At 37.4% G+C, this 256,141-nt stretch overlaps 7 protein-coding genes and 1 non-coding gene across 14 annotated transcripts; 4 read left to right on the top strand and 4 right to left on the bottom strand.

Moving 5' to 3' along the window:
- Positions 1-3,079: 3,079 nt before the first annotated feature.
- Positions 3,080-5,649, top strand: LOC121740276 (polycomb protein EED-like). 2 transcript variants are annotated; one of them, XM_042132932.1, is made up of 7 exons: positions 3,080-3,238; positions 3,331-3,470; positions 3,608-3,779; positions 3,893-4,432; positions 4,516-4,668; positions 5,092-5,208; positions 5,447-5,649. In XM_042132932.1, exons 1-7 carry the CDS (start codon positions 3,215-3,217, stop codon positions 5,537-5,539), a joined length of 1,239 nt encoding a protein of 412 aa, XP_041988866.1. In that variant the 5' UTR covers positions 3,080-3,214; the 3' UTR covers positions 5,540-5,649. The 2 variants fall into 2 exon arrangements, with proteins under 2 accessions (XP_041988866.1, XP_041988867.1); XM_042132933.1 differs by having other exon boundaries at positions 3,608-3,783; positions 3,897-4,432.
- A 15,468-nt stretch (positions 5,650-21,117) lies between these two features.
- On the bottom strand, positions 21,118-39,384 carry LOC121740275 (putative thiamine transporter SLC35F3). 2 transcript variants are annotated; one of them, XM_042132931.1, is made up of 10 exons: positions 38,833-39,384; positions 38,369-38,545; positions 37,845-38,010; positions 34,008-34,186; positions 32,661-32,789; positions 27,710-27,896; positions 25,416-25,505; positions 24,505-24,634; positions 22,787-22,809; positions 21,699-21,786 (listed from the first exon to the last, which is right to left on the bottom strand). In XM_042132931.1, exons 1-9 carry the CDS (start codon positions 39,139-39,141, stop codon positions 22,797-22,799), a joined length of 1,380 nt encoding a protein of 459 aa, XP_041988865.1. In that variant the 5' UTR covers positions 39,142-39,384; the 3' UTR covers positions 21,699-21,786; positions 22,787-22,796. The 2 variants fall into 2 exon arrangements, with proteins under 2 accessions (XP_041988864.1, XP_041988865.1); XM_042132930.1 differs by lacking the exon at positions 22,787-22,809 and having other exon boundaries at positions 21,118-21,786.
- A 20,026-nt stretch (positions 39,385-59,410) lies between these two features.
- LOC121725771 (ankyrin repeat domain-containing protein 17) lies at positions 59,411-120,409 on the top strand. Of its 4 annotated transcripts, none has more exons than XM_042112876.1 (45): positions 59,411-59,763; positions 60,468-60,509; positions 62,790-62,913; positions 77,077-77,245; positions 77,769-78,051; positions 78,410-78,631; positions 79,117-79,380; positions 80,284-80,437; positions 81,612-81,822; positions 82,309-82,522; positions 83,525-83,750; positions 84,036-84,275; positions 84,669-84,820; positions 85,557-85,638; positions 85,930-86,018; positions 86,491-86,805; positions 87,860-87,985; positions 88,334-88,492; positions 89,149-89,288; positions 89,517-89,649; positions 90,008-90,214; positions 90,668-90,940; positions 91,411-91,579; positions 92,176-92,413; positions 92,650-92,782; positions 93,034-93,134; positions 93,404-93,620; positions 101,502-101,648; positions 101,790-101,921; positions 102,039-102,175; positions 102,433-102,588; positions 103,285-103,416; positions 103,718-103,867; positions 104,166-104,322; positions 114,148-114,277; positions 114,570-114,742; positions 116,022-116,204; positions 116,602-116,730; positions 117,205-117,328; positions 117,497-117,585; positions 117,695-118,045; positions 118,245-118,346; positions 118,698-118,871; positions 119,390-119,575; positions 119,974-120,409. In XM_042112876.1, exons 1-45 carry the CDS (start codon positions 59,575-59,577, stop codon positions 119,998-120,000), a joined length of 7,551 nt encoding a protein of 2,516 aa, XP_041968810.1. In that variant the 5' UTR covers positions 59,411-59,574; the 3' UTR covers positions 120,001-120,409. The 4 variants fall into 4 exon arrangements, with proteins under 4 accessions (XP_041968810.1, XP_041968808.1, XP_041968807.1 ...); XM_042112874.1 differs by having other exon boundaries at positions 114,558-114,742; XM_042112873.1 differs by having other exon boundaries at positions 93,404-93,632; positions 114,558-114,742.
- Positions 88,830-88,959, top strand: LOC121725797. Its single transcript, XR_006035436.1, has one exon. It is a non-coding gene; the product is annotated as a small nucleolar RNA SNORA16B/SNORA16A family (small nucleolar RNA).
- Positions 120,410-123,148: 2,739 nt separating the features above from the next.
- On the bottom strand, positions 123,149-131,795 carry LOC121725452 (alpha-2-macroglobulin receptor-associated protein). Of its 2 annotated transcripts, none has more exons than XM_042112441.1 (7): positions 131,589-131,795; positions 131,293-131,505; positions 127,857-128,067; positions 126,902-127,072; positions 125,657-125,754; positions 124,833-124,922; positions 123,149-123,480 (listed from the first exon to the last, which is right to left on the bottom strand). In XM_042112441.1, exons 1-7 carry the CDS (start codon positions 131,769-131,771, stop codon positions 123,349-123,351), a joined length of 1,098 nt encoding a protein of 365 aa, XP_041968375.1. In that variant the 5' UTR covers positions 131,772-131,795; the 3' UTR covers positions 123,149-123,348. The 2 variants fall into 2 exon arrangements, with proteins under 2 accessions (XP_041968375.1, XP_041968376.1); XM_042112442.1 differs by having other exon boundaries at positions 124,863-124,922.
- A 6,795-nt stretch (positions 131,796-138,590) lies between these two features.
- LOC121740576 (E3 ubiquitin-protein ligase RNF19B-like) lies at positions 138,591-224,011 on the top strand. Its single transcript, XM_042133311.1, has 8 exons — positions 138,591-139,284; positions 196,370-196,464; positions 214,113-214,293; positions 217,790-217,904; positions 220,646-220,830; positions 221,209-221,350; positions 221,559-222,013; positions 222,911-224,011. The coding sequence occupies exons 1-8, from the start codon at positions 139,161-139,163 to the stop codon at positions 223,255-223,257; spliced, it is 1,644 nt and encodes a 547-aa protein (XP_041989245.1). The 5' UTR covers positions 138,591-139,160; the 3' UTR covers positions 223,258-224,011.
- Positions 224,012-228,972: 4,961 nt separating this feature from the next.
- Positions 228,973-233,496, bottom strand: LOC121725471 (RING finger and transmembrane domain-containing protein 2). The gene is made up of 6 exons (XM_042112474.1): positions 233,205-233,496; positions 232,630-232,962; positions 232,300-232,454; positions 230,262-230,532; positions 229,709-229,924; positions 228,973-229,267 (listed from the first exon to the last, which is right to left on the bottom strand). Exons 1-6 carry the CDS (start codon positions 233,397-233,399, stop codon positions 229,034-229,036), a joined length of 1,404 nt encoding a protein of 467 aa, XP_041968408.1. The 5' UTR covers positions 233,400-233,496; the 3' UTR covers positions 228,973-229,033.
- Positions 233,497-235,273: 1,777 nt separating this feature from the next.
- Positions 235,274-238,217, bottom strand: LOC121725533. Its single transcript, XM_042112537.1, has 3 exons — positions 237,776-238,217; positions 236,748-237,027; positions 235,274-236,443 (listed from the first exon to the last, which is right to left on the bottom strand). Exons 1-3 carry the CDS (start codon positions 237,929-237,931, stop codon positions 235,653-235,655), a joined length of 1,227 nt encoding a protein of 408 aa, XP_041968471.1. The 5' UTR covers positions 237,932-238,217; the 3' UTR covers positions 235,274-235,652.
- Positions 238,218-256,141: the final 17,924 nt, after the last annotated feature.

Here is a 256,141-nt window from a genome sequence, read left to right as displayed (position 1 = left end):
TATAATGTCACTTTTTAATTTATCAAATAATTTACTTCGGCAATACTTTAACTACATAAACGGAATTATACTTAAAGTGCCAGTTATGTACTGTTTCATAGTAGAGAATTATTTACGTAAATTACGTTTAAAATGTCACTAATCATGAAATGTCACTTTTGTACTCACCGCAGCGTGCGTCCCCACTAGATGCTTGGCTCGAACTGGCTTAGTGCCACTTTTTCAATTAGCATGTTGTCATTTAACCTAAAAGCAAAAACTGACACTACCGACATCTAGGCAAAACTATCTGAACTATTTGAACGTAAGTCTTTGCATTAGAAGCGTTTTCTTCTAAATAATCTAGGTGTCTCTTTATCTCAAAATTGACGTTTTTGATATAATGCCACTTTTGTTTTCAAGGTGCGATATTAGCTGGACGTGTTCCTCTTTGGTCGTATTGTTGTTTGTGTTTTGGCACATGCGATTAAAATTGTCAGAATCCAATTTTGAAATCTTTATTTTAAATATTTAAAAATAAATTATATCTGCCAGCGCGAGGCACATTCCGTTCATAATCCTAGTGAAACCCGACGAATTTGACAGATATTGAAAACTGTCCGTCTCTTTGCAGTCGAACTACTGGTCGTTATGTCTATTGTGCCTATACCAATTCTATCTGGCTGATTTTGGCATCATTGAAAAGTTTTAATTTTACAGAAGACAATAATTCTAAATTCAAATTAGGTAAATGTGAGATTTTCATTTGTTTTTCTTATTGTTTTTTTTTTTAACAAAAAATTTAAACCGACTTCCAATTCCAATTCCAATTCTTAAAAATCGTTTGAAGTCGATACCAGCAAAGATATAAAACTTGGCCGGTACTGACCTCAAAAGCATGAAAACTAAGTACAGAATAGCTTGAGGTTAAGTCGAATTTCGAAAAAGGCACTAAAATGAAGAATAAGAATCATTTCATACTTTTCAGATCATATTTTTAAGAATATTGTTTTTACCTTGGAAGTCGGTTTCAATTTTTTGTTAAAAAATAATAATTTACTCTTTTTAGTTATCTACAAGATAAGGATAGATAAGTATCTAAAAGATGCGTACTTAAATAACCAAATAAACATTACGAATGTTAACTATTCCCATTAAGTTACTGTAAGCGAAATTGTGGTAAATGTTTGCAGTTATCTAAGCGATGCTGCAATTTCCAAACTTTTATCTTTAAAGGGAGTTCTGTTCAGTAAATCGACCATTACGAGACGAGCGAGGCATAGACTATTATGGGGATACCTACTACGTATGAGCGATGTGAATAAATTACTCTCACTGTATTCTGTTAACTTTTACAAAATATATTGCACTCCTGTAAAGACATAATAATTATACATACTAAGTATAATAATTATTGATTAATCGGAAATCCTCTTGGTAACTCTAAGGGTGAAGCCAAACGGGCGTAATATATTTTGTGTGTCGTGACTCGTAAGTCGCAGAATTTCGGTTGGCAGAAATTCTACTGCATGAAGTAGGAATTTTCGTAGAAAATTCCTACTTCATTCACACGAGCGAAATTTTGTGAGTCATGATTTGTATGAAACAATATTTACGCGACCGCAATAATTATTATTCTACGACTCACAAAATTACGCTCGTTTGGCCTCACCCATGGGCAAAAGTAATGTTCCGTTTTTACCCTTTGGGTACGGAACCCTAATAATTGGGGCAAGTCCGGCCATGTGTTTGGGTTCCTGGGCATCAAACATTTTTTAACACGGGTAATCCGTAATTTATAAAATAAAACAACGGCTTAAAAGAACATAATATTATTTACATAAAGTTATGAGCCCAAAATCATAATTTTCGGTGATGGAGGTCAGGTTTAGTTCATGATAATAGAATAGTACCTAATAGCACGTTTATAATAGAATAGGTAGAATAGATATTATACTTGAAGTTTTAACATTTGGTTTCACGAAAACTTTTATTGACATTTTCTCTTGTGGTAACTTCTTCTTCTTCTTTTAAAAATGGCCGCCTCGGTGAGTTGCCAATGTCAGAGTGGCTTAAAGGACTTTGCTCTATGTAGCGAAGGTCTGGTGAAGTAACAAGACGTGTCTTTATAAAGCCCGCGAAAATGCAAGTCAAAATTCAAATTTAGTTTTGCTGGGAATACGAAAGAGTGACGTGTTTTTGTATTATTTTCCTAAAATTGTGTTATTTCGGTGTTTAATGTGTATTGTTGGTAGAATATTAACCATTAAATATTCGATGTCGTGCAGAAGTGTGGGCAAGTGATACAACTTCAAGAAACTTCCATTTTGTGTTCCCTCCAAAACTCCATCGAAAGTTTTAGTAAAGGGCAACGATATCAAAATACTTAGATACGACGTATGCCGTCAAAACTGTAGCAATGTTTTTGCATGCAAAATGTGTATCGAGAAAATATTGTCGTCCTTTTTTGTCTTACAGTAATAGCATATACGACTTTCTCTTTCGTTCATTTTACGCTTCGCTATGATTTTTCTCTTAAAATGGAAGACAATAATTTAAATATGAATAAAATCTTAGTAATTACGTGTGAAATATTACACCTTTGGCTTTATTTGTATTCTTCGTTTTGTTACTGCACTGTCGGAAGGCACATGACAGCATTCTGGAGCGAAATGTAGCGAAAAACAACGCGGTAATTAATGAATGAACACGTCCGGCTGTTACCGCGTCCTAAGGCACACTGCTCTCAGATGAGTGAGCTCACTCATTTCGAGGGTGACACATTTTAGCGCTGACGATTGTATGGAATGCCTTTTCTAACGTTCTAATTCTATGGTAAAGGGTCTTCCACTTTACTAAAACAATTGACTTGACTCATTGACTTTACTGACTACTTTTTTAGACTTTTACTACTTTCGACTTGACGATCATCTGGAAAAACGACTTTAAATTTTTTAAACTTTTCACGAAAAAATTATTGTTTCCGCCATGGCCATGGTATTAAAAGCCGAGCGCCATATTATAAAAAAAAATGAAATTGACGTTTCCAACTTCAAATTGACAGTTCTGTATTGACAGTTGAAAACAGTTGAAACTTGAAACTAGCCGCGGCAGCAAAGCTTTTTGCAAAATTCAGCTGATAAAAGCATTTTCTGCATTTCCAGAAGTTTGTTATGCTTAAAACTATTTATATGGATCACAAATAAAAACTAGCCTTTGCCAAAAAACATTCACAATGAACTTTTCTGACAACGAAGCGGTAAGTTTGAGGTTAAAGATTTCTCCTTTGTTTACTGTTTATAAACCTAATTAAATACCTACTAATTCTTATTGGGTTTTTATTATTTTTAGGATGATACATCAAGTGTAGATAGTACATCGAATACTGACAATACATCTCGTAGTGAGACACCAACCAATTCACGAGCCAAAAAGCGACGACGCGGAAAGAAGAAAGTAAATAAACAAGTTAAACCGCCTTATAAATTTAAGTAAGGAATTTTACTAAATTGGTACTTTATAACATTAACAATTACTTTGATTAACAATCATAATATGTTAGACTCATAGAAGATTGTTTAACTATGATTACCTATTTGTTTAACATTCAACACAATATTTATTTCAGCTGCAGTGCAAAGGAAGATCATGGTCAGCCTTTATTTGGGTGTCAGTTCAACCACCACCTGGGTGAGAATGAACCGCCAATATTTGCCGTTGTTGGAAGTAACAGGGTGTCTATCTATGAATGCCCTGAGTCTGGAGGTTTCAGGTTTTTGCAATGTTATGCTGATCCTGATGTAGGTTTTGTTAAATGCTTTGCAAATTATACTTAATTTATAAAAAGATAACTTGATCTAATATATATGTGACAAAAAAAAAATTATTACTTATCCTGTTTGTATACTTGCAGGTAGATGAGACTTTTTATACCTGTGCATGGTCCTACGAAGAGGAAACCAATTTGCCTCTTTTAGCTGTTGCAGGCTCCAGAGGTATTGTCAGAATATTCCATCCAGCAACACAAACATGTATCAAACACTATATCGGCCACGGGCATGCTATTAATGAGGTCAAATTTCACCCGAGGGATCCTAATCTGTTATTGTCAGCTAGCAAAGATCATGCCTTAAGGCTATGGAACATCATGACTGACGTATGCATAGCAATTTTTGGGGGTGTAGAAGGACATCGAGACGAGGTATTGAGTGCCGATTTTGATCTGAAGGGAGAGAGGATTATGTCCTGTGGAATGGATCATTCCCTAAAACTGTGGAGACTAGACAAGCCCTCAATGAATGAAGCTATCAAACAAAGTTACAATTTCAATCCACACAGAGCACTGAGGCCTTTCAATTCTTTGAAGGAGCACTTCCCAGATTTCTCAACGAGAGACATACACAGAAATTATGTGGACTGTGTAAAATGGATGGGTGATCTCATTTTGTCTAAGGTGATTAGATTTAGTCTGTATATTATAGCAAAAGATTTTGTTTTATTTTAATATTTTTTAAATATCTGCTATGAACTCCTTAGTCCTGTGAAAATGCTATTATTTGCTGGAAGCCGGGTCGTCTAGAAGATACAGAACTGAGGCCAGGAGACAACTCGGTGACTATAGTCCACAGATTTGACTACAAGGAGTGTGAAATCTGGTTCATTAGATTTGCTGTGGACTACAGCCAGAGGGTGAGATTATTGTATAAATTATATTATATCCTTATGAATTTCCTGATTGATCCCCTCACTAATAAACATTTTTACACAGCAAATAACACAATGGCTGCTACTCTTTGTCTGGCTAACTAGAAATAAAGGCAAAAACAGCTGACCTTGAAAAGTTATACACTGCATAAATATAAATTCTACTTGAATTGATATTTATGCAGTGTATTTAAATATCAATTCAAGTAGAATTGGACAGGGAAGGTAAATTATTGTTACAACTCAAAATTTTAACCAAGCCAAAACAATTTGGTTCATTTGTTGTCTCAGTTAGAGTGAACAAAGATGACAAGAAAGATTACTGATTATATAAACCATTATACACAATAGTAAGATCTATTTTCCTGAATATGTAACCAATTTAACAATTTCCGCTGCTGATTCCAGGTGATAGCCCTGGGCAACCAGTGCGGCAAGACGATGGTGTGGGAGTTGGGCAACGTGGCGGGCGGCTCGCGGGTTTCGCAGCTCGTGCACCCACGCTGCAGCGCCGCCGTCAGACAGGTCAGTGCAGCGGTTGTTTTTTTTACTGGGTTAGCAACTAAGGGCAAAGGATAAACAACTGCTGCCACAATATGAATGTGAAGGCCAGGATTGAAGATTTTAAAAGAGAATTAGGTTCTGGATTTAGTTTTATGAATAAAAAAATTTGTTGGGCACTTAAACATCCATATGTGTCACTTCGTATTTTTTCAAAAAGGGAACTGAATTTATTTTTCATCTTGATTTTCTTTTGTTGCAGGTGACACTATCTAAGAATGGTAAAATATTACTGACTTGTTGTGATGATGGCACAATCTGGAGATGGGACAGAGTCAACAACGGAAGTGTGTGAACAACAAATCTTAATCAAGATAATAATCAGCCATGGAATAATTGATATGAATGAAAACAATAATATAATACTTATTAAGACATTTGAAATAAATCAATACAAGAACTGAGGTAAATGAATTTTATTAATTCTATTTGTTTTAATACCTACAGATATTTCCTTATGGGAAAATATACAATAATTAGTTTCTAGAGGGTTATGTGGGCAGTTATAAATAAAAGGGTATAGGTATGTCAAATAATTTTATTCACCAACAAATCACGGCTACGGGTCAACAGAATGAATCACAGGGGTCTAGGTGTTATCTCGTGAACTATCCGCGCCAACCACCTAACGTGACTGCATCATGCTGTTAAAACTTGAAATATTATGCAAACTTTTTTGCTGGGGTCCTAAATGTGATCGCACATTTATCAGTATGCACGCGCCAAACGCGCCGCAATTTTAGAATTCGTTGTATGAAATTATGTGAAACCTTGCACATTCGACGGCACCGTACTTGCAGCATTTCGTGTGCTATGCTGTATGCAGTGCGTTCGACGCGTACGGTGCTGACAAATGTGCGACCAGCTTAAGTATTCGAGCGACCAAAGGTAATTTCGCTGTTATATAATATGCAAAAGAGGCCATGCTCAATAAAAGATTGTTTCCTGTACACTCAAGTTCTCTTGTAAAGTAGACTAGTTCATCAACGGAAAGCCAATTTAAGACGACGGACACTTTATTGCCTTTAAACATGAACATGCCCGTCAACACCGCTAATGACTAGGATTTGCATAGATTTTGCAGTTGATGCTGCAGCACAAAGTCCATACAAAACTGAATGTAATATGGTGATCGCAGTTTGTAACACCCTTCCTATAAAATCTATTTAAATAAATATCACTTGTGTACGAAAAGATATTCAAATAAGATTTTTAGTTCACGAAAAAGATAAAACTTAAAGGGAAATGTCATTCGTAAAAGTTTCTGCTAAGGGCACATTATATTTCAAGTTTAACAGACATGTGCATATTCTAAACACCAATAAACAAGTCTATCCTACGAACATTGAGTACAACCTAACAACTAATTACACTTAAGTTTAAATGACAGTGTAATTGAATTTAGTCCATTTTTAATTAAATTCAGTCTTTAAAATTTGCTACAAATGCAAGCAAATCTATGAGATCAAGAAGTAGTCGCTTATATCACCATTAAAGTATGCGATTTGATTTTTAAACAAAATTTAAACCCTAAAATCTTATTTTTGACCACCATACTTTGCTATCTAACCAAATCACATAATATAATGACAATTATAAGTATAGAGATCACATAATTGATTTTTATAAAAAAAAAATATGACATTTTTATCATAAATAGTTTAAAGTTTACTGTGTGATAGATAGAGTGTGACATATAATTAAGCATTATTTTATTTAAAAGGACGAATATTATTATCATGATTTAGTTTCAAATATTCATAATTATTGTTTTATTATTCACTTTAAATATAATTATAAAATTCTGATTATAAAACTCCCAATAAAACAGGGTATTGTATTAAAACGTATACCGCCTACAATATAAACAATCATACAACATCACAACGAAATTATTGAGCTAAATTCTAGCTTTAGACATGTGAATAGAGAGCCGGAGTTTATCTATGCTAAACACTGCATAATGAGAACAAGCTGATCCGCCATTTTGTTTACAATTCTCAGAAACAAAATGGCCAATTCGTAAACCGTACAAATTAAAAGTTTATGTAATAACAATGTACATACTGATTACTTCAGTAAAAGTTATCAAGTAAATTAAGTTAAGTAAAAATAACAAATTGTACTATAAAATAAAATATCCTTTTTTTTCTATTTTTCAAACATTATTTCCAAAAAAAGGTTAAGTACATAATATATAAATGGTTAACCAAACATAATTTAAAGATATATAATGTTATCCAGCTCTCTAATCATAACACTCACAACAATAACAACTAACATATTTTTAACATATTATACAATTTTAAATTATTACCCTTCACAATATATCAAATGAATATCTTTCGCTTAAGCCTAAATCAATATCAAATATAAATTCATTAAAATCAGTGTTGTTCTTAGTGAAATAGATATTTATGAACATTACACACTACTCATACTTTATTTTATTTTTTTTTAGCTGACTAATTATATTTCCTTCCTTAACAGAAATATTTTTTATTCAAAGAAAATCATAAAGATTTTATTTAGTAAAAGATGAACCAAAAGTGATGATTTTTAGACTATTTATATTTTTTTAATAGTGAGATAGTATTTTACAGAGCATTATAGTGATTTAATCCAATACAACCTACTGATATATTTGTAGCCTTTTGTGTCCTAGTAATCGGTAATCTCTAAAATTAACTCCTCTATGTGCATTTATTGTATTCGCATTAACATTTTGAGAAAAATTCTACTTGCGTAGTAACTTGTACCAATTACTAATATATTTACTTAATGCATAACTACTCAAGGTCCGCCGGGTCCGTCTTTGGCTCAACACACACTGGGGCAGAATCTTAAGTTTTTTGCCTACAGCATATTCATCTCATTATTCTATTATTTAAGTACTAATTTCTGCTACCAAAATATGGAACGCGCGCATTGGCTTATCGACGCTTCCATATTTTCATATTATTATTTAAATTTGTACTATAATAACACAGGTCAGCAATAAATTTGGTGCCTGAAAACCAAAAGCTGTTTCTGTAAGAACTTTGTGCCCCGATCACATGTTTCTAAGAAATTTTCTTTCTATCAGCTCAGGTTTTTAAGATATTTCATTCCAAAGTTTCAAGAATCTAGAATTTTAGTCTATTTCAGAATCGCTTTACAACTATTGAAATAATTTATTTTCATGAATTTTGATAAAATATGTTTAGTAAATATACACAATATCTATTATTTAGATCTCAATTTAAATTGCATATTATATTTTTTTATTAAAAGAGAGTTGTAAACTAAACTTTCTTTTTTCATACAAAAATTGTTACTCCACGTAGTATGAGCTAGGTAAAGCATTTTGAAAACCGTCATAATATTGGGGAAATTAGTCATAACTCATTGAAACAAGTTACATTCTCAATAAGAAGTGTCTCCCTCTGGCATACATATTACAAAACTAATAAAAATGAATACTTTCAACAGCAATGTGATTCTGAAATGGGCTAAAATGCGAGATTTTTGAAACTTTGGAATGAAATATCTTAAAAATTTGAGCTGATAGAAAGAAAGCTTCATAGAAACATATATCGTGCACACAAAACTCTTATAGGAACTGCTATTAGTTTGCACAGGATACAAATTTTTTTCGATTTTGTTGACCTGTGTAATAGAACAATAGAGATGAATGTGCTTTGGCGAAAAACGTGATGCGTCGCTTTGATTCTGATCCAGTGTCAGTTGAGCCCTTGTGAGTTGTGTGACTTTTTCTAGTGTGCCGGACAAAGACAAGCACCTCTTTCATTGTGTAAATATATTTAATTGTAACAGGGTAAATATATTGAGCTACGGATTTTAAGAATCCTGAATGCACAAACCGTCATAATATTAAACTATTGATATTAAAAGTTTGGCTGCTGAGTGTATAGCTCTAGTCTATAAAAGTCGAAGAGATTAAAACATTTAGAAATCTTATCGTATTGGGGCGGTTAAAAGTTGGATAGGTGCAAAAGTCTTAGGACTTAAAAGTTGGAGAAAAAATTTAATCAAAGGGTATTTTCATTGCATTTTAAATATAAAAAAAAATGTATCACAAACCTTATTAGGGTACTTTATAACGGCAATATTCTTTGTAATATTATCCTAACCCTCTTACTAATAATAAGTTACACAGCAAGTATACTGTACAATTGTACGAGGGCTGCTATTTATGTATCCGGAATTAAAAAAAGAAACAAACATATATCATTTAATATGGTTTTATTGCTTTTCAAAATATTCGCCGCGATGATCGACACACTTTTGCATACGCTGGAACCAATTTTCATAGCACTTTTTCCATTCTGATTGAGGTATCTCCAAAACGTGCATTTTGAACGCATCAACAGCCTCTTCGCGGCTCGAAAAACGTTGACCACGTAATTTTTTCTTCGCGTATGGAAATAAAAAGAAATCGTTAGGTGCCAAATCAGGGCTGTACGGCGGATGACCAGTCAATTCGATCTTTTGACCCTCCAAAAACTGAGTTGTTTCAGCTGAGGTGTGACAGCTAGCATTGTCGTGATGTAATATGATTCTGCGTTGTCGGTTGTCCTTTCTTATTTCTTCAAAGACTTCTGGTAAACAAATGGTCGTATACCATTCAGAATTAACCGTTTTACGATTCTCTAATGGCACTGTAGCCACATGTCCATTAATTCCAAAAAAACAGGCGACCATTTGCTTCAAAGTACTTTTTGCACGAGTAACTTTTGTTGGTTTCGGCTCATCTTGGAACACCCACACCGTTGACTGTTGTTTAGTTTCGGGGTCATATGCATAGATCCAAGATTCATCACCTGTGTAGATATTATAAACGGCTTTTGACGTACCACGGTTGTATTTTTTTATCATTTTTTTGCACCAATCGACACGAGCCCGTTTTTGATCGATTGTCAAGTTGTGTGGAATCCAACGCGAACATATTTTTTTTACAGCCAAATGTTCGTGTAATATCTTATGTATGCTCGTCATACTTATGCCTAAGGACGCCTCTATCTCGCGATATGTAACATGACGATCACGCATTATTAGTTCCCGCACAGCATCTATATTTTGTGGGACAACAGCTGTTTTTGGGCGACCTTCTTTATTTTCATCCGTGAGCATAGACCTCCCACGATTAAACTCACTGTACCAGTGATAAACAGTGGTTTTTGATGGTGCTTCATCTCCAAAAGTTGCGGTGAGTTGAATAAAGCACTGTTGTTGATTTAGCCCACGCCGAAAATCGTAGTAAATCATTGCACGAAAATGTTCACGCGTTAAATCCATGGCAAATGAAGACACGCAATTTTCAAAATGACGCCACAATGGAAAAATAATTGACAGTCACATGAAACAAAATGTATTCTTCAACCAAAGAGTTCTATTTTCAAATGTTGTAATTACTTTTTAAATATTGTTCTTGTAAGTGGCCAGTTCCGGATACATAAATAGCAGCCCTCGTACATACTACTAAACTGTAAACTGTATAGACTCTGTGTAACGTGTAATTGTGTGTGTAACTTAAAAAGTAAAAACTCCTGTTAACTATTCACACGTTGAACGCATGTTTAAGAAGTGTTTATTAGTAAGAGGGTAAGTTTCCAAGTAGCTGACTATTACAGAGTGTTTGAATTTTAAAGATATCATAAAAAGTTAAAATATTGTCCTTGAAAAAACTCGATATCTAATCATTCACATGATTTACAGAACTGTTTCTTTTCCTCAACTCTACTCTCGCTAATCGCGTCTCACAAGTCACAACATCAAGATATACATCTATGTTACATACTATATCTAGTGATAGTTGCATTCGCAATATCGTCTATCTATAACTAGTCATTCTTTGTGAAGTTTTTTTTTAAAATCCCATGGATGAAAAAAGATGCAGCTCAAAGGTGTTTCATCTTTTTGCGATACGATACCGGGCCGATATCATAACCGATCATTACCGATCCGATATTAAATCGGATTACATAAAAGCGCTCTAAAAGACTATTTGCTGTTTCAGAACTATATTTTGCTGTACATACATACAAATACCCTACTTACGTGGAAGGCTCCATAAATATTATTATACTCATCTAAATCTACATCTCTATAAGCATTAGGTACATTGTGACATGCTTTAGCAATATAATATTATGCAACAAATTCTTTCGAATCTGTTTATCCGTCTACAAAGATCTATCAAAATTTGCCTGCATTCTCTGGAAGCGACTGTTCGCTAGTGATCCATGCTGCTATTACAATTTAGTAATTTCACTAAAAAGAACACAGCAATATTTTTTTAACATAGGGATAGGCAAGAGCATAGACTAGTAGTGGTTTTTTCTAGTTGCTCTAAAATCTTGCTTCATCTGACGATTTAAAAAGTTTTCTGACATACTCTCTGTCATGCAAATCTATAATAGTTTCTCGAGATAACAAAATACAGACTAGCTAATGAAACTCATGATATAAAATATGTATGTAACTGGAATGTTTTGTGCTTCCATCCAAATTCCATTATTTTTTTTTTCCAAATTCTATTATGTTGGGGATAAAATAAAAGATTATTTTTTTTACCTTTAGGAAATCCAACATATCAATTAATTAATGGTATAAAACCCATAATTATGAATCATTAAAGCCCTGTAGAATATGAATAAATAAAATTACAGATGTATTTGTATCTGTGGAACGATTTCAAACTATGATAAGACTTAAGTTTTCATTCACACTAAATTATTCGATTCCGTTTTCTATCTTGCTTTATCGTGAGGAAAGCGCTATTTGTACGGGTTGTTGCCAACCGTACATAATTAATATGCTTACACTTTAAGATTCAGTAATGTTGCGGATCATATTCATTTGTATTACGATTTACGTAAAATAAAGTCAGTCATCATTTATCCATCAAAGGGAGCGGTTTTATTTTATCATTCCCAATCGTTCTCCCTTAATTATCATTTATCTTTATCATACATCTTTAATATAATATTGGTTGTAAGGCAGGCTGCAGCAGTAGCCCCTACACCTATATTTTTTTTTGGTCCTTCGAAAATATTTTTTTATCAGGACTTTTATCATAATATTTCGGCGCGAGTGTGTGGACTTTATTTTGAGCTTTCTAATTATATTTTATCAAGACTTTTATGTATCAGTGACTTTCTGCAAAGCTCAAACTTTGGTGTACTGTACTGTATGTGAATTGGTGGAGTGTTTGTGTGGTGCTATCATCATTTCGCGGGCCGGGAGGTCTGCTCATCATCGCTGATCATCATCATCGTGACGTCGCAGCTCGCAGGTTTGCTGTTTCGTATCCCGAGCACAGCTGACTCAAGTAAGATTGTTCCTTTTTATCATATAATTTTATTTCTGATTTATCATGATGGAAAATATGTTTGAACGGCAAGTTGAAATTATCAAGGCGATTAATAGTATCAAAGTAAATTTCGGAAAGGATTCCGCGAGTAGAAAAACTCAGGAATATATTCAAAGAAGACTTAGCACTCTCGAGGAACTGTGGGTAGAATTTAAGCAGAATAACGAGCTTCTGTTAGGTAGTTCAGACAAAAATAATCCATATTTTACGGAAAATCATTTCGGGAAGATGGAAAGCATTTATCATACCCTAAAGCACACTTTGTCGACCTATCAGCCCAAAGAAGATAAATCTTCGACTGCTCCGCCTGAAAGAATTCAGGAATTATTATCAAAGCAGCGCACTAATTTCCGAGCATTGAGCCGCTTAATCAATAGCATCAATATTGAAGAAATCGCTGAGAAGTGGGAGATAGAAGAGGAGCTCCGAAATCTGAAAAGTCGTTGGATTGTTATTGACACGCAGCATTTAGAATTAGATGACTTTTTGCAAGGTTCTGATTTAGAATACGAAGAAGAATATAGTACCTACGAGAAGGAGTACAAGAATATCAAGCGGACGCTCCATAGAAAGTTATCATCTACGGCTCACACCCAGCAATCAACGCCGCAGCTGGAGATACCTATCTTCACCGGTAAATACTCTCAGTGGCCCACGTTTTTTGATTTATTCAGTGAAGCTATACATAATAATAGCTCGCTGACGAACGCCCAGAAAATGCAGCACCTAAAAGGGAAGGTAAGAGGAGAAGCCGAGCGATTGATCCAGCACCTGCATATATCATCTGAAAATTATTTAACAGCCTGGGATATTTTAGTTCATAGGTATGACAATAAGCAGCTTTTATTCACCAACCAAATTGAGACGCTGATAAATCAGCCGAGTCTTCAGAAGCAGTCGGCCTATGAAATTAAAAAATTACATGACACGTCCGTCGAGTGCATCCACGCCATTCACAACCTGGGGGTGGACACCAATACATGGGATCCCTTGCTTGTTCATCTTTTATCAAAAAAGCTAGACGTCGAAACGTTAAAAGATTACAAGGAAGCCAGAAAGGCGCCGCGAGAATTACCTGAGTTAGCAGAATTTATCACATTTTTAGAGTCGAAGTTTATTGCGTTGGAACCGATGCATAAAAAAGAGCGGGATGTTTTTCCGCCTACAACATCGAAGCATGTAACCAACCCAAGGTCATCAACATCATCGTATCAACCTGCAAGGAATTTTAGTCGCGAAAAGTATCAGGGTAAAACTTATCATACTCGTTCTACGAAATGCCCATTATGTTATTTTAATCACGATTTATTTAAATGCAGGCGATTTATTAATATGACACCAGCGTTGAAGTTACAAACAATTGCGAAGCATCAAGTTTGTCGGAATTGTCTATACAAGCATTTTGATAATCCATGCATTTCTACAAAGCGTTGCAAGGAATGCCAGGGTGACCATAATTCTTTGTTGCATGAGGCTTTTGTAAATACTGGTAGTTCCAGTTCAAAATTAGTTCGCCCTGAAAGTAGCCAAAATGACATTAAGCATGTTACTAAGCCGCATAACGTTAATTTCGTCGCTGGAGAAAATGAAGAAATCTTGTTGACCACAGTTTTATTGAAGGTTCTATCAGCTGACGGCTCTCTTATCACTCTTCGAGCACTTTTGGATCAGGGGTCTCAAATTTCTTTGATATCAGAAAATGCGGCACAGATGCTAGGACTCCGACGGCATAAATATCATGCATCAGTATCAGGAATAGGCTACGGATCAAAGCAGAGCAAAGGACTGCTGGAAATTGAATGTCACTCTATTTATGATGACTTTGGCTTTACGACACAAGCTATGATTATTTCACGTGTTATAAATAATTTACCAAATATTTCGTTTACTAAAAAATCATGGTCACACTTGCAGCATATCAACTTAGCGGATCCGGATTATAATATTTCCCGTCCTATTGATTTATTATTAGATGCCAGCGTCTATTCTCAAATATTAATGAGTGGACTTATCAGAGGGCCACCTCAGGCTCCTATTGCGCAGCAGACCAGGCTAGGCTGGATTTTGTCTGGTAATGTTAGGACATTTAACTGCCACGTGATTATCAATAATGTATCAGATTTATCAAAGTATTGGGAGATGGAGGAGATCTCAGTCGAACAGTCATCATCACTATCAGCCGGAGAAGAGTTTTGTGAAGACTTATATGCTTCGACTACAAAACGTTTGGAAAACGGCATGTATGAAGTATGTCTTCCTATGAAACCAAATTTTGAGGAAAAACTTGGTTCATCACGTCCGAAAGCAATTGCCCAATTTTATCAGTTGGGGCGCAAAATGGCTCAAAATCAAGTATTTTCGGACAGCTACAAGAATTTCATGAGGGAATATCAAGAACTAGGAGACATGGTTCCATATACCAAGTCTGGTGAGGGTCCATCATATTATTTTCCCCATCACGGCGTACTCAATTTAAACTCCACTTCTACAAAATTGCGGGTGGTCTTCAACGGTTCATCCAAGACATCATCAGGTCTGAGTTTAAATGACGTGATGGAGCAAGGCCCGAATTTACAAGCCGACCTGCAGGCTCTTATCATATCTTGGCGCCAATATAGATTTGCGATGACATCTGATGTGGAGAAGATGTTCAGAAGAATCCTGGTCCAAGAGGCTCATCAAAATCTTCAATCGGTAGTCTGGAGAAGCTCATGTGATGCACCTCTTCAAAATTATAGACTCACAACTGTGACGTACGGGACGAAGGCAGCACCGTTCCTGGCAATGAGAACGTTGAAGCAGCTGGCTATGGACGATGCTGCGAAGTACCCCTTGGGTGCAATCGCGTTGAAAGATAGGTTTTATATGGATGACTATTTAGGAGGCTGTAATGATCTAGAAACGGCGAAGGAAGTGCAGAAGCAGTTGATAAGCATCTTACGCGGAGCTGGCATGAATCTACGCAAATGGTCAAGCAACGAGCCACAGCTTCTACAAGATTTACCATGCGACCAATTAAATAATCCGTACGAGTTTCGTTGCTCGGAATCCCGTAAAACGTTAGGCCTTAAGTGGAATCCATCATCAGATACGTTTACATATGATTATCAATTTGAATCGGAACCTAAATATCATACTAAACGGGAACTATTATCAGATATCTCTAAGTTATTTGACCCCATCGGTTGGATATCACCATTATCAATTAAGGCTAAGTTACTATTTCAAAAAGCATGGGTGACGGTGGAATCGTGGGATGAAAAGTTATCAAGTGATATCATTCAAGAGTGGACAGAATTACGAACAGATTTTAAAAATATCAAGAACATAAAAATCCCACGATGCATCGGTAACCTTCAATGTACGTATCAAATACATGGTTTCAGCGACGCATCAGCAAAAGCGTACGCTTGCACCGTATATTGTGTTGCAACAAATTATAAAGGCGAGCGCACATCACGGTTAATAACTGCTAAAACGAAATTAGCGCCTTTAAGCAAGAGCTTGTCGCTGCCTCGACTAGAATTATTAGGTGCACTACTTTTATCAAAGCTGATTCGGAAGGTGGAGAATACCCTGCCTAGCACGAATGTCAAAATATACGCATGGACGGATTCAATGATCGTGTTAGGGTGGATTCATGGCGATCAATCAAGATGGAAGCAATTTGTCGCAAACCGAGTTCAACAGATCAAGGAAATTGTACCATCGTCAAACTGGAACTATGGACCAACGGAAGGAAATCCGTCAGATTGTGCGACACGAGGAATATCAGTCAAGAAGTTGGCTGACCATCGTTTGTATTGGGAAGGCCCGGAATGGCTCACGTCCTTTGAACCTGACCAAATTCTTAGACCATCATACGCAGAACCTGATATTGAAGTTAAAAAGGTTTCTTACAGTGTGAACACAGCCTTACATTGCAATAAGGTTGACTTTATATTGGAATTGTTAAGTAATCACAGTTCTATAACTTTTATTGCGAAAACCGTGGCATGGGTTTTACGTTTCATCACTCGAAGTCGGAAACCGTCCGACACAGCAAAAACATTGTCACTCCTGGAAATGAACAATGCTTATAATATTATCATAAAAACTATTCAAGCTATAGATTTTAGCGAGGATTTATCATTTATCAAGGCAAAAGGGCATGTTCATCAAAATAGCAAATTATCAAGTTTGAATCCTTTTATCGACGAAAATGGACTATTGAGAGTTGGCGGTCGTTTGAAGAACTCACATATAAACTGGACCGCGAAGCATCCTATCATACTAAGTAACCATAGTAGATTTACTTCTCTTATCATTGATAAAGCACATATCACTACGTTACATGGTGGAGCCCGACTGACACTAGCTTATATCAGGAATAACTATTGGATTATTAGTGGAATATCTACAGTGAAGAGGGAATTGAGGCGATGTGTTAAGTGTCGTCGATTTAGTCAGTATAAATATCAACCAATTATGGCAGACTTACCGCAACCGAGAGTAGTTCCTTCTAGACCTTTCACTCATAGTGGCATCGACTTCACCGGGCATGTAGACCTAAAATTGAATAAAGGACGAGGCGTTCGAACCACCAAAGGCTACATTGCAGTTTTCATCTGCTTAGCAACGAAGGCAGTTCATCTAGAGTTAGTATCAGATTTAAGCACGCCATCATTTCTTGGTGCATTCCGGAGATTTTGTTCACGACGAGGGGTTCCATCCCACGTCTATAGTGACAACGGAACTAATTTTATAGGCGCCAACAAGCTTCTTAAAAAGGAGTATCAGGAGATTGCAGCTACCATCAATCAGGAATTTTTCGATAACATCACTGAGATGAAAGTAGAGTGGCATTTTAACGCTCCCTCTCACCCCCATGCTGGAGGTCTGTGGGAAGCGGCTGTAAAAAGCTTAAAGTTTCATATCAAGCGGGTCATCGGCGAGCAGAAACTCACGTACGAGGAGTTTACTACTGTTCTCCATCAAATAGAGGCTTGCCTCAACTCAAGGCCACTCTGCGCGCTCACTGAAAATCCAGAGGATCCTGTTTTAACTCCGGGACATTTTTTAATTGGCGGTCCCATCATCACCAGGCCTCAAACGGAACCTGAGTCTATGTGTTTATCAAAGAGATGGCAACTCGTTCAATCTATCAATAAGCAGTTTTGGAAGTGTTGGTCGTCTGATTATTTGCAGCAGCTACAGGTTAGATCTAAATGGAAGAAAGAAGGAAAGAATATCAAAATAGATGACATTGTATTAATTAAAGATGAAAACTTACCTCCTGGTAAATGGGCCATGGGCCGGGTGCTGGAACTTTACCCTGGAAGAGACGGACAGATCAGAGTTGTATCACTGAAAACAAAAAATAATATCATTAAGAGGCCAGTTATCAAATTAGTTCCATTACTGCCTGGAGAAGTAGAAGATCAAACACCAGCATCTATCAATCACGAGATACCTGCTCCAGAATCAAATAACACGAGGTCTCGGCGTCCTCGACGTATTAACTTTAAAAACTTTTTTATGACTGTTTTCATGTTTATGTCATTCCTTTTATCACCGAGCTTGCAACAAGTTCAGAAGGATTTTATGATCACGCCTGTAAACACAAATCAAAGCATTTATTTTGATAAAATCGCGGACCTTCAACATATAAGAGACGAATGGACTCTTATTATTTTTTATAACATGTCTACATATTGGCAAAGCTTCGAAACCATTAAAAAATATGTTGAGCACATAAAGGAGAATGGGTCTTCTCAAGATTATCAAGCTATTACCTTGCAACTGGAACACGAGCTTGATGAGATAGATCATTTTAATCAGCTGCTGAAAAATCAATTAAACAGAAGACAGAAGAGAGGGTTAATTAATGGAGTTGGTTACATTGCTAACTCCTTATTTGGTGTCCTAGATGAAAGGTTCGCCACGCAGTATCAGCAGGACATAGAGCATATTCAGCAAAATGAGAGTCATTTACAAACACTTTTACATAACCAAACTCTTGTCATAGAGGCCGAGTATAACATAGTGAAGAGGCACGAGGATGTCATGCAAAAGCAATTTTCTCTTATCGATAATCATATCAAGGATTTGGCTTCTGAAGTGTATCAAGTTAAGCAATATTCATCACGTTCCACTTATATCACTTTTTCGTCGTTAGTTGCTCATATCATCATTTCCAAAATTAGACGTATTCAGGATACTCTCATTGCCACTCTCACTGAAATTAATCAAGGTCATATCAGCACAAACTTTCTATCACCGGAGCAACTGCAAAATCAAATAAATATAATATCAGGTCGTTTGCAAAGGGAGCTCGTGCTACCGACGGACGGCTCAAATATCATTCAGCTTTATAAGCTACTGAGAGTTGCCGCGAGAGTCACAGACAAATATCTTATTGCTGAGGTCAAGATTCCTATACTAAACAACGAAATTTTTGAGCTCGACAAGATCATAAGTTTACCTAAGAAGAAAGATCAGAAGTACTATCAATTAACTATGAAATTTCCCTACATCGGGTTTAATATCAACAAGGATTCCCTTATCCTTTTATCAGAATCGGATCTTCAATCATGTCGGCATTTATCAAATGAGAAAGTTTTATGCTTTCTTAATAGCCCTGTTTATACTACGAAGATAAAACAATCAATTTGTGATGTCAACATCGTCGACGGCGATACTGACCTACCGCTATGCAAGTCGGAGCTATCGCGTTGCAAAGAGCGCTGGATAAAATTACACGCAGATAACGAATGGCTGTACATCTGTTGCGAACAATGCAGTGTCCGGCTGATTTGCCCAGCTGGGATTACGTCACAGGTACTGATAGGCAACGGAGTCATTCGCTTAGGTCCTATGTGCATTTTGAAGGGTGATGATTTTACAATTTATTCCCACAACTACTTTAGCAACCGATTAGATATCAATCAAAAGCTCGAAATACCCCAGTCCTCCGTCTTGAATAATATAATTAACACTTCCTCAATCGATATACCTAAGTTAGAAAACCATGAAGGTGAATTGGAAGTTTTAAAGACGCAGATATCAGAAATAAAGGAACAATCAGCTAATAGTATGGACTTTAGTGTGCACGATGTCCATCATTATGCTCTGGGATACATCATGGTCAGCTTGTTCATCATCATCGGCGGTGTCTTGGTGTTTCGCCGACTTCGACGGAGGCGCCAGCTGGCGGGCGGGGAGGCGTCCCGCGGCACGCGCGACACGGACGCCGCCCTTGCTGCCGCCCCCGCCCCTGCCGCTGGCGCGGGAGTCCAGCGCAGTATTAGTGTTAGTGATGTGAATGTGCTAAATAAAAAGGCAATTAGTGAAGTGTTCTCGAGTGTCCCGAATGTTCGAAATGTATCTGGTGAAATCAGACAATCAGTGCTAAGCCTCGATAAAAGCACTTCCCCTATGTTTAGTCATTCTGTTAGATTGAGTGAATTGAAAGACTAAAGCTATCATGCTTATATCATAACATAAATATTGTGTTTGCAAATAATTTACTCTTTTGTTTTTATATTCAACAATAATAATATAATTTTACCTATCACTTTTTATATCAATTTTACGTTTATGTAAAAAGTATTTTTACATTTTTAAAATATTATCTTCTATACAATTTTTATTACGTAGTTTATATCAACGTCGCCATCTTTCGGGGGGCGCAGGATGTACGGGTTGTTGCCAACCGTACATAATTAATATGCTTACACTTTAAGATTCAGTAATGTTGCGGATCATATTCATTTGTATTACGATTTACGTAAAATAAAGTCAGTCATCATTTATCCATCAAAGGGAGCGGTTTTATTTTATCATTCCCAATCGTTCTCCCTTAATTATCATTTATCTTTATCATACATCTTTAATATAATATTGGTTGTAAGGCAGGCTGCAGCAGTAGCCCCTACACTATTGGTTTAAAATTGTTGCCATAACATCTTAACTTATAAATATAATAAAATTATTTAACAATTAGGTACATCAAAGGAATATTTTATTTGGTATCTCAGCTTAAAGTAACGTGTAGTATTTAAATTAAATATAATCTAATAGACAACAACTTGTTACACTGGCAACATAGTCTAGTAACAACATAGGGCATCGCGTCATAGAGCGAAATATTTGATATAGCAAGTAAAAACTAAGAAAGGATAATCCACTCTTATTCAGTATTTGCAAATCATTTAAGCATTTTTATAAAAAAATGTCTGAGATTGGCCCTTAAATCTACAAACAACTTTAACTTGTCATTGCAGTACATTTCTCCTTTTCTTAGACATATTTATAGCTTAAAATGAGTAATTTGTGTATGTCAGTGTCTATCGTTTATTATATTGTACTTTAAAAAAATGGAGAAATATACTGCAAGACTAATACAGAACCTATGGAAAATATAAAACATCCTTTGCGTCACATACTGAGTCGCGCGTATCAAAGTTGACCTTACGCCCATGAAGCCTTTATACAGGCACAAAGTTCGTAATCATAAATATGACATTATGGCCGAAATGGTAACTAATTCGATAAAAATTGTAAGGCGAGTAGCGACAAAATCTCGCATTATTTAGCACTAGGCCAATAAAAGTAAATGTATCTCAGCATTAAGACATCCTACCATGAGGTATTTCACGATTGTGTTATCCAACGAGTTCGAATCCGACGTACACAAAGCGACATCTAGTGATAATGGCCACATAACACGACCTTGAAAATCCTCATCAAGCCATGATTGAGGTTAGCATTTGTAGCGACATAGCCACTGTTGAGGCACCACTATCGCTACAAACACTCGCTTCGCTTTTAAACCACGCATATTTGCACCACAGAGTAGCGACGCGTCACGCGACATTACGTCGTAGTACTGGAGTGCCGTGTCGCCTTCGCTGCCGCGTGCGGTTTAACTTTACTATAATATCATATACATTCTTGCTGTGACTCCCAGTGCAGTCTAACTTTGAGACAACTTTTAACGCGACACACGTACCTAATCCAAGCAAGCTCTATGCTCGTCTGTTGCATCCTCGGCGCGTACGCGAGGCGGTCACCTGACGCGGCCGGACGGCGAGCGGAGGTGCGAGCGTATGTACCCGGTGCGGTAGTCCACGGCGTCGCGGTTGCGGCCCGACGCGTCCGTACCGCGCTTGCGACTGCGGCTCCATCTGTGTTGGAATTGTATGTTATTGTCTGCTACTTATAACCACTAAGGAGCTGTTTCACCACTTGCTGATAAGTGCCGGATAGGCTTTCCACTACTTATCTGACAGATAGAGTATGGCGTATCTGTCAGATAAGTTGTGGATAGCCTATCCGACACTTATCAGAAAGAAGTGAAACAGGCCTTAAATAATGTAGAACGTTAAAGCGAGATGGAGTACTCTGTAGTCTCAAACTTATAATGGGCTTTCACAAATTCACAAGTCTTATCTTATCGATAAGAGCTATTATGCTGTAAACATTAGTCATTCCATCTTGCCTCATCGTCCTCTAAAACTGTATTAGTACATTACACTGACTGCATTTTATTCAAATTTTCAGCAGAAGCAGCATGTTGACTCAGTTTTAAGTAGCACACAGTAAGTTGAACTTGGAGTTAGGTCGATGTAATGGACGAATACCTTATTTTTATATAGAAACTGGGACTAATAACAACAACGAGACACTTCTTTAAAATTAAACCTATTTTACTGAATTCCATTGATTTCAGTCTAATAAATGTGTTCTAATTGACATTTTAAGACAAAATTTCTAAAGTCTAAAAACTAAAAACCTGATTTAACAGACAAATAAGTTATGTAACACAGAAAAGTTATTTAATAATACTAATATGAAATAATATTTAAACTATGGATCGCTCAAAAATTTTATGTATTTATTGCAATTTTAGATTTTTGCAATATGCGTACACAACAGCGTACTATACGCAAACTACGTATAGGCCTAGCGACGACTCACAACACTACAACATATTTTAAACATTGGCTATACCAAATTTGAAATGTTACAAATAAAACGGAATAGGTTTTAAAAATGTATTTTATTATAAAAAAACATGCTCCAAACTACATAGGTAAGTGCAATTATCTAAAGCTATAGTCTGACTACTAAAACACTAAAAAACAAAAACCATAAGCAAAGGTTATGTTATAACTAGCAACCTACCCTCGCTAGTTTAGTAACATATTCTTGGGCGGCCAGTAATAGTAAGCAAAATTAAAAAAGAAAAACAAAACGTTTAATTAATTACAGTGTTCGTTATATAGATTTATTGCAAACGAAAATTATACTTAAGGCCAGTGCATAACGATTCTACAAAGTGTTTTTCAGCGACAGTGCTTGCTGTTGCCTTCACACATACGCGATTCAAAGCGAGTGCGAAAGAGAGCAAGCACAGCCGCTAGACACAATATTTTGTCTATTTAATAATTTTAATTACAAGAATTGTTTGTAGGTATGTAAATAGCAAGCTTTTTTTCTTGATAAAATTTAATAATCATTATGCAGTAGCCCAAGTAGAGCATATAATAAAATTGTGTAAATATTGTGTGCTTCATAGCTGTGCGTGTGAACACATGCTAAGCCAATTCAAGCGCTGCTGCTGGTGACAGTTCTGTGCGCAACTGTAGCTAACTTCAGAGTGTCCCAGCAAATATGTTGCAAACTTCAGTTTATTACGTTATTTTTAAAACAAAGTGTAAATATGTACAATATTAAGTGACTTTACATTCGATTTCTTTATTGCAGATTCAATTACATTTCGTTTAGTAGGATTACGGTGATTACAGGGTTATGAAAAGTTAAAAATTCCTCTGAAATCAGCCATATTATGACAATTTATGTTTGATATTGAAGGTAGAAAGACAATCATTCCATATCTCGATGGTAGTAGTGAAACAAACACTTGTCTTTCCTTTAATATCAAATATTGTTTTTACTGTGTGTGATGTGTAGGCAGCTAGCAAGCCTTATTAAAAAAAAATTGTATGATAATCTTATACATTATTCCTGGGTCCATGTTTATATAATATACATTTCTGTATGTACTGCATTTCTTATTTCTTTTGAAATTAATACTTGTATTTATTATTTGTGTTTAAATATTTTTTTTAAATATTTGTGTTTGAATATTTTATTTGTGTTTAAAAAAAATTGTACTGATAGAAAAATAGAAACTTCCTGTGTGATTTAAGTACTTTTGCAATTTGCGCCCACGAAGGCCAACATATTGTGATTAATTTAAAAAAACTATCTTTCATAGTTTAATTTTGAACCATGTAGGTGAATTTTTACATTTCAAATTCCAGCTACATTTTATCGGAATGTATTTTTCGTCAATACGTTTCATGAGCTTCATGTCAAGGGTAGTCCACATAAAACTTTTAGCCTGCATGTAGGTCACAGATCCAACTTTAGTGGCATATTAAAACGGACAGACCACAATTTTACTACTTTTGTGTAAAATATGAAAATTTATGTATTGTCTGTAAAATGTAAGTTAACTAATAATACTTCAAATTTTTAAGGGTCCTTCTCAGCTCTTGATTTTGTGTCTTTCTGTCGTGTCACAAAAGTGCTTCTTTTACATACTATATGTGTGTAACTCATGACGGTGTCACATCGGCGCAGCGTCGACGCAGCGCAGATGTAACAACGCGTTTTTTTGTTGCGACAACGCAACGTTACAATTTCGCTTCTTATATTCCCCGCGTTCCATTTGATGTTAAAAACGATCAAAACGCTCAAAATGAGAGGCATTTTGAGCGTTTTGATCGTTTGCAACATCAAAATGGAACGCGGGGATTGTGTATAATACGATATTATGTTACATGTGTGTGCTACATTGGTGCTACATAATATGTAAGTGTGGAGTGTAGACTTACCGCAACAGCCGCATGATGTAGTCGGGCCAGTTGTCGGGGAACATGACGAGGAAGAAGCCGACGGCGATGAGCACGATGCCCGCCAGCTTCATGCCCTCGAACTCCACGCCGTACAGTACTACGTCCAGACCTGGAGTACCCGGTGGTAGAAACAAAAGATCACTAGTGGTATTTCTCCCCAAATTCGTGAGATAGGGTTGTTTTTCGAGTGTATTTTTTTATGAAATAAGGGGGGCAAACGAGCAAACGGGTCGCCTGATGTAAAGCAACTTCCGTCGCCCATGGACACTCGCAGCATCAGAAGAGCTGCAGGTGCGTTGCCGGCCTTTTAAGAGGAATAGGGTAATAGGTTAGGGATGGAAAGGGAAGGGAATAGGGGAGGGTAGGAAAGGGATTAGGGTAGGGGATTGGGCCTCCGGTAAACTCACTCACTCGGCGAAACACAGCGCAAGCGCTGTTTCACGCCGGTTTTCTGTGAGAACGTGGTATTTCTCCGGTCGAGCCGGCCCATTCGTGCCGAAGCATGGCCCTCTCCCAAATTTAACTCTAGGAGGGCTTAAGCGATTTGTCGGGTTTAAGCTTTAGAGGTATCATTGGATTAAATGGTCGTAAGAGTGACGCTCAAACATAGCTGTACAGGTTTTTTCTTTCTCTAAAAATGTCGTTAAAAATTCTGATAACATCTATTGGTTATAAATATCGAAGCTTTTTTGTAAAGTGTCTCTACTCACTAGAGAAAAGGCTGTTTTACATTCCTCTTAATCCAAGTATCGAGTGTGAGCCGAAAGTGCAAATGACCGGTGCCAATTTGAGTGGCAGTCAAAGTGGAGCAGACAATTAACACAACATTCTTGCAGATCCGTACACTCCTATTTTGGTCAAAGAGGATAAGCTTGTAAGATCGCAATCACCTGCGGACACGGGCACGGACATGATGAGGCCGAGCGACACGAAGATGTTGTACGTCATCAGGTTCCCGAACTGGAACATCACGTGGAACACTGGAACAACGTCACGCATATTATAATATCATCTATACAAATATAGACTGCTTATGGATTTGTCGCAACCATCTAATTGATATTTGCCAAACAACTCGACACTAGGCGTGTCGAGTTTCTTGGCAAATAGCTATTCGTGAGATCCACAACATAATGTGCTAGCGTCGCTAATACAGTGCAGCGATTAGCTGTACGAACTGATCAAGATAATATGTCTAGACTCTAGACCCTAGAGTATCATAAAATTCCCATAAAAAAACAGTTATTTAATTTTAAAGCGAATATTTTGTGAACAAGCTTTGGCGTACATGGTTGCCTGGTCAGTTCGAAAGATAAACTTTAACCAAAAACATATATATATTTAATTGTTTTTTTTTTTATTTAATCTGTCTTAGAATATTGTTGTTAACGAATTCGCCGCCATAAAAATTTTAAAAGAACCTTTCTTGCAATTCTGCCCCTCGACCTTAAATAGTTTGGTCACGTAAAATGACGAACAAAACTAATTTTCTCATAAATCGTAGTGCCAACACAAATATGGCAGGGCTGCTAATGATTTGTTTATTTTTTTAACAAAAGATCACAATATGAGGTTGAAGCACATTTATAACTTGTGTAAAGCACAACAGGCAAACGCTAGAAATGCAGAAGTGGGACATGAATAGGGTTGCCGTAAGTCTAGTAGAAGGCTTTTTAATCGTTTCTTATGAAAAAGCGTCATTTTTTTTAATTATTTACCCAAAAAGTTCCTTTGATTCAATTGTTGTGTAACGGCATTGCAACGAGCAGCGTCGAAGCTCCGACGTTTTTCATACTACACACAATAACTTTATTATTTATGCCATGATGCGTTGCATCGTCAGTCGCAATATTTTGAGGTGATGACGGACAGGAGAATATTATATAAAGAAGAGTGAATAACGCGTTACGTTTTCTTATATTGTGTTATCGCACGTTGACTCAACGCAAATGTGTTTGCATTATAATTTATACCGCTGCGATGACTCAACGCAATGGAACAATATAACTTTGCTCTTACAAGTTACATATGGAAGTGACACATTTATTCGACAAAACTATCGTTATTTAATAAAAAAAACTTAAATCCAATATAAAACTATTCGACAACCCTGTCGTGTAGCGCCACTTGACCCAGTTTAGGTGTTGCGCGACAGTCGCGATACATCTTTCAGGACATGTGCGAAACAACACAATTCACTTTGTTGAACGACTGACGTCTATTAAAAGCCGTATTTTTTTTTTATGAATAAGGAGGCAAACGAGCAAACGGTTCACCTGATGGAAAGCAACTTCCGTCGCCCATGGACACTCGCAGCATCAGAGTACTGCAGGTGCGTTGCCGGCCTTTTAAAAGGGAATACGGTAATAAGGGAGGGTAGGGATGGGAAGGAAAGGAAATAGGGGAGGGTAGGGAAAGGAATAGGGTAGGGGATTGGGCCTCCGGTAAACTCACTCACTCGGCAAAACACAGCGCAAGCGCTATTGCACGACGGTTTTCTGTGAGAACGTGGTATTTCTCCGGTCGAGCCGGCCCATTCGTGCCGAAGCATGGCTCTCCCACGTTTTCATGTAGGCCGTTTAGTGCCACTAATTTGTGTGCATCTAAACAGCTGGGTTTACACTTTACGTTTTACCGGATCTCAAGCTTGTATTGATAATAAGGCGAGATGCCTTATCAACCCGGATAATAACAGGAGTGTGTATGAACAAATTACAAAATGAACAAAAAGATGCATTTAAATCAAGTGCGCACGAGAAGAATAGCAGTCCGTGACACTACAATTTAACTGCAAAATTTCGAAACAAAACGTATCTTTCCGTGGGGGAAGTGTGGGATAATAATTACGTAACCATTTTACCTTTACTTAGTGAATAGCTTGCCAAAATCTCCACAAAATATTTCACTTCAGGTAAACTATATTTTTCCCATTGGAAACGCGACATTATGCCCTTCGGGTTGACGATATTTCCCCTAGCGGGTAGACAAACATTTTCCCAACGAGTCTTTTTTTCCCACTCACCGAGCATAGCCACGCTAGCCTGCAGCAGCGCCAGCCAGGGCATGTCAGCTGGCAGCATCTCCGTGCGCGTGAGCACCAGCGCCAGCCACACAGGGCCACAGCAGCGCCGCGTTCACGCCGCCCACCAGCGAGAAGAATAGCGCAATACTTCAGCTCACTCACCGAGCATAGCCACGCTGGCCTGCAGCAGCGCCAGCCAGGGCATGTCAGCTGGCAGCAGCTCCGTGCGCGTGAGCACTAGCGCCAGCCACACTGGCCACAGCAGCGCCGCGTTCACGCCGCCCACCAGCGAGAAGAATAACGCGCGCTGACCCGCGCTCACCTCGCCCATCACTTTGCGGAACAGCACCTGAGGATGAAAGAAATTGTTAAAATATTATTGATGACTGGCCCATTGGTTGCAAAATGATTCATCCCTGATAAATGCTGATTTCTCTCTCTCTTGCCTAATACACTTACAGAGTTTTGTAAGTATGATGTAAGAGAAAAGAAATTGGTCTTGAGACATCTGTAAAACCAAAATTTTACAACTTCGATCACGACAGATTTGAGGTCCAATCAACCAACGATCGTACCGCATCTTTGAGAATATTTTGCAAGGTGATGAGCAAGATTGTTATATGATGAAAATATGCTTCGAATCGATATTATGTAGACAAGTTACAGAAGTGAATATTTGAGTTATCAACAGTACCTACGAACCTAATTATTACGTTTTAAAAGATCGACAACATTGAATCGTAGCACCTAAGATGTTATCGCAATAAGCTTAAGCCCTGTTAGCACGCAGCGCGCTGGCCGCGACGAGTAAATCACGCGACTACAACATACTTTTGAGGGTTAACAATTAGAGTACATAGTGACTGGATTAGGGCAATAATACAAAGAGTTATCGGGTACTAGATGTTACCCGCAATTGTACCTAATAGGTAGAATAGTTTTTATCCCAAAAAATGTACAGGCACTACCTATGTCATTGTCCTTTCCCCGAAAGTTGGAACTAAAGTATTTCTTAATTTCATTAAAATCGGGCTTTTTCGGTTGCTTATAAAGCGAATAAAACTGAATTAAGTAGTTCAACTGAATAGAAAATGTATATCGCGTTGTACAAACTAGCGGATCGAGCAGCCATTTGGAAATTCTACCACAAACTTCGTAAGCCGATTAAATTCTGGACGAAGTTCGAAAGTCTATCCGCGCTGTTAAAGTCAAAACTTGAATACTAGGATTTTGAACGAGTTAAATAGCCAAAAGTCAGCCATTTTGCAGTTTTAAAGCTTATTGTGTCTTACGTTCGTATGTAAAAATCCTATAGGTACTCCGTCCGTCCGTATAGCGTTCCGGTGCGGGACGCATTCGACTATGACAAATTACCCTGTACTTACCAGCCCACCATCCACACTAATATTATAAATGAGATATCTGTCTGTTACTTATTTGCATCTAAAGCGTTGGACGTATTTAGATGGGCCATAGGGATGCTTTGAGATACGTTTTGTCACGTATGCTAGGGTCAAGGTTCAGCGCGATAAACTAATTTTGGCGCACCAAAGAAGCGAGAAAATAATTCCTCCGAGCTCGTGCGCAGATGTTTAAACATTTGTTAAGCTGTCGACGAGAAATACCTTGAAAGATTTAAAAATTTAAGGCCCGATTTCACCAACGTCTGTTAATGTTAAATGTCTTGTTAAAATCTTGTTAAATGTCAAGTCTTCTCTTTCATTCATATGAAAAACGAAAGAGGTAATGTGATACTAATTCGAGCATTAACTTTAACAGTCGTTGGTGAAATCGGGCCAAAACATTTTAATTGTACCAAAGTTAAACAATATTTTAAAATAAACGTCATTTAATGTCAGCTAGCCGCTACTTAGGGCCACGTAAATCAGTCACGCGAGCAGATCCGCGTGTCGCAGTTTTGCGTGTTCCATGAACATGAACAATCATTTCTTCGCCATAATAAACAGTGCACACGAAACGAGAAAACAAGCATCGCGATTAAACGCCGCTCATTACACAAAATAATCGCTTAAACTTAAGTTAGCAGAATCAAATTCTGCAAAAACAGGCTATTCACAACTTATCTGACATATAGCGTATCTGTCAGTAGTGCTAGCACGGCGACCAGCGGAAATGCGAAAGTATGGACAAACTGTGGAAATAAACCTAAGGCGCCGTTCCGATCTTTTTTCATTCCGAAAAATTCGATTAAAATGCCACTTTATGACAGACTATAGTCACAAACTGTAGAGATGAACTTAAGGTGCCGTTCCGATCTTTTTAAGTTCCGAATAATTCAATTAAAAAGCCACTTTATGACAGACTATAGTTCTAAAAATTCAAATAATATCCTACATTATGACATATACTATAGTGTGTCATAAAGTGGCATTTTAATTGAACTTTTCGGAACGAAAAAAGATCGGAACGTCACCATAGGTTTATTTCCACAGTTTGTCCATACTTTCGTATTTCCGCTGGTCACCGTGCTAGCACTACAGATAAGTTGTAGATAGCCTATCCGGAACTTATCAGGAAGTGGTGAAACAGGCCCTAAGACATCTTCGATCTAGTTAACATCCAGTCAAACCGCATATTGAGTGTTGTCCAATCAGAATGCTTTTGATTCTTTAAGAGAATACCCTTTCGTTATTGTAACGAGATATCATCGAAGTTGGATTAAAATTACAGAATCGAGTAATGTTTTTGTTTATTCTAGCGAATAAAAATTGACTGTTCAAGAACGACAATATTTTTGCTTTTCACCCACCGCTGCCACCAAATTTGTACTAAATTACAATATAATTTATCCAGCAAATTGTTATGCCCAGTACCCAGAGTAACATTTCAAATGATCACATTTTATTATTAGACCTTTAGGAATGCGTACAATTAACAATAAAATTATCAAACCATCTGATTACACACACCTGTTATGAACACAAGAGCTCTCATAAAAAGCCAAAATTCGTTTCACATCGATTGATAAAGAAAACATCGTATAATCTGGTCGCAGACAAACAAACCGTAAATAGAAGAGATCGATACATCGTTTACGAATGTCGCTTCCCACTTCCCGATAAGTGCTCGACGTCGGTATTCAGAATGTCTATAAAAGGCAGGGTTCACACGCCATCGAAATTAATAAAAAGTTTAAGCAGGGGTTCGTGAGCTTTTGGCGGAGAGGGTAGCTCTTAGTTACATGAACAATATCTTTCTCGAAATAAAAGACACATAGTACCTAACGAGCTTTTGCCCGCAGCTTCGCTCGCGTTAAAAAGTATTATTACATACAAACTTTCATCCCCTATTTGAACCCCTTGGGGTTGGAATTTATCAAAATCCTTTCTTAGCGGATGCCTACGTCATAACATCTACCTGCATGCCAAATTTCAGCCCGATCCGTCCAGTGGCTGTGCGTTGATAGATCACTATGTCAATCAGTCAGTCACCTTTGAGTTTTATATATATAGATTATCTAGATTTCATGTCTCCTGTAACCCTCTTTGTATCAAGGGTTAAGAAATAAGTTGCCTAGAGTATAAATTTTAATAAACTTCACGGAGCTAATACTAAGAGGAGGTGTTGTAATCAAGTTTCCTTATGAAAGACGCGTGACAATTTGCGGGGTGAGGGGGTGTCAAGCTCCGCCCACTTCTCAATATTTCATCTATCGGCTAAAAGCCAAACTACTAGCTTAGGTCGATGTTGATGTTACTACGTAGTTTAACTGTCTTACACTAGATGTCATTTTGTCTTGAATATTTATAAGTAATATCATAATAAAAGCTATATAATCACGGTTTTAGCTATTAAATGTGTTTAAGACTAAGTGTATAACGGTTTTCAGTATTCAAGTATGATGATTGTAATAAACTTATGCAAAATTATACGCATTTACGTCTGTATTATCTTTCAAAGGTTTGGCCACCTAGTGTCAAGTAGTATAATTAACGCTGAAAGCTGAAATGTTCTAGAACTTTTATATTTAAATTACATTTAAAATTATATCCAAATGAATTGTGATGGTATTTATATTATCAGAACGTCTGTCTGAGTGTTTTCGACATTGTAAAACACAATACTTCATCCTTTCCTTGTTAAATACGCAGAAAACACCAATTTATTGGGAGTCTCGTTACGTGTGCACCTGACAAACGCTAAAAGTGTACTGACTTAAGCCCCGCCCACAATGATGACGTCAGGGCCTGTAGACAAGTGGCAAAGCGCTAACGCTAACGCTAACGCAAGCGCTACAAAATGTATGCGATTTGACATAAGTCATCGCTTCGCTAGCGAATACTAATGTCAAATCCATACATTTTGTAGCGCTAGCGTTAGCGTTAGCGTAAGCGTTTTGCTACTTGTCTACGGGGGCGGGACCTAGTTGAAAATCACAGTGCACAGTTGCTTAGGCCAGCTCCTCTTTGTATGAGCTCCGTGATAAACTTATAGGAGCAGCCCTAACTACTAATGACGGAATTCGCCTGCACATAAAAGTATAATTGAATTTGTCAACTTGCCCATTTATATTTCAATCGATCATATACAATTACTTCTTTTCTTATAATACTAGCATGAGGAACGTTACAATGTCATGACTTGTTAGCATAACATTATACGAGTACATAATATACCCGGGACCCGGGTATTTTGACAAAAGTTTAAACTTTAACCAATTCTTTAATAGATAATTACTTATCTATTCAAGAGCATTATTTATTGGTTGACGGGTTTTTAATCTTTACCAATCATAAACACTGGTGAACTTACAAAATTCTCTCAAAAATCTTTGGAAACATAGCTAAGATATAAATCAATCTACAACACTCTTTTTGGCGCAGGATCGCGATAGTTCCGATGAACTTTGCCCCGCGCTGTGTAGTACTACTAAAGTCCAAATTGTGAATCTTCGACGAAAACTTTGTATACAATTTTAAAATGTGTATGAAATTCTGTGCCTCGTTATTTTGATCATCCCTTTAGCTGATCGCACATTTGTCATGCAGTGCTGACGCCTGACAAATGTGCGATGGCCGATCGCCTTTAGAGGGACAAAGCCAACAAACAACAAATAAGCGAAAAAGACGATGTTGCTGTGTCTATCACTGACCTTGAATATAGCGAAGCCGGCGGCGGCGCAGGCGGCGAGCACGACGCCGCCGAGCGTGGAGCTGCCTGTGATGCCGTCCATGTACGCCAGTAGCGCGATGCCAGTGTCGCAGAGGATCGCCGCCACGATCTATACATAGATGTTTTCAAGATCAATGCCAAATTAAAAAGTAATTTAAGATAAATGAATATAATGGTTGGAAACTACTTAACTCTTAGGTGACTCTTAGACTGGCTATAGAGTATAGACGGACCGCAAATTGCAGTCGGGACCGACTGCTCTAGAGGTCGCGTTGAAATTAGCACCGACCGCTCAAGAACTGCTCGAGCGGTCCGTGTATTGCGGATATGAATTTAGTATGGAAACTGCAGATCGCCGTGCGGTGACCGCATCTTGCAGTCGGTTTCGACTGCGAGACGCCGTCCATCTATGGCCAGCCTTAGGAATCTTACATAATATTACAATCTACATTATGCCACGGGTTGTGGAACTAACTGGGGGAAAATAGCCAAGGGTCACCGGATAAATGACCCTCAATCTACGTTATTACTATGTAGGTACATATTTTGTTTCGACATAGGTGTAGTGACTATTACTATTCGTAATCCCTTCCAAAAATCTCCATTCAGTCTGAAACTGTAACTACAACATGCAACGTGAATATCAAAGTAATATTCTAGTCTGTGAAATCTGAATTAGGCTATAGTTTGACAAAATCAAATAATTCATCTCTTTCATCCAACACAAAAGCATAATGATCGCTTCGGATTGGAAATGGCACAAAACTAGGCAAATGAACCACTTGCGGCTTGGTGTTGTTTGAAAGTTCCGTAATCGATCGAGTGATATCAGGGTGTGCCCATCGCCTAATAAGTGGGTACGGTCAAGTCGCCCCTATCATTACTTGTCACTCTTGCCATTATCGCAGAAAGCAATTTGTTCTTTGAACGTGAGCTGTGACTGATTTGATTTTAGAGGTTTGATTCTATGCTATCTGGCAATAAAATTGTTATGGTTGTAGAGATTTTTACAGTTGACCAAAGTCGATCGTGGAAATCGATTGTAGCAAATGCCTTTTAACTGGTACACTTTCAGTCGAACATCTTTAGTCGCCGATATAAATGCTAGATTATTATCCTTTTTACGCATATCCAGACATAAGCCCCGATTTGGGACTTATTTTATCTTTGGCAATGAGACTTGTTCCTATGATGTTATTTCACCTATTCGAATTGGCAATTGCTATTTTAAAAGTTCGTCCTGTCTGGTCCCATGTCAACTCTGTGTTATTTGACGCTAATGACTATTGACTCCATGTTAACCGACGCTAAGGACTATTTCACTTACCCTGACACCCACGAACTGCTCGTGCAATATGACCCAGGACAGCAGGTAGACGCACGACACGTTGGTGGCGAAGAGAGCGAGCACGTCCGTCGCCAGCAGGATCTTTAGCGAGTACGTGTACATGTACACCGTCGTCACCCACAGCAGGCAGAACAGACCGCAGCGGCTGAGGAAGCGCGCTGCGGGAGGTAGAGGTGATTAGCCTATTTTCTGAGGATAAGGCTGCGTTTCCACCACCAGAGATGTGTTACGAGGAATGTGTTTTCGAGAACCAATAGAATCGCTTCATTGACGTGACCTCGCTCAGCGTAGCGATTCTAGTGGATCTTAAAAACACATTCCTCGCAAGTCGCAACACATAAGCTGCGTTGCGACGAACGTGTTTTACAAGAACCAATAGAATCGTTGCGCTGAACGTGGTCAGGCATATGAAGCGTTTCTATTGGTTCTTAAAAACACATTCCTCGCAACGCAGCTTAGCTCAGCTCCGGTGGAAACGCAGCCTTACGGGCATATTAAACGAGGAACATTATAAAATTTATGAATAGGAACTGTGGGCGCTGCAATGTCATGATTTTCATTTCTCATTTGATAACTTATGAATTCGTTGTCATATGACATATGGGATAAGTGGAGAGCGCACATTGTGACGAAGCGCAAAGGAGCGTGCTGCATTTATCACAGGAACCTTTTTTTCCAGAATCTGCAGCGATAGTCAGAAAAAATCGGCCAAGTGCAAGTCGGACTCGCGCACGAAGGGTTCCGTACCGTTATTGAGCGAAAGTTTGCAAAAAATTGTGTTTTTTGTATAGGAGCTCCCCTTAAATATTTATTTTATTTTAATTTTATTATTAATTATTAAAGGACAAATATAATTAATAATATTGTGAGTATTTCATGTGCCTAGCTGCTACCATTATTGTTTACGAGCAAAAGAAGCAAAAAAAAATCACGTTTGTTGTATGAGAGCCCCCCTTAAATACATATTTATTTTTTGTTTTTAGTATTTGTTGTTATAGCGGCAACAGAAATACACAATCTGTGAAAATTTCAGAAGTCTAGCTATAGCGGTTCTTGAGTTACATCCTGGAGACAGACGGACAGACATCGAAGTCTCAGTAATAGGGTCCCATTTTTACCCTTTGGGTACGGAACCCTAAAAATTAAGGAAAATGCGGAGAGCCAGCTGCGCCACGTCAACAACTGTACACTCAATCAAATCGAGTACACATTTTGACGAGGAAGTACTTTTTTGCGGGTAGGCAACCATGGGCGTCCCCGGTAGGGGCGGGGGGGGGGGGGCACCTGCCCCCCTGGAAGATAAAATAAACGTCAATTTTCCTGGCAAGTGGAAATTAAAAACGTGTTACCTAGTTTTGGAAACAATAGTACATTACGCACCTAGGGCAGGAAAATAAGAAATGTCTCATATCACAATATGTGATCTGTCTGAGGCTTTCTTATTTACTGCCCAGTGCCCATGGTGCGTTTACTATTTTTCTCATCGACGGAGGTGGAAAACGATTTTCATTTGCTTTGCCTATTACTATTTGACCCTAAATTCAATATTCAATAGATGCCTTGTGGTATGCAATTACAGCCCGTAGAAGTTGAAAATCGATATGCCAGACCTGAGACCAGATCTATAAACGAACTTCCTATTGAATCTATGAACCGTTATTTACATCGCAAAAGTTTTATCGCTCGTCATGAATAAAAGATGATTCGAAATTTATGCCGATCCTCTGCAGGTTACCCGTTTTATATCGGACGTTCAAAGGACGTTTAGGTGCATTTTTTATCGTAAGTAATATTTACAGAGTCACACGCAGTCAAATGGCAAAACCAAGTTCAGCCTTAGTAGGTCAAGCCTAATAACATGATCAAAATAATATCATCAATATACATAATATAAAACAAAGTCGTTTTTTTGTCTGTTCCTATGTACATTGTAAACTTACTGTATCTTTAAAATATAACGGAGTTTTCTTTAATGATTTAACCAGAAAGACAAAGGCTACTTTTTAATGCGAAAAGTTGCGAGTTGCGTTCCGTCCTTAAAATCGTCACCTCTAAAAAGCCTCTGGTTACCTCAATCACTCGACGAAAACGACACAAGCGCTGTTTCACGCCGGTTTTCTGTGAGGCCGTGGTATCAATCCGGTCGAGCCGGCCGATTCGAGCCGAATGTGCCCCTTTTTTATTTACAATTTTTACAAATTAGTTGACGAGCGAAATATTTTCAAAGCTTATTAGTTATTACGGCTGGCTATTATAAATACGTGAGAATCTACGAATAATAAAAATTAGGGAAAAGCAACTTCCATACTTCAACTGTTTTGAATTTGGTTCCTTTTTGCACACTAAAATATGACAATAGCAACGAAACACCACTCAAATTTACGAATTAAAGCCGTTGACACTAATTGTCACTATATTTACACAAAATTTTGAGACGTGGGAGAGCCATGCTTCGGCTTAAAATCGTCACCTCTAAAAAGCCTCTGGTTACCTCAATCACTCGACGAAAACGACACAAGCGCTGTTTCACGCCGGTTTTCTGTGAGGCCGTGGTATCAATCCGGTCGAGCCGGCCGATTCGAGCCGAATGTGCCCCTTTTTTATTTACAATTTTTACAAATTAGTTGACGAGCGAAATATTTTCAAAGCTTATTAGTTATTACGGCTGGCTATTATAAATACGTGAGAATCTACGAATAATAAAAATTAGGGAAAAGCAACTTCCATACTTCAACTGTTTTGAATTTGGTTCCTTTTTGCACACTAAAATATGACAATAGCAACGAAACACCACTCAAATTTACGAATTAAAGCCGTTGACACTAATTGTCACTATATTTACACAAAATTTTGAGACGTGGGAGAGCCATGCTTCGGCACGAATGGGCCGGCTCGACCGGAGAAATACCACGTTCTCACAGAAAACCGGCGTGAAACAGCACTTGCGCTGTGTTTCGTCGAGTGAGTGAGTTTACCGGAGGCCCAATCCCCTACCCTATTCCCTTCCCTACCCTCCCTTATTCCGTTAAAAGGCCGGCAACGCACTTGCAGCTCTTCTGATGCTGCAAAGTGTCCATGGGCGACGGACGTTGCTTTCCATCAGGTGACTCGTTTGCTCGTTTGCCCCCTTATTTCATAAAAATAAAAAAAAATAAAAAAGAAATTGTGTACCGAATACATTCATAACGTATGCATGTATTCAAGTCACATTTTGTAGACTCGAGGACAATTTTTTTGACACAGTTACGCTTGTTGTTATTATTTGTAGGTGAGAATTATTAAAATGTTGTTCCCAAGCCATTGTAATTTGAGATAATTATAGTATCATTATTGTCACATGTGTTTGGAAAGGTTAATGACTGATACATGGGGTATTTTTACATAAAACTTACTCCCACTTCTTTTGGTAAGCTGCCATGAATTTATTATGCATGCTCTTATGAATATGGCATACATTACAAGGCATAAAATAAGTAATAACAAAATCATAAATTCGTCTTTCAGATTATCTCCAAATAAGGCTATACTAAACATGCAAACATTAAAGCTATTGTTTCTTGAATGTGTTTTTTCTTTTTAACCGACTTCCAAAAAACGAGGAGGTTATATGTTCGGCTATGGATATTATAATTTTTTTGTATGTTCAACAATTACTCGTCCGTTTTCACTGATAACTGTCTGCTCTGCTCAAAAACTTTGACCGATAACATCAATCTTATATTTTGTACAGATCACAACAGTTGTTGGCGTCACTACTGAGGTGAAGGCGGAAGGCCTATATGAGTTGTAGTCTATAGTACAAGAAAATATACTCACCAAAAGTGAATCCCTTGTCTTTAAAATCAGTGAAGGCATCACAAGCGATAGCATTTGCAGACTTACACTTGTTGTGTATCAACATGACAATTATGTACAGAGGGTAGAACAATATAAGCCAGTTTGTACAAAACCATGCTGTGAAGAATGGTGCATTGTATTGATACTGAAACAAAACATGCAATGTTAATATAATCTGATTTAGAATTATTGATTTTGTTGTGGATAATTGTCACTTCCTATTCATATTACAGCTTGGGTAAATATGTACTGTACAAGATGAAACCCAAAAGTTCCCATAGCAACAGAGGGGTGAATGTTAAGAATGTAAAACAATTGTATGACATTGCCAAAGTCTGTATCAAATTGATGGTATTTTATTTTGATTGTGTTTTTCCTATTTGATAATAACTTATTTTGTTTGTCTCATCATAATTAGTATCTTAATCAGTCACACTCACTTAACATCAGGAAATAGTAGCACAATTTCTATTGTTAAAAAAGTATAAGCTTTATTTACTTACATGTGTATGCATTTTTGTGGTGAAATTATTACTAATGGAAGATTCTGTGCTGTCCGTGACAAAGGTATCCAGCGCTGATCTGGAGGTGTACTTCTGCAGGTACATGTACTTGATGGACTGAGTGACCGTCACCCAGGAGGCGACAATAGTAGTTGTAACACACAGCCCATAGTAAATCTAAAATAAAGTAAACCTTTTTAAAATGGCCTACTAAGTTTGAATGAGATCTTGTTAGTATAGAGAAAGGTAAATCTACAACTGAAAATATCAGTTGTAGATTTAACTTTCTCCTAGAGACTTGTGTTTCAGAGTTATTACTTAGTAGTTAGTACTTACTTATATTGTTTATCTAATAATCTAATAAATAAATAATAAAATACAAACTGAAAAGGAATATTGAAAGAAAAAAAATGCAATTATAAAATAACACACTTAGGTTGTGGCAAACCGGAAAATATTCCCACCTTCTTAGCCCCTCTAGAGCAGCACGATCGAGGACATTTCTTGTCGCGGCGGTCCTCATCCTGGCTGCTGGTGGCGGACTCGCTGTACGCCTGCTGCAGCGAGGGCTGGGTGGTCAGCGGCGGCGCTGACGACACCGACGTCTGCGGCGTCAACGAAGCCCTGGGGCTGCGCGACGTCGGCGGACCGTTAGGGCGCTCCCGCTCCACGTCCACCTGCTCGCTCTCCACCTCATCCGTCGTTATGATGACCGACGGAGTACGAACTCGCTTCGGATTGAAAATCGTCGGCACGTCTCCATCTCTTGCCATATTTTCATTTCACTCGTGCAACATCCTAATAATTGTAATCACTGAAGCAGATTCAAGATCAAATTTAATTTACAACGCATCTACAAGGAGCTCCCTTCTCTTTGTAGTGTTCGGAAACGCTAACGTTAATAACTTGCATTTCTATAGTAAAGCATATCTTCACATTATAACTATTAGAAATCACCACGAAGCCCGAGTCTGCAAATAAATAATCCTATATAATTTTTCCGAACATTTGCCCATTTTCCGATACTTTTGACAAATGACATGACAAATGACGTTTCGTTTATGAGATTTGTCATTTGATGTTGTTTTTTTTATTTCCCACAAACAATAAGCAAAGACAAATCACTTAATTCCAAAAACATTAATTGTTTATTTTTACCGTTTTTTACTGTTAAAAAAAAGGGATGACACTACGATGTTTGCCACTTTTTATTTTCCCGCCTGTCATGACTTTCTTGACAGACTATACTAGTTATCGTTAGGCTAGCCGCACACGCAATAATATTGTCAATAATGCACATATTGGCAATAATATTGACTGTGTGCTACCCGTATTGTGATATTGTTCAATATTATTGCGGGATTTCCAGATATTTTGATTTCACCTCGGCAATATCGGGGGGAAGCAGGGGTATTGTCAATAATATTGACGTTTGCGGGCGCGCGGCAATATTCTAGTTGAGGAAACGCTTTCAAGGCAGACGGTCGCTCATGTTTTGCTCAAGATGGAAGAAGACGATAATAAATTTCTTAAAGTAAGGTGATACTAAAGATAATAGTTTTTCGAAGCTGCTGTCTCTCATTCTCATGTAATTTTTAAAGTCTTTTTCTTCCGTATGGTTTAATTCATTAATTAGAATTAAATGGCTTTTTTTTTCACCCACTCTTTAATCCATCGTTTCCTTTTTGAATACCCTTTTTTGTTACTTAAAATTAATGCAATAACTAACGCAAGAACTTTTTTCTTCCTATCCATTGTATCGTATACACACGAAACAAGCTGTTGAGTGACTGAGTCAAGTTCTACCACGAAATATTGACAATACTATTGCATAGTGTGCGGGACCAAATACTGAACAGTTATTGAAGTCAATCTTGCAATCACAATATTATTGCGTGTGTGCGGCTAGCCTTAAAAAAATAACAATATCAGGCTATTGTACTACCAAGTACCATGACGGCCCAGCCGCACCTGCGTCTATCATCCGAAGCTTCGTGCTATGAGACGATACTATTGGACGATACACGCAGATCGTCCAATGGTATCGTTTTTAGCGCGAAGCACTACGCATATGCGGCCGCGGCATTATGGTATCGTTTTTAGCGCGAAGCACTACGCAATGCCGCGGCCGCATATATGCGTAGTACGCATATATGCGGCCGCGGCATAGTAAAATTATGAAAAATAAGCGTACGTAACGTTATTTTTTCTGTTAATCGGTAACGTCATGAAGCCCTGGTTAAAGTGGTTAATGCCTCACGGCCCGGCCGCACCTGCGTCTAAGTAAGCACTACGCATATGCGGCCGCGGCATCAGACAAAGCGCAGACAGGCGCGATATTATCGGTCGATAATTACGCGCGAAATCCGCGCGATATCTGTTTTCAGTACATTTTGTACTATGAGAATGGTACTATGCTGCGATAATGACGGTGTTTTACCTGTAAATAAAACACATATTAAATACTTACCTTACTTGAAGCTTACTGATATGAGATGGCGCTAGCGTGCTCGTCGCTTGACCTCGTCTTGTCTCTTTCCTTCTCGTACCCCCTCGCTCGCACAGCTATCTTGAGAACCCCACCATGGCGACGCCACATGAAGTGGCCTAATTTTAATTTCAAATCATTGAGTCGAATATCACCAGGCAGTATTAAAAATGTAAGCTTCAAGTAAGGTAAGTATTTAATATGTGTTTTATTCACAGGTAAAACACCGTCATTAAATACTGTACGCATACTTGAAGCTTACTGATATGAGACCTGTTCGTTATCGCCTGGTGGGAAAAAGACGCCAATGTGAAGGGCATTATTATTATTATACATTAGAAGAGCTTAGAAAATAGAAATGTAAAATACCTTACTGAGATCAATAGATTTACTGATTTGTATTAATTAATAAGGTGTAAATTAATTACAGAATAAAGTATCAGTAACAATAGAATCAATTTGTAGGGCTAAATAATTGAGCCAAACTTGTTTTACCTGTGCGAGATGGTTTTACTTCTCTGCGATAATAACGCGAGAAAGTATTACTTGATCGCCAATTTCCTTTGGCCAATATTTGATCAAGAGGTAAATTATCAACCCAGTTTTTTGAAGCTACGGCAGAGCGAATACTTCCTGGAGGGGTAGTAATACCTGCTTCACGAACTACAGTTTTTACCTAACCAGCAATTACTGTTCTGGAGGCTGGCTTAGGGTTTCCTCTTAGATTAATGAAAAGATTATTTGAATTACATTCTTTCCGTTTTTCTTTTATTAAATCAATGTTCCGCTTAACCCAGAAAACAGGATCTAAATTTCTGGAACTATTGTTTGAAAATATCTTCCATCCCGACTGTCTGTAGTTCGCACTATCAGTTTTAGATCCGTAAAGAGGCCAAAAACAAATCGAGTTTTCATTTACAGTGAAGTGTCCTGAATCAACCGCTAATAATGTCAAGTCGTGGACTCTTCGGCCTGAGCATAAAAGAAGCAACGTGGCTGTATGTCGACAAGTTTGGAAAACATTGTCTTTATCAATATTTTGCTTTTCCAAATGCTTTAATAAATCATCTATATCCCAGACACTTGTTTTTCTAGAGATTGGTTTATTTACAGCTATCGATTTAAGCATATGATTTACCAGAACATGTGAAGATAGCTTGCCTGCATCTTTAACACTGCACAATGTTGATACGACCGACTTGTGTATTAAAATAGTATTGTAAGCTAGACCATCAATAAGGTGAAGATCAGCTAAATATTTTGCCAGAACAGATCCCGACGGATGAGTGGCATTTTCTTTATGAGCACGGCACCATCTGAGCCAGCGGTTCCACGCCACTTTATAAGTTTTTAGTGTCGATGGACGCCAAGAGTTTTTCAGCAGATTAAGGTGGTTTATATTCCAGTCCTTTAGCTCCTCTGTCCACCCCCACATTTCCACACCTGCAATTCCATGTCTTGGGTTCCTGCTGGGGGACGACCTGTCGCAATATCTATTAAATTCAGGTGTAGATTCTGTATGGTGAACGGGGCTGCTACTGCTCGGTTTCTTAGGTCCGCCCTCCAAAATACTCGTTCCCATCTCGGGACTACCAACAGATAGAACCCTGTCGCCTTGTTCAAGTGCATGAGCACCTTGGGAACTAGATAAGGTGGTGGGAATACCCAAGCGAGGGGATAATTCCAGGTTCGGGAGAAGGCATCGTGATATATCGCCTCCTGATCCGTTTGGTCCAGACTCACATAATTGGAAACTACTTTCGACGTTTCGCTGGCAAAGAGATCGATCATCGGAGTTCCGAATTTCTTGAACAGATTCTCTGTGCAATGAGGTAGTAAATGCCATTCCGGAAGACTCAGATGTCGTGATAAGTGATCTGCATGACTGTTGTACCTTCCCGGTAAGTGGTGTACCTGTAGTTCTATGTGGTGTAAGTCTAAAAGGTGAAATATTTCTTTTGTCAACTGGACCAACAGCAATGATCTGGTCCCGCCCTCGTTTTTTAAGATACAACAGTCCTGTTGTCGCATTGTAGGAGGACTGTGGAATTCTTTATCGTGTGACATAGACTTTGGAGTGCCTTTAACACAGCTAACATTTATTTTTGGTTGCTGTGCAAATTTTGTTCTGAACCTGTCCACATCCCACTCAAAGATTTTTCCTCCAATTGGGCACCCCAGGCTACGTCCGAGGCATCCGTTGTTAAGAAATGTGTTGGAGGTGGAAAATGAATTTTTGACGACAGGTCGCAATTGGCCATCCACCACCGCAGTTCCATTTCTACTGTGTTCGGCAATTGATGCACGGCAGTAAGCGGGCTCTTTATGGCAACGTTCAAGAACAAGAGAGTATCTCGAAACTGTAGTCGTCCCCTCGGAATCACAAACCGAGCAAAATTGAGGAGTCCGACAAGACTTTGTAACTCTTTTAGGTGTATTTTTTGAGTTTGTAAGATTACAGAAATCTTTTTCTTTAGATTTATCACCTTCTCTAAAGGAAGAGATTTTACATTGCGCCATGGGTCCCATTGAAAACCCAGAAAGGTCAGACATTTGGACGGAGTTAGCATTGACTTTTCGAAATTGATTTGAAAGCCCAGGTATTGAAGTCAGTTCACTACAATTCGGATATGTGACTTTAGAATGTGGTAATTTTGATTGACCACTAAGAAATCGTCTAGGTATACCAAGACGCGTATACCCTGTTCCCTTAGAATTTGAGCAATCCAGTTGCTTAAACAGGCAAAGACCCTTGGGGCCGTGCTGAGCCCGAAGGGAAGACACGTCATTTGAAGAATTTCCTTGTCGTAAATCAGACGAAGAAATCGTCTGTGAGAATGAGCGATTGGTAGATTGAAGTAGGCCTGGGACAAATCCACTTTGCACAACCAATCGTTCGGTTGTAGGAAGTCTGGGACCCTGTTTGCGTTTATTAACCTGAATGGTTCGGTTAGTACATATTGTTAAAACAACACTTTTTAAATACGTAAAAATTTATTGTATGTAAAACAGCAAGAGAACCAAAAAATTCCAATCCTATCACTAGTGTCAAATCCGATATTTTTTCATCCTCAATAATTGACAACTATTGGTAAAATGAGGTTGTTAAGTTAAAGTTTCTATAAGGATGAAGGTTACCAGATTTTAAGATCTTTTCGTTAAACATGCCGCGGCCCAAGGACTATATGGGTCCTTTGACTGTGGAAGATACAAACATCTACACATAAACTTGGAATAGAGTGAGAAAAACAAAACAAGACTATAAACTATACTTAACTAAGGCTCTGAAGCAGCTAGAGGCAGAGGGCACAGTTTAGTAACTGGTCTCTTAAACACACGATCCTTAAATTGCAAGGAGACTACACGCGTTACACCGTCTGCTCCCGGATGCTTCGCCACAATTCGTCCCAAAAGCCATTTACCTGGAGGTAAACGATCATCTTTCACTAAGGCAACCGTACCAACATTTATGTCAGGGTGATTCTGGGACCATTTGTATCGATGTTGCAACATAGTAAGATACTCAGATTGCCAACGTCGCCACAGACTTTGTACCATACGTTGCACCTTTTGCCATCGGTTTAAATAATCAGGTCGAGTATCCACGAAACTTTCTTCAGGGATAGTAATCGGTGCTTCGCCGATCAAAAAATGGCCAGGAGTTAACGGGAGTTCATCAACAGTAGAACTAATCAACGTAAGCGGCCGAGAATTGACACAAGCCTCGACTTGCGTGATCAGAGTGCCAAACTCTTCGAATGTTAAGCAGGATTCGCCTACGACGCGTTTCAGATGTCCCTTTACGGATTTAACTCCTGCCTCCCACAATCCTCCAAAGTGAGGGGCACCAGGAGGGATGAAATGCCACGTTGTGCTGTCGTTAGCCAACAGTTGGGCAATTTCGTCAACAACAGTTGATTTGCTGTTTTTGAACGCGAGGTCTAATTCTTTGGACGCGCCTATAAAATTAGTCCCACAATCACTCCAGATGTCTTTACAATGCCCGCGTCGGGAAGTAAAACGTTTGAAGGCTGCTAAAAACGCGGCACTGGATAGATAACCAGCTCAAGGTGAATAGCCTTTGTAACCATACACAAAAACACACTTATGTACACTTTAGAAGTTTTGGTGCATTTACCAGAGTACAGTTTTAGCGTAAATGGACCACAAAAGTCTACGCCGCTGGTCAAAAATGGGCGTGACGGATTGACTCTGCACTGTGGTAAATTACCCATTAACGGAGTCATAGTTCGTGCAGTTTGGGTAAAACAAGGTTTACATAATCTTATAATCTTTTTTACCAAGTTTTTTGCTCCGATAATCCAATATTTTTTGTGGACAACATTTAATGTAAGCGAATTTCTACCATGTAGTGTTCTCAAATGAGCATCAATTACAATTAACTTTGCTAAATTACATTTGTGATGTAAAATTATAGGAGACTTCATATCAGGTGGTATTTGAGCATTTACAAGACGTCCACCGACTCTAATAATTTTTTCACTGTCTAGGATTGGATTCAAAGGTAAGAGTTTACTATTTTTTGGAATAGGCTTACCCTGTGATAACAATTCTATTTCACTTTCAAAATAAACTGACTGTGACATTCGAATACAAGTTTTTAATGCAATTTTAATTTCATCAGTAGTGAGGAATGTCAGTTTTATGTTATCGTTCTTTTTGAGAACCTTATCTTGACATAGACGCAAAAATCGAAAGCAATAAGCTGTCACACGTATAAGTTTGAGTAAATTTGAATATCTATTGAGATACATAGCACATTCATTAGGTTCCGAGGTGCATAAGTAACTAACCTTTGCTCTCGGTTTTGCTTCAAGTGTAGTTTCAGGTATAGTGAAATTAGGGTAACAAATCTCAACAGACTCGCGAAGAAAGGCTGGACCTTCCCACCATAGTTGTGACTGCTTCAGCTCGGCAGGACTGATACCACGTGAGGCGCAGTCCGAGGGATTATCCGCAGACTTAATGTGATGCCATTGCCTACTATTCGTAACATTTAAGATTTCGGTAGTGCGATTACCAACGAATGGCTTCCAAGTATTCGGAGTTTTACGCAACCAAGCCAAAACTATTGTGGAATCTGTCCAGACAAATACAGAATTATCATCAATATTTAAACTAGATTTGACAGATGGTATCAATTTAGACAATAGGACTGCCCCACAAAGTTCAAGACGAGGCAATGAGATCTGTTTAACGGGAGCGACTTTTGTTTTGGCTGCGACCAGCCTCACTTTTATCTCATTGTCCGTGATGACTCTGATGTAAATAACCGCAGCGTAGGCGGCACTAGAGGCGTCACAAAAGCCGTGCAATTCAATTTTTACATTGTTAGCAATTCCTAACCAACGTGGAAGCTGAATGGACTGCATATGTTCAAAATTAGTCAGGTAATTCTGCAATTCAGTTTTCAGGTCTTCAGGAAGTTCTGAGTCCCAGTCCAGGCCGGCTAGCCACAACTTCTGCATAAACATTTTAAACACAACCACGCAAGGTGCTAGCCAACCCAGAGGATCAAATGTTTTTGCCATCGCAGATAGCACACTTCGTTTCGTAACAACGTCGTTGTCATGAGATAAATTAACTACCAGTTCAAATACATCACTTTGTGGTTTCCAGGCTATGCCCAGAGCTTTCACCGAATCATCCATTTTAATATTCACTGAACTTTTTAAGGCTTTTTGCGAATCGGGAATCTCATTTAAAACCGCATCACTATTAGACGACCACTTATGTAGAAGAAAACCGCCACGTTTAAACAGTTCAGTTAGGCGACGTTGAAGCCGTTGAGTTTCTTCTTCTGTAGATGAGCCCGTCATCAAATCGTCCATATAAAGATCAGTTTTTAGAAGTTCAGCTTCAGGAAACTCTCGACGTTCATCGTCGGCAAGTTGATGAAGTGTTCTTATAGCAAGATATGGAGCACATGAGCTGCCATATGTGACGGTAAGTAACCGATATTCTTTAATCAGGTCTTCCGATGGTTCACGCCACAATATTCTCTGGTAATCTGTGTCTTGCTTCGAGATAAGTATCTGTCGGTACATTTGTTGTATATCGGCTACTAGGCAATACTTATGTTGTCTCCACCGTGTTACCAAATCTCGTATATCTTGTTGCAGCGGTGGGCCGATGAGTAGCTCATCGTTAAGTGAATTTCCGTTTACAGGTTTCGCGCTTCCGTCAAAAACTACGCGCAACTTTGTAGTGAGGCTCGATTCACGAAGAACAGCATGATGTGGAAAATAATAAGCTCTATTCTGCTTCTCTGTTTCAGGGACGACCTCCATGTGACCAAGTGACTCATATTGCCTCATGAACTTGCAGTATTCTTCATGAAACTTGGGTCTTCGCTTAAACTTATTCTCCATCTGATGTAAGCGCTTCAAGGCAAGCTGTCTGGAGTTGCCTAAGTTCGGAGCGCCTTCGTCCTTGAAGGGTAAGCGAAGCTCATATCGACCATCAGTGTTTCGAGTGTGTGTTATCTTAAAATGCTCTTCACACTGTATTTCAGATTTTGACAGAGGCTTCACATTTGGTGAATATTCATTGATCTCCCAAAACTGACGTAGCAACTGATCGACTTCAACTTGTGTGTGCATAACAGCTACCTTGTGTGACTTATGACCAGACTGCGTAACTTCGCCGCTTACAAGCCAACCCAATCTTGAGTTTAAAGCGATCAGAGACTCATTACGTTTTATTATTCCGTCAAGAATAATATGTGAATATACAACTGCGCCTAATAGTACATCGATAGATCCTGGCTTGTGAAAGTGTGGATCCGCAAGATCCGAAATCTCAGAAGAAGGCCAGGTATCGGATGGGAGCTCTTGTGATGGTAATCTCGAATTTATTCGTCTAAGGACGTACGCCTTAGCTGTGATCATGTGTGATGGATCTCTTATAGCATGAAAGTTCAACGTAACTTGTGACTTGGTTGTCAGCGGTATAGATGATATGCCCGTAATTTTTCCGCTGACTGAAGTGCGCTCGAGATTGAGCAGTTGAGCTGCCACTTCAGTAACAAAGTTTGATTGCGAACACGGATCAATCAATGCTCTCAAAATCATCGTGTCGCCGTTCCTCGACTTAACTGCAATCCGTGCGGTTGCCAATATTACTTCCTCACTGTCATTGTCAACCTCAACTTTATAAGCGACGGTTGATGTGCTTTGGCTTGTTTCAGGATTGTGTGGTGCTGCATCGCTTTCCGGCTCTGATGTGATCTTGTTAGGGTTTGTGAAGTGCAGCAGAGTGTGATGTCGTCGACTACATTTTCTACAAGTGGTGCTCTGCCTACACGCATTAACTGAGTGACCCTTTACAAGGCAATTAAAACAGATGCCATTCTTCTTAATAAAATCCTGACGTTGAGGAACATCTAATGCGGTGAATTCTTTGCAATGACAAATATAATGGTTCTGTGAGCAATAAGTGCATTTGGTGCTTACTTCTGTGACAAATGACTTTATATTTGTCGGTCTTTGAGTTGTATAATTTTTGACTATGTCCTTTTTCTGCGGTTGGTCTTTTTTATGGGTGACATTTACCATCTCCATAGAACGGAATCGATTTTCTAAAAATGATGACAAAATAGTAAATGTGGGTATGTCTTGAGATAATCCAAGTGACTGTTCCCATTGTTTGTGTGTTTCTAAGTCTAATTTGGATACAACTAAATGTACGATAATTGCATCCCATGTGGAGGTATCCACTCCGAGATTGTCAAGAGAGTTCAAACATTCCTTTGTAGTGTCCAAAATTTCCTTTAAGCTTTTAAAACATTCTGTGTTCATCTTCTTTTGATTTAACAGGCGGCTAATTATTGTGGTAACAATCATACGTTTGTTATTGTATCTACTCTCAAGTGTGCTCCAAGCCTTATCGTAATTAGCCTCCGTGAGTGCAAAATGTTTTAGAAGTTGTTCCGCCTCTCCCGATAAACTCGTTTTTAAATAATGATGTTTTTCAATGGTTGTTAGATGCAGGTTGTCATGTACGAGAGCCTTAAACAAATCTTTAAAACTTATCCAGTCGTTATAATTACCGTCGAACTTTGGAATCGATAAAGGAGGTAACTTAGTTCTAATCGGGGTGGTCTCGCCATCATTTGTTACTAATAAACTCTGCGTTGAATTATGTGATTGTGATTGACCTTGACCTTCCGAAAGTTCCAACGAATAATCCTTTAATAATCCCTTAAATTCTAGGTATATGTCTTCAGTTGCCTCGTATAGACTTTCGGCATCAAACTGTAATTGCTCCAGTTCAGTTTTCGTAACCGTTGAGCCAATCATCTCATATTGAGTTTGACACTTAGACCAATAACTTTCTAATGTTTCTAATCGTGTTTGTAGATAGCCAAGTGTGTATCTTGATTTAGACGTCTTTTTAGTATTAATTTGCAACTTAGAAATACGTTCCGATAACGTTTGTAGTGATTCACAAAGTTGAGCCATTGTTTACGTTTATAAATTCAGTTTAAGTAATCACTAATGTTCACGTAACGAAATTGTATCAGTCTAAATCACTTTCAAAATATTACTTGTGATCACTATAGTTTAAGTAATATTAGTCCAAAATTAATTACACACTGTCTAAATGTCCAAGTTTGTAAAATAGTTCATATAGGTTGATGAGCTCACCGGTACAAGAAATCAAAGTTAATATTTACAGTCTAATCTTACCAACTCGCAGAAATTAGCACTTAGCCTTTTACACTATTAGTTTTTAGCACTTATTACACTTTCATTATCCAGTTCGAGAAGGACCAAAAAACATGTTAAAACAACACTTTTTAAATACGTAAAAATTTATTGTATGTAAAACAGCAAGAGAACCAAAAAATTCCAATCCTATCACTAGTGTCAAATCCGATATTTTTTCATCCTCAATAATTGACAACTATTGGTAAAATGAGGTTGTTAAGTTAAAGTTTCTATAAGGATGAAGGTTACCAGATTTTAAGATCTTTTCGTTAAACACATATTCGTTCAACTTGCGTAAGTTGAACACTGGACGGTACGAGCCGTCTTGTTTCGGAACGAGAAACATGCTCGAAATGAAGCTGGGGGAAGATCGAACTACTTCGAGAACTTTCTCGTCCTTCATTTTTTGAATTGCCTTTGACATTGCTTCGCACTTTCTTGTCACTAGGCAGGTGCGCGTCATGTCGGGCAGGCGAAGAGGAGGTTTCTTGTAAAAGGGTATGCGATAACCTTTTATTATTTTTAAAAGAAAACGTGGTGCCTTCAACGCCCTCCAATGACTGTGATACGCGCAAAGTCGGCCCGCTTGGAATCTCGAGTCAGAATCTTCTTCTCTTACCTGAGTTGGATTCTCTATTAATAGGCCGTTTTCTATTGTCCTTTGCATGCTCAAGCCGTACCGTTGACTGCCGGTCGACTTGTTGTCGAAAGGAACTACGGTTAGCTTTATTTCCACGCCATGCGTTAGAATTTTCGTGAGAACCTTGCGAGGGATAACTTGTGTACCTTCCGTACACAAGTTCGTGTGAGGGTCGGTAATTCTGTAACGGTCGTGTGTGTTGAGAGCCACAGCAACCTTGAGTTGTGCCCTGCGAGGGCGCATGACTAGTTCCCTGCGGGGGATAATTAGAGCCACTATTAACTACCTGCGAGGTAGTTCCAAACTTTTTAGTTTTATCAAAGGCAAAAAAGCTTTCTTAACGCCACCTGCCTTATCAAGAACTCCCAATAGCAATTCGGAATTAAAGTTTTTGTTTGAAGGAGGAATTTTGCGTAAATATGATTTTGTTAGTGGATCACGAGCATATTTTATGATTCCATCTCGGCGCATCTGTATCACCTCAGCTCTGTGACCACAAACGAGCTGTAAGAGGTCTGCAGAAACAGACGCATAATCACCGCTTGTAAATAATTCCCTAACCTTCGTATGCAACGAGTCGACATTTAGGTTTACTTCATCTTTAGCCCAAGATAAAAGTAAGTTAAGAGTCTGTTGCAGAGCATCGCGCTGTTTTAACAAACAAAAAGTAATACCGGCGTAAGCTTTATCTGCGTAGGCTAAATGGCGTAGACTATCATAAGCTTTAATCTCATCGTTAGCTTCTAAATCAGTGAAACCTGGCGTATGATTATACCGCTTTTGCACTTCCGCATAGCGAACTTCGCTCCATTCATCTTCATCAAAATGTTGAATTTGTTGCAGCAAACTAAGAAATTTTTCAGGTGCCTTTGGTACCGAAGGCTCCTTTAATTTAACTTCAAGATCGAAATTAAAATCTAACTTGGCATTATTAGTATATTCTTCATCGTTAAGACTACCACTGACTTGATCGTCAATAATATTATCCATAGATATTATATTATATTATATTATATAATACTCTATGACATAAAATTTACAAAACAAAGATTTTCAATTTGCTTAAATTTAGTTTTACAATGTGAAAACTACATGTTACTGTGATTAATATGAATAATTAAAGTGAAAGACGTGTCATAAGTGCTGAAAATTTGAAGATTTTCATTGAAGAAAAATAGTAAAATGCGAAAATATTACTGAAATTCTCGCGTCCATATTTCCGATTCTGATCGCTCAATCACCATAGTAGCAGGTAATTAAGCGTTTGTTTTATAAATTTTGTTAGTTAATTTTATTGTTTATTGCAATTTTAAGTAGCCTGAGTAAGTATTATGTAGTTTATTAAAGCAATAATTTTACATAAACCCTATGTTTACGTAAACAATGAACTGTCAAAGAAATCTATCATATAACGCGCCTAACAATGATTGATACTTTGACTTAGGTGCTTTGCGTAATTATATATCTTAGATGTATATAAAATTCTCGCGTCACAGTATATGTGCTTAACTCCTTTAATACTTTGATGCAGCGTAATATAATATTACAATTTTTACGTTTTATGTTTACAGGTAGCAGAAAAAGCGTTTAACGAAATAACCGAAATAACTGGGAGAATATATGCTATCATTTTGAAAAAAAACACTGAAAATAAATACAAGAAGTGGGAATTAACCCTTTATTAGGATATTGAAGAGCTGCTTATTGAAGATGAAAGTGCCTCTTCACTGTGAAGCCACTGCACAGTGCACTGTGACTACACCGCGCGCTATAAACTAAAGTCCACGCGGACGAAGTCGCGGGCAACAGCTAGTTATGAATAAAAACAATAATATATAATAAAGTAAGTATGATTAGTTCTGTTACAATAATGAAGTAAAAAATAAAACGCCATCTGTTTTCATCTATTAGAATTAAAATGTTGATTGCATTGATATATTTTCTGGATGGAATATAGGCCAACACGGTACACTCGAACTCCTTAGAAATGCAGTAGGAGTTCTATAAGATAAGATAGATTGATTATTATTATACCAAGTGATAATATTATTAAACATAATATTCTAACGTATTAAAAACTATAAACAAAAACATAATAACTAATAAGTATGATTAGTTCTATGTTACAATGAAATAAAAAATAAAACGCCATCTGTTGAATCGTATTAGAACTAAAATGTTCATTGCATCGATATATTTCTGGATTTTTTATAATATAATACATAAAATATATTTAAGATTTTTGAAATATTATTTTAATACACATCCAAGACCCAGGAACATTGAAAACTTTTTGTTCCGCCTGCGGGACTCGAACCCAGGACCCCCGGGATGAGCGCTGGCCACGCGCAATGCGAATTAATTTTCATCGATATTTTCATGGAAATAAGATATTTTCCCACATCAAAATGTAGCCTATGTCCTTTCTCAGACTCTAGAATAACTGTGTACAAAATTTCATTGCAATCGGTTCAGTAGTCTTGGCGTGAAAGCGAGACAGACAGACAGACAGACAGACAGAGATACTTTCGCATTTATAATATTAGTATATAGTATATAGATTAGTATAGATTGTTGACTGTATAATTCTTTTATGACCTGTTTTAGACTGTAATAATTCTCTATTGTTAATTTTGCATGCCCACAAAGGCCTATGTGTTGAACCTAATATCAAATATAAGACCTAAATTATTGTAACACACACACACGCAAAAATAAATGAATTTGAAATTTGAAATTTGTTTACTTAAATTTTATTTTGCAATACATTTCATGATGTTTTGTTTTTGACGAAAACTCTTGCATGTTTTTGTCGGAGTATTACAAGTTCTTCTTCTTTAATACTTACCGTACATCATGAAATATATTACAAAATATAATTTATTAACCAAACAATTCTCTTCATTTTTTTAAATTAAATTGTCCTTACTGTTTCTAAGTTTAAATATAATTTAATTTAAATGTTAAGTAAATAATTTCCTATATTATATTATTATTATTATGGAATTAAAAGTGTATTAGCACAAATTCTCGCAAGCATCATAAATTGTATTAATTATACTCAAATATGTTTATTTAATACATACTTGTACATGCCTGAAATTAATAACCCCCCTTGCAAGTTGATTAAAACCCAAGGATTAAGACTATTAAGAGCATACACCAGGGGCGAGAGAAATAAAAATAGGTATTTGAAAATGTATTGCTGTCTCATCAATCTCAAGGCTCCCACCGCAGAGCGCGATAGAGACAACACGACAAAAGTTCTAATAAAAGATCAGAAAATCTTCGATTCGTTGTCCGCTGATTCCTTCTCCAAAACTTAACATAATTTTTTCATTAAGAATTATAGCAAGGCTTGAGCTGTGTTCTTATGTTTTATTTTTTTTGTATATTTTAGTATGTATATTTAATATTTGATCAAGATTTTTGACATTTGCTGAGAGATTGGATCCCATACGGTCATAGAAATAGGTGTTGCCAGTTATTTAATATAAAAAAGAGTTTTTAATTTCTTGTTCGTAAATATGTTTCAAATAATGTAATGTAATTATTTTTCTAATTAAATACTTGGATAATCTTGCTGAAATAACAAAAAACAAGCCATATTAAAAATGACGATATCTTTTGACAAATGGAATTCTCTGAGATCTAGTAAGCCTGACGTCAATACCTGTCAGCGTTAGCGCTCTCCATTGGCTATTGAAACCACATATGACGTAAAATAGGATCAATGAAATATGATAATGTAATATGTAGATATGATCAAATGATCATATATATTGGATCCTATATATGATCATAGAAATGATCCAATATAAATGATAATGTAATACCCCCCTAAGGAATTCTGCAGCGACCGAAACAGGTGGAAATCTGAAGGTGCAAGTTCAGGACTATACGGCGGATGCCTCCCGTAACCACACGCCTTTATTTATTTGGCTTTCTTTTTAATCCTTTTTAGGGTACAAACACTGAAAATATGTTCATAAATAAAGTTAGCATTCAATAACAAGGTTGCTTTCAGGTTTTTTTTTGTAACGTTAGGGTCTTACCGGTCAAAGAAGAAATCTCATCAAGGAACTGATTTTGTCTTTAAACACTCTTCTTGGAACATAGATCTCATAATTTATTTATGCTTGATATTATAACTTGCATAACTGAATCCTTTGCATCATCCATCTTACCTGCAAAACAATAAATTCAATTACATGTTATATAATAATGATTTTAATTAATTGTAATTGAAAGTATCAAAATCTTTTACCTATACTTACCAATGCACTGGGATATTTCATGTAAACAATCTAGTTTTTGTTTAAAAATTGCATCCTTTTCACTCCTTTTTTGTTCGTAGAGTCTGGCTAGCGAAAGATGAGACTGGAAAAAGGCGGCAAATTAAAAAAATCGACGTTTAACAACCATGTCTATAGCCGGAATTATAGTTTTGATCTACGAACCAGGTGGGTGAAACTTTCGAACAAAAAAAATTGGGTTCCAAATTTAAACGTAGCAACTAAATTAAGTTGGATAATCTGTGCAATTTTTAAGCAAGATCGACTGTGATTGGTTGATAAAAAAGACGAAGAAGAAGTTTAAAACTCAGGTGGGTGAAACTTTCGAACAAAAAAAAAATTGGGTTCCAAATTTAAACGTAGCAACTAAATTAAGTTGGATAATCTGTGCAATTTTTAATCAAGATCGACTGTGATTGGTTGATAAAAAAGACGAAGAAGAAGTTTAAAACTCAAAGTTCGATTTTCAGTTAGTGAAAATTATTTTGTAGCAACTCTTTCAAAAATTGTAAATTAGTGGATTAATTATTGAAAAACAAAAGGTAAGCCATTGTAAAATGTAAATATAACCGTAAATTGATAAATTGAAGCAAAACATAACTATGTCATACCGTGTTCTAATACAAAGTATGTCATAGTGATTATTTGCATATTTGTATAATAATTTACAACTTAAACTATAATAATATGAAAAAGATAGATTATTATTTCATGGAAAATATTATAATGTATCAATATGTATGCAGTTAATTTCGAAAATGTTGCAATGTGTCTATTGATTTATTGTAGTAATTAATTGCACGTTAAGGTCATTAACTATAATAATTTATGTATGGAAATGTAGTAAATGAAAAAATTTTCATTAATTTCAGATTTTTAGGTCCCTGTACTAGTTTGCAACATTTTAGTCTGCAGGCAATGGTTGTTAAGCAGATTTAAGGAGGAGGAGAAGGAAGGTATGGGATTATGAGAGGTGCGGCCACTAAGGGAAAATCCTCTGATCAAGTGAGGTGGTATACAGCTGGCCTGAGCCCACGCGATAGATTTCAGCTGTCCTATGTACAGGGTGTAACAAAACAAATTAATAATACTTATGTGTGTATGTATAAAGATGCGCGTCCACTGGATCGGAATCGGAGCGTAAGCAGCGGACGGATTTGTTGCCTAAACCTTGTGGATTAAATCTGTTTTATTGTTTTGTGTTTATTTAGCTATGTACAATAATTTTTATTGAAATAAAACATTTATTTGAGCTCATTTCTTTTTTTTTTTAATTTTTGGTATGTTTAGAGTGTAAGGTTTTGCACTTAAAAATTTTAACTTTAGTTTCAATTTAAAAAAATAATAAATGTTAATTTTTTTTCTTCTAAGTCCGACCTCTTGTTACGTAGTACCTATATGACATTCTCTTTGTTTAAAACTCAAATTTCGATTTTCAGTTAGTGAAAATTATTTTGTAGCAACTCTTTCAAAAATTGTAAATTAGTGGATTAATTATTGAAAAACAAAAGGTAAGCCATTGTAAAATGTAAATATAACCGTAAATTGATAAATTGAAGCAAAACATAACTATGTCATACTGTGTTCTAAATTCTAATACAAAGTATGTCATAGTGATTATTTGCATATTTGTATAATAATTTACAACTTAAACTATAATAATATGAAAAAGATAGATTATTATTTCATGGAAAATATTATAATGTATCAGTATGTATGCAGTTAATTTCGAAAATGTTGAAATGTGTCTATTGATTTATTGTAGTAATTAATTGCACGTTAAGGTTATGAACTATAATAATTTATGTATGGAAATGTAGTAAATGAAAAACTTTTCATTAATTTCAGATTTTTAGGTCCCTGTACTAGTTTGCAAGGAGGAGAAGGAAGGTATGGGATTATGAGAGGTGCGGCCACTAAGGAAAAATCCTCTGATCAAGTGAGGTGGTATACAGCTGGCCTGAACCCACGCGATATATTTCAGCTGTCGTATGTACAGGGTGTAACAAAACAAAGTAATAATACTTATGTGTGTATGTATAAAGATGCGCGTCCACTGGATCGGAATCGGAGCGTAAGCAGCGGACGGATTTGTTGCCTAAACCTTGTGGATTAAATCTGTTTTATTGTTTTGTGTTTATTTAGCTATGTACAATAATTTTTATTGAAATAAAACATTTATTTGAGCTCATTTCTTTTTTTTTTAATTTTTGGTATGTTTAGAGTGGAAGGTTTTGCACTTAAAAATTTTAACTTTAGTTTCAATTAAAAAAAAAAAAAATGTTAATTTTTTTTCTTCTAAGTCCGACCTCTTGTTACGTAGTATATTACATCATACATTCTCTTTGTACGAACTGCGATTAATAAGGTTTCTTAGTTTTTATTATTCGTAGTTCGTAGATTAACGGTCGTATGAATAAAAACTTAGCGAAGGTTTACAACAGCTTTATAAGCCTGTTGTAAAATTTAATATGAATAAAGGTTCTCTAACAGTGCTCTAACACCTTTTTAAGGTGACAGCTGTCAAAAAATAGCGCGCCTGTTTTAAACCTATTTTAAGAACATTTTAAGCATAATCGATATGAATAAACGTTTGCTAACAGTTGTTTAGGCGCGAAACGTCAAATAGGAGTTCGCAAACTTTAGTGAAGCCTCGGACCTACTTTAAGACCATTTTAAGAGATTGAAAATGGACGCAATATCGAGTATTATCGCGATTTCTGACATTATTGCAATTTCAAGAATCAGTAAGGGTCTCTACAGACGGACCGCATTTCAACTGCAATCCAACCGCAAATTGCAGTTCAAGTGCAGTTTGAATCCAGTTGACACGATTACGGGTCTACACAGACGGATCGCGTTTCAACTGCAATCCAACCGCAAATTGCAGTTCAAGTGCAGTTTGAATGCAGTTGACACGATTGCAATTCGACTGCAATAGAACTGCAAACCATACAGTTTACACGACTGCACGCCAACTGCAACTGAACTGCAATCCGACTGCGCGTTTAGTTTGCAGTTCTATTGCAGTCGTATTGCAGTCGTGTCAACTGCATTCAAACTGCACTTAAACTGCAATTTGCGGTTGGATTGCAGTTGAAATGCGGTCCATCTGTGTAGACCTTACAATAGAACTGCAAACCAAACGCGCAGTCGGATTGCAGTTCAGTTGCAGACTTGCAGTTGGCGTGCAGTCATGTGAACTGCATACTGACTGCATCTAAACTGCACCATCCTACCCGCCCGCACGGTCCGCTCTCCAGCAGTGCAGTTTGGATGCAGTCGGTATGCAGTTCACACGACTGCACGCCAACTGCAAATGAACTGCAATCCAACTGCGCGTTTGGTTTGCAGTTCTATTGCAGTCGTGTCAACTGCATTCAGACTGCACTTGAACTGCAATTTGCGGTTGGATTGCAGTTGAAATGCGGTCCGTCTGTATAGACCCTTAGATACATTGTGTCAAATTCACTAATTGTAGGCCTCAAAAGTAAAACAGAATAAAATAGTATTTTTAGTTATCTTCTCCTTCTTTTCATTATTCTTCTTCTTCTTTTATTATGGCGGCCTTAGTGAGTTGCCAATGTCAAAGTCTACTTTGCTCTATGATTTATAAAATCCATAAAGTACATTTATTTTTTCTTTACTCTTTATTTTTGACACATTGAATACAATTTTTAATCTGTGGAATACAATAAATTGACACACTGCCAACATTACCAAAAAAAATTCTTATAAAACGTCATCTAAAGGTATTTTACTTAGCGAAGGCTTAGCAAGCGTTTATTCATATGGAGTGTTATAAGACGGTTTTTAACTTTAGTGAACATTTTAGTTAGAAAGCTGTTAAAACGTTCACTGAGATTTTTTTATTCATACCACCGTAAAACTATAATTCCGGCTGTAAACAGGGTTGTTATACGTCGATTTTTTGAATTTGCCGCCTTTTTCCAGTCTCATCTTTCGCTAGCCAGACTCTATTTACTAATCATAGCAAAAAGCAGTTTCCGTAAATCTTTTTTTCAAAGTTTTCGTCATGTTTAAATTACAAAATCACGTAAACCACAGAAATATTTTTCACTTTGACACATAAACAACAGATGCTATAGGTGACAATGACGTTAGTGACAGTGTTACCATAATCATTTTTCTAATAAAAAGCCAGTCTCATCTTTCGCTAGCCAGACTCTAATTATTTTGCATAAGGGAGATCGCAGACGGCACACTTTTTGTGTGATCGAGTCTGCGGCCCACATACAGTCTGCATAGCCGCGCCATGCAGATTGTATGTGCGCCGCAGACGCGATCACACAAAAAGTGTTCCACCTGAGATCCGTGATATGTAAAAAAGCCCACTTCGACCCACCTTTTAATATGGGTGATTTTGAGAGTCGTATTTAAAGCAAAAATAATGACGTCATTGATAATTTTGTAGAACGTACCCCAAATGATAAATATTTTTATTTTTGGGGAGTTTTATTTGAAATTTAGTGGGTTTTAAAAGTTGCTGTACGAAGAAATTTTTTGAAAAGTTGGCAACACTGGCAGCGCGGCGCTCTCGCCTCTTTCGTAAAGAAATATCGGACGATAAAATTGCTGCCGTGTGCAAAGAATCGCGACGCATTATCGCAATATCGCCAGCGATATTTACCAACCGATAATATCGCGCCTGTCTGCAGGAGGCATAAAAGTTAAAACTTGAGTTTTAATTTTGTTATGGCTGAATATTTATTGTTTTCATTGTCATAGTTTTAATTTAAAAAGAAAAAATTGTCTGTTCTCACGTAGTTGCGGATATTTCAAACTAGAGAGCAGCACAAATATATACTAGTAATCTGTGGCAGCACCAAAAAGTTCCTCTTGCATTCGCCAGAGGGCAATACTTACCCTACTTGAAGCATCCGGGAACCTCGCCATAGTAGTAGACATGGCGGGTATGAGCCTCGCTAAATGACGAAATAAATTTTGTTTGCTAATAAGAAACGTGTTAATTTCGTAAAAAAAGTGTTCATACTAAAAGACTAATTAAGTTATATTGGATTAGGACAAAAATGCAGAATGTTGGACAGTCTGAAAACCGAAATATCGATAAGGTGAATGTGCAACTTGATGTGGTAAAATCGTCCACTCCTCAAAGTTCGGCTTCAAGTCCGGCCAAATCTGAAACCGAAACGTATTCAGGAGCGCCTGCCAAATACATGACGGACTCTTCTGAAAGCGAGGATGATTCTGTATCCGAGGTAAAACGTGTTTTGTTTTCAGTAGAGGCGGTGGCACTAAAGGGATTGTGATTATCTGTACCGCTAAATGCTGCTAGGGACATCTTGTACATGATTGACCATATAATCACTTTTTGTAATGAAATTACCTTTGTCTTCGAGATATATAACCATAAAAAGTGGATAGAAGCTTACAACAGAATTTCACACTCGATATTACGGTTTATGTCGCTTGCCAAATATTCCGTAAAACGTCAGAAAGTCAATAGGTACATACGTTCTACTAAGTAGCAGCGCAAGAAATTATTTATGCCAGGCGCTCCTAGACGAAATCCAATTGTATAATCCTTTCACATGGACACCGATGTAAGACAAATTCGATTGTCTATTTGTGTTTTGCATAGGGCTCGCCTTACGGTGGCCATGTTTCTCGAATCACATGCATTATTTAGTCAAAACGAACTGGTGGATGTTGTTTGAATGACGTTACTACGAAATAAACGAGTGAATTATATAATTTTCGTGTGTCCCATAGTAAATGTCGCGTTAAATGTTATGTTTTGAGTCGACACGCGTACACGATTTGGTTATATCGTCCGCGACGATTCGCGCAAAATGTTGGATAATGACGAATTACAAGGACCATTGTCACTGAGAGTACTCACTAAACATGTTTACGAAGCTGCCAGATATATTTCCTCACATATTTCTCGTTGGTGTTATAGATCTTGCTGGCTTGTTTGTGCCTTAGCAGGCCAGACCTGTTGGTAAGTCGAAGATCACATCCTAGCGGAGAGCTTCACGGGCACTAACCGCTGTCTCAGTTTGAGTGAATCCAGTTAACCTGCATTGTTTGTGCGCCGGCCACTTAAAATGTTATTGTTTTGTTTCTAATGTTGAATGGTCCTTGTGATTCTAACATAATGTGTCAAAATTTATTCAGTGCTTGTATTATCCTATAATTCTAACCTATAACATCAGAGTTGCCGTTAGGAGCATATAGGCTTGAGCTTGCTGTTTACTGATTAGTGATTACACTAACCAAACTATTTTTACATTATGATAAGAGTTGACAATGGATTTGCTGCTTTTTCTAAAATTTTCCTAATAATGTTTATGACCACTGTAACTTGACCCCTGACAAGTATTTCTATAACACTGGCTTGTGCTTTGTTTTTGTTTTTGATTTTCTTGAATAATGAAGACAATTTTGAAAGTTTAGTTCTTTTTACATCTATTTCTCAGATTTTATAAATAATAGTTAAAAAACTTATATGATTAATTTGCATTTAGTGAAAAAGTAAATGGTGATATTTTGGTGTGCTGCTAAATTTACAATAAACATTTTTGAATATTCTTCACAAATGTTGGGAAGAATATTCAGTATACTTTTATATTAAGTGTACTTTACATTAATAAATTAAATCTATTTATGTATACCCCAATTAAATCTGTTTATGTATAATACCAAAATATTATCATAAGTGGTATAGTCTGTTTTTATTCTGATCTCAATGTAAAAAAATATAATTCAAATTGAAGTAGATCAATGTGCATAAGATTATAGTTCTTCTTGCTTCTCGTGCATTTATGATAATGTGATGTTTTAGGGCCGATTCACACCGGAATGGCAGCGGCGAGGCGAGCACTTTCAGTGTCATATGATTTTAAACTTTATCTTCATTATTGTAATACATAGTATCGCTTGAGAAGTCTACGGCTGCTCGTAGCCGCTGGCGGCAGCGATTTCTCAAGCAATACTATGTATTACAATAATGAAGATAAAGTTAAAGATCATATGACTCTGAAAGTGCTCGCCTCGCGGCTGCCATTCCTGTGTGAATCGGCCCTTAGGCCTCTCATACTGAATAAACTCATACTAAACTTTATTAACATTTAGAACAAAATTATTTAAAACTGGATATAGTCAAGCTTCAATAAAATTAAGAACATAGTACAAATAAATTATTTTTGTTTGTTAAATTATAGTTCAACGACCCGTAATGACCATGAGTTTGCACCATTTGTCGCAGTTGACAATAATTACTCTTTGATTTTTAATATTCTTATCTACGAATAAAAAAAACCAAGGAATCGTAACTTCCATACTATTACCGTTTTAAATTTGGTTCCTTTTGATCTGTCATGTAACGTCAGCCTATTTCCGCTCAAGGTCACTTAAATATTTCAAATGTATTGAAATGTGTACCTAAGGTACACTTTTTTGACAAGTATTGTGGTGCATGTTTTTTGATGGAGTTACTTTTCCTCAGTTTTTATTATTCGTAGATTCTTATAGTATTATCACATGCTTATCAAATATAAAATATGATTTTGGGAGAGTAGTGTAAATATTAGAAGTTAATATAATTAATTATTTTGAAGAGAATGTAGATATTGTTTTTAAAAATCGTAACTTTTTGGCCAATTTACAATAATTATAATAGTACTAACAACATGTTTTATAAAATATTTCACATAGATAATGTTGAACATGCCCTTGCAAAAGCAATAATTTATAAATAAAACTGCTTCTGTGGTGCATCAAGGGTACAACAACAGTAAAAAGATATTTAAAACATTTTAATTTAGCTAAATACATGTCAGGATTACTGTAAACGGTAAATTATTATTGTAATGTATTTATAATTATAATTTTTTAACCTACTACTAGCCAAATGTTGGAAAGCTTTGTTAAGACTGGGTTGCACCAACTAACTTTAACTGTAACTTTAACTACAGTGTAAAATGTCAAATCTTTGGTTAAAGTTAAATATGGCGTCCTTACCTCCGCTCATATGTGAATTTCTCTGGTTAAAGCTAAGGTTAAAGTTAAAGCTTAAGGACGCCATATTTAACTATAAAAAAAACTTTAACTTTAACCACGCCTCTGGTGCAACCCAACCTTATACTATTAAAGCCATTTTGACATTTGCATTGTTGGTACACTGTAAAATAATTCAAATTTATTCTAGGACTCCAGATTATAGTTATTCTCTTTGACTATGAAAGTGTCAGTTTTTAATCTTTCAATTTTTTTGGGGCAGGTGGAGATGGAAGAGGAGGGTAGCGGTGCAGACTCATCCAAGTTTTTACTGTCTCACGATGATCCTGAGAGAGGTGAGGATCCCGAAATGAAGGCCAGACTCGAAACCCTGTTTGAAGTTGCTGGTGAGTTGTTAAATCTGTTTACAAAGAAGATAATATTATTATTTCTTAACAATTGTCACTTCTAAAACAGTTAAAAGAGAACCTCAAGAAACTTATTCCAAAGTGCAAATGTATGCATAGGTACTTCAGCTTCATCAAGTTTTTATAGAGCTGCTTATGATTTAAATAACCTCATCAATAATTTTAATGTTAATTAATTTTGAAACTAGAAAATTGAAATTTTGCACATAATCCTATTATAATTTAGGCATAATAGTCCATATATATAATAATAAATAATAGTGAAGCGTCCATAGATATTATTATTATTATAATTTAGGCATTCACTAAATACTTATTTAACGCCTCCGTAGTCTAGTGGTATAGGAGGTTGTGTGTTCGATTCCCGCGTTGGAAACATGTTATTTCCAAGTTTGGTTAGGACATTGCAGGCTGATCACCTGATTGTCTGACAAGTAAGATGATTCATGCGTCGGATGGGCATGTAAAAAGTCGGTCCTGCGCCTGATCTCTCGCCGGTCGTGTCGGTCTTCCGTCCCACTGGGTTATGAGAGTAAAGGAATAGAGAGTGCTCTTGTGTACTGCGCACATACTTGGGCACTATAAAATTACTCCTGCGTAGCTGGCCTGGTTTCAATGAAACCGGCCACCGTCACCGAAACCGGTGTGGGAGCTATTTTTTTTTTTAAATACTTATTTAGCTACAAAGCCAAAGCTATATTTTTGAAACTCTTTAGTTAACATTCAATTGAAATAAACATTACACAGGTACTACTCACAAGTTACAAGTCATTTTAATATACTGATTTTTAATTTCCATCAACAGCACTCACGATGAATGCTAGCGCTAAGGTCATGAGAGCCCAGGAATGCTATAGTATTTTGTACCCAGAATTAATGATAATTTAGACTTGCCTACATTGACTGACATGACAACTGACACCATAAAGCCAGATCATAGCTCTTTGATACTCTGTTTTTATACTGTGCAAGCATGCATGATGATTTAATAAGTAGTTCAGGCTCACCTCTTTCTTTCATTCTAATATATTATTTAGTTTAGTTTAATAAAATAAAAATATTAAAGAATCTTGCCAATACTTCCAAATTAACAATGTACATTTTTCCATTTTGAAATCTAAAGCATTATGTATGTATTTAAAACTTGTATTCATATCAAGACAATGTTGTTAATTAATGTAAAAGCTTTATTTACACATATTGCTGCATACAAACGTCGCAATTTTTTTAGGTTTGGTATGTGGTAAAAAATACTAAATACAAGTCTCACAAAAAACTAAAATTACCATAGTCTCATAAAAAAACACCAAAAAAACAAGGGTGTTTCGTCAAGTATTACAGAGGTTGTTGAAGACATACTCGTGTTCAATGTGTCCATAATATTATTTTCATCAGGCAATGGCGTTTGCTTGTTTCTTAATAATATTTGATGCGAATTAAATATTATTTATAACTGAGGATGACTAGGTGTTAATTGCTTTTGTCTCTTTCTTGCAAAAAGCACTGAACGGATTTAAGGTATCCATTTGAGTAGATGGGAAAATTCCCATGCATTCGAGGCATCATTGATTTTCTGACCGTTTTCGCGGGCTTCCTTTAGGAAAATCTATTTAAAAAAAGAAGAGAATTCGCCTTACAAGATTCTTATTTAGCGTAGTTTCCGAAGCGGTGGTTGGCACCAGTAGTACCAACGTTCAGAAAACATTTGAAAATATTAATAATTATTCTGAATACATTTTTTTGAGTTTGAGTTTGTATGCCTCCTTGTCGTCTTCTTTTCATCTTTGTTTAGCGATATTCGCGATTAGGCCAGATGTGTGACGTGTCATAGCGTCACTGCCATGAGGATTGAGGCGGTCTCTTGTGAGTTGTGACTTGTGAGCGTTGTGAGTGGAAGTCAAACAGATTATCGCGTGATCCATGTCACGGAAGGTGGCGATTTAGTTTTTCTTTGTATGTATTTTACTCTAATAGATGACGCCTAAAACTTCGTTATGCCAAAAATCGTTTATCGCGCGAAACCCGTACTTTCCGCAACGTTTCCACAACAATCTATCCTATGATTGTTACCGTAACCCCACTCAAAATTTCATCTAAATCGGTTCAGCTGTTTAAGTGTGGAGAAGGAACAGACAAACAGGCAGATATACTTTCCCATTCATATTTTTATTTATTAGTAAATCGGATGTTAGTTATTGAATATTGATAGAGATCTAGATCAAGAATTTTTTGATGATAACAGATAAACCGCATAAAAATCAAAGTTAAAACATTATAATACTTAGACAACAATTTTTCTAATACTCGAAACAAGTCGCTTATAGATTTTTAGGCAATTATTTTGTCTATCAGGCATTGTTTGATTAAATAAAATAACGCTAAGTTTACCTCATTTCTTTACACGTGAAGGTATAACCGTGATTATGATAATTTATGTTAATATCGTTCAGTGAAATCTTCTAGTGGGCACATCTAGTTCAAAGACCTCGTTTACCCAATCAATATTTGTAAACATTGGAATCGCTAGCGCCTGTGTTTTGCACCGCGGCCACGGCGGACCAACTGATAGCTTCACACTTGTCCGCATTCGCTTGTGTAGCGGTCGTGTTGGCCAGATGTTACGGAGTTAATTTACCTCTAGTTCTTCTTTGTATTATGATGGCCTTAGTGAGTTGCCAATATTGGCTTTGTGTAGACTCTGCTCTAAAATATAGACAAGAAGTGACCAGCCCTACAGTATAGTCTATAGAGTCTAGACCAACTATACTCAACCTGCGGCTCGCCGGGACATTGTTAGTTGCCCGCGTGAAGTTAAAATATTTTGAAATTCACGCCCACCAGCAACATAGTGCAGTCGTCGTGAAAATCGTGAAAATTTTTCTACTTTGAAATAACTATACATATTATGTATATGTATTATGTATGTATATTTGAATAAAGTTATTTTTTAACCCTAAAAAATTTTGGTTGCGGCCCGTATAAAAAAGGTTGAGTACCACCGGTCTATGAGAGTGGCCCTTATGACGTTGCATTGGGATTTGGGATGAAGGCTCTTGATGGAGGTGAAATTACTCGTTTCCAGTGTTTTGTTTAGATAGTAAATATGTATTAGAAATCCGGCATTTGACGTGACATAATAATGTTTTGTTAACAAGGACTTTGTGAATAAAAAAAATGCATCAGCAAAATTAGCCACACCTTAAAGTTATAGTTTTCGGATGTCATGAACATTTAAAAGGTCCCCAAGGAATTAGAGGTGTGTTAGCGGCCCGGGGTCTAAATGACTAGTGCTCAGCCACTCATATGCGCCAGTGAATAAATAATTCCTGTGTCTATATCAGTGCATTGCATTTTAATAATTTTCGCCGGACTCTGGACATAATATTTGTGACTAGTCACTGGGGTGATTTTGTCACTAAGGAGTAAGGACACCCTCTTGACAAATTGCATCTGAATTATTCTGAACCATTTTCTGAACGTGGGAGAGCCATGCTTCGGCACGAATGGGCCGGCTCGACCGGAGAAATACCACGTTCTCACAGAAAACCGGCGTGAAACAGCGCTTGCGCTTTGTTTCGCCGAGTGAGTGAGTTTACCGGAGGCCCAATTCCCTACCCTATTCCCTTCCCTGTCCTCCCCTATTCCCTTCCATTCCCATCCCCACCCTCTCCTACTACCCTATTCCCTCTTTAAAGGCCGGCAACGCACTTGCAGCTCTTCTGATGCTGCGAGTGTCCATGGGCGACGGAAGTTGCTTTCCATCAGGTGACCCGTTTGCTCGTTTCCCCCTTATTTCATAGTAAAAAAAATTAAAAATAATAAAAACCGAGTATTGAAATGGTGCGGACTATGAAAAACAAATCTGTGATACGCTGATCGGATTTACATCGAGTGACGTCACAATTAATGCCGCGCAGGTGAATTACAACTAGTATGTTCGAATTTTAAACCTGTGGAACCGGCGCGTGCGTCAGAGGTCACATTCTGTCCAAGTAAATAAAGGTATTGCAGGTAGCCTATTAAAGTTATGTTTCGGGACCCTCCCTATTACAAAAACAACCTGTGACTTGTTTAAGTGCTAACTTAAATATACAGACTGTACGCTTCGCAATATCTAGACTGGCAGTTATTCGGAATTTCCCTGGAAGAAAAGAAAATCGAAGCTGAAAATTAAACTCTACATTCATACAATACAGTTGAAAATAGAACGCACACAAACATAGAGTTTCTCGTCTATTCGTTATTCGAAATTCAATTATCGAACAGTTGTTTTTTTTTTCTGGCCGTAATTTACAAAAGTTAAATGCTTTATGTACCATGAGGTGTATGCTCCTTCGACCTCTCGATCAAAGTAGAGCTTTGTTGTCTCAATATTTATCTGTTGTACGATAAGGATTATGTTCATTGCTCATTAGCCTGTCATGCAGCAGACCGTATGATTCTTAAGTTTGAATTTCTAACACAAAAGGAAATTAAATTAAAAACTTGTCGGACAATGTTAAAACTTAAATTCTTACTAGCTATTTGACCGAGCTTTGCTCGGTATTCGATGAAAATGTCATTTTCTAAAAATGATTCCTAGCTAGATCGATTTATCGCCCCCGAAACCCCCTATATATTAAATTTCATGAAAATCGTTGATTCCGAGATTTCAATTTGCTGGAAATTACAATCAAAACTGCAACTATAAAGCAAGCTTTATATTGTTAGCCCTTCGATTTCGTTACATCTCGTATTACTGAAATGTTATCTTAACAACTAATTGTGAGCTTCTCTTAAAACCACAGAATAGATAATAGTACAAGTTAGAACTTAGAATAGAGACCCTATTGAAATGAGATTTTAATCATAGCATTTTAATTGGTTCATTTATAATTTAAAATGCGCTATTTTATTTCGTAGCATTATAATGCACAATTTTATTTAGTAGCATTATATTGCGCTATTATTTTTTTAATGGTCTCTGGACTAAAGTATGCGGGTTCGATTTTGAAAAGTCGTAAGTCCGAAACGCATTCGTCATGTCCGGGCCACAGCCAGTGCAATGCCCTCTTTATGGCGGACCGAAATTTTTCTATATTGTCAAATAACTTGATTCTATTTGACCGCTGATTTCTCCACGCATTATTGATCTGCTGTCTCCTAATATGAGATGTATTTGTTTGTTTGTTCGTCTGTATTGTAAGAGGTCTCAATGCGTTGTGTAATCAATGAACCGTGGGTTATCCATACTAATATTATAATTTATAAATGCGAAAGCGTGTCTGTCTTCCTATCAGCCGGGCTAAAGTGGTCACATTTAGCAATTCCTCTCAATCAATTCAGCAAATGAATTGTCAAAACTGTCAAACTGACAAATGTCAAATCAGTACAAAAATACAGAAATGAATTGCAAGCAGAGTTGCATTTTGCGATTTTAGAAAAATGAATCATATTATGATTAACATCATGATTCTTCAAAGCGACCATTTTAGCCCCGCTGTATGTTATCTCTTCGCGCCCAAATTGCTGAACTCAATTTGCTGAAATTTAGTATGGAAATTCTTTTAAGCCCGAAAAAAAATTACGGTTCCGCGCGAATTTTGGCGCAAAGGAATTGCGGGCGACATCTAGTGATATTATAAACAAATACCCGTAATTCACATCCTTACAGACTTTCGCATTTCTCTTATAAGTAGGAATATGTATGCGACGTAGCCCGTAGGTGTGAGGTGATGATTATTATTTCACGAAAGCGTAAACGTGTTAATGAGACGTATAAATGCGTACATACGCATCGATACCGCAATAGAATTCGCAGTTATTTTCTTCTGATGCGTTCACTTTTATTGCCTATGCGCTCGTTAGTGATAACTGGTAAGGGAAGGCACCCGAACTACGTGACTACTATTTACCTGTTGTACCCTTCTGACTTCTCCCCACATAGTAACAATCCGTAGTTTTCTGAGACTCTCAAAATTTTTTGTTCAGAATATTTTCTTTTCAAATATTTTCTGTACGTCGTTACTACTGGTGCCTACCACCGCTTTCCACCCCTTTCTATGCGGTAGTTCGGCCCCCGTATCACGTATCTTGCGAGGGCAATGCGATAGCAATTATTGCTCCAAAGATCATCACATAGAGCCTATGTGATGTTCCATTAGTTAATCATCCTCATTTAAGGTTTTAAAAAAAGGTTAATTTTTTTTTTTTTTTTAAATACTTTATTCACTTTATTACAATTGTTTTACAGTATACATTAATACGCCAAACTGAACAAGCAGTTTGTAGGCGTTCCGCTCAAACACAAAAAATTACATGCAATTGTAATACAATAATTACACAAAATATAATACTAACAAGTAACATAATTATGAACTAACTAAAAAGTGTGTGTTTGTGTGTGTGTGTGTGTGTGTGTGTGTGTGTGTGTGTGTGTGTGTGTGTGTGTGTGTGTGTGTGTGTGTGTGTGTGTGTGTGTGTTTGTGTTTGTGCGTGTGTGTGCGTGTGTCTGTGTGTGTGTGTGTGTGTGTGTGTGTGTGTGTGTTTGTGTGTGTGTGTCGGTATTTGTGTGTGAGAATGAGACTACATTTTTTTTTATTACATTTTCTTAGTATATCCAAGCATTTCTTTGAGTTTTTGTTTTAATTTCTTTTTACACTTTATTTTCTTTTCCTCTCTTAATAACTTAAACTTATTACATAACTTAGGCACTATATACTTCCTAGTTCTTTCCCCATAGTAATTATTTACTTTTATTTGCTCTAATTTTCCTTTTTTCGACTCTCTAACACTATATTTATGCTTTATCTTTATTTTAAATTTATCACTATAATATGTTTCTATCGCAATTAAATATTTCACTTTTTCACTTACTGGTATAATTTCACATTCCTGGAATAGCTTACAATAGTCGTCTTTGCATTTATTTTTTGTTCCTTTATCTACCTACCATTATTTTTAAAAACCTTATTTGTATATTTTTAATTTGCTCTATATACGTTTTAAACGTTAACCCATAGCAATTTAATCCATAATTAATGACAGACTCCACCAGAGCATAGTAAACCATAAGCAGAGTACGTTTATCTAATATTCTTTTTAAAAGATAAAATTTACTGAGTACTGATCTCAATCTGTTACATACTAATTCTATATGGGGCTTCCAAGTAAAGTTTTTATCTATAATCAGACCCAAATATTTTATATTATTTACCACTTCCAATTCGTTACAATGACAGTTATTTTTTTGATGTATATATGTATAATTATAAGTATAATTGAAGGTTTTCCTTCAAAATAGAGCCCATTTTGAAGGAGGAATCAGAGGACTACGTTACCTCGATTTACTGTATCTCTCTATCACAATTCACAATAATACACGTGCCAGGGTTAAGCCAGTTAAGCGTGATGACAATAGTTTCTTCGTTTAAATTCTACTGCACCCGCGTTCCCTCTTAGACGGCTAAATCTATTTAGATATTAAAGGTATGGAGATAATTTGAGAGACAAGGAAGGACATAGGATAGTTTAATAGTGCAAAGAAATTATGGTTTCCAGCTTCCGTAACAGAGGTCAAGTGTTTAATCCGTATTTGTGAAGGATACGCGTAATTTCAATACTTCCTAGTGTCTAATTTCCCGCACCAAACAGGTTTATGAGGTGCACTGACCTCCTGAGAAGTCTGGGTTTAGGGTTCGTCTCGAGGTCTCGCTATCTTTTGTTTGGCTAATAGTCAAAGAAGTCAAGATAATGCTGTGTCATAATACCGTACACTACAAAGTGCCCCCGCCAAGATGAGCCAAGCGAAGCGCGCAAGGGCACTACCTACCTTTTCTCGAAACGTTTCGTCGTATTTTTGAACCCTCGTAACTTTGGTTTGAATAATGCCAGATAGTTGAAATTTTTAAGATATAATGACATGGGTATAGTTATTAAATGCGCAAATTTTAAATATCGTAGCTATTATACTTTAGATTTTATAGGTGTCCAAAAATCCACAATTTGGTCACTGACTCACCGATCATCAAAACTATTAGGATACTTCCTGAAGTCTTAGAAAGCTGAAATTTGGTATGTAACATAATATTAGTACTGAAACAACATAAAAATTATCAAACCCAACTTAACCTATATCCGTACCATTATAGAGCAAAATTAGGCAAAAATTTGTGTTTTTGTATGGGAGCCCCCCTTAATTTTTTATTTTATTTTAATATTATTATTAAATATTAAAGTAGACATATAACTAAGGACTTTGAGAAAAATTCAAGTACCTACCTGTTGCCATTATTGATATAGAGCAAAAAAGGCCAAAAAAATCACGTTTGTTGTATGGGAGCCCCCCTTAAATATAAATTTCATTTTGTTTTTAGTATTTGTTGTTACGGCGGCAACAGATATACATAATCTGTGAAAATTTTAACTCTCTAGCTTTTACCGTTCTTGAGTTACAGCCTGGAGTCAGACAGACGGACAGACATCGAAGTCTCAGTAATAGGGTCCTGTTTCTACCCTATGGGTACGGAACCCTAAAAAATGAACTAAAAGAAAAAACAACGTAAACCAGCTTACAAAAAGAAATGAAATCCCACCAAAAACATTTTCATGTAAAAATGTTGCCAAGATGAGAACATAATATTATAGTTCGTCGTGTCAAAAAGTAGTGAGATCTCATGTAGAGCCAAGTTTCTAACCTTACATACTCAACCCTAAATCTAAAAACCTTAATTTTACCCTAAAGCGCGGCAAAATATTTGATAATAATATTATAATGTGTCAGCCGCACGAGGAGAATCTATAAACTCTACACATTAGTCAAAATCGGTGGCCTGGCCATTTATCATTAGTTACTGTATATTAAGGGTAAAATTAAGGTTTTTAGATTTAGGGTTGAGTATGTAAGGTTAGAAACTTGGCTCTACATGAGATCTCACTACTTTTTGACACGACGAACTATAATATTATGTTCTCATCTTGGCAACATTTTTACATGAAAATGTTTTTGGTGGGATTTATTACTGTCTATCAAAAATGTATTTATTTTAGTTACTCTATCAGGAGGCAGTTTGAACGACGATGTAAAGTTGTGACACTGATACATCCAACCATGATGGTTTGTAGTATTGCTAGCTTAGAAAACAAATTACAAAGTGTTGCATAGTCAAGTAAATTTTTTTATTGACTTTTCTTCACTTCGTTTCTTTGTATGTTTGTACATAGAGAATAGGACGGAAATGCGCATTTTGGCTGTCACTTTATTTTACAAAGTCTTTAGTGCACCAACTTGTTAAAATCCATTCACCGTCACTCGAATTGCGCCCTTGTGCTAAGTAGTAATTAAGTTTGCCCACGTGACATTTCCTGATAAGATAATGCTACGCAATAACGGAATGTGTGAGTTCCAAAATTTAACCAGGGTATACTACTGGGAAGTGTTAATGACGTGTACAATCGACGCCATACTTGTACTATTATCTATTCTGTGGCCATACTGTTGATTCGTTCCGAAACATATGTCAGGGCATTGACGTATATTATGACTCGTTGAGTCGTCGTTATCAATAATATCATACGTCACACTTGTCTCACCAGTAGCACACCAATACGATTTTATGGCGTCGTCGGATTAGGGTTGTTGAGGAAGTGATTATGAGGAAGAGGAGGAGGAAGAGGAATTGTCACGCGCAAATTTAGAGGATGCGGATGAGGAAGAGGATGTTTTTTTTTGAGGAGGATGCGGATGAGGAAGCGGAAGAGGAAGTACGTCCATATAGTACAGCGTCTCAATGTGGGCAATAACGCCCCCTTGTGGGCGCTGAATCTAAAGGGGGGTAGTGTGGGACTCAGAAAAAATGTCGGCGTTTTGTAGAGGCTGGGGGGGCTAATATTACCGACAAATTTGTGGCAAATGCCCTTTACTTTAAATTAGGAAAAGAAAGTAGGTGAACCGTGAAACAATGGGGGCGCTAAAACATATTTTGTTCTCAAAGTGGGCAGTGGAGAAAAAAGGCTGGGAACACCTGATATAGCACTACACTTCGGTCTAATTTCGATTTTCGATAAAATAAATCAAATTATTTGATTATTCGCAATGCGTGCGTAGCTGCGTACACGCGTAAACAAAACAACGCTTGCTAATAGGTATGTCAAATTAAAACAAACAAGCAAGGAACAGCGCGGGTGGCGAGAGGGGAGGTCTCGCTCGCCCGTTCGGTCCGGCATGCATCGCGCTCTGGCGTGTGCGTTGCCGATCGGATACGCGACGCGCATGCGCAGTGAAATTCCTCATAAATTCCTCTAAAATTTGAGGAAGCGATAGCGGAAGAGGATTTTTGTATTTTTATTTATGAGGATGCGGTAACGGTTGAGGAACCCAAAATATTGCGGAACTTCCTCATTATGAGGAAGAGGAAGAGGAATCCTCAGCAACCCTACGTCGGATACATGACGTCGTGTCGTGAGCACTGACCAGTACAATCCATGTCTATCTGTCTGTCTGTATGTTACCGTTAAACCAATTTTGCAAGGTATGGAAAAACTTTGAATCTCGAGTCTCGAGTCGAGACTTCAAGTGTCATGAGTGAGTCAAGTGCATAGGACACTTTTTGTCCCAGAAAATGTACAGTTCCCGCACGATAACGGTTTATGGCGCAACGGAGTTGCATCTAGTGGGTTCTGTTTCGGAACTTGCAAAATATTTTCTACGCCGCACATTGCTCATTTAATTATTCAGAGGTCATAATATGGCGCACCTGTCGCGACTCGCGGCCGCGTTGCATTCGTCTATACGCGGAAGCTATGCGATATTCTTGCAAAAAATATTCACGAGCTAATTCTATAATTAGCTCGTGCTTCTATATTATTAAACATAATATGTTTAATATATTATCACCTGTTATAATCAAAATCCACACTAATATTATAAATGCTAAAGCGTGACTAATTCTGTCTGTCTGTTTCCCCTTCGCGCTTAAACTGCTAAACCGATTTCAATGAAATTTGGTATGAAGATATTTTTGAGTCCCGGAAAAGGACATATTATGATAGTTTTTATCCCGGAAATATGTATGGCGATAAACGAAAGTCGGCTCAACGGAATTGCGAGCGTAATCTACTTGAATAACTCCTAGATCATTTAATTATTATTTAAGTATACTTTTCTTTCTCTCTCTCTCTCTCTCTCTCTATTTATCTTTACTCTAAGTATTTATATTATCAAGACAAGTCTAGGCGATATTTTGTTAAATATCGCTTAGACGGGTCTCTAGCCTCTATAGAAGCCTCTATAGTCTATACTCTCGTCTCTATTCAAGTCACTAATCTTGTTTCTACCCTAATCTCTCTACTCTTACCGGCTTATTTAAGGCATAGATGGGTTGTTTCCTAGATACCAAGCAGGATTTAAATAAAACAGCGTGACCCCAAAGTGAAATTAAAAAAAAAAACATACAAAAGTGTCTATTATGACGTCATAACGATAAGACGGCAATCTGGTTGGAAACTTCTTAACTTAAATAACAGCAAATGGCTTACAGAGAGAATCTTGTCAATAAATAGAGAAGTCTTTAATATAAGGGACAGTTTTGAGGTCAAGCAAAGTAATTCACTGTTTGCTTTGTCTTAACTCTTAGCACATTTTTCTATTCGAAATTGGAATCTTTAATTAGAATTTTTCTATGAATTTTTCTTTTATTGTACCTTCATATCAAGCGAAGTTTTAACAATAATTTTGTCTTTACAAATAGAAAGTCGTCATTCCTGAAATTGTTTTTGTTTTCAAGTTCAACGTCTACTACAATATTTGCTTGGACGATTAAATGAGATTAGGCATGATAACATTACCTAACTTCCGAAGTTTCATATTATAAGGATAGTCTAAAACAATTTATGATCAAATAATCTTAAAAATTGGTTAGCGTCTCCAAACTAATTAATTTGACGTACTTAGATTAAAACACAAATCATCTGACTACTAGCAGAAAAAGATAATCAAGTTATTATTCACCAAAGAGAATTGATAATATCATAGTTATAAATTATGAAAAGAATTCCAATTTGATCCGAGTCTGCGCGACATTTTTACTTTCTCCGGTTATGCACGATTTAAATTGTAAATAGACACACAGCCAATTCTGACGATCGGTGTACAAAGTCCAATAATATAAATTATAATTGAATTGTACAAAACATTGCCAGGTCCAGGGTACTTTTTTTAGGGTTCCGTACCTCAAAAGGAAAAAACGGAACCCTTATAGGATCACTTTGTTGTCCGTCTGTCCGTCCGTCCGTCTGTCAAGACCCTTTTTCTCAGGAACGCGTGGAGGTATGAAGCTGAAATTTATATCAATTACTCAGGTCTACTGTCCCTTGAAGCTGTGAAAAAATCAAACTTCTAAGCCAACGCAATCAAAAGATACAGCCGTTTATGCCGCAAATTTTCGACACTTGCAAGGGAATCAAAACCTACAGGGTGCTTCCCGTGAACTCAGAATCTTGAAATTTGGTACGAAGCAACGTCTTATAGCATAGATAAAGGAAAAATTACGAAAACCATAAATTTTTAGTTACATCACATAATATTTTTTTTTTTAATAATTTTAAACTTACTACCCATTTCCTCATAAACGCGTAGAGGTATTAAATTGAAATTCATACCAAATACTCAGGTCTATAATACCTTTAAGCTGTCGGAACCCTCGGTGCGCGAGTCCGACTCGCACTTGGCCGGTTTTTTTTTTTAAATAAAATTTTATTTTAGCAACGCTTTTACTGTAGAAGTATTAGGTACTTGCTGATTGTACTAAAACCTAATTATTTCTTTATCAGTATCAAACGAATTTAATGACTGAATGCTAATGCTTACTTGTAGATGTCCAAATGATAAGTTTCATTGCAAACACGACACGCTAAGCAAATAATTAAGTAGTTCGCAGCTTTCACCGATCCTTGGTTTACCGTAAAGAAAATATTTAAGGCTGATTTTAGTCTTACGCCGACATTACGCGCACCATATGGCCCGAGATGTATGAAATTCTAGGAAGCGTTTTTCAGTATTATGGCTTGATTACACTTACCAAGTAAAGTGGCGAAACACTGCTCTCGGCCAATCAAATTGACCGAGAACATCGAGTGCTCGGCCGAGAGCACTGTCTCGCCACTCGGTAGGTGTGATCATGGCATATCGCGTAGCGGTCTGCGCTGTTGTTTCATACATTTCGTTTTCGGCGCCGAACGTCTGCGACCTGTCAGCGTCACAGTTAAATTTCTTCTAAAATTCCACTACGTCATAACTACGGGGTGTTTGTTTACGTTCATGCAGTTCACGTTTCAAGGACGCGTTAGTTTTGTATCTGAGTATAGAAGACAAAAAATAGCGAAAAATACTGAATGAAATTTATAAAAAATGGTTTCATTAAGATTCCTAAATAATATCATACTGTTCAACGATATCAAAATACTTAGATACGACGTTATGCCGTCAAAACTGTAGCAATGTTTTTGCATGCAAAATGTGTATCGAGAAAACATTGTCGTCCTTTTTTGTTGTCTTACAGTAATAGCATATACTACTTTCTTTCGCTTATTTTACGCTTTAATCGAATCGAGAAAATATTGTCGTCCTTTTTTGTCTTACAGTAATATCATATACTACTTTCTCTTCCGCTCATTTTACGCTTCGCTTTGATTTTTCTCTTAAAATGGAAGACAATAATTTAAATATTAATAAAATCTTAGTAATTACGTGTGAAATATTACACCTTTGGCTTTATTTGTATTCCTCGTTTTGTTACTGCACTGTCGGAAGGCACATGTCGGCATTCTGGAGCGAAATGTAGCGAAAAACAACGCGGTAATTAATAAATTAAACACGTCCGGCTGTTACCGCGTCCTAAGGCACACTGCTCTCAGATGAGTGAGCTCACTCATTTCGAGGGTGACACATTTTAGCGCTGACGATTGTATGGAATGCCTTTTCTAACGTTCTAATTCTATGATATTGTTAGTTATGGTAAGAGCACCCCAACAAATTGTTCATTTATGAAGACGATGTGCGACTAGACATCTGCGAATTATAATTATTGCGTTGATAAAAAATGCTATGCAGAAGTTCCCGAGTGCCACACGTTGTTTTTTTTTAAATTATACTTTCCTCTTCTACAGGCTTTAACAAGCTTTCGGCGGGCGAGGGCAAGCACCTCGCGGACCCTGAGGTGCTGCGGCGGCTGACGTCGTCGGTGTCGTGCGCGCTCGACGAGGCGGCCGCCGCCCTCACGCGCATGCGCAGCGACCAGCCGCCCCCGCACCACCGGCACCACCACCAGGACAAGCCGTACGTACACGCACACACACACCGCAAAAACGCATACATCATCATCTAAAGGTCCGTAATAAAAAAAGCGACAGGTTGACAAAGAACATCATACAACAACACATTATTTTACTGTTCTATTACTTTTGTCATATTAGTATGACCTAGAGACAAAGTTATAGAAGATGCTAAGGCCAGTAGAAATTGTTTAAGACAGAATGTAAACTACTCTTTCACTCGCTCAGGAATATTTACACAGGCACAAAGCAATAAGTTAGTGTACGATATTCCACATGCTGCTTGCCGCTTGGTCATTTGTCAAGCAAAGGTTTAGTCGAATAGTTGTTAATGATGACACTCCGAGATTGAGTACGCATCGTCTCTCAGATCGATCACAGTTGAGTCTCTGATTCCTGGATCGGTCTGATCGAGGCGAATATGCCACTGTGATTAATGAAGCTTTGATCTTATCTGAACGGCTATTTATTGAGCTGCAACTTGCATTTAAAATTAGAATGTATTTTCATTTTTTTTTTATTTGCAGCACACAATGCGGTTCAACGGCAACGGGCACGACGCCCAGTGCGGGTGCGAGTGCGGGCGCGGGTACGGGCGCAGTGGGCGCGGACGGGGCGCCCTCCCTGGCAGAGGCGTGCTCGGACGGCGACGTGGGCACGGTGCGCAAGTTGCTCACGGAGGGCCGCTCCGTCCACGAGACTACGGAGGAGGGCGATTCGCTCCTGTCCCTCGCCTGCTCCGCCGGGTACTACGAGCTGGCGCAAGTGCTGCTGGCCATGCACGCCAGCGTCGAGGACCGGGGGATCAAGGTGTGATATTATACATTATAAATACCGCCGATATGGTGAAAGTCGATGGCATTTAGAAAAGTTAGGATTGTTTAAAATGACAACGGATTATAATAATGACTTTTAAAAGGTGTAGCATTTTTTTTTTTATTTAATATTACTCCAAAAACGCATTCGTTGTTATTTAAATAAGGGGTAGCTGAGTAGGTGACTGAAATACTGGTGTTTTAAGAGGTTTGTTTATCTGTTATCAGATTCGTTTCAAACTTATTAATCAGTTTTGTACTAGTATTTTTTTAGCTTGTAATTGTTGGCTATTTATTTATCATCAGCTTGCTATTGGTCGATACGGTGTTTCTAAAACTGTATGTCCGACTAGGGCGACTGCACACCCCTGATGGAGGCGGCGAGCACCGGCCACGTGGACATAGTGCGGCTGCTGGTGGCGCACGGCGCGGACGTGAACGCGGTGTCGGGGTCGGGCAACACGCCGCTCATGTACGCGTGCGCCGGCGGCCACGAGGAGTGCGTGCGCGCGCTGCTCGACCACGGCGCCCACGTCGAGGACCACAACGAGAACGGCCACACGCCGCTCATGGAGGTTTGTATTAGTGGTTGCTGTACAGTTACAGCGATAAAATTAAATATAAAAAGAATACAGGACAAACAATGACCCCCTTGATACAGTAGTTAGTAAGAGGGTTAGTTCCCAAGCCAATTTAAAAGTAATTTTTACAAAAGGTAACAGGTGAATTGCGAAACTATATGAAATAGTGAAAAGAAGTAACTATATACATGAATAAACATAGCCCTAAATGTTAACCATTTTAAGAACAGACTTTGCATTTAGTTGAAAAAATCACTGATTAAATTCACAAAGAATAATTATTTGATACAGGCAATATCAGTTGCCTCAACTGTTTGCCTTATTGAAGCCTGGTTTCTGAGGTTAATAATTTAATGTTGGCCAATCAAAGGGAAAGTGAATAGATAAACTTTATCAAAAACTTCAGAAACCGGTCATAAGAGTTTTAAAACTTTGTTTTCGTTTCATCTTCGTCTAATTTTATCATGTGTGTCGACCAGGCCGCGTCGGCGGGCCACGTGGGCGTCGCGAAAATCCTCCTCGAGCACGGCGCTGGCATCAACACGCACTCTAACGAGTTCAAGGAGTCGGCCCTCACGCTCGCCTGCTACAAGGGCCACCTCGACATGGTGCGGTTCCTGCTGGCGGCGGGCGCGGACCGCGAGCACAAGACGGACGAGATGCACACCGCGCTCATGGAGGCGAGCATGGACGGACACGTGGAGGTCGCCCGCCTGCTGCTCGACTCCGGCGCACAGGTAAATGTACGGCGCTTGTATCTATCCCCGCTACACATGTGTTAACACCTACATCTGTACACGCACATCTACATGTCTACATCTGTACAACTGAACACTTCGACAGGTCTACATCTACACATCGACATCTACACTTTTACATCTGCACACCAGAACACTTCGACACCTCTACATCACTATTTGTCCGTAACTACACACATACATTTCTACATAAATTTGTACAAATCTACACATTACCATGAGAAGCCGTTAAATACTAGTTTTTAGATGCCTTTTCGTAGTTTTTATGAAATAATAAATCAAATGTTATTTTATCCGACTAACATGAGACTTTATACAACAACTAGCTGTCCCGGCAAACGTTGTTTTGCCATATATATTTTTTTTTGGTATGAAAAATAGATGTTGGCCGATTCTCAGTCCTACTCAATATGCTCACAAAATTTCATGAGAATCGGTCAAGCCGTTTCGGAGGAGTATGGCAACGAAAACTGTGTCACGAGAATTTTATATATTAATTATTAGATAATGCTTAATGCTACTTGCTAGTATTAGAGTAGTGCATCATATTATTATTTTTATATTGAACTATACATACAACTTACAAATGAAAAAAGTGGTGGTTTGGGTGCCAATTCTCAAACATTGAATTACAGATTGATTTTGAGGCTATTCCGTTTTAGCACAAAACTCCTGTTCCACAATCTGCCTTATCTATGTCACTTGCAAATTACAACATTCTAAAACCTACCCATTTACAAAAGTGTTACGGTTGATTGTTCCCCTAACGTGTCTTGCTGTACTTAACATCGAACACAATCCACAATCTTCAAAATTAGAACATTACAAAATGAAACCTAATACAAAGTGTTACGGTTGACTATTCCACTAACGCGTCTTGTATACCAGGTGAACATGCCAACGGACAGCTTCGAGTCGCCGCTGACGCTGGCGGCGTGCGGCGGCCACGTGGAGCTGGCGATGCTGCTGCTGGAGCGCGGCGCCAACATCGAGGAGGTCAACGACGAGGGGTACACGCCGCTCATGGAGGCCGCTAGGGAAGGTGAGCATTTATCCAAAGAAACTCCGATGCCGAGTTCTGAATTTTTGTATGGGGAATAATTTATGCAATTTATTCACAATTATTACTAGTGAAAACTTTCAATTGGCTCATCAACTATGTATTCCGTTTTTCAGTTCTATTATATCTGTAGCCTTTTTCCATATTAAACAAACTATACATTTTATCCTAGTCTGAAACATTGGAAAATTTTCTAGAAAGGCGAAGACATTGTTTAGTATTATAGATTACTAGCTGTCCCGGCAAACGTTTCTTTGCCATATAAAGTATTTCGCCCGTATTATTTTATTGAAGTGACTAAATAAGTATGGCAACGTCCATCGCTATCCCGTCGCACAAACAATAGTCGCCGTCAGTCTCGAGTTGTAATAATTTACTATTATTTATTCAACAAATGCAGTTATCAATATAAAAAGTACCCAGTAACCGATTCTCAGACCCACTGAAAATGCATATAAAATTTGGTTAAAATTAGTAAAGCCATTTCGGAGGAGTACGCGGCCTAACATTGTGACACGATAATTTTTATATATAAGAAGATTATTTAGAGTTTAATTTTTTTATTTTATTACGGAGTAAGAAGGTCAATGTTTAAGAGCACCTTGCTCTTAAACATTGATAAACTCACTTGAGATACGAAGGTACGACAAACAATTGCAATAAAATATGTGTTTCTGTGTGCCTCCACGTGCTTCAATAAAGCAATATAATAATGCCTTAAGACCTACGAATAATAAAAACTAAGGAAACGTAACTCCCATACTTTAACCGTTTTGTATTTGGTTCCTTTTCGCACACTAAAATATGGCAATAGCAACGAAACACTAACACTCAAATTTACGAAATAAAACCGTTGACACACTGACCTCCATTATACAAGTACGCTGGACCTTTGAAATGACAGCTGTTTTTTGTGCCTATTTGAAGGGGAATCAGCACCCCCAAAATCGGGGAAAGAGACATTTACACAAAATTGTGTACCAAATACATACATGCATAAAGTATGCATGTATTCGTGTCACATTTTGTAGACTCTTGGACAATTTTTTTAACACAGTTACTCTTCCTTAGTTTTTATTATTCGCAGCTTTAAAGACAGATAAGACTGCTGTGTCCCGAGTGAACGCTAATTCTAAAACATAACCTGCGTATCCAGGTCACGAGGAGATGGTCGCGCTGCTGCTGGGTCAGGGCGCGGCGATCAACGCGCAGACCGACGAGACGCAGGAGACGGCGCTGACGCTGGCCTGCTGCGGCGGCTTCCTCGAGGTGGCCGACTTCCTCATCAAGGCGGGCGCGGACGCCGAGCTCGGTGCATCCACCCCGCTCATGGAGGCCTCGCAGGAGGGACATCTGGAGCTTGTGCGGTAAGCTGGACATCTTGGCGCGAGAGTTCCGAGGAATTGTCAATGTGTTTTGCCAGTGGGAGGTTTTTCTAAAGGCCAAGCACTGCCTTCGAGTCTCCCACTCCTGAACCTAGATTCACGAAGTCACCTGTAGACTTCAGTCGTTCAAAACTTAAAGAAAATGTTTTGAAATTACTTTAGGTTATGATTTATTGACTTATCATATTATGTCTCCGTCTGAATACAATCTTACTATGTACTGTATGTACTATCAGAGAAGTTGATTCCTAGGCAGATGGCGGACCTAAGTAATTTGATCGCGTTAAGTCAAACTCATCCGACCGATTGCAGCTAACACTGAATTGACATAAGCCGACCAAACGACGTAGGTCTGTCAACTGCCTAGGAATCAATTTCCCCGGGTTTACAATCTTATGTGTATCCTGGGAAAATGAAGTCTTCAGAGAAAATGAATGTTTGTTTCTTAAATGAAAATGGTATACGCAGGTACCTACTCGGCGCGGGCGCTGACGTGCACGCTCAGACGCAGACTGGCGACACGGCGTTGACGTACGCGTGCGAGAACGGGCACACGGACGTCGCGGACGTGCTGCTGCGGGCCGGCGCCGCGCTCGAGCATGAGAGCGAGGGAGGCCGCACACCGCTCATGAAGGCGTGTCGCGCGGGACACCTGTGCACCGTGCAGTTCCTTGTCGGCAAGGTACGTACTTATCGAGCACAACATATCGAGCGAAGTCCAGTTTCGATATCATCTTGAGGGTAAGGCCAAATTAGCCTCGAAGAAGCTTGGCGTTCTTAACAGAGCGAGACAGTACTTCAGTCCGGACCAACGCCTACAACTCTACAAGGCGCAGGTTCGGCCTCATATGGAATATTGTTCTCATCTCTGGGCAGGGGCGCCAAAATACCAACTGCTCCCTCTGGATCGTATCCAACGAAGGGCTGCTCGAATTGTTGACTGCCATAGTGTTTCAAACAGCTTGGACCCCCTGGAATTACGCCGAGATGTTGCTTCACTCTGCATCCTCTATCGGCTGTATCACGGGGAGTGCTCTGAGGAATTGTTCGGAATCATACCACCTGCAACTTTTCGCTATCGTCCCACGCGAAAAACATACCATCCTCATCACCTTGATGAGTGGCAGTCTTCCACAGTGCGTTTTTCGCGTAACTTTCTGCCGCGCACTGTAAAACTCTGGAATGGGCTGTCACCAGCAGTATTTCCGGACCGATACGACCTGCAAACCTTCAAGAAAAGAGCGTATACCCTCTTAAAAGGCCGGCAACGCACCTGCAGCTCTTCTGATGTTGCAAGTGTCCATGGGCGACGGTAGTTGCTTACCATCAGGTGACCCGTTTGCTCGTTTGCCCCCTTATTTAATAAAAAAAAAAAAAAAAAAAAAAAAAAAAACTTATAACACATTGGTATAAAAAGCTTATACTTAATATACTCGGTTATGGCACAGTAGGAACTGCGCGGTTTAGACTCGAGCGTTTTATCCACTTGCAGTTTGTTACAAAGGGCCAGGCCACAACACTGCGTTGCGGCGTCGTATCACAAAAACAGGCGTTTCACAGCAATGTATGCCTTTGCGTTTCGACGCCGCAACGAAGTGTTGTGGAATAGCCTAAAGGCGTTGATTGCAGTGTTCAATTCCTCGTTTGAAATAGACATTCACAAAAATATTCGATGTTCGTTCAGGGTGCGGACGTGAACCGCACGACGGCGAACAGCGACCACACGCCGCTTTCGCTGGCGTGCGCGGGCGGGCACGCGGACGTCGTCAAGTTCCTGCTGGCGTGCGACGCGGACCCCTTCCGCAAGCTCAAGGACAACTCCAGCACGCTCATCGAGGCGGCCAAGGGCGGACACACCGCGGTCGTGCAGCTGCTGCTCGACTACCCGCACTCCGTCATGCTGCCAAGAGGTATATTGGATTTCTTATAAGGCTTATATAATTGTAGAAAATAAAAATTTTATGAAGAGAATGCGCCTTAATATAGCGGTCGTATATTGCTCGTATCAGGCTCGCTTGTAGCCACTTCTCATAATGAATTAGCTTCTCTGGTTCCGTCGCACCACAATAAAGGTATTTGTTTGTTAAAACGTGTTTCTCGCCTTCAATAAAAAATTGTATTTATTTTGCGAGAAATTAGGTATTTAATTAATGGAATATAACATAACCATGTAATACAACATTGCGATCTGCCAGGGAACACGGGCGCGGAGGAGAGCGAAACCCTGAGCTCGGAGCAAGCGGCGGCGCTGGGGCTGACTCACGCCCCCGCGCCCAGCGTGTTCGAGGGCCGGAGTCTCGTCCCGCAGCACCAGCAGCATCCCCAGCAGCAGCGGCCGCAGCACCCGCACGTCCACGTCCACCCCCAGGCCGCGCTGCCCCTCCTCGAGCCCAAGCCCGACATGCCGCCTCACGTTGCCAAGGCCTATTTAGACGGTTAGTATGTTCACCGCTTGGATATACAGGGTGTAACAAAAGAAAGTGTTAATACTTAGGGTGTGTATGTATGTATGTAATGTATCCCTTGTATAGAGTTCACTGTGAAAGTAGCAATGCTTAAAAAGTTACTTGTAACTATTTTACATGTTCCTATGAGGAATGTTCAATCATCATGAATTTAAACTAACCTAACTCTTTCAGCGCTATTTTCTCAGTGAATTCTAACATAGGACACATACACAACCCAAAATACTATCACTTTGTTTAATTATACCTTGAAATTTTGCGTGCTTTTATTTTAAATATTAAATACGCTTTATTGTATACTTTTAACGGATAACTTTAGAGATAAGTATGCACTTCCAATGCAATGTTGTGACTTTGACACAGGTTTCGTGTTCGGTATAAACTCGGGCATAGCGGCGGGCAACGCGGCGCCGGCGGCGGGCGCGGGCAAGCACAAGTGCGCGCGCAAGCAGCGGCCCGCCGCGCCCCACTCCGACCACCACCTGCCGCCCCCGCCGGACATAACCGACGACCCAGTACGTATACGTTAGCTTAAGGCCCAATTTCACCGACGACTGTTAGTGTTAACAGCTTGTTAAAATGTCATGTCTCATCCCTTTCATTCGTATGAAAATTAAAAGAGGTAACGTGATACTAATTCGAGCATTAACTTTAACAGTCGTTAGGGAAATTGAGACTAACATTAACTCTTTCAATAAAATTGCCATTGTAGTATCTAAGAAGTTGATTCAAAGGCAGATGGCGGATCTACGACACTTGGTAGGATTATGTCAATTCAATGTTAACCGTGACTACATTGGGTTTGACATGACATAAACCGGCCAAATTACATAGGTTCACCATATTTTGTTCAAGTTATGTCAATTAAAAGTAAGTCGCGATGTTGGCTAGGTTTGGCAACTGATAATAACTCGACCAAATTACGTGCTACTGCCTATAGCGACGTTTACATTCAGCCACTGCCGCTGCTACTCGCGGTGCCGCATGCCGGCAATACTTCCCAGAGCGTTTACACTCAGCCTTCTACTCACTTGCCGCGTCAGGCAGCGGTAGCGGATGAAGAGTGGCAGCGCGAGTGACTATTTACATTCTTGCGCTGCCCACTTCGGCTAAATGTAAAGCTTTTTGACCGAGCTTTGCTCGGTATTCGACTAAAAACGAATAAAATTACATTTTCTAAAAATGATTCCTAGCTAGATATAAGATTGATGCTTACTGTGTGTTATTAATTTTCCTAATATTTTCTCGCAGAGACCTGATGTGTTCAGTGGACAGAGGATTGACTCACTGCCAGAGACTGAAAGAAGCATTCTCGAATTAGCCGACGATTCAGGTATGATATCTGGATCTATTCGACTTCTTGTAGCCACACTAAGAGATATTAATGATCACTTAACTTTAATCAACAGTTTGACAATGTATCAAGTTCATGTCAAAATCTTCTTTAAAGTTACGTAATCATTAAATGTCTCCGAGTGCGATGGCTAACCATTGCACTAATATCAGTAATATAATATCGGTTCACTTTTTGCCTTAAATAATTTCGAAGTAACTACGCAATACAATTAACGGTATTAACGACAATAGAGTGGAAGAATACAATAAAATCGGTATATGTTTGCAGATGCGTCACTTTACCCGCCCGCTACACCGCCGTACCCCCCACCTCAGCAACTATTTCCAGTGCAGCAACTAGCCACCAGCCTTAACCAGGTGAATATAAGCTTATTTTTCCACCCTGACAAGTAAATTCTAAAAAAAAATATTAAAATGTCTTATTATGATTGCTAATGTTAATTTAACTTTTACAATATATACTAAACAAGAGCTAAAATATCTAGATGATGTCGCAATTGCAAGAATGGGTGTGGCCAAAATCAAGTCGTAAATTCACAAAGGCCGGCTGCAAATTCCTTTTTATGGACGCCTTGCCGTGGTTTGGTGGACATGTTAGTTAAAACTGTAGCTTAAACACAAGATACCATCATGTTGTATACTCACTCACAATTAAAATTTTAGCAAAGGTATTTTTATAGCGGTAGAAAGCATATTGTATTAATGTCACAAGATAATGTTGTATTAGAAATCGAATACAATTTGTCCTAACTATATGTATTACGTAGCATTGTAGTTACTTAGCTTTCTTGCAAGGAAAATGTTAAAATGTAACCTATTTAATCTTCAGCAACAGTTGCAGGAGCTGCAACAGCAGCAATTGCAACAGTTGGCAGCCCAACAACAGCAACAGCAAAAGAAGCAGCAGCAACAACAACAGGTGCAGCAACAACAAGTGCAGCAGCAACAACAACAGCAGCAGCAACAACAACAGCAGCAGCAACAACAACAACAACAACAACAGCAGCTGCAACAACAACAGCAGCAGCTGCAACAACAACAACAGCAGCAACAACAACAACAACAGCAGCAGCAGCAATTACAACAGCAGCAGCAGCAATATGTACAAGACATGCAGCAGAGGCCTGAGGCGTACATGCCACAGGTAGGCATCTCATCATACTAAAGTTTGCTAACTCAAAAATACAGTAGAGAAACTCATTTGATTTTTAAAGATTAATGTTTATGTCAACGACAAAATTAGACTGACCTCATTAGCCCTTAGTCCTTACTAATAAATAAATTATCCAATGTTTTGTTTGTGTCTGAAAAAGCCGCTTGACAGATTGGACTTAAAAAGAAAACATTAAATTAATAACTTATTGTGTAATATTTTTTTATTAGCGACGGGGTCCTCGTAACTATAGTTTGTGCGTTTTATGATGATATGCGTGAGTGCAGCGTGACACATTATAATTGACAAGTTCCGTTTCATGCATCTGACATTTTTCAAATGTTTTCGTAACAATAATTTTATACTCCTAGTTCACAGTTAATATTTATAATTTTATATTAATTAGTTAGCATTTAGCACTTTTCATTTTTATTCATTCACAATTATAGGAAACATTTGTTTTTGTAGATGGAATATAATTTATTACATTTTGATTTTTTTGTTTTCTTGTAAAAAAAACCCGTAGCAAGGAATATGAAAACTGTCACCCATATCATCGCGAAAAAACGCACAAACTATAGTTATACTATAACAAGGACTTTTTGTATCAGCATACTAGCTTTCTAAAGAAATAATTGTGTGTGGGTCACAGAGGTGCCATAGCATTATTTTTTTGATTCCGGTTTAAGAACTAGCCCTGGGCAACTAAAAACTTGAATAGCAGCGACGGATGTGTAATATTGAAAATGTTTTGTGAAATAATTACGAAACTTTTTGATCAGTGGCGTATCTAAAAGACTGTGCCGCGTGCCACTGGTTTGCCATCCCTGTTAATTACATTACTAGCTATTTGACCGAGCTTTGCTCGGTATTCGATAAAACATGAATAAAATGACATTTTCTAAAAATTATTCCAAGCTAGATCGATTTATCGCCCCCGAAACCCCCTATATACTTTTATGAAAATCGTTGGAGCCGATTCCGAGATTCCAATTATATATATATATATATATATATATATATATATATAACAACGTGCGTACAGGTGGGCGAGGAGACGGGCGGGTGCGTGGAGGAGCGCGACCTTGGCGCGGTGCTGGCGTACCTGCAGCGCGAGGTGCCGTCGCTCGTCGCGCTACCGCCCAACGAACTACGCTCGCTTGTGCTACAGGTATTCATGACAGCATCTAAACATCTTGTAAAGATGATGTACGGCCTTTATAAAACAAAGATAAAAAAAAGATAATCATACCTTGTGTAGTTATTCAATGTGTGTTTTTTTTAATCATTTATTTATCAATAAAAAGTTACAAAATCAATGATATACGGCGCAATATAAGCTTATACAAGTTAATATCTTTATTAGTAATGAGGTTAACATTCATATGTAAAACCACTAGAAGACATTAAACGCAATGATTTTTTTTTTATGCTACAGCTCTAAGTAAAGTTTACTGATTCCACAAAGATCGACGTCCAAATCATTTCAATATCATTACACGGGTGGTCGTATATCCAGGTGATGCAGCAGAAGTCGCACGAGATCCTCACGGGCAAGTGTGAGCCCGCCCCCGAGCCGGCGCCCGCGCCTGCGTCGGACGGCGACGCACGACGCTTGCTCGCCGCCGCCGAGGAGGCGCTCGCAGCCGACTGGCCGCGAGACCACGCCGATATCGCGGTAAGAACGAAACAAGATAGGACACCCATAAATTACGCGAGGTATTTAAGTGAGAAAGAGATTGACAAATACAAAAATATGTCCAGTGTAGCATAATATCTAAGATCAAATGCGGTTCTCTTAATCGAATGGCCCGATACCCATTTTCTACTTTAGAAACTAGCCTAAGCTCGAGTGCTGAACAGCACTAATGAAATACCCGATATTGGGGTTATAATTAGCCTGTAGGGCCAGATATTAATCAGAGAAATTGACTTATGTAGGGTTTATAATTAGGCCTTATTGGAAGCAAACAAATTTTTGTAAATTTGTTAGTTGACTTATGTAGGGTTTATAATTAGGCCTTATTCGAAGCAAACAAATTTTTGTAAATTTGTTAGTCAAAATAAGGCCAAGATTAAGTTGGCCTCAAACGGTCGCGGTCTAGATTGTATATCTAGAACGTATTACCAACGGGGCATACAATATAATATTATTATATCATAGATTCGCATATCATCTTTATTTTAGTCGCTCGATTGCAATCTTATAAATATCACAATCATCATGTGAATAAACTCATTAGAATAGAATACTTATATAGCGACAAGTTTTTACTAACAATTATATAGATTTGAAATAAACGTTTATTTATTTAAACTTTGTCGTAATAACAGGGTGCGGAGTGCGGGTACCGCGTGCGGCCGCCGTCGCCTGGCTCGGCGGGTGCGGGCGAGTTTCCCGCGGGTGCGGACGCGACGCACGAGCCGCAGCCGTTCGCGCTCCCCCCGCCCACTCTCACCTACGACGACTATAGGTATGCATAAATATTTTTTATTTTATTTATGTAACAAACAGCCATTACACGAAATATGAATACAACTTAATATTAAATCAACTATCAAGCCTAAAGTCGAAATGCAAGCCTAAAGCAAATTAATGGTAATTCACCATTAATTTGAAGTGTTTTATAGTTTTAGTAGTTATGAATTGTGATAAATATTGTGTTGAGTGAAGTAAATAAAATTTAATACATTCTTTGTAGATCGGCGGCGTACGCGGGCGCGAATGCGGGTAACGTGGCGGCGGGGGTGGGGTCGGAGGCGGGCACGCCGCTGTCGACGCCCCCCGCACAGCAACACAAACGCGACCCGCCCACCAACCCACTTAAGAAGAAGGTAAATACCTTCAATACGTACGGATGTGTAAAATAATATTAGTTTTTCTAAACTTTATAATTCCTTATATTTTGTAACTACATACCTCATAAAGTCTAAGGGCTTGTTTCACCACTTCCTGATAAGAGACGAATAGGCTATCCACCAATTAACTTGACAGATCAAGTATGGAGAATCTGTCAAAAAAAAATGTGAATAGCCTATTCGACACTTTATCAGAAAGTGGTGAAACAGGCCCTAAGTAATACATATACGTATTTATACGTAATGTGAATTTATTAGTTCAATCAAAAATCCCTGTTTAAGTCATGTATGGTTTATATGAAACGTCTGTAAATGTATGTAAATGTGTACGCAGCGAGCGCGTGCGCCGGGACGTCGCGAGACGTTCGCGGGGGCGGCGCCGCCGCAGCCCGCGCCCGCAGCGTACTCGGCGATGGACGTGGACGGCGAGACGGACTCGAACCACGACACGGCGCTGACGCTCGCCTGCACCGGCGGACACGAGGACCTCGTGGAGCTGCTGCTGAGCCGCGGCGCCGACATCGAACACCGAGACAAGAAGGTACGAAATTACTCTTATTAATTTGATAAATAGTACACAGTATATGCAGACGTTACTTTTGTACAGTGCTTTGTCTTTGTTTAGAAACATTGTATAACTTATGCATTCTTAGCATACAACTTCAATCTCTACACTAAACTAGAAGTCAATAAACTAAGAGATATTCCGATATATTTTTATACCAACGCGTAAGGACTTATAATACGTCGCACTTAAAACATAATTATTATTATGTTCGAAGTCCGACGATAAAATTTGTGGTTCTTCTGCAAAAAAAAACTTATGATATTGCTAGACGTATGTTGCTACTTGTTAAGTGAAAATAAGAGAATCAAGTGCTCTCCGATTGTAACATAATGCGAATACGTGATATAAGTATTGTCAAAAATATATATTATTATATTTTAGTAGCTAATTTCCTTTGATTCCAAAATGAACTCAATTTCTCCACAGGGTTTCACCCCCCTTATTCTGGCGGCGACGGCGGGCCACGAGAAGATCGTGGAGATCCTGCTCAACCACGGCGCGGACATCGAGGCGCAGTCGGAGCGGACCAAGGACACGCCCCTGTCGCTAGCGTGCAGCGGCGGCCGGTACGAGGTGGTGGAACTCATACTGAGCCGCGGCGCTAACAAGGAGCACCGCAACGTCTCCGACTATACCCCGCTGTCGCTCGCCGCGTCTGGTGGATACGTCAATATCATCAGACTGCTGCTGCATCACCAGGTACGCTGTTTTATTGCTACATACTATATATGTTTAGTGGTTTGTTTGCTTATTTTGCATTGGATGTCCATTGTCCATTACTTCAAGAACTTTTTTTATTCGTTAAACAGTGGGTACATAACACCCCTCTTTTTTGTCGAGGGTTAAAAACGACTACTTTCGACTACTCATTATGAAAATTTGTCTTTCGAAACCTGAATCTTAAAGTCGTAACTATTAGCTTTAATTTTCATTGGGTGCTCCAAGTTATGAATCAATCAAGTGTTGTCAAAGCGACCATATTTTGAGACCTGCATATCACTTAATTACAAATTTAGAATACAGTAAGGGAAACGTTTCTTTTTCGTTTTATCACGACAAATTATAAAAAGGTGCGTACACTTACGTAGTCTCGGGTAACATTTAACAGCTTTTATCTAAGTAATTATAATTATATTAAAGCAAATAAACAAAAAATATTTGTTATACAGGCGGAGATAAACTCTCGCACGGGGTCGAAGCTCGGCATCTCACCGCTGATGCTGGCGGCGATGAACGGTCACACGGCGGCCGTGCGGCTGCTGCTCGACTGCGGCTCCGACATCAACGCCCAGATCGAAACCAACAGAAACACCGCGCTCACGCTTGCCTGCTTCCAAGGTAGGTTCTCCTTTCTTTGGTGATAGATTGTTGGTGACTGACAATAGTTAATGTAATAATTATTGCTATTAATATTTTAGTGAGAACTAAAATGTTAATACAGTGTGTAATGGGTTTTTCACATTTGCTATCAATGTAAAATAATTATATGGTTTACCGCACAGTAAAGACGTTTGCCCAGAAAGTTGGTCGAGCTTCGATAGTTTATCTAACTTATTATTATGGCTTACATATTGTACGAGCTTTTGCCCGCGGCTTCGCTCGCGTTAAGAAGTATTATTATATACAAACTTTCATCCCCTATTTGGACCCCTCGGGGTTGGAATTTATCAAAATCCTTTCTTAGCGGATGTCTACGTCATAACATCTACCTGCATGCCAAATTTCAGCCCGATCCTTCCAGTGGTTTGGACTGTGCGTTGATAGATCACTATGTCAATCAGTCAGTCACATTTGAGTTTTATATATATATATAGATTATGTAAATTAAAATAATAAAACGAAATGTAGTAGTAGCCCTTTGACAACTTAAGTTATTTTCTACACGAGTTTATCGAATTCTCGTAATTTCTAATTTAACTTTAACTTCTGCCCAGGACGAAACGAGGTGGTATCCCTTCTTCTGGACCGCAAGGCGAACGTGGAGCACCGCGCCAAGACGGGCCTCACGCCGCTGATGGAGGCGGCGAGTGGCGGCTACGTGGAGGTGGGGCGGGTGCTGCTCGACAAGGGGGCGGACGTCAACGCCCCGCCCGTGCCCTCCTCCCGCGACACCGCCCTCACCATCGCCGCGGACAAAGGGCACACCAAGTTCGTGGAGCTGCTGCTGCAGAGGTAAGTTCGACGGTAGTTGGATCGTGTGGTTGGACATTTGAGATATAATATGAAGTGTGAAGTCAATGGAATTTGTTAAAATTTGTAAAGTGTATGAAATTACTTTTCGAGATTATCAAAATAATATAAGAGTATATGTTCTTTTTTTAAGGATAGTTTTATTCAAATGGATTTCTTTATCATAATCATTAATCAATGTTAAACCGTGTATCGACTAATTAATGATTATATTTCAGGCGAGCAGCGGTAGAGGTTAAGAATAAAAAAGGCAACTCCCCGTTATGGTTAGCGGCGAACGGCGGACACCTCGCGGTGGTCGAGATGTTGTACGCCGCCGGCGCCGACATCGACTCACAGGACAACAGAAAGGTAAAGATATGCAGAAACTGAGGCATAACAATCCTTCATAACCCAAAAACACTGTAAACTACTGCAATCTGGTATCTAAACTGTCTTGGCAAAAATCTCTCTTTTTTTTCTTATACACGTTCAGGAAGTGTTATTTACAAGTTTGATACTGATACAATAAGCAATAACTACTCTTTATTTTATACAGAAACCATTAAGATCTCTTGTATTTTGTACGCTAAATCAGTTACATAACTCCTTAATTTTTACAGGTGTCGTGCCTTATGGCCGCCTTCCGTAAAGGCCACACCAAAGTGGTGAAATGGATGGTCGGTGTTGTTACACAGTTCCCCTCAGATCAGGAAATGACAAGGTATGTGTTAGATACATTTAAATTTTATTGTAACTTTTTCGTTGTTTACTTGTTCACAACATGGGTTTCTACAATATCTTAATATTCCCTTTACTAATAAAAATATTTACACTGCTTTGTTTTTTTTTTTTTGACATATCAGTACAGTCATTTTACATACAAAAACAGCAACCTTATACTTACTACTGTTCACCAAATAATTTTATGGTGTGTTTTATAAGTAAACCAGTATTAACTAGCATTCTTAACAATAACCCTCCTGTTACCAGGTACATTTGTACACTCTCGGACAAGGAATTACTGGAGAAATGCCAGGAGTGCGTGCGCGTGATCCGCGCCGCAAAGGAGACGCAGGCGGCGCGCGCCAATCAGAACGCGACTATACTGCTCGAGGAGTTGGACGCGGAGCGCTGTCGCGAGCAGTCGCGTCGCCAGGCCGCCGCGCGACGCCGCGAGCGCAAAAAGAAGAAGAAGATGGAGAAAAAGGTTTGTGATAAGGTAAATGACTAGTGATTGGACAGTACCACGTAGTGATTATATTCTCTTTGGACAGTACTATACTGTACTCGGCGAAGCATGGTGGTAGCGGTCATTGACTCCCTTTCAAAAACTTGTCATTTTGTATATAAACCGCAATTGACAATGAAGTATCAGATGTTGTCAATCGCGGCTTTGAATAGAAAATGACAAGTTTTTGACAGGGAGTCAATGACCGCTACCGAAATGTTTCGCCGAGTACAGTATAGTCATCGGACAGAGCACAAAAACACAATATTAATTAAGGTTGCTTTAAAAACTACCTGTTTTTTTTAATCAGGCGTTATATTACTTTAACACGTTCGTTGCCACTACGATTTTGTCTGTCTTCTCGGATGCCGCCTACATTGTACGGCGGACTCGCCAGGTGAGTCGCCGGCACTGCAATATAAACGCCACGTGAGTTCACTGGCAGTATGTTAGGGTAAATTCATTTTTTTGTTATTTCTGTTTGTCGTTACAGTGTAACTATGGTGTTTAACGCAATTAAAAAGTGTTAGGTGTTGTTGTATGAGTATATATGTTATATTTATAGCTTGTAAAAATGGCAAAAAACTCTTTGGATAAAATAAAAGGTAAGTTTGTTTCGTAATTTAAGCAGTCAATCTTTTAAAATTTGGTTATTGTTAAGGTTATATTTTGAATTTCTAATACTTGTGAATAGTCAATTTTACCCTGAAATATTTTAACACGGGCTTTAGATTAAAATGTATTATTTTTATTATGGATACGACGAATTTTATTGATAAATTACACAGTAAACGCATGCGATGACGAAAGGGTAGTCCAGGCGGCCTACCACAACCTTTCTTAAAACTATCATGTTTCCAGAACACTTTGTTGTAAGATTACAATAACCTTACTTTGATTCGTACCATGAACTTTTTAAGGTGTATGAAAACAATCTTGTTTTATTCCTGCTAAGTGATGGGAAAGAACGAACGATATCAAATTATTTGTTTACATTTATCAATGGGTGGAAGCGAGATAAGCAACTATGAAGCGCTTTGTTCCTCTCACACGATTGTGTAAACAAATGAATTGTCATGGGTGGAAGCGAGATAGCAGCTATAAAGCGTTTTGTCACTCTCACACGATTGTGTAAACAAATGAAGTGTCTAATTAGTCTAAACAAATGTAGAAAAAACTTATTAGTGACTGTAGAGGATTCGAATGGTACTGCACCTAAATATTTCAATAAATTAAACCGATTCAGCGCTAAATTGTTAACAATAAGAATTAAATCAAATAGTGCAATTGTTGAAAAACCAATGCTGAAACCCAATTAAGACGTGAAGTGTTGTTGTGGTACGCTAAAACAAAAAAGTTTTAAGTGGTGTGTGAGTTGCGCGACTTTGACGACTGTTTCGATATTTTCTATTATAAGGTAAATAGAAGGTACGTAAATATTTAATTCTTTGGCTATCTCAAAGCAAAAGCCGTTTTTTTATGTACATGGTTAACTTTAAATACAAATAAAGTTAAGAATTTTCTTGTTAATACATAATATGCGTAATTTAAAGTCGTACCGTACTCAATTTTCAAATATAATTTTACTAAAAAACAGTAAAAAATGCAAAACAATCTTAAAAAAGTTGATATTTCACAGTGGATTTAAGATCGCTAGTTTGACGTTAAAGTAATCTTGCTCATCTGTCAAACGGTGTCAAAATGGAGCTCGTGGTACGCTGAGAGCGAATGATATTGGGACATGACGTCACAAAACGTCTTGACGGAACAATCATAAAGTAATCTTACTTTTAAGAGGTGATGGTACGAAATCATAAAGTAAGATTAAAATAATACTGCTATAAGAGGTTGTAGTAGGCCCCCAGAGCACTGATATTTAAAACAAAACGAAATGTCTCATTGCAATTAGTGCATTCTTCGAGTGCGATTTAACATTAGCCAATGAGAGCTTCGCAAAATACAATATATTACTAAATTAAAATTATTATTATTATTATATCAATAAGCATTTTAACAGCTTATAAGCTGATGCGTGTGTATCATACGATTTAAAGTTTGTCCAGTCTGTTCTTTAGAAAATTTACTTTAGGTGCCATTATTACTTTTACATTTACACATTATTATTATCAAAGAAACATAAAAAGAACTATTTAATATGTTTTATTTCTTTAATCAACTGAATGTGTCACCCTCGAAATGAGTGAGCTCACTTATTTGAGAGCAGTGTGCCCACAGAGTACTTTATTATATATAGGAATAGAGATATAACTCAACGGCCTAGACGGGAAACTACTAGTGGCGCCGTCTGATAGTAAGCGTCTGAACTACATCGTGTATCGATTCAAGCGGCAGCCTACATACATATAAATAGCTATATATTTCTAGCTATTCCTACTTACAATCGTAACACATAAGAAAAAACAAAATAAAACACATAAATGGTATTAGCTATTTATTTTTTCTTCGGTACAGACTTTTGCCTTTTTGTATAAATCACATCAAAATAATACAAAGTCACTATCACACAATTTTCAGAGCACTAAAGAACGGGGAGAAGCACAAAAAACGCAGGAAGCTCAACTAAAAGTTAACACACATGACACAGAGCACAGTTTATTATTGGGATAATAGTGAAAGATAAAAGTGAACGGGATTACAAGACGAAATAATTCCCATTTCCCGCAACGGCAGACTTTTTCTTGTGATGACAGATCACAAACATAGATCACAGAACACTTATACTCCTACGGGATGAAATCACGCACTGCCATCTATGTTTGAGTGTCGTAGTCAGTAGTAGTGCTACGTAATGCTACCAAATTAAAAAGTCCGTTATAGCATTACAATGCAATGCTTTTTGGTTGCTTCATTATTTAGCATACTAATAGTAGTAAAATTTCCAGTTTCATAGTACTAAGATTGTCGACCCTGAGTGTGCCTTAGGACGCGGTGACAGCCGGACGTTTTTTTTTTTTTAATGAAATAAGGGGGCAAACGAGCAAACGGGTCACCTGATGGAAAGCAACTTCCGTCGCCCATGGAGTCAGAAGAGTTGCAGGTGCGTTACCGGCCTTTTAAGAGGGAATAGGGTAATAGGGGAGGGTAGGGATGGGAAGGGAAGGGAATAGGGTAGGGGAATTGAGCTTCCGGTAAAAACAGGACGTGTTTAATTCATTGATTATCGCGTTGTTTTTCGCTACATTTCGCTCCAGAATGCCGTCGTGTGCCTTTCGACAGTGCAGTTACAACATGAGAAATACAAATAAAGCCAAAGGTGTAATATTTCACACGTAATTACTAAGATTTTATTAATATTTAAATTAATGTCTTCCATAGAGAAAAATCAAAGCGAAGCGTAAAATGAGCGAAAGAGAAAGTAGTATATGCAACTACTGTAAGACAAAGAAGGACGAAAATATTTTCTCGATACACATTTTGCATGCAAAAACATTGCTACAGTTTTGACGGCATACGTCGTATCTAATTATTTTGATATCGTTGCATATAACATACATCGCGATCGTTTTATTTAGGGTGTGTTCCACTAAGCACCTACAACGATAACGCTCACGACCGTGGTTTTTCCCGTTCCATTCTTATTCCTTTTTTACCCCTTATACTTTAACTTTATTATTATTATTTTATGATAGTTTTTAGAATTTAAATTAAACCGCTTATTTCGCATATATAAAGATGGCGGTTTTATTAAAACGTCCACTTCGACCCACCCACCTTTAAGACCCACCCAACTTTATGGGTCGTTTTTAGCTTTGCGTTAGCGAAAATAGACGTCATGAGTGACGCTTTTGGCGCGATCACAACGATCGCAGTCGACATGTGGAACGGCTGAAGGAGTATTTTCAGCGTTTGAGCGCTTAGTGGAACGCGCCCCTAACACGTCATAAGTGACAAAATATTACAATTTAAAATTTTATTAACTTTTTTTTTTTCATATAATGGCACTTCGGCTATAACCATGGCCAGTGTAGAGTATAATATTATGGCGGGAAAACAATATTCTTTATACAATTTTTTCTATATTATCGTCAGGTCAGTCAGGTCTAAAGTCTAGTCAAAGTCTAAGTATAAAGTCAATACAGTCAAGAAGTCAAGTCGGTCGATTCAGTAAAGTGGTAGGACGCTTTACTGAAACTTTTGATGGAGTTTTGGAGGGAACACAAAAGAGCACGTTTCTGGTTATTACATCACTTTCCTACACTTGTGCACGATAACGAATATTTAATGGTTAATATCCTACCAATATTACACATTAAAAACCCAGATAACACAATTTTAGGAAAATAATATAAAAACACAACATCACTCTTTCACATTCTTCCAAAAACTCCTTTATTAACTTTGACATTAGCATTGCGTTCAAAAACCATGAAAGTAAATGTCATAGTCGAACATTATTATTATTTACGAAATTCACGTACTCTACTGATTAATATTAACTAAAAATCAATCTTGTGTCCAATTATAATTACCAGGTGCATAAAAACAAAACTTTTATATCAATTTTTGTCATCAACACACGAACATCAGATAGCGTGTTACTTAATTCCTGAACGTTTTCCTTTGAGTCTACAGTCTATGGTGTATAACGCGATTTTAGATATACAAGTCATAACTGTCATTATCATTTGATTATTAGTAGAGTTTTTTACAAGCCCTGTGCAATGTGTGGGTAACCTATACACCGTGTATAATTACTATTCATGCGTTAAACACATGTGTAAGAAGTTTTTATTAGTAAGGACTAAGGGGGTATATGTTTAAAGCTTTTGTGGTAAGACCGTATGATTTTATGCTTTGTCCAATGACTGGTACTGTCCAAACAATAGTCATTTTACCCTAGATTGAATTGTTCGGAAGTAGCATCTGATTCCGTATCATCTGTAGGACTTAACGTTTATAGGTTGATCGGAAGTGGTACGTATTTCATGTTGAATAGCGTCAGTTGTAGTAAGAGTGTCATTTGGTAAATAGAAGATGTCGGAGTATTTGGAACATGTATCGTATAGGGCATTGCATTCCTCTTGATTTAGATGTGAAACACGGAGTAATTCTAGGACTTCTTTGGTTCTATTTAAGCAGGGTTGTTGGCAAAAATTAATTTGATAAGATGTGCTATCCATAGGGTTGCAAGGTAAGTAAAAGATTAGGGTTAAGATTTACTGGTTTTTCTGACGTGTTAAGAACTGTTAAATTAATTCTTTTATTTTCTTTTACTTTGGCTATGCAATTGGAAACATATAATTTTTTTGTTAAGTGTTGATCTAATACGAGTCCTTCTTTTAATTCAGGATTTTTTATGGAACATTCGATGACCATTTCAGTCCTGGGTGGTATAATGTAAGCTGGTTCAAAAAAATGTAACTGTAAGAACGTTTTATTAATATATAAACGGTTTTCATTGTAATCTATTTTGCAGTTTTTAACATGTCAGATCCTATTATTCCATCATATGGTAAGTTAATTTCTTTAATAACGTGGAATGTATGCAATATATGAGATTTTGGTAATTTAATTTTTAATTTAAAATGACCTTCAGTTTGTATTGACTCGACTGCTGGATCGATACCTTTTATATTGATAGTGTCTTTTCCAATTTAGGACATATAATTTCAGAAAAGGGATTGAAACCGGACCCAAATAAAGTCAAATGTGTACAAGAATTTCCAACCCCAAAATGTCAAAAAGACATCAAATCCTTTTTGGGACTAATATCTTATTATCGACGCTTCATTCCTGACTTTTCCAAAACCTCAAAATCCCTAACATCACTCTTAAAAAAAGATGTGCCGTTTGACTGGAAAAACGAACATCAATTATCCTTTGAAACTCTAAAAAATAAACTTTTAACAGCTCCCGTACTCGTATATCCGGATTTTACGCAACCTTTTAACCTAACCTGCGATGCCTCTAATTACGCTATATCTTCCATCCTTTCTCAAGGTCCTGTTGGTAAAGACCATCCCATAGCTTACTCCTCAAGAACACTAAGTAAAAGTGGAATCAACTATAGCACAACAGAAAAGAAACTGTTGGCTATAGTTTGGGGATGCAAAACATTTAGACCGTACTTATTTGGCCGCAAATTCACTATTGTAACAGACCATCGACCACTAAAATGGTTGTTTAATCACACTGACCCAAGTAGCAAAGATGGCGACTCCAACTTCTAGAATACGAATACGATATTGTTTACCAAAAAGGAAAATTAAATTCCGCAGCAGACGCACTTTCTCGATATCCTGTTAACCCTGTCCTACCACAGGAAGACCCTCCTGCAAATCCCGACACTGGAGAGATAGATCCAAATACCTTAGACCGAGATCTGATGGATTTACTTATATCCCCCACATCCTTTGATCCTGATGAACTCATAACATCAGCAGACCTTAACCTAGATGATACTGAACTAATAGAACCAGAACCTGGCACAAGCCAACAAACTTTTGAACCTGACCTACAAACCCCTTCTCCACTAGATCTAAATCCATCACCCCCTCGAGAACCTGAAACAAAAAGTAATCCAAATGTACCTGAAACTGCAACTTCTCCTTCACCCTCTCCTATACTCCGCAATCCTGTAAATGAACCCGAAACCTCAAATCTTCCTTCTTCCTCACCTAATCCTTCACTCTTAAGTCCTATGCAGCCGAGACAACCTGAAAAGGATAAAAACGATGAATCATATTCAAAATTCTTAAGTTTAAATGATAAATCTAATGATACACGTATAGTCCAACATAACGAGGATCCCCTCAAGGGACCCCAGAAACTAATAATAATCCCACCGCTGCCACCATTAATGGTCCCTTGAGGGGACCCCAGAAACTAATAATAATCCCACCGCTGCCACCATTAATGTTATGGGGTACTTTCTAGACCCCTTTTTAAAAAAAGATTTATTTTACAAACTACAAATAGTGAAATAGAAAAACACAGAATTAGTAATTTCGGCACACGACCGTCAACGAAATAGGATGGATGGACACTGACTGGGAACTTGCGAGGATGTTTATATAAAGGGAGTAGGATTGCTGATGAGGATGGAAAGAATATGGATAGGGCTTAGGTAAGGAAAAGGCTAACAAGGATAGGATATAACAGTTCGTTGATGTTGATCTACTTTTAAGGGCTCCCACACATAACTGCGAAATCATATTAAATTCATATTAAAAATGACATCACGATGCGATGCGAATTCGCTGTTTTGTGTGGGAGCCCTAAAGTGATTTACATTATGTTTAATGTTGGCTGGATTATGGAAAGTATTCTGGTATAGAAACTAACATATAATTTAGATCTCTTGCCTTCTATATCAACTCCGTAAACTTCTTTAGGTGGGTTATTTCACTTATTTACAAGAAAATGTTTAAGTTTTGCTTTGCCAGTCGTTGTGACTACTGTAGTACAAAATAACGCCTCCTTGGTCCAGTGGTTTAGAGCGTGGCTCTTGACTCGGAGGTCGCGGGGTCGATTCTCGCTTTGGAAACATATTATTTCCAAGTTTGCTTAGGACAATGCAGACTGGTCACCTGATTGTCTGACAAGTAAGATGATCCATGCGACGAATGGGCATGTAAAAAGTCGGTCCTGCGCCTGATCTCTCGCCAGTCGTGTCGGTCCTCCTTCCCACTGGATTATGAGAGTAAGAGTGCTCCTGTGTACTGCGCACACACTTGGGCACTATAAAAATTACTCTTGCGTAACTGGCCTGGTTTCAATTAAACCGGCCACCGTCACCGAAATCGGTGTGGGAGTTATTATTATTATAGTACAAAATGATTAAGTAATATATATTTTTTTAAGGTAAATTAAACGCAAATATTTCTATTATCTATATAGGAGGAGAGGCGTAAACTCCAAGCGGAGAACGAGAAGAACTCGATATACAGCGACAAGACGCTGGGCGAGTGCTCGGAGGGCGGCGACGGCGACGACGAGCCCGTACCCAAGGAGGAGGGCGACTCCGGCATCGACGCCAACTCACAGGTACACAAGCATACATAGCAGTTTACTAAAAAGTAAAACTTGTCTAATACGTCATATTTTCTAATTCATAATTTTCGATACTAAAGACTCAGACAATATACAAACACGCTTTAATGCTATAATAAATTTATCATTCCTTAGGGTTCCTGTTCCTCGTCGGACGTGAAGGCACCCCCCGTTCAAAGCACTAAATGCAAGAAAAAGAAAAAGGAAGAAAAGGAGAAAGTCACCTCTGTGCCTGCACAACCAGCGCCCAAGAAGCAACCTGAAAAAGTATGAAGTTTCTTTTATTACATTCCTTCATCACCCTACTGGTTTTTTTATCACAACTAGAGAAACAATATTTTCTGAATTTTTACCAATAAATAATATTGTTATAAAAAATTGCAGGTAAAAGTAAAAACAGAAACAAAAACTGAACCTGTGAAGACGGACAAGAAACAGGAGAAAGAGAACGTAGCGCCCTCACCGCCCGCCACCCCCGCCGCTCCCGCCGCCGCCGAACGACGGCCAGACAAGAGAGACAAGTGAGTTCATAGTCATACCCGTAATTAACCTTAAAGTCCAATTTAGAATTGCGTTGTGAGACCCGAACATATCTAAATTGTTTTCATTTTACGTCACCGAGTGTATACTTCCTGTACCACAATATTTTTCGATACAAAAAGTGTTCTATGTTTAGGTTGCAAAAACTACTGAATAGAGCCTAAAGTAGTTCTGAAATATATCGATTTATGCAATTATGATATAATGTGGATTTAAACATGAGGAAACATTGTTGCAGAAAACCGGAAGAGGACACTAAAAACCTGACAGTCCAGAATGTAGCCAAATATGGCAACAACTCTAGAAAGAGCCAAGTTTTCGAATCCACCAGGCATAACGTGGACAAAGAAGATGCCGATACCTCAGATAAAAACAAGAAGCTGCATAATTATCAGTAAGTTTATGAATTATTATTATTTTTGGTTAAAGACGTAAAATTTTGATTTTCATTAGACCATATTAACTACTTACACAGCCAAATTCTCTTTAAACATAACATCGTGCTGGTCAAAGCTTCCTGTAAGCATATTAATGATTCTCATTATTTAACTTTAGCTAGTGTCTTTGGCATAAACCAGCTGTCAGCCTGCGAATGCATATCTAATATATAAAATTCTCGTGTCACGGTGTGAACTCCTCTGAAACGGTTCTACCAATTTTCGTGAATCTTAGCGAGCATATCGGCAAGGGTTGAGAATCGGACACGACGGATAAGTTAAGCATTTGTTGAATAAATAATAGTAAATTATTACAACTTGAGACTGACGGCGACCATTGTTTGTGCGACGGATAGCGATGGACCATGCCATGGTACCATACTTATTTAGTCCCTTCAATATTAAAATAATAAAGAACTACATTACAACTACAAATAATTTATATAGCAAACAACATTTGCCGGGTCAGCTAGTAAGTTATAAAAATGAAAATAAAAGTTTATAAATTAACGTCCAAAGCGCGGGTCCGAAGTTTGCAACCGAACATAAGCAACGATGATACGAGTTTCAAGCTTTGGTCTCTTGATCTCTTGATGCTAGCGAAATATTGTATAATGGATGATGAGATAAGTAAACTGTTTTCGTTGTATCAGATGGGAGGCAGAGGCCAAGGCAACGTCGCCGAAGAGCGGCAGCGCGAGCGCGGTGGCTTCGCGACGCGAGGACGGCTGGAAGGAGGTCGTGCGCAAATCCAGCGTGCAGACAATTTCTGCTGTCGAGCCTGGGTTAGTTGTCATTATTAATGCCATACATACTGTGATTCGACACTAAATCATTAAAATGTTAGTATATTGTAGATTTTTCAATTAGCTATCGTTTCATTATTTTATATTGTACGCAACAATGCTCGCAACAAACGCTCAATGCAATTTTCCTAATTAAGAGAGCAAAGAAATTATTGATTATCGTACATATTTTTTTTTTAATTGGTCTCAAAATTACTCGCTACTACAGCTTATACTCCATACTAATGTAGTTATGTAAATCAAATGAGAAATGATTTCTATAACTCATGACGTGTTACAGATGTAAGAAAGTGTGCGTCGCATCGCACGCTATCTCGCGCGTGATAGGTCGCGCGGGCACCAACATCAACGCGATCCGGTCCGCCACGGGCGCCCACATCGAAGTCGACAAACAGGGCAAGGGACAGGGCGAGAGAGTTATTACTATCAAGTGAGTAGATTATCCAGACGCACCTTTTCTTCTTTACATAAACATGTAGTTATTGCCAGAGGTTGAAAATAAAAGGTGTGCTATTTAATAGTTTATGAAAATCTGCACACAAACGATGTGCTCTTGGATCTTATGTAGGGAAAGATCTATAGTTGTTTTAAGAAGTTCCTCTATAAGTGAACATGTAATGTTGTTTGAAATAATTTAAACCTATGCCTAGCTCAAGCTCAAATATGTAGTAAACATCCTTATAATTTACTAGTTACTTCTGATTTATAACATCGATATTTGCGTGTAGGGGATCAGCGGAAGCGACGAAGCAGGCGGCGAGTCTGATCGCTGCCATGATTCGTGACCCCGAGGCTGACATCGCTCAGCTACTACCGCGCGCTAAGCTGCCCGCGCCCGCTGCGCCGGCAGCCCCGCCCAAACCGCCGAAACAACCCGCTGCTAAGGTAAATATCTATGAGACTGAATCTTTTTTGATAAGAGGGTTAGGTTTTTAAAGTGTTTGCGTTCGTATTATTTTTTAATAGTTTGATCGTGTTTTTAATGGTGCCATTAGATCTTCTAATTGTTTTTATAGTGACTGAATGAGTCTATATGGACGCTGTTAAGCATTCGTGTACTAACCCACACAAAAATTACGTATTGAGTTATGAATGCAGTTATGTTCTGTAGATGTTTTAGAACAAAACTGCATTCAAAACTTAACAACAAAAAAAATTGTGGGTTAGGACACTAATGCTTAACAGCGACCATATATAAAACTCAAAGGTGACTGACTGACTGATTGACATAGTGATCTATCAACGCACAGCCCAAACCACTGGACGGATCGGGCTGAAATTTGGCATGCAGGTAGATGTTATGAGTTATGACGAAGGCATCCGCTTAGAAAGGATTTTGATAAATTCCAACCCCAAGGGGTTCAAATAGGGGATGAAAGTTTGTATATAATAATACTTCTTAAGGCCCTGTATTCCCAGAAACGGACGATTTTCAAGATTTAAAAGTGACAGGAGACATAAAAATATAGTAATTTAAAATCTGAAAAAAATACATGTGTTAGTTAAGGATCTAATGCAGTGCAATTCGTATTCCATTACACAATATCTTGAACTTCACTCGATAGAAAAAAATACCAAAGTTACCTCTTCTTTTAACGAAATTTCCATACTATGTCCAAATTATTTGGAATTTTCAGATAATTTTTGTACTGAATTAAAGACGAAGAATATATCTAATGCGTTTCGTTTTTTTGACTCGATTTAATCGATGTATAAAAAAACGACGATCAAAAAACTATAAAATTGCAGGCGCAGGTGGGTTTAGTCGCGCTAAGGCGCTCGTCGACGACGGACCGTACAATTTTTTCTCGCAACATTTTGAATACATATTTTTACAATTTGAGAAATAATATTAACATATTATGCAACTGGTTGATCATTGCTAACAAGTGACGCAAACCAAGTCCAAAATAGGCCCGATAGAATTACCTTAGAATTAGCGCAACAACAACCGTAATACTATCGTCTATCATACAGTATTGTAATATGCATTGAGATGTACATCTCAATGGTAATTTGGAACTCCACCGTATTTTTTTGTAATTTATATTATAGACTCGCAGTACGTACACACTACACATGCGGGGAGGCATGCTCAATGCCCATCTGCAATTCTGCAACATTTTCTTTGCATCTTTGACTGTCTAATTACTAATTCGTTTTGTAAGAACATGGTTATTTTTAACAAACTTTAAAAAAAGGTGGTTATTAATTCGACCCGTATCAATGTAGGTAATATTTCCATGTAACATTACCGAGTATTGGTATTTAATAATATGTTAGTATATATCAGGGTCTGAACAAATGTCCCGAATCTGGGAAGTGTATGTATGTATGTTTTAGGTTTCTGTTAACCTATCTCCTGAACTATAAGTCTAAGTAATTCCTTTTATTGCACTAGCTCAATTAAGGGCAGTGTTTTTCAACACAGGTTGAAAAACACTGCCAACTGCCAAGGTATGCGAACACAAACATAAAATATAATACATATTTTTATGTTGTGTTCGCATACCCTTTTTTTCAAGGTATGGTTCAACTTAGGTATTTATTATACCGTACGGCAAGTTTCCTCAAAGTCGGTTCATTATGAGATAGGGGATAGATAATTTTAATTCTCAATTATTATTACAATTTGAAATCGGCTATAATTTTTTGGGTTCCGTACCCAAAGGGTAAAAACGAGACCCTAGTACTAAGACTTCGTTGTCTGTCTGTATGTCTATCTATATGTCGGTCTGTATGTTACCAGGCTGTATCTTAAGAACCGCTATAGCTGGACTTCTGAAAAATTCACAGAGTGTGTATATCTGTTGCCGTTTTAACAACAAATACTAAAAACAAAATAATATTAATATTAATATCCAATACAACAAACGTGATTTTTTTGCCCTTTTTTGCTCTATATCAATAATGGCAACACTTGAAATTTTCACAAAGGCCTTAGGTATACAAGTACTTTAATAATGAATAATAATATTGAAATAAAATTCAAATTTAAGGTGAGCTCCCATACAAAAAAACACATTTTTTGGCTTATTTTTGCTCTATAACAATACGGAACCCTTCGAGCGCGAGTCCAACTGGCACTTGGCCGATTATTTTCAATACTATTATTTATTTACATTTCCACAAAACATTACTTAATTACTTAGTTCAATAATAATAAATATCGATGGTCCCTACTCCCTAGGTATGTTAACGAATCTGAAAAAATTGCAATTTATTATTTGAGCTCTTTTTTTAGGATATTTTTAATACAGCTTCAAAAATGGAAGGTTTCCTATATTTAGAGATGTATATTATCGAAACGTAATAGTCTATCCGTCATATAATCATAAGGTGCTAATTATGTATTTAATTCTGTGGTATAACAAAGAAAGTCAAAGTTTGCGAGCTTACGCTGTATCGGTGAGCGTAAAAATAGGACGAAATAACCACTATCGTGGGTCGTGACTGTACGTCGCTCGTCATAAACAAATAACACTTTATATAATTTTAAACTAAAGGTTTATCGATCTTTAAATAAATATATAATAACTTTTAATGTAAGACTGTTTGGAGACCCGAATAAATGAAAATAAAAAATAAAAAAATAAAAATAAACTTGATTTTACTTTATCTTTGTGCAGTTTTAGTAGCATTATAAATGTTTACCGTGTAAGTGTAAAACGGAGAGATTTGATTGTTTAGGGCGTGTTTTCGTTTTTCAATAGTATCGAACGTACCAGTTTCGATTGTGTTTTTTCATACATCATTTCTGTCGAAAATGACCGTTTCGATTCTATACGTCTTATCATAAATAATAATCTTTGCTGACAGTGCTACTTTCGATTGTCTTAACGGAAAGAAAACTTATTTTTTTTGGAAAAATTGGTTAGTCCTCCAATAAAAATGAAGTGTGTACTAATTTAAGTACTAAATTTTTATTATTATGTTTCTATCAATACTTAATCCTACTAATATTATAAAGGCGAAAGTTTGTTTGGATGTACGGATGTAATATGGATGTTTGTTACTCTTTCACGCAAAAAGTACTGAACGGATTTTAATGAAACTTTACAATAATATAGCTTATACATCAGAATAACACATAGGCTCCAATTTTAACCGACTTTCAAAATAGGGGAGGTGTTATGTTCGTTTTCTTATGTTCAACGATTACTCCGCCGTTTGTTAACCGATTTTCAAAATTTTTCTTTTGGTCCAAATACCCTATAGGGTATCATCCCAATTTGGTATTATATTCACAAAAGTGGTGATCTGATGAAGGTCCATAAGTAATCGAGGGAACTCCTCAAAATTTATAGGGAAACATGTGGTGACTTCGGTTTCGTGAGATGAATTCTAAGCATATGCTAACAACAATTAACATTTTGCACCGAGGTATACTGGTATACCGTGGTTCGGAAGGTGCTGAGAGAACTCCTGATTCTTTATAGATACACAAGTTTGAGAGTTTCGGCGTTGTTTTCAGAACGGAAAGTATATGCTACTATGCAAATTACATTCATCATCATCATCATCGTCATCACTACCATATTATACCATTAATCGTCCCATGGTTATGACTTGTGAGCCTATAATTACCCTGTTATTGGTACTTTTCATAGTCTTTTAGATCGAGACTCGAGTTTGTCAAGCGATAATTTAAAAAAATCTATACCTACCTAATATGATAAACCTGAAGAGTATGTTTGCTTAAACGCGTTAATCTCACTACATGTCCGATTTAAAAACTTATTTCAGTGTTAGATAGCTCATTTATCGAGTAAGACTATAGGCTATATATTATTACGCTAAGACTAATACGACAGAAGAAACTCAGGAAAATGTGGGAAAAACGGGGGAAATATTAGAAACTACGAACTACTGGAGCAATTTTTATGGCAATATTTGGCACAGATATAGAGTAGACCAAGTGAAGGGAGTAGGGATATAAGCTATTTTTTATGGGAAAATGTACGGTTTCCGTAAAATTCCTAATTGAAGCGGGCGAAGCCGCGCGGGACATCTAGTATATGCGAAAGTATAATATAATATATCTGTCTGTCTGTTTTCTCTTCACGCTCAAACCACTGAACCGATTTTGCTGAAATATGTTATGGGGATACTTTTAGTGCCGGGAAAGGACAGGGGGGGGGGGCTGTAAGCGCCATACCAGCAACCATGTTTCGTCGAAACGACGAGGGTTAGTGTTAAAGCGACATTTTGTGTTATTAGGTTTGTACATTTTTGCGCATTTTTCATCTTTTGCGGATTTATTTTATTGATATTGTTTATTATTATTATAACTACAAAACTTTGGATGTTATTACAAGACGAAAGTGCTAATAAAAATTCATCAAAGAGTGAGAAAGAAGACCATATCGAAATTGATCCAGCTTACATAACCGATGGTCGTATAAAATGTTTGCAAAGTAGTAATACTTAGATTTTCACATACACACAAAATAGTACAGCTCATATACCTCTTATACAGAAAGAAGGAAAACATGTGGCATATGTCCCAAAAGTCCTTGCGGCAAGTGCAAAAATCGTTGTGCGGAGAGCACAAACTTGATTATTATGCCAGAAACATATAATATATACTTTTCTTTAATTCATTTTTATTTTATTAGTATTTCGCATTCATTATTTTATTAATTTTATTATTATTTTTTCCTAATATCGCCATAAATAGTAATAGTAAAGATTTTAATTTTTGACTTGTCATGCAAACTATGATCTCAATTATAAGGCTGTTTAGGTAATAAATATACCATATAACTTTATTGAAGTAGTATAAATAATTTAAATACAACATTTCCATTAAATAAAGCAAAAAAACTGTAAACATTTCATTTGATTAACACCATTTAATTGCCTTTCTAAAATGTCGTAGTCGAAACTACGAAGGTTAGTAACAAGCGTCGAAAAATAAGGTTAGTGATCTAGGGTTAATGAAATAATATTTTTTTATTAAATTTCATTTATTTTTAACGATAATATATTGTGTATCCATACTAAAATTATGAATACGAAAGTGTTTGTCCTTCTCTCACACCCTAACGAAGCAACAATCGACTTGATTTTTGTCATAGACTAGTTAAAGGATAAAGAAAGTATCCATATTATATTACTGTAAGCGAAATTGTGGTAAATGCTTGCAGTTATCTAAGCGCATCGCTTAGATAACTGCAAGCATTTTTCAAACATTCATCTTTAAAGGTTCAGGAGTTCTGTTCAGTGGCTTTGGACCAAGAAACACATTCGTATGAAATTTCTCTTATCGTAACATAATATTATGTTTAAGTAACTAGAAACAACATTTTAACCACTGTGAGTGTTTTGATAAATTTTAAGGATTTCCCTTGATTGCTCACAGATTCTATCATGAGCTCATCACTTTCGTAATTGGTATACAAAATTAAGATCATATCCTATACAACAACACAAGAATTTTGAAAATTGGTTCACAAAAAGCGAAATAATCATCAAAAACATCTGCTTCAATGCAAAATAACACGAAAAGTACCAACAATTGGGTTATAATGTGATGGCCCATGGTATAATTATGGTTGTGATGATGATGATCAATCAAATTGATGCGTTGGCTTATTCTTTCAGTTTAAACAACGCCGAAATCCTCGAATCTGTATCTATAAGGATTCAAAAGTTCTGTTCGGTAGCTTCAGATCCAGGGTATAACCTGGTGCGAAATCTTACTTTTTGGTAGCATTTACCTCGAATGCTTCAAAATCGAAATCACTATATGTTTCCATACAAACTTCAAGGAGTCCCCTCGATTCCTCATGGATCTCATCATCAGATCACCACTTTTGTGAACATGGTACCAAACTCGGATTCAGCCCTGTACACCAACAAAATAATCATGAAAATCGGTCAACAAACGGCGAAGTTATGGTTGAACATACAAAAAATGTTCAATACTCATTTACGTATTGAACATAACTAAGATGATGTTGTTAGTAGTATAAACACGTTATAAATGTACATTCATTGACTAAACAAAAATTATCAAAATCTAGCGGTACTACGGAGTACAGAACCCTATATTGCGCGTAGCCCGACACGCACTTGGCCGGTTTTTATAAATATTTAATCACCCGTTAAAAATTATACAAAAAATAAACTTTAAATCACTCTCCTGTCAAGTAGCGTTTTTTTCAGTTTCGATACTTTACCTAGGGACCATTGATTTATTATTGTTAATTAGGTCTCAGTGCGCGATAGGACTAGTTTATCACTATTTCCTGGGGGGCGAGTGTGCTTAAAACGTTTTCAACCTTTTTTAACCGACTTCAAAAAAAAGAGGTTATCAATTCGACGCGTATGTCTGAAATATTTCCAATACTGCCCAGTTTTTGTATAATATGTTAGTAGATATATTTCAGTATCTGGACAAATGTGTCAAATTTCAAAAGTACCTATAATATGTAGGTATGTATACGTATGTTTTTATGTTTGTGTTTGCATATCTCTGGAACTACAAGTGGGATTTAATTATTTTTTTTGTTGTACTAGGTACTTTTCAACTTAGGGAACACTACATTTTAGCTAAATCGGTTTGGTAGTTTTGAGATAAGGCAATTTTAATCCTCAATTACGTACAATTTTGCAGTCGGTTTTATCTTTTTTTTTTAATAATATTTAAGTATATTACGAGTTTATTTTTCTGTGATTTAAAATATGATATGTTCTTAAATTGACTTTTGTGGAGAGAAAAATTGTGTGTAAATAATGGTAACGAGTGAAATAGATATTATTTAAAGAGTAAATGGGCGATTCCATTATCGCGGGTGCAACCTTTTGACGCACTTAAAGCGTCCTACTGACAAAATAAAACATATTTATTAATAAATTATCTTTTGAAGGGATACATTTTAACTAGTTTAATCATGATATGTAAATGAAAACTATAATTAAATCTAAGAAAAGCCACAAAATATGTTTTAAGTAGTATCGCGGGTGCAACCAAATCGGCCCTCCATTAAGAACTCGGACGAGTTCATTTGAGAATACTGTTAATTGTGAAACTTTTAGTTATTTATTAACCCATATTTCAAAAGTGTATAAGACAAAGAAATGATTTAACTAGATACAATTAATTTAAGTTATTAGTACTAGGAATTATTAACAATTTCCACGATCGCGGGTGCAACATCAGAATATCGTGGGTGCAACAAGTCTAAAGAAATTGAATTTACTCATAAGTCTGCGACTAATTTCTACATTTTTGATATGCAATACATAATATTATTAGTAAGTTGTAATAATACTACTTAAAATTTTGTTATTTTTTAATTATCAGTCATTTATCGATCTGAGAAAATAAATTGTCTAAATCACTAAAAACAATTTAATAATGTAACTTAGGCAAACGTTTTTCGATGTATTGCTATAAAACCGAACTGCAGCAAACATTGAATTCAAAATTTATATCTATAATTTAAAAGAATATGGTAGAATTATAAGTAAAAATATTTTTTTCAAAGAAAAATATTAAATATATATGATTTTTATGTCATTTGTAGCATGTCTTATAAAATGTTTAAAAGTAAAAGAAGATTAATCATCATTTTGAAACATCTCTTAAGTAATACATGAAATATATCTAAAAATATAAAACACGATGTGACTCTATTGAAATTTTTATAAATCTTGTAATTACATGAAAACTATTGATAACAAATATAATTTAACATTATTGTTTATCTTAATAATATTAAATATGTCGAAAATTACTAGAATAGTTAAAAAATAAATTGTTGCTTTTGCAATTGTACTGCTTCGATCGCGGGTGCAACCACTTTTAAGGTACTGTTTTTTCATTAAAAACCATAAAATAGTTTATTCCAATGATTAATTCCTATTTCCCTCTCAATTCTTCTTACTTTTACAAAGTTTCAAATTATTAACAATTCATTTTAGCGAGAAAACTAAACTTTTGTACCTTTTTTATCGCGGGTGCAACAATTGCAATTTTTTTTTTAATTGTTTGAAAACTAATTTAAAATTGTTGATTTTTTTGCGCAGAAATATAAACTTATGTTATACAGTCAATATTATGTAGTGAAATTCAACTTCGAGCTAGTGATTTGTAGTAAAAATAATCATGTGTGGCATAAGCAGTTTTTCTCGCGCCGTTAGATGATATCACTTCAGAATGTTATAAATCATTCAGATTTGAATTTTTACTGATAAAAGTTCTTTTGCTAGTAAATATACATCTTTCTATATATAATTAAATAAAAAAATGTAACAAATGCTGTAATTTAAAAATTCGGGTCGAGGGTCGTCTCTAGCGGAATCGCCCAAATAGTGTTTAAATGAGTAATAATAGTTTATTTTAATAGAGTAAATAATGAAAATGAATTTAGAATTGAACTGAGCTAATTTCGTACATAATATGTATATTATATAACTAGCTGTCCCGGCAAACATAGTTTTGCCAGAGTAGACAGAATTATAGAGTATGCCGACTTAGAACTGATGTTGAAATTTTTAAATTTGACGTATTATGACGAAAATCATCACTAGGGTTGTTAAATTGTTACCTACGAATTTAAAACTATGACATATTCGCTGGACGTGTTCCTCTTTGGTCGTATTTTTGTTTGTTTTGGCACATGCGTTCAAAATTGTCAGAATCCAATTTTGAAATCTTTATTTTAAATATTTAAAAATAAATTATATCAGCCAGCGCGAGGCACATTCCGTTTATAATCCTAGTGAAACCCGACGAATTTGACAGATATTGAAACCTGTCCGTTTCTTTGCAGTCGAACTACTGGTAGTTATGTCTATTGTGGTTTTGCCATATAAAGTATTTCGCCCATATTATTTTATTTAATTGACTAAATAAGTATGGCACCATGGCAACGTCCGTCGCTATCCCGTCGTCGCACAAACAATGGCCGCCGTCAGTCTCGAGTAATGTAATAATTTACTATTATTTATTCAACAAATGCACTTATCAAAATAAAACCCAGTAGCCGATTCTCAGACCTACTGAATGTGCATATAAAATTTGGTAAAAATCAGTAAAGCAGTTTTGGAGGAGTACGGTAACTAACATTGTGACGCGAAAATTTTATATAAGTAACATGAGATAAACAAAAAAACAAAAAATAATAACATCAGCTTCATCAGTACAATATTGGATAAACCCCTTAAACCGTTAATTTTCATGCATGCAGCATGATATTATATGATTTATATATTATGTACTTATTATAAAGGGGTAAATGAATAAAAGAAACAAAATCCAAAATAAAATGAAATAACTAATTAGACTACGGCTCATTGTTTGTATACTGTGGCGCACTCGAGCGCTGCTTAGAAGGTCGAATAACGTGTTCCCCCCGCAGTAAGTTGCCCCGCCACCCGCCTCGATCGTAGTGTTTCAAACAGCGCTTCGTCGCTACGAATACTTTTCTTTCTTTGGTCTTCCCGCCCTTAACGCGAGCGAAGCCGCGGGCAAAAGCTCGTCAATATATAAGTTTTAAAGTAAAGATATTTTTAAAAGATTTTAGTTTGCAACAATAAGTGCTTGTTGATTATTACGAAAATTTTAAGCTCAGTTACTTTAACTTATTATTCAAAATTATTATTTCTATTGAGAGAAACTTTATGGAAACAGTACATGTTAATATTATGTAGGTGACCGTCTGGAGGTTTTTATTATCATTGTAATAATGTCGTGTACAGGTGAGCAGTAGCAGCGCGGCTCCGGCTAGTGCCGCCATCGGCGTCGCGGGCAGCCGCGCCACGCCGCCCGCGCGCACGCCCGCCAAGCCGCACGCCGCGCCGCGACCGCCCTCGCGCCCGCACGCACACGGTACGTTACTGCGTATTATGTTGACTGATATATTAGTCATAGTCAGTGTTACCAACTCCTAAAATAGGTTACTGTGTAATGTGTACAATACTGACTGAAATATTATTTAGTCAATATAGTCAGTGTTACTGCTTATAATACTGACTGATTATTATGATTTAGTCAATATAGTTTATAACAGTGATTAACAAAAATCTATCCCTTCTCCAAGGTATATAAGAAATGACACACATAATAAATTTCCTCTTAACATAAAAATATCCGCCGTTGTGTAATTCAGACGTGATTGCAGGCGTGCCCGTGACTGAGAAGCGAGTGAGCGGCACGAGTGCGAGCGTGAGCGGCGCGATCAAGAGCGGCGCGTTGACGTACACGGGCGCGATAGTGGGCGCGCGCGGACACACCTTCGCCGCCAAACTCACCGCCACGCCCCCCGCTGACGCCAAGCCGAGGGTGCCGCCTCAGGTATGTTTAATGTGTTATTTTAAATATTACATCATCCCCCTTGGCCCTAACTAATTAAAAGAGTTATACAGTAGATATCTTAATCAATGCTTTATTCTTGTATAGCTTATTCACAGTGTAAATTTACCAGTATGTATTAGAAAAGTGTACACTAGACTACTGGACCTATATTCAATTTCATTGAACAAATGCTTATTTCTAGTAGAACTTGGCCTAAGAAACCGTATTTCACCCTTATCATCAAATAAAAGCTTATGATTGATAAATAAAGTCGATTTAAAAATATGATTTTATGAAAATAGGATTTGTACTGACGAAAACGCTTTTGCGGTACTTCCGATTTGGATGTGAAATCATCACTTTAGTAATTTAATCTTTTATTTATCGCGCTCGTTATATGTAAGTTTATTCATACGTGGGAGAGCCATGCTTTGGCACGAATGGGACGGCTCGACCGGAGAAATACCACGTTCTCACAGAAAACCGGCGTGAAACAGCGCTTGCGCTGTGTTTCGCCGAGTGAGTGAGTTTACCGGAGGCACAATCCCCTACCCTATTCCCTTCCTTACCCTCCCCTATTCACTTCCCTTCCCATCCCTACCCTCCCCTATTATCCTATTCCCTCTTAAAAGGCCGGCAACGCACCTGCAGCTCTTCTGATGCTGCGAGTGTCCATGGGCGACGGTAGTTGTTTTCCATCAGGTGACCCGTTTGCTCGTTTGCCCCCTTATTTCATAAAAAAAATGTATATAAATAATAAGAATAAGCCTAGAAAGATTTGTAAAATAGGTATATTTTCTTGAATAATTCAAATAAAACATCAGTTTTATATATTATCTCCATTTATTGTAGACGGGAAATGAAATGGCCAAAACTTTTCTCCATAATTTCTTATTTATTTTATTAAAATACAAAACGTATGACGTCACACTATGGCGGACAGTGTTTTCGGCGCTATTTATAAGGCATATTTTTCAATCAACATTTTTATGGGTTTCTACTGTGTAAAATATTAAAATATTAGTTTTTTTGTGAAAATGAATGATTAAGAAGCGATTAGCATGAAGAAAAAAAGTAGGTCAAGTAGCCTATTTGGTGCATAAAAATAAAAAATAAGTTTCTACAGTAATACAAAATTAAAAAAAAAACACAGTTTGTTCCTTATCACTTATCAGGGATTAGCAGTTTCGACCATGAAGGTTTAATTCTCATCAGTAATCACGATGCATTAACGTCATCCGAGTGAAAGTGCTTTTCTAACGAGATTTTCTTTTGGCAGACGGTGAGCGCCGGCAGCGGGTGCGGGTCAGCGTCGCCGCTGCGAGCACGTGAATCACCGCCTTCACCGCCGCGCGCCGAGGAGGAGCGCGCGACCGACGCGCTGCAACTCAGCCCAGACACTAGCTGGAACGACGAACCCGTTAACGCGACGTCCGCGCTGCATATTAATACTACACCACAGGTATGTATTGAAAGTTTTTGTTTTTTTAACAGACCCTGCAATAATATAGAGCACTATTTTCAAGCGGAAATAGTTTTCAAAAACATAAAGATACCGGATCTTTGCGGTTTTAAAAATTGTTTCCGCCTATTGGACCGTAAAATTAACCGTTTGTTCAATAGATTACCTATATATCATACGGAAGCTTACAATCTTGATACATTCAAAAACGTTGAGATATAGAGCACGGCAGTTCATAGAACATCTATGTGACAATGTTATGAATTAGTGTTGTCGATTCTCGTTGTAACTCACGACATCCTAATTTTAGGGAATTTACAATTTTAAAAGTGACCTTACATTTAACTTGTGTATCTCTAGTTTACAAACGTTTGCAATAACATGACCGATCTGACAGGGTGCGGGCGCGCACAGCGGCAGCGGGGGCGGCAGCGGCGGCGCGCCGGAGTACTCGCTGTTCAAGGACCTGTCCGTGTCGGCCAGCGCCGCCTGGGCCGACGCGCACGTCGAACCGCCACCGCCACAGGTGCGTAGTGACGTAAGCCGATACATCACACTGTATTTGACGTCCTCTGTGGCTCGGTTGGTGGGCTATTGGTAGCTCAAGCCGGGGATCGCGGGTTCCTGGGTCTTGGATGTGTATAATTAAATATGTGTATCATAATATAATAAAAATCTTAAATATATTATGTATAGTATAAAAGTATTAAATATATTTCCGTTGTCTGGTACCCGTAACACAAGTCCTTCGGGTACGGGGCCGGACTGACGTGGTGTGAAGCGTCCTCAGATATTATTATTATTCAGGCACCCTTACCCTAAAGGGGAACCAAAACCTAAATTTTAATAGGATTTAGCGACACTTTCCCTAACTGTAGGTTCCAGAAACAGTGTGGTGTAATATCTGTTTGTTTATAATTGTGCATTATATACTTATTGGGAATTATTACTATGAACAAAACATTGTTTTAAATATATTTTTATTAAATAATGTGTGTAGGTGGACGCGAGCAAGGCGCCAGGGTACCGCGGCGCGGGCGGGGGCGGGTGCTCGCCGTGCTCCCGCACCTCGTCGCACGGCTCCACGCCGCCACCGCAGCAGTACCACCATCCTATGCCGATAGGTTAGTACTCTTGCCAGTAATAAGGTATATAACTTGACTAGTGGACTTTTTCACGATTCCCGTCTATTTATTCGAACCTTATAGCGCGGTTAATGGTTATTATTGGTTAGTGCTAATGGCAAGTGTTAATTTTTTAGTGTTACAATTTGTTATAAAATATGTTAACAGGCAACGCCGTAAACGCTATGGACATGAGTGGATTATCCCGGAATGGACCCATATACCAGGACAACTCGAGAAATGGACACAACATGATGGTAAGTACTTCAATTACGTCTTCTACGTTTCAACGTCAAGTTACTTGTCTTTCGATCGAGAAATAAGATTGTATTAAGCGTCGTTTGATGTTAAACATGAAAATCCCAGCAGGTTTCGATGTCCGGCGGCGTGAACATGAACGTAGCCAGCATGAGCGCTGCCAGCATGAGCGCGGCCAGCATGAGCGCTGCCAACATGAGTGCGGCCAGCATGAGCGCCGCGAACATGAACGCGGCTAGCATGAGTGCCGCGGGGATGGGGTCGGCCAACATGGGCGCCAACATGAGCGCCGCCAACATGGGCGCCGCCAACATGAGCGCGGCGAGCATGAACGCCGCGCTGGGGCTGGGCTACGTGGGCGTGGAGGGCGTGTCGCGGCTCAACCCGCGCGCGCCGGACTTCGCCCAGCGACACCCGCTCCTGCAGCAGCAGCAGCAGCAGCACAAACACGCCGCACAGGTACACATACTGATACAATATGAAAATATAGTAGTCATTGACGAGCCCTGTTTGTCTTCATTGTGATACCGATAATAAAATACACTGGATTAAATGTTATGCAAATAATTCGTTTTCTACATCGTCATCATTAATCATATGATTTTCAGTAAATAATTTCTTATCCTGCTATAATACACGTTGCGTCTATACGTTGCAGCTATTCCCGGGCGTGAGCGGCGCTAACAACCTGAGTTCGCTGCTGTTGTCTTACCAGCAGACCGCGCCCAAGATGCACGCGCCGCCTCATCATCCCTACCAGGTAGTCACCACTTTCTTGTTGATTACATAATGCTATACAATTCACATAAAGATGGACACACAAATATTGTTTTGTACTAGACGTTCTGCGCGGTTCCACAAGCGTAAATAAGAGATTGCACGGAAACCGAACAATTTCTCGCAAAAAAAGTGGCCTATGTCCCCTTGGTCTACTCTATATCCATGCTAAAATACATACAAATTAGTTCAGTAGTTCGTGAGGTTAGCGCGTTCAACAAACTATATAGCTTCTTAATATTATGATAGACAATAATTATTGTCTGTCTTTTAAGACAGTCGTGTCTTGAATGAGAAAAATCCCTTCTTAATTGACGCTGTTGAACATTCACAGTCCCTACTGGAGCGCGGCGTGGGAGTGGGTGTGGGCGTAGGCGGCGTGGGCGTGGGGTGGGGCGAGGAGGAGGAGCGCAAGCCCCGCCCCATCGGCACGGAGCGCGCGTGGAAGCTCACCGCCGCCGACGACTGGCACCCCCACCACCACCGCACCGACCACGATAGATACAAGGTGAGTGTTAGAGCCTGTCCACACAGGCGTTGCGTCGACGCAACGCTGCCGTTTGATGCATAGCCGGCGATACGGGCGCTGCGTCATCGCAGCGTTATTACGAAGCAGTCTTAACGTCAACACCCCCTTCGTTCGTGCTTCGTCTCGGGGGCTGCTGTCCGTCATGTGTGCGTTGCGCGCTGCTGTCACGACGGAGCGCGCCGTGTGAACACCATGATTATTTGTATGTAAAACAACGCAACGGCAGCGCTCCGTCGACGCAACGCTGACGCAAAGTCGTGTTCTGCGTTTGATATAACCCGACCTAGCTACCCATGTCCTCCAGCTGCCTGCGAATCAATTTCCCAGGTTATTCAATAATAAGGAACTTTGTTCCAAAAATGCAGCCTTATTGCCAAGTATTCTGCCAGAAAATATGGAACAGAGCTAGGAGTTACTGTTGAACACCAATTATTTTGCATCGCAGTTTCATCTGCATTAAATCCGACTATATGCTGAAATACAATTTTTGTTGACAGCAACAAGGCGCTCACAACGTGGGCATGTCAAGCGGAGCGGAGTACGGCGCGGGGGGCGCGGCGGGGACGGGCGGGGCGGCGACGGCGGCGGCGCTGTCGCTGATGCACGCGCTGCCACTACACTACCTGCCGCCCGCTGAGCCGCCGCACTGGGACCAGCCGCCGCACCATACGCCTGATAAACAGGTATGAATAGCTTGGTGGACTTGGATTGGCCATAGACGGACCGCAAGTTGCAGTCGGGTCGCGTTGAAATTTGCACCAACCGCTCAAGAACTGCTTGAGCGGTTCGTGTGTTGCGGATATGAATTTAGTATGGAAACTGCAGATTTGCAGTCGGTTTCGACTGCAAGATACAGTCCGTCTATGGCCGGCCTTAGAGCGCTTAGGAAAGACAGTTTTGAACACAAAAAATTTATTCCAAAGACGTAACATTAAACCTTGGTAAGCTCTAGTTAAGACGAATCTTAACTAACGCTTACCAAGTTCCAAATACGCGGGTTACTAATAGTATAGTTAACTGCGCGTACTTGTATAATGGAGGTCAGTGCTTGTATCTAATAACAACTGTTTGTTTGTTACAGCAAGCCTGGAGCAAGTGGACTCACTAGGCCGCAGCCGCCGTATATATAACTGTAACCCTTGGAAACGGTGTAGATATTAGTGACAAAGAATTATATTATAAAGATTACCTATATACATAATAGAGAAATGTCCTATGGAGACCAGCGCGCACGGCCGAAGCGGGCGTCGCCGTTAGACAAATTATAGTTGTTAGAGGCGCCGAGAGCGAGTAGCGCGCCTCCGTAGAGCTGGATGCGATTCGCCGCTGCCTGTTTTGAGTTGCCGCGCGGGCGCCGCCCCTGCCGCCGCCCGCCTCTATTATACATATTTTACACTATATTATGGCATAATACGATATGATTCAGTGAGATGCGCTCGAACGTGACCGATTATTAAACGTGTATTAATAAATTTGCTTGTACATGAAGATTAAATATCATATATTGATGCACTGTATCGCCTGTTTTTAATGCCACCCGTTTATTCGAACTCATTTTTTAGGTTTATTTGGGTAATGTGTATATTTATAAGTAAATTATGACTGAGAACTTGCTATTATCTCGAATATGATAAAGAAGGATATGCGGTAAGTTCTAGGCAAATAAACCGTTATAAAAAATACGTGTGTGTTCTTGAATAGGGCCCGTATTTAGATTTTATAAAATATTGAAACAGTAATGTTCGTAACAGTTTGGATAGATAATGTAGTAACGAAAATGCTACCACTACTACTATTGGACGACTATGAAAACCTTAAAATCAGGAGCCTCTACCTAATTCCTATCCTTATTTTACAAAAGTCAAATTATGGTTTGCTGTAAATTATAACAACAGTTATCTGCTGTTAATTACAGCAAACCAGTGTAAAACTAATTAGTTTTAGGCTCAAATCACACTGGAGCGGAGTCGAAGAGACTTATCATATTTTACGGCCACTATTTATTTTATATTTTTCTATTATTATTAAAGTATAAGCGTCGCCACGCTTCGCCTCTGCCCCAGAGATTAACTCACATAGGAAAATAAAATTTTGTTGAGCAAACAAAGCTCTACGACAAGCTGAAATGTATGTAAAGTGTTGTTTGGACGAGATGTCATTGCATGGTAAGTAGAATACATAACTTTCTATTACTTTCACATAATATCTGGACTCTGGAGCAATGTCGCATGTTAAACTAAAAGTTATATCTGACTCTGTTGTTGTGCCACAATCCACTGATTTGAACTTGTATCTTTTGAAGACAAAGGATGCGACATTTTTGTATGAATAAAATAAAACCAAAAATAATTGATCTAAAATATAATATATTAGAGATTCTTTCACACTTCATATAAAAGTATGTTAAAGTATAAAAAATTAATTCGAAAATACATACCAAAAAAGTGCTACATAAAAAAACTAGTGTACAACCATTTTTAGTCATATTTACTTACAAATATTATTAATAACAATGAAATTATTTTTGACAAATAAATTGGTTTTTACACCCAAAATGTTTAAAACATTAATTGATATAATTCACTAAAGAACATTCATTACATCCAATTTATTATTAACCACAAAATTATACAGTAGTAAAAACTGAACAAGTGCGAGTCGGACTCGCGGTATGTAGGGCTCCATACTAAACAAAAGACTGGCGCAGGGCGCTGTTCTTTACAGAACCCTTACAGGCTACAGCATGCAGCCGCACACACGTTTAAATTGATACAGGCTCCATTTTTAAAGATTTAGTTCCATTTTTACCCCTGATTCCCTAATAAAAACAACATAGAAAAGCCATATTATATTTTCATACATTCTTAAAAATATATTTCTATTCCTTAATTATTATATAAATGCAAATGCTCACTTTATAGAAATGATATCATAGATAGCGTGCAACTTTAATGTTTTACTCCATACAAAAAATAGAGCGAATCTACGAATATCCACATATTAATTTAAAAAAATCCCCCATAAGTAACACAACATAACCCTTGAACAATTCCATACTGTAAGTCCAGTAAGTTTTACATTGCAGCATTGCAATGTCGCAAGGTATTAGGGCCAACGCAAAAACTCGCGCGGGCGCACGCTCGCGTGTGTATATGAAAGATAGTATGGGCGGCGCAGGCGCGTTCGACGGAGCGCGGACGCGGGCGACGACGCTGTCCAATGAATGCCCATACTATTTTTTAACCCCCGACCAAAAAGAGGGGTGTTATAAGTTTGACGTGTCTGTCTGTCTGTCTGTGGCATCGTAGCATCCAAACGGGTGGACCGATTTTGATCTAGTTCTTATTTTGTTTGAAAGCTGACATGATCGAGAGTGTTCTTAGCTATAGTTCATCATCATCAGCCTGCTCATTGCTGGAAAATCACGGTTCATCTGGTCCGTGATAGGCCGCGATTAGCAACTTGCAGTCGTTTGATGGGCTTTATATTTTGATCTGGTTCGTGACACTTATGAATATGATACACATAAATGGAAAGTTGACCTGGTGCTGCAGCATCACCTGGTAATCAATAGGATACCCAACTCCTCACCAACTTAGAGCAGAGGTTTCGTGTTTGGGCTCATTTTAATTGCGTCAACCAGTAAGGCGTAGATAAACAGTATGTATTTGCATGCTGCTGCTGCAGCATCACCTGGATTCTATAGGAGCCGAGCTCCGTATGAACTCAAAGTGGAGGTTTCGTGTTTGGGCTCATATTGACGGCCTCATCCAAGAGGACATTTATAGATGATATTCATTGGGATAATATGATCCTGTTGATAGAAATTATTCTGCACAAGTTTAAAAAGCATAAAATAAAATTAAGAAATAAAAAAAAAACCCGCCAAACAACTTTAAAAAGTAATGAAATAATATTTACTAACTTAAAGTTTAAATAATTCTCAAGTGTAAAGTAATATTTTAGTCCATAATTGTTGTCAAGGTGTGTCGGGGGACCGCTAATATAGATGTTTGATTTCACATAACATCATAGTTTTAGGGCGTCCACTGCGTTAAGCGTGCGCCCGGCGCGGCCACCCGCGAGGCGTGCTTGTTTCATGTCATCCCATAGAGCAGCGCTGCGTTGAACGAGTCAGCCGTCGCACGAAAGACTATGGCGAGCGCACGGCGCAGCCGCCCGCGACGGGCACACGCTCAACAAGTTGTTTGACGGGGTTTTTTTTTTAATTTCTTAATTTAATTTTATCATTTATATACACGCGAGCGTGCGCCCGCGCGAGTTTTAGCGTTGGCCCTTAAGGTACATTTTCGCTGCCTGTTCCTCCCTTGATTAACTCATTTACAAATGCATTGTGACGCCTTGCAACGTTGCAATATCAATTGACTCCGAGTTGAAGCCTATGTTAAGACATGTAAACTCTTTCAATCCACTTGGCACCCTACATTTTTAACAACTACAGCTCCGTGTGGCGCGCCAGTATCCTGCCCTCGAGGTCAGCGTGCATCTTCTCCACTTTCCGCGCGTGTTTCTTGATCATCTGTTGCTGCTCTGCGAAGTGGTCCATCTTGTCACCAGCGGCGGCAACCTGGATATAAGAAAGGTGTTAAACTAGCCTTTCCGCGGTGATGGTCTATACTCTATTCTGTATTGGTGCAAAATTTCATCAAAATCGGTCTAGTAATTTTGGAGCCCTTAACGGAAACAATGCATACATAGCAAACACATCCTTTCTGTTTATACTAGTACGAGCTTTTGCCCGCGGCTTCGCTCGCGTTAAGAAGTATTATTATATACAAACTTTCATCCCCTATTTGAACCCCTTGGGGTTGGAATTTATCAAAATCCTTTCTTAGCGGATGCCTACGTCATAACATCTACCTGCATGCCAAATTTCAGCCCGATCCGTCCAGTGGTTTGGGCTGTGCGTTGATAGATCACTATGTCAATCAGTCAGTCACCTTTGAGTTTTATATATATAGATTAAGGTACAAGAAATAATTAACATCAAAATCTTTGAAAGAAGTGTTAAAGGAAGCCATAGAACTAATGAATTAGTTATAAAAAGGTGAGTAAAAGTAATATTATCTACCATTAGGAAATACGTAGTCGTATCTAGTGTAGTAAACTAATCATAAATAAATAAAAATCAGCCAAGTGCGAGTCGGACTCGCGCACGAAGGGTTCCGTAAATTGTAAAAATTGTGATTTTTGTATAGGAGCCTAAAAGCAAAAAAAAAAACATGTTTTTAGTTTGGGAGCCCCCCTTAGGTATTAATTATATTTTGTTTTTAGTATTTGTTGTAATAGCGGCAACAGATATACACAATATGTGATTTCATAAGTCTACCTATAGCGGTTCTTGAGATTACAGCCTGGAGACAGACAGACGGATGGACGGATGGACGGACGGACGGACAACGAAGTCTTAGTAAAAACTCTTTATATAGGAACGGAACCCTAAAAAATTGGCCAAGTGCGAGTCGGACTCGCGCACGAAGGGTTCCGTACCGGTATAGAGTGAAAGTAGACAAAAAATTGTGTTTTTTTTATGGGAGCCACCCTTAAATATTTACTTTATTTTAATTTTATTATTAATTATTAAAGTACAAATATAATTAAGGATTTTGTGAAAATTTCAAGTGCCTAACTGTTACCATTATTGATTACGAGCAAAAAAGGCCAAAAAAATCACATTTCTTGTAACGGACCCCCCCTTAACTTTATTTTATTTTTAATATTTGTTGTTATAGCGGCAACAGACATACACAATCTGTGAAAATTTCGGAAGTCTAGCTATAGCGGTTCTTGAGTTACAGCCTGGAGACAGACAGACAGACAGACATCGAAGTCTCTCAGTAATAGGGTCCCGTTTTTACCCTTTGGGTATGGAACCCTAAAAAAGGCATAGCAAATAAAAGTAAAAACAAAAAGGCGAACCTTAGTGTGATGTTTGTCTACATTGCTTACGTGATCGGCGTGCAGTGTGCGCAGCTTGAGTAGCCGGCTCTCGTAGTGGTGCAGCTCCACCTAGATAAATAATTGTTATTATTGTTGACTAGATGACGCCCGCAACTCCGTTGCGCCAAAATTAGTTTATCTTGCGAGAACCGTACATTTTCCGGGACAAAAAGTATCCTATCTCCTTTCCTGAGACTCAAAGTATCTCCACACCAAATTTCAGCAAAATCGGTTCAGCGGTTTGGGCGTAAAGAGGTAACAGACAGACAGACACACTTTCGAATGCATAATATTAGTATGGAAATTGGAAGTATGGATATAGTCCTAAAGGTTATAACATCGCATAACCCGAGATAGCAATGTTCTCGAGAGAGAGAAGAGATGAGTTTCGTTCATAAAGTTAATATATCTAGCGTAATAGAGAAACAAAGGCCTGAGCAAGAGAGATGTCACTATCAGCAACACTGCGTGGTAAAAAGAGACGTGTGATACATGACAGCAGCACTCTTTTTTTGACGTCCAGTCGGCACGTGCCGCACGTTGACAATTTAATCTCATAGAATTCATGTTCAATCATGCTTGTGTAAGTGTAATACGTACACATATTTTTCACACAGATGAAAACCAATTTTGGTGTCGTTTGACAGCTCGAGATTGTTGCTCTATTCCGCTAGGTATATTAACTTTATGGTTTCGTTATAAATTTCTAAAGCATGTGCATTGACGATACGTCCAAAATTTCCAAAAATCCACAACAAGATAGTATTAATTCAATGACTTTCATACGATCTGTTATCAAATACCTTGATTGAAGCCAGTTCATCAGTGGTGAAGTTAGCTGCTGCTGCCAGCTTCCACAGGCCCTGTACTTTCGGTTCAATGAACTCCTTGTTGTTTGGACCTAAAATAAATAAGTACCTATTAAAATTGTTTATATCCATGTGGCCAAATACTGCGTGAAATTTTAATGGTTGTTTTCCCGCAAGTAAAATGATTATATCTTAGTAGTACAATAGATTTGTGAAGTTTTTTTTTTATTCAAATCGTAAATAAAATTCGGCCGGGTCATAGCCGCTCGCGCCTATCGGCATAAAGTTGCCATAGTACGTCATACAAAATATTTTTAATTTTCAAAAAATAACTTGCATGATTCAATAGTACTACTATAGGTAAATCGTTCTGCTGCGGGAAAACAACCACTAAAATGTCACGTTGTATCTTATATCTTTAAACGAGCAATTCTTGTATCTTGTATATATATTATATATATTTATAATTGGAATCGGCTCCAACGATTTTCAGTATATAGGGGGTTTCGGGGGCGATAAATCGATCTAGCTAGGAATCATTTATAGAAAATGTCATTTTATTCGTGTTTTATCGAATACTGAGCAAAGCTAGCAAATAGCTAGTAATCTTTATGTCTTAAACATGCCATAACTCCCAATAGAGAACCATAATAGCAGTTTGAACTAATTTTTATTTGTTTAGGTTTCGTCACAACATAAATAGTAAGTTTTTTAACCTATCAATCCCCAAGCGGCACCCGGCTGTCGCATAACAATTGAAAACCTACTGTATCTGCGATTCCCACGATCGAGGTATTAAGAGCGTCGAAATACAATACTTACTATGTTCAAGAATTATCAAAAAATAAAATTGAAATATATGTATTTTGCAACCACGCAATTCTTCATTTCATCCAATTCCTCAAAATTATCTCTATTGAGAGTGACACAGTTACGAAATATGAATCATTGTTACAATGTTTGTGTTATAATCAAAAAGGTGAAAGGTTATCTATCTATAAAGCTGGATGGCTCCTGAATAGGATTATTACAACTTCAATGAGCTGGTAATATAAGAAGTACCAACTATGAGGGCCCACTAGCCTGTGTCTGTCTGTTTATTATGTTTTCTGACAGTTACCACTAATTTGGATGAGAATTTGTCCTGCCAAAAGACATGGGACAAAATTGGGCAACATCAATCACTTCATAATACTTACTTTCACTATATTAACCAAAAAGATTTACAAAAACTTTTACCTTTAGCAGCAATTCTCTGGAGTCTGTCATACCCGTCTCTCAAACTTCTGTGTTTTTCCCTCACGAGGTTTGCTTTGTCTAGAAAATCCTTACTCAGATTCTCACCATTGTCCTTTTCGTAATTGTAATTTATTTCATTGAATTTCTCAACCTCATCTTCATTTATAGCATCTAAACAACAGAATAAAAATTGTAGTTAAATATTAACTTTGCAGTGAATTGTTATCAATGTAAATGTCAAAAGAACAATGGCCAAATCGTACCAGGTGGGCGGTGGCGTCCCGATATGCCATTAGTAGCAAAAATTCCCTAATATTTTAAGGCATCGAAAATCATTAGAAATGTGTCTATAAATAGCCACAAAAAAAAGATCAATATATTTTAGTTTCGTTATGGTCTGACAGCCGGCGATCATTCGCATTCGTTCTATTATTTGGGTAATACTCTAGGAAAAATTGAAATAATTAGAAACGAGATCGCCGAATATACACTTGTAGGCCACACCGCAGTCGGGAAAAAGGTAGTTCTTAAGTCTAACCTCAAAATAATTGTAAACGTTATTAATTATTATAAAAAATCGTGGCTATTTAGACATAATTCTCAAACGGAATTATGTTTAGAGCATAAGAACAACCAAATCTAACTATAGTTTATTTTGGGACATCAAAAATAAAAGTCGAGTCCAGCTCCTATACAAATTTGGCCATGATTCTTTACCAATTTGCCAATAAAAGTAAAATGAATAAAATAACTTTTTTAATGTTGAGAGTTTAGACAGTCATGTGTACCATCTATTTGGGGACTAGCCTTGCGACATAGTAATCCTATGTAAAATAAATTTACATAGATTACTCACTGCAAAATAAATAAGTATGGAATAATATAGTATTTCATGAACATAATATAGTACTGAATGAATGCAAAAAGTCATGCAATAAGAAGTTATGTGACATACTTTTATATTCCTCCTTATCTTTGGTGTCTACATTGGCCAGTAGGTCATAATATTGATCAATTTTCTCCTGGTGATGGGTAAACTCTTCCCTTAATGCGGAGAGCTCCTCACTAGTAAACCCTGATGCTTCAGCCTTAGCCCAAAGCATATTTAACTTTTTGTCTTTGAACAAGCTCTTGTTAATGTAATCCTCATTTGCAGAGTTGTAGGCCTATAAAAATTTGGTTCTGCAGTAAGTAATATGGACTTTTGTCAGTACAATGAGAGCACCCAAGTTCATGTGAGCCCATAAACAACTTAATATGTAGAATATTATGTCTGTTTGGGTGGTTTCACAAAAATAGGGAAACTTCGTTTCCGAAGCACATTTCAGTTAAAATCAATACTAATTGTTTAATACCACAATTGCTAAATAATAGTTTACAATGTGTTTAATTTATCCCCCAAATTATGTTAAAAATAACATTATATTATATATTTAAAATCTGTTTTATATGTCCCAAATGTCAGGCCCTAGGCGTGCCCGTTCTCCGAAATTTTGTGTTTAGGAATTCATATTTAAAAAAGTACTATGTTTTTACTTATTTTTATTAATATTTTTTAAAATGTTTAAGTACTCGCAGCTAATTATGTGAGTATTTTGTAGTAAAAATAAATAATAATTATTTTTTCTCGAATGAGTTTTTTTTTTTATTTCGTCCCCCTAGCATTATCAGGGCTATTTATTTTCTATTTGTCTATAAATACATACAATTTGTCTAATCAGCCTTTGATGTACTTAACAATTATGTTCACTAATTATAATTTGTACAAAATATGATACGAGGGCTGCTATTTATGTATCCGGAACTGGCCACTTACAAGAACAATATTTAAAAAGTAATTACAACATTTGAAAATAGAACTCTTTGGTTGAAGAATACATTTTGTTTCATGTGACTGTCAATTATTTTTCCATTGTGGCGTCATTTTGAAAATTGCGTGTCTTCATTTGCCATGGATTTAACGCGTGAACATTTTCGTGCAATGATTTACTACGATTTTCGGCGTGGGCTAAATCAACAACAGTGCTTTATTCAACTCACCGCAACTTTTGGAGATGAAGCACCATCAAAAACCACTGTTTATCACTGGTACAGTGAGTTTAATCGTGGGCGGTCTATGCTCACGGATGAAAATAAAGAAGGTCGCCCAAAAACAGCTGTTGTCCCACAAAATATAGATGCTGTGCGGGAACTAATAATGCGTGATCGTCATGTTACATATCGCGAGATAGAGGCGTCCTTAGGCATAAGTATGACGAGCATACATAAGATATTACACGAACATTTGGCTGTAAAAAAAATATGTTCGCGTTGGATTCCGCACAACTTGACAATCGATCAAAAACGGGCTCGTGTCGATTGGTGCAAAAAAATGATAAAAAAATACAACCGTGGTACGTCAAAAGCCGTTTATAATATCTACACAGGTGATGAATCTTGGATCTATGCATATGACCCCGAAACTAAACAACAGTCAACGGTGTGGGTGTTCCAAGATGAGCCGAAACCAACAAAAGTTACTCGTGCAAAAAGTACTTTGAAGCAAATGGTCGCCTGTTTTTTTGGAATTAATGGACATGTGGCTACAGTGCCATTAGAGAATCGTAAAACGGTTAATTCTGAATGGTATACGACCATTTGTTTACCAGAAGTCTTTGAAGAAATAAGAAAGGACAACCGACAACGCAGAATCATATTACATCACGACAATGCTAGCTGTCACACCTCAGCTGAAACAACTCAGTTTTTGGAGGGTCAAAAGATCGAATTGACTGGTCATCCGCCGTACAGCCCTGATTTGGCACCTAACGATTTCTTTTTATTTCCATACGCGAAGAACAAATTACGTGGTCAACGTTTTTCGAGCCGCGAAGAGGCTGTTGATGCGTTCAAAATGCACGTTTTGGAGATACCTCAATCAGAATGGAAAAAGTGCTATGAAAATTGGTTCCAGCGTATGCAAAAGTGTGTCGATCATCGCGGCGAATATTTTGAAAAGCAATAAAACCATATTAAATGATATATGTTTGTTTCTTTTTTTAATTCCGGATACATAAATAGCAGCCCTCGTAGATGTCCAATATAAAATACACGATGTATCATGTAATTAACAATACACGATGTAATTAAAAAATACAATAAATGATTCCACTAATAAAAACAAAATATAAAATAAAATACAATTAAAATGTCAAATAATAAAACAACGGCACAAATATAAAACCAAGAGTACAGAGACTATCCTAATAGCACAGCTTAAAATTAGAACCTAATTATTATTATCACACAAAATACTACCGTTACGCTTATTTACTCGAATGAGTTCTCGAATGAGTTTAGTGTCCTCAACTTTTTCCGCCAGGTCCTAGCCACTTACGAATTTTAAAATTTCGGGGTTTTTGCATTGCATTAGGGGTTTAAAGTTGTCAGTCCCTAGATGCCTAAATTAGCAAAACTCTAAAAATTTCTGGCCCTTTTAGATAAGACACAATTAATTGATCACCTATCATGTACACTAACAGGGAATTTGATAACAAATAAAATATGATGAGGACAAAATACCCTCAAAAGTTGCCCTTGTGGCGGTACCCACAATTCGCCTAATATTCCTGCATCGCGCTATCAAAAGTTTCGGAGAACGGCAAGATATACAACATCTGAAATGACGTCAGTGGGCTTCGGCCTGACCGAGCATGCTATCTCGCTCGGTCGGAAGATCTTCCTTTTCTGCCGCCACGAACAACGTTAAATTGGTGACCACCGACAAGAACACGCATCCTTCTGGACATCAATCATCATCAACACTCCCCCCCCCTCCGCACCACGTCAGCAGACATCAAGCATAACCGGGTCGCCTCGACCATAAGCCGCGTTAGGCTTCCGCGCTGGTCGAACCCGTGTCTGGCTTGAACGGGGCAGCCATAGGCTACAACGACCGGTCAGCAAGCAGAGCACGGGGTCCCTCTCCTGGTCATTGCACGCGTAGCTTCGGCCCACACCTGACCACACAAGCGCATCGAAGAATACCACAGGTCTTCGGGGGGGAGTGATGTGGCGGTACCCACAATTCGCCTAATATTCCTGCATCGCGCTATCAAAAGTTTCGGAGAACGGCAAGATATATACAACATCTGAAATGACGTCAGTGGGCTTCGGCCTGACCGAGCATGCTATCTCGCTCGGTCGGAAGATCTTCCTTTTCGGCCGCCACGAACAACGTTAAACCCTATTTTTGTGAAAGCACCCATTTATATATTGTGTGGACTGTGAAAGCCTCAATACCAGTTATAATTTTTTTGTTCTAGGGTTTAAAATTCATAAGGTGATAGGTATGTTATGTAATTAATAGTTTTTCATTTTATAATTATTGTAACAAATTTGATCGGACTTACCTCATTTTCCTTTTGTCTGCCCAGAGTGTTATCTTCAAAATGTTCACTAAGGCCGTACACATTTATGAGATTAGATAGTTTCCGTCTAAGTTCAGCTTCTTTCAAACCCTCTTTGTCTCCGCCCTCACTCTTTACTCTCTTATACAGGATCTCCTCCTTATCATGCAGCATCAGATCGCTATATAGAGACTTTAACTTTGGCTCTGTTAGTCGCTAAAGGACAAGAAGTTCAGTTGTAGTTTCGCTACTAAAAATTTATGGTAAATGACAATTCTACCGGTGTTTATAAAGCTTACCTGTTGCGCTTTAGTCCACAATAAATTGAGCTTGTTCATCCTAAATGGTTTTTGTAATGTCCTAAAGTTTACAACCTCATTAGTGGTAGTCTTTTTTTCGTTTGCTGAGCGTGAATATTTATTTTCCCCGTTAACACATACAACAGAGAATAGTAAAAAAACACATAAAATATAACGATACATTTTTATTAAATTAGGAAAAACAATTTCAATTTTCAAAGATTTTCGACCTTCTTCTTCTTTTTTAGAAGAAGAAGGAAGAAGAAGGTCGACCTTTTCGACACAAAACCGCAGTGTCAACTGTCAACTGTGAAAGATTTTTTTTTTCATATAATGGCACTTCGGCTATAACCATGGCCAGTGTCGAGTATAATATTATGGCGGTTCAAGTTTATACGTGGGAGAGCCATGCTTCAGCACGAATGGGCCGGCTCGACCGGAGAAATACCACGTTCTCACAGAAAACCGGCGTGAAACAGCGCTTGCGCTGTGTTTCGCCGATTGAGTGAGTTTACCGGAGGCCCAATTCCCTACCCTATTCCCTTCCTTACCCTCCCCTATTCCCTTCCCTTCCCATCCCTACCCTCCCCTATTACCCTATTCCCTCTTAAAAGGCCGGCAACTCACCTGCAGCTCTTCTGATGCTGCGAGTGTCCATGGGCATGAAGTTTAAAACTCAAAGTTCGATTTTCATTTAGTAAAAATTATTTTATAACAACTCTTTCAAAAATTGTAAATTAGTGGATTAATTATTGAAAAACGAAAGGTAAGCCATTGTAAAATGTAAATATAACCGTAAATTGATAAATTGAAGCAAAACATAACTATGTCATACTAATACCGTGTTCTAATACAAAGTATGTCATAGTGATTATTTGCATATTTGTATAATAATTTACAACTTAAACTTTAATAATATGAAAAAGATAGATTATTATTTCATGGAAAATATTATAATGTATCAGTATGTATGCAGTTAATTTCGAAAGTGTTGAAATGTGTCTATTGATTTATTGTAGTAATTAATTACACGTTAAGGTTATTAACTATAATAATTTATGTATGGAAATGTAATAAATGAAAAACTTTTCATTAATTTCAGATTTTTAGGTCCCTGTACTAGTTTGCAACATTTTAGTCTGTAGAATGTAGGCAATGGTTGATAACTTATCAATTCTCTTATCTTATCAATGATAAGGAGATTTAAGGAGGAGGAGAAGGAAGGTATGGGATAATAAATGATCAGATTCTTCACCTTATATTTTTTAAATTCGATAAAAAAGTACTTACATCACTAAACGTTAAATCTACTAATTTCTATATTGATTAAATAATATCGAAAATCAAGCCATGTTATATTACTATTCTATCACAAATCTTATTTATTGTCTAATTATTAACTAAAGTAGCACATACGAAGTCAAGCCATCGGTAAAATAACAAACATTTTAGTAAAAATATAAACGTCCCGATCCAAGGACAAACTATTTTAAATTTCTTCACTTTTTTGACGGACTATAAATTAATTAAAAAAAAAGCAAATTGTTTGAAAAATTTGACCGTTATATCCATATTTTTTTCGCGATATATCGAGATCGATATTGATATTTTTTCAAATATCAATGTATCGATATATCGATATTTTCTTTCAATTTCGACATCCCTATAATACGACACTTTTACAGTTTATGTACAGTCGGAGAACCGGAACATAAAATGGCGGACCGGCCACAGTATTTTGATTTGGTAGAGACCATTATGCAGCGTCCACTTATAAAAGTTAATGCTATATATACTCATAATCTGTGGTGTTGACTTAAGTTTAGTGTCTATGGTAGTTGCTGTATGGGCAACCATTGACTTTTATAAGTGGACTCGGCATAATGGTCTCTACCAAATCAAAATACTGTGGCCGGTCCGCCATTTTATGTTCTGTTTCTCCGAGGTACATAAACTGTCAAAGTGTCGTATTATAGGGATGTCGAAATTGAAAGAAAATATCGATATATCGATACATCGATATTTGAAAAAATATCAATATTGGTCTCGATATATCGCGAAAAAATAGGCACTTGAAATGTTCACAAAATACTCAGTTGTATACATACTTTAATAATAATAATAATTGATGGTAAAATTAAAATAAACTGTTAACACTTCGTGCGCGAGTACAACTAGTATTTGTCCGATTTTTTGGTAATTTTTGCCCGATATCAATAATGGCAACTTAAATAATAATTAATAAACTTAAAATAAATTAAATAGTTTTATTAAAATTAAGGAGGCTCCTATATAAAAAAAACCATATTTGCCTATTTTGTCTCTATGTACTATAAAACATAGAGACAAAATAGGCAAAAATGATATTTTTTATTGTATAAAAAAATCATTTTTGATATCAATATAATATATAATATAACAGGACGCTCACTTATAACATGTTAGTTTATCGATGTCCTCGACAAATATCAACCGAGTGTCCCATCACTATAGACCGCCATGTTTAGTTCTTGGCAATATGGCGCCGGCCACACTTTTTTGTAGTTATGTCGCCTCCATCTGTTTCCTTATTCATTGTGGGCAACGCTCCCTTTGCCTGTCCCGACCGGGACGAATTAAAAAAAATGTCTATGGTAGTATACCCAGAAATCAGGGTGACCATATTTTTTTTTTTTTTTTGTTTTTTATTTTTTATTATTAAATAAGGGGGCAAACGAGCAAACGGGTCACCTGATGGTAGGCAACTACCGTCGCCCATGGACACTCGCAACATCAGAAGAGCTGCAGGTGCGTTGCCGGCCTTTTAATTGGGTATACGCTCTTTTCTTGAAGGTTTGCAGGTCGTATCGGTCCGGAAATACTGCTGGTGACAGTTCATTCCAGAGTTTTACAGTGCGCGGCAGAAAGTTACGCGAAAAACGCACTGTGGAAGACTGCCACTCATCAAGGTGATGAGGATGGTATGTTTTTCGCGTGGGACGATAGCGAAAAGTTGCAGGTGGTATGATTCCGAACAATTCCTCAGAGCACTCCCCGTGATACAACCGATAGAGGATGCAGAGTGAAGCAACATCTCGGCGTAATTCCAGGGGGTCCAAGCTGTTTGAAACACTATGGCAGTCAACAATTCGAGCAGCCCTTCGTTGGATACGATCCAGAGGGAGCAGTTGGTATTTTGGCGCCCCTGCCCAGAGATGAGAACAATATTCCATATGAGGCCGAACCTGCGCCTTGTAGAGTTGTAGGCGTTGGTCCGGACTGAAGTACTGTCTCGCTCTGTTAAGAACGCCAATCTTCTTCGAGGCTAATTTGGCCTTACCCTCAAGATGATATCGGAACTGGACTTCACTCGATATGTTGACGCCAAGTATCTCAATGCTAGGGGAGATGGTTAAAGATGTGCCCTCGAAACGAGGATAAACGACCATTGGTGACTTTTTAGTGGTGAACGCGCAGACTTGTGTCTTGGCGGGGTTGAATTGGACTAAGTTACGTCTACCCCATTCAGAGACCTTCTCCAATGAATTCTCCACCTTAGACACAAGTTCGTTTCGACTCTCAGTGACATTTTGCCGAGAAATATTAGGGGAGCCGGTATATACAGCATCACCTGTACTATCATCCGCATAGCAATGAATGCCTTTGGTTTGTAACATGTCATTGATATGCAGTATGAATAGAGTAGGCGATAGCACACAGCCCTGAGGGACACCAGCATTAACAGACTGAGTTTCCGAGCATTCGCCGTCAACTACGACCTTTATGCTTCTGTCTGCTAAGAAACTAGTGACCCACTTACATAATTTCTCGGGCAGCCCGTATGATGGAAGCTTTGATAGCAGCGCTTTATGCCAAACCCGATCGAAGGCCTTCGCAATGTCCAAACTAACAGCCAATGCCTCTCCCTTCGACTCAATTGCCTGAGCCCAACGATGAGTCAGGTATGCCAAGAGATCACCAGCCGAGCGACCCTTACGGAACCCGTATTGTTTGTCGCTTAGCAATCCCTGGCCGTCCAAGTATCGAAGAAGCTGGCTATTGATAATGGATTCCATTATCTTCGAGAAGAGAGAGGTTATAGCGATTGGTCTGTAGTTGGAAGGATTTGAGCGATCACCTTTTTTGGGGATCGGGTGCACCAAGGCTGTCTTTCAGGAAGCCGGGACGATGCCAGTGGAATAGGAGAGCCGAAAAAGACGCGTCAAGACCGGAGCCAACTCTGGAGCACACTTTTTCAACACAATAGGCGGGATTCTGTCAGGCCCACTCGACTTTTGGATATCAAAGGAACAGAGGGCTTTTCGCACTGAGCGCTGATGAAACCGTATATCCGACATGATGCTCGTGCATCGCGGTATGGTCGGCGGTTTCTGCCCCCCGTCATCCAGGGTCGAGTTTGACGCAAAGAGCTTGCCCAGAAGATCGGCTTTGTCTTTTGCGTCCTGGGCCAACGATCCATTTCCTACGTGTAGGGATGGTAGGGTTGGCTTGCAGAAATTTCCTTCAATAGCTTTGGCCAGAGACCAGAATGCACGGGTTCCCGAGGGGAGGCGCTCAAGTCTCTTGCCAATTCTATTGACGTGCTGTTGCTTTGCCCGAGTAATCTCTTTCTTGAGGGAGGGGTTTAATATCTAAAGCGCTTATTCCACTTGTCCTATTTAGAAGTCCTAGCTAGGATCCTATATAAGAGACTAATTAGTTCGCTTCTTATTCCACTTGTCCTAATTTAGTGGCTAAATCAGTTGTCATTTTGGTCAGACGTCTTCTTAATGGCTCCAGTTCTATCAAAGCAACAAAAAATTGGTCTTCTCATAGGCTTAGCTGTTGGCTCAATGAAAATAAAAATAAATAAAAGGCGAAAAAGATGGTTGAAAGAATTTTTGCTCCACGTAAAATTATGAATTATGAACTACTTGGAACCAGCAGATTTAAGAAATTACCTACGAATGGATTCCAGATCTTATAACATAATATAAATCGACTTTAATACAGATTTAGCAGTTCCCACTACAGATAAAAGGTTGAAACCATCTGGCAACACTGATTTAGTCATTTAGGAGCCACATTTTTTTCCGATTTAGGATCCTAGCTAGGATCCTAGCTTTCTAAATGTTATTCCACTTGACTAAATTTTTTAGAATCCTAGCTAGGACTTCCTAAATAGGACAAGTGGAATAAGCGCTTAAGCGCTAGTTCCTTTTCTCGCCACGTTCATAAACAGCCTTGTCCGAGAACTGTACTTCTCTTGTGTGGTAACTGGTATCGTGGGTGATAGTTATTATTGGTGGTGGCTTTATACTAACAACTATCTGGTGGTGGCATTATACTAACAACTGGTGTGGTGGTGTGGTGATGAAGCGAAAATATGAAAGAGGGTATAGAGCGCGGGAGCAAGATCCAAAACTATCGTCGTGGATCTCCAAAGCCAAAGATGATCGAGACTCCTTTTTTATGACCGAGTAGGTCGGACCTATAGTCCGTCAAGAAAGTGAAGAAATTAAAAAGTGGCAACATCGTTATGTCACTGTCATCCCTTTTTTCTGAGATTGATTTGAAAAGGATGACACTACGATGTTGCCACTTTTTAATTTCTTCACTTTTTTGACAGACTACCTATAACTTGATACGCTTTTTACTCATATACACCGATACAAGGCTCTCTCCTATAGTCTATAATACGATAAGCCAGGTTTTTTTTCATACTTTAAAACAACAGTAAAAAAGTTGGCAGTATTTGGGCATTTTTTACTACAGGCTTTGGCAGGTTTTGGCAGTTTTTTGACCAAAGTATGGCGGGATCTGTAATTTAAATATGGTCACCCTGCCAGAAATGTCATTGCATATACTAGTAATCTGTGGTCCATATATACTAGTAATCTGTGCTGTGGTCATTGCGCAAAGAGAATGTCATTTATTACGTAACAAGAGGTCGGACTTAGAAGAAAAAAAATTAACATTTATTATTTTTTTTAAATTGAAACTAAAGTTAAAATTTTTAAGTGCAAAACCTTCCACTCTAAACATACCAAAAATAATAAAAAAAAGAAATGAGGTCGAATAAATGTTTTATTTCAATAAAAATTATTGTACATAGCTAAATAAACACAAAACAATAAAACAGATTTAATCCACAAGGTTTAGGCAACAAATCCGTCCACTGCTTACGCTCCGATTCCGATCCAGTGGACGCGCATCTTTATACATACACACATAAGTATTATTACTTTGTTTTGTTACACCCTGTACATACGACAGCTGAAATATATCGCGTGAGCTCAGGCCAGCTGTATACCACCTCACTTGATCAGAGGATTTTCCCTTAGTGGCCGCACCTCTCATAATCCCATACCTTCCTTCTCCTCCTCCTTAAATCTTCTTAACAACCATTGCCTGCAGACTAAAATGTTGCAAACTAGTACAGGGACCTAAAAATCTGAAATTAATGAAAAGTTTTTCATTTACTACATTTCCATACATAAATTATTATAGTTCATAACCTTAACGTGCAATTAATTACTACAATAAATCAATAGACACATTTCAACATTTTCGAAATTAACTGCATACATACTGATACATTATAATATTTTCCATGAAATAATAATCTATCTTTTTCATATTATTATAGTTTAACTTGTAAATTAATATACATATATGCAAATAATCACTATGACATACTTTGTATTAAAACACAGTATGACATAGTTATGTTTTGCTTCAATTTATAAATTTACGGTTATATTTACATTTTACAATGGCTTACCTTTTGTTTTTCAATAATTAATCCAATAATTTACAATTTGTGAAAGAGTTGCTACAAAATAATTTTCACTAACTGAAAATCGAACTTTGAGTTTTAAACTTCTTCTTCGTCTTTTTTATCAACCAATCACAGTCGATCTTGCTTAAAAATTGCACAGATTATCCAACTTAATTTAGTTGCTACGTTTAATTTGGAACCCAATTTTTTTTTTGTTCGAAAGTTTCACCCACCTGGTCATTGCGCGCCATCGTTTCTACTTTCTGCACGTATTTTCGTTACGGTATTTGAAATATAAATTTGTGCTTGTGCACGTCTTGTACATACAATTAGTGAAATGTGAATAAATTTACGAAGCAAACGCACATAATACTACAACCTACGACAACACTAGTTGTATTCTAGTGCATACTCGTGCCATACATGGGACGTTTGTGTCACTGCTCTGCATATGTATGCAATCAGTGCATTTGTTTTGATAGAAAAAATATTAACCCTGTATCGTCTGCTTTGTGCACTTATCGAGTAAGGGATAACGAAATAGTTTTTTTCTACCCTTATATATATCGGTAATCTTCGACTGTTTGTTCAAACATTGAGCCCATCGCTATCCTCGTACTGTATAAATATCGTAGAAGATCGCGGCCATGTACGATTCAATTTGACCATCGGTACTTTCTCTCGCTGATGCGTTCATTACTCAATAGTCGGTCGCGTAAAGCCGGAGCGGTCGCCGATGGTAGCGGTAGTGCATGAGCGGCGTCTCGGACCCCAGGATTCTCGTGTAGTGTGATGTGCATAAACGTGTTGTGATGGTGGAACGCGAGGGGATGAGGCGCGGGGGCTGCGGCTGGGGCAGCGGTGTGCTGGGGCGCTGGTCCCTGCGCCGGCTGCTGCTGGACAGCCCTCTCGTCGGCAGGAGGCTCGCTAACTCAGGTACGTGTTTACTCGTTGACTGAAACCGATTGTTACCAGGAAATTCGGGCTAAATTTAGATCCTGTAACAACCGTTGATGAGGATAAATCAAATAGGTCATTGCCACCAGCTCCGGCTGAACAGAATGACCTCTATTTCTCACTGACATTGTTATTAATCAACTCATAATTTGTGCTAAGTATAGAGCTCAGCTGACTGTTTAAATGTCTTCATAACACTTTATTCTTTGTGTAAAAATCTGCAGGTGTTCTTTGTCTGTGAGAACTGTTATACCTGCTATGCTGTTTCCTTGTATTATTGTTTTTAAATATTTAAACAATTGTGCTATTTTTTATTTTTGCATCATAAATACAATTATTTATTAATGTTAACAACAACTATTACAAATATTAGGAAAAAATCATTTAAAACATGAAATATTTAAATCACTGTACAAATGATGTCACTATACTATCATAAAGTATTTGTTTGTAAAAATAAATAATTTACAGTGTGGCCAAGATTATCCAAACTTTGAATAACCAACACATCACTCAACAACTTTTCATCCTCTGCATTCCTATTACTCAAGAAAGGCCCTAGAGACAATTTAATTTATGAAGTACTGGACAGTTTAATTTAAAAACAGGAAGTAGTGATGACATCAAAACTACATCATCATCACTTCATTGAAATATTATAGTAAAATCCAGGAAAGGTTTGATATTTAAAGTTTTTTTGTTTTCTCATACATTTCTTTAAAATATGAAACATTAAACTAAAATACAACACTTTCCTCAAGTTTGCCATATACGCTTACTTTCCAGAAATTATTCCTAACCAGCAACACTATAAATTTGTGGCGGTACCCACAATTCGCCTAACATTCCTGCATCGCGCTATCTAAGTTTTCTTAGCGTGAGTGTTTTCGCGAAATTCCTTTCGTTTATCAAATAATCCTACGACATATATACGACAGCTGAAATACAGACCACCTCGCTCGGTCGGAAGATCTTCCTTTGTGGCCACCTGCACTCATTATTCCCACAAATTGATGCAATAATACAGGGTGTTTTTTTTGCGATTTTTTCTTACCTTCTACTTAACTTTTTTCTCCCATGATTTTGAGATTTTTCGTCATACAATAAAACTTTTCAAGCCCTTTCATTTGATATATATCTTTTGAGATATATATCAAATGTATGCTACATTAATATGCTACATTAGTGGGTACGAAATGCCCCTCCTTTATGAGCATTAATACAATTCTGTAATTAGAAAAAGCTGATCCTTCATTCTTTTCTTGTGGATCAAAGAGGTAAGTGGTAACATAATTGAAAATGTTAGGAAGCTTTACAATAATAAATTCATTTATGTTGCAACATAATTAACACTTCAACCTTGTAGCTGCCACATACGGCTGCGAGAACAATAGATTTCCAAGAATCTGTGATTTAAGGATTAAATATAAAAGTTTGTAATTTTATACTTTTGTGAATAATGTAAGTATATAAAGTAACATAATAAAAATATAAATAATAATAAAGAATATTTAACCCCAAAAATAAGTATTTCAAAGGTTGACCATATTTTATAGGGATGTGTTGCACTGGCAAAATTTGCGACAATTTTTATCGTTCAAAGTCCATAGCCACGTTTTGCAACCAGTTGCACAGGTGTGCTGTGTTACTAGTTTTTTGAAGCTGTTTTATAAGTGAATACAAATTTGGTTGTTTTTCTTGTAATAATATATCAGCAGCATATTGTTTTAAAAAATCTTGTTCTTTGTTTGAGAATTGAGTTTGATTTTAAGCAAAATTCCTAAAAAAATATGAATTATAATATTATTTGTGTTATAGGGAGATCGCAGACGACATACTTTTTGTGCGATCGAGTCTGCGGCGCCCATACAGTCGGCATGGCGCGGCCGACTGTATGGGCGCCGCAGACTTGTTATATTTTGTTACCTTGTTGTTTTACTTGGACATTGTATTCTATTTTAAAAAAACTATTTTTAGGGTTCCGGACCCAAAGGGTAAAAACGGGACCCTATTACTAAGACTTCGTTGTCTGTCTGTCTGTCTGTCTCCAGGCTGTATCTCAAGAACCGCTATAGCTAGACTTCTGAAATTTTCACAGATTGTGTAATATCTGTTGCCGCTCTACCAACAAATACTGAAAACAAAATAAAATTAATATTTAAGGGGGGCTCCCATACAAAAAACTTAATTTGTTGGCCTTTTTTGCTCTATATAAATACTGACAACAGGTAAACAGTTGAAATTTACACGGACTCCTCAATTATGTATGTACTTAATAATTGTAAAATTATTAATGAAATTAAAAATTAAATACCATATAAAAAATACAATTTTTGCATATTTTTTCTCTATAATGGTATGGAACCCTTCGTGCGCGAGTTCGACTCGCACTTGGCCGATTATTTTATTGTTTCTATTTTCTAGGGTAATTTAATTTAATAACTAAGTAATAAGAATAACTATTAGCCTTCACTGAATAGTGATAGATCACCCTTACAAATTACAATAACCATTACAATCCGAAAAACTTTCATCATCTTCATTTTTGACAGCGTTATTTATAGCGTCCAGCAGTAGACGGCAATAGTCTGATGATGCTGAGTATATGAGTTTTAACTTTTAGTACAAACTTTTAGCTAATATTAGTTTTTACTTTGTAGCAATTGCAATGAGAATAGTCATATCGTGAGGTCGCGAGTATTGCGCGGGTGAAATATTGAGGAAGAGTGCAAGGCTGGAGTGATGATAATTAAACGAACATCCTGCAATCAGCGTGATTGGAACATACGGCATTCTTCCTACACCGACTACCTATGCAGTAGGAAGAGTACAATTCATATGTATTGACTCAGCATCATAATAATATGAAATATGAATGCGTGGAATTGTAGTTTAAGTATGATGTAACGTCACACACAACTCACAGCATTATAATATTATGCTGTCGATATATTCGCTATTATTTACAGTAAAATTACAAATGATACCGGCCAAGTGTGAGTCACATTCGCGCATAATTTTTTGTTCTAAAATCTGTAAAAATTTAACTCTCATGGTCCCATTGGTACACGCGTTCACCCGGGGTTAAACCTGCGTCCTCTGCGAGGACACCAAAGGCCACGGACGTTCGAATACAGAAGAAGGACCTTCTATACATATAAAACAAAGTCGTTTTTTTCCCTCATGTCCCTTTCTTGATGATTCTTTTAGTGTTAGAACTTAGATAGCCCATTTATCGAGGAAGGCTAAAGGCTATATTTTATGACGCTAAGACTAATAGGAGCGAAGAAATAGAGGAAAATGTGGAAAAAACGGGGAAAATTATTTGAAAGGGCTAACTTGAACACACTAATCTCAGGGACTACTGATCCGATTTGAAAAATTCTTTCAGTGTTAGATAGCCCATTTATTGAGGAAGGCTATAGGCTATAATATTTTATCACGCTAAGCCCCAATTTCACCAACGTCTGTTAGTGTTAACAGCTTGTTAAAATGTCATGTCTTCTCTTTCATTCATAAGAAAAATGAAAGAGGTGACGTGATTCTAATTCGAGCGTTAACTTTAACAGTCGTTGGTGAAATTGGGGCTTAGACTAGGATAATGTAATTACGATACTTGCATGTACATTCCAGTGGTGCGTCAGGTTAATGTGACCGTGTTGTACTGTATATGTTTTAAATTGTAATTTTCCATTTTTTTAGTAAAAGATGGCCCCGTGCGAGTTTCTTAGGCCGGTTCTTCTCGCCGGGTTAGTTCCCGAACCGGTGGTAGGCACCGTAGTATCGACGTTCGGTAAAGTTTTTGTAAAAAAATTACTCCGAATAAAAATATTTTTGATTTTGATTTGTGGAAAAACGGGGGAAATTATTTGAAAGGGCTTATCTCGCGAACTACTGGAGCAATTTTTATGTTTTTTGGCACAGATAAGAAGTTCACGTGAAGGATCATAGGCTATCGATTTTAATCATTTTTTCAGTGGCTATATATTTTATACCCGTGCGACGCCGGGGCGGGTCGCTACTTTAAATATAATAATAGGTAAAGGCAGTAAGAGGAAACTGAGGTAGAGATCCTTGAAAGGACCTTAATCTTCCAATTTGATTGTGCTTCAACTTTCAACAAGTTTTATTCATCTTTACAGCCTTGGTCCTTTCGAGAAAAGAACCCAACAATTTGAGCGTACATAACGACATATTTATGTAAACATAATCTTGTTTACGTAAGGGCTGCAGTCGACAGTCGGCGTCTGTCTCTGGCTGATAAATCTGATTCCGTACAAATTGTCTGTCCGAAGGTTAAGTTTAAAAGTTGTATAGACGACACGTTGTTTTTTTATATTTTTACCTGACTTCTCTGTACCTTTGGCGATATTTAGTGCCGGTGCGGGCTTGGTTTTATAATACTATTGTGGACTGTGGTATCATTTCTATTATTATTATCACTAGCGACCCGCCCCGGCTTCGCACGGGTATAAAATATATTATTATTATAGCCTACGTCACTAAAAAATGATTAAAATCGATTCAGTAGTTTTGATTTTAAATAATTTAGGTATATTCATTACTACCCGTGGCCCGCATTGGTAGGTACTGCCGCAAAAGCTACGTTCCGCAATTTTTAAATCTGTAATACCTGTAGAAGTTTGTATATAATAATACTTCTTAACGCGAGCGAAGCCGCGGGCAAAAGCTCGTATTCATATAAAATTTTAATCATAATATTATGCTGTAAAGGGCCATATTAATCAATAATAATCACTATAATGTATTTAAAGTATTTAATTGAATAAGGATTATTGTCGTATTGGTTAAAATCGCTTCAAAAATTAGCCATTATTTGAAGTTAAAAGTAAAATATGACAAAAAAATGTTATTGTGGGATATCCTTATACGTAAGTACCTATATACCATCGTGGAGTTTTCTGTAGACCTTTTCAATGTGTACAATACTTGGTACATTATTTACATGAAGAATAGACCACGTGAAAGGACATAGGTTTCTTTTTTGCGGAAAAATGTACGGTTTTCGTGACATTCCTAAATTACGCGGGCGAAGCCGCGCGGAACATCTATTACATAGTGAAACCCTTCCTGTGAGCGCATCCCCGCATTGGTAGCGCCCACTTCGAAACGGGCGTAAATCGCAATATTTTAATTTCGCCATAACTTCTAAACCAAACGTCAAATTTTAATGTGCCTGAAGTTCCGAACGTTCAAGTGAACGAATTAGCTACAAAACAAAAACAACTTATCTTGTGTATCAAAATATAATATGCATCATAGTGAGATAAGGGGACACTTTTAGAGGGTGCAAATGTTATTTCTAACTCAAAAAATAGTCACCCCTAAAACCCACCCTTATAATTCCAAGTCGATTTTCTTCCACCCCACAGTGATTGAAAATTCTAAAAAAATTCATGCTAGTATATTTATAGATCCTACATACGATGGTAATATTTTCAACTTGCGGACTCACCCCTAAAACTTACCCTTAAAATTCAAAGTCGATTTTCTCCCACACCACAGTGATTGAAAATTCTAAAAAAATTCATGCTAGTATACTTATAGATCCTACATACGATGGTAATATTTTCAACTTTCGGACTCACCCCTAAAACTTACCCTTAAAATTCAAAGTCGATTTTCTACCATACCACAGTGTTTGAAAATTCTAAAAAAATTCATGCTAGTATACTTATAGATCCTACATACGATGGTAATATTTTCAACTTGCGGACTCACCCCTAAAACTTACCCTTAAAATTCAAAGTCGATTTTCTACCATACCACAGTGATTGAAAATTCTAAAAAAATTCATGCTAGTATACTTATAGATCCTACATACGATGGTAATATTTTCAACTTGCGGACTCACCCCTAAAAATTACCCTTAAAATTCAAAGTCGATTTTCTCCCACACCACAGTGATTGAAAATTCTAAAAAAATTCATGCTAGTATATTTTAAGATCCTACATACGATGGTAATATTTTCAACTTGCGGACTCACCCCTAAAACTTACCCTTAAAATTCAAAGTCGATTTTCTCCCACACCACAGTGATTGAAAATTCTAAAAAAATTCATGCTAGTATACTTATAGATCCTACATACGATGGTAATATTTTCAACTTGCGGACTCACCCCTAAAACTTACCCTTAAAATTCAAAGTCGATTTTCTACCATACCACAGTGATTGAAAATTCTAAAAAAAATCATGCTAGTATACTTATAGATCCTACATACGATGGTAATGTTTTCAACTTGCGAACTCACCCCTAAAACTTACCCTTAAAATTCAAAGTCGATTTTCTACCATACCACAGTGATTCAAAATTCTAAAAAAATTCATGCTAGTATACTTATAGATCCTACATACGATGGTAATATTTTCAACTTGCGGACTCACCCCTAAAAATTACCCTTAAAATTCAAAGTCGATTTTCTCCCACACCACAGTGATTGAAAATTCTAAAAAAATTCATGCTAGTATATTTTAAGATCCTACATACGATGGTAATATTTTCAACTTGCGGACTCACCCCTAAAACTTACCCTTAAAATTCAAAGTCGATTTTCTCCCACACCACAGTGATTGAAAATTCTAAAAAAATTCATGCTAGTATACTTATAGATCCTACATACGATGGTAATATTTTCAACTTGCGGACTCACCCCTAAAACTTACCCTTAAAATTCAAAGTCGATTTTCTACCATACCACAGTGATTGAAAATTCTAAAAAAAATCATGCTAGTATACTTATAGATCCTACATACGATGGTAATATTTTCAACTTGCGGACTCACCCCTAAAACTTACCCTTAAAATTCAAAGTCGATTTTCTACCATACCACAGTGATTGAAAATTCTAAAAAAATTCATGCTAGTATACTTATAGATCCTACATACGATGGTAATATTTTCAACTTGCGGACTCACCCCTAAAAATTACCCTTAAAATTCAAAGTCGATTTTCTCCCACACCACAGTGATTGAAAATTCTAAAAAAATTCGTGCTAGAATATTTTAAGATCCTACATACGATGGTAATATTTTCAACTTGCGGACTCACCCCTAAAACTTACCCTTAAACTTCAAAGTCGATTTTCTCCCACACCACAGTGATTGAAAATTCTAAAAAAATTCATGCTAGTATACTTATAGATCCTACATACGATGGTAATGTTTTCAACTTGCGGACTCACCCCTAAAACTTACCCTTAAAATTCAAAGTCGATTTTCTCCCACACCACAGTGATTGAAAATTCTAAAAAAAATTCATGCTAGTATACTTATAGATCCTACATACGATGGTCATATTTTCAACTTGCGGACTCACCCCTAAAACTTACCCTTAAAATTCAAAGTCGATTTTCTCCCACACCACAGTGATTGAAAATTCTAAAAAAATTCATGATAGTATACTTATAGATCCTACATACGATGGTAATATTTTCAACTTGCGGACTCACCCCTAAAACTTACCCTTAAAATTCAAAGTCGATTTTCTCCCACACCACAGTGATTGAAAATTCTAAAAAAATTCATGCTAGTATACTTATAGATCCTACATACGATGGTAATATTTTCAACTTGCGGACTCACCCCTAAAACTTACCCTTAAAATTCAAAGTCGATTTTCTCCCACACCACAGTGATTGAAAATTCTAAAAAAATTCATGCTAGTATACTTATAGATCCTACATACGATGGTAATATTTTCAACTTGCGGACTCACCCCTAAAACTTACCCTTAAAATTCAAAGTCGATTTTCTACCATACCACAGTGATTGAAAATTCTAAAAAAATTCATGCTAGTATACTTATAGATCCTACATACGATGGTCATATTGTCAACTTGCGGACTCACCCCTAAAACTTACCCTTAAAATTCAAAGTCGATTTTCTACCATACCACAGTGCTTGAAAATTCTAAAAAAATTCATGCTAGTATACTTATAGATCCTACATACGATGGTAATATTTTCAACTTGCGGACTCACCCCTAAAACTTACCCTTAAAATTCAAAGTCGATTTTCTACCATACCACAGTGATTGAAAATTCTAAAAAAATTCATGCTAGTATACTTATAGATCCTACATACGATGGTTATATTTTCAACTTGCGGACTCACCCCTAAAAATTACCCTTAAAATTCAAAGTCGATTTTCTCCCACACCACAGTGATTGAAAATTCTAAAAAAATTCATGCTAGTATATTTTAAGATCCTACATACAATGGTAATATTTTCAACTTGCGGACTCACCCCTAAAACTTACCCTTAAAATTCAAAGTCGATTTTCTACCATACCACAGTGATTGAAAATTCTAAAAAAATTCATGCTAGTATACTTATAGATCCTACATACGATGGTAATATTTTCAACTTGCGGACTCACCCCTAAAACTTACCCTTAAAATTCAAAGTCGATTTTCTACCATACCACAGTGATTGAAAATTCTAAAAAAATTCATGCTAGTATACTTATAGATCCTACATACGATGGTCATATTGTCAACTTGCGGACTCACCCCTAAAACTTACCCTTAAAATTCAAAGTCGATTTTCTACCATACCACAGTGCTTGAAAATTCTAAAAAAATTCATGCTAGTATACTTATAGATCCTACATACGATGGTAATATTTTCAACTTGCGGACTCACCCCTAAAACTTACCCTTAAAATTCAAAGTCGATTTTCTACCATACCACAGTGATTGAAAATTCTAAAAAAATTCATGCTAGTATACTTATAGATCCTACATACGATGGTTATATTTTCAACTTGCGGACTCACCCCTAAAAATTACCCTTAAAATTCAAAGTCGATTTTCTCCCACACCACAGTGATTGAAAATTCTAAAAAAATTCATGCTAGTATATTTTAAGATCCTACATACAATGGTAATATTTTCAACTTGCGGACTCACCCCTAAAACTTACCCTTAAAATTCAAAGTCGATTTTCTACCATACCACAGTGATTGAAAATTCTAAAAAAATTCATGCTAGTATACTTATAGATCCTACATACGATGGTAATATTTTCAACTTGCGGACTCACCCCTAAAAATTACCCTTAAAATTCAAAGTCGATTTTCTCCCACACCACAGTGCTTGAAAATTCTAAACAAATTCATGCTAGTATATTTTAAGATCCTACATACGATGGTAATATTTTCAACTTGCGGACTCACCCCTAAAACTTACCCTTAAAATTCAAAGTCGATTTTCTACCATACCACAGTGATTGAAAATTCTAAAAAAAATCATGCTAGTATACTTATAGATCCTACATACGATGGTAATATTTTCAACTTGCGGACTCACCCCTAAAAATTACCCTTAAAATTCAAAGTCGATTTTCTCCCACACCACAGTGATTGAAAATTCTAAAAAAATTCATGCTAGTATATTTTAAGATCCTACATACGATGGTAATATTTTCAACTTGCGGACTCACCCCTAAAACTTACCCTTAAAATTCAAAGTCGATTTTCTCCCACACCACAGTGATTGAAAATTCTAAAAAAATTCATGCTAGTATACTTATAGATCCTACATACGATGGTAATATTTTCAACTTGCGGACTCACCCCTAAAACTTACCCTTAAAATTCAAAGTCGATTTTCTCCCACACCACAGTGATTGAAAATTCTAAAAAAATTCATGCTAGTATATTTTAAGATCCTACATACAATGGTAATATTTTCAACTTGCGGACTCACCCCTAAAACTTACCCTTAAAATTCAAAGTCGATTTTCTCCCACAACACAGTGATTGAAAATTCTAAAAAAATTCATGCTAGTATACTTATAGATCCTAAGTAAGGGTAAGTATTTTTAATACCAAAATTGGGTATTAATTTTTTTAGTTTATGGTAGACTTTTACATGGAACTGCCAGTTATCTATTATTGACAAATATTTTTAACTATAAGGCATCTATTATTTAAACTTATATTATTACTTCCAATGAAATAAAATACGAAAAAGATGACTGATAAATGTATACTTACCGAATGACACAGAGATCCTTTAGCAATCGATGAAAACGACACACCGTCGATGTTTTCTATATCTTTAATTAGTGTAGGTATTACTTCTGCGAGAGAAACTTTTTTTGCTGTGGGTTATTTTAAATAAATTAAACCAAGTAAAAAACCACAATGTCTCGAAATATCTCAAAGCGTTACGTCACAGATGGTCGAGCTTGAATGTAGTCGTGGAAAGTTCCATAAATTTTGAATTTTAAGGGTAAGTTTTAGGGGTGAGTCCGCAAGTTGAAAATATTACCATGGTATGTAGAATCTATAAGTCTACTAGCATGAATTTTTTTAGAATTTTCAATCACTGTGTTGTGGGAGAAAATCGACTTTGAATTTTAAGGGTGGGTTTTAGGGGTGAGTCCGCAAGTTGAAAATATTACCATTGTATGTAGGATCTTAAAATATACTAGCATGAATTTTTTTAGAATTTTCAATCACTGTGGTGTGGGAGAAAATCGACTTTGAATTTTAAGGGTAAGTTTTAGGGGTAAGTCCGCAAGTTGAAAATATTACCATCGTATGTAGGATCTATAAGTATACTAGCATGAATTTTTTTAGAATTTTCAATCACTGTGGTGTGGGAGAAAATCGTCTTTGAATTTTAAGGGTAATTTTTAGGGGTGAGTCCGCAAGTTGAAAATATTACCATCGTATGTAGGATCTATAAGTATACTAGCATGAATTTTTTTAGAATTTTCAATCACTGTGGTATGGTAGAAAATCGACTTTGAATTTTAAGGGTAAGTTTTAGGGGTGAGTCCGCAAGTTGAAAATATTACCATCGTATGTAGGATCTATAAGTATACTAGCATGAATTTTTTTAGAATTTTCAATCACTGTGGTGTGGGAGAAAATCGACTTTGAATTTTAAGGGTAAGTTTTAGGGGTGAGTCCGCAAGTTGAAAATATTACCATCGTATGTAGGATCTTAAAATATACTAGCATGAATTTTTTTAGAATTTTCAATCACTGTGGTGTGGGAGAAAATCGACTTTGAATTTTAAGGGTAATTTTTAGGGGTGAGTCCGCAAGTTGAAAATATTACCATCGTATGTAGGATCTATAAGTATACTAGCATGAATTTTTTTAGAATTTTGAATCACTGTGGTATGGTAGAAAATCGACTTTGAATTTTAAGGGTAAGTTTTAGGGGTGAGTCCGCAAGTTGAAAACATTACCATCGTATGTAGGATCTATAAGTATACTAGCATGAATTTTTTTAGAATTTTCAATCACTGTGGTATGGTAGAAAATCGACTTTGAATTTTAAGGGTAAGTTTTAGGGGTGAGTCCGCAAGTTGAAAATATTACCATCGTATGTAGGATCTATAAGTATACTAGCATGAATTTTTTTAGAATTTTCAATCACTGTGGTGTGGGAGAAAATCGACTTTGAATTTTAAGGGTAAGTTTTAGGGGTGAGTCCGCAAGTTGAAAATATTACCATCGTATGTAGGATCTTAAAATATACTAGCATGAATTTTTTTAGAATTTTCAATCACTGTGGTGTGGGAGAAAATCGACTTTGAATTTTAAGGGTAATTTTTAGGGGTGAGTCCGCAAGTTGAAAATATTACCATCGTATGTAGGATCTATAAGTATACTAGCATGAATTTTTTTAGAATTTTCAATCACTGTGGTATGGTAGAAAATCGACTTTGAATTTTAAGGGTAAGTTTTAGGGGTGAGTCCGCAAGTTGAAAATATTACCATCGTATGTAGGATCTATAAGTATACTAGCATGAATTTTTTTAGAATTTTCAATCACTGTGGTGTGGGAGAAAATCGACTTTGAATTTTAAGGGTAAGTTTTAGGGGTGAGTCCGCAAGTTGAAAATATTACCATCGTATGTAGGATCTTAAAATATACTAGCATGAATTTTTTAGAATTTTCAATCACTGTGGTGTGGGAGAAAATCGACTTTGAATTTTAAGGGTAATTTTTAGGGGTGAGTCCGCAAGTTGAAAATATTACCATCGTATGTAGGATCTATAAGTATACTAGCATGAATTTTTTTAGAATTTTCAATCACTGTGGTATGGTAGAAAATCGACTTTGAATTTTAAGGGTAAGTTTTAGGGGTGAGTCCGCAAGTTGAAAATATTACCATCGTATGTAGGATCTATAAGTATACTAGCATGAATTTTTTTAGAATTTTCAATCACTGTGGTATGGTAGAAAATCGACTTTGAATTTTAAGGGTAAGTTTTAGGGGTGAGTCCGCAAGTTGAAAATATTACCATCGTATGTAGGATCTATAAGTATACTAGCATGAATTTTTTTAGAATTTTCAATCACTGTGGTGTGGGAGAAAATCGACTTTGAATTTTAAGGGTAAGTTTTAGGGGTGAGTCCGCAAGTTGAAAATATTACCATCGTATGTAGGATCTATAAATATACTAGCATGAATTTTTTTAGAATTTTCAATCACTGTGGGGTGGAAGAAAATCGACTTGGAATTATAAGGGTGGGTTTTAGGGGTGACTATTTTTTGAGTTAGAAATAACATTTGCACCCTCTAAAAGTGTCCCCTTATCTCACTATGATGCATATTATATTTTGATACACAAGATAAGTTGTTTTTGTTTTGTAGCTAATTCGTTCACTTGAACGTTCGGAACTTCAGGCACATAAATTTTAATCATTCAAAGACCAAATATATTCTAACTGTACTTAGTGATGAAATAATTTATTTTGATAAGGATTATTAGCATGAGTAAAATAAATCCGCTTAAATGTAGTCCAAAAAGAAATCAAGATTTTTAAATAAATAAATGGTTGTTGTGCCTCACTTGACATAGATAGGTATAGTGTGTCGCGGACATTTTTGTAGGTATTTATAAGATCTCCATTTACTTAGAACATTGTATAGTTCTATCTTTTATAGTTTAGGCAGCGTACGCAAAATAAGTAAATTTTCTGGTTGTTTCCGAAAAACTGAAATATCTTACGGAACCCTATATTTTACAAAATAAAAAGTAGCCTATGTTACTCGTAAATAATGTAGCTTTCGAATGGTGAAAGAATTTTTAAAATCGGTCCAGTAGTTTTTGAGCCTATTCATTACAATTAAACAAACAAACAAACAAACAAAGTTTACCTCTTTATAATATTAGTTATTAGTATAGATTAGATTCATCTTGGGTCTTATATGTATACAGTGTGTAACAAAAATAAGTGATAATACTTTGGGGTGTGTACGTGTTCCTTGTAAAGAGTTCACTGTGAAAGTTGTAAGCGCTGAAAGACTTTTTTTTCACTTTTGTCTGGGGAAGGGCAAGATCCGAGCGTCACGAGTTTCCCCATATAACACTGTATACAAAAGTGAAAAAAACTTTGGTCTTTCAGCGCTGCTACTTTCACAGTGAACTCTCTACTCTTTATCTCATTTTTGTTACACCCTGTATATATCTTATATATTATATATACAAAGCTTTCGGTTCTTTTAGAAATAAGTATTACGCACGCATTACTTCACTTTCTTGATAATTTGTTTTTAGGTTTATCGCTATCATAATATTTGTAGGCAGACAGTCTCAATTGTGCCTCAATGCTTCTGAAGTAAACAACCTTTTTTTCGACCTTATTGTTTTCGACCGAATAGTCTTCATCCTTAACTATACGATCATTATTTATAGCATAAAATATATAATACTTAAAATAAACTGTGTGTTTTAAATTAAATTAACTGTATAAATGTATATTATGGCCTGTGGGTAAAAATTGTTCTTGCTCTTAGTATCTAGTTAGATCGCGTGTTTAACGTAGGTAAGTACTAATAATACACCCATGTCGTTTTGGTACTTGACGGTCTCCAGACGATTAGTATCGATTGGTGTGTTTTGGTTGGACGAGGGCATGGACGGGTGTCAATATTTACGAGCTACGAGTTACGACTTACGACAGATACAGTTTGTTTACATAATGACTTTATTATTATGTGTATTGCTAGTAATTACTTAGTTGTAATAGTTAGTGACAAATGAAGGGCAATGTTTTTATTGAGTCGCTTTATGATCCTATTGTTTAATGAATAAACGACCTGAGAGGTCACAGAAGTGTACTTTATGACCTTTCTCAGGTCGTTAAAAATTGTACACTGTATACACCGGTTCAGGTCGATCTGTTATCAGTTTGATCGGACTCGATCGACTTCCCTGTATGTGGGAGTCTTAAGGCAAGAGTCGCTTGAGATATTCGGTATGAAATTGTGTCCATTACTTGGTACTACTAATATATATTCTGTGCCATTACCAAAGTCTGTTGCCAAAATGTCTTTAATTTGTTTCTTCTACTATAATTGTTCAGTCAGTTTCAACTTGCTAGTTATTCTGTATTTTATATACCATTAGGTTCAAAGTCGCAAAACCTGCAAAAGAACATTCCTACCACATTGCGATTATTAATCCATACTAATATTATAAATGCGAAAGTATCTCTGTCTGTCTGTCTGTCTTGCTTTCACGCCAAAACTACTGAACCGATTGCAATGAAATTTTGTATACAGTTATTCTAGAGTCTGAGAAAGGACATAGGCTACATTTTGATGTGGGAAAATATCTTATTTCCATGAAAATATCGATGAAAATGAATTCGCATTGCGCGTGGCCAGCGCTCATCCCGGGGGTCCTGGGTTCGAGTCCCGCAGGCGGAACAAAAAGTTTTCAATGTTCCTGGGTCTTGGATGTGTATTAAAATAAAATTTCAAAAATCTTAAACATATTTTATGTATAATATTATAAAAAATCCAGAAATATATCGATGCAATGAACATTTTAGTTCTAATACGATTCAACAGATGGCGTTTTATTTTTTACTTTATTGTAACATAGAACTAATCATACTTATTAGTTAGTATGTTTTTGTTTATAGTTTTTAATACGTTATAATATTATGTTTAATAATAATATAATCACTTGGTATAATAATAATCAATCTATCTTATCTTATAGAACTCCTACTGCATTTCTAATCCATACTATCCATACTAATATTATAAATGCGAAAGTATCTCTGTCTGTCTGTCTGTCTGTCTGTCTGTCTGTCTGTCTTGCTTTCACGCCAAAACTACTGAACCGATTGCAATGAAATTTTGTACACAGTTATTCTAGAGTCTGAGAAAGGACATAGGCTACATTTTGATGTGGGAAAATATCTTATTTCCATGAAAATATCGATGAAAATTAATTCGCATTGCGCGTGGCCAGCGCTCATCCCGGGGGTCCTGGGTTCGAGTCCCGCAGGCGGAACAAAAAGTTTTCAATGTTCCTGGGTCTTGGATGTGTATTAAAATAAAATTTCAAAAATCTTAAACATATTTTATGTATAATATTATAAAAAATCCAGAAATATATCGATGCAATGAACATTTTAGTTCTAATACGATTCAACAGACTGCGTTTTATTTTTTACTTTATTGTAACATAGAACTAATCATACTTATTAGTTAGTATGTTTTTGTTTATAGTTTTTAATACGTTAGAATATTATGTTTAATAATATAATCATTTGGTATAATAATAATCAATCTATCTTATCTTATAGAACTCCTACTGCATTTCTAATATATGTGACAAGTTGACAACAGAAGGCGCTCTAAAATAAAGGAGTTCGAGTGTACCGTGTTGGCCTATATTCCATCCAGAAAATATATCAATGCAATCAACATTTTAATTCTAATATATGAAAACAGATGGCGTTTTATTTTTTACTTTATTATTGTAACAGAACTAATCATACCTACTTTACTATATAATATTGTTTTTATTCATAACTAGCAGTTGCCCGCGACATCGTCTGCGTGGACTTTAGTTTATAGCGCGAGGTGTCAACAAAATTTGTGTCAAATTTAAAAACTTTTTAAAACCCTGGTAAGTGGTACCCCTCTTAGGGCCGCGCTACACCGGAATGGCAGCGCTGAAAGTGCTCGCCTCGCATGGCAGCTCCATTCCGGTGTAGCGCGGCCCTTAATTAATCAAAATACCCAAAAACAGCTGTGCAGTGTGCACATAATCTATACTAATATTATAAATGCGAAAGTATCTCTGTCTGTCTGTCTGTCTGTCAGTCTCGCTTTCACGCCAAACGCCAAAAGTATCTCTGTCAGTCTCGCTTTCACGCCAAACGCCAAAACTTCCGAACCGATTGTAATGAAATTTTGTATACAGATAGTCTAAAGCCTGAGAAAGGACATGGGCTACTTTTTTACTGGGAAAAAGGGTTGTAAGGGGGTGAAAATGCGTAAATTTGTTCAAATTAAGTTAGTTCCAACAATTCATAATAGATGGCGCCGTGCGTCTTCTACATCGCGCTGACGCTTGCTCAAAAGTCTTTCTATAAGACGTGGTATCATCTTACATTTAAGTTTCGATTTTTTTCGATTGTTATATCTATTCTACGGTATTAAATAACTCAGTACTTTATCTGTGCAGTGACGTAACCTTAAATCTATCAATGATAAATAGTTTATGGGTAAAGTTGTGTAATTGGAGGGCTAAATAAGCTTTAAAATTTGGCATAAAATATAAAGTTTAATATAAAAAAATGAAATACTTATTGTGTGCACACTGCACATCTGTATTGATTTAAGGGGTACCAGGGTTTTTTTATGAAAGCTTTTGACACCAATTTTGTTGACATCGCGCGCTATAAACTGAAGTCCATGCGGACGAAGTTGCGGGCAACAGCTAGTAATTATTATAATAGATGTACACTGTACAGTAACGGCGTTGATGTACCGTAGCGGTGTGTACAGTTAGGTTTTTCTGTAGCGTGGTAGCGGGATGCTGGAGAAAGTTACGGTATGCCACGTTACTGGGTTACCTTAATGTCTTACCTGCAATTTGTCTATGACATGCAGTTTCTCTATGGTAATTGTATGTCAACTCAAGTGATGATCGCAGATGTTTTTTTTTTTGTACTTACTCTGATATTGCAACTCACCAAGGTGCGATTAAAAAAAGATGATGTTTCCTTTTTTTACGTAGGGAAATGCTTTCCGCATCCTCAGCGGATTGGGGACATCGACCTAGGTATGTGGGATTCCCCAGGCGTGGGGTCTACCCATTTAAACCGGGCTGCCAAATTTTGCCGTGTTTTCTAATAAGTATTATATACGATCCCGGAAATTAAGATTTATTTAATCATTGTAGGTATAATTATTTATCTGACATTTGCTAAACGGAAAACACGATTCACTTATTTTGGCTTTTCAACAAATACCTGTTACACTTATTGAGTTACTATCATTAAATAACTTGCACTACTACAATTACACACTTGTACTTGCTTCAGTTTGCCGAAGCGTTCCCTAACTTTGGTGGAAGTACGGTCCCTTCTGAGTTAGAGCGGCCGGTCGTGGAGGGAGTCCTGCAGTGTTTGTTAGATCCGGGACATCCCTCCTTTATACGGCTGAAGGCGAACTGCAGGTGGTTTTAGTCAGTAAGAGTCTCACATACCCCCGGGGTGCTTCAGCTAACTGAGGAGCATCCCCAACCCGGGGCACCCATGATGGGGAAACCCCCCCTGCGCATCAAAAAAAAAATTACACACTATAAAAATATAATGGCAAAAGGAAATATAATTATAGTCTGTCAACAAAGTGAAGAAATTAAAAAGTGGCAACATCGTAGTGTCATCCCTCTCAAATCCATCTAAAGAAAAAAGGGATGACACTACGATGTTGCCACTTTTTAATTTCTTCACTTTTTTGACACACTATTTGTATTTAACTTTTAAGTTATCATAAAAACAGTTTTGGGACTTACGACCTTTACTTTCGTGCTATAATGCACGGGGAACCGTTGTTACGCGATATTGTTCACTATTAGCTGCAGCGTAAAGCACATTGCTCGGGAGCACGATTCATGGAATCATTATAATAAATCACGATTGGAGGATAGCGGTGTGTAAGCGGGGCTAGCATGCTTTGAAATTTTTGGCAGCAGGCTCTTAAGGCGAAGATGAGAGAACGAATAAAACAAACGGCAGCTTAGCCAGTGGCCTTCCACATCGTGCAGACTCATAATAATATGTGAGGGATTCGTTCTTGTCGTGTGTCTACAGTCTACAGGTATGTTGGTTAATACTTCTATGACACACCTTAAAAATAAGCTGTTAAAATGAGTTTGTAATGTAGTTACTAGCTAGACTTGTTAACACAATGTGCTGTTTAGTTTATTTGTCTGCTAATAGCAGGCAAACATTTACTTACTAACAAAATGTGAAGTTGGATGATGGCGTTGAAACTCTTGTAATTAATGCGATTATGCATTCCGAGTCAGTGAGTCTTAAATTAATGAATATTTTGTTCAGATTTTGTTGTTTTTGTAGGTTACCCTGAAGCTATAATATAAAACGGCAAATCTTTCGACTTTGAAGCTGAAACTAGGTTAGGCATCCGGTATTTCTGGCATTAACTCACCTGACCCTCATAATTTTAATGATAATGACAATCTCAAATAAGAATCACACTAAGAGCGGATTCGACCAAACTGGAGTAAAATTTTACTCGAGTATAACTGTTTCCTGGTCTAAGAGTAAGCTGGTTTTGCGTTTTTCCAATTTCTAATCCAAGAATGAGGTAATTACACGGGAGTAAATATTTACACGGGCTATTTTGGTGGAGTAAATATTAAACTGAGAAAAGTTGCACAGCAGGGTGTCAACTGTCACGACATTTTATTTAGTATTTAATATCCTAGAGTAAATTAAAGGAGTAAAATTATTCTCATGTTAGTTATACTCGTGTAACTTCAAGTTTGGTCGAATCGGGCCTTATTCATATAATGAAGTTGCGTTCATTCTTGTGAAGTTGTAAAGTTACCCTGAACATACATATTAATATTATGTGCCTAACGCGGCCTTCCAAGTATCATATAAAAATCTAAATGCTGTATGAATTTTCCAGCAGTATTTCCAGACCAATATACGACCTGTAAACCTTCAAGAAGAGAGCGTATTGCCACTTAAAGGCCGGCAACTCTTCTGGTGTTGCGAGTGTCCATTGGTGAAGGTAGTTTATTTTCATCAGTGACCCGCTTGCTTGTTTGCCTCATAATTCTATAAAAATAAAAGTGGTTTTGCACCGTAAAGTCTGTTGGAAACACATGAAAAGGCTACTCTCGAATCGCTCTTTTAGGAAAGAAAGAAGCATTCAAAATGGTGAAGCTAGTAGAAATGAAATGTTTTATGCATTCAATATTTCGTATTCAGCGGCTTGGCTCGGCTACGCAATGCAATTCTGCAAATACGTAAAACGAGTAAGTAGGTCGGTGTATTAACTCGAAGCTGTTAAGAAAAAATACGCCCTTTGTATGTTGTTGAAAACATTTAAGAGTGCAATATGCTCTTTTGAGATTTACTCAATACCCAAATGTTTTTTAAACATTTAATAACTATGAAAGGAACGTTCATATACTGAAGATTATTGCTGTATTTTTATTATAATTTTGTAGCTTTCAAATTATGAGTTAAGCTCTAAAAACGGTAAATTACGGCATTTCCGTAGGGAGAGCGTCTTAACAGGTATTGTAAGATTGGTCATAGTTGCAGTAGTCAGTAGAACGTGTGATAAAACTAGGTCGGAATTATTTAATGGTCACATGACCTTTAAAAAATCCGGTTTATTTCGAAAAATATTGTAAAACACACCTATGTTTCACAGTATTTGCAACATAGTATCTTAAAAAATAGAAAGCATCGAAGCTTTTAGCACGAAAGTGGGGAAGGGGGTCATAAGCGTCCGACGCTAATCATCCTCAGCTTTATCCCAAAATATATCACCGTGAGCGCGGCGGTCGAAGGTTCTGGATTCCATTAACGCCGCTTAATAATGCAGGTTCCCTGTTGAAACCAATTTGTGTCGCTTTTAAATTGAACACTTTCGAGGGTCTAAAATGTTTACACTTTACCCGTTTACCTAATTTCTCGAGGAAAACGTCTTCATGTCGAGATTATTGTTTGTTAAGTATTTAAAATGTAAATCATGTTTGAGAGCGCTCGAATCGAGTTAAATCTAATTTAAAACAAAAGAAAGCATCAAAAATCGATTCAGCTCGGAAAATTGCCCTGCTGAAAGTGTGAAAATCTAAGAAAATTGCATCGCGAATGCGATCAAGTAAAAATGTCGACGAAATAGGGCAGAATTTCTGCAGCCGGGTGTAATAAGTAACTGATAATGGATTTGGATGGCGCTTCTGAACCGGTTCCAAGGTTTGAGCGGAACTAAGAGAATGTTCTTGCCAAATGGTTTGTGGACCGACCAGTTCATAATTTGTTGCTATAATAATAATTATAAATATGAAAAAAGAAATAAAGAAAGAAAAAAAAAATACTTTATTTTGTATACATATACTGCAAACAACAGCTTACCTTTTTAATAATTCCAGACAACCTTTGAATGAGATGATTAGAGATCTGGATACGGGTCTACTGCTAAAAGTGTCTCTATTGAGTCCTGTCTGAAATAGGCTGGCCCTAACATTTTAGAATTATTATTATTGTGAACAAACGTTACTGATATGGCTTTCGCATCTGATGCTGCTTACAAATTAATACAACACAGAAAAAAACGAACATTCTTGAACAACGCTAGTTCTCCTTGAACAATTAAACTTAACCGTATATTTGGAGGTAGTAAAATTTTTATGTAATCGCTTACATACTAAAGATTACTATTTAAAAACGAAAGATAAAGATTATGCAATTTAAAATGTTTAAACCAAAAACGAAAACTCTACATAAAGACTTTATTGAAAGTGTGTTCATTAAATTCTAACACCTCGATGCGTTCACCGTATTTAGCGTCAGCTCGGTCGAGGAGACCTTAAGCTATATTCTGAGACTGGTTTAAGCTCGGTGTACATAGCCTACATGCCCAGTGCCCCCAGGCACAATGGTTAATGATCGAAAATTGTAGGGTACTGAATTCTGATTTAAGGCTCGTTAAGACTTATCAGTACGCCAACAAGATGTCACTTAGGAAGTGCCATTTTTGTTTCACTATTCTATTGCAGAGTTTTTAATTGCATTCTGCTTGCAAACGAAAACGCTACATAAAGAATTGTGTGAGTGCAAAAAATTGTAAACGTAAAAAATAAGTAATGGTTAGCTGTGGTTGTATAATATATGTACAATATATATATATATATATATATATATATATATATATATATATATATATATATATATATATATATATATATTACATAACATATTTGATATTATCATCATGAAGAGAGAATAACACTTTTCTACTTTGAAAACAAAAAGTTCTATCCCTGGCGCTGAAATATACGATAAATTAAATATTTTATGAACTTTAAAAATTCCTTTTCGTTTAATGTTCGCAATAAATAAATAGTCTTTAAAAAAACACTCTACTAGGCCTGTAGCCTGTAGGTCAAATATTGCTCCAATTTTATATTATCTTTTCAAGATGGCTTCTACTTTCTAGTGCTCCTCGAAAGGCTGTAAACTGAGCATAGTGTGTGCTCAGCTTTATCTCGCCGCTTTATATAGTAATCGTGCTTATCCCCATACACGAGAGCGATACGTACTTGACCTCTTTCAGCGCCGAGCTTAAAGGTGTTACTTGGAGCACCCCGACTCCCGAGTTCCATAGGGGAGGTAAAAATGGATCTCGAGCGAATAAACTCGAGGATTAGCCCTTTCATGGGCGCCTTTGAGGCTTCTTCTCAGGGGGCGTGGTTTGTTTGATGACTTTGGGAGCTCTCCTTATTTATCTTTCGCTTACATCTACTTCTCGTCTGATTCTGGTGCAGTTTTCAGGAAAATTCGTAAGAAAGAATTACTTGTTTCATAATACAAGAGCATAATATACGAAAGAGCTCACGTTCACGTGTATCGATCACATGTATGTTTTGGCCTTTATGTTCCATATTGACCTCGATTAACATAATTGTATGCACTTATTAAAAACGTTCGCATTCCGCTCGAAGAATCTTTTGACGTCAGTTTTAACAGGATTTTAACTTTTTGAATAGTTGAAACTTGAGACTAATTAAGTAAAGGAATCTTGAAAAAAATCATCATTGATGTTCAAACGTGATTTTCAAATCATCAGGAAGGGGTGTGTTATAAAAAACTGATACCTACTCTTTAATTTGTAAATCAACTCCTTTGCAAGATATCATGCGATTAAAAAGACCTGAGGGTGAATTAAATATGCTAAATGTAGGTCATTTTATTGTCAGTCCAAAATTCCAAAGTATCAACCTTTTTCGCATAATTTCCGAAATGGCAGTGAATCATCTGGTTTAAAAAAGAATTTGGAGCACCAGGTCACAATGTTAAATTTTTTTACAGGAAATTACAATGACTAATTTACTTAAAAATGTTTGCCTTAATATAATATTCCGGAACTATGGATACTAATTTACCTCAAATGACGGTAAAAACCTTGAGAATTTTGACAGTCAAGATCGACCTTCGCATTGAAACATTAAAGGCCGTATTTTGATAGGTAAATAATACCCCAAGATATGCGATACATTGAATTCCAATACGAGTCATCATCATTCCTTGTTGGGAAATTAAATATTGCATGTTTAAGAATTTTATGGGTTATGGAATTCAAATTAAGATTTCTTTGAAAATTTAGTTTATTATCTTCGAAATAAGCATTTTTCGAGATGCTTAGATAGGCCCATCTTTATACATGTGTCCTATAGAAACTGGTATCGTATATTGCTGATATCGTGCTAATAAGCTAGCTCGACAACAGACCATTAGCGAGCTAGGTTTATGGCTGTTTAGGGTTTGGCATGGAACCAAACTAGTGGATTTCCTAATCGATTGTTCGGATTAATATTCCCACCACTTGGTGTTACAGCATAATTAATCGACTGACACCGATGCAGATCGTGGACGTGACGTAAGAGTGCGTGCCTTTAAATACTAGGTGTAATGGTGACTTTTTAAAATCGGCGAAGTATAATTGAAGACTGAATGGAGGATTTCGTTAAATATTCTGATATTCCTGAATGCTTCATCGCCGAGGCGCTTGGCTTCTGAGCTACTGTTTCAGTTAAAGTTTTACCAGGAGCTATTATTTGGAATTACCTACTTCGGAATACTAAGTCTAATTCTTCCGAGAAATCTTTGTTCCTTCCAAAACCCAACCGAGGAATGCCCACAAATCCTGTCAATGCAAACAGCAGGATGCATCGATGATTTAATTTGTAGCGTCACAAAGGAGGATATAAAAAATCTGATCTTTTGTGAATGTGATTTGAAGCATTTCCTGATTCATAAAAAAATCTTTCATTTATATACAATTTTACATGAGTCACTCTGATGGCCATCATTGTTTTTGCTATGTTCGTCAGTCCGTTGTTTTTGTAGTATTACGATGTGGAAGATATACCGTTACACCTTTTTGTTACAACAGCTATGTAGATTATAGGTAATAGGTGTGTGTAACTGGTGGACTGGTGAGCTGAGAGACACAAACTATTTCATCACCTGTACCACGAACCTTGCCACATGCATGATGAAATTAAATTATATAAATATGCATGTACTCATTGTACTGTTACATAATGTTTACTATCAGATACATGCTCGAAGTCTTGGTTGGCTTCTGCAGCAAAAACTTGGAAACTGGTTGGTAGGGAAGAGTCCAATAATTTCAGTTTTCGTAGCAAAGTTTCTTTAATATATCGCTACATATTTATGGTTGGTATTAATATTATGGTATCTATTAATATTGAAATCCATTTGGAACTTATTGGAAATATTTAAGGTCTTTCACCCGTCTTTGCCAACAAATACTTCCTAAAGTTTGCAAACTAGCTATCATCCTCAGGTCTTTCAATGTCGGACAAAGTTGTCGCTAAAGTTCAGTATTATAATAATCTCTTATTAGTGCTTTCATCCAAGACTTTCTATAAATAGGTAGGTCTACAAATAGTTTGTTGTTGTTCCATCGGCATATCGCCATTAGAATTTTCGAAGGTTTTTTCTTCATAAAATAGATGGAAAAAAACACGCCTTATGAAAAGCAAATGTCGCCCATGGGCACCGGCAACACCGGATGAGTATCTGCGTTGCCGATATTGACAGAGTAAGCAACGTTGGCAAATATGAACAGCAGCCGTGATACAATGCACAGGTGGTTGTGATACATCAAACTGATGAATGATTCGCTCTGAATGCCGGAGCACGCAATACTAAAATTAGGTGAACCAACTACAACACATCTAACAAAATTGTAATATTTGAAAATGTGAATAATGGGTAAATTAATCTCGTTTTGCTCTTGCTCTTGTCTCTACAGTGAGAGCGGATAACTCTTTTGGGAGGTAATTTTTTTTTTAATTCTGCTAAAGTGCCTTTGCTACCTAACCCTGACGGACCTTCTTTAGAGTGCCTTTTAGCTCAGCACTAAGTGCTTGGTGCTAAAGGAGTTCTTACAATTGCGTGATGTGACAGTAATTGCATGTGATGTGATTTCTGAAATGGCTCACTTCAACATAACCATCGCTTGTCTACTTGGGTCTTGGTAGAATGCGGTGGTCAGGCAGGTCACTGCTCACTGGTCAGATAGTGACATTAGACATGAGAACAAGCGCCTTAATTTAGCGAACGTTTGAAAAATTTTGGCTCTATCCTAGTAGGCGGTTGCAAAGCTGTTATAATACAGTATTATTATGATGAACGTTAGGTTTTTGATATATTATTTTAATTTCCGTAGTAGTTAGTTTTAAATTCCAATACCGGTCTGGTTGTGCAAATATCACACGACTAAATTAAACTAGTGATATTTACCTCTAGTTCCGTCACATTCTCGTCGCCACACCCACGATCACGCTAGGGGACTATATCTATAATATAATTTCTGTTTAAATCATAGCTTTAGTAAGGGTTTCTTGTTACGGTAAATAAACAACGTCAAGAGCTCAACTGACTCTAAAAATCAAACATCGTCCTTCTCTCTTCACACTCACGCCCGTCTTTCATATGCCAGGTGAAAAAGGACGGCGCGGAATCATCGCCGATTTAGTTTTACTTGAATAAAAGACGAACTATAATGATTATGAAAAAAGTGTTTTGAGCAAATTTAGGTTTTATCAATACCTTTTTAGATATTAAAATATATATATTAAAGAAAAGACAGCAAACTTCGAAGATCCAAGCAAAAATGTGTCTAATACAAGGTTTTTTGTAAAAAAGAAACTATCGAGCATTTTTTGAGTAATCGTGTTTTCGTCTTGAGCATTTAATCTTTATGAACTAAAGTTACTTGTGTCAAAAAATCAGTTTTCTAGACCTTACAGATTTTGAGATCTAGATTAATGTATGTAGTCAAGTTAGGGTCATATGGGCTCTTAAATATTGGGCTAACATCTGTCAGTTTTTATATTATACTTTCGCGACTATGCTAAGCCTGGACTAATGAACTCTTAATTTGGTATTACTTAACGTCAACGAATTTATTTTGCTTGTGAAAAATCAGACTAACAAGCGCCTACATAATCACTACAGGAATTTACCTAGTAGGTACTAGGTACGTCTACACTCTAATTCTAATGGCTCTTGGCATGCAACCAGGAAAACTATTTGGATTTTGGTATGTATTAAAAAATATTCGTAGATATTATTTGGATGTTTGGAAAACCCACCTTGATTAGTTGGCATGACGCGGAGAACGTGCCGAGATTTTCATATAATGATAACATAAATATTGACAATTATAGCATGTATTTTTACGGAGGTTCGGTGCACTGATAGTCTGATACGATAAAAATTTGGCCAATATAATTCGGAAATCGTTCAGTAAAATTTGTGTTTTACAGTTTTTGTTTGGACTCCTGCGGCCTGCCTGTACAAATTCTAGTTGAATGTTAAAAGCTTAAGCTTACACGAGTCCACTTGGAATTGCTGCACACCATGCACTCCAAATTAATATTTTTAAAAGGACGACGGTATAATTATTTGGAGAACTATTTTAGACAACCGCGCTATTTGGGTTGATGGACTAATCCTTAACAGTCAGCCTAGCAAGAAGCTGGAGAGCTGTGCAGTGTGCTGCAGTTCTTACCATTTATTTTCATATTTTAAAATAGAGTAATTATAGCAAATTCGTGTTTGAAATTATGTTTTGAACCATTTGAGTCGGATCAAACTATTCGGCCTTATCGATTGAGTTGTGAAATAATATTTTATTATCGTCCTATGATTGCTAATTCGCATTTACAGGAATTACAATTCCTTGCTTATCTAACTTAGATAAGCGCAGCCCACTTTCCGCTGATTATAGGTATTATTATGTTATGTATCGTAATACTTACTTATATGCTAATTTTGTATTGTGCACATAGGGTTGTCAGTTGTCACATATCGAGCAACATATTACGTATATGTCGCAGCCGACTGGCTTAAATAGCCGTTCAATGAAACAGCTAGCCCTTTGACCGAACAACGCCATTCAATCACACGTCTAGCTTTTAGATTGAATATTTTAGTCGCTCAAAACGTTCAACACTACAACTGATTCAAAAGCCGCCGTCTAATTGAAGTAGTTCAGCGCGCACCGCTGCGGCGCTAGGTGCGTTTTATTTACAATAAGTCGTCAACTAGCAGGTGTTTGTTGGTGTTTGTGGTTGTTTTTCGGAAAGAAAGTAGTTAATAAAAGTTACAAGTATTATTAAAGAGACAAAAATTATGGAGGCACATACGAGTGAATCAAAATTTCAACAAATGTTCGAGGAGAAATTACGGGATTATGAAATACATCACCAAGATATTTATTGCAATTCCATAAATAATAAATCAGCTATAATTATTGTATGTGCTAAATATGTTCAAAATTAGTTAGAATACAATTTTTTCAGCCCCCCCGAAAGGGGGTTTCGGGGGCACAGCCCCAAAACAAAAACAAACACAATCCAGAAAGACCAAAAGTTGGTTAGGTTAGGTTGGAACTTAGACCACAACACAGAGGGAGCCGAGCGAGCGCAGCGAGCGTGCTGCGGCAGCAGCCGGCGACCGTCACCAAATAAAAGGGGGGCTCGGGGGGCACAGCCAACCCGCCAAAAAAAAAACAATCCAGAAAGTTCAAAAATAGGTTAGGTTAGAACTGTGACAGTGCTGCGGCAGCAGCCGGCGACCGTCACAAAACACGCCTCAGAATTTTTTATTTTTACTTATTGCAATAAACTTTTGGTTAAACTTAATCCGAGAATAATCTTTCAATTTAAAAATACAAAAAGTTTTCCTATCTCGCAAATTACATATTAAACTAATAGTCACCCTAGTTAATTTGCCATTAAACCAGTTGGCTAAGCGTCGTCTAGCTGTAGTGTTGAACGTTGTAGTCAACAAGTCGACTAAACGACGTAAAGCCGTGTGATTGAATGGCGTTGTTCAGTCAAAGGGCTAGCTGTTTGTTTTTTTTTTTTAATATAATATCATTTATTTCTCACCTTAAAGTAGAAAATACACTATTTGTAACAGTTTTACAGTAAGCGTTTAGGTGGGTTGATGCCTGAACTACGAGGGCTGCTATTTATGTATCCGGAATTAAAAAAAGAAACAAACATATATCATTTAATATGGTTTTATTGCTTTTCAAAATATTCGCCGCGATGATCGACACACTTTTGCATACGCTGGAACCAATTTTCATAGCACTTTTTCCATTCTGATTGAGGTATCTCCAAAACGTGCATTTTGAACGCATCAACAGCCTCTTCGCGGCTCGAAAAACGTTGACCACGTAATTTGTTCTTCGCGTATGGAAATAAAAAGAAATCGTTAGGTGCCAAATCAGGGCTGTACGGCGGATGACCAGTCAATTCGATCTTTTGACCCTCCAAAAACTGAGTTGTTTCAGCTGAGGTGTGACAGCTAGCATTGTCGTGATGTAATATGATTCTGCGTTGTCGGTTGTCCTTTCTTATTTCTTCAAAGACTTCTGGTAAACAAATGGTCGTATACCATTCAGAATTAACCGTTTTACGATTCTCTAATGGCACTGTAGCTACATGTCCATTAATTCCAAAAAAACAGGCGACCATTTGCTTCAAAGTACTTTTTGCACGAGTAACTTTTGTTGGTTTCGGCTCATCTTGGAACACCCACACCGTTGACTGTTGTTTAGTTTCGGGGTCATATGCATAGATCCAAGATTCATCACCTGTGTAGATATTATAAACGGCTTTTGACGTACCACGGTTGTATTTTTTTATCATTTTTTTGCACCAATCGACACGAGCCCGTTTTTGATCGATTGTCAAGTTGTGCGGAATCCAACGCGAACATATTTTTTTTACAGCCAAATGTTCGTGTAATATCTTATGTATGCTCGTCATACTTATGCCTAAGGACGCCTCTATCTCGCGATATGTAACATGACGATCACGCATTATTGGTTCCCGCACAGCATCTATATTTTGTGGGACAACAGCTGTTTTTGGGCGACCTTCTTTATTTTCATCCGTGAGCATAGACCGCCCACGATTAAACTCACTGTACCAGTGATAAACAGTGGTTTTTGATGGTGCTTCATCTCCAAAAGTTGCGGTGAGTTGAATAAAGCACTGTTGTTGATTTAGCCCACGCCGAAAATCGTAGTAAATCATTGCACGAAAATGTTCACGCGTTAAATCCATGGCAAATGAAGACACGCAATTTTCAAAATGACGCCACAATGGAAAAATAATTGACAGTCACATGAAACAAAATGTATTCTTCAACCAAAGAGTTCTATTTTCAAATGTTGTAATTACTTTTTAAATATTGTTCTTGTAAGTGGCCAGTTCCGGATACATAAATAGCAGCCCTCGTAGGAGTTCCTGTGTCTCAGACTATCAACCCTCCACCCCATACAGTGGACACAATATTCCTAAAGTAATACACTTGGTATAAATTTACTTAACATAATATTCAATAATTACACGTAAAATGTAAGATGACTATAAAAATATAAAGAAATGTGAGGGTAAGTACAAATTACTTTGTAGACATTTGCCTCGACAGCTGTTGTTTATCAAAATTTGCGTGTGGTCCAAGTTACAAGCCCCACGCTTCAGGTCAAAGTATAGTAATAATATGTAGTGGATGATTTTATACATGTAATAGGTATATAATAAGTAGTGTAAGTATATTTTTGCGTTATATTAACATGTTTTTATTTTTTCCTTAAAACTAAAGTGATGGTTGAAATGTTTTTTTTAAATTATTATTATATAATAAAGGGGCAAACAAGCAAACGGGTCACCTGATGGAAAGCAAATACCGCTGTTCATGGACACTCGCAACATCAGAAGAACTGCAGGTGCGTTGCAGGCCTATACCGGATACAGTGTTGCTAGATTAGTGATTTAAGAATTGGTGTAAATGTAACAATGGTTTTTATGCAAAATTGCCTACGTTAATTTTGATAATATATTTTCAGTTTGTAAATAATTAAGTAACAAAAGAGATTGTTTTATTAACAATTTAAGACGAGATTTATTCAATTTTAGGATTTCATAGTGATCGTTGAAATATCTATATAGATAGGGGCCCATATAAGTTAATTGACGTCTTGCAAACATTGTGTTAATTGTAATGGTCGGAGTCCTAACGCGTCTTTTATGTAGGGGTAATTGTGTGAGGTCTACTTATGGTGTCGTACCACTGCGTTCTGTATAAATAATTGCCGCACAGTCAGAAGTTAGGTCTCACGATAGAGTAATTCTGTAGAATATTTTCTGGGCTTATGGGACATAACCTTAATAATTGCTCGTTGGGCTCGTTCTAGCTCGGTTTGAACGGCTATTTAAACCAGTCGGCTGCGACATATATATGAGCATTAAATTATTATCTATACTAATATTATAAATGCGAAAGTATCTCTGTCTGTCTGTCTGTCTGTCTCGCTTTCACGCCAAAACTACTGAACCGATTGCAATGAAATTTTGTACACAGTTATTCTAGAGTCTGAGAAAGGACATAGGCTACATTTTGATGTGGGAAAATATCTTATTTCCATGAAAATATCGATGAAAATTAATTCGCATTGCGCGTGGCCAGCGCTCATCCCGGGGGTCCTGGGTTCGAGTCCCGCAGGCGGAACAAAAAGTTTTCAATGTTCCTGGGTCTTGGATGTGTATTAAAATAATATTTCAAAAATCTTAAATATATTTTATGTATAATATTATAAAAAATCCAGAAATATATCGATGCAATGAACATTTTAGTTCTAATACGATTCAACAGATGGCGTTTTATTTTTTACTTCATTGTAACATAGAACTAATCATACTTATTAGTTATTATGTTTTTGTTTATAGTTTTTAATACGTTAGAATATTATGTTTAATAATATTATCACTTGGTATAATAATAATCAATCTATCTTATCTTATAGAACTCCTACTGCATTTCTAATCCATACTATCCATACTAATATTATAAATGCGAAAGTATCTCTGTCTGTCTGTCTGTCTGTCTGTCTGTCTGTCTGTCTGTCTGTCTGTCTCGCTTTCACGCCAAAACTACTGAACCGATTGCAATGAAATTTTGTACACAGTTATTCTAGAGTCTGAGAAAGGACATAGGCTACATTTTGATGTGGAAAAATATCTTATTTCCATGAAAATATCGATGAAAATTAATTCGCATTGCGCGTGGGCAGCGCTCATCCCGGGGGTCCTGGGTTCGAGTCCCGCAGGCGGAACAAAAAGTTTTCAATGTTCCTGGGTCTTGGATGTGTATTAAAATAATATTTCAAAAATCTTAAATGTATTAATTTATGTATAATATTATAAAAAATCCAGAAATATATCAATGCAATGAACATTTTAGTTCTAATACGATTCAACAGATGGCGTTTTATTTTTTACTTTATTGTAACATAGAACTAATCATACTTATTAGTTAGTATGTTTTTGTTTATAGTTTTTAATACGTTAGAATATTATGTTTAATAATATAATCACTTGGTATAATAATAATCAATCTATCTTATCTTATAGAACTCCTACTGCATTTCTAATATATGTGACAAGTTGATAACAGAAGGCGCTCTAAAATAAAGGAGTTCGAGTGTATCGTGTTGGCCTATATTCCATCCAGAAAATATATCAATGCAATCAACATTTTAATCCTCTCCGCCGCTGCGCGGCCCTTAATTAATCAAAATACCCAAAAACAGCTGTGCAGTGTGCACATAATCTATACTAATATTATAAATGCGAAAGTATCTCTGTCTGTCTGTCTGTCTGTCAGTCTCGCTTTTACGCCAAACGCCAAAACTACCGAACCGATTGTAATGAAATTTTGTATACAGATAGTCTAAAGCCTGAGAAAGGACATAGGCTACTTTTTTACTGGAAAAAAGGGTTGTAAGGGTCGTAAATTTGTTCAAAAAATTCATAATAGATGGCGCCGTGCGTCTTCTACATCGCGCTGACGCTTGCTCAAAAGTCTTTCTATAAGAGGTGGTATCATCTTACATTTAAGTCTCGATTTTTTTCGATTGTTATATCTATTCTACGGTATTAAATAACTCAGTACTTTATCTGTGCAGGCAGTGACGTAACCTTAAGACCAAATTTCACCAACGACTGTTAAAGTTAATGCTCGAATTAGTATCACGTTAGCTGTTTCGTTTTTCATATGAATGAAAAAGAAGACAGGACATTTTAACAAGCTGTTAACACTAACAGACGATGGTGAAATTGGGGCTAAACCTATCAATGATAAATAGTTTATGGGTAAAGTTGTGTAATGGGGGGGCTAAATAAGCTTTAAAATTTGGCATAAAATATAAAGTTTAATATACAAAAATGAAGTACTTATTGTGTGCACACTGCACAGCTGTATTGATTTAAGGGGTCCCAGGGTTTTTTTATAAAAGCTTTTGACACCAATTTTGTTGACATCGCGCGCTATAAACTGAAGTCCACGCGGACGAAGTCGCGGGCAACAGCTAGTTTATTATAAACAATAAACATGTTGATATTTATAATGTAGTCGAAGAAGTGAAAACGGAAGACTGAATAATTATCTGGACCGATTCTCCTATATCTCGAAAATGCTCTATGCTCTGAGTCTCCTTTTCGCCTGAGACAGCATGTGCGTGACAGCATGAAGTATGAGATTCGAGCACCTATGTATAATATTATACAGAATTCGAACATCATAACTGATTGGCGAATGATAGCCCTGTGTTCATCGCTTCATGCGAATGCTTACGAGGCATCGCTAACCGAGTTGGGCAATGTTTGCAAAATTTGTGATGAAATGGAGCGTCGCTGAATCAGTTGTCGTCATTGTGTTGCGAGTTGCGACAAAAGTCGCAGAAATCACCAATCATCATTATGTTCGCTTTCGCTGATTCAGAATTTGAGGTCAAATACATCAAAACTGACTGTTTTGTAACACACCAAGTATTTAAATTCCAAGAATAATAATTGAAATAGCAATGTCTTACATCACATTCTGATTTGCTTCAACCGAAGATATATAACGATATTGGCTAATGGCCTTACAAGCCACCTGTCCAAACTGCGGTAGAAACTGTATATTTTTGGGAAATCATGTGCAGGTGACGTACCTAAAACATTATTTTGTAGTATCTCTCTGATTACGATTTCTTTAATGCTGCAGCTGCAGTAGTACCGTATGTACTCAGCAACTCAGTTTCCTATAATTACGGTGCTACTGCAGCTTCACCTGGATGGCATTGGCCCATAAATCACAATACAAGCGATTACGAACGTGTAGGCATATTCGTCTATGCTTGCCCGATGATCGATGTCGGTTATGAATGGCTAATTAGTTAAAACTATTTAAAGTGGCAAGAGTCTGTCACTGCAGGTAAAATACGCCTCAATAGTCGGAACGAAACCTTATAAATTATCGAATTACATAAATTCTAATAAGTGCCCTTTTAAACTGCGCCTTTCGAGTTTGACGCGACTTGAAGGCTGTTCGATAAAGCCTTTACAAAGCTCTCAATAAACTTTGACATTTGCTTTGTAACCGACATCCCACAATATAATAATAATTGCGATGATATTGATTTTACAGTACGTCCCGAACGGGATTGGAGTTAGCAGACATTTTAATTTTTTTAATGATGAATTCATAAAAACTTAAAATTCCTACTAATTGATAAATAAACTTACTTTAAATGAGATGCATTGGAAATCTAAATGGTTAATAATACTTAATAATTGTGATCGTTGGAAACTATTGTCGAATGAAGGAGACTTGGCTTGTGTACTACGACGCCTCATAATTATAAATATATAAAAAATAACTCAAAAACGTAACCACAATTTTATTCGTAAAACTTTGATGACAGTCTACCTGCTCCGCGACCACACTATAGCAACGCTTATCCTAGCACCAATTAAAGCAACTATTTGATGAAGTATTTGACGATAAAATTTATTGAGTGTTAAAGTGATAACACAATCACTTTGTTATCGCTAAACAATAGGGGGTTAAAGGGTGTCGAGGAAGCCAAGTCAATTGCTGTTTCCAAGAAGATCCGATCTATTGTGATAATGCTTCGATGTTCATTTGGCGACCCCAACCTTGTACTGGTGATTACATTGAATCCATTGAAAACCTCTGATAAGTTACACATTATAAATCACACAGTAGACTATCAACTTAGGCGTGACCTTGAAACAAAAGTGTTGAACGATGTTTCTGTCAATATTTTTGGCATGATGTGTGCAACATGTAAGATTTTGTTCGGATTATTTACTGTACATACGTGCTAATAGTAAGCAGACGTCAGCTGATGAAGTTGTGGTGTCGCACAGTTCCCACGACTTCGTCAGGAAGCGGTGGCTAGGAGCACCGTAGAGTTTTAGTGGGTAGGACCGCGGCACACGCCATCTTTGCCCGCGGCGAGTCCCACATATCCGCAGTGGGAGTCCCCATCCCCTGCGGAATGCGTCACAGCATTTCTCTACGTTAAAAAAAAACGATAAAATTCCCGGACATTTGGCCGAAATGTGGTTATCTCTCCGGACACCTCACAGTAATTACGATAACATCTTGCCAATTTTTGTTTTTCCAACAAGAATTTGTAAAAATTTGACTAACTCAAGAAGTCCATGTAAGAAACCGTGTGTATGCTTAGCGAGTTTTTATCTTTCGTTTATTGCTGGATGACTTAAAAGTTAAATTTGTCTCATCAGGAGTGTCTGGATTTCACCCGGACGCTTTTCAAAAAACCGACCGGATGCACCCCGGACGCCCTTCAAACTAGGACAAATCCGGGGAAATCCGGACGGATGGCAACCCTAGCTAATAGAGCCCTCTGCAGGCTTAGCATGGTCACCACAGAAGCGGTTTCTTTCTACAGAAGAATAGACAGAGTGACAGCTAGACAAAGGCAATTCGCCATTATGTCACTAAAATCTGTCGTTTCCCGTTTCTAGTGTTGTTATGCTAAGCCTGCAGTTCCAACCTTTGCGTAATAATATACTCTATTTCGGACTAGGTTGTGGATGATGATTGTATCAAATTCGTATGACAGATTTTCAAATGTGCCTTTAACAAAGTGTAACTCACACGCACTCAGTGTGTGACTCACATGTTTATCGTTACCTGGAGCTATCGGTCTCCAGTATGCAAAACATGAGTCAAGACAAGACTAAGACTCAGGGTCATTCATTGATGTGCATCGTTGCTTGTTTATTTTGTCTGCATCCTGACTCCTAAACCTTTGATGAGTCGAGCGTTGATTCAAACGGCAAACTTAAGCACTTAGGGCCTTTCCACACGACGTATTTTTTGCGCACTGACGACGCGCGTTTCTGATGCGTTCGTCTTCTGCGCGTTTTGGCAGATATAAAGTTTAAAACGTGTCGGCTTCCTTCCGTTTGCTGAGCGTTCAACTTGCGTTTGTATCGATACAAACGAGCGTAAAAAAACGTCGTGTGGAAGGGCCCTTAATGTCATTATCCTTACCTAACAAGATAGATTAATGCAATGCCGGCAGCACCAGCAGAGACAAGTGTTGTTAGATGTTTGACAATATTTCGGTCAATAATAATCTGTATAAGGTGTGCAACATGTTGGATTGTTTACTGTATGTGCTAGTGCTAGTAGCTCCCTCTGCTCCGATCTTTGCCTATTTTTTTTAATGAAATAAGGGGGCAAACGAGCAACGGGTCACCTGATGGAAAACAACTTCCGTCGCCCATGGACACTCGCAACATCAGATGAGCTGCAGGTGCGTTGCCGGCCTTTTAAGAGGGAATAGGGGAGGGTAAGGAAGGGAATAGAGAAGGGTAGGGAAGGGAATAGGGTAGGGGATTGGGCCTCCGGTAAACTCACTCACTCGGCGAAACACAGGGCAAGCGATGTTTCGCGCCGGTTTTCTGTGAGCCCGTGGTATTTCTCCGTTCTCTATGTTTTCTTTTAGTACGCAATAATTAATTTATTAATCCTTTTGTTGCAGGTAATAATCGTTTCAGATGTGGTTTATTCGAATCATCTGATTGTAAGTATAAAGTAATTATAGGGTACTGTTTTTGTCCTTTACCCTACCCAGGGGAACTCTACAAATTACTTGGGTTCCACCGTGTCTACTGCTTAGGAAAGAAGAAGAAAAGCTCAAGTAAAGTTACATTTTATTAACTATTTCGTTTCCAAAATATTTTTCTATAACAAAATGCATTATAGATAACCGCCGATCCATTAGTCACTAAAGTTCATAATGTTGATCGATATATTAAGTCATTCATAGAGTCATTAGCAAAGATAAAAGAACGGGGAAAATCCATCCGTTATGTATAACAAGTATAATACACTCATTATTTACTGGGAAATGTATCCAATCAGCCATATCATTGGTATTGAGAACTAACTTTGTACATAGGGTGTTTTGAAATCGTTCGCTATGGCCCGTTTGCTCGTTTGCCCCCTAATTTTATATATAAAAAAATATTTATAGCTTAATATTCGATATTTTGGAATTACTTCTGCACTTTGGAAGTCGGTTAAAAATTTAGCTTCTATTAGCTATAAATAGGAGAGTATTGTTTGTTTACATCGAATACATTCCGAAAGTCCTACCGATTGTGATGAATATTGGCACTTAAATAGAGTTAATACGGCGGGCAAGGATTTCTATTGCGACGTACGCGACTTTTGAATTTTTGGGGAGATACTATTTGGCGTCGTAGAGTCGTAAGTGGACGATATAAGAGTACTTTAAAATATTTTAAAATTAAAACGCAGTTACTAAATAGTTGCTACGTATCTTAAAGTTAGTCGAAACTAACACCTTCATAATAAAATAAAAATAATTATTGTTCTGAGATAACATTGGCATTCCTCTGATATCTTTAATTTTTTAAGTAGGTAGTAAGTTCTTGAGACATACAAAAAATAATAAAGAAGTGACGCAGGAAACTCCCGAACTATGAGATATCTTTATCACTGGCCTCACCTGTTGTTTTTCACAAGTAAAGGTCACCACCACACACTGAAACAATGAGTGTCACGGGCGCTCTTGAAAACTTTGTAATTATAATTCAATGTCGTATCATATCAGTTGTACTTCTCAGTTTTTGAGTACCGTCGTGGTTTATAATTATCGTCTTCTACTCCTCGAAGATTGGGTCTTTCTTCAATGTGAGCTGAAGTAGTCAATAGTCATGAATGTATTTTGACAGCTAAGTGATTGTAAAACTTTTTCTTCTTCTTTAAAAATGGCCTCCCATAAGAAATAGCCAGTGTCAGTAATAAATTGATGAGGTAAAAACTAAAAAGACTTCGTTGCCAGTCAAGGGCGTCGCCAGCCGATAGCGCAGGGGAGGGGGGGGGGGGCAAGTTGACTTTACCTACTACAATTCATACTTTTCTCATTCTCTATGAATGAGAAAAGTAGGTAAAGTCGACAGCACATGAAGCTTTTCACTTATACTACGAGCCTTACATCTATTACCAGATTTTAATATTATAGTGGTCGTTGTTTGCATTATATTTAGCAACTTTTTTAGAATCTCGGGGGGGGGGGGCTGGGGGGGGCAGCTGCCCCTCCCTGCCCCCCCTTGGCGACGCCCTTGTTGCCAGTGGTAATAACTTTGCTCTAGAGTTGGCACTTAATAAGTGTGAGAAAAAAAATCCAAATCCAAAAAAAACGGGTTCAAGTTTAAACTCGTCTAAGGGCCGGTTGTTTGATCACTAGTAAAAAATTACTAATATTATCCGTAACCATTAGTTAGTTGACTGTAGTTAAACCTTGATCAGTTGTTAAAATAGAAATACGTTGTTTCAACTGATTATTGACTTTAGTTAAAAGTAACAATCGTCAATTGTGTTGCTATTTGAAGGAACATGGGGAACCCAAAATTCTGTCGGGAGATTTTTTTTAATACTGGTAATATTGTTTATGAAACGTCGGCTGTACCGAACCTTTTGCGCTCACGCACAACCAATGTTCAAAGAACAATAGCTCTTAAAGTATTTGACATACGGACGGAATTTAAAATTTAACTCAAATTCTTTGGATATAATAATCAATAAAGATGGGTTTATTGGGTCATGGGAACTCTTTCTGTAAAAAAATACAATTGTTTTTAATTTTTGCACGTGTTTTCTCATTTTTTTAGAAACTTTATGACTTAAACTTTTTGCATAAAAATACCCCTTTTTGTGTTTTTTAGGGTTCCGTACCTCAAAAGGAAAAAACGGAACCCTTATAGGATCACTTTGTTGTCCGTCTGTCCGTCCGTCCGTCTGTCAAGACCCTTTTTCTCAGGAACGCGTGGAGGTATGAAGCTGAAATTTATATCAATTACTCAGGTCTACTGTCCCTTGAAGCTGTGAAAAAATCAAACTTCTAAGCCAACGCAATCAAAAGATACAGCCGTTTATGCCGCAAATTTTCGACACTTGCAAGGGAATCAAAACCTACAGGGTGCTTCCCGTGAACTCAGAATCTTGAAATTTGGTACGAAGCAACGTCTTATAGCATAGATAAAGGAAAAATTACGAAAACCATAAATTTTTAGTTACATCACATAATATATATTTTTTTAATAATTTTAAACTTACTACCCATTTCCTCATAAACGCGTAGAGGTATTAAATTGAAATTCATACCAAATACTCAGGTCTATAATACCTTTAAGCTGTCGGAACCCTCGGTGCGCGAGTCCGACTCGCACTTGGCCGGTTTTTTTATGGTAGCGTTTCAATATTTATGTAATACAGCACTGTTGTTGTTGGTACCTACTGGCTACTTACCTATTTAGTAAATAGTACACAATGTAGACTTAATCACTTTAGCAGCTATCCAAAGTACTGTTTCTTTGGACATTCTAAACCTTTCGAAAAATTCGACTTCATCCCAATAGTCTAGCAGCTAGCTGCACAATTCTAGAGCGAAATGTTTTCGGGCGGCGTGTTAAAACGCATTCTAGAATGATTTCTTCATCAGAAGAACTTTCCGAGTCATCGAAATGTATAAGTACATTTAAATCCATTATTTTTTTATAAAAGCACTCTTTTTGGGCAGTAAAGTATTTCAACTCGACTAGATATTACAATTACAACAAACAAATCAAACTAATGGTCAATGTTAACTACGCAGTCCGAGCGTGGTCAAATTATTTAACAATTTGTCAAAAACTTTTACTACAGTTAGCTTAACTATCGATTGAAAAACAACATTTTGATATTTTTAACCAATAGTTACTTTAACTAACAGTTTTTAACTATTAGTAATCTTAACTAGCGATCAAACAACGGGCCCTAAAACATACAAAAAGTTAGTTTGTTAGTATTTAATTTAAACACACAATTCTACAATTTAATGTTATTATTGTTTTAGTTTCTGCTAGCTTGACATCGAAATCATGTTAGCCTTTTACACTAAACTTACAGACTAGAGTACTACGTAGTACGTAGTACCTCACTAGTCACTAGTACGTCCTACGTAGCCTAGATCGTGTTACTCGACGGATGCAATCGGTCGTAACTCGTATATCGTTTTACACTAAAATCGTTTTACATTTATAGTAGTAATTACTAGATCGAAATCTCTAGAGCCTAGTCAGTAGTGTAGCTGGGTAGTAGGACCAGTAGCTAGGTACTTACTAGATAGAAATTCTCTAGAGCCTAGTCCGTAGTGTAGCTAGGTATTAGGACCAGTAACTATCAGTAGGACGTAGGTCCCGTATACTTGCAGTGTACAGTGTTATCGGATTTACGAGTCGGTTAGTTCGCCGATCCCGACGAATCGATTTCACGGCGCTCGCTGATTGACTAACTTACGTCAATTGAAAATCCGCAGCCAATGCAGCGTGCAAGAAAATTCTAACTATTCGTGTTACGGCTATTGTTTTATCAATACTAAATTTTCAAAGGACTCGGACGAGGTGAATTAGTGTATGTGCGTTCTCGGAAGCATAATTAAACATATAATTTCCTTTATTATCCGTTAAATCTCAGAATAACTTATGTCACTGCTTTTATCTTTTTAGATCTTTTACTCCCGATTGATTTAAACACAGTTTTCTATAACAGGAGTAAAGAGTAACTAACTAAAAATCTAAGAATAACAAACAATTTTGGATACCGCAGAACTCTACCAAACCCCTCAGGGTGACAACGACAACTTCTTAAAATGACAACTTTCGAAAACAACAACTTCCGAAAACGACAACTTTCTAGAATGTCAACTTCCGAAAACGACAACTTTCTAAAATGTCAACATTCGAAAATGACAACATCCTAAATCGTCAACTACCTAAATTGACAACCGCCAAAATTGAGATCTTCCTGGAACGACAACGCGTTCGATCCTTTTTTAAAGGACTTTTGCCGCTGACTGTACCTATTTTCATTCGTTTTTAGGGTTCCGTAATCCGTACCCAAATGGTAAAACGGGACGCTATTACTAAGACTGTGCTGTCTGTCTGTCCGTCTGTCTGTCACCAGGCTGTAGCTCAAAAACCGCATTGCAAGACATTGAAATATTTCACAAATTATTTATTTCTGTGGCATCTATAACAAATACAAAAAAATTATTATGAGGCGCTCCCATACAACAAGCGCGATTTTTTGCCCTCTTTTGCTCGATATCAATAATGGTAATAGGACTTGAATGGTAATAACTTTAAATATTCACAAAAAACTCAGTTTAGTTGTATTTTTACTATAATAATAAAATTAAAAAAAAAAATATATAAGGGGGTTCCCATTTTATAATTACCTAGTCAATGGTACGGAACCTTTCGTGCGCGGATCCGACTCGCACTTGGCTGGTTTTTTGTCATTAGTATGTATATATGTATATAAAATAAACTAACAAACAATTCATTCTCGAATAAACTGCACTTTACTTTTCTCGAAATGCTACTTCCTAATTGCCCCATTGAAACTCTATAATAATAATATAATAGCTCCCACAACGGTTTCGGTGACGGTGGCCGGTTTCATTGAAACCAGGCCAGCTACGCAGGAGTAATTTTATAGTGCCCAAGTGTGTGCGCAGTACAGTGCTCTTCTGCAGTTCTCTATTTCTTTACTCTCATAAACCAGTGGGACGGAAGACCGACACGACCGGCGAGAGATCAGGCGCAGGACCGATTTTTACATGCCCATCCGACTTACTTGTCAGACAATCAGGTGATCAGCCTGCATTGTCCTAACCAAACTTGGGATTTACATGTTTCCAACGCGGGAATCGAACCCACGACCTCCGAGTCAAGAGCCGCGCTCTATATACCACTAGACCACGGAGGCGGAAACTCTATAATAAAGGTGTTATTGCATGCGTTCTTAACTTCTAATTGGTCTTACTGGCATATTTAAAGTATGTCTAAGAAGAAAGCAGTATCTCTCAGCTTGATAATCCTAAAATGCAAATAGTGTTGATTTCTTTCATGAATTAATAGTGAATTTCTTAAAATCACAAAAAGGGAAAGACTTATACTTACTATCAACGCCCTCTGCCCCTAACATGCAGGTACTAATAAAAAAGTGTCGAGGTCAAATCAAGGTCATATATCGTTCTGTCTATCCTTCAGATTTACGCCGAACGCGCGATATGGAACTTCGTTCCACTATTTTGAGGAGTCTAATTAGCAGTGGTTTGCAACATTCCGTCGCACGACTGTGGCGCCTCATCTAGGGGACTTTTCACTTGAGACGCAATCTAGTATAAATTAAACATTTATCATTTTCGGAATTTGTCATTTCAGGAATTTATTTTTTCGGAATCTGTCAATTTAGGAATTTGACATTTTAGGAATTTGTCATTTCAGGAATTTGCCATTTTCGGAAGTTGACGAGTTTAGAATACACGTTCTCGGAAATTGGCATTTTCGGAAGTTGTCGTTTTGGGAAGTTGTCGTTGTCACCCTGAGGGTACCAAACTGTGCCAGTATGTATATTCGAAATAGTTGGTAGAGTTCCTTGTCGTGTCTTTCTAAGGATACCATGTTGTATTTCTTCTTCTTCTTCTTAATACATGCTTGATTTTATAGCATAACACAGTTTCATAAAAATCGGTCGTTACTTGTAGTCGGTCGCGGTCGTCACGATTTACTCTAGTAAAGTTAATGAACTATTTAACCTTTAAAAGTTTTGGCTTTAGAAACTCGACGAAATAGAAATATTAATATTTAATGAGCGACAATCGCAAAAACACATATCCGAATGTTATCGAAATCGTCCATTCCGATACGGACGTTTTCCTCGTAGATTTGAAATTAAAATTTTGAAAGGTCAAATATTTTAACAGTTTAATTATTGTGTTATTTGTGCCTATAATATTTCGAGTTTGCGGTTAGAGGCAAATATTAAAGCCCATTTATAGTTTAATAAATTACATTTTAGCTAACGTTTCGATAATATGCTATTATTAAATAAAATGAAATTATTGTTATATAATGTAGCCTACTTATATTTTACACTAGATGATGAGGAACCATAATATATTTTTCCGGGACAAAAAGTATCCTATGTCCTTTACCGGGACACAAAGTATCTACATATTTAAACTAAATTCCTGCAAGTTCGGTTCAGCGGTTGGGGCGTCAAGAGGTGACAGACAGACTTTTTTATAATTAAAAGCTTTTACATAATATAATATGTATACCTAAGTAATTAACGCCTCCGTGGTCCAGTGGTTTAGAGCTCGGCTCTTGACTCGGAGGTCGTGGGTTCGATTCCCGCGTTGGAAACATGCTATTTCCAAGTTTGGTTAGGATAATGCAGGCTGATCACCTGATTGTCTGACAAGTAAGATGATCCATGCGTCGGATGGGCATGTAAAAAGTCGGTCCTGCGCCTGATCTCTCGCCAGTCGTGTCGGTCTGCCGTCCCACTGGGTTATGAGAGTAAAGGAATAGAGAGTGCTCTTGTGTACTGCGCACACACTTGGGCACTATAAAATTACTCCTGCGCAGCTGGCCTGGTTTCAACGAAACCGGCCACCGTCACCGAAACCGGTGTGGGAGCTATTATTATTATTATTATTACCTAAGTAATAATATGTTGGTCAACTAAGTTTAAAAAAGTTAATATTATGTAAACTGAGGTGTTAGAATGCAATAAGTACAAATATTGCATAGGTGTTGAGTATCCATACTTACTAATATTATTATAAATGCGAAAGTGTGTCTGTCTGTTACTTCTTTACTTCCAAACCGCTGAACCAATTTTGCTGAAATTTGGTATGGAGATACCTTGAATTCCAGAAAAGGACATCTAGTTGAAAATAATACTGATTGTCGATATTTTGTCAAATCTTATCAATGAATGGCTTGTTTTGAATAAAAGATGAGTCATAAGTCATAACTCATAACGAACTTTAAATAGGTGGTCGTAGTGTAGCTGCACCTATCACTAATAATTACTGTGATAAAAGTGCTCGATTGATAAGCAATATAAGTGAATGTAAACAAAATCGATTTAGTTATCGAGATGGCCTTAGATGTGCTAGAGTTAGACTTTCACGCAGGTGCTGACCGGGCATGGCTGCTTCGGTCGGTACCTGTGTGAGATAGCCCGGAGAGAGGAGTCAGCGCGGTGCCACCACTGTACCGCGGACAGGGACACGGCCGATCACACCATCTTGGCCTGTCCCTCATGGACGAGACAAAGAGCGGCCTTAAAGGCCGCCATCGGACCAGACCTTTCGCTGCCGGCACTGGTGCAAGCCATGCTGAGTAGCGAGCACCAATGGAGAGACGTGGAGAGATTCGCCGAGGAGGTGATCTCATCCAAAGAGGAAGCCGAGCGAGTTAGAGAGAGGGAGGCGCTCGACCCTCATCGGAGACGACGGCCGAGGCGTAGACGGAACGTCCAATATGGCCGAAACGTCCCGCCTTAGCAGGGGTACTCGGGGTGGCGGTGTGGGGACGCCGCCGCCCATTGCACCGAGTCCCGAGACGGTCGTGATGCGCCTCATGGTCCTGCGCATCGCGACACCATTGGAGGAGGATGGCCTAAACAAGCCCCCCGTTTGGGGCCTCTGTTCGGCCTAAGGCGCCAACACCCCCACCAAGAAGAGGGGCCTGCGAAGACGAAGCAGGCGCTGCGCTGACGGAACAACGGAGTAATGCTCGTCGGGACCCGTGTATCCGCCAGCTGCAGGAGTAAGGAACATCGCAGTGTTTTAGTGGGTAGGGCCGCGGCACTCACCATCTTCGCCGCGGCGAGCCCCACATATCCGCAGCGGGAGACCCCATCCCCTGTGTCGAATGCGTCACAGCATTTCACTGCGTAAAAAAAAAACTTGAATTGAAAAAAGTAATCTTGGTTATTCATTGTTATTCAAGTAAACAAAGGCTTAGTAAAAAAGATTAGGTTTCTAAGAGTACGAAACTTCTTAGAAATATTTTAGGTATTTCAATATATATTATAATTATTTCTATTATATCTATTATACTAATATTATAAAGCGGAAGAGTTTGTTAGTTTGTTTAAACGCCCTAATCTCGGGAACTACTGGTCCAATTTGAAAAAATCTTTCAGTGTTAGACCACGTGAAAGGACATAGGTTTCTTTTTTTGCGGAAAAATGTACGTTTTTTCCCGTGACATTCCTAAATTACGCGGGCGAAGCCGCGCGGAACATCTAGTGTTACATTATAAAGTTTTGTGTCTCGTCTTACGGTATATCAGCATTCAGCATTATGAAAATATGTACCTACCTTTAGCGGTATTCATGACTCTTTACCTACATAAGTATCTATTCTCTACCGGCAGATAGTAATCGGTTTAAGCCAAATGGATTTTCAGTTGATTACAACTGCCTCATTATTATTAGTCAGAAAATGATGAATTTTTTAAGATGGCAAAAAGTCAGGACTCAGACAGACGCTTCTTTACGCTGCCGCTGCGGCTGTATTTTCTTGCAACAGATTTTTTATATTACTACTTATTCATTATTCCATCAAAATATTTAATTGCAATGACACAATTTTTTGTGTAGTCTGTAGTCGTAAGTACAGTACCGAGTTACGCCACAGTTACGTCTCCGTTACGATCAGGCGCTGTTTTTGTGGACAAAACCAACATTCACCACATTTTAACAATACACAAAACGTTGAAATGGTTTTTAAGTCATTGGATTAAGATTTAAAATTGTCCAACGTTATGATACCTTTAAATACAGTGTGCTACATCGTACAACACCAAAACCAAAGTCGTCGTAACTATAAAGGTTAATTTGTTAATCAGCTTAAACTTATGTTTTTTTAAACTCCTGTGGCTTGAAGTTTTAACATTTGTAAAAGTTTTTATTATATCTTACTATCAGTCGAGTTTTCGCTTCTTCTACAGCTGTAGAACACAGGCTCTTTAAATCAAATCCCTTTTCGCCACTGAGCAAAATGAAAGGACAGCATTAGTCTTGGGAGTCTGCTGTTACCAAACTTTACCGTTAATGTATTTGGGTCTCTATATTATGCAGATGAGAACTTTATTATGTTTACAATATTATATTTTTGCTTATTGCACAACGGTATAATTCGCGAGTCGTTCCGATGAACGCATTCCTCCGATTACTGCATTCGTCGTATCACGCGATTGTTGCGAAATTGCTTAATTAATAGCTTGATAATATTATATCATCCGATATTTTGTTTACTTGACTTGTCGAAGTTGCACGTTGGAGCGTTTTAACGGTATAAAGCCCGCTCCACATTCCCGGCAAAACTACACGAGACTTGCCAAATACGAGAGTGTGGAGGGCATATTCGTCTATATTCGTCTATATTCGTATTATCTCGTGTATATTTGACGAACTATCCGTTCGATGTCGGTACATCAAAGGGTTCTCGGATAGTTTCGTTAGTTTTGTGTTCATGCAAAACTATCTCTCCACATTCCCGCTGTCCTCGGGCCAGTCGGCAGACAGTCACCGTATTGAATGCACATTATTTTTTATTAAATATCGGTAAATTATTGTATACACGAACTGGAGTTATCGTTTTTAGAACTATTATTATTATTAATATTATCCTAATATAATAATAATAGTAATAATATACGCATAAAAGGACCAAAAAATCATGTTGGAGCCCCCCCTTAAATAGTAACTTTATTTTATTTTCAATATTTTTTGTTGCTATAGCGGCACCAAAATACACAATCTCTGAAAATTTCAGAAGTCTAGCTGTCTGTGCTGCTGATAATGACTGTTCAGGATTTTCTGTTACGAAGTATGGCGGTCATACACTACCTAGTACCTACGCTTATTCCAGCGTATTTTAGGTACTCTTCTTTCATGATTCACCAAATAGCTATAATATGCTGCAGCGAATCCTACAGTAGCATACATATTTTGGTGACTTCCATGTCGTACGAGCGTCTGTTTTCAACTGAGCCAAGCGAGAATGTGGAGAGCCGCTCTCGTGTGCTCTCGCCAAACAAAAGTTTTGACAAAAGTTTTGTGTTTCGGCAAAACTCGAGAATGTGGAGCGGGCTTTAGTCGCTCGATATCGAGAATAGGGATTGCAATCCGGTGTCATTTTCAATCCGGACTGGGTTTGACCGGATTCCCATCAATCCGGCCGGATTGATGAAACTGATCTAAGTTAACTTTTACCTAAAGAATAAATATGACACTGACATTTTTTCCATATAAAATCATAATATTAATACGCGAACGAAAAACTTTGTAACCCTTTTTACGAAAAATGGTGAAACGTAGGTGCATGAAATTTTGCACAGTTATAGTTTATATGGTGAAGGAGTGCATCGAACTAATATTATTTTGAAATTATGCTTTTATCATACATTTTTTTAACAAATAAAACATTACACACACACATGAGAAATGACAGATTTTTGAGTGACAACGAATTATACTCTTTTATTTATGGTTAAAGTCTGTTGACAACAAGTTGACAAATTGAAAATGGATTATAGTTTTTTTTTATTGAATCTAAGATACTATTAGACAATGCTACTATATTTATACGTGGGAGAGCCATGCTTCGGCACGAATGGGCCGGCTCGACCGGAGAAATACCACGTTCTCACAGCAAACCGGCGTGAAACAGCGCTTGCGCTGTGTTTCGCCGAGTGAGTGAGTTTACCGGAGGCCCAATCCCCTATTCCCTACCCTACCCTATTCCCTTCACTTCCCTTCCCATCCCTACCCTTCCCTATTCCCTCTTAAAAGGCCGGCAACGCACCTGCAGCTCTTCTGATGCTGCGAGTGTCCATGGGCGACGGAAGTTTCTTTCCATCAGGTGGCCCGTTTGCTCGTTTGCCCCCTTATCTCATAAAAAAAAATGCTTTCACGGCCAGTCTGAGATCAGCTAAGTCCCAGAGACAAGAGTTGAAAAAAAATTGATAAAGTCAATATTTTTTACAAATTATAGGTAGTAGTCCTAATGTCCTTGAAACTAAGTAGTCTAAGCGATAAGTTGAGAATGGCGAAATATAGAGATAAGGGTCATAAAAATACGTGCGATAGCTCATTAGATTCGGGAAGACGTCTAGAAAAATGTATCGGAAGCGTGTATTAGCACACAAAAAATTGCAAAAGTTATAAGCAAATTAGGTTGCAAAAAAAAGGTATTATGTTTTTTGTTAAAAACTCCGAAACTATTAACATTTAAGAAATTTTAAAAAAAGATTCTTAAAGAAGAGGAAATTTCCATAAAAAAATCCCAAGTCCCGGAATTCTATCTTTATTATTTATAATTTTAATGTAACGCTGAAAGTAAGCCTCCGCGCGGCATTTTTAGGTAGCGCGCGTGGCTTCAAAACCGAGCACGTCACACTGATTATTTTTTTAAAGGTATTAAATATTAATTTTAAAATTTCAAAAACTTATGGTGTATTCCGAACACTTCAAAGAATTTGCTTCCGTTGGGAATTTAACTTAAAGTTAATTTTTCAACAAATTAGATAAATGTTAACGAACGAAATTTTTTCGAACTTCCGTCCTCATTGTACTTTAAAGAAAACGTTTAAATAATTTTCGTAAAATTTTTCACTTCGTGGAGCCCTTGATATAAACATACTTAACAAGATCACGCCATAAAAGTTTAAAAATTTCATACTTTGTTTATAATAATTTTTTAACTTGAACAAAAAACTAGAAATCCACGTAATATTGTAAAAAAAAAAAGTTGTTTCATTTATTATCACGTAATTGATTTCATATCAATTGTTTATTGGTTTCTTCTGTTATATGTTTGATGGTTTCTTCAATGTAATTTGCATAGTAGCATATGCTTTTGGAATTAAGACAGACTATTTTAGTATTACGGTATGCGTGGAGTAAGAAATATCTTCCCCCTTATTAATTATGTGATCAATAAGAGGGAAGATATTTTACTAGCCCTGATCTCGGATCGGATAGTATGACAAAACTTACTGGCAGTCTGACCTTAAAAAAATTGCAAATTATACAAAATATCATTTGCAATTTTTTTATGTCATGGTAATGGTCAGACTGCCAGTTAATTAATTGCAAAAAATATATTATAGTATATTTTTTGGTAAACGTCAAGAAGTTATTTTTACAATGTAAGTATTTTGAAAACTAAAAACTTTGCAAATAGTTTTGCTTACAACGTATGGGATATATTTTAAGCTCTTACTTAACGACTTTGTAAGCAAATCCGGTCGCCGTATACTTACAGAGACATTCGCTTATATATTGATTTGATTTTTATGTAGCCATTATTCGAGTTCAAAATATTGTTCTATATTTCGACGCTAGCCAATCAAAAGAGCTAGTGAATAGATAAACTCCGACCAGAAATCCCAGGAAACCGGGCATAGGTGATGTAGGTATACCCAATTACCCACCAAAGTGACGACATCATTTGAAATCCGGATCTGGGGCAGAAATCAGAATGGAATGGTTTAATCACTCACAAACCGGTCCACCGTGATGTCATCACGACTGCCTGTGTATCGGTGTAAACGAGCGACATTTTCTTATTGTTATAGACCGCAAATAAATTTGAGGTCGCTCGGTATAAATGAAAGTGGAAGGCCCAGAGTTATTAGTCTCTACTAAAGAATCAAACACTAGGCTCACACCTTCCCCACCTATGAGTGTGTGGGAGCAGATATTAGTAAATCAGTGATCACTGATCAGCCGTTACATTATTAGAACCATAGTGAATTAGTGAAACGTTGTGGTTGCTTCTGCTCGTTATAAGTCGTGGCGATTGCTCCTTCTAGTTAGCTGAGCGATATCACAACTATCGGCATTTACACGTGGACAGAGCAACTGAAAATGTAATAAAAATTATGCCGTGGCGGTTTTGCGACTATAAATCGCCCGTATGTGCTAGTGCCTAAACTTAATACAGCATAATGATTTTGTTGCTATGTAACTAGTGAATAAGCTAACAATTAATTTCAGTACTAGACTCGAGTTCACCGCAGCGTCCTTAGCGAGTAGACGTTGAGAGAGCGCCAGACGAAGTTGCCTCTTAACCTTATTAAAGTTTACTCCTGAACTCATACAGTACTGTTAGTGCAGTAGGGTTTACTTTAGCATATATTTATTTAGTTTATTCTGAGATACTTTTTTAGTCAAATCGAAGACGACTTTACATTGACAAATGAAAACATACGAGGACTGAGGATAAGGTGGACTGAAGGAACATTTTTTATGGGCAATAAATATTTTTTTCCTTTACAATTTGAACTTATCTACTTCATCATCTGGCTTACATAAAATCCAAATTTTTTAATTTCAATTAATTTACCCGGTCAGTAAGTAATCAATTTCATCCACTTAGGTCTTTAAATGAGAACCATCGTGCCGTGTCTCACGGTTTGACATCGTTCAACGAACTATTCAGGTACGAAGTACATACAATCTTGATAAACAGCGTGATAAAAACACAATTGATTTGATAAATTTTGAACTTGAAGTAGGTCACTTCGATTTGACATTTTGTTTTTGTGGGTACAGTGAACTTCTTTCTAATCGCATTTAAATTCTAAATACGGTCTGCGTCATGCGATTAGGCTGTGTTTCCACTGGAGCTTGTGTTTTTGAAATCGCTCTAATAAAATCGCTGCGAAGTCGGAGAAATTAAGCGATTTTATTTGTTGAAAACACATTCTGCGCTACGCATCTCCACAGAAACGCACTCTTACAATACATTTTTGGAGAAGCTCTATTTAATACTCCTCGCTGATTTTGATTTCGCAGCACTCTGATTTCGCATTCATCATGCCGACCCACGGGTATATTACCACACTATGCGTCTACCTTCCCCTGTAATACCGGAGAATTTATAAGGACTTTTGCTCTTAAAACCTCCGGTAACCTCAAGAACACTGGAAGCACCCGCTCTTAATAAGGCCATATTTCCGAGAATCCAGCCCATTTGTGCCCCAGAATGCCTCTCCCAGTTAAAAATGAGTCTCGCCATCGTGTGTCCTAGTTGTGTTCCGAGTAACTCGGGACGTAACGTAACTACGTTTGGACGACATCGCCAACGTGACGACTGACGATGTATTAATTGACTCAATCACGTGCGGCGACTCGCTAATGATGCTCTATTAGATCGTCTCCGTATGGCGCTTTTTGGTCGTGTTATGATTTGTTGGAGGTGTGTGACATGTGTTGTCTGAACTTATTGTCGATCATTCCACTTTAAACCACCAAAACGACACCACCGGTCGGTGGTGTCATATGGAATGTCTAGTTCATATGACACCACCGACTATTAATGATGTTACATAGTTCCTTAGTTATTGATATGAAAACTCCAATTAAGTTTAAGCAGTAAAGTTTATATTTATCTGTCACTCAAATGGTCATCTCGACATCACTAGAGTGGTGTCATAATTTAATTCTGTCTACTCTGACCGCGCACCGGCGGTGTCGTTTTGGTGGTGTCAAGTGGAAGGAACGCATATTGTGATTTGTGATGCTAGAAAAATGTTGTTTTACCCTAGTCTAGTCTAATGCTGTCATCGACACTTATTAAAGATAAAGAGCAGGTTATATGACGTATATTGCCCACAATTTCGTTTGCACGGTAATTCATTTGTCGCGTGAGAACCGTACCTACATTTGCTGAGATAAAAACTATCCTTTGTCGTTCTCCAGGACTCGAAGTATCTTAGTACAAAGTTAAAACTAAATCGGCTCAGCTGCTCACTTGAAGAGGAAACCACTGTGTTCACCACTTTTAGGGCTAGTTACTAACTGAATAGGACGTGTCGTGTTATATTCGATGTGTGCACGATAAAACACATCCTTTTACGATGTACTCAAAGACAATATCAATATTAAATATTTTGTTTCCTCGTTATCCGTACAATGCCAAATGAACATCCTTCGGCGACAAAACTCTGTCGCGTGACTCATACACACAGCTTAGCCACGCTCATGGCTACCATATAAAGATTTTGTTTCTACGGTACCGTACTCGTATAGTTAAGGTGACACATTTGCAGTTTCCTAAGAAAATATGCCAATGCGCCCCTCAACTCTTGTCAATCATTTTTTCCTATCCTCTTCATTTTTACTCTGGTCATGCTGCATTTACTGTAGTCTGCCTAAGTTTAGATTTAATGAGATTTGATTAGATCATAACAAGCTAGCACAGTAGTACTAGTTACTACTGTTTTATCTAGTTAGATAGCACATTATGTAGTTTGTACTACATTCAAGAACGAGTTGGCTCGGTTCCTTATGTAAACTTTATGTAACAGTGACACACTGTCACGTGTGCTAAGTGCTAACTAGATAATATATTATGTCTAATTTGAAAGTATAATATGTAAAAGAAAAACAAGTTTTGGAATTTTAACCAAAACCATATGAATTGTTAATTTATTTTAAAAAATACCTACTTTTTGCTTTTGTCTACAACGCGACACGTGTACAGATATAAATTTGAAAAGGTTCAAGATATTTAAATATAAGCTGATGTTTTTGTCAATAATTGTTTTTTTTTTTTATATTTGGGATCATGAATCTAGAATTTAAAATTATTATAGGTAAGACTCATTGATACTTTTTGCGTAATATTTAGTGATGATTGACGAATGGTTTGATGTGGAGTGTACCAACAGTAACTGTACACCGACCGGCGACCGCGCCTGTGACCGAGCCCATTCTATTATAGTATAACCACATATACTTGATAGTTTATTCTGTTCTCTATCTACTCTATCTATACAGTATTAATTTATTCTATCTCACTTACAAAAATATTTTAATAATGCATAATGCATAATTTGCTATGCAATCACAATTCTTTTGAAAAACGTATTTGACAGACAATAACATTTAAAATTGCATAGCGTATCCATAGTGTAACATTTTTTATTGACGTGGGAGAGCCATGCTTCGGCACGAATGGGCCGGCTCGACCGGAGAAATACCACGTCCTCACAGAAAACCGGCGTGAAACAGCGCTTGCGCTGTGTTTCGCCGAGTGAGTGAGTTTACCGGAGGCCCAATCCCCTACCCTATTCCCTTCCCTACCCTCCCTTATTCCGTTTCCTTTCCATCCCTACCTTCCCCTATTACCCTATTCCCTCTTAAAAGGCCGGCAACGCACCTGCAGCTCTTCTGATGCTGCGAGTGTCCATGGGCGACGGAAGTTGCTTTCCATCAGGTGACCCGTTTGCTCGTTTGCCCCCTTATTTCATAAAAAAAAAAAAAAAAAATGTGGGACAGAGGGGAAAGATACCTATCTAAGATTATAATTTTTTGTGTATTGTGCTTTGAAGCCACACATTGTTAAAGAAAAGCCACACATTGCTAAAGAAGAATTTCTCGCCTACTAAATGTAAAACGTCATCGAGGTAAACCGTTAGGTTTCTAATGAGTAAAATCACATAGAAATGATACAACAGTGTCAAAAGTTATAAATCGTCGTGCAAAGAACCCGGTTATTCTGTAATTTTCCCACGAGTTGCCACAACCAAGTTAAACAATATCTCAATTAATACACGTGACTAAAAAACAAATAGTTTTTGCATCAACTGTCAATACAATCATTGTTCGAGGCTTCGATCTTTGTATCTTGTGGTCTGAAGGTTTCATGTTTGTTCTGCGCGCGAGCTAATAGAGGAATTTTAAGAAATGTGGGGGCGAGTGCTGGTTGACTTGCCATAAGATTGCCTGGTTTCAATGTTTTTTCTTGATGAGAGTTTATCTATTCAACAGGGTATTGGTTTACGCTCGTCAATCAAAAACTAGCAAATAAATTCCGGTAAAAAAATCTCAAAAACTTGGCATTAGTCGAACATGACTCCGCAACGTCCTGCTCCTCAGCCTATATGTATATTTCCGTATGTCAAGAACATCAAGAAACTTGAATTGTTTCATAAAGTAGAAAATGAAATTTATAAAACTTTTATTGTGTAATACTGTGGTAATTATCTATATATATTTACCAACTAAAAAGGTAAACGTAACGAGAAATCAAAAATGTATAGAGCAATTTTTGTAACAGGCCTTACACGATTAGCTCCGAATGCGTTACTTTTTCCTTCCCGAGCATCTTCGGGGAATTCACGCTATGAAATTGTAAAAGGTGGGATTCCCGCGTGCCGTTTGCTCCAGTTACGGCCGGTTTCCCTGACTTATTGTTAGTCCTGCGAGCGCTGAGTTTCCACGCTTCGAGTTAATACATTTTAATGCTCTTTTATGAAGCAAGTCGCAGTATCCTTTGGTGTGGCAATGACAGATGATTTTGGAATAGGAGCTACGTATTGGAAGTAATGGTTTTTTATGATCCGATAGAAATGTTTTTATTGGTCCTTTAAAACGCATTCCTCGTGACGCAGCTCTCGTGGAAATACCCGTGATTGACCCAATTATACCTACTAAAGCTAATTTCTGAAAAATCGTTTTGGTTTATCTAAAACTTGATGACGCTCACAACTCAGTTGCGCCAAAACTCGTTTATGGCGCGGGAACCGTACATTTTCCCGGGACAAAAAGTATCATAATATGTCCTTTCCCGGGACTCAAAGAGTCTCCATACCAAATTTCAGCAAAACCAGTTCAGCGATTTGGGTGTGAAGAGATAACAGACAGACAGACACACTTTCGCATTTATAATATTAGTATGGATATCTCCTCAATTCTCAATGCTAAACACTCTGTGAATATTGAGATGTTGAATGTGAATATTTAAAGATTGTTTATCCAGTCATGATTATGAATCAAGAGGCTGATTAAAACTACATAACTAGTGGATTCGAACAGGAATTGAATCTGGTAGTCGCGACACTTTCTCTACGCGATGATTGTGTAACGGTCTGTGGGAACGAGCTTTATCTGTTTCGCTATGAATAAGTGAAACATATTTCACTAGCCTCGTTATTGGTTAGGAGAATGTATCCCCCGGGACTCGGGAGTCGGGAGTTTTAATGAAACTCGAAATATTTGTTCTACTTCTTGAATTTCATCTGAGAATATATTTCTGTTATCAAGTATCTCAGACTTTATCATTAGCATCCTTTCCGAAACTCCTCGAATGTACCTATCCACTTTTTGATTTTCCAAATATCTTAGATATTATGTGCCATCCTTTTCAGTTTCAACCTTTTGAATTTTACAAACTTTTGAGTACCTACCAATTCTTGACTGTCTATAATTTTATGAATTGTTTCTTGACTAGACATAATATTGTCTAGTCCTTTGAGTGTGCTGTGTGATTGATGCGCCCACATATTTATTTGTCTTTCCAAAGCGTCAACTCCTTTAAAGTTTTGCATCAAACTTATAACACCCCTCTTTTTTGTCGGGGGTTAAAAACGAACAATTGTTAGCTCTTTGCTTCAGTTGATTAAACACAAACCGTTTTTGCCTATTGTATCAGTACATTAATTACCGACAGACTATTTCACTATTACATTCTTAAGAAGAATCAAAACGGGGAACACAATGTTCCCGGTTTGTCAAAGTGTAGCGACCATACTGTATGATGTTTGTGGAAAATTTAATCATCAACGAAACATTTTTCCAGCTAAATAAGCGTATGACATTTACAAATTAAATATCTTGCATTACATTTGAATAATCCATCATCGACAAAAATATCGCTCGCCACACCCATACTCACCTGTTTCATGGTCAGTTCTGTATGTGGATTGTGGACACAACCACTAACCAGCCATATATTCAATCTATTACTATGCCATATTATGTATGTTTATTCACTGCTTACTTGGTTATATTTTTGACAATGAATAATGTTACCTGGCACCTACGCAGATTAAACAAGCTTCTGTGTATTTTCCATGGTTTTAGGAGTTATTATTTATTAGGTACTCAAAAACGGGACACCAAACATCATTATGGGATCAAGAGGTTTCTGTTCGGGCTAAATTCTGTTGTTATGCACAATACACAAACTTTTACTAAATATCGGGATCCTTTTCATTTAATAAATAATGCAGGAGAAACCCTGGAAACTTCTCCAAGAAACACACTTTAGGAGTTCTTGTCTTCTTGTAGTCTAAAGTTTAGGGAACGCCAAAGACGCTAAAAAATAAAATGTACACCTGAGAAGCCCAAGTGCGATGTCGGCCTTGTTATGACATTGTGTGGTTGTAAATAAAGCAGCGCCGTAGCGTTTGTTTTGTTTGTAGTAAGATGTTCCTAGCGCGTGCCGCGACGGTTGAGTCATCGACCTATCTTAGGTTAGCTAACTACTTGTTTCAAAGTTCAACGCAAACGCCGAGTTGGTATACGCACATTCTGATAGATCGCAGCGGGGCGAGCCGCATTTTTCATATAAGTTGACGATGGGCCTTCAATGTACAGATCTGCAGACTGCAAGGCTCTTTTGGCGCATTAGAGCCTCCAAAATTGATCGCTTGAGATACTATTTTATGCTTATTGGTACCCAAATTGACCCTGATCTGTTTTTTGGCACAGCTGCTTCGCATCCATACCGCCATGACAATGTAATCCAGGTGTCACAAAAACCTTGTAGGTCTTTTGATGTTTTCGTAGATAATTATTATCTTTTCTTTTATTTTATTCGTTCATTTTAGTAAGTGAACGTAATCTTTTAATTTGTGTATGCACGATAGTTCATAGTATGACTCACTTTCTCTGTTAATTTTATTTTAATACCACGAATAAGCCGTTTAAGAGGATACACCAGGGGCGAGAGAAATTGAAAATAGGTATTTGAAAATGTATTGCTGTCTCACCAATCTCAAGTCTCCCACCGCAGAGCGCGATAGAGACAACACGACAAAAGTTCTAATAAAAGAACAGAAAATCTTCGATTCGTTGTCCGCTGATTCCATCTCCATAACTTAACCGATTTAAGTAATTTTTTCATTAAGAATTAAAGCAAGGCTTGAGCTGGGTTCCTATGTTTTATTTTTTTTTGTATATTCTAGCCAGTTTTGTTTTCTGGGTGTTTGAACACAGAGGAAAATCTGGCCATTTTTTTGGGTTTTTGGACGTTCTTATCTTTTTTAATAATAAAATTATGAAAAAAAAAGAAAACATAGGGACATGCTAATAGTGGCCATAAATATTCAGGAAAAAAATCATAACTCTACCGGCATTATCCAGGGAGGAAACAGGGGACAGCGTTTGTATGGAAAAACGGCGGTGTGGAATCCTCTTAAAAGGTCATAAAAATTTAATTAAATTTTATCAGATAGCATATCAATGTCTGTGACTCATTTTTTTCGTTTTTAAAACAACGGAATGGGTAACGAAACTATTTTAACAAAGCCTATTGTTGTTGTTTGCCACAGAAATAAGTCATCCTCAACTGTTTTTGAAGATTTGAGAGATCAATTACTGTAACATGTGGACGGAACACAGCCCCGGATTTATAAATAGGCCGTTATAGGCCATGGCCTAGGGGCGGTAGCGTTCTAGGAAGGCGGCAGCGTCCATAGAGACCCTGCAGATTTCGTATATATGGGACGGCGAAAATAAAGTGGCCTACTCTCATAAAAAATATAAATTTGGCACTGGACAGAAAGATAGAGCCTTTTTATCCCCTGGGTACGGAACCCTATTCAGCATTTAGATGACCTCCTGTCAACATCAGTATTTAGTCAAATGTCCGTCCGGACTTGAGAAAGATGTCAACGCGCACGCTGATTGTGTTATAATGGAGATGAACAAAAATTAGTTTCGGACCGACTATAATGACAATGCGAAACGATTATCATTACTTTTAGATATTTTTGTTTAAAGCCACAAGAGCAAACTATTATGATGAATAATCTTGTTTTCGTAAAAAATATATTATTTTTCACAAAAACAAAATTATAGCTTTAAATGCGGCCTCACTTGACACTTCTGTGGAAACGCAATGCAAGCGAATAATATTCATCTATAATTACCTATGCTATCTTCTTTTCATTCACGGTGGCAATTAATCATTAACATTACCTGCTCTGTCTGTGACAGCCTTTATAGTCCAACGTGAAGGAATAACTTAAGTTTAACCCAGAACAATGTATAAATTTGAATTGAAATGATTTCTGGCATGGAATAGCTTATAGCTGTACATACTAGCATTAATTTAGCTGTATCTGCTAGATGTATTAATTAGTATTTGTATTGTTTCAGTATTGGACCAGACGGACGGGAGACCAGTGAGATTAGGCGCGGAGCAGGCGCAGGTGCGGCCGCCACCGCCGCAGAACGTAGCTGATGATGACGAGGTAATTCCTTGTGTAAGCCCTTAGGCTTTAATAGAACAAACGAGAGTAAGAGGATACACCAGGGGCGAGAGAAATTGAAAATAGGTATTTGAAAATGTATTGCTGTCTCACCAAACTCAAGTCTCCCACCGCAGATCGCGATAAAGACAACACGACAAAAGTTCTAATAAAAGAACAGAAAATCTTCGATTCGTTGTCCGCTGATTCCTTCTCCAAAACTTAACCGATTTAAGTACTTTTTTCATTAAGAATTAAAGCAAGGCTTGAGCTGTGTTCTTATGTTTTATTTTTTTTGTATATTCTAGCCAGTTTTGTTTTCTGGGTGTTTGAACACAGAGGAAAATCTGGCCATTTGTTTGGGTTTTTGGACGTTCTTATCTTTTTTAATAATAAAATTATGTAAAAAAAAAAGAAAACATAGGGACATGCTAATAGTGGCCATAGATATTCAGGAAAAAAATCATAACTCTACCGGCATTATCCAGGGAGGAAACAGGGGACAGCGTTTGTATGGAAAAACGGCGGTGTGGACTACTCTTAATATGTGCTACACCTTAGACATAGGTTACACGTTCATGACGACATAGGATAAGGTGAGATATAGATACCTATCTATACTAATATTATAATTCTGCAGAGTTTGTTAGTTTGTTTGTTTGAACGCGCTAATCTCAGGAACTACTGGTCCGATTTGAAAAATTCTTTCAGTCTTAGATAGCCCATTTATCGAGGAAGGCTATAGGCTATATTTTATCACGCTAAGACTAATAGAAACAAAGAAATAGAGGAAAATGTGGAAAAAACGGGGGGAAATTATTTGAAATGGCTTATTTGAACGCGCTAATCTCAGGAACTACTGGTCCGATTTAAAAATATCTTTCAGTGTTAGATAGCCCATTGATCGAGGAAGGCTATAGGCTATATTTTATCACGCTAAGACTAATAAGAGCGAAGAAATAGTGGAAAATGTGGAAAAAACGGGGGAAATTATATGAAAGGGCTTATTTGAACGCGCTAATCTCAGGAACTACTGGTCCGATTTAAAAAAATCTTTCAGTGTTAGATAGCCCATTTGTTGAGAAAGGTTATAGGCTATATTTTATCACGCTAAGACTAATAAGAGCGAAGAAATAGAGGAAAGTGTGGAAAAAACGGGGGAAATTATTTGAAAGGGCTTATTTGAACGCGCTAATCTCAGGAACTACTGGTCCGATTTAAAAAATTATTTCAATGTTAGATAGCCTATTTATCGGGGAAGGCCATAGGCTACATTTTATTATTCTACGACTAATAGGAGCAAAGAAATAGAGGAAAATGTGGAAAAAACGGGGGAAATTATATGAAATTGCTTATTATCTTAAGATTCTTAAGAACTACTGGAGCAATTTTTATGTTATTTGGCAAACATGAAGAATAGACCACGTTAAGGGACAAAGGCTATTTTTTTGCGGAAAAATGTACGGTCGCGTGAAATTCCTAAATTACGCAAGCGAAGCCGCGCGGAACATCTATTTATTTTATTTATTTATTTATTTTAAAAGGTTTGTCAACAATTGCTAACACTTATAATAAAGTACAGGATACACTTAATTAATTACCATTCAGTGTTACAACTTCTTACAGACAAACACTACATGCACCAATAAAAATTAACAACAAAATTCTATAATAAAGTAATACAACTATAAAAATAACATTACATACAGAGTAGTGTCTATTGTGTTACATAGGAAGAATCAAACAATACAATACAACAAAATAGAATAGTTAAAATTTCAAGGTAAATAGACATAGCAGAAAAATATTTTAGATTTTAAATTTTAAATACACTATTTATCTGTTTTTTATACTGAACTAATTTTAGACCAATATCTAAGTTTTCACTTTTGGAGAGACAGTTGTAAGCCTTACAGATCCTTGGCAGAACAGCTGAGAGTCCAAGGTTTGAATTTGAGGCTGGTATGTTAAATAAATTGAAAGCATTGATTCTATGTAGTCTCGAGGGGGCGTTTATTTCCAGCATGTGTAATAACTCAGGGCAATCTATTTCAGAGTTAATTATTTTGTGTAAAAAGATTAGATCCATCTTTTCCTACGACTTTTCAGAGTCATCATCTTGAAGTGATTCAACCGGTTATCGTACCCGTGAAGTGCTCTAATCTTGTCGATAGATTGTAGAGGAAACGTTTTTGGACGCTTTCTAGGCGCTTTTTTTTTATGAAATAAGGGGGCAAACGAGCAAATGGGTCACCTGATGGAAAGCAACATCCGTCGCCCATGGACACTCGCAGCATCAGAAGAGCTGCAAGTGCGTTGCCGGCCTTTTAAGAGGGAATAGGTTAATAGGGGAGGGTAGGGAAGGGAAGGGAATAGGGGAAGGTAGAGAAGGGAAGGGAATAGGGTAGGATTGGGCCTCCGGTAAACTCACTCACTCGGCGAAACACAGCGCAAGCGCTGCTTCACGCCGGTTTTCTGTGGGAACGTGGTATTTCTCCGGACGAGCCGGCCCATTCGTGCCGAAGCATGGCTCTCCCACGTATAAAAAGCTTAACGTATATTTCGTAGTAAGGATTCCAAATAATGCTGTTAAATTCTAAGATGCTTCTAACAAGTGCGTTGAACAATTTAATTTTAGAAGAAGATTGCTTTAGTTCTTTTGAGTTCCTAATTACAAAACCTAGCATTTGGAAACCCCTCTTGACGATGTTATTAATATGTTTATCGAATTTGAGTTGACTATCAATAATGACTCCTAGATCGCGGACTTCATCTACTGGCTTTAGTTCCTGCTTATTTATGTTATATTTATACGAGATAAGGTTTTTTCGATTGCGCGAAAAACATATTTGATAACATTTGCTTATATTTAAAACATTTTATTTCGTACACACCAATCGTATAATCTGTCTATGTCCTCTTGAAGTAATTTTGAGTCTAAATATGTTTTTATAGGTTTCATAACCTTTAAATCGTCAGCAAATAAGTAAAAATCAGAATGAACAAAACAATTACAAATATCATTTATAAATATATTGAAGAGAATTGGCCCCAAGTGTGATCCTTGTGGAACTCCACTGGTAGCAGAAAAGATGTCAGACTTAAAACCGTTTGCCACTACCATGTATAATCGTAATCTATAATCTATATAATATAATAAAATCGTAGGAAAGTCAATGCTGTACATTGAATATTTTTGTACAATAAATAATACTTGGGACGTGATCTACTATACTAACGCGGACGAAGTCGCGGGCAACAGCTAGTGACATAATATTATGTTGCACGATTAGTCTGGTATCAGTTCAGTCCATCAGTCTGAGACTGATAGCCTAGTAAACGAATGATTCTGCTTGGAAAAGTCGAAAGCAGAAATTTTGACTTTGGTACCTTGTTTAGACTAGTTAGGAGATAAACATACAAAAAGTCCTGACCCCTCCGAGGTGAGCCCGATGGAGGGGGGGCAAAGAAGGTCCCGTTTTTTTGTTTTATGCTTACTCATCATAAACGGTGCTTCGTATGAAATTCTCTTGTACTACATAAATATCTCTTTCTCTCAGAGACTTTTAGTATGTTTATCTCCTAACTACTCTAAACAAAGTACCAAAGTTAAAATTTCTGCTTTCGACTTTTCCAAGCAGACCCCCATTTTGGGCATTCGTTTACTAGGCTATGACGCCAGAATGATGACCGTAAAGTATATAATAATAAAATGATCAGTCCGTCAATCAAACGGTTACCCGATCATTCTCCCGTCTGTCTGGATCAGACTGATATACTGAACTGATGCCGGACTAATCGTGTAACATAATACTATATTACATACTAGCTGTTGCCCGCAACTTCGTCCGCGTGAATGTATGTTATTAAAATCGAGATTTAGAAAATTGAACACCCATCTACGACTATTTTAATTGGATCTATATTACACACGAAATTTTTAATTTACATCAAAGACCCAGGAAACTTGAACCTCAGATACTTATCGTTTTGAAAAATCCTTTCTTCGAAGACCGCTTGGAGTGGACAGGGGATGGGGGCCACAGGATAGGGGAAATGAACATATTGTGACGGAGATAGAGGATAGACTATAGAAGACGGGATTTAATGTAGCATCTCTCTCTTTAACCTACCTCTTATTCTCAGATTCATAATCTACAAATAAACCACAATTTCGAGGAGTTTCTTCAATTCCATTACTTATCAAGTCACCGTTTTTAGGGTTCCGTAGCCAAAGGGTAAAAACGACCGGGACCCTATTATACTAAGACTTCGTTGTCTGTCCGTCTGTCTGTCTCCAGGCTGAATCTCAAGAACCGTTATAGCTAGAGTTCTGATTTTTTTACAGATTATGTATATCTGTTGCCGCTATAACAACAAATGCTGAAAACAAAATAAAATCAATATTTAAGGGGCTCCCATACAACAAACATGATTTTTTGGCCTTTCTGCTCGATATCAATAATGACAACAGGCAGGCAGTTGAAATTTTCACATAATCCTTAATTATATGTATACTTTAATAATTATTAATAAAATTAGAATAGAAATAAAATGTAAGGGCTCCCATACAAAAACACAACTTTTGGCCTATTTTTTCTCTATAACGGTATGGAACCCTTCCTGCGCCAGTCCGAGTCGCACTTGGCCGATTTTATTGTAAACATGGTATCAAATTCGGGCAATCTATACAACAAAAAAATAATTTAAAAAATCTGACCACAAAAGTAAACATTAACTCATCCTTTTTTGAAAGTAGGTTATAAAAAAGTATCTAAGATGTTGACCAGGGATGTAAGGTATCATCATGCCAAATTTCATTGAAATCGGTCCAGCGGATTCAGAGATTAGTCTGTACAAACAGACAAACAGACAGAGAAACAAAAATTTCAAAAACAGTTAAAATGTGTTCTATTACTCTTCTACTATGCCCCTGACTCGTTTTTTCAAGTTTATTTTCAATGTACAAAAATTTTACCTCTACGATTTTATTATAAGTATAGATAGATAATAGGTATCTATCTCATCTTATCCCATCGCGTCGTTCCTGCTAAGTTGGGGACGACGCGATGGGATATAGGAGCGAAGAAATAGAGTCGCTATACTCTGCTATTTTGGAGACGCCTCCGTGGTCAAGTGGTTAGGAAATAGAAGCATAGAGCTTGATTTTAGACTTTGAGCCAGCCAGGAGGAGGAAGGTTCTAGGTTAGATTTTCCTGTTGGAAATGATGTTTTTTTTTTATGTTAGAACAGTGTAGGTTCAACACCTGATTGTCTCACAAGATCGTCCATGCATAACTGCATATAAATACTCTTAAGAGGATACAGCAGGGGCTAGAGAAATGAAAAAAAAGTACGTGTAATATCTATAGCTGTTTCCCTTACCTCGAGCCTATACCGCAGAATGCGATAGAGACAACTACATAAAATCAACGATTCGTTGTCCCCTGATTCCTTCTCCAAAACTTAACCGATTTAAGTACTTTTTTCATTAAATATTAAAGAAAGGCTTGAGCTGTGTTCCTATGTTTTATTTTTTTTGTATAATCTAGCCAAATCTGTTTTCTGGATGTTTGAACACAGCGGAAAATCTGGCCATTTTTTTTGGGTTTTTGAACGTTCATATCTTATTTAATAATTCAATTATGAAAAAAAAAGAAAACGTAGGGACATTGTATTAGTGGCCGTAGATATTCAGGAAAAAAAATATAACTCTACTAGTATTATCCAGGGAGGAAACAGGGGACAACGTTTGTATGGAAAAAAGGGCGGTGTGGACTCCTCTTAAGTAGCTGGTCTGGTTTCAATGAAACCGACCGACATAACCAAAACCGGTGTGGAATGTATGTGTATTATACACTATACAATATACATATTATTATAATTTTCTTGCAAGTTATAAGAAAGGAAATAATTCGTTTTTGAAGTTTTATTTAAGATTTTGTCCCAAAATTATTGCGATTTACAAAGGTATCCTATTGGAATGGGGACGGCGGATCAATTTAGCTAAATGAAACGACTCTAAATCTGTCTGATACCGACCTTGCGCAGAACTGGATGTCCTCGCCAGAGAATTGACTTTTGGTCAAATAGAATCGCTCAAATGTCTAGACTTGGCGCTATTAAATTGCAATCCTAGATAGGAGGGAATTGTAAAGAATTTGATAAGGTAGAATGACAACAACAATATGTATACCTACCACAATATGTTGTTGTTATTCTGCCATATTTAGGTTTTTAGGGTTCCTAAGTTCAGTCTCGGAATTGAACCTCTTAATATAGAGTGCAGTTAGGTTTATTTAAAGGCTTTCTACCTTAAAAAAATTTGGTTAATTACATGCCTGTGGGGCTAAAATGGTCGCTTTGGAGAATCATATTATGAATCATAATATGATTCATTTTTTTTAAATCGCAAAATGCAAGTCTGCTTGCAATTTATGTCTAGTAATTCGTACTAATTTGGCATTTGTCAGTTTTGACAATTCATTTGCTGAATTGCTAAATGTGACCATTTTAGCCCCGCTGTATGCGGTTACAAGTCGCTATAAGTTGGTTAGTAAATAGTAATCAAATCAAACTTACGGTAACACGAAAATGCTAGATATTTTACGTTGTTCGTAGATATCGTTATGGCAACCAATAACCATTACACCCTAGTTTAGTAGACATTATAGACAAGTGAACTTATAGGTATGCGCGGCCTATACCTTAGTAAACAACCTATACTAACTTTAAACAGTCTGTACAGTTTTTCTATAGTCTCTAGTTTGTAGCTATCGTGTATGAATTTCGCGTCACGTTGAAATCTGGAGGCATCGCGTGTCGGCTGACGGCTCCATACATCACTTTCTACACTTGCAGCTGGCTCACAGGGTTGTCAACTTTTACTTATCTTTTTATTTGTTATTATTTTTAAAACTGGAATTTTACAGCCATTCCAGTCGATAATAAAAATAAAAATAAAGCAACGATGTACATAATTTATTGTAAATATCATAATTAATGTGTTATTTTAAATATGTAAAGTCGCTTCGGAAACACCAGTGGATTCCCTAGGTTATTAGGTGATAAATATAACGTGAAATGTGATCAAAATGTTTTTAAATATCTACCTAACAGGTTATGTAATAGATACAATTAATAATTATTTTATATTTTAGACAAAGGTTGAAATATATTTTGTTAGATAAATCGAAAACGCAAAAATAAGAGTCGAGACTATTATTAATTTATTATACATATTATCATTATTGTTATAACCAGTTATTAAAGGCCAATAATATGTATAATTATGTAGTTAATGTTAGAATTACATACTACATACGCCCAGTACAATGTTGCAATATCAACCGATCGTTCCAGTGCGATTAACGTTCTATAAAAGGGTAAATTACCTTCTGATTTCACTTACATTAATATAATTTATCCGCCATTGGGCTAACAAAATTTGGTAATCACTAGAATGTACTATCAGAGAAGTTAAGGGCCTGTATTCCCAGAAACGGACGATTTTCAAGATTTAAAAGTGACAGTAGACACAAAACTATAGTAATTTAAATTCTGAAAAAATATATGTGTTAGTTAAGGATCTAACACAGTGGAATTTATATTCCATTACACAATATCATGAACTTCACTCGATAGAAAAAAATCCCAAAGTTACCTCTTCTTTTAACGAAATTTCCATACTATGTCCAAATTATTTGGAATTTTCAGATAATTTTTGCACTGAATTAAAGACAAAGAATATATCTAGGGCGATTCGTTTTTTTTACTCAATTTAAATAATGTATAAAAAAACGGCGATCAAAAAACTATAAAATAGCAGGCGCAAAGGTTCGGCTGCATAGCTAGCACAAGCACGTAGACAAACGAAAGAAACTAAATTTTGACAGTTTTACCGGAAAAACATTGGAGAAAAAGTTTCTTTCGTATCTCGATATCTTTTTTTCGATCGCTTTTGAAAATCTATAAGTCAAGCATGACGAACCGCTTTTGACATTTAGTTTCTTGATTCTTTTTTTTTTATTATGGCACTTGGCTATAAAACCATGGCTAGTGTCGAGTGAATGGCGGCAAATTAAAAAAATCGATGTATAGCAACCCTGTCTATAGCCGGAATTATAGTTTTGATCTACAAACTACGAATAATAAAGTTACTTAGTTTTTATTTTTTTTATAGTTTTATAGCCAAAGTGCCATGATAAAAAAAAGAATCAAGAAACTAAATGTCAAAAAAATAAAATTTGCCGTTGCTATAACGGTTGCTATGGAAAGAGTTTCTTGTCTTTGTCCACTGAAACTCAAGTCGACGGGTGGCGCCATGCTCAGGAAAAAGATATGTAGACATGGGAAAGAAACTGCCATTACTTTCTTCCGAAGAATCGACTGGGCAACGGCGTGCTAGCTATGCTGGTACGCTTTCAGTCACACACTTTGCGCCTGCTATTTTATAGTTTTTTGATCGTCGTTTTTTTATACATCAATTAAATTGAGTAAAAAAAACGAATCGCTCTAGATATATTCTTTGTCTTTAATTCAGTGCAAAAATTATCTGAAAATTCCAAATAATTTGGACATAGTATGGAAATTTCGTTAAAAGAAGAGGTAACTTTGGGATTTTTTTCTATCGAGTGAAGTTCATGATATTGTGTAATGGAATATAAATTCCACTGTGTTAGATCCTTAACTAACACATATATTTTTTTCAGAATTTAAATTACTATATTTTTGTGTCTACTGTCACTTTTAAATCTTGAAAATCGTCCGTTTCTGGGAATACAGGGCCTTAATTCCTAGGCAGATGGCGGACCTAAGTAATTTGGTCGCGTTTAGTCAAAGACAGCCGACAGATCACAGTTAATGAAACAAATTGAATTGGCAAGAATCCGACCAAATGACGTTGGTCTGTCAATTGCCTAGGAATCAATTTCCTCGATGATAGGTAGTAGGTACATATACTACATAGATACTAGATGTTGTCTACAACTTGTTGACCCACATTTAAGGAGACGTTACCTTAACCTTATTTTTCTGCGATCAAAACAATTCTTGAAGGTTTCATCTGGAAAATGTTGTCCAGCCCGTAACATACAGGCCAACAGAGATACTTATTCTGTATCTATTTTATACTTACCTTTCCTAGTGAATGTCTTAATTTGGTACATTTTTGTGTTCGAAAAATAATCGGTTATCTTCATTTTGGCAGCCCTGCTCTTATGCGCTGTCAGCACGTTCCAGAGACACATGCAAAGCGTGCGAAAGTCATCGCATTACATTGTTTTTATTGTGGGTTATACAATTATTTTGCATTGCATTGTAATAACTAATAAGTAAGCATGAAATTCATCGTTCAATCATCAGATTTTTCAGTAAGTTATTTTACTTACATGAATTATTTTTAACTTCAAATAATTAGGTATAAAATAATTAAAAATAACGTAATTAGACGTGCGCAATCCATACTCAGAGAGTTCTTATGTTATCTTAACTTTAATTAATATTTTGACGTGGTTCTACATCTCAATTCTCAACAAATCTTCATTAATTTATCTGCGAAGCCGAATGACAAATAAAAGTTAGGTATTAGTTTAAACTTAATTTTCCCCTCTTATTTCATTATTTTTATGTAGGTACATCTATTATAGACATGGTTTAAAATCGTGGTCCATAAAATAGTCGCTGATTTCAATTTGGTATTGTTGTTTGTTCGGCTGTGGAGTTCTCGGTATGGTCAATAAATAGCGAGGATTTAGTGCGAACGACCCCGGTTAATGCTCTGCCCACTGTTTGTTACGGCCAGCCGATATTTCACGCGGACACCGCTATCAATATCCATGTTTTAGTTCGGTTTTGTGGTATAAAGGGGTGATTCGTCATGAGATGGCATTGATGAACTGTATAAAATGGCGATTGGCGAGAAGTAAGCAAATAACCTTAAGGTAGTTCCGTGAAAGTTAGTATTAGTATCGTAAGGGTCGTAGACTAAGGTTTCCTGAAAACTGAGACAAGGGTTGCTTAGTGTTTAGTCGATTATCAAATTAACGATGTTCTTTTAGTACATATTACGGAAATTGTTATTTAGGACCATCATATTTTACGTTTTTTAATTGAACGTAAATTTAAGTCGTCTTCACTTACGTTTTCCGCCCGTATCCTTTATTTTTGTCTCTTTTTATGAATTCATTAAAAATAATTGTAGTACGTAGGTACTACATGTAACACATTCTATGGAATTTTATAAAATATACATCTTAAGAAATATTATTTGTTTGGCACAATGTACTTTAACAGCTTCTCAATTCTCCAAATAATCTTTGCCAACTAGCTCCAGTTGCTCTCATATTATAATATTATTTCTACTTTACCAGCTTGTACCAGAACGAATCTAATACTGTCAAACGAACCGTTCGGCCCGTACAAGGCCCGACTGGATTACCTTTTAGGATTTCATAACCAAACTCCTTTCGCTTGCACATTACATGTATAAGGATTTATAAATATGTATACGAATAATGACTATTATTACTTAGATAATTTTGTCATATTACCTATACACGTTTGTTTAATATTTTTTTGTAAAGACAAGAGTACTTTGTTACCTAATTCCTATTTTAAAAACGGTAGACCTTACTTTTAAAGTAATAATATCATCTTGACTCTACTAGGCATCATTCGGTTTGTTAAATCTGTAAATATTAGTTTGATATTGAGTGGTGTAACGATATTATATTCGAAAATGAGTCGAAACTCAAAACTTTAATAAGGCTTTATCAATTTTGGATTAACATCTTAGCAGAATCAAAATAGTTTTCTAGAATACCTAACTCTTTAAATGGGAATGTAGGCGGCTCTGTTATGAGAATTGAGAACTTGTCCTGATTGTCTTTGCTTTAAATAGGAAAGTGTAGGTGGCATGAACCAGTAAAAGTCAGGATTAAAAACCTCTGGTTGACGTCTCAAGTTTAACACTATAATAAAACAAACGAGATATTTGTTAAATAGTAAAACAAGAGTTCCTGTTAAGGCTCAGTAGAGCTTTAGTCTCTACTACCACTATGAAATCACTGTCAGTCGGTTATCTACTAAACTTAAGTTGCTGAACCAATTTAGACACTAGAGTCGCGGGAATCTGGTACTTAAAGGCTCGAAAAGTTTCAGTTATAAAAGAAAGTTGTTATTCACAACTGTGGGGCTAAAGTGGTTGCTTTGTAGAATCATATTATGAATCATAATATGATTATTTTTTATAAAATCGCAAAATGGAAGTCTGCTTGCAGTTCATGTATAGTAATTTGTACTAATTTGACATTTGTCAGTTTGACAATTTTGACAATTCATTTGCTGAATAATTGATGAATTGATCGGGAGTAATTGCTAAGTGTGACCATTTTAGCCCCGCTGTTAAGCATTTGTGTATCATCTCACTAAAAACTTCGTATTGAGTTATGAATGCAGTCTGCAGTCAGTCTCAGTGTTCTCATTTAGAACAAGACCTCATTCATAACCCAAGAAAAAAATTATGGGTTAATACACAAATGCTTAACAGCGACTAACTTACCTTACTTCGAAGTTTCCTTATTTTTATTATTGGAAAGGACATAGGTACCATATACCTCCTACCTAGGTTTCAGCTTAACTAGGTTGACCTAATCCTAGATCGTACCAGGAAATAAGAAGTCGCACAAGGCACGCGCTCACAAGAACAGTTTTGAATTGTTAAAGGTGTTGTTATGTAAACACATAGAGGTCAGAAGGTCGACGTTCTGACTAACAAAGATTATGCCGTAGTTTCTGTAGTATAGAGTTATAGACTTGACATACAGACTATGGAGCATAGAGTATAGACTATAGAGTTAGACCAGTGTTTTGAGTTTTCCAAACATTGTTCTGTCATGGCCCGGTAATTTTCACTCTGTCCCTTCGTGAGTCGTGACTCGTGACTCGTGAGTCTCGTGACCCACTGAATACTAAACCTAAGCTGGTTGATGGTACATAATTATTATTATAATAATATTTTGATATCGGCTGTTTAGTTTACGTAGCTATTTGGTAATCTGTGGCTTAGTACAAAGTATCTATAGCTGACGAAACTGACGAAATAAGAATCGCGAATCGCGACCCGGCAAATGGAAAATGCTGCTATAGACTATCTGTGTATTGTTTCAATGAAATCGACCGCAGTCCCCGAAACCTATGCGAGAGGAAGGAGGGAGTTACTAGGTATTTAAATAATTAAATAATTCCGTTATCATAGAACATAAACATTTATACGTGGGAGAGCCATGCTTCGGCACGAATGGGCCGGCTCGACCGGATAAATACCACGTTCTCACAGAAAACCGGCGTGAAACAGCGCTTGCGCTGTGTTTCGCCGAGTGAGTGAGTTTACCGGAGGCCCAATCCCCTAACCCCTACCCCATTCCCTTCCCTACCCTCAACTTTTCCCTTCCCTTCCCTTCCCTACCCTCCCCTATTACCCTATTCCCTCTTAAAAGGCCGGCACCGCACTTGCAGCTCTTCTGATGCTGCGAGTGTCCATGGGCGACGGAAGTTGCTTTCCATCAGGTGACCCGTTTGCTCGTCTGCCCACTTACTTCATTAAAAAAAAAAAATATTCCAATAAAAAATTGCAAAAACAGACAAAGAAAGACAAGTAACGGAATTTTTTACAACTGTCCGCAATGAGTAATGTGCTAATATGGCATAACAAATTGCCATTTTATTTATTAATATTGACCGAAATTAGTAGTCCTGTTAGTTAAGTTTTATTTGTGTCGACTGCCGTATTATATTAATAAAGGCTACTCGATTATTTATCGCTGTTAACAAGACCTATTTTAATTTACCAAGATAATATTAAAGTTTATTGGAAAAAATTTAAGGTAAGTACCCTATATTTAAACATATTATAACAATATATAACAGAGCTACTAAGTATCTATAATAATCTAGATATTTGATCAATTCAATCAATACAAGTCTAGGTGCTAATAAACAATAATGACATTATCTAATATATAAAAATAAGTCGGGTTTTCCTTCCTGACGCTATAACTCTAGAACGCACGAACCGATTTCCACGGTTTTGCATTCGTTGCAAAGGTCTCGGGCTCCGTGAGGTCTATAGAAAAAAAATCAGAAAAAAGAAAAAAGCAGGAAAACAGCGAAAATCATTTTATGGCAAAACAACGTTTGCCGGGACAGCTAGTAATATAATATATATCCGCTTTAAAAATAATGACTAGTTAAGGTTTTTAATATTATCTTAGTATAATGATCTCAATAATGGTGACTTTCGGATCCTCGCGGCAAGAGACCGCGGCCGACAAAAATTCAAATAAAATGCCACTTTTTTTTTTTATTAAATAAGGGGGCAAACGAGCAAACGGGTCACCTGATGGAAAGCAACTTCCGTCGCCCATGGACACTCGCAGCATCAGAAGAGCTGCAGGTGCGTTGCCGGCCTTTTAAGAGGGAATATGGGTAATAGGGGAGGGTAGGGAAGAGAATAGGGGAGGGTAGGGGAGGATAGGGAAGGGAATAGGGGAAGGTAGGGGATTAGGCCTCCGGTAAACTCACTCACTCGGCGAAACACAGCGCAAGCGCTGTTTCACGCCGGTTTTCTGTGAGCCCGTGGTATTTCTCCGGTCGAGCCGGCCCATTCGTGCCGAAGCATGGCTCTCCCACGTCAAACTACTTTATGAAGTACCTGCAGGCCTAATAGGTTTTATTGGTAAATTAAAGTCAAGTAATCAATAAAGGTACAAGTTGGAACCGAGCGACACGCGACAACTGCAGACGACGTGTCGTCGCGTCTACTGGTTTCTATACATATTTCTATAAGTAGGTGTCGCTAGCTTGGTGTCGCTAGCCGCGGAGGGTATTTCATAGAAATACATACAAACCAGTATTTTAGCGACGACACGTCGCGGTCGTCTGCAGTTGTCGCGTGTCGCTCGGTTCCAACTAGCACCCTTAATTCATCAAGCCCCATACGCTTACCGGTGAACGAGACACAATAGAATATCTACACGTCGTCGTATCTTTTCCCACGATCGACGGGTTAAATGTCTGTGAGCACAGGCGTTAAGAGGATACCACAGCGGCTAGAGAAATGAAAAAAAAGTACGTGTAATATCTATAGCTGTCTCCCTTACCTCAAGCCTATACCGCAGAACGCGATAGAGACAACTGCAGAAAATCCAGAAAATCAACGATTCGTTGTACCCTGATTCCTTCTCCAAAACTTAACCGATTTAAGTACTTTTTTCATTAAAGATTAAAAAAAGGCTTGAGCTGTGTTCCTATGTTTTGCTTTTTTTGTATAATCTATCCAAATCTGTTTTCTGGACGTTTGAACACAGTGGAAAATCTGGCCATTTTTTTGGGTTTTTGAACGTTCATATCTTATTTAATAATTAAATTATGAAAAAAAAGAAAACATAGGGACATTGTATTAGTGGCCGTAGATATTCAGGAAAAAAATTATAACTCTACTAGCATTATCCAGGGAGGAAACAGGGGACAACGTTTGTATGGAAAAAATGGCGGTGTGGAATCCTCTTAAAGTCGAGGAGTGACGAGTCTGTCTCACACAGTCCTCGACGTAAACAGCACACCTCGTACACTGGTGGTTTAAGCTCACCGTGATCGCAATACTAATACCACTAATACGAGATAAGCCGGTAACGTTTGTCTGTTGTTGTTCTACACTACTGCCTTGATAATGACTCACCTTCGTGTTTCATGCGACCCTGGTAGATCGATTTTCTTTGTCTTTGTTTCCTTTGGGTATTTCCCACTACGCTGGACTTAAGAGCTTAAAGAGCGCTTTCAAGAAACTTCCAAATCCCAACAGAGAGGAACGTAGGATCATTAATGGGAAGACTTGAATCTGCAATCTAAAACACTGTCCTTATAACTGTTATAACTTATAGCTCAGTCAACAAAGTAGTTGTAGAATGCGTGAGCGGGAACCTAAGCAATTTCTGCAGAAACTTATTCAGGGTGATTAGGGACAAAACATACAAAAAGTCCTGACGTCTAGGAGGTGAGCCGGAGGGAAAGGGGGGCGACAAAGGTCTCAATTTTTGGTTTTTCGCCAATAACTAAAAAAAATCGGCCAAGTGCGAGTCGGACTCGCGCACGAAGGCTTCCGTAGGTACCGATACAGAGCAAAAATAGGCTAAAAATTGTGTTTTTTGTATCCCATACAAAAATTTGGAAAAACTGTATAGAATCAAATTTATAGAGAATTTAATATTAGCTTTAATTTCATCATAGAATATTTTTTGCTACAACGCATAGTCTTTAGGGTTCCGTACCCAAAGGGTAAAAACGGGACCGGCTCACCTCCTAGATGTCATGACTTTTAGTATGTTTTGTCCCTAATTAGTAATCACCCTGAATAAGTTCCAGCAGAAATCGCTTCGGTTCCCGCTCACGCACTCTAATATACCCTCGTTTGAGTCATTCGTTAACCGGACTATTGAGTATAACTGCTCAAGTGCAGTTGTCGTTATCTATCCTGCGACTTTTCCAATGTATCAGAAAAAGACAAGAAGACCTGTGGAGTTCACTAGTAATTTCTGTATCTTATAGTTGCCCCGGATTATAGGACTCATGGGTCTCCTAAGAAAGTCCCAACAGCGAGGAAAGAAGTCGCACGATGGTGAGACTCGAATCTACGACCTAACATTAACGGTTGAATATATTGCGGTAACCGCAGACCCATCAAAGCCTCTCCGGTACTGGATAACCGCAGGTTGTAGGGCGACTGCGGTGTGGAGGTCGCGGAGGAGTAACGGGACCGCATATTACCATTGCGGACGGTAATGCAATATGCAGAAACCTTATGTGGTGGGGATAGATTTACACAAAAACAATAAGCAATTCAATGAACTGTGACTTAGTACAAAGTCGTAATCGTTTGCCTAAAATTGTTTTTTTTTTTGGTGTAATTGAAATATATATTAATTTGTCAGTAGACCACAGAACAACCACCAGTAGAAACTCGATTATCCGGCCTCGATTATACAGATTCGCGATTTTCCGAACTGCAACCGGAAAATGTAATATATCTCTTAATAATTCTTCTGTAAAATTATGTGTTTGGCGTTACGACCTTCTACTTCTACGGCGTTCGCTGTCGTTTCACCATAATATTTCTAGAAATAAATAAGAAGTACTTAGCACGTGGTTACTGTTATGGCTATACTTAGAAGTATTTATAACATTCCAGAATTATAATATAAAGGTTCTTCCGGCCATTGTTTGATTAATAATATTAATGCATCGACATTGGTGCTCATCTTGAGAATAACTTAGAGACTTCTGTTTAAAGGCATAAGATGGTTAGGAGTTTAGGCATATCGGTATGTAACATAGGTTTGATTGTGTAACATCGGTTACTAAAAATCGTTAACCATCAGAAATATTTGCAATTTTAGGACAATATAAAATATCTAAGCTGATTTCTTGAAGCCGAATCGCACCAATCCGACTCAAAGTCAACCCTGTATTAAAATATATTGGCTTTTATTTCTTAAATATATCAAGAACGAGAGGAACAACGTAATAGTTAACGCAGGTAGCGTTAAACTCAAGTTTACTGCTACTTTCTTAAAACCCAAAATAGCGCAAATGGACCTAACACTGCCTATGCGGAAGAATAGGCAAAGTGACTGATGGATAAAGATTCCGAGATGGATTATGATAAAGATTCCGAAGGATAAAGATTCCGAGATTGATAAAGAGTATATCAGTGTTTACATAAAATCCGTCAGAATTACTATCCTTAAGCATTTTTATTATGACTGCGATTATACTCTGCAGATGTAAGTAAGACCGTTTGATAGCTAGCCATTATTATTAAGTACTCATTAGCCGCCATATGGGCCAATATATTATCTCGTCAATAATAATGTCGACGACAGAAAACATCGTAACATTGGCACTAATGCGATTCAGATTGTGCCATTATTCTTAGCTTGGATATTATCTTCAGGAAAACTGTATAATACAGTGTGACGTCATTAGAACAGCTGGTGGAGTCTTTAGCGGTGTAGCGTCGTTTTACGTCAGCCGACGGTAATTCTTGCGTAGGAATTACAGGTGTCTCATCCGACCGCGATGTTGAGGTTATTATTAGCCCTAGATACAGTCTTATATACTAACTGGCCTAGAAGGTATAAATATATTGAAAAATTTATCTTGTTGACGACGCTATCTAGTCTGATTCTTGAACGATTATTCGGAATTGCGAATGCACGCCTCGGACCGACGTTACTCGTTGAATTATTCATCATGGTAGTTATTTTAAATGGCTTCTTCTGGCACGCCATCTAAATAAAACTAGTTTTTCCAGTAACAGATGCGACAATTTCCGTATTGTAGTCTGGTTAATGGGTCTGCTAGTATTGAAAAGACTCCAAAAGTAGAAGAATAATATCGCTTTCTAGATACTAAGTCTCTTAAAGAACAAAACCACTTTAAATTATAATATACAACAGGCTGCACAATCTTTCTGTTTCTAAATAATGGTCGATTTTATTTGAATTCAATGACCGTTCAAGCCATTCTGTTTGCAATATTAATTATCTGTGGGGACTTTGACAGTGACGTTATATTTTTTTATTTTCCTCTTACAGGGCGAGGTGCTCGACTGTCCGCTATGCCTGTCGGCGTTCAGCTCGGCGAGCCTGGTGCGGCTGGCGTGGTGCTCCCACCGGTGCTGCGAGCAGTGCCTCCGCCAGTACCTCGCCATTGAGATCTACGAGGCGCGTATGCCAGTCAACTGTCCTGTGTGCCACGAGAGCATGCATCCCTCCGGTGAGTGTCGACTCTGCATGTTTTTTTTTAATGGGAGGCACTTAGTGCATAGTGTAACCTTTTTTTAACGAAAAGTTTGGAATTTAGAAAAAGGAATTTCAAGACTGATCACGAAAAATACATATTATTTACAAAATAATGGAAATGAAGATAAGTAATAACTAATGAAATCCTCTGGATGCTATTCTATGACAGAACAAGGAGCTCTTTGAGTGCTAAGAATAAAGGTAGAGACTTAAGAGTGTATCGGAGATGATTCAGAATGTCACCTAATGTTTTCGACTGCGAAGGAAAGTTATGAGTTAGTTGATTCAGTTGTTGCCTCTTCGTTGCATTTCTTTGTTTTCACGTGTTATTTTAAGTTCAAAATAAATTGTCTATGTGAAACTCTATCGGGTATTTAACATGAAAACCTAGACTGCGACAGGACATCCTCGCAGGGTTTGTAAGATAATATCTGGCTAATATAATATGCTCGAGAGTCGAGCCTCAAGGCGGACCTACTCGTCCACGTCAGTATTTTGATATTTCGCGCCGTTGCATTTGCATAATTATATGCCCGTGTGTAGAAACACATGCGAAGTGTACAACAGAATATTCTCCATTAATTATCCTTTTACTATCGATACAGATTGTACAGTGTGTCACGCGATCGTTAATAGGAAATTAATAATTGCACAACTCAATGTGGCTCGATGCGCGTGTTGAAAATTGAAATCGATCGAGTTGTAGAATTAATCCACTGTAAACTTCGTCCTTCGACCATGTAATGGGAACTATAACCTGCCACTAGGGAATGTTCTTTTCGAATATTTTAAAGAAATATATTCGAATAATAACATTCCCTCCCTACCTGCCACATAGCAACTCGACCCCTTATAAAATATGGTTTTAGCTTGGTAGAGCATCATCTCCGCCTACTCACTCAGCCAAGCTCAGTCGAATAACCGAACTTATACATTACTGTAAAACTTATTTGTTCTTTGACCATATTCAAATTCCATGCCAATTAGAACGCAAATCGTCCCTTGATAAGAGTAAAGAGACGTTTAGCTTCGTAGAGCATCATCTTTTTTTAAATCACTTTAACGACAAAATGTTACCACAATAGACAACGACAGTTACTGTCTAAACTCAACATGCCGAAGTTCCGCGGCGGAAGTTTGGCATGATTACGTCAGCAATGTCAAACGCATACAATATAACGCGACTGAACTTCGGCATGGTGTGTCATCGGTAATTTAAAATGCATTGCAGGCGGAATCATGCCGAACTTCCGCCGCGGAACTTCGGCATGGTGTGTTTAGAGTTTAGATACATATAAGTATCTAAACTCTAAACGTGAAATAATAAGTGTCTATCGTGAATCGTGATGTTTACTTTTACTGTTCAATTTAACAAAGTTCTACAAAGCCAACACTAGCCCCATTTCCTATAGTATCTTGACATCTGAGTCTATTTTGAATCAATCACAATAAATGTTCCTCTTATCTGTACAGGAATTCTGTCGTGGGCGGAGGCCCTTAATTTGTCATGGCCGCCTTGATCCAGCGATAAACTTTGTGGTCGTATTCAAACTAAAAGCCGATTGAGTTTGATACATGGTATACTAGATGACGATTGATTCGTTGCGTTGCATGGAAAAACGATTATCTTGTAGAAACCGTACATTTTTCCGCAACGAAAAGTATTTCCATCTCTCAAAGTATGTCCATACCGAAATTCACATTAATCTGTTTAACCGTTTAAGTGTGAAGAGGCAACAGACAGACAGACAATTACACACTTTCGCAATTATTATAATATTATCTAATTATGATATGGTAATATTATAATAATTAAAATTATTGCGGGTATGTGGTATAGGGTTATCGATCATGTCACAGGAAAAATCCGTACAAGTAGTGTAGGTCATGGGTTGTGTCGGCTGTTCATATTATGTCAGCCCACATTGTCGCCGAGGACGCAGCATTGAATGCCGAGTGTCGAGGCTGATATTATAATAATCGATTAGCCATGTGGTTATATTGTTATACTGTTAAGGAAGCTTTAAAAATTGAAGGTAGGCACCAAATAAATGATAGTCGTAACAGCTGCTTCTGCTGTCAGCTTGAAGCTTTGGGAACATTACAATATTAAAAAAATCTAATAAAATAAATGAGATTAAAATATTATTCTCTCACTCCAAAGTTGTGTATCTCGAAGTATATATAAATAATTAATCTATCTTTGAAGCGAAATTAAGAGAATATAGAGCAGATATAAAAAAAGAAAGTCTACTGAGCTATAGCCTATATCTAAAAATAGCTGAACTGGCTAAAGAAACTAAGAAACTCCACCATGACGGGTAAATTATAGTCTGACAAATTGATTGTTGATAATGGAAAAACGAGATAAAGTTTAAGATCAAGGGCAATTAACCTCAACGAATGATGGAACGGCATTTCATCGCGTTAGTCATCCTCTGTGACACCCATTACACGCATTATGTGATCATCTGTTTGCGGCACATGTTTATAAACAATGATGGGTGCTATTAATCGCAATCTTACGAGTAATCTTATTACGATTACGATTCCACGATGGAACTTTTTGGGCTAGCCCATTGTTAAAGAAGCTTCGAGCTTAAAATTTATAAATAGCTAGCTGGACTTACCAGCAGCCTTAGCATGAGCTGAGTAGAAATGCGAAAGAATGAAAATCCTGCCAGATTTTAGGGACAGATCTTCTTAGCCAATCTGTCAATTTTTTCTATTCTTCTGTGATAAAAATTCCTCTCTATAATGTCCACGCTAAGTATGGAAAACGTTTTGCAAAACGTACATAATATTAGATCAAAGAAGACCACTTCAAGGAGTGTGTTAGGCAACAAATTTGTGTAAATTTTCGACCGTTTGACTCATTTTAACTTTCAAATGTGTAGTTGCGTACTCTCCCGGAATAATACCAAAAACCCAGGAACCTTACTTAGAAAACAATGTTATTCTAAACAAATAAACCGTTACAGATAGCTTATAAGTTATAAGTCATGGGGTTTACCGGTATCGACCACGGCGCGTTCTGAAGGGTACACCAACCTGCATTTACAATTCCCTTGCGGTTTTCCTGCTTGGTTCCCAGAAAAAATATTTATATCCTTATGCATTATCAAAACCGGTCTATGTCTGAACCGTATTTTATGGTTTTCTGTACAGATCACGGGGTAGTCCATTGGTTCATTCGCTTGTATCCTGTATTGTAGATGTAACTGTAACCAACCATGTAAAGTGGATTTATAATTGCAACACCACCAAGTAATTGAAAACACATGTTTCAATTATGTACTTTAAATTACAAGCTGGGGCGGTTCTTCTTTGGATTTGAATGAGGAATGACCATCTTCATAATATCCTACAGTCTGAAGTGAAATCAATAGGAATAGTGTTATCAGTTTTAGGCAACCCATTATTATGCAGTATGATTCTGTATACTTATTGGTGATAATGTTGTGTTACAGACGTCAGGCGGATAGTGGACAACCCAGCGCTGTACGACAAGTATGAGGAGTTCTCCGTGCGGCGCGCGCTCGCCGCCGACCCCGACACGCGCTGGTGCCCCGCCCCCGACTGCAGGTACACGCACGCACGCACGTTGATACGCACATACGTAGTACGCAATGCCAGTTTTAGCACTAGAGCGCCCTGGGCATTTTTTTTTACTACTGTACTGATAGTGCTAAGAGGGGCACTCCCTTTTTGTTTGCCTTTGGCGCCCCTTTTTATCCGGCGCCCTGGGCGGTCGCCAAGCGTCGCCCCCCTCCTAACGCCGCTAATGGTAGTGACTGCGTATGTACGCAGTAAGCACTCAGAGCTCAGACACATAATCACGTGCCACACAGTAAAAAAAAAACACTGATGATTTCAATCATCTTTGTTTTTATAGACATTGACTTGCGCATTGCGATGTATGAATCACATAAAAACAAATTATTTTATTATACACTGCGAATACTACTACTGCGAATCACGCCAATCTAAATTCTAATTCCATTCTAAGTATGCGCTTTAATTGGACTTGATTAGAATTTTTTAATTAGAAAAGTGCAATAAATAACAGACTTAAGACACAAAGTCTAGTCTTGTTCTTAATGCTTTTAATTGAAAGTTAATGTACAATTAACGAAATTAAGACGGGCTAGATGTAGTTTTAACCGTTCCTAATTCGCTAAATTAATGACTGAGTCATCCTACATTGTCAAAAGACAAAAGTAGTATAATTTAGTAGTCCATTGAAATAAGAGTTGTAAAGACATCAAGCAGCTGCATAACATTTCAGTGTAAGTTTAGGTTAAGACATATAGGACAAGTTTATTTAAGAAATTATAAATAAGATTAACTTGTTCTCTATACCATTTCAGTACCTTGATTTAAAGATTTATTTTATTTTATTTATTTTATTTGGAAAACTTACAGCTACTTAAAAATAACTATAACAAATATTACTATAAAGCTAAGAGCCAATTACAAGTTTCCACTAATAGTTTAAAGATAAAAAGATTTTATACGTGGGAGAGCCATGCTTCGGCACGAATGGGCCGGCTCGACCGGATATATATTTATTTTTTTATGAAATAAGGGGGCAAACGAGCAAACGGGTCACCTGATGGAAAGCAACTTCCGTCGCCCATGGACACTCGCAGCATCAGAAGAGCTGCAAGTGCGTTGCCGGCCTTTTAAGAGGGAATAGGGTAATAGGGGAGGGTAGGGCTAGGGAAGGGAAGGGAATAGTTGAGGGGTCCTGCCAAGTAACTGTGTTCAGATAGGTACAAATAGCTTCAAAATTTCCTAGTCTGTAAATGTACTTTAATCTTTTATTTGTCTTCAATGCATCGATATAATCACATATAAGATCAAAACGTAGAGAGTGATGATGTGGAATATCTTCTGGTACCAGAGGATCGTCACAAGCATCGACTGTAAATCCGTTATTAGAAAATATTAAGTCCAAGAATCGATTGTTGTAATTACGAACTTGACTACGTTGAGCGAGGTTGCACTGTGCCAGAGTATCAATAAAGCCGATATGAGTCCTAGAGAGGGATACGCTATCGGATGTATAGTGATTACCCTGGGGATGCCAATCAATAAATGGTAGATTGAAATCACACATGATTATAAATACATCATTAGGATGTGAGTTAATCACGTTAAATAGATTATTGGAAAAATTTTCAAGTTGTACACTAGAACTGTTTCCACAATTTTGATTGCAAAGATACAGAGTGCAGAAGTGTATTTTGTTGGTCGATCTATCCTTCGATGAAACAGTTACCCAGACATCCTCTGCAGACGTGTGCCACTCGGGACGACCCATTGCTGATAAATCACGTCGAATTGCCAAAAGAACACCTCCTCCAAGTGATTGGTTTGTTGAACTGTAGTCTCTGTCGCGCCGCCAAGCGATATATCTATCATTAAATAGCTCCTGATCATTAATACCGTTAATTAGCCAGATTTCGGTAATAGATATTACATCATATGAGTTTAAGTATACATTTCTCTTAAAAATATCGGTCTTAGTACGTAGTCCTCGGGCATTTTGGAATAAAACAGTCAATTTAGAATCCATTTATGTAACTGTAAAAAGAACAACTCAATAACAGCTGGGTAGGCAAATTATAACTTTTACGATCATAGCATAATTTATAATGAAGTTGTAATAAATAAATAAACTCTGATGTGTAAATATTATAATTCTATAAAAAATGGAAAAAGATAACTTAAAAGTCATTTTGTAAACAAACAACTTCACTGGTAGAAGGGATTGCTTGTTACATTTCTATTACTACTTTCTTCGCTACCTCCTACAATACATATTTAAAATGGTTATGGGATATGTGTTCTAACTTCTATTACTCTTCTAACATGCCCCTGACTCGTTTTTTCAAGTTTATTTTCAATGTACAAAAATGTTACCTCTACGATTTTATTATAAGTATACATAACAAACATAATCTGTAAATACAAATTATATTTGTCATTATAAAGTGCCTGATCTTTCGGATTCGAATATAGAACATCTTTCTGACTCTTTTCTGATCTTTTTAACCCCCGACCAAAAAGAGGGGTGTTATAATAATGAGGGTAAGTTCGGACACAGGGTAAGTCCGGATAATTCAATTTAACGCTAAATTAAATATTTTGTTCGCCAGATACTACAGTTTGCGGTTACAGTGCAGTATGGCGTATATGCCCGTAGCGTCAGGCAATAAAAAACACTGACTAATTTAGTGATAAGTTGAATTATCCGGACTTACCCTGTGTCCGAACTTACCAGTAACCCTGATTAACCTTATATACTTGTTACTGTTCAGTTTCGCGGTTGTGGCTACGGGGTGCGCGTCGTGCCCGAAGCTGGTGTGCCTCGCACCGGGGTGCGGGTGGTCGTTCTGCTACCACTGCAAGGCGCCCTGGCACCCCACGCAGACCTGCGACGCCGCGCGACGGTCGCGGCAGCCGCCGCCGCGCGCCACACCGCCACAGACCGATATGGACTCCGGTATGAGATATACCTTGTTGAGTATGGTAAAAGTAAAGTGCAGCAAACAATCAGTAAACTACTGTTGGGATGGGTGCTGATCGCTGAGATAAAGCACTCGACGACTCGTTAAACATTGACCATTTTATAATGAAGGTATTAGGGTAGGGCTTTGGCCTCACAACGGTCATTAAATGTTTGGTGTCAATCAAAAACGCTGGTGAAAAGAAAAAACTTTAGTCAAAAAACCCAGAATCCGGGCATATATAAGTTAAAACGAATGCAACATCAATAAACCACCTTATGTGTCTACATTCTTTAGTTATATATTTTTGGTCCTGGACGTAAACAACAATGTGTTTTTTCCGTCATTCACTTTAATCTTATATTCTCTCGCAGGTGAGGTGAAGCCGTGTCCGCGGTGCTCGGTGCTGATAGTGAAGGTGGAGGACGGGTCGTGCAACCACATGGTGTGCTGCGTCTGCGGCGCCGAGTTCTGCTGGCTCTGCATGAAGGAGGTCTCCGACCTGCACTACCTCAGGTACATATTAGGACCGGCGACAAGCCTTCTTTTTTTTGACTTTAAAGGGAAAGGTTTCTCAATTCGACGGTATACATATAATATGTTTTTTTTTATTTATTTTATTTTTGGAAAGAACATAATATTTCAGGGTTTTTTTGTTAAAGATTTTCTTATAATGTGTGGAGATAATATTGGGATATTAAAATTGATATGTTATATTGTGCAGTCCGAGCGGGTGCACGTTCTGGGGCAAGAAGCCGTGGTCGCGCAAGAAGAAGCTGCTGTGGCAGCTGGGCACGCTGGCGGGCGCGCCGCTCGGCATCGCCGTGGTGGCGGGCGTCGCGCTGCCCGCGCTGCTGGTGGGGCTGCCGCTGTGGGCGGGCCGGCGCGCGCACCGCCGCCTGCGCCGCGCTCCGCCCGCGCGCCGCCGCGCCGCCGTCGCAGCCGCCGTCGCCGCCGCGCTCGTCGTGTCCCCCCTCGTCGCCGGCCTCGCCGTCGGTATCGGCGTGCCCATCCTGCTGTTCTACGTGTACGGCGTGGTGCCGGTGTCGCTGTGCCGCGCGGGGGGCTGCGCCGCCGCCCCGCGCGAGCCCCCCGACCCCCGCGAGCCCCCCGACGGCCCCGACCCGCCCGACGCGCCCGACCTCGACGCCGCCTCGCGTCGCCTCGAGCCCAGCATAGGTTTGTGACATTTAATCAAAACTACAAATTAGAGCGCTCACAGACGAACGGCACGTGTCGGCGGCACGCGTCGATGGCAGACGACGCCACGTGTCGGCGGCAGTCGGCGGCACGTGTCGGCGGCAGTTGACGGCAGCTGTCGACAGTTTATCACGCTTGCAGTTGTGATGTTATGCGTAAAGGTAAGCGTCCACATGTCGGTATCGTACGCAACGGACGTCTGGCTGCAAACGGATAATTTTTTTACAGTGCGTCCACTGTATCGGCAGCGTACGATTTACCTACTAGCCAGTATGTTTATCTTCAAATTAGTCCAAACAAAGTTCCTAAGTCGAAATGTCTGCTTTCGACTTTTCCATCCACACCTCCCTTTTGAGCATTCATTTACTAGGCTAGTCGGTAATCCGTGCGCTGCCGATTCAGCGGATGTACTGGGAAAAAAATATCTGTTTAATGCAAGACGTTCGTTGCGTACGATACCGAACTGTGGACGCTTACCTTTGGGCAGTACGTCAAAACTGGGGGCCTACCACCACCTCTACTAAGCGGAACCGTTTGACAGATAAGCATTTATTACTTTAACGTCAAGCTAGCGATCTTAAAAAAAGTTGATATTTCACAGCGGATTTAACAATGTTTTGCATTTTTACTGGTTTTTAGTAAAATTATATTTAAAAAGTGAGTACGGTAATGTTATTGTAATCTTACAACAAGGTGTTCTGGAAACATGATAGTTTTAGGAAAGGTTGTGGTAGGCAGGGGGCCTAAGCTAAGTAGTAAGCTTCATAAACTGTCAACGGCTGCCGTCGGCTGCCGCCGACACGTGCCGTTCGTCTGTAAGAGCGCTTATGCGAAACGAACTGTTTCTGTAGGTACTCATATTATTTTATATTGCAGGCGACGCGTCGCTGTCGGCGGGTTCGGGTTCTGCGGCGGCGGAGGTGCGCGCGGCGTCGCTGGCGGGTCTGGCGGGGTCGCTGGGCGGCGAGACGGCGTCGCCGGCGCGCGGCGAGGATGGCGGCGACGCGGCGTCGGCCGCCAGCTGGGGCGAGGAGGCGTCGTGCTCGCGCTCGGCCGCGCGCCTGCGCAGCCTGTTCCTGTACGGCAGCGCGGAGCCGCCGCCGGACCCCGAGGCGGGCCCCTCCGCGCCGCCCCCGCGCCCCGCGCCGCCGCCCGTCCTCACCAGCGCCTGCGAGACCGCCCGCCCGCCGCAGCCGTCGCGCCCGCCCAGCCCCGCCTCCTAACGGTAGCGGGACGAGCTTCGTGGTATCTGAGTCCCCGGGCGGGATCGCCTAGATCCGAAGTGCGTCTCGAATTTGGTCACGTATCGGCCGGCGACCTCGCGACCTCGAAATTGATTTTTACCAGCCCCCTGTGTCGCCGCGGTTCGTAGGCCGAGGTCACCTCGAGCTACGAACCGCGGGTAGGCCCGCTGCGGAGTCATTTTCTGTTGTATCGTACTTGCCACTCTGATTTCCGCGCCATTGTGTGATCCACGATCATCGGCCGACGCCGGTTCGGGTCGAGAAGCGATGGTCGTTACGTCCAGACTCAAAACTGACGAGTCGAAAACTGAGCTCTCGCATTAATATAGAGATAGAGATCCGTAGTAGAAAATTTATTAGTACGTATGTAAACGTTAAGAAAAAATGTTAGAACTGCTTTTTGTATATACTAAATGGACTGCAAGTATCTATGTGAAATGTAGTATGATCATGACATACTGTTGCCCCTTTCGCCGATGTAAAGGGGCGAACTTAACTAGCCGTAAGGAATAAGGATCGCCAAAACTTCGAAATTAGCTAGCGGTAAGATTAGGCGAACGCTGTCTACGATAGATGCTTAGCGCTTCTCGGTGCAGTGCCACTCTATCAGATATTTGTGATAACTATTAATAATCTAAATTATTTAATTTTTCACGTTTGTAGGTTATGATTAAGCGATATTTTATGTTATAATAAAAATTGTAATACTATGATTAAAAATGTGATTAAACTGTCCAAGTTTTTCATTTCTGATGTCCGTTGTAACTATATTATAATTATTTAGGCTTAAATTTTGTGACTAGTAATTTCCTTTTAGAAGAATAAAAATAAATAAGTAAACAAGTTTAAACAATACAATTTATAAAATAATTCTTCTAGTTGATGACAGAAACTACATTTCTTTTATCTTAACAAGTTTATTAAATATTTACCATTTAAAACATAGATTTAAATAGAGTATCCATCAAACAACAACACATTTATTTATTTTACACACCTAAGTTTTCATAAAATAAGTTTTAGGAATCTACTTAGAGATTTTATATTGATCTTTATTTTGTTGTACGTTACAACACATCTGTTGGTCGTCGCATTCGGTATCTGAAATAAATATAGAACCTATTAACTATATTAGTAAAGAGGGTTTACTACATAATACCCAAAATCTTATTTTTGTTATTTTACTTTAGTACAATATATTATATTATACTACTAAAATATAAAAGTTGTACCTTAGGAAATTATTTAATCCCTTTCTAAAGGATCCCTTGAGCGTACACATGCAAGCGCGGGTTAAGGGACGCGGCCATGCCGACTGTATGGGCGCCCCAGACTCGATCGCACAAAAAGTCTGTCGTCTGCGATCTCCCTTAATGCGCGCTTGCATGTGTACGCTTCAATAGAATCCGGGGTTCTCAAAACGCGCGTTAGCAAAGCGCGCGCCTGACGCGGGCTTTAATACGCCCAATGTGCACCAGCTCTTACGCATAATAACTATGACTTTGCAATTTTTTAAAATTATTTTTGGTGGAGAATAGAGATATTAATAAAAATATTACACTTACGTGTTACTACATTACTTTTTCCTTATCCTTTGACGGAGAGGTCGTCGTTTCTTTCTCGTCTATCGCTTCATCAGTCTCCTTTTGTTCGTTCTAGAAAATAAAAATTTCTTTAAATAAATACTTAGTTTAAAAAACACGCTTATTTTTTTCAAAAATTTTAATAAAATATGATTGCATTGTCATTGGCGCTTTGCAGATAAAGGGGCGGGGCGGGCCGGTCAGTTTCGCTGCGAACGATAGCACAAAGGTGAAAGGGAATCCTATATTACCAACGCACACAACGGTGGGCAAAATGTACGGGCGTATATATAGCTTTGGTAAGGGGGGGTCCCTAACGTAAAAAACGACCAAGTCCGAGTTGGACTCGCCCATGAAGGGTTCCACAGCAGCAAATAGGTAACGTGTTTAGGAAATCAAAAGTAATTTTTTTTTATTTGAATATCGGAATGTTGAATATATTTATTTAAAAAAAGTAATATTATGCTCCACTATAATACTTAATTATTTTCACAAGTAAGATGGATAGTAATGAGGGGGGTCCAGTCCCCCAGGACCCCCTCCCCCCTTATTACGCCCATGGCGAAATGACCGCGCCGCAGGTGCCCGGCGGGCACTGGCGGCGCGTGTCCGCGGCTGCCCGCCGTGGATCACACAAACCAGTTTACATGCAGTAACGCAGACGGCGTGTGCTTTGTGTATGCGGCGCGGGCAGCCGCAGACATCGACGGGCGTACGCAGTGAAGTTGACCCGCTTCCTCTGCCGACGCTAACGTCCCGCGTTGCAGACGCTCCCGCTTCGCAGTCGCTTTGGTCGCCTAGGTTAGGCCGAAGCTTTATTGTTTTATTAATTGGTGTAAATGCATAATATAATCTGAATTTCGTATTACAACCTAGCTTACAGTGTTAAAAGTAGGGTACACAAAAAATAATTTTGAAATAAAAATCTTACACCTAAAATATACACAATATTTTGTCTTTTACATTTGTTATCGGGCTGTTGAAGCTATTTCAACTTTACGTACCTAAAGGTACATACTATGATTCTATTATTGTAGCTGGATTTTTATATTTATTACATTACTAGATATACTTGAAAATTACTTAATAGTAGTATTAGTTGATTAACGCCTAAACTATAGAGCCTGCTTTATAATCCCCAAATAAGAGACGTATAGATTATCCACAAGTTTTGATTCTGTCGCAACTTGGAAATGAGAAGCGCCAATACATAATATGGACAAGCTATTCGTCACATTTTAAGGCGATTGTGAAACAGGCCCTAAGTAACAGTAGGTATTTAAGTTTTAATATGATGGCCGATGAGCCATTTTATAACTAGATTTATTATTGAATATTATTTTGTTTTACTTAGTAGTAAGTAGCTAGCACTGGTATGAAATATTGTAAAGATTAAATAACAGTACTTAATACATTTCTATACAATGTGCGCGCTGCTTTATCGGCGTCTAATGCTAAGTACTCAAACTATTGTGATTGTAAGCTGTGATATTAGGGTAGTTGAATGTTGTGCCGTATTATTATTATTTTTTATTGTTTTAATTTTATAGTATTTGTAGCAATTTATTGGAAATTTTTATGTTTAAGAAATTTTAATACTAAAGAACAAATTAATGTAATAAGAAGATAGCAACAAGCCCTGACACAGTTAGGGGGATGAGAAATAAAAAAAAAAAAAAAAAAAAAAATGCTAAGTACTCACATACCTACGGTTAATTTGCTCAATAGTTTTACTCCAAATCGAGTAATAACTACTGTGTGGAACGCAAAACTCACAGCTCGAAGACTCGCATCGAGCCGACTTGATGGAATTAAATAAGTATATCAATTTAGAGTAAAACTAGCAATGCTGAATGTGTGGACGAAAGCCCGAGCTGTGGTTTTTACTCTACGTGATTGCTCGATCGAGCAAAACCGTATGTGAGTACTTAGCATTAGACTATGTTTACTAGACATACCTACTAGAAAAAGGCTGTTTGCCATATTTTAAAATTCATATTTTAAAAAATCTCTTTGGCCCACTACTTAAGGCCATAATGACTGCTGATGATGGCTTAAAAGGCTGCGCGCACAAACTGACTACAGTTGTCTATTCACAGAAAATTCGTAGTGAGTTATTAGTGCAAACGTTTGAAATGATCAATGAGCTTTGAGATCATCTGCCGCCATTTTGACATTTGCACTTATAACTCACTGGAAATTGACCTAAATACTAAATACAGGATTAATGTTATTTCTTTACACAAATTATAGTAGACGTTATACGAACGTGTGCGACTATAAATATTACATTATTTATAGTCGCACACGTTCTTCTTTTTTTTCAAATAGATATTACGTATATTTACATTTATATTAAAATATACAAGGTATAGTCGTCAATAAATAATTACAATACAAAATTTTGAAAATATTTAACAACAAATAAAACTGAGTAACAACAATAAAATAAATATTATGTGTAGGTATATTTAAATAAAGTAAATGCATAATTTTTAATTTTTTTCTAATTGATTTATTTTATGAGCCGAACTGGCCTCTTTGTCTTTGTAAATGAATAGCTGCTAAAACAATTTTATATGAATAATTATATATAGTTTATATTATAGTTACATGACGTAAGTTCTTAACTACAATATAACAGAAACATAGAATATTATCAAAATTAAATTCGACAGTTATTGGTATGGAGGGCAGACGAAAACACGTTTACTCGGACGTAACAAAATTCTTATTATTCTCACTCTGTCTCAGAGGGCACTAGTTTTATGGTTTGTATTTATATTGAACTTTGGACCCAAATCATTGTAACGAATAACTCCTGGAATTAGCTACCAGTTTCTGGAATGAAGAGATTTGGTCATAGATTGGCACATTTCGAATCTCAATTATATTTCTATAAGGAATGCTAGTTATTGAATGCACTTAAAATTTTAGTAGAGATATAGGGCCTGTTTCACCACTTCCTGGTAAAGTGCCGGATAGGTTATCTACAACTTTTTTGACAGATTCTCTATGTGTTAAGTGGTGGATAGCCTATCCGGCACTTATCAGGAAGTGGTGAAACAGGCCCTACATATACAAAGTGTATATTGTATTCATATTTGAGTGTTAGTCACTTAAGAGGGCGACTAACCCAAAATATCAAACATCGTCCTTCTCTCTTCACACTCGCGTCCGTCTTTTATATGCCAGGTGGAAAAGGGCGACGCGGATTCATCGTCATATTTGTTTTTTCTCAATAACTCGATAAACACACAATATTTTAAAAAATCGCTAGGTCGGTTTTTCAATGATAGAATTTTATACAATATTAACTTAGTTCAATGCACGGTTATGGCAATAAATGAAAAATTCATGAAAATTAGATGCATCTTTGTGATTTTTTTCTATCGAGAAAATTTTAAGATATCGTGTTTTTGCTCAGATCGAATTCTCGGAAATATAATGTAGTATCTAATTTTAGAAAATGAAACAATTCGGGGCTTATTTTCAAGTATAAAAATGAATTATAAAAATCGAAAATTTTGGGTTTGTCGCCCCCTTAAAAAAAATGAATGTTAGCATACACAATTTAAGCAAGCACCAGTTTTAGTGCCGTTACAAATTGCACACGCACACAAGCTCGAGATTAAAGGTGCCGGTTGGCAGCGGGCGACATGAAGCAACCGCAGACGACGTGTCGTCGCGACTCTACTGGTTTTTATTTCTATGAAATACCCTCCGCAGCTAGCGACACTTATTCATAGAAATACATAGAAACCAGTAGTGTCGCGACGACACGTCGTCTGCTGCAATTTCATGTAGCCGGCTTCCAACTTTTACCTTAAATAAGCAGTTCAAGCACGTCTGCAGTCCTTGCGACCATTATTAGGATTAAATCTTTTGAGGCGCAAACTCGACCAATCACTAAATTATAAAATCACTAATGTACAGCAAAAAGAGTACTAATGCTTCGCAATTTTCCTTTTTTGAAGCCATTACGTATTAATCTTTACGCGAAAACTTTCGGATTCCCGAACCGGCAGTAGGCATCAAGTAAGACCATTCTGAAAGCAGGGGCGGTCGGCGGTCCTAGGGGGTGGCGAGTAGGACAAACGGTCTCGCAAAGACCTTCCACCCGGGGCCTCGCAATATAGGAAGTATTTAGCAATAAAATACGAATTGGGAAGTCAATAGAGTTGAAAATCGTGTGTAGTGGACCCGTCTCGCCAGGTGGGCTCGTCGGCGACGGAGGCGCGGCACAGCGGGCAGGTGTGGTCGCGGTCGAGCCACGCGGCGATGCAGAGCTCGCAGAATATGTGACCGCAGCCGAGACGCACGGGCAGCGAGTACTCGTCGTGGCAGATCGGGCACGCCTCCCCCGCCGCGCACAGCTGCTCGCCTGTCGGCTTCGTACCCAGGTTCTGTGGAGATCCCGTTAGTTTGGTTTTTATATAACAAATCATTAATAAATGGGGGGGGGGGGGGAATATTGTAACTAAGGTCTCCTTAAAGGAGTTAAGTGCATGTGAATCATCAATACTTGTTTCTTACTCATGCACGAAAATATCTCGCTCTTATCGCGTATTTAAAATCGATAATAATAGAAGTGAGAAATTAGTGAGTGATTCAAGGTGTTGAAATCAGGACTGAAAGATGGGACCAAAAATTACTAAATAGGCAACTGTAAACTTAAATTAGTCAAAATAAGTTCTAATATTACAAGAATAAGAGGTATTCAGCAGGCTCAACATGGATACAAAAACGAGGCAAAGTATAAAAAAACGAGGAGATTTTGGGCATGAAATGACAGACTTTCTTTGTATATGGCTGTGCATGTATCTTTAGTAATTATGAAAACTCACCACACTCTGTAACAAAGTCCATGTGGCGTTCTTGAAGAGCCTCAGTCTTACAATGAGTTCAATGACCTTGGCGAACACATACAGGGATGTGAGGAACATCCCTAGAATCTTCTCGGAGCCCTCATACGACTGCATCAGGAAGTATATCCAGGGCTGAATGGTGATTAAAGACCGGTATAACTGAGATACCGCCTCAGTGAACAGATATACTTTGCCCTGAAAATATTTATGACATAGTCAAAAAGTGTACAGTTGAAAATAAATGCTGCAAGACAGGTTTTGTTATATTTTAATGATTGAACAACAAATTTATAACCAAATTCAATGATCATAAATAAAATGCTTTTCCTAATATTATATTATTAAACTACAAAATTGTAGTATAAACTTTTTAAATATCTCATATAGCATATTTCCATATTTCTCAATCTAATAAAAAATATTTTATAATAACTGAAACCAAAAAAGAAAATACATAATATTATATCAAAGTGAAATACAGAAAAAGAGGTAATAAAAGATATAAAGGTAATAAAAGATAATTCTCTCTTACCCTCTTCTGGAATGGTAGAATGCACACAGGCATCATGGTTATCACCATCTTGATGTCGACTGTAATTATTTTCACAATCAAATCTGTGAGCACAACCAGCCATATCAATTCCCATACATCAATTGGCTCCGTATAACCAGGGAACATTATCACATTTGGCAGCAGTCGCCCATGACCAAACAAAAAATGAACTATTGCTACACAACTTACTGAAAATACTAACTCAGTCAATAAAGTTTGTATACTTCTATTCATTTGTTTGCCATATTCCCTGTAACAAAATGTTCTTATTATTAGAAATTAAAAAGAAAACATTAACCGATTCAGTGCGGATGACACTGCAGCCGTGTCATATATTTTTTTAACATGTGGCGTATGACACGGGAGCCGTGTCATTTAGAAAACGATTGTATTTCCCTCAAATTACACTTTAGAAGGTTCTACTCTGAACAAAACCATCTTAATTTTCCACGTCAAACAAGCCTGTATAGGCTTCGTTTCTAAGTATTCTATGAACTGAAAAAAGAGTAGGAGCTGTCAACCTTTTTTAAGCTTTATTCATTGCGGATGACATGGTAGCCGTGTTGAATATATACTTTTTAACGTGTGGTGTATGACACGAGAGCCGTGCCATCCATACTAATATTATAAATACGAAAGTCTGTCTGCCTGTCTGTCTGTCTTTTACCTCTGCACGCCAAAACCGCTGAACCGATTTTGCTGAAATTCGCCATGGAGATACTTTGAGTCTCGGAAAAGGACATAGGAATTAGGAAGTATCCTATGTCCTTTCCCGAGACTCAAAGTATATAAAAGACAAAAAGTATTTTGTACAGGAAAAATGTACGGTTCCCGCGCGATAAACGAGTTTTGTTGCGGGCGTCATCTAGTCCTGCTAATCCTACTATCCTACTAATATTATAAAGGCGAATGTTTGTATGTATGTATGTTTGTTACTCTTTCACGCAAAAAGTACTGAACGGCTTTTAATGAAACTTTACAATAATATAGCTAATACATCAGAATAACGCATAGGCTACAATTTTATACGACTTTCAAAATAGAGCAGGTGTCATGATGGTTTTTTTTTATGTTCTTAGGATAACTCTGCCATTTGTGAACCGATTTTCAAAATTTTTCTTTTGGTGTATATGTCATTATCCCAATTTGGTACCTGATGAAGAGATCCATAATTAATAATCGACGGAACTCCTCAATATTTCGGTTTCGTGAGCAGTATTCTAAGCATATGCTACCAACAAGTAAGATTTTGCACCATCCATGGTTAGGAAGGTGCTGAGAGAACTCCTGACTATCTATAGATACAAGTTTGGGAGTTTCGACGTTGTTTTAAGAACGCAAAGCATATACTACTATACCAATTACATTCATCATCACCATCATCATCACTACCATAAACGATTATATGTAGAACCATGAATCGTCCCATTTTTACCCTATTATTGGTACTAAGCCCTGGTAACACCGCGGGGCATATTCAGTATTTTATAAAACGATTGTATCTCCCTCAAATTACACGTTAGAAGGTTCTACTCTGAAATAAACCATCTTAATTTTCCATGTAAAACAAGCCTATAGGCTTCGTTTCTGGATATTCTGTGAATTGAAAAAAAGTAGGGGCTATCATTTTCCTAACTTTGAAACCTACAAAAGGTGCAACATCTTTGGCGAGACATATACAACTTCATATTATTATTATAGCATATGACACGGCTAACATGTCACAAGAAAATTGTATGCCGCCACTACTAAAAGTTTTCAAAAATGTGTGCCGCTATGAATCGGTTAATCAAATTATTAATTTACCAGTTTTACTAAAAAATTTAGCTGGCAAGAACAGTTATATTTTGGAAATTACAGTTTATACCTTGACAAAGGTACAAAAAAGCTTAAAGCTCATTGCTAATAAAAATATTTATATGGCACGCTTTGGTGGTGTGAGATTGAAGAAGGTTGTATACACTATACTATATAACTTCAAAGAAGGCAGTGATTGCGATTCAAAAGGAAAACTTACCTCCTAACAATTGCATTACTGTGTGCAAAAGTACAGAAGAGAATAGCAAATGTGAATAATCCTTCTCTGCTATCATACATGAACTTTATGAATAACAGCAAATAGAATGGTGCATATTTTATCAACACATTTAGCATTGCCCTTATATCTACAACCTAAAAACATACAAGAAAATATTATCATTATTAAATGATTACGATTCGAATCATTATGGGAATAACTGCAAAAAAAAGTGTATTTTATAGTAATCAATACATGTCATTCAGATTCAGATGAAACTAATAGATAAAGCTATTTTTAATAATAAATGTCCTACAAACTCCTACAAACCTCTTGACCTCCATCTTCACTCTGGCTTTCGTTATCAACATTATCATTAATGTTGTTATTGTTTGAGGGGTTCACAGAAGAGTTTATGTCCGCATGCTCCTGAGCATTGTCGGACAAGTTGGACTCATTTGACACACTGTTGCTTACACCTGATTGCTGCCGTTGAGTAAGAGCTGGGGTGGATCTTTCATTGAGTATATATGTCTGCGCACCCGGCCCCAAGTTCACGTGGGCAATAGAACTCTGTGGTCTCTGGGGCCCCTCCCCCTGCTGGTGAACTGCGGGTGCATTTCGAGGAAGCCAAGTTGGAAGTGACAGCCTGGCATTGTTACCCTGAAAATCAGTTTACAAACAATTATATTCAACATTCCTTACACATACAGATCACTTTAGCTGTAACAAGTAGTTGCTCTTGAAAGCGTTCTACGTCGTTTTGTCGTTGCTTCGACTATTGTTTGATAACGCATAAACACTTGATTATTGTAATAATGTGGTGAAATCTATTGACACATTTTTTAAGAACCGAGTAGGTAGTAGTTAAGTTGGGTATGACGTCATATTTACAATATGTTTACCATGCGAGCATTCTCGACGAGGGGTCTGATTTCTCTAAATACATGATTTAAGCGATCTCCTAGGCCTATAGTTGTTCTATTCACTCCTACTGGTCTAGTCACGGAATCAGCTCGCCGAGGGGCATTATTACCGCCTGGGTGCTCCGCGGACTCGTCGTCTTCGATATCGAGTGTAACTTGGTTGGGTTGAGTCATAATGAGCACAAAACTATCACATTAAGTTTAATTTTATCGTTAAAAAACACTTATTTTTCATTTTATTACTACGGAACTGATGGAATTGAAGGTCAAGTTTTGATTTTTGAAGTTTAGATGTTTTGACAATTGAGTGAATTGACAATATTGACATATTTTATTGCTTGACATTGACGTATATTTTTTTAATAGGTTAATTTCTAAAGGCAATCAAATACACTAACAAAAAGCTATTGGTACACTCGAGTCCCAAGTCCCAACATTTCCATAAGATTTTTAAAATACTAAAAGCCGTTATTGTTGCAATCTAGCTCGCCCTAAATATTTTTGGCTCATTTTATATTCGTACAGACTCGTGTCTCCACACACAAAGATATATTTTGTTAGTTTATTATTATAATACTAGCTGTCCCGGTGAACTTCGTGTCACTTTAAAACCTTCCCTGGACTTCTACGAATATTTTAAGACTAAAATTAGCCCAACCCGTTCAGCCGTTTTCGATTTAGTGTTACTAACATAAAAGAAAATCCATTTTTATATATTTGACTTTTAAGTAAGTATTATCACAAATCTTTTGTATGGGAGTATAGAAAAGTATTGTTTTTAGACTTTTTCAGGAAATTTAATTTTATTTTTAGAATTTTTCTCTCCGTAAGAACCATCCTCGTACTTCAACTTTCAAGGAATATTTTAAAAAAAGAATTAGCGAAATCGGTCTAACCGTTCTCGAGTTTTGCGCTAAGCAACACAATCAGCGACTCATTTTTATATTATAGACTAGCTGTTGCCCGCGACTTCGTCCGCGTTAGTATAGTAGATCACGTCCCAAGTATTATTTATTGTATAAAAATATTCAATGTATAGCATTGACTATTTTATACCTACGATTTTATTATATAAAGATGTTTCGCGCGGCTTCGCTTGCGTAATTTAGGAATTTCACGCAACCGTACATTTTTCCGCAAAAAAATAGCCTATGTCCCTTAACGTGGTCTATTCTTCATGTTTGCCAAATAACAATAAAAATTGCTTCAGTATTTCTTAAGAATCTTAAGATAATAAGCAATTTCATATAATTTCCCCTGTTTTTTCCACATTTTCCTCTATGTCTTCGCTCCTATTAGTTGTAGAATAATAAAATATAGCCTATGACCTTCCTCGATAATTAGGCTACCTAACACTGAAAGAATTTTTCAAATCGGACCAGTAGTTCCTGAGATTAGCGCGTTCAAATAAGCACTTTCAAATAATTTTCCCCCGTTTTTTCCTCACTTTCCTCTATTTCTTCGCTCTTATTAGTCTTAGCGTGATAAAATATAGCCTATAACCTTCCTCAACAAATGGGCTATCTAACACTGAAAGATTTTTTTAAATCGGAAGAGTAGTTCCTGAGATTAGCGCGTTCAAATAAGCCCTTTCATATAATTTCCCCCGTTTTTTCCACATTTTCCACTATTTCTTCGCTCTTATTAATCTTAGCGTGATAAAATATAGCCTTCCTCGATCAATGGGCTATTTAACACAGAAAGAATTTTTCAAATCTGACCAGTAGTTCCTGAGATTAGTGCGTTCAAATAAGCCCTTTCAAATAATTTCCCCCCGTTTTTTCCACATTTTCCTCTATTTCTTCGTTTCTATTAGTTTTAGCGTGATAAAATATAGCCTATAGCCTTCCTCGATAAATGGGCTATCTAACACTGAAAGAATTTATCAAATCGGACCAGTAGTTCCTGAGATTAGCGCGTTCAAACAAACAAACAAACAAACTAACAAACTCTGCAGAATTATAATATTAGTATAGATGCAGGCTCGTGTGCAGGTGTGGTGAAAATAAGGCGGATAACATAATGGGATAATTAAAATAAAACAACTGTTTCGATACAATTAATACTTATATAATCCATGTTCAAATAATAGTCAATAGACCACGACGAGTACCTATTGCCACACGGCTCGATCACCGTCTTCGATTATTTATTGAAATCACACGTAAAGTTTAGCGAATATGATTTCGTTAAGTTAATATTCAGTCTTTGTTCAGGCTTCGCTCGAGAAGATGAACGATGCGTCGTTGAGCGTTTCCATATTAACGATCGTTGTCCACTACGCGAGTTTGTAAAATAACATAATATGAACACCTCTATTTTGCGCTATCAAATAAACAGTAGACTGCACTATAAACAGATCCGACTCATTCGATGAACGGTAAATTTCGAATACTTTAAATATAATACCTAATATTCTCTTGGCACTCACGTTTCAGTATCTGGCTTTAAGTTTAGGATGCCCTGCGCGTGAAGATCCCGGACCGCCTCCAGCAGCCGCCGCTCGGCCCGCGGCTCCCCCAGCGCGACGTCCACACTTCCGGCGCACAGCAGAAGTGCTCGCAGGGCGGCTCGAGGCCAGTCGGGTTTCAAGTCGCGTCGCACCGTAGCCCCGGACGACGCGGAGCCCAGCCTCGCGCACTCGGCCTCCAACCTATCGCCGTACTCCTCTATCAACGCGTCGCCCATGCTCCTTCTGATCTCGGGCGTGAGCGACGACAGGAGCAGCAGCGCGACGTCGTCCATAGGCCGCCCCAGGGACACCATCTGCCAGTCGAGGGCGATGCACTCGCACGTGCCGTCCCGCTCCCGGAACAGCAGGTTCCCGCTCCAGAAGTCCGCGTGCGCGAGGGGCGCGGGCTCCGCGGGCTGGAGCAGAGTTCCGAGAAGCGAGGGGGCTCGCGCGCTCAGAGCCGACACGGCGGCCGCTTCCTCTGTGCAGTCGGTGCGGCCTCGGAGAAACGCTTCGAGCTGCGGGAGACCTCGTCGCACCAGTCGGAGGTAGCCCGCCGCCGCTCTCTCGCACGGGAAGAGAAAGTCGAATCTCTGATCGAGGGGTCCCTCCTTATCTCGAAGGGCCAGAGATAGGGCGTGCAGCCTCGCCGCGGCGAACAGTGCCGCGCGCGCTCGCTCCACGGTCAGACCCTCGGCAAAGTCGGCGGACTGGTAGCCCACCGCCGTCACGTCTTCTAGCACCAGCTCGCTGTCTCCGATTTCATCTGAAAATAAGTCAATTTTATTTATTAGTGGCGGGCGAGACACTGAGCTCATCGAGGGTGGGCGTATAGTAAAAATTAATCTTAAGAAAAGAAATAAGAATCGAAAATTTTATTTATTCAGATTGTCGGCAAGCCTCTAAATAATAAATTTTCTCGTACGTTATATGTCGTTGTTATACGTATTCACGTCGCCCAACGTCATTTAAAATGTAGGTACCGCAAATAAATAGAAACGACGCGGACGTAATCGCGACGGAATGTCGCATGCCTTTGTGGTGAATCGAGAGATTAATTTAGGGATTACCTGGCAGCTTTGCTTTCACACATTTGGGGACCGGTAGAGTTTCCCCCGGTCCCAGGGTCTCGGCCAGTCGGTTCAGCACCGGCGCCAACTCCGTGTAGAACAGTATCTCTCGCGTGTCGAACTGGGCTTCCGCCACGAACAGTCGCCCGAAGGGGTCGTGCGGGGGCAATTTCACCACTAACGGTAGAGCTTTCCTCTCCCCTGACCGCTCGTAACGGACAGTCACTGCGAGCACTCTGCTTAGAGTCCCAGCCACTTCAGCTCGGGTCTCCACTCGGATCTGTAGAGAGAGGAAAACGTTCACGTACTATAACTAAATATATATGGAAGGTACTTAGTAGATGGTACAAGTGTTATGTCGGTACTCCCACATAAGTAATACGTCTTATAAATACTAAAATATAAACGGTGTATTTTACTTAAAGTCTACCTAGGTTCCTAATCTATTTTATTAAACCACTTTAAATTTACTTTAAATTGGTGCCATGTAGTCCCAAAATTTTAATAAGTAATTAACTTGACCTTGAAAACGAATTCTATCCTGTCTGCTGCTGATTTGCATTAGGCCCCAATGAGCCACAAGATTATGATTCACGGTCACGACTGACTCAGACCAGAGGCTAGGAGGAAAGTCAACCAAAGACGATTAATTACTTCAGCGGCGAATGATGTACCTAACTACAAATTTAATTGGTAATTAACTAGATTATATATTTTGATAATAAGTAACGTAAAAAACCTGGCGAGAAACCTAATAGAACTTCATAATTTTATCACTTTAAATATGTTTATGTTAATGATAAAATAAATAAGTTAAAGAACCTAGTTATAAATTAAATAATAGATTTAAAAATGTAGGATAGGTGCCTAAATTTTAAATAATAAGAATAATTGAGAAAAGAGAACTTTCTGTTATAAGACAAGCGAAAGAATATAAGATACAGCTCGAAGATCACCATCAGCTTGCAGTCCCAATTGAATCCCATCACTTTGTTATGAATATCTACTGGTTCCTCGACTGCACCTACCTCCTGGTGGTCAGCGACCCCGGCGCCGGTCAGCAGGTCGCGGGCCCACTCCTCCGTCAGGGCCGCCGCCTCTGCCTCCAGCTGCTCGCTGTCCGAGTCGTCGCTCCCGAAGCTCGGCTCGTCGGAAGCCGCGGTGCTCTCCGAACCGGACTGCATTTTTCGATTCACAGATCGCGCATATTTTGTCTCAAATCTTTACCACTGTACGCGGGGTGTTGTGGCATCGAATAATCGGCACTGAGGCGGCGCATGCGTGTGACGATCTCAATTATTCATTCCGCCGCCCCGCATGCCCGCCCTCGATGGGGTTAGGTTAAGAGGTGTGGAGAGAAGTATTCATATTATAACCGGCTGTTTTGTCTGACGCTTGATGAATGAGGTCAAATTCTTTATGCGTTTATTAATTACACGTATATTGATGAGATGTAGGATGGTAAGGTGGGAATAGATAATGTTAAAAAGATATTATAAAAATACTTATACCTTACCATGAAAAATATGTACTTAAGTATTACGAGATTTTGTCCGCGGCTTCGCTCGCGTTAAGGAGTATTAATATTTATTATATACAAACTTTCATCACCTATTTTAACCTTTATCAAAATCCTTTCTTAGCGGATGCCTACGTCATAACATCTACCTGCATGCAAAATTTGAGCCCGATCCGTCCAATGGTTTGGGCTGGGCCTCTATCATGAGCTCTTAAGACGCTGACAACTGCCAATGACCTTGAGGATTCGCATTTCTAAGCCACGCCCCCTAATTGTCCGATAAGACAGCGCCAGCTTTGCTAGCGGCTAAACCGGGAACTTCTAAAAGATAGGTTTGATTAATATTGAGCTGTCGCATAGAGATTTCAATAGATGGCGCGTAATAAATAAATACTATGTACTATACTTCCGTGAGCGAACTATAAGAGTGCGGAAGATTAGTGCAGAATGCAGATAGAACGGAGCACAGCGGAGAGGTAATATTAACGCACTTGAAAATAAACTTTATAATCACTAAACTAAAGTGCATAAATGCTTGAACCTTACAAAAAATGCACGTTTGTCCTCAAGGATACGCGGGAATCTTAAAGATTGAAGTCGATATTATACTGATTCGTTATGTCTATTATGGTAGTAATGTAAGCCATACACGTTACGCAGGTAGACCGGAATGTGTGAGGGAATATACCTGTGCAGTTTTTTGGACCTGCGCAGGCGACCAGGTCCCACACACATACCGGTATACCTGTGCAGGCATACCTGCGTGCTGTACAGGTGGATCTCTCCCGTCCCCGGTAGACCGTAGCCTGTAAGGCTTACTTATGGTAAATAAAACACAGTTATTCTTTTATAATATACCTATTATATTATAAAATAATGACAAAACCCAACTGCGTAAAAACATTCAATTTTTTTCATAAACATTTTTTCTGTTACATTACAATTTACATTAAAATTACAATTACATAAGTACAGCAAGAAATAAAACAAAATTCAGGAATCGTTTTTTACTGTCCCGGCAAACGTTGCTTTGCCATAATATTATATTTACGATAATATTATTATTTTAATTAAGTGACTAATAGGTAAGTATGTCACCATGGCAACGTTGATCGCTATCCCGTCGCACAAACTTAATGGTCGCCGTCAGTCTCAGGTTATAATAATTTACTATTATTTATTCAACAAATGCACTTATCAATATATAAAGTACCCAGTAGCCGATTCTCAAACCTACTGAATATGCATTATATATATATATATATATATATATATATATATATATATATATATATATATATATATATATATACATAGCTGGGCACCGTTAATCAAATAGTTAACTTCGTTAATCGTTAATCCGTTAAAAAAAATGTTAGCTTCGTTAAACGTTAAAGCGTTACACTGCGGACGAATTAGCGCAAGTTAACGTTAATCGTTAATCCGTTAATATGTGTAATATGGCCTTGTTGTAACTTATATCATTGCGTTAGTGTACATACAAAACCTGTTGGTTTAAGGTTTTGGAAGTTAACAGGTTAGGGACAAAACAAAATACTTCTATAATTATTGTATTCTAGGTAGAAATTACAATACAATAATTATTATAGATATAGTTTATTGTTATTATAAATCATTTGCATGTTGATAAAGAAGAGTGCAGTATAATTTAGTTAGGTAACTAAATTATACTGCACTCTTCTTTATCAACATGCAAAATATGATTTATAATAACAATAAACAAATCACTCTTTCTATAAGCATCGGCGCTGAGTAATGAAATGATAAAACGAAACAAATATCTTCTCACTCGCATGCGCCTGAAAATATATATCTAGTATTATTTTTGTTTCGTCTGAACCTGTTTTCGCGCGGCGCCGCGGTGCCGTGCGGTAAAAAGTAGGCATTGGATTAACGATTAACGGACTTCTGCATATTAACGGAAGTTAACCAGTCCGTTAATATTTTTAAAAGTTAACTTAAAAGTTAATCCGTTAATCAAAATGTTAACTTCGTTAATTAACGATTAACGGACTTCTGCATATTAACGGAAGTTAACCAGTCCGTTAATATTTTTAAAAGTTAACTTAAAAGTTAAACCGTTAATCAAAATGTTAACTTCGTTAATTAACGATTAACGGTTTAACGAGTTAATGCCCAGCTATGTATATTTATTTATTTGCTATGAACAGCCAACAAAAGTTACAATCATACATATATAAATAAACATGGATTAAATATTGAATCACGGTTATTGCACTTTTAATTAGAGGCTATTACATCTTGCTATTAAAATCGGCTAAGTATAAAGATAATAAAAAAAAATGAAAATAATATTAAACTAAATTAAGCTAACTATATTAAATTAAATCAAATCAAATTTAAATAACCTAAATTCATTGAAATACAGTCATGCCAAATTACATTAAATTAAATATAAAATAATAATACATGTAATACTAATAATTATAATAAGAATAAGATAAAATTAACCTAAAATAAAGCAAGTTACATTAACCTGGGCCAAATACATTTAAAAGTCGAATAAAATAAAATTGCATTAAATTTTTGTACATTATCAAATAAAAATAAAAATAATTACAATGATAAAAGTAACCACGATAAAAACATTTAAATATAAGTACTGTTTTGCCCAATTTAATTTAGTAATAATAATCATCATAAAAGAAAAAATGTATAACGTATTATACTTTATAAATTAATTCGTAATAACTAATAAACTGTAGTAAATAAATATATACAGTGTGTAACAAAAACAAGTGATAATACTTTAGGGTGTGTACGTGTTCCTTGTAGAGAGTTCACTGTGAAAGTAGCAGCTCTGAAAGACGATTTTTTTTTCTTTTGTATGAGCAAGGGCAAGTATCACGAGTTTCCCCATACAAAAGAAAAAAAAAATAGGTCTTTCAGCGCTGCTACTTTTACAGTGAACTCTCAACAAGGAACACGTACAAACCCTGTGTCGAGAAAATTGAATGCCGAAATCACCTACTTCGGAACTTCTGTAATAGGCTAAAACTTTACAAACTGATACGAAATATCCCATCAAAGACACAAATTTGACCCAAAGCGTGATCATGATGAAGTTATTAGAAAATTATTAGAAAACTTTGGCCGGGTGATAAAAAGAAGACCCAACACTGCAAGTGCTAACCTAGTAAAAGACATTTTATATAAAAAAAAAATAAGCTTCGTTTCTTCTATCAAACATGGCCAAGAAAATTAAAAACAAGCAATAAGAGATTTAGAATTACAAGAAGGAATTAAAGTAAAGCCTTGCGGGCTATTTATAGATACAGAATTCCATTTTTAGGAACAACGCCCGATGGAATTTGCGATGAAAAAACTATTTTAGAAATTAAATGTCCCATCACAGCATATAACATTGGAGTAGACGCTGCTATAACACAACAAAAAGTTACATTTTGGAAAATAGATAAACAGGGCAAATTAAATATAGACAAAAATCACTCCTGGTTTTATAAGGTGCAAGGGCAGCTCCATATTTCAGGTTACGAATATTGCCTTATTATTATTGATAGGCATGTAATGGTCTTCATTTGAGTCACTATCAATTATCAATATTAGATTGCAAAGTATGCATAGAAATGTGAATTTTGAATTGAGGCCATCTTGCTTTTCACCTACTAGTTCTATGTCAGTTAAAGCACATCCAAGAGGACCATGATGAGAAATTTCTTGCAACCTCTTATAAAAATATGAAACACTTATAATTCTTCTTCCGACATCAGGTTTCTTCTGAGGAAGTGCAGTTTCAACAATAAGCTTTTCAGCATCACATTCAGGCTCCAAACTACATAGTCCAGTGTCATGGGTACTTTTTTCTTCCAGCCTGTAAGTAAGTTTATACTTTGAGACATCGACATTTAACAACAGTTTAAAAACTGGATCACCACAAAATTTCATAAATTAAAATGATTAACTTTTCGATTATTGGGAAATAGGAATTAGGATAAAATTATACAGAACTCAATATTTAAAAAAGCCTTTTGCTCGTTTGCCTTCTAATTTCATTAAAAAGGTATACTAAAAATTTTATTAGGCTAATACGCTGCACTCCGCAGTAGGGGTGGGTCGTTATGTGATTTTTAACCGACGAAACAAGTTGTAACTGTACGACGCGGGCGCCCGGTAACGGTGTGACGTCATATCACAATTTCGCCGCGCGGGCCCCATACAATAAACGTGATTTTTTGCTCTATTTCAATAACTGCAACAGGTAGACACTTGAAATTTTCATCAAGGCCTTAATTATATATGTACTTTAATAATTAATAATAATATTATATTATGTTACTAAACTTTTCGATTATTGGGAAATGGGAATTAGGATAAAATTATACAGAACTCAATATTTAAAAAAGCCTTTTGCTCGTTTGCCTTCTAATTTCATTAAAAAGGTATACTAAAAAATTTATTAGGCTAATACGCTGCACTCCGCAGTAGGGGTGGGTCGTTATGTGATTTTTAACCGACGAAACAAGTTGTAACTGTACGACGCGGGCGCCCGGTAACGGTGTGACGTCATATCACAATTTCGCCGCGCGGGCCCCATACAATAAACGTGATTTTTTTCTCTATCTCAATAACTGCAACAGGTAGGCACTTGAAATTTTCATCAAGGCCTTAATTATATATGTACTTTAATAATCAATAATAATATTATACTTAATAAAATAAAAAAATAAGGGCTCCTATACAAAAATCACAAATTTTGGCCTATTTTGCACTATAACGGTATGTGTATTCATAAGTGAGTCCGATTAGTAACATAATATAATATTATTATTAATTATTAAAGTACACATATAATTAAGGCCTCGGTGAAAATTTCAAGTGCCTACCTGTTGCCGTTATTGAGATAGAGCAAAAAATCACGTTTATTGTATAGGACCCGCGCGGAAAAATTGTGATATGACGTCACAAGCGGTCGCGGGACTGTTAGCGGGAATCGATATTTTTCGAAACTTTGAATGCCTATAAAATCAAAACTACAAGGTATTTTTGACTGCAACAAAAACTAGTGTATTTGTATACATACAGGCTTTACTGTGACAAAATTTCAAGCAATTTGGCATACCTAGTAACATTCTCAATTAAACCTTCCTGCCCAATTATTCCAGCGGGGCTAAAATGGTCGCTTTGTTAAATCATGAGACGAATCATAATATGATTCATTTCTCTAATATCGCAAAATGCAACTCTGCTTGCAATTCATTTTTGTATTTTTGCACTGATTTGACATTTGTCAGTTTTGACAATTCATTTGCTGAATTGATTGAGAGGAATTGCTAAATATTACCATTTTAGCCCCGCAGGGCTTAGGTATCATTAGGAGAGCCCATTTAACCAAAAAAATGGGTGTTATTTTTTTTTTAATGACAATATTTTATCCCATTTAAAATCGTTGCAGAAAGGTCACTCGCGGCGCGGGGGAATGAAAGGGGGTGACGCCGGGATGAGGCGCGCGCGCGGGCCTATAGCCTATAGCCTTTTTTCAAATCGGACCAGTAGTTCCTGAGATAAGCGCGTTCAAACAAACAAACAAACTCTTCCCAATTATAATATTAGTATTGATATAAACTAATTAATATTTTTGCTAGGTAATCTGCGCGGAACTAGTTGGCCGCACATACCGGCGGCGCGGCCAACTAGTTCCGCGCGGACTATAGCAAACTCGCTGTCGCTCGCTAGGTCGACCGGTGCAGTGGGCGGCGGGCGCTAGCTGCGACTCCAAACGAAACAACGCGACGATCGCTCGACGGTACTTCATACCACCCAATGCAATAAAAACGTTACAAAAATCACTACTCTACTATATAAATACGACTCGAAACTAGTTATTCGGTTACTGTATGTAGCTAGTTATTGTAACTATAGTGACGTGAAATAACGCTCACCCCTACTCCGCAGTGAAGCCGCACTCTATTAGGGCCGGGACACAAAAACACGGTCCGGCGCCGTACGACGTCGCGTCGTCGTGCCGTGATTTTGTGTCCCGGCCCTTACGGAGCATGTCCTTGAATAGAGCTGAAAGAATCGCGCAATCGCATCGCGCTCAAATAGTAATAAACTTATTATATCTATATTTACCTAGCCTATCGTAATTGTAAAAATATACTTGCCTTTTTAAAATACTACCCGTCGCTATATTGCGATCGGCATTTGCTACATTTTCCACTGTGTTATTATCTAATTCCATCGTTTTCGGTCGACTGGAAAAAAATTAAATCATAATAATATCATAAAAAGGCTAAAATAGCTTGTAATAGATAAACTGGATCATAAAAAATACAATGAATGAGCCATGCTTTGGCACGAATGGGCCGACTCGACCAGAGAAATACCACGGACTCACAGGAAAACCGGCGTGAAACAGCCCTTGCGCTGTGTTTCGTAGTCGTTATGGACGTTTGGTTACAACTTATAATAAGTAGATAAATAAACTTGTATTACCTTTCCAACATACTACCTGCCGCTGGATCTGAATTGGCATTTGGTGATTCGTTTGGGTTATCAATAATTGCACTATCCATGGTTTTCCGCCGCCTGAAATAAAAATTTAAATAATAAAGGCCTAAATAAAACTTCAGATTCAAAGCAAAATGAACTTATAGTACCTAATTATAGTACTTGTACTATTATTTATTCTGTGCTAATAGCGATAAAAAAACCATAAAAAGTATTACGAAAATTCTCTGAAACTCGATCCATAGACCGATTGAATATTGATTTATCAGAACGATCCCCGACGCGCGACGCTAAAACTTATTTAGGCTAACGAAATAATCAACTTTATGAGTGGTGATTTTTTAACTTTTTGAACATTTATTTTGGAGTGCAAAACTCCAACATAAATGTTCAGATACAAAGCAAAATTATTATCAGTGATAAAATAAAACATAAAAAACTGTTTTACGATTTACGAAAATCCTCTAAGATTCGAACCATAGGCCGATTGGAAATTGATATAATGTTATCACAACGATTGTGATAACATTATTATGTCAATTTCCAAGGTCTATGGTTCGAATCTTAGAGGATTTTCGTAAATCGTAATCAATCGTAATACAGTTTTTTTATGTTTTATTTGACACAACGATCCTGGCTATCCTAAAACACATTGAGAGTGACGAAATATTTTGATTCGGGGTCGTAATTGTTCGTTTTTTTTTTAATAAAGACGTACGCAACTAGAAAGTAGATAAAATTGAACTTACTTTTACTTCCATCATGTGTTTGTGGCTTTCACGAAGCTGTCGCTTTTTTGCTGGACGTCTTTTCTTTTTCTTGTCACCCATTTTTACAGACGCGCAATATAATTTCAAATATTTACAGAAAAATATTTACAGAATAAACTTAATATACTATAAAACAATGAGAAATACCTATATACAAATTTTAAGAACTAAACGCTTCAATTACACTAAAATCACAATATCGGCAGAGCGAAATCCGTCACACGTCCACATAGCACCGCGCCTCAGCGAACACTGTCGGTTTTCATGCGAGAGAGAGAGATGTGAAATGTTCACTCAGAAGCGTGGATACATTTTTCGTTTGTTAGAGGAAAAATAAATATTGTGGGAAATCTAGATGTCAGAGCCGAAAATTAAATCGGGCAATCTTTGGATTTTTGTAAAAGGTATCAAATAAACAAATTTTTAAAGCATAGATTGTATTATTACTTTAGTTAGAACTGTTTAAAGTTCCCGAAAGATGTGACTTTGGTATTTTTTTTCATCCAGTAGGAGTACATTATTTTATTATTTAAATCGGACAAGCTTTTCCAAATATAATCAAAAATCACATATATTTTTTTTGTGCCAATCAATGAAATACATACGTCTAGAAAACTGCACAAAGATGTCAAATTGGCAGCTGTCTGCGCCTTAAAGCCAGCCAGAATACTGACTGGCTCGCATTTTGGTACCATGACCTCTATTTTCCAGCCAGTCAGTGGTCACGTGACACAAAACTCACTTCTCCATTGTTAACTGAGTAATAATGTCGTATCATTTGGTATCATGACAACACTTCTGACATAAGCTCGCTTGCTTTTACGTCAAATACAGCAATTCAATAAACACCAACCAACGAGTAGCTTTTACTGAATAGTTTACATTTTAGTAATTTTATTTATTAATATTACATACTTTTTAGTCTTAAATTATATTGCTATTTAGTTGGTTAGTTACTTAATAAGTTATATTTTAGTCTGTAGCATATATTTTAGTGAAAATAATTCGTTATTAAAACCAAAAAACTTAACATTCGAAGTGTCCAAATTTTTGGAAAACGATTAAGTATTCTCAAGTTAATCACGAACTGATACATAAGTAAAGACGTAGAGACCTTAGTAATCCATTTAGTGTTAGTGAGGTTTCAGAATAATAACATAAGTGAGGTGTAGTATACCTATATGTCTAGTCAACAATAAGGTTTGCATTTGTGCGATGAGCTAAGACTGCATTGATTTAGTACACAAGAAACACATACAAGGTATAAGGAACACAAGTGTTGTGTATAATTACTGTAAAACAAGTATGAATTTTCACCAAAAACCTACAGGTACAATCTTATAGTTGCATTGTAGGTTTTTGTGTTATTTCACAAACTATTTCCTTGTAAACCTGAAGTATTTTGGTATATGCATGATAAACACTGCACCAAAGAGGTAAATAATTCAATATAACTTACTTTTAACAAGAATTTTCAGAACACAACCTTTTAACCTTTAGATGTATGTATAACATGCTCCGGATAAACATTGACACACCTAAACTACTAGAAAAGTTAAATAATTGATATGATATTATCAATCCCAATTAGAAACCCAATTAGCTAAATTCTCATATGAGCACTTTTTCATTTATAACTTCTTCTCTTGACGACAATATGGTATTATATGATGGGAATAGTGTAAATCACTAAATTTTACTCAAAAACAAAAACCTACATTATAGTACTTTTCCAAAAAAGACTTACTTAATAAGAATTGCATAACAAACATATGGAACTTATTGTTCATAAAACATAATATTATCATAGGAACATATATTATTATGTATTACCAAAAATACTTTTGTACTTACCTCAATAATAATAATAAGTATTAGTTTTATATTAAATTAAAACTTACTATGTACTTCTTAGGAACCTATCTTAGGAGCATTTCGTACAATCTTTTGATTGCAGTAGGTCTTTGTGTTATTTCACAAACTATTTCCTTGTAAACCATGCATGATAAACGCTGCACCAAAGAGGTAAATTCAAAGGTATTACTTTCTCAATAACAAGAATTTTGAGAACACAACCTTTGAAACTTTAGATTCAAGTATATTCACGAATAAATATTGACACACACACATACACCTAAACTACTAGAAAAGTTAAATCATTGATAATATAAAATCCAAATTAGCTAAATTCTCATATGCACTTTTTCATTTATAACTTCTCTTGACTACAATATGATATAATATACAATGGGAATAGTCACTAAAACTCAAAAATATAATCCTACATTACTTATAGTACTTTTTCCAAAAAGACATAACAAACATACTTATTGTTCATAAAACATAATATTTTCATTGGAACTTATATTATTATTACCAAAAATTCTTTTGTACCTCAATAATAATAATATTAGTTTTATATTACTTATTACATTAAAATTTAAAATACATGAGGACTTTAGTAAGTCCTCATGTATTATACATTTTAAAAAGATGTGGTCGTTTTAGGGACCTATCAGACAGAGTGGTCACGCGTTGAAGCATTTGCGTTGGAGCAGTCAGTGTGTGACTGAGGAGCAATTCTAACACATTCAGAACTCCTCCTGTGTGAGTATATAGAGATACTCACACGGGAGGCATTCTACAACATAATACAACACAAAGAACACAAAACCCTTGACCGCTCTCTGTCTGAGATATCCCAGGCAATTTCCCATAGTTGCAACTTGCAATGCAGTTTCTAATTGTTATTGGTTTGCCAAATAAAAGTCTGAAATTATAATATTGTTTTTATCTTTCATCAAAAGTTGGTATTTGAACTCCTTTAATAATAATAAATTAATATTTACACAAGGGATATTTGATTCATCTTCTTTGATTTTAAGTGACAAGACCTTGTTTAAGATTTCCGCTGTATAAATATTTTTAGAAGTATAATATAAAAGAGATTTAACACTTGCCTATCTGATACTAGGTTGATAATAAGGTGTAAGACAAATGTAGTACCTATTGATGAAAGCTGTGTATGAATATGTATCTAAGGTAGGTATATTTAAGTAAGAAAATAAATGAAAAAACATTTAAAGCTTTTGAGTGAATATATATTATCTTCCTAGGACTTCGTCATCATTACACTTGCAATTCTTTATTATAAAATGTAGTACTTATAGTATCTCAGTGTTAGCAATCATCCTTTATCCTGAAAAATATTTGGTTCAGCGTACACAGTACTAATAATGTAAAATGCCTTACAAGGCACAAAAAGGGGATTATTAAACTTATAAATTGCCTGTTTATGTTACAATAATACCTATTTGAAAGCTCAAAAAAACGTAGGTGTTCAAGAATGAGTTCAAGTTCAACAAACTATGTTCAACTCATGACATCAACTCTGTTGTAATGCATGTAATTGTAATCCACAAGTTTGATGCATTTCTAAGACTTTTTCATGGTAGATTATTTAGCGTAGGTATCAAGTAGGTATAGGATATAATAAACTTATCAATTTCTTGCTTAAAACATAATCTCTATAAACTTAATAACAATATCCAATTATCTTTTTTTTTTGTCTCCTTCTTCTTCTCTTTTTTAATTGCCGACTCAGTTAGTTGCCAATGTCAGAGAATTCTTTCTCCTCTAGATCGCCATGCTTGTGATAATATAAACATGAAGGAGTGTTATTTTCTCAGTGTTTTCATAAAGGGCTTATAAAATACCAAAAAATATAAATAAAACCATTTACACATTTATAATAATTACCTTTAAATACAATAAATCGGTGCAAAAGTAACTATTCCTACATTGACCACGTTTTATATTAGAAAATAGTATATTTTATAATAAAAAATATTAATCTTTTTTTAAACTATATTTTCATCTTGATTTACAATTTTTCCGTTAGTCGTTATGGCTAAGCCATTTCAATTCCTAAAAAAAAAAACAATTCCGTTAGTCAAATTTGACGTTCGTGTTTGACATTTCTTAATCCAGTTCAGAGACAAATATTACAGGTTAAAACCATTGAGAAGTAAAAGTGCACATGATACGGAAACATAACCATTCACTTTACAACTGTTTACATACCTGCACGGATTAGCTCAGGTTTTGACAAAGTTAATGATAGGGGGGCTGTGCGTTGATAGATCACCATGTCAGTCACACAACCTTTGAGTTTTATATACAACGAGCTTTTGCCCGCGGCTTCGCTCGCGTTAAGAAGTTTTATTATATACAAACTTTCATCACCTATTTGAACCTCTTGGGGTTGGAATTTATCAAAATCCTTTCTTAGCGGATGCCTACGTCATAACATCTACCTGCATGCCAAATTTCAGCCCGATCCGTCCAGTGGTTTGGGCTGTGCGTTGATAGATCACTATGTCAATCAGTCGGTCACCTTTGAGTTTTATATATATAGATGTGTCCCGACACCGGTGTCCGAGCCTATAAGGTTATGATGTAGGACAGTATATTTTATCGACAAATTGGCTATCAAATTTTTTTCTGTAACTTTTGAAAAAAACAAATTTTCTCTGGCTCTCATAGTAACCTGACCAATTATCTATACTAATATTAAAAATGCGAAAGTATCTGTCTGTCTGTCTGGCTGTCTCGCTTTCACGCCAAAACTACCGAACCGATTGTAATGAAATTTTGTACACAGATAGTTTAAGGTCTGAGAAAGGACATAGGCTATTTTTTAACTGGAAAAAAGGGTTGTAAGGGGGTGAAAATGCGTAAATTTGTTCAAATCAAAAGTTAGTTACAAAAATTTATTATAGATGGCGCCGTGCCGTCTCCTACATTGCGCTATCGCTTGCTGAAACGTGTTACTATAAGAGGTGGTAAGGATGAAGCTTCCTTTTACGTTTTTTTTTTTTAATTATTGAGGAAAGTTGATAATTGATGTTCGACTTCGACCCCACGGCCCACTCCCGTTTTTAATAACCCCTAGTCCCTACGCAATTACCTTCTTTTTGGAAGTCGGTCAAAAATAGGGGCGTTTTATATGTGATGTGTATCTCTGTCTGTCTGTCTTTCTCGCTTTCACGCCAAAACTACCGAACCGATTGTAATGCAATTTTGTACACAGATAGTCTAAGGTCTGAGAAAGGACATAGGCTACTTTTTTATTGGAAAAAAGGGTTGTAACAAGGTGAAAATGCGTAAATTTTTTCAAATTAAGTTAGTTCCAAAACTCATAACAGATGGCGCCAAGAGTCGCCTAGATCGCGCTATCGCTTGCTCATATGTATTTCTATAAGAGGTGGTACCATGTACGTAGTTATCGATTCTTTCGATTGTTATACCTACACGTTATCAAATAACTCACCTACCAACATAGATATCAGAAACAACAGCATACCAATAATAAATACTAAATAGTTTATGGGTAAAGCTAAAGTTGTGTAATGCAGCTAAGTTGTGTATAGATAAATAAGCTTTAAAATTTGGTATAAAAAGTTTAATTAAAAAAAAAAAAAATATATATATATATATATATATATATATATATATATATATATATATATATATATATATATATATATATATATATATATATATATATATATATATATATATATATATATATATGTGTGCACACTATACGGCTGTTTTGGGTATTTTGTAGAGACGTGCCGACTAGTCGGTAAAGCCGACTATCCGGCCACTTTTGTAGTCGGCGACTAGTCGGCGAATAGTCGGCAAAAAGCGCCGACTAATCGGCTTTTTACTTTTTTGCTATTATTGAAATTATAATAAAGAAAAACCTTAATCATTATTTATAATAATGTGATGATCACACTCAATCAGTGTTAGACATTTTAAAATTAAGTAAATGAAGTGTTTCTGAACTTGCTTGCTAATAAAGAAATTATTTTTGTAAATTTAGTTTTAACAAACAAATTAAGTATGAATTATTAAATCGAGATTTCATGTACATGAAATATCTATACAATAATACGCAAGCGAAAAACTTTGTATCCCTTTTGACGAAAAATGCGGAAACGTAGTATAGGTACATTAAATTTTGCACAGTTTTTTAACAAATAAAACATTACACACACTACAATACGCACACTCAAGAAGATGACAGATTTTTGAGTGACATACCTATACATACGATTATACTTTTTTATTTATGGTTGAAGTCTGTTGACAATAAGTTGACAAATTAAAATGGATTATAGTTTTTTTTATTGAATTCTAAGATACTATTAGACAATGCTTACACGGCCAGTCTGAGATCAGCTGAGTCCTAGAGAGGAGAGTTGAAAAAAAAATATTATGATAAAGTCAATATTTTTTTAAATAATTAAACGTAGTATTCCTAATGTCGTTGAAACTAAGGTCGAATTTTGACCATTGGGCGATCTCTAGTTTAATGAAAACCATCAACTGTATCATAGCTAAACAAAATAAAGTAATGTACGCGAAGTAAACATACTTAGCACGATTCGACACGTTTGCAGGCGGCGTGTGCGACGCGAAACAGCGTTACGGAAACTTTCGAAACCATGATCGGCTTGGCTGACTAATCGGCTAGTCGGCTAGTCGGCCAAAGTCATAATCGGCACATCTCTAGTATTTTGATTGAAATTTGAAGGGGTATCAGGGTTTTAAAAAGCTTTTGAGACCAATTTTGTTGACACCGCGCGCTATAAACTGAAGTCCACGCGGGAGAAGTCGCGGGCAACAGCTAGTACTTCATAAGAACTTCTAAACTATCTGACGTAGAGTATATACCGTATGTAGAGGAATGTATTTATGATAAAAACTTCCTCTATCTTTTTAGGGTTCCGTAGCCAAATGGCAAAAAATGGAACCTTTATAGATTCGTCATGTCTGTCTGTCTGTCTGTCCGTTCGTATGTCACAGCTACTTTTCTCCTAAACTATAAGAGGTATACTATTGAAACTTGGTAAGTAGCGGTCGTATGAATAAAAACTTAGCGAAGGTTTACAACAGCTTTATAAGCCTGTTGTAAAATTTAATATGAATAAAGGTTCTCTAACAGTGCTCTAACACCTTTTTAAGGTGACAGCTGTCAAAAAATAGCGCGCCTGTTTTAAACCTATTTTAAGAACATTTTAAGCATAATCGATATGAATAAACGTTTGCTAACAGTTGTTTAGGCGCGAAACGTCAAATAGGAGTTCGCAAACTTTAGTGAAGCCTCGGACCTACTTTAAGACCATTTTAAGAGACTGAAAATGGACGCAATATCGAGTATTATCGCGATTTCTGACATTATTGCAATTTCAAGAATCAGTAAGGGTCTCTACAGACGGACCGCATTTCAACTGCAAACCAACCGCAAATTGCAGTTCAAGTGCAGTTTAAATCCAGTTGACACGATTACGGGTCTACACAGACGGATCGCGTTTCAACTGCAATCCAACCGCAAATTGCAGTTCAAGTGCAGTTTGAATGCAGTTGACACGATTGCAATTCGACTGCAATAGAACTGCAAACCATACAGTTTACACGACTGCACGCCAACTGCAACTGAACTGCAATCCGACTGCGCGTTTAGTTTGCAGTTCTATTGCAGTCGTGTCAACTGCATTCAAACTGCACTTGAACTGCAATTTGCGGTTGGATTGCAGTTGAAATGCGGTCCATCTGTGTAGACCTTACAATAGAACTGCAAACCAAACGCGCAGTCGGATTGCAGTTCAGTTGCAGACTTGCAGTTGGCGTGCAGTCGTGTGAACTGCATACTGACTGCATCTAAACTGCACCATCCTACCCGCCCGCACGGTCCGCTCTCCAGCAGTGCAGTTTGGATGCAGTCGGTATGCAGTTCACACGACTGCACGCCAACTGCAAATAAACTGCAATCCAACTGCGCGTTTGGTTTGCAGTTCTATTGCAGTCGTGTCAACTGCATTCAAACTGCACTTGAACTGCAATTTGCGGTTGGATTGCAGTTGAAATGCGGTCCGTCTGTATAGACCCTTAGATACATTGTGTCAAATGCACTAATTGTAGGCCTCAAAAGTAAAACAGAATAAAATAGTATTTTTAGTTATCTTCTCCTTCTTTTCATTATTCTTCTTCTTTTATTATGGCGGCCTTAGTGAGTTGCCAATGTCAAAGTCTACTTTGCTCTATGATTTATAAAATCCATAAAGTACATTTATTTTTTCTTTACTCTTTATTTTTGACACATTGAATACAATTTTTAATCTGTGGAATACAATAAATTGACACACTGCCAACATTACCAAAAAAAAATCTTATAAAACGTCATCTAAAGGTATTTTACTTAGCGAAGGCTTAGCAAGCGTTTATTCATATGGAGTGTTATAAGACGGTTTTTAACTTTAGTGAACATTTTAGTTAGAAAGCTGTTAAAACGTTCACTAAGATTTTTTTATTCATACCACCGTTGATGTTTGCGAACCGCTTTAAGATTTTGATACAAAAATATCAAAATGAATCACCCCACGAATGTGTGAACGGTAGTTCGCGACAGCATTCGTATACGAAAGTTTCGTGGGATGTTTCGTCGAATGACGAGGCGAATAGCGAACGCGAATGCATAAATGCAGTATTAGGGTTAACGACAACAACAACAACGTACCTACTTATCATCCCACTTGAGTAAGAGCCAGGACCTGCCCCTGGCAACCAGTCTCTCGCCATTTAAGACTGCCTTCACATTATGTCGCGAGCCGCGCGGCTGCCGCACTAGCACAACTCGCGACTTAATGTGAAGGCAGCCTAATAAAAGCTAAAATTAGTGTTTCTGTTCAAGAACATCTGGCATATTATTTTATCCTTGATCTTTGCAAAAATTAAATAAAAAAAACTTGTCTCATGCTTTTTGGTCCTTGGATTGGTCCTTGGCATAGACTTATAATATATACCATAGACATAATATATACTGTCGTAAAGACCACCTGACAACTCGAAAATGCGTGACCATTTTTGATCTGTCAATGTGTGCGTGTGCTAGTGATGTATATTTTACTATCGATAGTATAGTATTTTGCTATCGATAGTTTAGTCCGTTCGATTTATTTTACCTGAGTTTCTATAAGAAATAAATAATATGCAACTTTGATAGATTTGTATTTCAAATTAGGTATCATAAATTTTAATTGGCAAAAAAAGGTGACGATTGAAAAGTAGATACACATTTTCTTTTGGAATGATTTTTCAATCGTCGGATATGTTATGACATGAGGTTTTTATAGGGGTAAATAATTTACACTTAACACATTATAAAGTTACTTATTTATTACTATTACTCAGGTAAAATCTATCTGGTAAATCAGTCCTTACATTGAAAGTAAACGTTGAAAGTAAACAACACACATAGTATGTTATATTTTATTCTTAAATTAAATACATATTATAAAATATCATAATATTTTATTACAATTATTTTGAACCGACTTCCAAACAGGAGGAGTCTAGACGTTCGCCTGTGGATATATTTTTATGTATGTTCAACGATTACTCCGCCGTTTATGAACCGATTTTCAAATTTTTTCTTTTGCTGTACATTGTATTGTTCCGAGTAGGTATCATGTTCACAAAAGTGGTGGTCTGGTGATGGAAACAATGAGAAATCGAAGTGACTCCTTGATATTCAAATGGGAACATATGGTCCCAGAAAACGTTCAAAATCTTTCGATTAATAAATTTAAAAAAGTAGTCAAAGAACGTTTTGTGCCAAAGCCAAAATGATTTCATAATTGATGGCACATCTTGGGAGTAGAATGCTGAATGACTGCTTGCAAGGCTACTTCTACATGACTTGCAATTATTATGTATCTATCTATGTTTACATTGTATAATTTTTAGTTACAGCATTGTAAATTTTGTTTTATAAGATTACACCATTGGCACCATGTATTCTGAAAATATATTTTATTTTAGATTTGTTCAGAAATAAAGCAATTTTGATTTTGATTTTTTAAAACACCAACTGTAAGTATAGAAAACGTTAAGGACAGCTAAAATGAGTAAAATTATTATTTTTAAACAAAAAATTAAAACCGACTTCCAAGGCAATGACAATAGTAATATTATACTTAAATGAACTAAAAAGTATTAAATAATTCTTATTCTGTACTCAGTATTAATTCTGTTCTCAATCTTCATTATTTTGCAATCGGTACCAGCTAACCTAATCGCCAGTTCTCTGACAGAATAGGTATAACAGCAACTTATATACTTAGGACTGGTACCGACTTCAAAATTATGAAGATTGAGTACAGAATAAGGATTATTTAATACTTTTTCGTTCATATAAGTATAATCTTAAATGAACTAAAAAGCATTCATTGCTTATAATTGCTTATTTTTAATAATTGCTTCAGTAACAAGTGCAACAGTATGTCAAACTTACTGGCACAAATAAAGTTGGGATAGCTCCTTTAACCAAAATAGTATTTATTCTAATTTTTCTTTAAAAATTTTCAATGAAATGTTTGCCTACATATTGTTAAATTTTTCTTGGGATTCCAACCAACACGCCCAATTAATTTCAGCCATTTTCCTCTTATTAGAGGATCTTGAGGGAATCTGTAAAACAAATGATTATGATATATAAATATAAACCTTCCTCTAAACTA

Source organism: Aricia agestis, chromosome 3 (assembly GCF_905147365.1).
Source record: "Aricia agestis chromosome 3, ilAriAges1.1, whole genome shotgun sequence".
Classification (NCBI taxonomy): Eukaryota; Metazoa; Arthropoda; class Insecta; order Lepidoptera; family Lycaenidae; genus Aricia; species Aricia agestis.
Note: the sequence above shows the minus strand (reverse complement) of the source record. Positions and strands in the feature narration are given on the sequence as shown.

Coding starts and splice junctions, on each gene's coding strand:
- LOC121740276 (XM_042132932.1), top strand. CDS start 3,215: ATGAACTTTTCTGACAACGAAGCG. Junction 3,239..3,330: donor ACTTTTCTGACAACGAAGCG/GTAAGTTTGAGG, acceptor TATTATTTTTAG/GATGATACATCAAGTGTAGA. Junction 5,209..5,446: donor GCAGCGCCGCCGTCAGACAG/GTCAGTGCAGCG, acceptor CTTTTGTTGCAG/GTGACACTATCTAAGAATGG.
- LOC121740275 (XM_042132930.1), bottom strand. CDS start 39,141: ATGGCAAGAGATGGAGACGTGCCGACGATTTTCAATCCGAAGCGAGTT. Junction 38,011..38,368: donor CCACAAAAATGCATACACAT/GTAAGTAAATAA, acceptor GTTTTGTTTCAG/TATCAATACAATGCACCATT. Junction 24,635..25,415: donor GTCCGTGCCCGTGTCCGCAG/GTGATTGCGATC, acceptor CGGGTACTCCAG/GTCTGGACGTAGTACTGTAC.
- LOC121725771 (XM_042112873.1), top strand. CDS start 59,575: ATGCAGAATGTTGGACAGTCTGAAAACCGAAATATCGATAAGGTGAAT. Junction 77,246..77,768: donor CACCACCACCAGGACAAGCC/GTACGTACACGC, acceptor TTTTATTTGCAG/CACACAATGCGGTTCAACGG. Junction 119,576..119,973: donor ACCATACGCCTGATAAACAG/GTATGAATAGCT, acceptor TGTTTGTTACAG/CAAGCCTGGAGCAAGTGGAC.
- LOC121725452 (XM_042112441.1), bottom strand. CDS start 131,771: ATGTATCGTTATATTTTATGTGTTTTTTTACTATTCTCTGTTGTATGT. Junction 128,068..131,292: donor GCAGACAAAAGGAAAATGAG/GTAAGTCCGATC, acceptor AAATTTTTATAG/GCCTACAACTCTGCAAATGA. Junction 125,755..126,901: donor CCAGAGAATTGCTGCTAAAG/GTAAAAGTTTTT, acceptor TATTTATTTTAG/GTCCAAACAACAAGGAGTTC.
- LOC121740576 (XM_042133311.1), top strand. CDS start 139,161: ATGGTGGAACGCGAGGGGATGAGGCGCGGGGGCTGCGGCTGGGGCAGC. Junction 214,294..217,789: donor CGAGAGCATGCATCCCTCCG/GTGAGTGTCGAC, acceptor GTTGTGTTACAG/ACGTCAGGCGGATAGTGGAC. Junction 220,831..221,208: donor ACAGACCGATATGGACTCCG/GTATGAGATATA, acceptor ATTCTCTCGCAG/GTGAGGTGAAGCCGTGTCCG.
- LOC121725471 (XM_042112474.1), bottom strand. CDS start 233,399: ATGACTCAACCCAACCAAGTTACACTCGATATCGAAGACGACGAGTCC. Junction 230,533..232,299: donor AGTAATGCAATTGTTAGGAG/GTAAGTTTTCCT, acceptor ATTTTGTTACAG/GGAATATGGCAAACAAATGA. Junction 229,925..230,261: donor TTCTACCATTCCAGAAGAGG/GTAAGAGAGAAT, acceptor AAATATTTTCAG/GGCAAAGTATATCTGTTCAC.
- LOC121725533 (XM_042112537.1), bottom strand. CDS start 237,931: ATGCAGTCCGGTTCGGAGAGCACCGCGGCTTCCGACGAGCCGAGCTTC. Junction 237,028..237,775: donor GGGTCGCTGACCACCAGGAG/GTAGGTGCAGTC, acceptor CTCTCTCTACAG/ATCCGAGTGGAGACCCGAGC. Junction 236,444..236,747: donor TGTGAAAGCAAAGCTGCCAG/GTAATCCCTAAA, acceptor ACTTATTTTCAG/ATGAAATCGGAGACAGCGAG.